The sequence below is a fragment of the Andrographis paniculata genome, unplaced genomic scaffold (genome assembly GCF_009805555.1).
Source record: "Andrographis paniculata isolate CXL003 unplaced genomic scaffold, ASM980555v1 Contig37END, whole genome shotgun sequence".
NCBI lineage: Eukaryota > Viridiplantae > Streptophyta > Magnoliopsida > Lamiales > Acanthaceae > Andrographis > Andrographis paniculata.
In genome coordinates this window covers 1,863,152-2,151,509 of record NW_026137570.1, presented here as the reverse complement: position 1 = coordinate 2,151,509, position 288,358 = coordinate 1,863,152, and the positions used below count along the sequence as shown (strand labels likewise).

The window sequence follows — 288,358 nt, the reverse complement described above, 5'->3', positions numbered from 1 at the left end:
AGCGTCATCAAAAAGGGCCTTGACTCGGCCCTCAATATGAGAAATGTCAGAATACTGAAAGCTTTTCATTGATTGGAGCACTACATCAACCTCGTCCTTAATCGAGGAAAGCAAACGAGCTGGTGTCCTCAAAAGCTTACCCCGAAGATCCGACCATACTTTTCCTATATATTCGCGTTGGATCTCTTTCACAAAATTCGCGCCACAGAATTCTGAAACCGCGGGCACAACGGAATGAACAACTATTGGCTTGGTTGGAGCATCCTTTACTTGCTTATTGCAAACACCTCTAGTTTCTCCAATCACCTCAACAATAGAATCTCGGCTCGCCATCTTTTCATCCATACTCGGGATTCTTTGCTCCAACTGAAAAAGGGGATAAAAAAAACGGATCATGTTAAAAAAAAAAAAAAAAGAGATAGAAGTTACCTCTCTCGCGAAATCGCTCGAAGAATGGTGTCGGCTCGAACGAGGACTTGACGGGTTGATGATATGAGGATCTCGACGAGCTCGCTTCCAATGAACATCATGCTCACTACTGCTTCGTTCAGAGACCGAGGGTACCGTCCGCTTTGAAGAACCGACATTGTGAGTACTTGAATTTCCATTGTTCCTCTCAGGAACACCCGAGATAAGTAGCGGCATTTTTCGAGCTTTATCCGATGGCTTGGTCTGATCGGTGGTCTTTTGTACCGGCGGGATATATTTATCCAAGAAAGACCCGCAAACTTGAGTCCACCACTTCTTGTATACGTCGGAAGAAAATCCCCTCGGAATCGCAGGAATGCGTGGAAGAATAACTTCGGCTGAAGATTTCAAGTAAGTACTTTGGTGCCAATGTTGATAGCCTTCCTCAAAAGCGCAGCAACGGACGTCTTTCAAAAGAACTCCGGGAATCTCTTGGAAAAAACCAAATTGACGGCAAAAACGGTGGGGACTATACGGCTCCACGAAGCATCGAAATCCATCCCGCAAAGTCAGAAAACAAGAGCGAATGGAGATGAAGTATTCTTGCTCGTAGTCTTCGCGCTTCCCGTCATCAACAAACCGTACGTCGAAATCTTTCGTGATCATGGTGCAAGCCCAACGAAAGTAGTCACCGCGTAAAATCTTTCGGCATGCAACATCTGCTCTATACGCACGAGCACTAACAGCCCCGGAGTGCTTCACCATCCCCGGACCACGGATTCCCTTCCATACGCCGTAGTGGGTCTGAAAATACTCAGCGATCCATCCGGTCAAAAAGTGGAGAGGAATTGTCGACCGAACTTTCCCAGGACATGATGAATCCGCGATCTGGTTTAGCCCCCTATAAATACTGGTTAAGACTGGAATGGCCAAGCTTACTGGAAATCCCGACGCTAGGACACTTGCCATCTTGAAAGTCGAAGGACGTATCAAACCAACATCGTCGAGCGGAAGCACAAAGATGCAAAGCCAACAAGAAAGGAACGCTGCGAGAAAAGTCTCCTCAAGGTGCTCCCGTCCAACTTTGAGTTTGGCAAAAGATGACTCCTGCGCCTTCGACCATGGCTCGTGGGCACCAATCTCTCCGGTAGGATTGTAAGTCGCATCAGGCCGAGAAGAACGAGTAGACTCCTTGCCACGACGAATTTGAGGACGCTCGTATTTGACAGTCTTTTCGCACCAAAAAGAAATCCAGTCGGTTGTGCGGACGCCACGTCGACCTTTGTCACGACTCCGAAGAAGGTGATAGGCATGCAACAGGTATCGGCACGAACGGGGAACCAGCTTCCTATCCTCTTTACTGCCATATAGCTCCTTTGCGCTTGGTACCACCTCTTCGTAAAATGAGCCGAGTATGGGGAGGCCCGCCAAGGACGCCAAGTCACGGAGAGAGATCGACACTTCACCGGCGGCAGTCAAAAGGGTGTTGGTTTTGGGACACCACGCCTCGCAAACGGCCTTGACGATCTCCGGAGAATAGTCGTAGGAGAACAAGGAAGCATAGACCGCATCGTAAATGCATCCTCTCTTTAGTGGAATCTCGCATCGATCCAGCACATCCTCCGCCCATTCCCAATAGCCGGCCACGTACGAAAAGTTGCCATCAAAAGAAGGAAGACCATTCCAAACGCACGCCCCATCCATGATCCGCCGCCCCAAGGTTGGAAGTGGAAGAACATCGTTTGACACGTGTTGATGAAGTGAGGATTGCAAAGTATGCTTTCCGCCAGCAACATTCCGAGACCACGTCTTTGGAAAATTTGGGACCTCCAAGCGAGGGCGAGCAGCTCCGCGTCCTATGAGTGGTGGATGCACCAATAGACGAGTCGCCTTGTCCAGCGGTTGACCTTCAAACTCGCAAATCACCAACTCGGCGTTTCCAGAGGGGGAGGAGACATCCTTGAAGTAAGCCATCTCGTCTACAAAAAAAATATATATAAGCAAAGATCAAAAAAAAAAAAAAAAAAAAAAAAAAAACAACACAAGAGAAATAAGCCTACCTTAGAATGAGAGAAATCAAAATTGTGAGAAGTTGAGAATGATAAAGTTCTCTCATGGTGAGGGGTTTATATAGTGTCTAAAAAAAATTGAGATATGGAAAGACATATATAAGGGAAGGAAGAAGATAAGAAAATAAAAAAAAGAAGGAAGATAAAAATAAAAACAAAGAATAAAGGAAAGAATATATATATACATGATATGTGTATATATATATATATATAAAATTTTTGGCAGAAACGCCATTAAAAAAAAAAAAAAAAAAAAAAAAAAAAAAGAAAAAAAGAATTTTGCAAAAAAAAAAATATAATAAATTTTGCATAAAAAAAAAATGGCAAAAACGCCATTTAAAAAAAAAATGCAAAAAAAAAATGGCAAAAAAAAAAAAGGGGGGGGTCATAAAAAAAAAAAGATATTCTTTTTCTATGTTTCGAGACTCGTTCACGCCTTAAACATTTTGCGTCGGCTTAAACAAGTCTCGAGGGGGCATTTTGTAGACACTAAAAATATATGTCTAAAATCAATTAAATATCATGTATTTTGGAAGAAAATAAAATTCCAATAAAATAAATATATGGTATTTAATTATGCACATATGTTAATTTTTGTACAATAAATATCAACCATTAATGCAAAATCTGCTTAAAATGGAAGATATCGTACAAATATTACGTGCATAAATAGAGCCATAATAAATTTGGCAGCAAAATAAATTAATCTTGTCAATAAAGGAAGTATATAAATTAATATCTTCCAAAAAAGGCCATGATATAAAGATTTTGACGAGAAAGGAAGGTGCATAATCAAATCCGTCAAAAATGGAAAACGGCATCCGAGGGAAAAGGAAAGATTATAAAATCTTTCCATCCACGTAGCACCATCCGAAAAGGAAGCCAATGCCACCCTCCCCTATAAATAGGAGCCTTGGCCAATTCATTTAGACACCGAAGTTCATTTGAAGACTCGCGCAAGGGTAAGTCTCTCTAGACTCTCTGCAATGTTCTTCATTGTTCTTCGTGTCCTTCGAAGCGTTCTTCGTCGAAAAGTCACCGATTTGGACAAATGATCCAATATTGGTTGACGAATCGATGAAGTTAACGTTCTTCGTCGTATGTCCGAGCCGGAGGAAGGATCAAATCTCTCAAAGCTATCGAGGAATCCATCAAAGCCAAGGAAGAGCCTCCAAAGTCGCTCCCAAAGCTTGAAGATGTTCGTCGCGTTCTTCATAAAAGGCGCAAACCAGGCCCTCTTCGATCCAAAAGTCAAAGGGACACGCCGCCAAAAGCGTTATGGAGCACTAAATCTCTCCCTCAAAGATCAAATTCCGTCGGATCATCCAAAGGAGGCATCAATCCGAAGCCGACGATCAAAATCGCCAACATGGGTACCAAAGTCCTTCAAAAGCCGGCGAAGTCAAACCGAAGACCAAAATCCCTTCGGATCAAAGAAGCCACCCAAATCCAAATTGGAAAAATGGATCGACCCGGAGAGAGAATCAAAGGATCCGAATAGAGAATAGGACCCGCATTAAATTTAAATACAAATATAATTTGTACAAATTTTGTGTTTATAAAAATATAACACAATTTTTTTGTCTACAACAACAAAAATAATAATTGATAAGAAATAATAATAATAATAATATATAACACAAAAATACTCATAACTACATTATAATTATATAAAATATTTATAATAAAAGTATTGATTTCAATTAAATATAAGTATGAGTAATATAATAAATAAGTTGAAAATAATGAATTTTTATTTGAAAAAATATTTTTCTATTATAAAAACTAATGTATCGTAACAAATCCTGTAAAAATTATTGAGCCATAAGTAAATAGAATCTATATACAAAAATTTATTTATATAAAATAAATAGATTTGTTCCATAGATAAATAAATAATATAATTACATATTATTTATCTAAGGATTTTGGATTATATTTGGTGGATAAAAATATGAATAAAAAGTTATTTAGAGGGTAAAATTGGTAAAAATGTGTAATAATTACAAACAGAGAATGATGTGGAATAAATAGGGAGCTAAATGAAAAAAAATATTTGAATAGAGACTGATAAGAAAAATGATTTAAGAATTAGAGATTTTAGGAGAATTAACCCAATAATGAATATAAAAAATATATATTTTAATATTTTTTGAATTGTTTGATTCTATTTAAAAAAATATACTATTTTTTTAATAAAAATTATATCAAAATAGATTTAAATTTGAACTTAAATAAAAAAATATAAATATAAATATAAATATAATAAAATTTTAACATAAATATTTGAATATATACATATATTTACAATATTTATTGTCTCTCTCTCTCTCTGTATATATATTTTGATAAAATGGGGCTCCTGAAGGGCCAAAAAAATTATAGGCTCCCGGCGTGTACTTTTATTGAGTCTGGAGTAAATCTTAAATTCAGGAGTGAAATCGGATTGAATTCGATTAATCTATTGATAATATATCAATTACATATTAATATATATAATAAAAAAATCTAATAATATAAATTATACTCCCTCCGTCCATTTACAAGGGTTACATTTACTTTTTGCTCGGTGTTTAAGAAATAATAGTATTTTAATTGTAGTGAGTAGTTAAAAGTGGTGTAATGACATTTTTGCCCTTATTTTTTTGTGTAAAAGTAATGATGTGACGTAAAATAAGGATGTTTGTGGAAAAAAAGTAGGGTATTTAATGAAATGTAAATTTTGTAATTGGACGTCCCAAAATAGAAACATGTAAACTTTATAAGCTGACGGAGAGAGTATTAAAAATACATTTTTAGTTTTATTTATTTATTTATTTATTATTTTATTATATTCTCTCCGTCATTTAAATTTAAGTTTACTTTCTTTTTTATCATAAAAAAATATTATAGTTTTTTTAAGTAAAAAATCATTACATTTTTGTATTTTTTTTACTATAAAGGAAAATGTAACAATTATTATTCATTTTTATTAAAATTCGTACTCGGTTAAATTAACATACATTTGCATGACGGCGTGAATAATATTTTTTAATAAATATCATAACCGGATTATGATCCAATTTTACGTTAAAATTTAAAAATTGTAAAAAAAAATTTGCGGGTCTATTTATCCATAAGATCTTGTCTGATATTGTCTGGATCGAGTTCAAATATAACCAAATCCAATTTAAATCTCGGATCTAACAGTATATATTCGAATAGGGTCTCGGATCCAACCAGCTTGGACCCGACCCATTGTCATAACTACTACAAATTTGTATGCTCTATAATGCACCAATTTTTCAAAAAGGCTACCATTAAGTTTCAATATATTTTGGATTGTCATAAATTTTAAATTTTTATAAGTAATACTCTCTCAGTTCTATATCTATATATCTATTTGTTTTTTTACGGAGTTTTAAAAATATTAATGTTATATTGGAATAAAGTAGGAATAAAAGTAAAAAAATTAAATTAACCCTATTAGTATTGTATGATATAAATGTAATGATATTTGTATAATATATTATAAATTTGAATAGTATTTGTAATGTTAGGTAGATAGTACAATTACTAGAAAATGAAATAAATACTTTATTATGGGACGGACCAAAATGAAAAAATGGATAGATAGTTAAAGTGGCGGGAATGGACTATTTTAAACATATGTGTTCCTCATTTTAAATGTGAATTTAGTTCAGTTTTTAATAAATAATGATATGCTTAGGCCTGTTCATTTTTTTATTTAGAATGATCAATTTTCATCAGGAGCGTGATTAATTTGACTAATATAAACACTGGGTTGTTACTTTGATTTAAATAATAATTTAAATATATTATTTTATGGAATAAAGAGTTATATATATATATATATTGAAGTCACGTTTTAAAATAACAGTAATTAAGGATTTAATTTGATTGATGATTTAAATATTACTCCTTTCGTTCCAAACACCCTACAATATTTTTTTTTTTCTGTATGTTCCAAACACCATGCAACATTTCCAAAATATAAAATAATTAATTATACTTGGGGCTGTTTGGTTCAAGAATTTAATGGGATTTCATGGGATTTGGATTTTAAAATCCCATGAAATCCATGTTTGGTTAAAAAAAAAAAGTGAAATTTAAAATGATGGGATTTGAAAAAGAGGTCTAAAATTTTACAAATAACGAATTTTTTTGTAATGGGGATACCTCTGTTACTTTTAAATCTCGTTCTTGAAATTTTAATTTTTACATTTATATCCTCTTATAAAAAAATAATAGTATTATATTTATATAAAAAACTAAATAATTTTAAAATTAATTATTATTTGAATTATATATTTAATTAAATTTATATTATTTTTTATTGTACAATATTTTTTAAATAAATTAATAAATTTATTGTTTAAATTATTATTTATTATAAGTTTTATTTGAATTATAAAATTATAGGGACGGCCATAAGTCGGGTTCATTCGGAACTGATATTCATTCAAAATATATATTGTTAAATCCGATACTCAAATTGGATCCGATTATACTCGATCCGATCGAGACTATACTCGGTAAGACTTGATGGTTCCGAAAAATTCATTTTTTTTACAATTCTGAAATTTTAATTTAAAATTACACATGTATCGGATCCAATGTATATTAAAATTTATTTATTATATTAAAAAATATTATAATAAAATAATGAATACATTAAACTCAAAAAATATTTTTAATATAATTATATTATTCGAAATTATTTTTTTATATGTATGGTTGATATATTATTATATTACCCTGATCATGACCTGGATCCAAACCTAATACTCAAATAATTGGACTTAACTTCAAATAAATAGGTCGGGCTCGGTCGGGTCTCGAGTTTACGCGAATCTATTGTCATCCTATAAAATTATTGATATATTTTCAATTTATATTAATAATGAATTAGAGGTTTAATTTTTCAAAATAAATAAAATTCATAAGAGGACAATTATGTCATTTAGAATTTAAAAAATCCAAATCCACGAAATATAAATCCCACCACATTTTACCAACCAAACATAATATGGGATTCCAAATCCTAAATATAATAAATCTTATCACATATAAATCCTACTGTAAAATCTCAATCCCACCATAAAAGTCCATGAACAAAACAGCCCCTAATCTCTACTTTATTCTTTCACATCATCCAAATAAAAAAATAAAATATATATTTCTCTCTTCATCACATCACATAATTTCTAAATTACCCTACTTAATACTACCCACCTAAAAACTTGTGCTAAAAAAATAGAAAATAATTAATTATACTTAATTTCTACCCCACATATATATTTCCCTCTTCATCACATCACATAATTTCTAAGTTACCCTACTTAATACTACCCACCTAAAAACTTGTGCTAAAAGTACATATTGCATCTTGTTTGGGACGGAGGGAGTATTTTATTGTAATATTTTATAAAAATAATAATAATAATAATAGTATTGATTTATGGTACGGACATTATAGTGTGATTTGTGTTTGAAAGACAAATTAGACACTTTTCAGCTCTGCTTACTCGTAAGATTTTACCTCTAATTTTATGATTTTAATTTTTTTTTTTTTAAATATTAAATCAAACACTTAATATTTATTTATTTTATTACACTAAATTTAATTTTACATTTAGAACATCACATCAACATATATTTATATCACATCAAATAACTATTTCAATTCAAAATTTTACTATTCAAAAGTAAAAACTAAAAACTCACGAGTACACACATCTTTACTATTCAAAATGAAAATTTTACTTTTGAAGCTTGATTTTATGTTCTTTTATTGCAACAATCTCAGTAAATTGAATATCACATCTAAAGTACCATTTAAAAAATTTCCAAATAAACACACTATAACAAATGATCAAAGTAACACACCCTAAAAAAAAAAAAAAAAAAAAAAAGAGAGCACACACTTGGGTGTGTTTGTTTTTTCGGGTTTCTACAAATTTTTACTGTTTATAAAAAATAAAAATAAAAATATTATATTAAATATTTATTTTTTATATAATATTATCTCAATCTCTTAATAATACTCCCTCCGTCCATAGAGAAAGTAAATGATTATTTTTTCACAGTGTTTAAGACATAATAATATTTTAATTACAACGAGTAGTTAAAAGTAGTATAATGATATTTTTACCTTTGTTTTTTAGTGTAAAAATAATTATGATATGTAAAGTAAAGAGTTGTTTGTTTCAAGAATTTAAGGGGATTGAATGAGATTTGGATTTTAAAATTCCATCAAATCCATATTTGGTTAAAAATAAAATGATGAAATTTAAAATGATAAAATTTAAAAAAAAAAAAGGTACAAAATCCTACAAATGAAAAATTTTTTAGTAATAGGGGTTACCCTCTTACTTTTAAATTTCATTCTTTGGAATTTTAACTTTTAGTTTTATATCATCTTATAAAAAAAATATATTATATATTATAAATATATTTATATTTACATAATTTTTAAATTAAGTATTATTTGAATTATATATTTAATTAAATTTATATTATTCTTATGGTACAATATTTTTTAAAATAAATTAATAAATTCATTGTTTAAAATTATTATTTATTATAAATTTACTTGAATTATAAAATTTTAGGGATGATAATTAGTCGAGTTCAGTCAGAATTGAGATTTTTCCCGAATATATAATGTTAGATCCGAAATCCAAATTGGATCCAGTAACTGGATCCGACCGAAACTATACCCGGTAAGACCGGGATCCAAACAAACCAATTTTTTTTACAATTCTTAAATTTTAATTTAAAATTGTAATGTACTGGACTCAACATATATTAAAATGTATATATTTTATTTTAAAAAAGTATTATAATAAAATAATGAATAAGTTAAACTTAAAAATTATATAAATTTAATTATATTGTTAGAAATTATTTTTTCATATGTATAGTTGGTATATTATTAATATATTACCCCTGTTACGTACAAATAATAATAATAATAATAATAATAATAATAAGGATAGCAGGATTTTAAAGGAAATTAGACACGAAGTCGGATAGAAAATAAGAAAAATTTGCGCTTAGGTCGGTTGGGCAGATCGGTTGGTCCTCGGTCGGATCGGCAGGTCGGAAGGTCCGTAGGTCAGATAGTTTGCGAGTCGGACGGTCTACAGGTCGGACGGTCCGCGGATCGGAAGGTCCGCAGGTCAGATGGTCAGGGGGTCGGAAGATCCGCAGGTCGGATAGTCTGCGAGTCGGACGGTCTACAGGTCGGACGGTCCGCAGATCGGAAGGTCCGCAGGTCGGATGGTTAGGGGGTCGGAAGGTCCGCAAGTCGGAAGGTCCGCAGGTCGGATAGTCTGCGAGTCGGACGGTCTACAGGTCGGACGGTCCGCAGGTCGGAAGGTCCGTAGGTCGGATGGTCAACAGGTCGGATTAATAAGTTGGATGGTCTGCAAGTCGGGAGGTTTGCGGTCTGACCAATAAGTCGGATGGTCTGCAAGTCGGGAGGTTTGTGGTTGGACCAGTAAGTCGGAAGGTCTGTGGTCAGACCAACAAGTTGGTTGGTTTGCAGTCGGTTGGTTCACAGTCGGTTGGTCCGCCATCGGTTGAGTCGGCCAATGCGGAGTCTGAACCAAGCGAAGGTCTATTAATCAGTCGCCTAATTAAGTGAACAGTAGTTCAGTCGCTTGGTTGGGGCGACCATTGAATCGTCTGGAAAGACCAGAGGGTGGTCGTTTGATGGGGCGACCAAGGAGTCGTTTGGTCTAGCGACCAGTTAGTCTCTGATTTGGTCGAATGGGTTATGCGGTTGGTGAGACGGTTGCCGTAACCGACCAGACAACGTTTCAAAACGTTTTGTTGTGGGCGGTTGACGGCGGTTGTTGGCGACGGTTCCGAAACGTCTCTTCTGAGGAATATTTAAGGATTTGGGTCAACAACTGGCAGATCATCTTCAATCATCTTCAAACGACAGTAAAGTCAAGAGATTCGGGGATCACCACTTTAAATTCCAGTCTTTTATTTTCTAGTTTTTATTTATGTATCCTTACAGTGTTTACAGATTCATAATCTCAGACAACAATTAATCAAGTTCAAAGATAAATTCCTATTTTTGGATTTTACTTTTTGTTTGTTAAAAAAATACATCAACAACCCCGAACATGACTTAGACTTAATATTCAAATAATTGGACTCAACTTCAAATAAATAAGTCAGGTCCGGCTCGAATCTCGAGTTTACGCGAACCTATTGTCATCCCTATAAAATTATTGATATATTTTCAATTTATATTAATAATAAATTAGAGGTTTAATTTATCAAAATAAATAAAATTCATACGATGACAATTATGTCATTTAGAATATAAAAAATCCAAATCCTTCGACTCATATAAAAGAAAAAAAGCAAGAATTGACAAATATAAATCTCACCTAATTTGACCAACCAAATATAGGGTAGGATTCCAAATCCTAAATATAATAAATCTCATCACATATAAATCCTACTGTAAAATCTCAATCCTACAGAAAAAAAAATAAAAATTCATGAATCAAATAGCCCCTAAAAGTATTTGTGAAAAAAAAAGAGGTATTTAATGAAATGTTTACTTTATAATTAGACGTCTCAAAAATAGAAATATCTATACTTTTTAAGATTTTTTTTTTTTTTGGTTCATTTTATAACAAAAGTATTTTTTTTTAGTAATTCTACAATTTTCTTAACAATTAAAATATTCTTACAATTTACAATATATTAAATCAATATCATTATCTTTATATTATACTCTCTCCGTCCAGCTAGAAAGTATACATGTTTCTATTTTGAGACGTCAAATTACAAAGTAAACATTTAATTAAATACCTCATTTTTTTTCCACAAATACTCATATTTTATATCACATCATTACTTTTACACTAAAAAGTAAAAACAAAAATATTATTACACCAAAAATAAATGTTAACTTTGTACGTGGACGGAGAAAGTACAATACTAATAAAATTATTATTGTCATTTTTTTTAATTTGTATAAATATCATATTATATTATATTAATATTTAAAAATTTACGTGTAAAAAACAATTAAATACTTATGTAAGGGATTGAGAGAGTACTAAAAATCAATGTCATTGATACTTATTTATATCACATAATGCAATTATTATACTCTCTCCGTCTTATAACTATGTATATATTTTCTTTTTGCACACAGTTTTAAAAATATTAGTATTATATTGGGATATAGTAGGAATAAAGTAGAAATAACTAAAATAACCTTATTAGTATTGTGTGATATAAATGTAATGACATTTGTATAATATATTGTAAGTTATAATAGTATTTGTAATATTAAATAGATAGTATAATTACTGAATAAAAAAATAAATATTTTGTTATGTAACGAATTAAAATAAAAAATTAAATAATTTATTACGAGGCCAATGAAGTAATTCAAAATTTTAATTATTCAAAATTTAAAACAAACACAAAAGTGATGTTGGACTATCACGTGGACCACTTTAATGGACAGCTTTGCATTGTCACTTGTCGATCATATTATTGTACTCGTCGAAATAAAGTCTCCACTTATCATTGCTACAATTGCCGCATAAAATCATATCCATTTTAAAAATAAAAAAATAAAATAAAAATAGTATTCTTTTCATTTCAATTTAAAATTTATTTTTTAATTTATATTTTTATCTATCTTTTTTAAATAAAAATAATCATACACTAATATCAAATTATCCTTAATTTTATTTAAATTACAAACATACAGTTAATTTTATTTTACACCTGTACAACAGTCTCATTTTGTATTTGTTTAGGGGATTGGATTGGATTTATAATATTCATCCAATTTTTTTTCTCAAAAATATCAAATCAAACACCTATCTTTTATTTTTTATATTATACTAAAAATCAATTTTACATTCAAAACATCATATCAACACCTATTTGTGTCACATCATACAATTATTCAAATTCAAAATTTTTACTATTCAAATTCTAATCCAAAATCCAAACCCCCAAACAAACACACCCTTAACTATATTCAAATTGTCATTTATGTCAATCTCACATTAAGGGTGCGTTTGACAATTAGCTGGTAGTTTTTAGCAGTTATTTGATTCAATTAGCTGTTAGCTGATTCAGTTAGCTGGGTTGACTAGCTGATTCAATTAGCGGTTTGTATTAAAGTGTTTGCTAAAACAACTGTTTGACATTAGCTGTTTACACATAAAATGACTATTAAGGACATTGATATGTTAGTTTTTAAAATATTTAATTTTGTTCATTTTGGTTTGAAAATTATAAAAACATTATACAATATTTATTTTTATTTTTATTATTTAGATCTGAAAAAAATTATTTTTCCTAAAAAATAATAATTTTTTTACTGAAATTATATAAAATATAAAACAATAAATATTTCGTATATATATTTTTATTATGTTAATTATTGTTTTAATATATATAAATAAATAAATTATTAACTTTTGTTTTTTTATATTTGATTTAGTTTTAAAAATTTATATATTTTACAAATAAAATATTTTATATTAGTAATTATTTTAAATTTACAAAAATAAAAATATAATTTAATAAATTAAATATAATTAATAAATAATGCTATAAAAATATATTTATATGTATAAAATAAATAATTAACTTTTAAGGGTAAATAAAGAATAACCAAAATTAAAATGAAAAAACTCTTTTAAAACGTTGGGTATATGAGCTTTTCAGAAATTAGCTTTTTGGATCCAAAAAAACTCTTTCAAAAAGCTAATTTATCGAACAACTAAATTAGTTTTTTGACTGATCAACCAGCTAATTTACCGAACACCTAAATTAGCTTTTTGACTGGTCAACCAGCTAAAAGCTCTTCAAAAAGCTGTTTTTCAAACAACTTCTTAATGTCACTTTTAAAAAAAAAAAAAAAAAATCATTAAACATTTAATCTTATTTTATATTGTATAATTTTTAAAATTTTAATTAAATTAATTAGTAATTTTAATTTTAATTTAAAAATTATTTATTATAAAATAATTATTTTTAATAATACATTTTTAATTATTTACTAATTATATTTCTCACAAATTTTCATGTCAACACTAACTTAGACATAGTAGTCAGTATGGATAAAGTAACAAAACAAATGTTAAAGGAAATAATTATTTAATGTGATATATGTTTTTAAAAGAAAATTTGATAAATAATTACGGAATTTCTGAAAACGTGGAATGCCAACCTTATTTTTATTTTTTCATTATTGTTACTATAAATACAAAAATTTAGATAAAGTTTATTAGTACCTAATTAAAAAAATATATTAGTAAAAATAATTGTTATATAATAAAAATTATTATATATTGTATAATAAAAAGGGTAAACTGTTCTTTTTAGTCCGGTAACTGGACCCTTTATTATTTTAGTCGTGTAAGTGGAGCCTGTCGCAAACTAGTCTTATAAGTAAAAACTTTTCGTTGTTTTAGTCCTCCGGTGCTGGAGATGCCTGCGTGGCTCGCCGGAGGTGACGTGTCCGTTAGGTGTCCCGCCAGGTCAGCAACATCTGGCGGACACGTGGATTTATTTTTTATTTTTTAATTTTTTTAATTTTTTTTAATTGGACTATTAAAAAAATGAAAAAAAAAAAATTCACGTGTGTGCCAGGTCAGCGACACCTGGCGGACACGTCACCTCCGGCGAGCCACGCGGACATCTCCGGCGCCGGAGGACTAAAATAGCAAAAAATTTTCACTTATGGGACTAATTTGCGACATGCTCCACTTACAGAACTAAAATGACAAGGGAATCCAATTATGAGACTAAAAAAAACAGTTTACTCTAATAAAAAAAACCATTTGCAACAAACAATATATTTTGAATTTGGGAAGTATTTTAGATAATAACTGTGAATTGTTTTGAACTTTGGACATGTTTGATATTGTAATGAAAATGATATTAATAGATGATATTACGAGAAATTTATTAAAAAATTAATAAAAAAGATAACAGTGTAAAAAGTAGTGACAAATTGATTATTAATTGTTAAAATATGATTAATAAATTTCTTAGTGAATAAAATATTTTACTATAAATGAATTATACATAAATTTAAGGATTAGAAAAAAAAACTGACATAATTATGATAGACAAAAAAATATTTTAAAATAATAATAATACTTCCTCCATTCCACATAAAGTATCTATTTTTTTCAATTTTATTTGTCGCACATAATTTATTATTTTTTTAAATTATAAATTTTAATTAAATTATTTAGTTATTTTAACTTTAATTAATATTTTAATATGTCATAGCTCAAAAAATCATTTTTATCATTTTTGTTCATCAACTCAAAAATATTTATTTTCTAATTTAGTAAAAGTAACTATATATTAATACCAAAATACTCGTGATTTTTACATAAATTACAAAAATATCATTAGATATATAATTAATTTTTACATAAAATCAAATGACAAAAATATCAACATCTATTACAAAACTCAAAAAGACCTCTTTGAAGTGGGAGACAGAGAGTAATTATTTATATTATACAATAATTATTTTTATAATATATTTTTTAAATTATTTAATAATTATATTTATTCTAAATTCTTGTTTTTTTTTTTTTTTTGTAACATGGGCAGTTTTTTACTTTTTCTATTTTTTTTTTTTCCATTTGATATTTATAAGATTATCCTACAATATGATAATAAAATAATAACTTGATAATTATAATAATTAAACCTAAATAGAATATCAAAATTATTAGACGATTTAATATAATATATAAAATATGTCACTTTATAGAGAGTAAAATTTTTCATAATACAAAAAATTAAATTTTAAAAATATATACGTGGATATAACATAAATTTATAATCAATTTTTTAATATTTTAAATTTAATACATATTTATATTTTTATATTTATTACACAGTCAAATCAATACTATCAAAATTCTCCAAATACAAACCAAATCTACACACAAAAAAAACACATAATACTAATAACACGGATAATTTTAATGAGACGATAAAGTAATAATAATAATTTATTATTCTATTTGTGCCACATAAATTATCTATAATATTTATTTCAGTCCGCGCCATATAATTTTTTTTTTAAAATATAATTATATATTTTAATTATATTTAAAATTTTATAAATAATCTATAATTTTAATTAAAGGATACGATTATATTAATTTTAATTTAAAATTTTTTATTAATATATTTTTAAATTATTTATTAATTATATTTTATCTAAACTAATGTATCTATAATAAATAATTTGTGCGAGGCGAATGGAATAGTATTACTCTCTCGTCATTCAAATCTACGCTTACTTTCATTTTAGGGTTGTCATTAAAAGAAAAAATTTATTTCTTGTTCAAGTAAAAAAATTATTATACTTTTATATTTTTTTTATTATAAAATAAAAAATAATAATTATTACTCATTTTTATTAAAATTTATATTCGATCAAATTATCGTACATTTGGATGACATATGGAGTATTATTTTAAGAAAGGACATCACGTGCATAACTTTAATTTTGTCAGCAGCGATGAAAATGAGCCAACAACAAATCATTGTACATGTGGTCCACTGTTCATTCTATTTAATTGTATTTTTCAAAATTACTTTTTATTTACTCTTTTCGTCCCGTCCTATGTAATATGGGTGTATTACTGTAGACACGAGAATTTAGGTAAAGTATAATTAATAAATAATTAAAAAGTATATTAGTAAAAATAATTATTATTTAGTAAAAATAATTATAGATTAAGATTAAGATAAGTAAATAGTTTAATTAAAATTAAAAAAATTATAAAATTTAAAATGCGATTAAAATGCATAATTATATTTTCAAAAATAGAATAGACAAGTTATGTGGGACAAATAAAAATAAAAAATAACGACAAATTACATGGGATGTAAAGATAGTTTTGGATATTTGTTTGGATTATTTTATTGGTGTGATCATTTGTGCCATTTAGGTGTATGTATTTTTTATTTTATATATAAAAAAATAATATTTTATATTTAATATTTTCTTCGTTTCATATTTATATATTCATATACTTTTTGCACGGAGTTTTAGAAATATTAGTATTATATGAGGATAAAGTAGAAATAAAGGTAAAAAGACTAAATTAATCATATTAGTATTGTATGATATAAATGTACGACATTTGTGTAATATATTGTAAATTGAAAGAGTATTTGTAATGTTAGGTAGACGGTGCAATTACTAAAAAAGAAAATTGATACTTTGTTATGGAACGAACCAAAGTAGAAAAATTGATAAATTGTTAAAAGACGGAGAGAGTATTAATTTTAATCAGTAAATATATTTCAAATATTATATATTGTATTTTTTTATATTAATTGTCGGGAATTATGTTATTTGAAAATTATTGGATGAACACAGTTATTGTTCATAATTTTTTTTTTAGGTTTTTAACTAGCGTGTTTATTTGTAAGATTTTGATTGTGATTTTGAGTTCGTGTTTTTATTTGTAAGATTTTGATTTTGAGTTGGTGTTTTGACACGTAAAATTTTAAATTGAAATAATTATTTAATATGATATAAATATGTATTCATACAATATTTTGAATATAAAAAAAAAATATTTTAAAATATAATAAATAAAGATTCCCCAATCTGTCACACTGAAATAGTCACGTTTTCTTTTATAGTAATAATCCATTCGTACAGCCTACCAGTTTAGACGCAAGAATTTATGAAGTGTATAATTAGTAAATAATTAAGAATATATTAGTAAAAATAATTATTGTATAATAAAAATAATTTAAATTAAAATTAAAATAATTAATTAGTCTAATTAAAATTTTAAAAAATTATAAATTAAAAAAAATTAATATGTGATTAAAATGTATAATTCTTTTTTTAAAAAAGTGACAGACTAAGTAGGACGGATGAAAATGAAAATATGAACACGGTAAACGGGATGGTAAAATTTAAAGTATAAAATGATATTTTGTGGAAAAAAAAATATATATATATTTTTAAAAAACAGAGAGTCCAAATAGTAAAAATTTACTTGGAGATAAAAGAAACAAACTCATACCTTTGGGATTTGTTTCATAGTTAAATTTGAGTTTTAAATAATACAATTATAATTTGAAAAATTATTTGATATTATATAAATAAAAATAATTGATTTGATATTTTGGAAAGAAAAATTAATAAATAAAAAAGATTTGAATTTGAATTTTATTTCTCTCGAAAAGAATAAAAATAATTATATGTTTGAATTTATTTTTTACATTTTTATAATTACTTAATATAATATAAATAATATGATACTTAAATGTTAAAATAATTTTAGTGTAAATTAAGAAATAAAAATAAATTATTTGATTTTATTTCTTCTTCCGATAACAAGAATTATATTTCTCTTTTCAAAATTTTTTTATCTTATTGTAAAGTACAAATATATTTTCAACCACACTTATTTATATAAATATCATTCTATTACAAATAAAGTCAAAAGACAAATTTATCTTTTAATCTAAAAATCTACCGACTATCATTATAATATAATATTTTTTAATCTCCGTGTCAAATATATATCTAACCCTTTATCATGGATGGAGCACATTTTTATTTTGAATTATATAATTACAAAGTAATTATTATTATTATTATTTTTAGTAATTATAAGTCTCACTTTATTTTTACAAATATTTTTATTGTGTTATCACATTATTATTTTTACAGGAAAGAATAAGGAGAAAATTATGTAACTATTTATTATAATTAAAATACTATTATTTTTAAAATTTCTTACAAAAAGTAAATATATATTATTTTTACTTTTTTTAACCATAATTTTAAATTTTTTTACTATAAAAAATAAAAAAAAATACACAATATATTAAAATTCGTACACAAACTAATTATACATATTTGTACACGGCGGAAGAAGTATAACACAAAAAATAATTGTTTAATTTAATTTTTTAAAGATTTTTTTTATATAAATATTGAAGATCTTTGAAAAAAACCAAAAACAAACACATCCTTACAAAATACAATCATACTTTATCCATTTTTATTTTAGGGTGTATTTGTTTGAAAGATTTTAATAAATTTATATTATTCATACAAAATTTCCTTGTATTAATATTAAATAAAATATTTTTTTATATTATACTAAAAATAATCTTACATTTTAATTTATATCACATCATACAACTATTCTAATTCAATTTTTTTACTATTCAAATTTCAATCCAAAATTCAAATCCCAAACAAACACACCATTCATTAGAAGTTTGCTTTTAATTTTTTATTATACAATAATCATCTTTAAAAAAAAAATTACTTTTTTCAATATAAAAAATTAAATTAATGCCCAAAATATTTTAAATATTTTTAATAATACTATTTTTTTTAAAAAAAAATTAAATTACTTATAACAAAATATTTATAATTACTTAAAATATAATTTTTTTAAAAAAAATATATGTTTGATTGAATATACCCAAATTTTTTACTATTCATCAATTTTATTTTTATTTTATAAAAAAATCAAATAATAATCCCAATTTTATTCTACATTAAAACTATCACATCAATACATAATTATATAATATCAAATAATTATTCAAATTTACAAAAATTAATATAAAAACTTTAAACACCCAACCAATTATATGTTGTCAGATGTTATTCACATAATTTTTCTCCTTAAAAAATTAATACATTGTACATATTCATTATTTTTATATTACCTACACAATTTTATATACCTTATATAAAAAATATTCTTTCAAACTATTTTACAAAACAAACACACACAGGGACGGAACTACACTAGGGCTCGGGGGGTCAATTCCCCAAGCCAAATTTTTTATGATTTTATTAGTATTAAAAATATTAATTTTTATGTATTTATATACAATTTGCCCCCGCCCCCCTCCCAAAAAAAAATATCTAAATTCATATATAATTCTGTCATTATTATTTATTTAAATTTATTAGCTAAATATTAAATAAATTATAACATTTTGCCCTCCGTGATTTAGATGCTAGTTTCGTCACTAAACACACCACAAATCAAAATTTCAACCAAACACATTGTTAAGTTTATTCATTGAATTTTTTCTTCAAAAATATCAAATCAAACTATTATTTTTTTATATTTTTTTATACTACTAAAAATCAATATTATATACAAAATATCACATCAATAACTATTTATATAACATAAAAAATATTTAAATTTAAAAAATCTTATTATCCAAAATTCAAATCCATACTTTAAACCTTCAACAAAATACCCTGTTAGATTTTATTTTTCGATTTTTTTCCTTTTATAAATATCAAATTAAACTCTTATTTTTCATTTTTATATTATATTAAAAATTAATTTTACCTTCAAAATATCATCTCAATACATATTTACATTATACTGTATCAAACAATTTATTTAAAATAAAAGAAAATTATTATTCAAAAACACCCATTAGAATCTATTTACTAATTTTTTCTTTTAAAAATATTCGACTTTGTTAATTTAACAAAAAAAATTAACATATTTTTCAAAAAAATATTAATACGTTATCCACATTATTTATTTTTATATTATTTACACAATTCTCTATATTTTACATTAAAAAAAATATCAAAACACAAAACAAACACACCCTCAAATTAAACTTCTAGATATCATTTTTATATTATATCAAAAATTAATTTCACATTCAAAATATCATATTAATATATATGTATAATAAATAAAAAAAATTATTCAAATTAACTTTTTTTATTATTTACGCAAATCCAAATCTAAAACCAAATACATTGTTAAAATTTATTAATTATGGAATATTTTTTTAAAAAAAATATACTCTCTCCGTCCACTTACAATGTTTACATATTTCTATTTTGGGACGTCCAATTACAAAGTTAACATTTCATTAAATACCCTATTTTTTTCTACAAATACCCTTACTTTGCATCACATCATTACTTTTACACAAAAAGTAAGGGCAAAAATGTCATTACACAACTTTTAACTTCTCACTATACTTAAAATACTATTATTTCTTAAACACCACGCTAAAAGTAAATGTAAACATTGTAAGTGGACGGATGGAGTATTAAATTTTAAATTATTTTTTATTTTTTGAAAATTTCAACTACGTTCGACCTAAAGTCCGAATTTTCATATTATGTTCAAGTCTGTTTGAATATTTGCAGAAAATAAAAATTATATCTTAACATAGTCGAATTTTCAAATTTTTGGATCATGTTTAATTTTATCCATTCTAATTAAACATAATTAAAAATAATTTTTTTAAAATGATTGTGTGTAAAAAACCTAAATAGATTATTTTGAATTAGTTAAGATATAATTAAAATTAAAATTTGTTAATTTTTACTTTTGTGAAAAATGGTATAATTGAATAAAACAACTGAATAAAATATCCCTCAATTGGATGAAACGGAGGAGTAATAATAATACTACATCCGTCTCACCTACCATATCCACATTGCTGTTTCTGTATGTCCAACGTCTCATGTCACTTTCTTTTTTGAGAAAATAATTATACACTTTAATCTTATTTTAAATTTTTTAATTTAATTTTAATTAAACTAATTAGTTATTTTAATTTTAATCTATAAATATTTATATTATAAGATAATTATTTTCACTAATATATTTTTAATAATCTACTAATTATATTTATCTTAAATTCTCGTGTGACCCAAACATCCAACGTGGGACGGAAGGAGCAATAATTCATCACGTGCTTCTATTTGCGTTACATATTAAAGGTGACGTGTGGTAATGTTCTTTTGTATCATCCTGTCCCTATCTTTTCATTGTCACAATTATTGATATATGTAAATTAGTTATATAAATATTTTTTTAGTCCCAATTCAACTTATATATTTATTTTATAAATTTAAAAGTTATATTTTATTAATCAGTAAGAATATATAATTCTTTTTGATTTTTTTTGTTTTTAAAAATTCAAAAAAATATATATATATATGTGGTTGTATTCTTTTGTAAATTTTATCACTATATTCTTTTTTTTTTTTCAAAAAATATCATATTAAATAATTATTTTTTATATAGTATCCTATTATAATATAAATTTATTTTATATTCAAAACATTATATCAACCTTTATTTATATCACATCAAACACCTATTCAAATTTAACATTTTACTATTAAAAAATCGAAACCTAAAACCCACAAACGAACACATTATATGAGTTTATTGATTACTCCCTCCGTCTTACATAATTTGTTCCTATTTTCTATTTTTGTCCGTTCCACATAACTTGTCCTTTCTATTTTTGGAAATATAATTATACACTTTAATAGCATTTTAAATTTTAAATTTTATAATTTTCTTAATTTTAATTAAACTAGTTACTTATCTTAATTTTAATTTATAATTATTATTATTAAATAATAATTATTTTTACTAATACACTTCTTAATTACTTACTAATTATACTTTATCTAAATTCTCGTGTCTATAGTAATACACCCATATTACATGGGACGGAGAGAGTATTTACTATTAAAAACAAAAATAAAGATAAAAATAAAAATAAAACAAAACTAAACGATCTATGTATTTGCATAAAATGATAAATTTTCTATTTTTTATTTATAATTATTTAAATTGTCATATTTTACAAATTTTGAAAAATAACTTCAATCTCAACTTTTTAAAATATTTATTTTTTTACTTTTCCCCTTTTTCCTCTCATTTTCTTTCTCCATCTATATTTACCTACATTATATATTTTAATTATATTTTAAATTTTATAATTTTATAACTTTTAATTTTAATTAAATTACTTAATTATTTGAATTTGAATTTATAATTTATAATTATTTGTATTGTAATATAAATTTTTAGTTATTTACTAATTATGTCAGTCCCAAAATCATATACTCCGTCCCATTGAAATGTTACTATTTTATATTTTCGTCCGTCCAAAAACAAGGTTGTTATTTCCTAATTTAGTAATTGTACTACCTACCTAACATAATAAATACCCTTTCAACTTACAATATATTATACAAATGTCATTACTTTTATATTACACCATACTAATAGGGATATTTTTATCTTTTTTACTACAATCCAATATAATACTAATATTCAAAAATCTACGTGCAAAAAGAAAATGTCACCCTTCCAATAGGACGGATGGAGTATTTACAATATACCTACCTGTCAAAATGATACGAGAGACGAAAGAAATATAATTTTTCCCATAAAGTATCATATCAAAATTTTATTTAAATTTAAGTTGAAATCTCAAACTCAATTAAAATAAAATTTAAATTCAAGTTTAAATCTCAAACTCAAATTAAAATAAAACACATCCTATATATATTTATGTATATATCTTATATACTATCATATAAAAAATAGTACTCGCTCCGTAAAAATGTGTTTTAAGGTTTTTAGTATGACTTTTAAGGGTGTGTTTGTTTGGAGGTCTGGATTTTGAGTTGGAATTTGAATAGTAAAAATTTTGAATTTGAATAGTTGTATGATATGATATAAATAGGTGTTGATGTGATATTTTGAATGTAAAATTAATTTTTAGTATAATATAAAAAATAAAAAATAGTTGTTTGATTTTAAATTTTTGGGGGGGAAAAATTAGAAGAATAGTAGAAAAAAATCCAATCCCTCAAACAAGCACACAATATGATTGTGTATTTTTTGTTACATTAAATAATACTCCCTCCGTCCAGCTACAAAGTATACATATTTCTATTTTGGGACGTCCAATTACAAAGAAAGCATTTCATTAAATACATCATTTTTTTCCACAAATATTCTTACTTTACATCACATCATTATTTTTATACCAAAAAGCAAGGGCAAAAATGTCATTTCACTACTTTTACCTACCCACTATAATTAAAATACTATTATTTCTTAAACTCCGCGCGTAAATGTATACTTTATCCGTGGACGAAGGGAGTACTTATTTTCGTCTATAACAAAGTATTCAATTACTATTTCTGTAATTGTACTTAACATTAAAATATTTTTATATTTGTATAATTTTTTATACAAGTGTCATTATATTAATATTATAAGACACTAATAAAAATATTTTTATCATTTTTCCTTAATTTGTAATACGTTTTATATAATACTTCATCCGTCCCAATACAATAGTCATGTGTACCATTGTTGTCCGTACCAAAACAATAGTCTCATTTCTATAAATAATCATATCACTATAAAATTACCCTTACTTTATCATATTACTCACAAGGGCAAAAAATTATTTTACTCGTACTTTTTACCCACTACCTATATAATATCAATATTCCTTAAATCACGTGTCAAATGCAACCCAGACTATAATTTTGGGACAAAGGGAGTATTACTTACTTGTGATTAAAAAACAATTGCATAAAAACTCTTTTATTTAATATTTAACGACGATTGCAATTCACGCATTCAAATACAATTATTTTTCAGATTGTACTAGAACACACTGTAGCACAGTAATCGTAAAATATACTGTCCGGACACGTGAAGTGCTAACAGTTGTGCTCCATTTCTCAACCGTCATACTTTGAGTGTGTGAATTATACTCGTTGTTAATACTAACAAATAGAATTTTTATACAATATTTTAAAAATTGAGTAGATAATACTTCTTCTATTCCAAAACAATAGAGACATTTGGAATGAGTACGAGAATTAAGGAATAACACTATTATATTGACCGTGAGTGTAAAAGTGTTTCTAAAAAACTAAAATACCCCTATTTTATGTAATTATTGTAAAAAATAGGAAAAATTTGTAAAAATGTGAAGATATAGTTATAAAAAATGGATATAAGATTATTGTTTTGAAACGGACAAAAATAGAAAAATATGACTATTATTTTATAACGAAGGGAGTATACATTTTTTAAATTAAAAAAAAAATAAAATTCAGCACACTTTGAAAATCATTAAGGGTATGTTTGTCTGTGGGTTTTATTTTTTAGATTTAGATTTTTAAAAAGGAAAAAGTTTGAATTTGAATAGTTGTTTGATGTGATATAAATATATGTTTGATGTGATGTTTTGAATGTAAAATATATTTGTAGTATAATACTATAAAAAGAAAAAATAATTGTTTGATGTGATATTTTTTGAATAATAAAAAAAAACCTGAATAGTAAAAATATATGGTAAAACTCACAGAAAACACAACCTAAGATTTTATGTTATTTTACCTGTAATAATAATAAAAGAGTAATAAAACATAAAGAGAGTGTTTGGGAAACAACTTTTGAAGAGCTTTTAGCTTATTGAACAGTTTTTATTAGCTGTTTGATCAGTCAAAAAGCTAATTTAGGTGTTTGGTAAATTAGCTTTTTTAAAAAGTTTTTTGGATCCAAAAAACTCATTTTTGAAAAGCTCATCTACCCAGCATTTTGAAAGAGCTTTTTCATTTTAATTTTGATTATTCCTTATTTACCCTTAAAATTTAATTATTTATTTTATACATATAAATATTTTTATAGCAGTATTTATTAATTATTTTTTATATATTTAATTTATAAATTATATTTTTACTTTTGTAAATTTAAAATAATTACTATTATTAATTATTACATATAAATTATTTTATTTGTAAAATATATAAAATTTTAAAATTAAATTAAATAGAAAAAACAAAAGTTATTAAAAAATTATATATATTAAAATAATAATTCACATAATAAAAATATATATACGAAAAATTTATTATTTTATATTTTATATTATTTTAATAAAAAATTATTATTTTTTAGTAAAAATAATTTTCTCAAATCTAAATAATAAAAATAAAAATAAATATTTTATAATATTTTTATAATTTTTAATAATTAATAACAAAAATTCTCATAAATTTTAAATCAAAATGAACAAAATTAAATATTTTAAAAAATAACATATCAATTTCCTAAGCTAAAAGCTACTCCCTCCGTCCATCTACAAAGTATACATATTTCTATTTTGCGACGTCCAATTACAAAGTAACAGTTTCATTAAATACCCCATTTTTTTCCACAAATACTTTTACTTTACATCATATCATTACTTTTATACCAAAAAGCAATGGCAAAAATGTCATTACATTACTTTTATCTATCCACTATAATTAAAATACTATTATTTCTTAAACTCCGCGCCAAAAATAAATGTATACTTTATCGGTAAACGGAGGGAGTATTAGATAATTGTCAAACGCATCCAAATAAAAGGACAGCCTCTGTTTTGAAATATGATGAGAAAAGTCGTCGAAATGATAGCTAGACTTGGAATTGCAATTTGGTACTCATATTTGTTTACCTTTAGACTTTAGTCCCAACCCAACTTTTGAAAGTGGTCCATTCCTTTGTTTGCCTTTCTGCTTTACTTTCTGACAGTACGTACACTAAATTAGATTCTATAGACAAGTCACATTAGACGAATCATGTGTGATTAGTGATCTGAGGTGTCGGAAGTTTGAACCCATGATCTCATGGTCACATGTCTAATCCTTACACCACCAGACCATCCATTACGGGACAATATTTAGGTGTAATTATAAAGATGAAAAGTTATACTATATAAAAAAATAAATATATATGAAATATACTTTTTAGAGTCAAAATTGAAGTTTTTGGTAAGAGAAAATTACTATAAATCAATAGCATTTTTTCTGTAACTGCTGCAAAAAATGAAATAATAGATTGAAGATGACTTAAATAATTAAGAAATATATTAATAAAAATAATTATTATATGATAAAATTATTTATAAATTAAAATTAAAATAATTAAATAATTTAATTAAAATTTTAAAAATATATATTATATTATTTTAATTATAACAATATAATATATAATAATACATTAAAATTTAACTGTAATATTATCATGATACATTGGAACACAGCCATTGAATAAATCCAAACAGTCATTGAAACTGAGCCGGCAATGGGTCGATTCGTGTCGGGTTGAATACTTTAAACGGGTTAAATTATTCAACCATAACCTGACCTGTTTATTATCGTGTCGGGTTCGTGTTAACCCGTTTATTATCGTGTCGAGTTCGGATTGATTCATGTTGACCCGTATACATAATTAAGTCTAATTTCTTGATTAAAATTAAATAATTTTTTATTTCGTTATCGTGTTATGATAGTTTTTATTGGTTTGAGCGTAAATTATGTTGAATGATTTAAAATTGAACTTAGTTTAAATTAATTTATCAAAAAATTATTAAATTATAATTATTGTATATATATAATTTATATATTAATCAATATTAATATATTATAATCGGGTTGTCGTGTCGGGTTCGAGTTGAGAGCCTCAACCCTAACCCGATCCGTTTATTATCGTGTCGGGTTCGTGTCAACTCGTATACATAATTGGGTTGAAATATTTGACCCAAACCCAATTATTTCGTGTCGGATTGTCATGTCGGGTTAGTTTTTGCCGGCTCTAATTGAAACACAGCTCTTTACATGAGATTTGTGAGTCTTGGATCAAGTGATCATGAAGAGTGTGTTTGTTTGTAGGTAGGGGTGTCAAAATTAAACTCGACCTAAAAAATTGAACTCGTTTGACTTAAAAATTTTCAGGTTCAGATTTGAGTGTTTCGGATTTGCAAAATATCTAGTTGACCGACCCCAAAATGAAAAAAAAAAAAATTGTGTCGTGTTCGGATGGGGTTTGGGTTGAATTGATAATTTGAAATATAAAAATCAGGTTGAGTTTTGGATTTCGAGTTACCTGAAATTATTTATTATTATTTTAATTTATAATATTTATATAATATTATATTAAATATAAAATAGTATAAAAATTAAGCTAAAAATGGATTTTTTAAGGTAAATTTATTTTTTTTTAAAAAAAAGGTTTTTGGGTTGTTTTAGGTAGAGTTTGTGCTGGGTTTGTTTGGATTTCGGAAGACCCGAAACTACATCAGGTTGACCTTAACCTGACTTGAAAAAAATTATGTCGTGTTCGGGTCTATGATTTCGGGTTAAATTTCGCGTTTCGGTCGAGTTCAAGTAGAGAGTTTTTGTTACACCTAAGGCTCAACCTAACACGAATACGACCCGAAAATAGGAATTGCCATAGTTTCAATTTTGACTTGAAATAATTATTTGATATGATATAATTATATGTTGATGTAATATTTTAAATGTAAAATCAAATTTTAGTGTAATATAACAAATACAAAGTCTATTTTTGATTTGATATTTATAGATGAAGAAAATTTTGAGATAGTAAAAACAAAAATAAAATCTTACAAACAAACAAACAAACACGCCCTAAAATAATTGAGTTGAATTGAGATGAGAAATTCAGTTTACAGATAATCCTAATTTCGTCTGAATTACTATTTCTAGTCTAAGATCTTTACATCCAAATTGGGTCAATAAATATATTGTCCATTGCTTTTTGTCTGTTATTTTTTACTGTAAATCGGAAGTCGCAATAACGTGCACATGTCGTTCTTATCTAAGGATTTTATTTATTTTCTTTTTAGCGCGCTGATGTTTAAATATTAATTATTATATCAAAATATAGTATAAATTAAGAAATAATTATAAATATATTTTTATTAGTATCTTATGGTATTAATAGAATACTATCTGTACAAAATATTATACAAATATAAAAATATTTTTAACGTCAAGTACAATAATGCAAAAGGTAAATGTAACCCTTGCAGGTGGGTGGACGAAGTATTTAATTTTATATTCAAAATTAGAAATTAGTTTTTAGCAATTATGTATGTTTTTTTAATCGAATTTTTCCAAATTTTACTATTTGGACTATGCGTTTTCCAAAAAAAAAATATATTTCTCTCACGAAACATCTCATCAAATATTATTTTAATTCCAAACTCAAACCAAATTTTCTCAAACTCAACCAAAAGAAAAACACTAAAAAATGAAATCAAATGTATTAAACAGAATAATTTTTATTCATTCATTCCCAATTCAATATGGTCTTTTGAAGTTTTATAGTAGATTAAAAAATAACAGTATTTTATTGGTTAGTGGAAGTGTATAAGAGTTTTTGACATTTTTGTCATTTGATTTTTACGTATAAAGTAATTGTATAGGTAATGATATGTTTGTAATTTAAGTAAAAATGATGTGTATTTTGATATTAGGTATATGATTACTTTTTCTAAAATAAAAAAAAATGATACTTTAAAGTGGGACAGATGAAAATGATAAAAAAAATACTTTAAATTAAAACATAAAAAATATTATATATATATATATAAAACAATTATATTACTCCATAATATTATTATTATTTATTAGTTTTCTTAGTCAATAAAAATAGCTTTAAGATCCTCGTGAGAAGGAAGTAATATTTTGTTGATAAATTTAAAATGGAAATTTATATAATTTTGATTATATAAATTATACTTTTATTTTGGTCCGTCTCGTAACAAAGTATCAATTTATTCTTTTAGTACATATACTTTCTACTAACATTGAAAATACCCTTATAATTTATAATATATTACACAAATGTCATTATTTTTATATCATACAATATTAATAAGATTATTTTAGTATTTTCTACTTTATTCATACCATACCCCAATATAGCAGTAATATTTCTAAAACTTCGTGAAAAAACAAACGAACAGATAAATAAGGGACGAAGGACGCAGTACAATATTTTTTTTGTCGCGATTTAAAAATAGTCTTCTATCTTATTCTTCGTCAATTTAATATATGAATACAAAATGTGACACATAGAGTGCATTTTTAAGTGCCACGTGAAGTTAAATTATTAGAAAGATAGTGATTGAAATGCACTTATTTTGGACATAGCTTAAATAAATTTATATGTGTTCACAATAAAAATAGCACGTTCTTAACTTGTTCAAAATAAATGAAATTTGAAATTTCCTAAAAATAGGTAAATAATGTTGGTTCGGGTTCGGGGGTTTGAATTAAAATAATGGGTAAACTGTTTTTTAGTCCCGTAAGTGACCCCTTATCATTTTAGTCTCGTAAGTGGAGCATGTCGTAAACTAGTCCCATAAGTGAAATTTTGTTGTTGTTTTAGTCCTCCGGCGCCGGAGACACCTGCGTGGCTCTCCGGAGCCACGTGTCCGCCAGGTCAGCGACACCCGGCAGACACGTGGATTTTATTTTTTATTTTTATTTTAATTTTTTTTTTTTTAAAAAAATATTTTTAATTTATTTTCAATTTTATTTGCTTTTTAAAAAAAATTTTATTTGGTCCAATTAAAAAAAATAAAAAAAATAAAATTCACATGTCCACCAGGTGTCGCTGACCTGGCGGACACGTGGCTTCCGGCAAGCCACGCGGGTATCTCCGGCGTCAAAGGATTAAAACAACGAAATTCTTTTACTTATGGAACCAGTTTGCGACATGTTCCATTTACGGAACTAAAATGATAAGGAGGTTCAGTTACGGGACAAAAAAAAACGGTTTACCCTAAAATAATGGTATGGTGAGATATAAATAAATATTGATGTAATATTTTTTGGGAGAAAAAATTTGTATAAAATGTATAAATTTTTCACAATTCTTCAAACCAACACACCTTTTATATTTTATGGGTCTCAATTTAATGTATATATATATATATTTTTTTATCATTCATATATGTCTCATACATCTTCATATTACAGTAAATGTAATAATTCACTAATATCAAAATGTTCATAATTTTTTACATATATTACAAACATATCATTATATATACAAATGACAAAAATGTCAATTATCTTACATATTTTTACTAACAAATAAATATTATCATTTCTTTTTATATTACAAAAATCCAAATAAATACTTCTCGTCCGAGTCGGAGGGAGGATGATGTGTTTATATGAACAAATGAGTCTAAATCAACAATATTTACCTCGTACAGTTTTTACTAAAGTATACTCCATTCGTTCCATATGTATATATCCGTTTGTTTTTTGCACGGAATTTAGAAATATTAGTATTATATTGGAATTTAGTAGGAATAAAGTTGAAATTACTAAATAACCTTATTAGTATTGTGTGATATAAATATAATGATATTTGTGTAATATATTATAAGTTGTAAGGGTATTTGTAATGTTAGGTAGACAGTAAAGTTATTAAAAAAACGAAATAAATACTTTATTATAGAACGGACCAAAATGAAAAAATGAATAGTTTGTTAAGACACAAAAATAGTATTATTTATATTTAAAACATTAAATCAAAATATTATATATATAAAAAAAAATAATATTTCATCTCAAATCAATTTTAAATTACAACCCGACAAAATTATTATATTTCAAAAATTATTACTCCCTCCGTCCCAAAAGAAGTGTCTTATTGAGAGTTGGCACGGGAATTAAGAAATAATAGTATTTAATTGAAAGTGGGTATAAAATAGAATGTAAAGACTAAAATGCCCTTACTTTTTGAAGGATTTTAAAGAGTGTGTTAGAGTAATAATTATAGGTAGTATGGAAAAGTAGGAATAATTTTGTTACAAAGTAGGGATCACGGCTACTAAATAAGGAAATAAGACACTTTTTTGAGACAAACAAAAATAGAAAAACAAGACAAATCTTTTGGACGGATGGAGTATTAATTACTTAAAAATTTTTTGATTAATTTGAAACTAAATTGGGCCAATATCATGCTAATAGACATAAGTGAGGTCCACAAAAAAGCCCATAATCAATTTCAAGCCCAACATATATATATAATTTTTTATTATTTTTTAAAAATCATTATGAAATATATATATATTTTTTATATTATCGATTTTTTCATATTTCATATTAAAAAAATATTCCGAACTAAAATGCTAAACAAATACACCTATATATTTTTATAAAACAATATATCCAACTACTATTTGATTTTAAAATCAAAATACAAAATTAAATATACAAAAACCTTAGATTGAATTCTTAAACTTAAATTCGTCTCATGCAATTTCTTTTGTCTACAAAACATCAAATCTTATAATTATTTTATTATAAAAAATAACAAAAATTAAAACATCTAAATTACAATAAGGACACACTCATTGATCTTCTACAAATACTTTAGAAAAAAATTAATATAACCAAAATTCATCAATTTTGGTCGCAATATAAAAATTCATCAATTTTGGTCTTAATATAACCAAAATTTATAATTTTTTGTCTGAATATAACCAAAACTCATCATTTTTGGTCTTAATATAACCAAAACTTATAATTTTTTGTCTGAATATAACCAAAACTCATCATTTTTGGTCTCAATATAAATTTTTTATCAATTTTAGTCCCAATATAATAAAAACTCATCATTTTTTGTCATAATATAATCAAACCTTATCTTTTTTTGTCTCACCGTCAATAAACCGACGTAAAATGCTGACGTGAAAAGAAATCAAACCTTATATTTATATTTGAAGCAATTGCACATTCTTGCAAGTCCCATCAGGATTTTTCGTCGGTTTGTTGACGGTGAGACTAAAAAAGATAATGTTTGATTATATTGAGATTAAAATTAATAAAAATTTTATATTTGGACCAAGAATGATGAGTTTGGTTATATTGGGACAAAAAATAATAATTTTTGATTATATTAAGACCAAAATTGATAAAATTTTTATATTGGGATCAAAATTGATGAATTCTGGTTATATTATGACCAAAAATAATTTTTTCCCAATAATTTATTATAAAGTTATTACAAATGCATTTATTTAGACGTTGTTTAGATTATTTTTTTTTTCAAAAAAAAAATTCTACTATTATTTATTAATAATATTTTTTTTAAACTCTAAATTTATATCTAAATCGATACACAATATTAATTTTGTATTTTGATATTATTTATAATTCAAAACCATAACATTACTTTTTATTATTTTCAAATTTTTAAAGTTTTTCAAAAATCTTCATCTAAACAGAATCTTATACTTTGATGTATTTTGAAATTTTAAATATTTTTTAAGTGAAAATAATAATTGAATTTGATTGAAAATGTAAATATTAAAAACAATGTTTTTAGAGATAGATTTAATTTAATTATTTGATAGATCATAAATAAGTAAATAATTGCATATAGATGATTTGAATTTAAAATTATATTTTATTATATTATAATAAATTAGAAAATAAATATTGGTTTTTTACTTTTTTAAAATTATTTGATTTTTTGAGGCAAAAAATTTAGAATGATAAAAATAAAAATCTATAACCTTAATAAGAATTTGTTTGTTTAGTGAAAATAGTTCGAAAAGAAGTTCTTTTATATGAGTCATAAAGAATTGTGTAAGTAATATAAAAATAATGAGTTATATAATATATTAATTTTTTTTATAAAACATATATTTGGGGAAATATATTTTTTCAAAAATAAAAAATAGAAAACACACCCTAACAAACTTACTATTTGGAATTAACAAATACATCTAAATCAATAAGGTTGGTTCTTTTTAATTTTTTACAATTCAATTTTTTTTGATTAATATTTTATTTCATAAAATATTTTATTAAATTATTATTTAAATAAAAAAAAATTAAAATAAATAATTTTAAAATAATAAAAAATTATTTATTTTAAATTTGTATAAATAATCTAAATTTATATAAACACTAGGGATGTAATCCTTTTACAAATTTTTTTTTCATATATCTTTCTAAAACAATTTTAATACTATATTATAGATAGTATTTATTATTTTTATATTATTTATATAATTATCTATATTTTATATAAAATAATATTCGTTTAAATTAATTTATAAAACAAAGACATTCTATTATTTTTTGTTTAGTTCATGGATTTTTTTGGTGGGACTGAGATTTTACATGTGATGAGATTTATTATATTTAGGATTTGAATTTTTTATATTCTAAATGACACAATTGTCCTCCTATGAATTTTATTTATTTTGATAAATTAAACCTCTAATTTATTATTAATATAAATTGAAAAGATATCAATAATTTTATAGGATGACAATATATTCGCGTAAAGACCCGACCTATTTATTTGAAATTGAGTTCAATTATTTGAGTACTAGGCGTGGATCCGGGTCATTTTCGGGGTAATATAATAATAATATATCAATTATACATATGAAAAAATAATTTCGAATAGTATAATTATATTAAAAATATTTGTTGAGTTTAACGTATTCATTATTTTATTATAATATTTTTCTAATAAAATACATAAGTTTTAATATACATTGAATCCAGTACATGTGTAATTTTAAATTAAAATTTAAGGATTGTAAAAAAAAATGAGTTTTTCGGATCTATCAAGTCTTTCCGGATATAGTCTCGGTAGGATATAGTATAATCGGATCCAATTTGGTCTCGGATCTAACAATATATATTTGGAATGAATATCAGTTCCGATTAAATCCGACTCATTGTGGTCCATATAATTTTATAATTCAAATAAAAATTATAATAAATAATAATTTTAAACAATGAATTTATTAATTTATTTAAAAAATATTGTACCATAAAAAATAATATTAATTAAATATATAATTCAAATAATAATTAATTTTAAAATTATTTAATTTTTTATATAAATATAATACTATTATTTCTTTTATAAGATGATATAAATATAAAAATTAAAATTTGAAGGACGAGATTTAAAAGTAACAGGGTACCTCCATTGTAAAAAAATCCTTTATTCGTAGGATTTTGAACCACTTTTTCAAATTCCATCACTTTAGATTCCACCCTTTTTCTTTTTTTTAACCAAATATGAATTTCATATTATTTTAAATTCCAGACAGCTAAGGTTCTTTTGCAATTAGCCCCAAAATTATAAGTAGTTAAAGCACGAAAACTATTTTAAAATAATTTATGGGTTCTTTTGCAATTAGCCCCAATTTATATATTTGGATTATTTTCCATTTTATTATTTAATTTTAAAATCACGTTCTCAATCGCCTCGACCTGTCGGATGTCTATGGCGTGGTGGTTTTTCTGCGATCTTTTCTCCCGCGCACAGCGATGTTGATGGCGCTCCTCGACGTCTTGCATATTTTGGTTGCGTATTTGGTCTCAGCCTCTCGAAAGCTTTGAAACGGGTATTAATTTTTTTTTTGTTTATTTTTGGACGTGTTTTGAATGTTTGATTGCTTTTTGTCTGAAATTGGGCGATTGTTTGTTGTTTACATGATTCGGTGCATCAATTGGTAACGTGAGTTAATTTATATATGCTCTAATTTCAATCTGCGTATGTCTATGGTTGAATTGTGTGGTTGTCAAATGGTTTGTTTGCGAAGGGAAATGAGGCGTGCTTAAATGGATACTTAATGCTTTTTTATATGATTAGCATCGCTGTTTTAGCTCAAAGAGGGAATAGGAGTGTTGTATTTGATTTATTTGGTTTCAATTTGGATGTGTTTTTGGTTGTTTAGGATGTTATATGTTATTTTGGATTTGAGTTTTTGAATGACAAATAGGTTTCCGACGAATGTTTTTAGTTTTTAAAACAAAATAGATTTTGGTTGTTGGAAACAGGTTTTGAATGAGTGTTTAGTAAATTGAAAACAAAAACGAAAATACGAACAAACCTATTGATTATTGAATTAGCTAAGAGCGGAAAATAGATTTCCATAAGTAGTTGCAATGACTTTTTCAATGATTTAGTGAAAATATGCATTTGAGAAAATGGCAGTGTTTTAAATGCTTTTGTGCATATGAGAGGGAAAATTGATGGTAATGGTTGATTTGAACATATATGATCAAGGATTGATGAATATCAGGTACCCAGCAAAATTTCAAATCTAAATTTGGATTATTTTAATTCATTCGACTATAACTGATGAGTGAATGCCACTAGCTTATTAACATTATTTGAAAGGATTTTCAAAGGATACATAAAGTTGATGTTATGGTTAGTTTGAATCGAAGGGACTGCAAAGATAACCAAAAAAGAGGAAAGTAAATGAAAGGGTTGGAAATTTCTATTACATTTGAGAACATTTTGAAATGGGAAGAAATTTAAAGGATTTGGAAGGATAAAATCCTTCTTTCTCTCACTACAAGCTTTGGGAATTTGGATGATCCTTTCTTTTCTTTCCTGTTATTTGAAGGGTTTTTGCTGCTTTGTTGACGAGGAAAAAACTCAAGATAAGTGTAGCATGTGTTGTTATTTCGGTTTTCACACTATTCAATATACATTGCATTTCATCTTCCCTGCGAGAAAATCATCAAATTTGAGATCTATTTTTTATTCAATACATCACATACACACTCATTGTTGCCTAAAAAAAACACACACATACGCACTCAATTTTGGCCCTTCTTAGTTATAAAAATATATTCCATATTCATTATTTTGTCCCCTTGTTTAATTTTCTCTAGCAAGTAATGGTTGTTTAACTTTTATTTCTAAGTAAATTATTACCTCATTAACATCAATAAACCCAAAACACAATGGAAATTGGAATTTCCTTTAATTAATCTTGCCATGTAAACTGTAAAGTGGCCATTTGTGAATTTCAGCTCTATTTATAACTTATCATGTTTCTCAGAAAAGTTTAGACGTAGTTTGTGATTGTACTGGTTAGTTTTGTTTTAGCATAGAATTGGTAGGTGTGGAATGATTGGGTAATGCCAGAGTTAGAAATTGGTATGTCAACTAGTTGTTTGATTTAGCATTATGGTCACTTCATCATCGGAATCTAGATCCTGGTTTTGGCAAGAGAACACAATTTAATTCCTTAAATAATCTCGATGTGCCGTCTTCCAAAGCAATGGAGATATTTGCTGACCTTATTCAATTTTCTTGTAAAGAAAACCAATTTGGAAGCTGAATTCTCTGATTTCAAAAGGGTTGTGTGCACATACATACGTACAAGAGATATCTTGCTAGAAAATAATTTGATTTAATTTTTCTTAACAAAAATAAGAATCAAATCCTAAATATATAAAAGTATTCGCATTCCTATTTTCCTTATTTTGTGACACTTTCTAGTTGAAAATGTATGTTAAATCATGTTCTGTATATTTAACAATGTAGTTTATACATATATTTTGTATTATTCATAAATCTTGCGCGGGTGTGTTTTCTGTTTGATATCAAGTTATATTGGCAGGTTGATAAATATCTCTCTCACTCTTCTCTCTTGCTTTTTCGCAGCTTTCTATCTTACATGCGTAGATTGTCTGCATAGCACTGCACTGAACCCCAAATTTGTGTTGATCTATTGATAGAGACCTGCACCTCGGATCCCTCGAAACTGGGGTTGATTTCTGCTCCTATAGCAACAGGCAGAAAATTTGATTGCGTGGATTCGAATTTGGATTCTCTGAAAATGCTTTTGTGCAACCTTTAAGGAAATGGATAATGGTCAGAACAGTGATTGTAATCAAATGGATGGTTCCATGGTGTTGCATCTAGAAAAAAAGGAATCCATGAGAAGCCCCGACAATATTTTGGTTCGTCGTCTGAATAATCGAGAAAGGCAGCGCAGATATAGAGCCCGGAAACGGCGCGAAGCTGATCTTAAGAAGGCATCAACAACTGATCAGTCAATTTCACCGCATCAATATCAGCACATGCCTGCTGAGTTTGTTTCTGTACCTGTCGAAGTTGAGGCCTTGCAAACCCTAACCCCCACTGATTACGTGACTCGCGTCCATTGCCAACGAGACTGGAAGAAAGACGCTCGAAGAGCTCATATGCTCGAGAAACAAGAATCCAGTCCTGTTGTCCAAACCAATTTTGAGGCTGCTGTTGTTATGGAATCGGTTACAAAATCAAACTTAGTGTCCAGCCATTCGACTCCTTCCATTTTCGACAATAATGCAACGCGGAAATTGGTGCCTAATCGGAGACATTGGAAAGCTGAGGCTAGAAACCGGAAAGTTCAAACCGAGCATGGTTAAGGTATTTCTTCTGCATTAAATTGGCTGTGCTGTAGCCTTGCTTTTTAAATGAAATGCCTCAACTAACAATGCAATTTCTTGTAGCTTAATTTAGGGTTAGTGTTTCTTTGCAAGTAGGATTGTTGTTTTCATATTTCTTGATGTGTTTTTAAGATCAAATAATCTCAAAAACCAAATCATAATTTGCAGCTCAATTTTCATTTATAATTGCAGTTTTCTAGTTGTTGCCGGATTTTTTTTTAAAGTTTTATTTATTTATTTATTCTTATAAGTTGCGATTGCTGTATTTTTATAGAAATTTGGATTATTGTTGAGCGTTTCAACTTATGCTTTCCTTGATTACTAGTTTGAACATGATGTTTTGTGTGAGGAAATAGTGTATTATTACAGGGAATTGTGATTGTTGTATTTTTATAGAAATCGGGATTGTTGTCGAGCATTTCAATTAATGCTTTTTTTGTTGATTAGTTTGAACGTGATGTTTTGTGTAAGGAAATAGTGTATTTCTATAGAGAATTGCAATTGTTGTATTTTTATAGGAATCGGGATGATTGTCGAGCATTTCAACTTATGCTTTAGTTTTGTTGATTAGTAGTTTGAATGTGATGTTTTGTATAAAAAAATATATATTTTTATAGATAATTACTATTATTGTATTTATTTTTTTTTATGGGAATTAGGATTATTGTCAAGCATTTCACTTATGCTTTCCTTTTTGTTGATTAGTAGTTTGAAGGTGACGTTTTGTGCCTCGGAATTTTGAACTATTTTTTAACCCCGCTGGTTCTAGTTTGTCCGGCTACAAGAGAGGGACAACATGCTAGGGTGTCACAAGTCCAACCCCCGACTACATTTTGGTTGTGTTTGGTGTGGGGTTTTTGTGGTTTGATTTTTTGTTGTCTTTTTTTATGTATTTGTTGTTCTATTGATATTTTGTAAGAAAAGTGGTTATTAAAACTAGGGAGACGTTGAGAATGGAATTGCAGTAGAGAATAGAATTGGAGAGAAATGGAATTGAGTAGAGAATGAGAATTAATTCTCTTGTTTGATAAAACAGATAATTTATTTGAGAAATCTAAAAAAAATGCAGATATATGAATGACCAAACAAAAATAAATGATTAACCCGATAAAAAAAGAGTTTAAACGAATGAGAATTCATGAAAAATATTTTTGGTAAATTTTTTTTAAAAAATTATAAATTATGTACGATGTTTTTTAAGATTATATTTTAGTACAATTTCTTAAAATATCGTAAAAATAAATTAAATTTGTTTTTTGTAAAATTAAAATAATATAATTTTTAAAAAATTATACAAATTAAATAGTACAAAAAAAAATAAATAAAAAAAATATATATACTGCAACATCATTTCTTTCCATTTCTCTGCATATGGGAGAGAAATGAAAACAGAGAAATGGAAATGATTTATTTTTCAAGTTCCATTTCTCTCATTTCCATTTCTCTGACTCAAACAAACAAGAGAAATGATACCATTTCTATTTCTCTGGCCTCATTTCTCTGTACCAAACACAACCTTAGCGGTGTTAGGTACAAAGAAACTATTTTCTATTTTCTATTTTCATTTCTTAAATGTATGGAAAGAAATGAAATTAAGAGAGTAGAGTATATTTATATATTTTATTTTTTTATATGTAATTTGTACGATTTTATTTATGTTTATTATTATTATTATTATTTTGTCTAACTATTATTATTTTTTTATAATTTTTTATATTATTTAATCTTATAAAATATCATATTTAAATTATTATTAAAATAAATTATCAGAAAAATATAATTAAAAAATATAATCATATTTTTCTTATCTAATTTATTATTTTTTCACCTTTCTCAATTGAATTATATTTTACCAAACAAAAAATATTCTCTACTTAATTCCGTTTCATTTTATGCTATTTCTGTGTACCAAATCCACCCTTATTTGATCAAATGAGATGGGGTATATTTATATGAAGAAATGGATGTAAAAATTTGTATTGATAATTGTGGACACCCAAACCAAACAAGCCTCCAAGGATGTGTTTGGTTTGATTTTATTTTATTATTTAAATAGTAGCTATATTAAATATTTTATAAGAAAAAAAAAATTAATATATTTTTATTAATAAAATTGATTGAAGTTTTTTTTTTAAAAAAAAAAGCATAGACTCATGCTGGTTTTTTAGCTTTTTGCATAACGTGGATTCTTATCTATTCTTTAGGAGTTTAATGGGAAGGAGATATATTCCCTTTCTTTTGGATTTGAGATTAGATTTTCAAATAATACTTTTTGTTTGATATTTTTTGAAATAAAATTATTAGGAGTATATTTTTATTAATAACATATGGACTGAAATATGTTTGAAATAAAAAATAAAAAAATTAAATACAATATCTTAAATTTAGAATATTAGTTTGCTTATTTTCTTCTTCCTTTCTATAGTAATATTTTACTTCATCCATTATGTAAAATTATGACTATTTGATCGGACACAATTTTTTTAAATAATAGGTAAAAATAAATATTTTTTACATGTCCATTTGATCGGACACAATGTTTTTTTTAAAAAAAAAAGGTAAAAATAAAAAAAATTATAATAAAAAAATATATTTTTTTACTATATAAAAACAAAAATAAATTTGAATAACAGTAAAAATAATGATAATTTTTAAAATAAAATTATTATTAATATAATATCTTACAATCTCATAAAAATTAATACATCAAATAAAATAATAACAAAAGAATATCCACGTATACACAAGCACATAATAAATTGCAAGATTCAAATTCTATCTTACAAAAACACAAAGAACTACTTACTAAAAACTTAAAAAAAAAAAACTTCTTACATCTAACAAATCAAATATCATACAACAACAAACGAATTCTCTGAGAACGGCGCCAAAATTTAATTTTCTCTGGAAATTTTGGATACCAACGCTACACGAAGTTGATCTTGTGAATACACTCGCCCTTCCATCCTCGCCGTCGCTTGTTGGATCATCAAGTCGTTCACGACGGACACACTCGCGTGGTGCACGTCGAGATCCAACTCCATAAGTGCGACCATCAACTTCACGGCCGGGTGATTCTTCTTGCAACATTGGACCCGAATCATCGCGTCCCGTCCGATGATCCTAACATCGATATCGATATCTACATTTTGGGTCGGAGCCCGGCCCGATTTTGAAGCCTCCAGAACTTTCCTCGAGTTCTTTTTCACTGACTCGATTTGACTCAGCAACCCCTCTTTATTTATTTCAGAGTCTTGTAGTTTTAACTGTAATTCTTTGATGTAAGTAATCGCGTCTTCGAGCAAAGACGCCTTGTCCATTTTGGACACATTGGGCACGACGGCTCGGAGCGTGTAGAATCGTTGATTTAGCTTCTCGCGCCGTTGTCGCTCGGCTTCCACGTGGTTTAACGGCTCTTCCCGCCCGTTTGCGGGCTTTCGACCCCGTTTTCTCGGGCGAGGTTTTTCGTTCTCGATTTCTCCGACTTTGCTTTCCATTTCTTTCGCGATCGATGCTTCGAGTTCCGAATGATCCGATTCAACGCCAACGGTAATAATGTCGTCGGTCTTTAACGAGACAATGGCGCCGGTCCCGTCGCTATTACTAACCTTCCTCTTCTTACAACTATTCCTACTTCCCTTATTTCCGTCTTGAACCCTATCCGAAACTCCCATCTTTTCGCCGTCGCCGAAATTCAGTATCTCTCCCGACTCCGGCTTGCAGATTCCGCCGCCGCCGCCGCCGCCGCCGTAATCGGAGAAATTCAATCGATGATGTTCTAAATTGAGGTTTTCATTGCCAAACACCGTTTGCTTTGAAGCATCGTTGATGTTAGAAGGAACGGAAATCACATTACCGTTAGTAACGGCGTTATTGTTACCGTTAGCATTGATGGAATCGTCGATCTCCGGAGACGGGTCGGTTAGCCAGAGGTCGGCTGGATCGACATCGGGCCGAGCCCAGAAGCCCGATCCCGGCCCGAATTCGTTGAAATCGAAGAGAAGTTTGACTTCCTTCATGAGATCGGAGTTTTGGAAAATCACCTCAGTAGAGCCGAGCTCGACGACGCCGTTAAATAACGGTATACAGACGACGGTCTGGAGCCCGAAGCCCGAAGCTTGACGGGCCCGGTCGCACGGCGTGGCGGCGAGGCGGTCGCCGCCGGCGACCCAGACCGGAGCTTGGCCGGAGAAGGCGTGGCCGGGGAGGCCGACGCCGGCGGCGAAAGTCTGCATCATGGAGATGAGGAAGAACCACTCGGTGTCGGTGACTTCTTCGTCGACGGCGGCGGCGGCGGCACCGCCGCCGGCGAGAGGGTCGACCAGGGAGTTGAGCTCCCGGAGCACCCTTTTGCGGTGGTCCTGTTCGGCAGCAGACGACGCCGTTTTGCGCTTGGCTTTGTCTTCCTCTCCTTTATAGTAGCCGTCGCCCCACCCTAATACGGCGGCGGCGGCGGCGCCGCCTCCGCCGCCGTCAACAGCGGAGGACTGCCAGAAAATAGCGTATGTCCATGTCTCTTGGGCGCCTTCGATCAAGCTGAGGAGACGCTGCTGGAGGCTTTCTTGGGTTAATAGGGGCGGCGGCGTGGCGGCGGCGGTGGAATTTTCCGGCGGCGGCGGCCAAAAGGAAGTTAGATCGGAGGGTATTACGAAATCATCCCCGGCGGAGGCGCCGCCGTGCCATGGAGTGGCGGACGGCGGCTCCGATGAGACAATCATGACAGGCTCTATGTAAGAATTAGGGGAGAGTGTTTTTCCATGATGAGAGAGAAAATGTAGAAAATGAGGAGAGAGAAAGGGATGGATGCAAGTGGCGGGGAGGAAAAGGATGGGCAAATGGCAATCGATTGTGAATTTGGGTTTAATTTGGGAAGAATTTGGGGCGAATTTAATGTGAATTTGAGTGGGGGCAACGGATTCTAACGGTAGAGGTAGAGCTGATCCGACCGAGCTGCTCCATTTGTAAGAAATAGTACTAATAATTTCAGGTAATTACAGATACAGTCCTCTATTTTCGTAAATTGCAGATTATCTACCTGTAAAGTAAAGTACGTCATATTTAATATAATAAAAAGATAATTAAAAAAATCCACTTGTTTGTCCTTTATGGTGACCTGTAAATAATGATAATAGATAAATAATAATAATAATAATAATAATGATAATAGATGGTGGATATGCTGAAGCATCCGCAGGGCACTCCTGAATTTTCAGTGGCTGAGCAAGCATAAAAAATATTCTGTGTTTTTTTCAAGTTTTTATCTAAAAATATATTTACAATTTCTTTTATAGAAATTTTAATATAAATATATGTTTTTGTTAATTTTTTTTACCTAAAAATATATTTAATTGTTTTAATATTCATTAATATATATATGTTGTGTTATATTATCTCTGTCTCAATTCAAAATATGTTTTTACTATTTTTCGTATGTTCTATTTTAAAGCATTATTTTTTTTTTATTTTAAGAAAAATAATAATAATATAATAACAAAATATTATAACTTTTACTTAAATTATGTATATCATTATATATATAATGATTTTATACTCCCTCCGTTCCAATACAATAATTTTGTTTACTATTTTTGTCTGTTCCAAAGCAATAAACTTATTTTCATAAATAACTATATCACTATATAACTACCATTACTATTTCATTATTATTATAGTCACTATCTTTTATACTAATACACTCGTAAGGGAAAAAATGTCTTTTATCTATATTTTTACATATTATCAATATAATATCAATATTCTTTAAATCTCGTACCTAACACAACCAATACTATAGTTCCAGGACGGAGGGAGTACATAAAATCAAATGACAAAAATATAAAAAAAAAATAAAAATTTACACACTCCTACTAACTAACAAAATATTACTCCCTCCGTCCCAGGTACTGTGTCTGCTACACTGTAGACACGGTATTTTAGGAGGGGTGTAATTAGTAGATAATTAAGAATGTATTAGTAAAAATAATTATCCTATAATATAAATAATTATAAATTAAGATTAAGATAACTAATTAGTTTAATTAAAATTAAAAAAATTAAAATGAGATTAAAGTATGTAATCATTTTTCAAAAAAAGAAAGTGACATGGTACGGACGGACAGAAATGACAATATGGACATGGTATCTGGGACGGAGGGAGTATTATTTTTTAATTTATTGCAAAACCGCAAAAAAACTCATTTGATTTGAAACAAAGAAGTATTTTTTTTCATTACCTATAAAAAAAAAATATTATATTAATGTAGAAAATACATCATTTATCGTAATATTTTTATACTTTTTTTATCCCATAACAATGTGAATATTTGGGTTGATATGAACATTAATAAATAATAGTATTATATTGATAATGAGTGTAAAAATATTTTTAAGACCAAAGCACTTTTATTTTATGTAATTATTGTAAAAAAATAGGGATAATTTTGTAAAAATATAAAGAATTAGTTCCAAAAATAGAAAAAATGAGACTAGAATACGCTATATAACTTACATTTTAAATAAAATCATGTACTATCTATAGCCAACTTTAAATCTATCTCAAGTGAATGCATATATTTGTCTTTTTAATAAATAATAATAAAAGGAAAAAATAATAATAATATTTTATTTATTAATAAATTATCTTAAGATAATTTTGATGATTTTTATTAAATTAATTATTTTCATTTTATAAAATTTACTTTTTCATCTTATTTAATATACATATTTTATTATTCTCGTCTTTACGTAATATAATATATATTTTTTAAAAATATAGATAAAAAAATAAAAATTCGATTTTTTAAAATAAAAAAATAAAAAAATTAACATTTTTAAATAAGAATAATTTTAAATGATAATTTAAATGAAAAGTAAAAATATACTTGAATAAATATATTTTTAAAATAGTATTTTTATCTTGCTTACCAAAAAGCTCACGAATTAAAACTCTTAATTTGAAACCCTAATTCAGGAGATCGAACGAAATGAGTAACATGGAGTGGGAGATGGTGGAGCTTCACCGAAATTCCGGCAATTGGGCAACAATGGTGGAAGAAATTGCGAGATTAGAGAAGAGGATCTTCCCCAAGCACGAGTCTCTTGCCACTTCATTCGAAGCAGAGGTTAAAAGGAAGAACAGCGGTTTGCTTTATACTCACGTTAGAGGCGAAGTCGCCGGATATGTGATGTACTCTTGGCCTTCCTCGCTTTATGCTTCCATCACCAAACTTGCAGGTAAACCTGAATTTTGTACATCGATTCTTAGAATGCCGTTTAGAGTAAATCAAAATCGATAATTAGATAACGTCCGATTTGAATTTGAAATCTGAATCGAACACACTCTGTTTAGTTCACACAATAATTTAATAATGATTCTGTTTGTAGAAGGAAATTAAAGATTTCTGGATTGAAGTTTATTTATTGGGTGAATTTGCTTTCTGGATTCCTCACATTACTTGGTTGCATTCTGTGGATTAGTTCTTAAAATTTAAAAAGTGATAAACATCATCTTTTATGCAGACAATGTGATATATCAAATATGATGATTCATTTGGCACTTCTTCAACTGATTTCTTCGACAATTATTGTTAATTCTCCACCTAACTGTTTCGTGCTTCCATGGAATGAGGATTGAAGTTTTTTGACATATGATAATTGTTTGCATTAGTTCTTAACCTTACAAAAGCGACGAGATCATCTTTCACAGAGTGAATGTTTTATATGATGATTCATTTGGTATTTCTTCAACTGATTTCTCTTAGAATCATTATAAATTCTCCACCTAACTGTCCTGTGCTTGAATAGATTGAGCATTGAATATCTTAGCATCAGTGCATGTGATATTGTTTGCAGCAAGAAATAGTTGGAGAAGTTTTCTATGGGCCCGAATAACATGTTGTCGTGTTAATATCATCTCGCCACTTTGTTTAGAGTATGGAATAACATTTTACGATCTAATCCTGGTTTATTTAACATATTTCATCTGTCTTGATGCTCTAGTGCATGTACTTAGTCTCTTGAAATTCCATTAGTGAGCTTCTTATGAATGGCAACTACATTTAAATTAACTCGACCCAAAATGAATGTCAAGTTATTACTTTTTCTGCCAGTATAGAGTGCAGTTCTCTCGACTTGAATTTCATTGGGGCGTAGGGTTGTAAACGAATTGAATTAAATCGATTCGAAAAAAATATTCGACTATTCGATTAATTTCGAATCTTAAAATGATAACTCGTATTCGATTTGAAATAGTTTTCAAATTATTCATTTTGATTTCAATATTATACATATATTTGGTTCAAAATGTGATTTCCATTTTTGTTTTATTCGACTCGATTCGAAACTATCGATTAGAACTTATTTTATTTAAAATTTTCAATAATAATATTAAAAACTTGATAAAAAATATACATATTTATTATTTATTATTTTTTCACATTGGAAAAAAGACTTCTTGTTTTAATATAAAAGGCTTCATTTATATTGTATATATTTATACAAAATTTAAAAGAATTATGATTAATAAATTAAGTTTAATTTATTTCAATTGGGAAATACATAGTATGTATATTATATTTTATACTATCTATATTTTTTTTTATTATCGAATCGAATATTTACAAATAGCGAATCGAATATTAAATTTTTTTTTCGAATTCAAATCAAAATTATTTGATTAATTTACAACCCTACTTGGGCGTTGATCTATGCACCTGCTTAATTTGTTTGAAAATGGCAGCACTTATACCTTTATTTCGAACAATGTTTCAGTGAGAGAGAAGTATAGGAGACAGGGCCAGGGGGAAGCACTGCTGAAAGCAGCCATCGACAAGTGCAAAACTAGGAACATTCACCGTATATCTCTTCATGTAGATCCCTCAAGAACCGCAGCGATGAATCTCTACAAGAAATTCGGCTTCCAGGTAGATAATTTAATAGAAAGTTATTATTCATTAGATAGAAATGCGTATCGAATGTACTTGGATCTCAACAAAGATATACAAGCATGATCGATAATTAACTACAACGTGCATTTACAAAGTAAAACACAGACTTAGAAACCGGAGCTACTAAAATGAATTCATGTTCTTTTTGTACGTGATTAAAATCATGCTCGGATAATGGAACGATGAAATAGTTTTCTTTATTAGGCCTCTTTCAGCACTTTTTATGGAATTTTGCTACTGCATTCGGGTATATGTTGTTAAAAATGTTGATTTAGTTAAACTATGTCGAGCTGAACTTTTAGCTAGAATTCTGATATGTTAAATTTACATACTGAATGTTAAACCGGTGATCAATTGTAATATCGATTTTGAATCATCTGATCTAAGTTTAGGACAATCCCGACTGATCCTGTCCGTGTACCAGTCCAATATATATGCATTTGTGGGTGATACCCGATGCATTATCTACTGCTGATGCTTTTTAGTTTTCGAAACCTTTGATTTAGCTGACATTTGAAATTGATTTAGCATATCGTGTTGTTGGTTGTTCTGATGCTCAACTTGTTCGGACCGGTTAAGAATCTTTCGTATTTCTTACATGCTTGCGTTTGTTGATCTTAATTCAGTTGTAGTTGTGTTCTTATCTGTATTTGTGCATCTTATCTGAGTCGAATTGGTGTTTGGTAGCAGTCTAGTATTGTTCCTTTTTCTTTTCTTTTTTTGTTGGAAATTATTATTTTTAGATAATCGATAAGAAGCCGTTCCTATGTTGAGAGAAAATTAATCAGCAGATACGGACACACGTATGAATTATACTCCCAAAACACATAGAGTATAAACAAAGAATACAAATTATGCGGTCCCGTAAGGGATGACCTTGGTTCACTTAGGGTGTGTTTGTTTGGGGAATTGGATTGGATTTACATTATTCATCCAATTTTTTTCACCCAAAAACATCAAATCAAACACCTATTTTTTATTTTTTATATTATACTGAAAATCAATTTTACATTCAAAACATCGTATCAACACCTATTTATATCACATCATACAATTATTTAAATTCAAAATTTTTACTATTAAAATCCCAATCCAAAATCCAAAATCCCCAACAAACACACCCTTAGCGTGACTTGCCTTGTCGGATATCACATTTTTCACGACTGATATCACTGTTCAACTTTAGGGTATTACAATTTAAAATGCTAAGAAGTTTGGGTATGCATATCTATCATTGTATATTGATTTAATTTGATGAATATTGTATGCATGACTTTTACTTGTTTATTTTTTTGAAAAAAAAAATAAATATAAAAATTAAAAATCATTGTGCTTTGGATAAATTTTTGTATGTATCGTCTATATACAATAGAGTTACACAAAATAAATCACTCAAGGGTGATGAAGTAATTTTTCTCAAATTATAATAAAAAAAAGTTAAAAAAGTATTTTGGTATTAGTGTATGATTACTTTTATTATAAATAAAAAGTGAAGTAGTTTTTAGTGGAATATAAGAAAATAGTAAAAAAATATTTTGAGTTGAGATCGATGAAATATTAAAAAAATAAAACAATACAACCTAAATACAACTCATTTGAGATACAATAGTCTTTTTTATCATTTTTGTTCGTCCCAAAATAATAGTCTTATTTCCATAAATAACCATATCACCATAAAATTACCTTTACTTTTTTTATTTTATTACACAATTGCCACTACTTTTTACACTAATACATTCACAAGGGCAAAAAAATCTTTTATCCATACTTTTTATCCACTATCAATATAATATTAATATTCCTTAAATCCCATGTCAATCCAATTAAGACTATATTTATGGAACGAATAAAGTATTTTTTATTTTTTTTATAACCATCCTATCAAATTACTATTTAAATAAAAATAAATATTAATATTAATTTCAAATCAATTTTAAATCACAACCAAATAAATATATACTTTTTAATATCAAATATTAATTTAAATTTTATATATTTACTAAAATATATTATCTCATTATTAATATAAATAAATTTGTGTATATATATATATATATATAGTGTGATCAAACTTGAAAGAGTATAAGTTTGTTCACTCAACATTACGACAATTCTCGTTTTATATTACAAAAAAGACAATTTTATATAAATAAAATAAAAAATGTTAAATAAAACATTGTGATTTATTTACTTATATTAAACTATGGCTAAATTGTACTCCCAATTGAAAGGGTTATTTATTTATTTATTTTTAATTAAAAATAATAATATTTTATTAATTATTAGAAGTGTATAAGACATTTTAATATTTTTGTCTTTCAAATTTATGTATAAAGTAATTGTGTGCATAATGGTAATTTCAATAAAAATTAAATGGTATTTTGGTATGAATATTTAATTATGTTTTTTAAACTATTTTTTTTGTTTTATTATATAATTAAGTCTATTTGATTTATGATGTTATATGCTATGTAGTTAATTAAGTTAATTTATATTTGTTAACAATATTTTGATTAATAAATTTTACGACAAAAAAAAAAATATTAATTGTTATGAGACATACAAAAAAAAAATAATATTAATTGTGGTGACCGAGACGAGTATTAAATACTCCATCCATCCCACGTAATTTGTCCATATTTTATATTTTTGTCTGTCTTACATAATTTATCAATTACACTTTAATTACATTTTAAATTTTATAAATTTTAAAAATTTAATTAAACTATTTAGTTATCTTAATGTATGATTATTTTCACCTATACATTTCTTAATTACTTACTCTCTCAATCCCACATAATTTGTCATTATTTTATATTTTCGTCCGTGTATCATAATTTGTATATATTTTCTATTTTCATCCGTCCCATATAATGTCATTTTTTTTAAAAAATAATTATACACTTTAATCACATTTTTAATTTTATAATATTTTAATCTTAATTAAACTATTTATTTATTTTAATATTAATTTATAACTATTTTTATTATCTAAAAGTTACTTATTAATTATAATTTACGTCATATCTACATTCATAAGTACATATTACTAATTATACTTTACCTAATTCTTGTAGATTCATATACTCCCCCCCTCCTATATTTATCTATCCATTTATTTTTTACAAAAAATTTTAAAAATATTAATATCATATTGATGCCAGTAGAAATAAGATAAAAAGACTAAATTACCCTTAGTAATATATTGTAATATAAAAGTAATGATATTTGTGTAATATATTGTAATTTGAAAGAATATTAGTAACATTAGAGAGATAAATTGATACTAAAATTATTTAAAAAAGAAAATTGATAATTTGTTACCAAAATAAAAAAAATATACTTCATCTGTCTAATAACAAAGTATCCAATTTTTTTTTATTTTAGTCTATCTTATAACAAAATATTCATTTTATTATTTTTTTAATAATTGTAATATCTACCTAACATTATAAATATGCTTACAATATAATTACACAAATATTGTTACTTTTATATTACAAGATACTAATAAAATTATTTTAATTATTTTTATTTTATTTTTATGATTTTTTAATATAATACTAATATTAAAAAAAATAAAAATAGATACGTAGCTGTGGGAGGAAGCTAAGGCAATGGTAGGGCAATGTGTGGGGTAGTAATTAAAAACAACAAAAAAACCGGTAATATTTAGTGACTTCCAGAATTCTGCACGCATCACTGTTCCCAAAAATGTTCTATTGACTCTTCGCTCGTCCTTCACCTCCGTCTTCCCAAAGCCATTCCCCACCTTAATCGCCGTCGTCTCCCCGAACTCTACTCTGATAGCAAAATCAGGATTCACTTTTCGATTTCCGATCAAAAATTCCATTTCCGGAGCACTTAAAAAAGTGTAAGATTCGAAGAGTTTGCCGAAGTAATGTCTCGAATCGCGCGCAGCTGCGTTCAATCGCTGCTGAAGTTGGTGAACTCGGGGTTAGGGATGGCTGGAATAGCCTTGATCATGTACTCGCTTTGGATGCTGAGAGCTTGGCTTGCGGACGAAGAATCCTCTGAGGCTCCTATTCCTTGGTAATTTTTAGCACTGTAGTGTACTCTGATTGAAAGGGTTAATTTGTGCCTTTAATTATGCTTATGCGAGTTTAGAAATTATCAGTACAGCGTGAAAGGAAACGAGCGTGTTTGAATGAATGCAGGTTTATATACACCATTCTCGGAGTTGGGGTTATTGTTTGTGTGATCACTTGCTCTGGTCACATTGCTGCTGAAACTGCTAACGGTTGTTGTCTATACATCGTATCCTTCCTTACTGTATTGTCGTTCAATCTCTGCCTGGGGAATTGTTGATCATCATTTTAGAGGACCGAAAGTGTGTTTGTTTGGGGGTTTGAGTTTTGAGTTTGTGTTTTGAATATTAAAATTTGGAATTGAATTTTTTGATGTTTTCAATGTAAAATTGTTTCTTAGGATAATATATAAGGGTTTGATTTGATGGTTTTGGAAGAAAATAATTTGATAGTAGAGAATTTAAAGTAATCTCCAAACAAACACCATGGCTGGAACATTGTTATACATGCTTTGTAAGAGTGGAACGAAATGATTTGGGAGGTTATGTTTGATTGATTTGGTATTTAAGATTTTGGGATTGTAAATTAGCATCCAATCAAAGATTTGCATTTTCGATTTTAGTTTAAACATATGAAATGGATAATCGATATTCTGGTTTCATTTGTTTGTGCAATTATCCTAATCCAGCAAGAACTACATATACTTGGAGATGTGTTAAATTTACTGTAGATTTGTTAGACCAAATACACAGAGGCCTCTTTTTTTTAAAAAAATAAAAAATAAAAAATCTTATTCTTAAATTTCCGGTGAACCGATAAAATGCTGATGAAATTTCTATCTGCAGTGCATTAATTTGATAATAGTCTGCAGCATAAAACCCTTTGGTATCCTTAGCGAGTGTAGTACATGGTATTTGTGTTTCTTCTTTTCTTGGTAGAGGCTGCTGTCACTGCTGATGTTTTCTTAAATCATCACTGGGAAGAGGTAATTTTCTGGAATTAGGTATCTTGAACATGCACAAGCATCTTGTAAACGATTTGACCTTTATCAGGACTTTCCAGAAGACCCGACCGGAAATCTTGATAATTTGAAGAGCTTTATTCAAGAGAACTTTGACATTTGCAAATGGGTTGGCTTGGCTGTGGTGGCTTTGCAGGTGAAATCCCTTAGTTACTTGCCTATGTTTTTTTTGTATTATTCATTTATTTTTAACTCCCGCATACGGAGGTTTGAGTTTTTTATTTTAATAATATTTAATGTGATGTTTTGTGATATATATATATATATATATTGGGAAACAGGAAGTCTAGATAAAAAGAAAAGAACTGTATAGAAACTCAAAGGAAACACACGTATACGAATGTACCTAGATTCATCTTCATGTATGAAGTAAATTTTTTTTAGTATTATTTTATTGGACCCTAGAAGCACCTGCTTTGCATTTCTATATATTTTAGGCATATATGACAATATTTTTCCGCCTTACATCTTCCCATTTTTTTTTCTTCTAATTGATGACATGACTATCTCCGTAGAATATGGAGTTATAAATCATTTGCAGCTGCAGACTGGCTACTGAAATGAATCTTGATTTCATTATACTAAATAGTATTGAAATTAAATGTGCATTTAGGTTTGTTACAAACTGTACTTTATTGTGGCTTTCATATTTGTTCTAAGGTACTGGAACATGGTTTAGTTCAATGAGATTGTTAGTGTATAATTACATCAGGTACTTCACTAATTTACTGTTATTATAGGATGCAGATCAAATTACTAACAAATTAGACGAACCGGAATGAAAATCAATTGACATGAGGATATATGAAGCTGGAGTGTCCGGCTTCTTAATCTTGCTAGTCGATCTTATGGTAATAATATCCATTTGCTTGCAGGGAATTAGCCTACTTCTGGCTATGGTTCTTAAGGCTTTTGGACCACATCCCGAGAGATACTACGAAAGTGACGATGATTACCTACCAGATAGGGTGCCGTTGCTAAAAACTTATGTTCCCTCACAATCCTATGTTGTTAAGGAGCCGCCCAATGGGATGAAAAATGATGCTTGGGGTGTAAGAATCAACAGCACGGTATGTGTCCCTTTCAACTAATGTTTGGATGTGTTTGTTTGGGGGTTTGAATTTTTGGTTGGGATTTAAATAGTAAAAAATTTGAATTTGAATAGTTGTATGATGTGATATAAATAAGTATTGATACGATGTTTTGAATGTAAAATTAATTTTTAGTATAATATAAAAAATAAATATTTGATTTGATGTTTTTAGGGGAAATATTTTGTAGGAATAGTGGAAACTTGAGCACTACTATATTTTCATCGAAACAATTGTAACAGCTAACAGCGGTCTATAGCTTCTCTTTAGTAGTTCTGTTGATATTTTAGCATAATTTTTTTGACAGCCTCTACTATGATTTCACTATATTTTACAAAATAATTTCCCGTTAGAATATGAGAGTTAGGGAGTGCACATAATCATAGTGGATACAAAGAGATTTCTACTTCTAAACCATTTTACAGAGCCCCTTGAGATTTTCTGTGCATACCCGAGAGACCAAATTTATAAGAAATGAATATATATACGCTTCCATTACATGTTTAGCGTAATTTATGAAGAGTTTGAAGATTTCAGTGATGTAATAAACTCATAATATAATCAAATAAGGACTATATGTGGCTGATTAGTAGAGTTATTTCTATTGGATATTTGCGATGATTGCTATAGCTCATTGGTTAATGATGATCGATATCTGTTCAAACTTTTTGTTCTTTTTCCTATTCAGGCGAACCGGTAAAGAAGCCACTATGTATTTTATGGGAGCCAAGTGCATTGAAACAAACTCGGACATCAACCAATTTAAGGTTTGTGGATTAATTTGATCTTTGATTGATTGATTTTGTTATCCGGGATATGTTTATATACTGTAAATGGCTTCATGTAAGTGTGTACTCGAAGTCTTGGACATAAAAAATATTTTGAAAAAGTCGAAGATATTGAAGTAATGATATTGTTCTCTTGCAAATTATGTGTATTGTTTGAATCTTAATTCTCGGCATAGATATTGCTAGTGGCGGAACCAGCCCCCGAACTTTTGGGGGCTGGAGGCCCTCGAGCTCCTCCATAGATCCGCCCCGGATATTGTGGCATTATTAGCCTATTTGCTGTGTTTGCGTTTGGATTTTGGGTTTTAGTATAATATTTCTTCAGTCCCGTGTATGTTGTCATGTTTACTGTAGACATGTTTAACAAAATTAAGGGTGTGTTTCTTCTGGGGGTTTTCAGGGAAATTTGGGTTTGAATTTGGTTTTTATTTGAATTTTTAGGTGAGTTTGAATCTATGTGTTTCTTTTGTGTTTAGGTTTGGGTTGAGTTTGGAGAGTTTTGATGTGTATTGATTTAATGGTAATAAATATAATGATATAAATGTGTATTAGTATTATACCTACATATATATTTTTAAATTTTTATTTATTTGTATTATAAAAAAATTTAAGCTATATAATATGTGGAACATACGGAAATGAAAAGTGTGAGATAGTACGTGGGACGGATGGAGTATAAGAAATAAAAATTAAGTATTTGATTTGATATTTTTTTAAAAAATTTATTTATTTATTTATTTATTTTATGAATAGTAAAATCTTAAAATTTATATAAAAGAACACACGACATTAAAGAGTTTTTAGTTTTTTTTTTTAATTCTATTTTTTGGTTTGAAACGGCACCAAAGCTTGTATAAATTCGACCATAAAACAAAAACAACGGAGCACACTTAACTAAAAAATGCAAAACTAAAATCTTATGTGTTGTTTGGGGGTTTGGATTTTGAGTTGGGATTTGAACAGTAAAAATTTTGAATTTAAATAATTGTACGATGTGATATAAACAGATGTTGAATGATGTTTTGAATGTAAAATTGATTTTTAGTATAATATAAAAAATAAAAAATAAGTGTTTGATTTGATGTTTTTGAGGAGAAAATTTTGGATGAATAGTAGGATTTTAACAAAATCCATCAAACGAAACAAAAATGTTATTTATTGAAATTCCATTCCGGATATGATACCTTTTTCGACACTTTAACTTATTTATTGAAATTCCATTCCGGATATGAGATTTTTTTCGACACTTTTAACTTATTTATTGAAATTCCATTCCGGATGTGAGACTTTTTTCGACATTTTGAGTAGAATGTGCATTTTTATTTTATTTTATTTTCTCAGTTCAATTGGTCCTGGTCGATGCATTCTAGAGTGATTGATGAAAGTGAAACCGAAGGATTTTTTATGAAAATAAGGGGTTGTCTGGTCTAAGGACTTTTCCGATGAGATTGAGATTTTGCAGTAGAATTTATATGTGATAGGATTTATTGTATTTAGATTTGAAATTCTATCCTGTGTTTGGTTGGGGTGTTTGGTTCAATGATTTTGATTTTTGATATTTTAAATAACGTAATTATTCTTCCACGAATTTTATTTATTGTGATAAATTAAACTTTACATCCATTTTTTTTACTAAATTTAGTGTATTCTAATAAAAAAATTTAATATGATTAATAATAAAATATATAATATATATTCATACAAAATATATACTGTAATATATAATCTATACACTAAAAAATACGACAATTTAATTTTTTTTATATACTATCGACATTCTTTCTCATATTTAATATAAAAATAATTTAAATTAAAAATACAAAATTAATACACCGTTAAAATAAATTTAAATTATTAATTGATATTTTAAATTATTAATTTATTTAAATTATCATTACTAAAAGAATTAAATATATAAAATATTTTTATAAATAAATATATTATTTATAGTAGTATGCTTAAATATAATATTATATTTTATAAAACTAATAAAATATAATTTAAATATAGGGAGAGTTGATTTTCAGTCCCTGTTAGTGGTGTTGGATTTAAATTCAGTTTCTATTACTAAAAAATTGACCTGCACTCCCTCCTTTTTAATATTGGTTTAATTTCAGTATCTATTTTTTATTTTTCCATTTGTCAGCCTAGTATATATTTGATTTACCTTTAAAATATATTCAAATACTCTCAAAATTATTTTATATACTTATAATATATTCCACTCTACATATGCTACATTTCGCTCTACCTAAGTTGTTCCACCGGTATACTTCTGTTTACCTTATGTATACTTTTGTTTGTGTATTTTAAAATAATTAAAATAAAGATAAAAAACAAAAATTACAATTACAATCACATTTTATTGTGGAGTAAGACGGAAAATTATACCTCTTTTTCATGCTAAGATTGTAAATAAATCAAATAATTTTGTTCGATTTGATATTTGATTCAAATTTATGATTCGAATTTGAATATATTTATTTTATTCGATTCAAATATGAATGGAATACAAATAAAAATTTTAATATTCGATTCCATATTCGTAAATATTCAATTCAATAATAAAAAAAAATACATACATAGTATAAAATGTAGCATACATATATGTATTAAAAACTAAATTTATTAAGTATAATATTTTAAAATTTTATATAAATAAATAAATAATATAATTAAAATTATATCACGATATTTATATTTATGTTAAAGTACGAAAATCTTTTATGTGTCAATATAAAATTTTGTATTTTATTATCAAGTTGTCTTAATATTATTGTTATATTTTTAATTTAAAAATCTAAATCGAATAACTTTGAATCGAATCGGATAAGACAAAAATGAATCACATCTTAAATTAAATATTTAATATTGAAATCAAATTGAATATTCGGAGTAATTTAAAAATTATTTAGAATCGAATACATATATCATTTTAAGATTCGAAACAAATCGCATATCGAATCGAATAGTAGAATATTTTCATGATTCAATAGAATATTGCAATATGTATGTGTGTTCATAGTTGTGTGTTCATTTCCATTTTGTAATGTATGCCTATATTATTAAAGTTGGATTTTATACTTTGGCATATTTTAGAGTAAATAATACTGCAATATTTAAATTTTATATGTGGAATTGATGATCTTAGTAACTTTATTCGGAATTATCTAGGTTTTTGGGATTAAATTGGAGGAAGTAAATAGAGTACATGTTGTTTATTTTTGTCTATAGGTTATGGTAGTTCTCCAATGTTATTTCTTAATAATTCTGCAAATAGTTAGAGTTATGCATGGAGTTTTTATAAATTCGCCGAAAGTATAATGGGTTGCTCACGATATACTCCCAATAAGAGTATATATACCGTCATAATATTCATGAAAATACCCCTAATTAAAATGTATACGCTCATACGTGTTTGTCAATATAATCATAAAATGTGTGTTTCTTTATGTTATTCTTATATTTTTGTTGAGCTACATAGATTACCTTACATATACCTGAACGCAGCTCATCTCTGGCTCACGGTGAGAGATGATCTTGAATCCATAAGATGATGCTATCAAAGTAATACGCTATATTACGATCATTTGGTCTAAATGTTTGTCTAGTGTTACGCTCATGCAAACCTGACGGTTCATCTTTAAAGGGGCTTAGGTAACGACTACAATGATGTGAAAACTTATCACGGTAAAATTGCTGACTGAATTTTAAAAGGTCCACCATCTAAAGCGTAGACTTCATTTCGTAATTTGTATTTGTATGTAACGTTTTTAAGCGGAATTGATGATCCCAGTTATTTTTTTTGGAACTGTCTCGGTTGTTGGGATTGAATTGGAGGAAATAAACTGAGTATTGTTGTTCATATTTGTCTGTAGGTTACGGTGGTTCTCTTATTTTATTTCCTAATGCTCATGTGAATAGTTAGAATTGTTCTTGGAGTTTTTATAAATTCAATTAAATATAACTGAATGCTCATGATGTACTTTCAATAAAAACATATATACCGGCATAATACGCATGAAAATACCCCCAAATAAAATATATATGCTCATACATATTGTCAATGTACTCATGAAGCGTGCGTTCGTTTACGATTGTTCCACAATCCAAATTTTAATGACACGCACTGCTTTGAGGTGGTAAATTAATATTTTATGATTGTTTAACTTTATCCATACCTAAAGCTAAGTTAGATGATATAATGGACTTAAAAGATAAGTATTAATAGTCTTACAATTTCGACGGCAATCTCATGGAAAGTGTGACATGATTTGTTGAATATATAAGTAATGCTTGAACTTTTCAACAAAGTATAATAGAGGAAAAAAAAAAGGTGTGCCCTCATCGAGTTCCTTTATACCCTCCATTTTCAGAGAATTGACTGCCTCTATGAGAAATCAATTACACTCAAAGATACCTAGTACTTGACACATAATACCTTAGAAACGATTATATATATCTCTATTGTCAGTGTTTATACCCAGTACGCATAGTTATGTAACTACATACACTATCAACATGTCGTTGTTTATTTGTTGTGTACCTATATTATGATATCAAATACTCCGAAAATACGTACTTATACCTTAGTAACCTCTACTCAAAAAATCGATCATATTGAGTATCATATACTCACTTGTAAACGGTAATTGATGATTAATTCAACATGATAGTATTCTTGCAACTTCCAGGAAAGTATGAAATGACAAACACCACACATTTACAAAAATAAAAATGGGGAATATTATCATATATACACAATAAATGTTATAAAGAACTTGTTTAAAATATTTTTCATTATTAAGCTACATTCGTGTTGCTATGAAATTAATAAATAGTTGATGCAATCTAAATTCACATTGACGAAGTAACGCAAGACAAATGTAGTATTTACTTGAAACAACAAGTTGTAATCTACTATTAAATTTTGGTTTGTGACGTGGCCCCTCCGTCAAAGTATCGAATGAAATCAACCACATTTATGGATATCTGCTACTACACGGATAATATCTAAACAACCACCATTCATACCTTGAATGTTGGTGTTTATATATAGAGCACATACTTACATACCTGCATCAAATATCGACATACCTTGGCGCAAATCTTACGTACCTATAATATTGGTGTCATATGCTTAAGTAATGAGTATATATACCCTGATAACCTGTGCTTGGGAAACTGACCATTTTCGGTTTGAAGTATTCGTTTACTATAGGTAACCAGTGATGAATTCATCATGATAGTAGTTTCGCGACACCCTGAATTGTTTGAAAAGGTAAAAAAACACATGTTTAGTATATATGGCTAAACAAGTTAGTTAAATTGTATGATATATGTACAATAATAGTTTCAACCTCCATTTGTAGATGGTTAAACAATTCATAAATGACTAAGTTGAGTTATGTTGATTGTTAGATTACATGATTGCTACCACAAATTAAAAATATTTGGACATATTACATAGTAATTCACATCATAGCACACACAACAATATTCGGTCATGAGCATACTTGCATGAGGCATGACTCGGCTAATTTATTTATGTATAGATGCACCTACACAATTTAAATGTAACAAGTGATTGTCTTTCCTTTGTCATCACATCTTTGGGTGGATAATCTATTGGCATGGGTTATTCATTCTTCAATTTGAGATCCAATCTATTGGCATATAAGGTCATCTACGTAGCTCAAAAACTATATATCGTGTATTGATTGAAAATTACGATAATAATGTAAAAAACAATGAAATTTATATATGTCAAAACTTGTATGATTCTATATACTCTTGTTCATTGTTCATATACTTCCATTTAAATTTTATATATGTATGTCATAATTGTACATTCCTTTATAAATATTTCATAAACCTCTATTTGCTCGATAGTAACCACCTTAATATATCAATATACTTACAAATAATAGTTAAATGACCACAAAAAACAAACGTGAACTCCAACACATACAAACATATTTCATAGAGAAGCACAGTAGACCATAATAACATTGGAATTGTTGAAAACAATTCCTGGAAAGGCATCCACTGATTTTGGCAGATGAATTTCAACAACCCTCAAGTCGACCTAATGCAATACCATCAAATATTGCCAAGCATGCCGGGAAAATAAGATCCAACTTCACACGAATATTGTTCAGAAAGTCCTTACCTGCAACAAAGGTGAGAGTGCTATATAGTTACAATTTATAAAGAAAATCAATATGAACAATTACAATCACAGTTGCAACAAAATTTTAATTCAATAGTTTTCGAAACAAATTAATGCCAGTGAAAAATTATCTATGACTAAAATCTCTCATGCAAATTCACCAAAAGTTTACCTAATTTTCTTCTAACATCATCAATTTGGGAACTTTAAACCAATTCAATTGATGTAAAAATTATGAAGATGACCACTCTAAGCTTAGACAGTTATAAAAAAATTAACAGGGCAACAAGTCGCATGTACTGGTTGTTTGCTATTCTTGCCAAATATTAATAGCCATATGTATAAATCTATCCAACTCATAATCGAATTAACTTAAGACTAACTTATATTGGCATAGATAAAAACATCAAATTCTATATACATCAAACAAATCGAACAAGCCGCAAATCAATGACACAATCTACTAAGGAATTTCATCAAATAAGTTTTGTAGCTACATGTTAATGTATTCCATTAGAACTTATATTTTTTAAAAAGAAAATTTCATGAAACTAACAGTTAAACTATCAATTTTTCCCCCTCTTCTTTAAAAAAAAAAACTAAAACTCCATGTTAAATACATAATACAAATCACTCCTTGTCAAAAAATTAAAAAAAAAGAAAAAAGAATGAGAATACAAAAATACATAAGTAGCGGAAGTATATCCAAAAACCTAAACTAAATATAATTGCATTGAAACTGAAATAAAACAAATAGAACAAAAGACAAACACAATATAAATTTGAGAAATAGGAAACCAAGAAACAAAAATAATAAATAAATAGAAAAATACTTCCTTTACGATTGCATATATTTTAATTGATGATATCGAAGACAACCGATGATGAAGATTGTCCAGCCCAACGGTTTACCGCGGTACTCTGCGCATCGGACAATTTTAGGTTCCATCAACGCTGGATTGTTCGTCTCCGGCAGCTTGTTGTCGTCTTTTCGACATTTAACAGATCGACAATGCGTTGTCTTCAGGATTGGTGGGTTCATTTAAATATTTTTCCTAGGCTAGATTAGATTGCTATGATAACCACCGGGATTCCTTTCAATACATTTTATGATTGAAGTGATGTTGTGGCTATGAGAAAACCAGTGATTTTGGGGTTGAAGTAGATTTCGCGCGAAGCAAATCACAGAAGAAATGACAAATATGTAAATGAAAGAGATGAGGATATAAAAGACTTTTCACACAATCAAAGATAATAATGGAAAAAATAAAGAATGGGGAGTAATTTGCAATTGAAATGTAAAAGTAAGGGTTGCAGTGTGATAAATTTATAATAGGGACTAAATCACAAGTTATTTTAGTGCAAAGGGATTTAAATCCAATTATCACTTAAATATAAATAAATATTTATATATATTTAATATTAAAAAAGAAAAGAAATATAATTTTTTGATGGAAGGGTATAATAGTAAAATGAAAAATACAATAACATGCTATTTTAAAGTAATAGGGGGTATACTATTACTAAAAAATCTTGCATTTGTAGGATTTTAAAATCTCATGCACTTAAAATTTTATTATCAATTTTATAACCAAACATGAATTTATTAAGATTTTAAAATCCAAATCCTATAGAATCTCACCAAATCTATCAACCAAACAACATCTAAGTGATTGATATTGTGGATATTTTTTTATTGTTATTTCTGTGATCGATGATATTATATAAATAAAAAATTAAAACATACAAAAATCACCAAAATATATAAAAAATTAGTTAGATCAACTAGGTAGATATATGTAACCATTAATTGCATTGTCATTTAAATATATTTTATTTAAAATACAACTTTCCCTTTGATTTTAAATGTAAACATCAATATTATACCCATTTTCATGGCATAAAATTGGCGGACTTATCGAGAGAATCAAAATATATATATATATATATGATGTTTGAATATTAATTATTATATTATAGTATAAAAAAATATTATAAATTTTTTTTTAATGATAAATAAAAGAAAAGATAAACGTGTCGTGGAGAGATTATCTAATTTTGTCATTATAATACAATTTATTTATAATAAGTAATTTTATTTAAATATGTTCTATTTTTTATCTACTCGCGTTTAAAGCAAAATGGCATAGTTAACGGACGGAAGGGAGGATACGAACAAACCCTAATCCTCGGCCAAGGATCCAAGTGATGGCTGGCAATGGCGATGACTTCATCCAATCCTTCCTCAGTCGCTGTAGCTATTAGGAATTCATTTGTTGAGGCAGACAGACTCTTGTATTCATCATCTTCTTCGTAGTCCGATCGCTTCGTCTACCTTGTCGGTGTAGGGCTTCGTCGTCTCCGCCTTCGTCTTCGTCTTGCACCGATCGGAGCTTTCCCCGGAGCGTCGGATTGGCGAGGCCGGTGCTTTGGCAGAAGTAGGCTGCAAGTTATCGATAGGCTTGGTCTCTTCCATCGTCTTCTTCAGCTCTGTACTAAGCCGCTAGTCGAATTCCAGGTACGAAACTAGAAATAAGTTGGAGAAAATCATAGGAGGATTTATGCATATTTTGTCGATTTCTTCTTGTTGAAATATTGGTATTCTTGTTTAATTCGAAGGTGAAATTCCATAGCCATGAATCCATTGACATTGGTTAAGCGTATCCAAAATATAAATAAAAAGGAAGCTAGTCTTGGAATATCAGAGGAAGCATCATGGCATGCTAAGTATAAAGATTCTGCTTATGTTTATGTCGGCGGTGTTCCATATGATCTAACTGAAGGGGATCTTCTTGCAGTGTTTGCTCAGTGAGTTTTGTGATTTTGGTTTTCAATTTATTTAACTTAATTTGCTGTTGACAATTCATTTGTTTTGTTAATTTTGCTCGTAGGTATGGGGAGATAGTTGATGTTAACTTAGTGAGAGACAAAGGTACTGGAAAATCGAAAGGATTTGCATTTCTTGCTTATGAGGATCAGAGAAGCACAAATCTTGCAGTAGGTGGGGTTTTCGTCGTACCATTTAATTTTTGTGACGAAGAAAGGATGGGTTTGAGTTTTCTCATCAGGATATTTTGGTGGATTTGCAGACAATTTAAATGGAGCTCAAGTTCTTGGAAGAATTATTAGGGTTGATCATGTGAATAAATACAAGAAATTGGAGGAAGAGGATGAAGAGACTAGGCAGCAGAAAAGGGAGGAACGAGGCGTGTGCCGTGCGTTTCAAAGGGGGGAATGCAACAGGGGAGATAGCTGCAAATTCTCGCACAATGAGCAAGTAAATTTTCGAATACTTTGGCTGCTGTTTTTTTTAAGAATTTACATGTTTATTCATGTAGTAATTTCATGCTTCCCGACTGTTAAGCCTGTTTAAGTCTTTTGGCGAATGTGTAGAACAATATTTAATTTTTCGTTATACAGATAGTTGTGACATAGGTTTGTTGTTGGATGTTAACAATGTCGATCATGGCAGCTTTTGAACTACTAAATTGGTGTTGGATAGGCCAAATGTGTGATAATAGCTAGTTAAATCGTCTCTGCATATATCTTTTGAATCTCTGATGATGGATAATCCATTTCTTCAAAAGGCTGTGTTTGTTTGAGAGTTTGGATTTTGAGTTGGGATTTGAATAGTAAAATTTTTGAATTAAAATAGTTGTACGATGTGATATAAATAGGTGTTGATGTGATGTTTTGAATGTAAATTTGATTTTTAGTATAATATAAAAAATGAAAAATAGGTGTTTTGATTTTATGTTTGTTGGGGGGGGGGAATTTGATAAATAATAGATAATACGAACACACCCAAAGTTTATAATGCCTTTCAAATGCACCTGCCTTGGATTAGCCTGAAACGAGTCTTGCTCAAACAACTTGCTATGTGAAGGGTGAAGATTTTTTTTTTTTCTTTTTTTTTTTCTGAATAACAAAAAAATGCTTTTAGCAGGAAAAGGCTAGATAATTTCACTTATATAAGACCTAAAACTTTAGTTTGCCCAAATGCAATGTTGAGGAGGTTCTTTGGCGTTCTTAATATGAAGTTAAGTAGAATTCAAAAAATAAAAGGAGGATCATAGTATGGAAATAAGAAATGCCAAAATTAACCTTTATTTTGTGAGAGGTAACTGATTATCTTTCTATTGTTTAAAATAGTACACCAACACGCTTTCCTTAACAATAACGAAAAGTACGTAATTACGTTAAGCTAAGCTACTGTATAGTTGATGTGGGACAATATTTCCAGAGTTCTAAATGTCTGTTTCTGATGGCCTAGTCATGGTTTGGTGGGGTTTTATGTTTGATTGTTTTGAATGTGTGATATACAGTTTAATCCTTTGATTTAAATAGTAATGAATAATATGCTAACGTGTACTTTGGTCGAGCCTACAACCTAGACTTAACTCCTTTCAATTCCTCTACTTCTGTTTCCAGTTTTGAATGAATAAGTCGATCCTCCAATTGTTCGATTACATAGCTCGAATAGGCTTATAACGATTATGAGCCATCAATCATCATTCGTTACCGGACCTGCTAGTAGAAATGAAATTAGTGTGAACTAGACTTATCTGCACCACTAAAATTGGCGACAAGAACCTTAGAATTCACCTTACTTACCTTCTTTTTAACTTTCCACTCATTGTTAGACCTTATGAAAACCACACCTTAGTATTTTTCGCTGTTGGCCGTTCCCGCTTGGCAACTTCTTCCTATTTGTCCATGTATCCTTCTATAGAGCCGTTAAGAATGCTAGAATTCAAGTTTTCTAAATCCGATAAAGCCTGTCAGCCACAAAGCTTGCTTGTTCATTTGTCATAGATGATGACATGATGATTTTATTTATTTTTGGTGTGTGTGCATTGTGCAAGTGATAGTAAATTTCTTAGGAGTTAGGAGAATTAATGTAATGTCCTGTGCGTAGGTGTTTTGAACTTATTTTACAAGTTTAAATGGCATCCAATTTCGTTTCTTGTAATCCCGTTTTAATTTGGTGTTGATGAAAATCCATGTACTAACAGTCCAGTATATCATAAATAGTCCTGTTTTGATGCTTAGTTCCTGTGAATGTTCGGTGGAAAATTTTCTGCTTGCTGTTTTCGTAAAGCCTTTTTTGTGGAAGACCCCTTTGATCTTCTCAAGTAACCAAGTTTAAAATTTTTCATAAAAAACTTCATTAAGTTGTTTATGAATGTGGAAAATTCCCTGAAATGCTTTCGAAAGCATTTAGACAGGGACTTTTGGAGTTTTGGGGTTTTAAAAAAATCTGAGAATATAGGTGTGTTTGTTTGGATTTTTGTATACTTGTTCGATGTGATTTAAATAGATATTGATTTAATGTTTTGAATGTGAAATAGATTTTTAATATAGTATAAAAAAACGAAAAATCATTCTTTGATTTGATATTTGGAGACAAAAAAACACAAAATAGTAAGAATCTTGGGAGAAATCTACAAAACAACATTATCTGAAGTGATTGTTTTGTGAGAAAAAAATATATTTGATGTGATGATTTAAAAAGCGTTACTTTAGATTAATAGTATCAAAAGATCCAAAAAATGGTCTGTGTAAATAGAGCCTTGATCTGACACGTCTAATTTTTTCAGTTCATCTGTTCTATATGTATGCATGATATTTCACTGCCTTCCTTGCGACGAAGATTTGCAGTCTCGTGTTTTTTCCAGCTATCTAATTAACGCTTGTCCTAAACGCGCTTTATTTGTCGAATTTAGAGAGCTGCTAACACGGGATGGGGTGCCAAGGAAGATAAGGAATCAAATTCGAGGTGGGGGCACGACAAGTTTAAGGATGGAAGAGGTGGTAATAAAAATAGCAACAAAGATTCACAGTATTCTCGAGCAAGAGGCGATGAGACTGCCCGGGATAATAGGTACCGTGAACCTCAATTGGACACAAGAGATGACGAAAGAAGATCTGGCAAGAAAGAATCGGACAAGGGTTATTACAAACCAAAGGATGTTCGAGATGCCTCTACAACTGATAAAAGGACGAGGCAAAGTTACATTTCACCGGATGCCAGGGAAGAACACGACCGTAGAAATGAGAAGAAAACAAGAAAATACGACGACAGGCACAGCAGGGAAAGAGACAGTCGATCGTCACACCACCATCATCGTGGAGATCGTGATGGTGATGATGAACGAAATCGATCGCATCGACGATGAATCTGGAGCTCTGATTGATTTGGTAAGTTTGTACAATTTTTGTTGAAATGATCGAATATTTGAAATGTTTTGTTTCTACCTTGAAGGATCGTTTTATTTCGACGACGACGTCGACGTCGGCGGTTTGCTGTGAGTTCATTCGTTGTGAGAATGTAGAATTGGGATGATGTTTGATTTGCTGGAGATTGATTGATCGATCATGGGCGTGTTAAAGGTTGATGAGAGGAAGGTGAGCATTGTAATGTAACTCAGGTTAATTGTTACTATGGTTAGTTTTTGACTCAAGGTAGAGTATGAGTTTCCCGTGTTGATTTGCTGCCTTGATAAAGATGAGATTTTGTCACCTTTAGTTTTTGGGTTAGTGTGTTTAGTTGTTAGTATTTAGTTGAATTTTAGGTTTGATATATATATATATATAATATTCTTTTTGGTCCCATTTAATATTATAATTTGTAATTTTGGTCCAATTCAAAAAAAATTATCAATTTTGGTTTCACTCAAATAAAAATTTATCAATTTTAGTCCCAAGATGGTTAATTAGGATTGAACATAGTTATGTTCCTGCTTATGTTTTCGGCAGGTTATTGATCATTTTTTCAATATAATTATATTGCAAGTCATATTTATTATTTTGGTTAAAATTATTTGAGGAGTAATAGTAACTTGAATGTGATTTTATGTGAGAAAGTGTGGAATTGAAATAATGTGACGTCTTTAATTTAAAAATAAAAATAGCAAACGTGTATTGTTTTATATCTAGATAATTATGCATATTGTTTTATAGAATATAAAATTTTATAAAATATGTGTAAATGGATATAGATATGTAGCTATAATATTTATATGTAATTTATAAAATTAAGGGTAAATTATTTTTTTTGTCTCGAATTTTTTAATATTTTAATTTCGTAATTGGAAGTTATCTTAAAATATTGTGCTAAATTTAGCACCAAAAAAATTATATTTGGACCTCTCAAAAATAGGTTTGAAATTTTTAGGTTCATACTTGGCCGACATGGCAATGAATCGAGCTGTGTCTGAGCCTATGAAAGCCGGGCCGGCTTAGTTTGTGAGAATTAATATTTGAACTCTAATGTTTTTACATATACAATAATTAAAGAAATTTTGACAAAAAAAAACTGAGTTGAATTCGGACAGGCTGTATAATTAAAAAAAATTAGGCTATTATTTTTTTGCTAAATTTATGTATAATTTGTTTATAATAAATAATTTTATTAATTATAATTTTAAATAATAATTAATTTATTTTATTATTTTATTATTTTTAAATAAAGTTTTTCTTATAAATAAAAAGAAGGCGGATGTTTGGGAAGAAATGGTTTAAAGTTCGTAAATTAGATTCAGATCATTTAGGTAATGATTCAAATTAATTATATTATATTATTAACCCAATTAATTGAAAATTTTATAGATACAATATAAAATTAATTTATTTACTTAATTTTTAGATTGGAATTAATGTTGATTTATTTTAATTAATTTATTATTTAATTTATAAATTTAATACTCTCTCTGTCTTAAAGATATCATTTTTTATTTTTGTCATTATATTATTTTTTAATTTAGTAATTATATTGTTTATCTAATATAACTAATACCTTTACAATTTTTACTATATTATCATTACTTTTATACCATACAAATGTATTTTTGTCATTTTTAGTAAATCAATGTAATATTAATATTAAAAAATCTACTTGCAAAAATAAATACTACCAATTTTATGGAACGAAAGAAGTAGTTTTTTTTTTTATTGTATTTAATTTTTACTTAATTTATACAAATTATTTATTAAAATTGATATTTTAGAATAATTTGTAAATTTATTATTTAAAATCTCTCATTTTTTTTTTTATAAAAATATAAATTATTTAAACCGATTCGCGAAAACCAACCATGAGGGTGACAGACAAGTAGCAGCTACCGACCTGAAGGCCTCCACGCGCGGGAGCGTGAAGGGAACATGAAACAGCGTGCAAGGCTGAAAGAACCCATGCAAGGGACACGTGTCGCCTTCTCAAGCATTTGTCAAGATTCACATTTCCAATCAGTCTCCAGATTCTTCTAAACCAACGGCTCCCATCTTGCCATCTCATCCAAACTCCATTCTCCTCTACGTTTTCCCTTCCTTCCGTAGCTGCTTCACTCGTCTCTGCTTGCCGCTCACGTCCATGGCTCAATTGCTGCCGCCGGTCTGCGCTGATACGCTCAAATTCCGCACTCCACCGCAGATATTCTGTTCCAGAAATAGAGTTTTAATTAGAAACGGGGTGAATTGGAGCAGGGAAAGGGGAAACAGCGGTGTTGGCGGAAGAATTAGGGCTAACTCCTCTCAGGATCACGCGGCTGAAGCTGCAGATGATTATTATGCTGTGTTGGGACTGGTAATTTGTTTTGCGTAGTAATTGTGTCGAATTTGTCGGTGTTGTTAACGATCGGCTTTGATTTTGTTCGAGATTCGTTATTTTCTTCTGACTTGCTGAATTGGTGGTTACTGGTTAGTAATTAGTTCTTATTAACGCAATCATCGATTGATTTTTCGTAATTTTAACAGCGATTAGTTTGTGTTCGTCGAGCGGTATAAACAATCGTTCGAACATAGTAAGAGTTGTTTTTTGAATGGTAGGGTTTTAAGGTGATTTGTTGAACGGCAGAATGTTCTTTAGAATCATGAGGAATCCATGAAGTATGAAATCTGTTGAATAGAAAATTTTGGCGTAGGATTCGGATTGTATTTGTATAATCCCCTACTTGATTACATGTTTACATTCCTAATTTGATACTGAATCTTGATTTGATATTGTTTTCCAGGAACCAGATGCTACAACAGAGCAGATAAAGAAAGCCTACTATAGCTGCATGAAAGCTTGCCATCCCGACTTGAGTGGTGATGATCCAGAGACGACGAACTTCTGCATCTTCGTGAATGAGATTTATGCCGTATGTAATGTGCCACTGCTGCTGCTTTGATTTTTTTTTTTTTTTTGAAAAATGAATCATTTGTGGAATTTCTAAGGGAATGCTTTTTGTGTTCAGGTCCTCACAGATCCTGTGCAGCGAAAGATCTATGACGAAATTCATGGATATGCTGTGTCTGGGATCAATCCTTTTCTCGATGATTCCATCCCGAAGGATCATGTGTTTGTTGATGAATTTACCTGCATAGGTATGTCAAGATTTTACAGCTCAAGTTACATTGTTGTCCTGTTCTTATCTCATTGGCTTCAATTGTATGGTGTGTGATGTTAAAAAATGGTGTTACAGTTAGCGTAGAAATGTTTTTGCTTTATAACCAGTGAGCATTGCATGAACAGCTAAATTAATTAGTGATAGTGAAGGATCAGTTCTATAAACCATGAAAGTAGAATTTATTTGCTTATACGATTATGTCCACACATCGTAGTCCTTGTCCTGGCACAATTCCTGTGTGCTTCTTGCTTGATGGAACTATGTTGCCGCTAAAATTGTTTGTTGTGTAGACTTCTTTAATATTGATCCCCAAGTAAATGAATGCTCTATGTATGATAGAAGAAAGATCAAAGTATGTTCATGGTGCTTACTATCTTCATTTAAAAATTAAAATACAAACACGACACCTGCGCAGCGGGAAATTCTTCTCTATACAAGTTTTCGGATGAGGTTTTTGAACATAACTTAAAATATCTATGGTTTCTCAGAGCAATGGGTCAATAGTGAAAATCCATAATACAGTAATTGTAAACATATTATTTGGAAAGGGAATGGTCGAGGAATAAATAGATAGTTTCTATATGCAGGTTCATTGATCTAAAATATGATGATGGCCTCAGCTTCATTATACCTAGGATTTGACAACTTCTCATTTTCTTTGATTTCTTTGTTTAGGCTGCAAGAACTGTGCCAATGTTTGCCCAGAAGTATTTTCCATTGAGGAAGACTTCGGAAGAGCCAGAGCTTATTGCCAGATTGGAGTTCATGATTCAGTCCAAGCAGCTGTTGAGAGCTGGTAGGTTATGCTCCATTGATGGAGTTCTACAAACAATCTGTGGGAATGACATGTCCTGAAATTCATAATGGAAAAAATGAGGAAATATGTTTTCATCACCACCTCCTACTTATATTTGAACATTTTTCTTCGTGAGAGATAATTGTTTTTGTCAAGATTTCTTTTTAAATTCGTAACAGCATCTTGGGAATTTTGGATAAGTGTCATGAAATTTTGAGGCAATGATAGTATAATAGAGCTGTCTGATAGGTTGTTATCCGTCAACATTTTCTTTGCAACTTTTATTCTTGAAGTGATTCATTTGGGAATAACAAAATTGGTTCTTAACACTTTTCCAAATCAGCTTCCGATGAAGAAGAGCCTCTTCAAGATTGATTTGAGTTAGAGTTAGCGAGACTTTGCAAAGTAGTTAAGTTTTGGTGATAAGGATTTTGTATGACGAATCATTCTCATGATTTGAACATTATCAGATACTATTGAGGATAAATCTATGTTCCAAATGTTGAGTTTACCATTTTCATGCAGCTAAATAACAGGTTTGTTTCCATTTCAGTCCGGTCAGCTGTATTCATTGGACTTCTGCTGCTCAGTTATCGTTGCTTGAGGATGAAATGCGAAGGGTAGAAAGAGTGAACGTAAGTATACTTCTCATGTAATTTCTCACTTTTTAGTGGACACGTATCCTTGATGTAGGTGTGATATGTGTTCTTGTTCATTTATATATGATGTTGCTCGTCAGGTAGCCTTGATGCTCTCCGGCATGGGATCGACCTCTGTGAATGTGTTCCGCCTGGTAATTCACTAAGTCCAATATATTGATCTGCTTTTTTGTCTCTAAATGGGGAATGGCTAAAAATGTCTCCTTATATGTAATCTTTGATTTAAATAGTATGAAAAATATATTCTAATTGCAATTATCTAGAAAACTCTCTATAATTCAATCATTTTTTAAAGACAATAAAGAGTGTGCTTACTTGTGGTGTTTTGAGTTGTTTAGAATTTGAGGTTTTTTGGATTGAAAAATGGTTGGATGTGATATTTTAGTATTGTGTTTAGGTATTGAAAAAAATAATTTTCTTGTAGGATTTTTATTTTCTATTTTTTAAAATTAATGGAATATGTGTTATATTTAATATTCTAATGCTTGTTTATATAATTGCTGCAGGCAAGCTCCCGATGGGAAAAGAGGCAAGCTAAAGTCTTGGTAAGAATTTTACTTCTGTTGGGTGAATTAGATAAAAACCATATAAATTACATTTCTCATCTCAGCCTATGTTCTTAAGGAAAACGACTCTATTACGTGTTATTATATCACACAACAGTCTTCAAATTCCACCTTTTATGGGGTGAAAAAACGAAAGAAGAGAAAATTACTATAGTTGGAGGGGAATGTTAAAAGAATTAATGAAAAATTTCAATAGATCTGCTTTTAGGTAATGTGATTGTTTAGCAGTATATATTGCACATTTTATTTCGAACTTCGGATGCATTTTATCCGAGACGATCATGATTGGAGCATTATATTGCAGTATGCTGATCATCTCAACTGTGTACTTTGTTCTAAGCTAAACAACTGCAAACTATCATGGAAATTACTCCCTCCCTCTCACTCCAAAGGGACTTTTTGGAGTTTTGTAGTAGATTAAAAAATAATAGTATTTTATTGGTTAAAGAAAGTGTGTAAGAGATTTTAACATTTTTGCCCTTTTGATTTTATATATAGAGTAATTGTATGTGTAATGATATGTTTATAATTTAGATAAAAATTAAGGTTATTTTGATATTAGTGTATGATTACTTATACTATAGGACGAGACATACGAAAATAGTAAAAAATGTAATTTGAGTTGGGATAGACGGTTTTTAAATTCTTCATTTCCCTCCCCCAATACTCAACTTTTGTTACTTGTGGTTGTCCCAACTTAAATAATTGACGTTTGTGTTTTTCGTAATCTAAGATATAGAGTTGCTTAGCTGACCACTTTCTCCACAACATCTATTTGTTTTAATACAAATTAGCATCTGTGAACTTGTGCAAGTAAAAAGCATCTCTGTCTGTTGCAGCAACAAGCGAGAATAAGGATGATGAGGACACAAAGAGACTCCGGTAAAAAAACAGAGTCGTATTGGAGCAACCTATGGGGCAATGCCAGAGACAACGGAACTTCAGGTGAGTTTATAATCTGACATTCCCATAGTTCTGTGATCAAGTTAGTTTGGGAATGTCTTTCAAGTTCATTTCTCGGATTTTTGTTGTGAGGTTTGAAAAATTGTTAAGAGTATTATAACGTGAATTATCCCTCCATTCCTTAACAATCTATCTATTTTTTCATTTTAGTCCGTCCCATAACAAGTATCTATTTCATTTTTCAGTAACTGTACTATCTACTTAATATTACAGATACCCTTTCAATTTACAATATATTATACAAATGTCATTACCTTTATATCATATAATACTAATAAGGGTAGTTTAGTCTTTTTACCTATAATACTAATATTACTAAAACTTCGTGCAAAAAGTAAATTGATAGATAGATATGGGACGGAATGAGTATTTTGTATGTTTTTGTTATTTTTGTGTGTTTTTATTGCTTTTATTGTTATGTGTTATGTGTATACGATTGTATTCTATCTATTACTCTTCCGTCTTGGTCAAAAGTACTTTTTAGGCTTTTGTAGTAGATTAAAAAATAATAATATATATTAATTGTACGTATAATAATATATTTGTAATTTATATGAAAATTAAAAGTATTTTAATATTATTGTGTGGTTACTTTTATTATAATAGAAAATTGATATGACAAACAAAAATGATAAGAAAAAAATACTGACTATGGAGCAGGAGCATCATGCAGGAATAAAGCATTAAGTGAAAACACATTTCTTGTTGTAAATGATACTATAATATAAAATATACTCTCTCCGTCCCATATTTATCTATCTGTTTGTTTTTTGCGCGGAGTTTTAGGAATATTAGTATTATATTGAGATATAGTAAAAATAAGATAAAAAGACTATACTAACCTTATTAGATTATATGGTATAAAAGTAATGGTATATATTGTAAATTAGAAGGGTATGTGTAACGTTAGACAGATAGTACAATTACTATAAAAGAAAATGAATACTTTGTTATGGGACGGACCAAAATGGAAAAATTGATAGATTGTTATGGAGGGAGCGTTAACAAGTATCAAAAGATGTTTTGTTCTTTCTTTCTTAGTAGATTTTGGATATGAAGTGAATAGTTAACGGTTGATTTTGCAGAAGAAGAAGTGGAGGAGAGGACGTCGCGAGCGGCTGCTGCCGCCCGAAGGTGGAGAGAGTATTCCCGGAAAGGGGTCGGTAAGCGTCCCGATTTCAAACTACCGGAGGAGTCCATTTCTAACAAGGACTAGCCGTTGTGTATATTCCATTGCACTTGTTCTTAGTCTGATTCTTTCTTCATGCCATTGATTATATAATGCAAAAACAGTACATAATGTTGTTATAGAATATATGTATATATGTAATGGAATGTTGTGTTAGGCATCAAAGAATTCTGTCTTTGATTATTTGATATATAATGTATTTCACCCTTTTTTTTTTTTTTTTTTTTTTTTTTATTCCCTGGTCCTTTTGCTATGTTTTAGATAGAGCTGGAAAAAATTAACCTGATTCCATCTTAATAGTTGAGTTTGTGTTGAAATTTTTTATTTAATTAATAATTGGATCAAATTCGTTTAACCAATTTAATTAAATGGCTCAGGTTAAAGTATATATTTTCGACTTGAAAATAACTCGTCTAACTTGTTTAACTAATATTATTTTAAATTTAAATATATTTTCTAAATTTTATCAATACAATTCAATATTTATGGTTAATTTTATAAAAATAAACAATATCGTAGTGTTTGTTAATTTGATTTTTGAATATCGGTTTCATGATATGAATAAATAATTTTTTACTTTAATATGTCTATATATTATGCATTTGAAAATTTTGTTAATAGAAATTGTAATTTTAAAATGAAATTTAAAAATTTCAGAGTTAAACGAGTTATACAAGTCGGCTTCAGATTGACTCGATTAAGGTTGCAAATATCAACTCATTTAATTAAATGACTGTTCCAAATTTTGTAACCGATTTAAAGTTGATCCGAACATGAAGCCGACCCGATCTGATCTGTTTGTCAGCCCTAGATTTAGATAGAGAATTGTTTATTTATTTATTTGTGAAAGAGTTGAATATTAGGTTTCGAAATTTCTAGTTGTTTTAAGATTATTTTTGGGTGGGTTCTATCAAATTTGATATGGTTTATGAAATAAAGTTTTCTTCCTTTTTTTCTTTTTTTTCAAAAAAAAATATTATTTTTGTATATATATATAATATATATATATGATAATATAGAAACAAAATAAAAATAGAAATGAAGTATACAAGCATGGTTTTTTTAACAACTAAACAAATAATTATTTTAAAATATTAAAGTAAAATTTACAAGAAGGTATCTAGAAAGGATTTTAAAATATTAAAGTAAAATTTACAAGAAAGTATCTAGAAAGGATTTTAAAATATAATTGTATTAAAATAAATTAGGCTGGGGCTAGATAGAGTGGCTTGGGTCAGGGTTTGCGCTGGTCCATGATGGGTGAAGTAGTTAGTCCGGGCCGGGCCGGGCTGAGATAGATGGGTTAGGGTACCATAGACTGGGCTATAGTTGGTGGGCCAGTTAGAGTGGGCCGAGCTGGATTTATAGGGCCAATTAAATGGGTCGGGCTGGAGTACTTGGGTTAGATTGAAATGGGCCGGGCCAGACTGATTGGGCCACTGGGTCAAAAGAATGGGCCTTCCAGAGTTATTGGGCCTGACTGGAACAACATGGGCCAGAGTGGTTGGTCAAGGATAGATTGGGCCAGACTGGACCGGTCCGACTGGTGAACCTGACATGAATCGGCTGGGCTGATGTGGTTGGGCCAATAGCGGAACGGACCGGGTTGGGCTCTCATATTTGGGCCGAGTTGAAACTAGCGTAAAATGAGGTGGGTCTGGTTGGCTGGGCTTATTTTATATAGAATGTGGGCTTCCTCATGTGAGGAGCCGACCGTCATATTTTTCTTATTCTAATTAAACTATTTTAATAAATTCTGCTTCCATTTATTTTGGATATTATTAACAAATAATTAAAAAGTGTATTAATAAAAATAATTTTTATTTAATAAAAATATAGAATTCAAATCCAAAGTAACTAATTTAACTGCCTGTGATCGGCAACAGAAGAGATGTAACCATAAACTTGTCATCCACGTCAGACACTCACTCTCACCCTCCATTTTCATTCCCTTCTTTCCTTCCAGTCCGAAAATTCCTATTTTTGGTTCATACTCTCTCTCTCTCTCTCTCTCTCTCTCTCTCTCTCTCTCTCTCTCTCCTCTTCTTTCTTCTTCTCGTAATTAATTAATTAATTAATTAATAATTAGTTAAGTTGTTCTTCGTTTCATTGAATGAGGAATTGATTAAGCTTGCAGCAGTTTTCATGGCGGCTCGTAATTTTTCCAATCCGTTCGACGATGACGACGACGTCGACGTCAATCCTTTCGCGGTAATTAATTTTATTACACACTTTTTCCTAATTTAATTCAATTTAATCTGAATCGAATGCTTTTTTACATGATATATTCTCTCGAATTACAATGGCGATTTCCAGATATGGAATTTCTGGTGTTGATTTGTTCGAAAGGGACAGGTTTTCATAAAAAAAATTTCAATTGTTCGATAATTGAAGCTTCATCGATGTATTTTAGATTCACGATTCAATTTGTTAGTGCATCGAGATGTGTTTTTTTATTCATTCATCTCGTTTTCTCGATGTTTTGAAATTATTTTAGAACACTGTTCATGAACAATATATTTTTCAATTATTATTAGATCGGATATATATATTATATTGAATCAACAATTATCTTCTATGTAAAATATTACATCTAATATATATTTGCGTCGTATCCAATTTTTTAGATATGTTTTGAAAATGATATAGAGTTTTAATTAAAGGATATAAGAATATAGATTTAGCGATTTGAATAGAGAATTAATATATTTATAAATGTATATATATATTTTTTTAACGGTAAAAAAATTCAAAAATATAAATAAATCTAATCTTATGCTTTATTTAAATTTTTACTATTTCAAAACTGAATTTATTTATACACAATTATCTTTTTTGTTTCTTATTTTTTATTTTCTTCTTCGATTTTGGACAATTTAGACAAGAGTTAAGTTCAGTATGTAAAATTTGTTGGATCAAGAATTGTAGGATAATATTGGTAAGAAACTTTTTAATTCACTAGCTTAAGTTCTCTAGTTTCCTTTACGTTTTTGCGATTGTTATGTCATGTATATACGTCTTTATTTGGACAATTCTTTCGGCCTCCTCTCTTTGGGTATCAAAATTGTCTGAAATATTACATATTTACTACTAGAATTCGATAAGCTATTAAAACTCTTTTCGAACTATTTTGAGATCGGACTGATATAAACGTATATGATGAGTTCTTTCATTTGCCGTTGTAAATATGAGAGTGTCATTCAACAAGTATGTTCTGTTTACTTATAAGATTTTATCTATAATTTTACTATTTCAATTTTATTTTTCTTTCAAAAATATCAAATCAAACACCCAATTTTATTTATTTTATTACAATAAGATCTAATTTTACATTCAAAACATCACATCAATATCTATTTACATATTTTTATCGCATCCACTAAGCCTATGCATACTTCTTTTGTTCTAAGTTGTAATCATTATCGGTTACAATGTAATATTCTTACAACATTATACTACAATTAGTGTGCTGAATTTTATAATTCAACGAGATAGACTGTACACGATATAATTACATATAACACAAGATACAACGATAAGTAATATATAATTTATATTAATATAACACAAATATAATATATGAACCGACAACAATACATACTACAATTATCTTAGTACACAATATATATATATATATATATATCCATACAACATATTCTAACTATACCCACTAGGTTTAGTTGTGTTCTTTTAGTGGTTATTATTATTATCACTACAAAAGAATAATATATTTGTAACGAAATTTAGTCCTTAAAGTTCACGTAGTTAACGTAATTTCATCACTAATTCCGTCTCTAATGTCATTAGTAACGGAAAATTTGGATTTAAAGACCAAAAAACCTTGTTACAAAAATGATATTTTCTTGTAGTGTATTATTATTATATATTTTTAATATTTTTATTTTTTTTATAACTCATTTGGAATTTGCTATTTTAAGGTGAAATAATTTTTGAATAGAATTCAATTATGATGTTTTTAGAATGAAATTGAGGAATCAATCTCTTTGGTTGCACTATTCATTGTTTTTATTATTATTATTATTTTTTTTAAAATATCAAATTAAATATCTAATTTTATATTCAAAATATTGTATTACTTATTTATATAACATAACAATTATTTCAATTTAAAATTTTATCTCAGGACCAAAACCATGGGAAGGGTCAGGCAAGCCATGGCGGAGGAGCATTTTACATGACAGTAAGCTTTCTATATGTTGATATATATATATATATATATATAATACTTCGACTTTGCGGCATTCGACTAAATTTAAGCATTTTTTTCTTTTTCCTTCTGGTATTTTTTTTTTTTTTTTTATCTTATGGATGCATTATTTGTGTGCTGAGATTTTCAGAATCCAAGAAGTGATACCCCTTCGAGCTCGAAGCTCTCTCCTCTTCCTCACGAGCCAGCCGACTATAACCATGGCGCAACAGTCGACATTCCTCTTAATAACTCAAAAGTATATAGCGACGTATAAATTTAATGTTTGGTATAAAATCGAGAGTTACTCGGATGATTTTTTTTTCTTTCTTATTTTTCATAGGATTTGAAGAAGAGAGAGATGGAGCTCCGGGCTAGAGAAGCCGAACTAAACAAGTGGGAACAGGTCAGATCGATATAATGTGACTTTTTTTTTCTTTTTAGATTTCAAAAAGTATTACAAAAGAATTCTCTTGAAGTTTAATTTTTATTTTTATTTTTTATTATTATTATTTTTTAATTTGTTCTTCACTTAATGGCCTAGAGTTGCTAGCAAGCTTAAAATCGAGCCAAACTTTTCATTATGTGCTCAGTCATTAAGGTTTGGCTCCTATTTGTTCGTTTAGAGTCACGAGTTGAAAATATTATTTAATCTCATTTTGTTAAGGATTTTTTTTTTCTTTTTTTTTTTTCGTTGTATCTAAGTCAACTCAATTAAAATAGTTATTTATTTCTTTATTCATTTAAGTTTAAAATTTAAAAATCAATTCAATTATTTAATCTTTTGGTACATCACATGTATAAAGTGTTAGAATGCCTTTGTCTATTCTATTTTATATAAGTGCTATGTTAATATATCTTATATGCTATCAATTGTAGTATGTGCTATATGGATTTTCATGATGTCCGGTCAATTTTTGTATTGTATTTGTATTATTATATAAAATATATATAATTTGACGTCGAGTTATATTTCATGTGTTGTCGGTATATATTTTGTGTGCTGTAAAATTTTATATATGAAAATTGGAGTATTAATTTATGCTTTGTTTAGATATGATTTTTTTTTTTTTAAAGTTACAAAAAAAATTTGAGAAATAGTAAAAGATTGAATATTTAATATGATATTTTGTAAGAAAAAATAAATAATATTTTATTTTTTATTAGTTTTTTGAAAACATCACAATGAATAGCGCCAATAATGGTTTTGGGTTATATATATAATCTATTTTCAATACAATAGTCTTATTTATCATTTTTATCCGTCCAAAAACAATAGTTTTATTTTTATAAATAACAATATCACTATAAAACTATTTTTACTTTTTCATTATTATTACATAATTGTCACTACTTTTTACACTAATACACTCACAAGGGTAAAAAAGTCTTTTACTCATATTTTTTTTTAGCAACTATCAATATAATATCAATATTCATTAAATCTCGTACCCAACACAACCAAGACTATACTTCTAGGACGAGTGAGTATCAAACATTTGCAAACAAAATTCGAGCTCATTCATAAGCATAACAACTCATAATTTGTATTTGTATAAAATTCATTTACTTTAAGAAACGACTATTTATCGAGCTTGAATGAGTTGAACTACCGAACAACTCATTCATTTTATAGTTCTACTTAAAACTCGAATCGATATATTTTTTTTGCGTAGTATAAAAAAAATACGTTATTTCTAATCAAAGGAATGACTTTGTGATGTTGTGTAGGAACTGAAAAGGAGAGAAGATGCCATCAAACGATGTAATAGTTTTGACTCGTACATTTCTTAGATACACATATCCGTGCTATTAGCATTCTCTTACAACATAGGCCTTTAACACATTGTTATACTTTCCGGTTCCTATTTTAGCCGGAGGGCTAGGCGAGAAAAAAAATTGGCCGCCATTCTTTCCCCTTATCCACAACGACATTGCGAATGAAATACCGGTCCATTTACAGAGGATGCAATACGTCGCATTTACAACATTCTTAGGTATTATCGCCAATCCTTCTCCTTTTTTAATATGTCTATATTCTTAATAGTTTCATAGATCGATATGATACAAGTATTATTTCCAAGAATTATTAATCGAAGGATCCATAATTCGTAGTTTTTCGTATGCAGGTTTGATACTATGTCTTCTATGGAATTTTATCGCAATTAGCATAGCATGGTCGAAGGGAGCAGGTTCGTGTCGCGGTGTATTAGATTCTAGAGTTATGTTCTTTTTATTTATCTATTTATTTATTTTTGGTCTTTTTACTATGCAAACTCATAATTTCTTATAAAAAAATATACATAATTTTCTATATAAAATATTACGTCCAAAATACTATTTCACATAAATTATAATAAAAAATCAAAATATAGAAATACAAAAAGTACACACCTAGGAGTGTTTTCGCTTGTGTTTTTATTAAATATATATTAGAAATAGATACAATATCTTTTAAGAAATAATGACAGATTGAATGTAAGCATAAATAATATGTGTATATGTACAAGTACTGCAAGAAAATAATACTTTTATAACAAAAATTTTTCATTCTTAAATTTATTTTTTTCTGTTACTAATAACATTAGAAATATAATTAGAGATATATTTTATTAAATTTCATTCCTAAAGTTCTTGTAGCTAAGGCTATCCGTCCTTAATTTTCGTTACAAATGCGTTTCTGTTTTTGTAGTGAAGTGATTCACACCCTAGGGTTTCTTTGAGATTTTTGTGATCTGTAAAAATGGTGATGGATTTTATAACATTCTCTTCGTATACGTATACGTAGATCCAACTATATGGTTTCTCGCTATCATTTATCTCATAACCGGTGTTCCATCAGCCTATATGTCGTGGTACCGACCTCTTTATCGGGCAATGAGGTATCTAAAAATAAGCTTCTTTTTTTGCTATTTTTGACATTAAGCGCACATCTTTTCTCGTACTTTGATTTTATATTTTGGTATTTCTTGATTTCATTTATAGGACGGAGAGTGTTCTCAACTTTGGATGGTTCTTCTTATCTTACATGGTAAGTATGTCTATATGAAAAGGAAAAATTGTAAATTTTGTCTTGTGTATATCAATATTTAACATTTACACAATATATATATATATATATATATAGACACCCATTCATAATTTGATTAATTAAGTTTCAATCATTTATAATTTTAGTTATAATTGATCATAAATTCGAATTAGAACCAAAATTGTGAATAAACAAGCTTATTCAAATAATGAAAACGATAGAATATCAAATAAAAACGATAATTGATTGTACATATTTGACAAAAATTACTCTTTCCTCCCGTATAAAATTTATCGTAATTTGACTTACTTGCCTCTTCATCTTTTGCTTACGTACGTAGGTCCACATTGGCTTTTGCGCATTCGCCACGGTGGCTCCTCCGATGATTTTTAGAGGGGATTCTCTAACGTATGTCTTCTTTCGATATTCACTTTGCATGATAAGTTATTTTGCTATTTTAGTCTTCAATGTGAAAAATTAGAGATATATAAAGCTTATGTTCTAACGTAAATATATAAAAGATTTTGTGCGTTGGGATGGACTTGTGACCGTGTCCAAACCTCTGATACCTCCGCGTCTTATTTGCCACACATGGTTCGCTTAAATATAATTTGTCTTTTCAAACATAATTTGCAAACTATTAAGTTTAGCGCATTAAAAAAGTAGTGATTGTGGGTTCAAGTTTTACATGTTTAAACTTGTTCATTTGTAAAAAACTTCAACTCCCATGCCTATGTAATATTTGTTTAATTTTTACACATAGATTGAACAATATTTATATTTTATATATGATAAGTAGTGTGATAAAAATGTATAGACCAAAGTAAAGTTGTAAGTACAAGAATCCAAACTTATAACAATAAAATAGTGATATTGTAGTAATTTAGGGAGAAAAATTAAAATTAGGGATATTTTATTATTTACGGGGAGATCATATTTACTAAATTAAAATTCAATATATTGATATAAACCAACCCACAATAGTAACATAGATACATCGTTATACAACATCAGTTAACACTGAAATAAAAGCAATTTAAAACGACAAAAATACGCCTTAAATCCAAAAAATTTTACCCAAGTCTCTATTCAATTTGCTGATGTTGTTCCATTTGGTCTCATCGGCAGCGGAATCTTGCCGGCAATCGGATATTTTACCTCGGACGCTCTTATGGGGGTACTAAAAACTGTTAAATACGGATATTCTTCAAGAATGTATGCCCATATTTCGATTAATGACCATTTTTACTCGATTTTATTTGCAGGTACTTTACCTTGTGGGCGCTATACTCTTTTGCATCGAAGCAACAGTTAGCGTATGGGTTATTCAGGTTAAAAATACGAGCTTATATATATATATACATATGTTTTTGTATGTATCTATGTTGTTCGATCTTCTAACATTGGGAACAATTCGATTCCACAGGAAGTTTACATGTATTTTAGAGGAAGCGGGAAAGCCGCAAAATTGAAAAAAGAGGCTAAATCAACGATGATGTCGGCACTTTGAGATTGTCCGGGAAAAAATTGTTAGTTTCTTGAATTCTTAGGTCGGATTATTTTGATATATGTTGTTACTTACACACATTCGAAACGATGTGCTTTTTGTTTACATGTTTGTTAAAAATTGCAATTACGGTATATATGCTTTAAACCAAATGCATGAAATACTCTGTATAAATATTAGGTAAAATTTTTAAAAATTATAATATGTGGTTTGAAAAATTATATCATAAAATTGTATAGTTTTTCATTGTTTTTTAAAAAAATATTGTACAAAATCTTTTAAAAATTATGTGAAACTCCCTTATCGGACAAAAGAATAATACTCCACCCATCTAGCTAGAAAGTATATATATTTCTATTTTGGGATGTCCAATTACAAAGTAATCATTTCATTAAATATATATTTTTTTTACACAAATATCTCTACTTTACATCACATCATTACTTTTATATCAAAAAAATAAATGCAAAAATGCCATTATACTACTTTTACCTACCCACTATAATTAAACTACTATTATTTTTTAAACTCTGTGTCCAAAATAAATGTATACTTTTTGCTTGGACGAACAGAGTATGAACCGATCGAATTTTACAAATAATCTTGCCTAAATTTTAAGAAACCATATTAGCATTAAGTGTTGCATGACGTCAACCAACATGATATTGACCTTTTTCTTCTTTTTTTTTTTTTTTTTTTTCTAAGTCTCACCTCCACTCATTCGTCATCGTCTATATACAAAATTTGTAAAGATTGTATATCGACGAGAAAAACAATAATTATTTTTTGGATATGTGAAGACTACATAATAAAAAATTGAATCCAAACCATAAACTTACCATAAAAACATATTAATTTCTTTTACAAAATATTGTACTCCCTCCGTCATGACATAAAATATATATTTATTTTTTTTTTAAAAAAATAGATTAAAAGATAATAATATTTTGTTAGTTAGTATAAATGTATAAAATAATATTGATATTTTTCTCTTTACAAGTATAAAGAAATAAATATTTTTTGTAATAATTAAGAATATTTATATATACATATATATATATATTACTCTACTATAATAAAAAATAAATAATTTTTAGGGGACATACGAAAATTAAAATAAATACATTTAGTTTGAACGAGAGAATAATTAAATTAAAATTGAAATAAAATTTTTAAATCAAAATAAAAACCAAAATAAATCCTTAAAAGCAATGAAAATTTGATTATTTAATGTAATTGTTGAATCCAAATCCAAAAAAACCAGATAAAACAGAGCATGGGTACCTTAGTCCCCGTGACAAATCAGCCCTCAAACACTCAAGTCCTCATGCATGTGCAAAAGGGGCCCAAAGGACGAGGACTAGGATTCGCCATGGCCAGGGACCCACATGTAAGAATACACCCTTAGGGTGTGTTCGGTTGTGGGATTCTATCTCAAAATTACTATTTATTTTTTTTTAAAAAAAATATCAAATCAAACACTTATTTTTTATTTTTATATTATATTAAAAATCAATTTTATATTCAAAACATCAAATCAACGTCTACGTCATATCACTATTTTAATTCAAAATTTTTACTATTCAAATATTAACTCAAAATTCAAATCCTCAAACAAACACACTCTCCACTGTGGGCATCTCAAAAAAAAATGTACCCCTAAATATATATAAATAAAATTTTTTATTTATAATAAAATATAAATAATTAAATAAAATAATTTTCTAATATTTTTAGATAAAAAATAATATAAAAATATATTTCTAAATTTTTTAGACATATAAGATTTGAACTCAAGATTTCAATATTAAAAATTTGTGAGTGCACTATCAAACTACTATCCTTTATAATTACATATATCAAATATATTTTACATATAAATGTTATAAATGTATAATATAAATATATATCAGGTCCCTTATTTACCGTGGGCCCTGGGTGGGCGCCCCTTCCGTCTGGGTCCAAGGCTAGTCCTTACTCGGAGAAGATAAAAACTCTTTCTTCTCGTTTTTCAAAAATTTTGGTAAACAGATTTACAAAGATGCAGAGTCTCGAAAAATCATAAGTCCTTAGGATAATTCGACCTTAAAGACTGCCTAGCCCTCGCGACGGTCTGGCCCCTAATGGCAATTCGGCCTCCAAAGAACTCCCGTTCTCAAGGCCGCTTAGCCCTTGGCCCTCAAGTCGGCATTAGTTCTCAAGGCCACCAGCTTCCAGCTCTCGTAACGGTCTAATCCCCGGGATTTCTCTAAACCCCAAGATCTCCTCGGGAGGACTATCTCTCAATGTGTTCGGGTCTTTATGATTATTCGGTCCTCTTGGTGGTTCAGTCTCTACACCACTAAAAAAATCCACGTTTAGAAGAGATCAATGACAATTAATGGACATAGGATTAAACATAAGATATGACTGAGAACAGACTTGACCAACGAGGACATAATAGAGAAGTTGAAAGAACCAATCCCTACAAACTAAGAAGCGGAAGAGAGAGAGGTTGTTCATAGTTTCAGGGGCTATAAACAAACATTAGGATACACATTTGCACACTAGATTCACTACGCAAAATATTTTATCATTTTTAAAATTAATTTTTTAGTTTCACAACTAGACTTCTTTTATCATTTTAGTTTCATAGTTGGAGTTTGTCGCAAACTAGTACTGTAAGTGAATTTTTATTTTTATTTTTATTTTTATTTATTTTTTTATAATTTTAGTCTTCCAGCGCCGAAGATGCCATGTGGCTCGTTGAAGGACACGTGTCCGCCAAGTCAGCGACATCTGACGGATATATAAATTTTTATTTTTACTTTATTTTTAATTTTCAAAATATTTCTTGAAAATTTTTAATTTTTACAAAAAAGACAAAATAAATAAATATTTTTTTAAAAAAAAATCTACGTATCCGCCCATGTGTCGTTGATTTGACGGACACATGTCCTCCCCGAGCTATACGGGTGCCACGTAGGCATCTCTGGCGCCGGATGAATAAAAGTGTGAAAATTTTTCAATTAGGAGAGTAGTTTGCGACATGCTCCAATTACGAGACTAATATGATAAAAAAATTTAGATTCGAAAAAAAAAAATCAATTTACCCTGCATATATATTTATCTAGTTAATGTTAGGTCTTTAGCTTTACTTTTGTTGCACTTTATTTTTTCAGTTCTTTATATTAATTTTAATTCTTTAGAGTTTGGCTAGGTCTTGAATTCGAGCGTCGCCATATGCATATGCAAATTTTGGGAGATTGTTTATATATTGTCCCCAAAATTGGATCTCTTTCTCAACACTTTCCATAAGAAATTTTTTGGAGTACTTTCGGTTTTTTTTTTTTTTTTATTATTTTTTATTTTGTATATACACTCAAATATCGAGAATTTTCTCCAAATATAATTCAGTTGATTTTTGAACACATGTGTATATAATCAGGATAATTTCAGTCTGAACAGAGGCTATTATTGAATTCTATGTTTGAAAGTTCCAATTGGTTTTGTCTGGGCTCACATCGATTCCATGGCAGCAGCCATTGTTGAAGGCCTTTTGTCGAATCAAATGGCGGTCCAGTAGTTGGGCTTTAAACGCCCAAATCTTGTTTCCAATTCCTCATCCTTTGCATATTCTTCGAATTAATCGCTGTGGCCACCTAATTCCTTCTCAGAATTCCCCGGATTCAACAAATAGAATTGTACATTTTTACAGTTATGGAAATTCTGAGAGCTGTTAAAGCCCCAAAATCAGGAGTCCCGTTGACGGATAATCGATACAGTTATATTGATCGAACGAGAAAACCCCCCAGTTTTCGTTGTCAATTGAATTTCAGTTCCCGACGTAGTTTCCATCGCATTGAAACTCGGATATTAGTATTGCGCAGTAGCAGTTACGATGAAGTCGGCCCGATTGCCCAGCAGACTTCCGAGGATAATCCGATTTCTGTGGACTTGGAGCCGATTTCCAGTGAATCTCAGTTCGATCGAGTCGTAGCTGAGGCGCAACAGCTCGAAGAATCAGTAATCATTTTGTGGCAAGTCCTTTGTATATAAATACATATATATATATATATATATTCCTTTACATTGCACGGCTAGGTTTGTTTCATTTGTTGCTTTCGCCTGAGTTCTTGTTAGGTTTTGCCTAGGGTTAGTTGCTTTGCTTGGCATAATCTAATAATGGTGGATTTCCGTACAATTGTGTGTTTGTTATTTGAGTTTTAGCTGATTTGTGTGTATCTTGTGAATTCTGTTGCCTTTTAATTCCAAATATGTGTTTACTCTTATTCTTTCGGATTGTATGTTCTCAAAAAGGAATAATTGTAGGGAGGAGATCATGAAGATAATAAGTGTTCTTATGAAAATTTCAGATACATAGGGTGTTTGTTTGTTTTGGTGTGTCTTTGATTTTTCCGATGTTTTCGATTTGAATTTTTTTAAACCATCTGAATCTTGTGCTCAATTGTGATTATCTATCTCAATTTGTGCCCATCATCTTGCTTTTTCTGAAACTGGTCACTAGAACTCTCAAGCATTGTAGCTCCATCGCTTACAAAACTAATGCTGATCAGCAGAATTGATCTTCAGATTTCTTATATAGTTCAAAAAATTTGTTATAACATATAAGCGTCCAATATATTTACACTGTAGTTCAATAGTTTTATTGTATAGTTCGACAGTTTTTACTTTTGTGTCATTTCATATAGCTTAATAATTTATAACTTAACACGGTGCTAATTCTTTTATATGGTTTTAAATATCTTGTATATAGTTCAATAGATTTCTTTTATATCACTCAATAGTACACTTCTGAAATAAATGCAGTACATGATCCAATCCCTTTTTCAGATTTAAGATAAGTTTTTAGATATTGTTCTGTTTCTTCGAAGGAAACACTATCTTACATTAGATTACATTGTGCAAAAGCATGATTTACAATTTGTGCATTTAATATTAGTACTGGTTTAGGGTTAACAAACATATTTGGGTACTTTGTTCATGAACAACCGAAACACAAACACCAAAAAAATGTAGAATGTTATTTCCGGACATAAACAAACATTTTGTTATCGGGTCACTTTTATTATTTGAAGACCATAGGCCTTTTCTTGATCACAGAATTGATGCTGGAGGAACTATACCCGTGTGAACTTCGCCCCCAACTGAAGGTGTTAATGGCAACAATAATCAGAAAGATATTAAACTCTTAGATCGTAGTGACTGTTAACTTGACTCAATAGAAAGTGAACGATTTAGTTAATTGAGTTCACAATAATTCTCTGCTTGTTTTGAAAATGAAGGTGTATTGAGGCAGTAAAGATTGTTTGAATTTTTTCTTGGAAAAATGCTCGAATAGTCAGGCAATCAATCTTAAGTTAAGTTCCAGTTTAAGCACTTTGCTCCTGAAAAAAAAAAAAAAAACAATTCCTTTGGAATTTTGAAACAGGGAAGTATTTGGAACACGATATGAATGATCGACTTTATTTTTTACCTGGCAACTTCAGATGCTGAGTGTAGTTTCTGTATTTTTATTTCTATTTGTGTGGTTTGGCCGAGCTTGATAAGCATTTGAATTTGTAGGATGGCAAGCTGGTGCCGTAAGTGTATATATTTGAAGCCGAAGCTGGAAAAATTAGCTGCAGATTACTATCCCAGGTCAGCCATAGAAATGAAATTTTTCTTTCTTCCATTGCTCAACAATCTAATCTACAAAGGGTATCATATTTTGGCCCTTTTCTTGTTGAGCTTCACTTTTACTTGTGATCGAAGATCTTATCTTTGGTTCAGCAATTTATTTTCTCCTACATTTCTACCGGTGCATTTCAGAGGTATCGTGTTGATTAAACCTTTGAATTTTACAGAAGCTGGTGTCCAAAAACGATTTTTACTTGGGATCACCATTCTTTTTTCTTTTTTTTTTGGGTAATTATGAAACATCAATTGAAGAACTCTATTCAAACATAGTTCATGTTTTATCGAATTTACACATTGTGTCGAGGGTGATATTTTCTGTGTAGTGAGTATGTATCTCAGCAGGTATTTACTTCTTGTTTAGAAAGTGAAATGTTGTACTCCCCGACTAGATAGAATGATGTTCTGAATTTCATTCATATATATATATATATATATACTGATGCTAATTAGATATGTCATCCTTTCAAATAAAGGTTCAAGCTAATATTGAAATTTGTTAATTCTGATGCTGTTTTTGCAGTGTAAGGTTTTTCTCCGTTGATGTCAATAATGTTCCCCATAAACTTGTTGTTCGTGCTGGGGTCACTGTGAGTAGCTAATCCTTCTCCACAATTAAAATGTCTCTTTATTTTTAATAGTAAAAGTTTGAATCGAAAATACATTTTGGATGCTATTTTTATATTTAAAATAGGTATTGAATGTGATGTATTGAATGAAAAATAAGATTTGAGTATGATATTTTAAATGAAAAATAAGTATATGATTTGAAGGTTTTTAAAAGAACGAATTTATGTTATTGTCGAAAGAAATAAATTTGAAAACACAAAACACACTTTCTTTGGATTCCTCTTTTTCGTCACTATGGGGGAATGTTTTCTTGTGTTTTAAGATGTTTTTGGCCGTTTTCGATTCAAATTTTTTTTTTTCGTAGAAAATAGTCGCTGGACTTCATGTTCTATACGGAGTTTATGTATAGAAAATGACTTTTTGGGTTTATTTTTCTCGGCTTTGTTCTTTCAAATTTTTTCCCACACGTTTTTTTGAAAAAACTTAATACACTACATACATTCGTTATTTTATATTTCCTACATAATTCTTTATACCTCTGATAAAAATTTTATTTTCCGAGAATCTCACAAAACAAACATCCCTTCGTTTCTTTTTTTTTAATCTTGTGTAATAAAAGTAACAATAAGCAACACTTCGCTTCATTCGCTACAAGAATTTCCTTTACCTTTCAGTTTGCACCTGTAACTTATTTTCATCTTTCAATTTTTTCTGCACATATATATATATATAAATTGGACACAAATGCGAGCAGAAGATGCCGACAATACAGGTAAACCTACTTCAATAGCCTGTTTTTTCAAGTTTATAAATCTTCAAATTATACAGCTACATATTTTTTTCGACAGCTTTGGAAGGATGGTAAGAAACAGGCAGAGGTGATCGGAGGCCACAAAGCACATTTCGTGGTGAATGAAGTTCGAGAAATGATCGATAATGAAGATGGCATGTAATTACCATTTCTGTTTCCCCAACAATACTCAGAAAAGTCGATGACCGCAGAGCCGTGGACATTCTACGCTCGAACAAAACAACTTGTTGTGCCTCTCGTCGTTCTACAGCTACACAGCAGCCGATTTTCGGCGTCGTTGAGCTAAGGATTTTGGTAATTTTTATTTTTATTTTTGTTTTATTTTTGTTTTATTTTTACTGTAATTGTTACTAATTTTTACATGGAAAAAAGAGCAAGGGATTGTCAATAACAGGGGAGGAATAGATCTTGGTTAGTGAGTATTGTATGTTTAGACTTCAGGGAGATTCACAATTCTGTTAGGAAATTTTCAAAAAATGAATTATCAGTCTACATACTCATATCTATTTCTATTTTTTTTTTTTTATCTTGCTCAAATATATTTATATATTAAAATAACATAAAAAGTTATTTGCGATTTATGAAAATTGCATATGTTATTTTGCCTATATTTAATATATAAAATTTTTTATTTCTATAAATTAATCTATATTAATTATGCATATATATTATATTATGTAAAACTTTATTGTATAAAAAATAATAAATACTACTTCATCTACTTAATATCTTAATTTTCCAAAACTTTTTCACATTTTTAATAATTAATAAAAAAAAATACCACAAATTCTAAAAAAATGTATTTATTTAGTATTTATAGTTATAGATATTTCTTTTTATAAGATATATAAAAATTATAAAAATATTTAAAGAAATAATGTTTTGTTTATTTTTATTGACTTTTAGTTTATAAATTTATTCTGTCCCAATTATTTTTTATTACTATTTTAAACAATACTTTCGTATTATAATAAAAATAATTATACATTAATATTAAAATATTTTTAATTTTTATATAAATTACTTACATACTGTTACTTTAAAAATCAAAAAGTATATTTATAGGAATGAGTTCAATTACAAATTAGTAGTATTATTTTTATTTTTTTTAGTAATTATATATTCCATTTTTTCTACTGAGGATCTTTATTTTATCATCAATTTATTATTTTACACCAAAAAATAAAATAAAATTATTTTTACACTATTTTTAACTATTAATTATAATGAAAATATTATTATTTTTTAAAATCGCGTCTAAAGTAAATGTAACTTTTATAATAAAAGAATGATGTATATTCTAAAAATTTAAGTTTTGAATATGTTCTGAAATTAAAAAATATAAATATAAATATAAATATTTATATAAATAAGTATTTATTTGATGCAATATAAATATAAATATAAATAAGTATTATAATATTTAACAAAAAATAATTTTTATGTGTTTAATATAAAAAAAATTATTTTATTTTATATTATTTTATTAACTTTCATGAATGTTTGTCAAATTGGGCTTGGGCCCATTCTACGGCCTCAGCCCATCACATCGGCTCCGTGTTCCCCGTTCATCACTGCTATCCGTAGTTCAATTCACTACTGAAGTCTCCGCTCCTTCCTTCCTGCCTCGCGACCATGGCAGCTCGCGCGCTCTCCGCAACTTCCGTAATTACACTCAAACACAACCAATTAGACTCCAGTAGATCCACAGGAAAGCCTTTGGCAGTACATGGAGGTCTAAGAAGCCAATGGCTGGGGTCTATTCCCACGGCCGTGTTGTCACTCCATTCTTCGAATCTTAGGAATTTCCACAAAGAGCGCCCTCGCGTTAATGCTACAATTTCGTTCAGTCTTCCCGCAGCGTAAATTTCTGATAACCTAATCATTTTTCGTTATCTAATTGCTGTTAATTTTAGCATTGATGCTTGATTGTTTGAGAAGTTGTTTAGCCGTAAGGGTGTTACCCATGGGTAAACTCTATTCTTGGATTTTTCTTCGTAAATTTCTGATAACCTAACCATTTATGCCTGCTGAGAAGATCTCAGATGTTAGTGTAATGTGAAATGTGATTGTAAGTGATTTTTATGTTAACCTCAGAGCGAAATTTGTTTAGGTAATAAGATGAATAAATCACATCTGCATAGAAATAGTGATCTGGTTTATATGTTTGGTATTAATTTGAAACTTTGACACAATTATTTTTTTGATTTGGAGAATCTCGATAGATAGAAGGTTTGGAGCTTTAGAACTATTTGGAAATATAAAAATGTCATATTATTTGATGTGATGCTTTTTTAAAAATATACTAATAATAGTGTCAAAAGTTTTGAAGTGTCTAAATCTTTGTATTGAAATAGTATTTGATATGACATAAATAGATGTTCGATGTAATGTTTTCAACGAAAATTTGGGGATATTCTTTTGATCTTTACTTAGATTGAAGGTTTGGAGTTTTTAAAATATTTGAAATTGATTTGAAATGGGGTTTTGATTTGAGTTTTTGTTTAAATAGTATTTTGATGTGATATTTTGAAATGGGATTTTAATAATAGTACCAAAAGTTTCTAAAGTGTCTAACTATTTGAATTGAACAATTCATAGCTAATGCTGTATGATGTGATTTTTTATTTATTTTTGTTTCATTGTTTGTGTTTTGATCTCATTTTGGCACTATTTAATCTGCAAAATATATATTCCGGTCAAACAATTCATATCTAATATACTATTTTACCCAAAAAAATTTAAATGCAAACCTACCCAAAATGCGTCCAAACACCCTTAGCTACAGAAGTTTTGGCAATTGAAGATGTGAATTAGCTGGAATGAGTGAAAAATAAGATATATGGCACATCATTTTTACCCTCAACAATAAAGAAAGCTCGCCCTCGAGCCCTGGGCCGGCCATTGCTACTCGTTGAGTCGGGGAGGATTAGATCTCATGAAAGATCCGCTTGTTATCACGAGCTGACGACAGCCATGCAACACCTGTATTCGGAGAATGCGTAAGGGCTGATACAACAAAGTATTCAGTCTATGTTTATTCTTCTACCTTTGACTTCTTTTGATGCTTCATATTAAATCCATATATGCATAAACATACATCTATCCCTCAAAGACAAATTAATACAACATTTTGTTTAAATGGAGTTTAAATTCTGCGTATATGAATGAAGAAAGTGGTATTATGTGCTAAGTCATTGATTTTATAGATGAAAACTTGCAGAAATCCCGACAAAGTTGGTGGCACTGACAAGATTCCCAAGTGAGTTCCAATTTTATATCTATAAAATGTCTATTCCTCTCCAATTCGGGAACTTTGGAATTTGATTCAACAATTGTTAGTTGTTCACGGCATATGTATTTCTTGGTGCCTTGTGCACGGGGTTGTGGTGTTCGATTCGGTTGAGTGAAATTTAGATGGTCATCAAAGGCAATTAAGTCTTTTGCAATGGCGGAATTGGAAGCAAGGAAGCTCAAATCTCCGACAACAGGCACAGAAGCTTTACTAATGGGGATTTTGATCGAGGGTAAAAAAAAGTTTCTCTTACTGGAGTATTGTTTAATTGGTTGCACTTTGTTAGCTGATACAATTTCATATCTTTCATGGAAATTTGCAGTTGTTTTTATTAATTAATTGATTGATTGATCAAAGCCATCAATGTAAATGCATACTTGTTTGAGAGAATTAAGATTTATATCTTGTGATTTTTATTGCCAGGAACCAGTTTTGCTTCGAAATTATTGCGAGCAAGTGGAATTACTCTTCTCAAAGTGCGCGATGAAATTTCAAAGCTGCGGGGAAAGCCTGATATGTACTACTTCAGTCCTGAGCATCCTCCACTGACTGAAGAAGTTCAAAAGGCCATTGATTGGGCTATTGATGAAAAGATCAAATCTGGTGAGATATTACTTTATGGCCGGTCAATATCATGCATAACTTCTTGGCTATAGATCTCCTAAATTTGAACAATTTCTGTTTAAAAATAGTATTCTTAGGCCCTATTTGGTTGGAGCAATTTGGATTGAAAGTACTCCCTCTGTTCGGTAAAATTAGAGCATTTGTCCGACACGGAGATTAAAAAAAAATGAATATTTAATTGAAAAAGTGATAAAAGTAAAAGGGTAGTCGGGGGTATTTTGAAATTTTAGAAAGAATTAAAGAAAATGAGGAGAGAGAACGTAACTCAGGCAGTAACATTTATTTACAATAAATGTCAATGGAAGATAATAGTTATATATTGATTTGTTAATTTTGCCAAAATTACTAAGTAGCTAAATTTAGCGGACAAACTAAAAAGAAAAGTGAGAGTAAATTTGGCGGACGGAAAGAGTATTTCAAATGATTCAATCAAATTCCTTAGTTTTGTTTGGCAATTCCATGGATTTCAAATCTTCAAAATTGGATGTGGATTACAAATCCACCCCTCTTAAAGGTTTCAAATACTTTTTATATTGTGTCATCTTATGTTATGGAGTTGGGTAAAGTGAAAGTCTATATTTAAAAGGGGGAGAAGCACCATACTCACTTACGATAATTATTATTTTATTCCTTATTATTTCTCTTATTATTTTATTTATTGTTTAATTGTTGATTATGAGTTGGGCTTGACCAGTAAGTCCGCCTATATATAGGGAGCATCTATAGGTCATGTTAGGTTAGACGGTCATTATTTAAGTTTTGATTACAGAGCAAATTGGTTTTCATCTGTGGTACTCTATTTCTTTTGATTCGAATAAATTCTTTTTGATAACGCTAAGTCATAACATCTTAAATACTTTATGCAATCAAATGATTGGTTTCAATTACGAAGTATTTCAAATCCATTTATTTAAAATTCATTTTCAATTCCAAATCAATCCTACGATTAATTGGAACAAGCTAGCGAAGCATTTTACTCTCATACACATGGTTGATTCATGGCCATCTGTTACGATTTTTCCTAGTGAGATTTGTGTCTTGAGACCTACCTTTTGGTCTGTTGGTGTAATGTGCCATTGACAGCGTATTATGAAGATTCTTGGGCTTTGTTCTTTTAACAAAAATTTTCAACACATTTCCCCCAGAAAATTAATATATTACACACTCTCTTCATTTTTATATTATCTAAAAAATTCTCCATACTTCACATAGAAAATATCAAAACACAAAAACACACTATTGGTTTGTTTGTTTTGTATTTTGGTTTGAATTAAATTTTCTTTATGTGAGCTATAAAAAATTGCACAGATAATATGAAAAAATGAATGTCAATAATATATTAATTTTTTGGGGAAATGTATCGGAAAATTTTCACAAAGCAAACAAACCTTAAGCTTCTCAGTTGATGTTAATTGCATATTCAAATATTGAATTTTCAGTTTAGGGGAATCAGATCTCCACTAAGTTGGAGGATCATGCTTGGCTCGATTCATATCGAGAATCTTAGATTGTCCTTTGTTTTTCTTCTATTTTCAGCTCTCTTGTTTGTTTTCATTTTCAGTTTCAATATGTTTAATTGAAATCATTCATAGTCATGTTTTTGCAATTCTCAGACTTCTGTCGATATCTTGCTGCTTAGATTTTGAACACTGTCGTATTTCTAATGTTTCGATGTTTCTTCTGTGAAACTCTTATGGTGATCATAGTTATTACTCTTCTCGAAACTGTGTGATTTTTTTTTTTTTTCGAGAATGTAGGCGATGGTGAAGAAATTACGACGACACATCTCCTCCTCGGATTGTGGCACCAAGAAGACTCGCCCGGCCATAAAATCTTAGCAGCTTTCGGATTCGACGAAGATCAAGCTAAAGTCCTGCATTCTTTGATATCTAAACCTGGATTTGTGGAGATATAAAAGTTTCTTTGCAGGTTGAAATTTAGCTATTGTTTGCGACGATATTCTCAAAATTTGAACATAATCTACAATGCAAATTTGCAGTAATGGTCATACACTGCTCTCTTTGCATTCGTCACAAGAGTTTTACACAATATATCTACTCCCTCTGTTCCACTACTCTCTTATAATACAAATATACAATAATATTTGTCGATTAATATTAACTACAATGATGCAAAAATCAAATGACAGACTTCTTGTGGGCCGGAGGGAGTTTATTTTTTTGATTTTATTATTATTATATTTTTAATAACTGTGGTTTCTGCAAATATTAATTAAAAGAAAAAAATTCTTACATTTTATCTAGAGTTGACGATGGTAGGTTTGAATTTTTTTTAATTAGTAAAATCATTCAATCTTAATCTGAATTGAAATTATTACCTCAAAATTTAATTATTGTGTCAAAATTTAATTATTGTGTCTTGTTAGTTTTGTCCATTACAGTGTATTGCATACAGTAAATTAAATTGGATTCAATCAAATTAATGTGTTTTTTTTTTTTTTTTTAATATTATTAGATTAAAATTATTTTAAAAATATAATAAATTACTTAATATTAATATTAATATTAATCCAGAATAGGATATGGTATTATGATATGTTTCTTTATTTCAAATTTATCTGTATTTTTAGTTTTTGACAATTTTTTATTAAAAAAAAAAATTGTGTGATATATTATTTTAATATCAAATTCAAATAAAAAATTTTCAAATTTAATCAAAGAACTCAAACTTTTGAGTTGGTTTTGGGCCTTAGTATGAGTCCATTAACTAAAACTGGGTATGAGACTAACAATTGAAATTAATTTGACCTATGTTTTATTTATTTTCTTTCATATATATATAATTATATAAATCAATTCAATCTTAGTATTATTTCGTTTTGGTTTAAAATTAATTTAAAATAAAATATTAATAGTTTATATTTTACTTTTTGCGTATTATTTTTTTAATATTAGTTGCTGTTTATGTACGCCTATAAATGTTATATTTATGTTTTATATTTTTGAAATTAATATTAAAAATATCCTGTATAACTTTTTGTAAAAATATTCTTCTATTAATATTATAATGCATTAATGAAAATATTTTTGCAAATTTTTTCTTAGTGTGTATTATGTTTGGATATCATAATTAATATTCAAATATCAAGATGCAAAAAGTAAACGAGACTCTTAGAGTACAGAGGTAGTATTATATAAAAATATGACAAATCAAAAGAAAAAATTTAATATACTGTTATTAGTATCTTATAATACAAATATAATGATACTTGTATAATAAATTATATAAATAGAAAAATATTTTTAATGCTAAGTACGAACGGAAAATATAAATATAAGCTTTAGAAGTAGACGAAAGAAATATTATTTTTTTATAAAATATAATATTATAGTAAAATACTATTTAACCACTCCTGTTTTTTGAATATTTTTGTTGTAAATTTTAAATTGAAAAATAACAATTGAATATAATAATTTGTATAAAGTTTATATATTAAATGATTTTTCAAGCTATGAAAAAATCTCATAGAAAAATATGGGAAAAAGTATTTGAAATTTTGGACAACAAAAAGTTATGTTTATTTATGTTTCCAATTAAACATAAATAATTTTAGTATCATATATTTATACTAAGGAATGTTTGGAAACTATCCCCACTTGTGATTTTCGTAATTTGTTGAAAATTTCTTTAATCCTAAAATTATATATAATATACTTGTGGTTTCCAAAATATTGCAAAAAAATCCTTTCTGTTAGTACTTAACAACAATGGTAACTCACGCACCTAAACTGCAATTTTTAATACAAAATATGATATAACACAATATAAATTTACAAAAATACCCTTCTGAATTTTATTAAATGTACCACCTTGTGTTTCTTTACCCTCTTTCTCTTTTTCTTCGTGGTTCACACTTAAATCAATCATTTAAAGAAAATTTTTGCAAATTTTTAAGAAATTAATATCTCAGAACATTCAGAATTTCATTATCCTTAATTTTAAGTTTGTTAAACATTCCATTAGAAAATTGTGCTCTTTGAGCTACCAAATATTGGGGAAAAATCAAGTTTAAAATCGATCCTTAAATTTAGAACACAATTAATCGAATAGAGATGAGAATGTCGTAAGTAATTGCTCACTGTCGATTTTAGGGAAGCCGAAATAATACGTGGTTTCGAATATTTTTGGATCGATGTAGTAGATGGGAAGGACATAATCATTGACGTGTTTTTGTATTACAATAATGAAGAAAAAGAAGAAAAAATGAAGAAGAAGACGACGATGACAATGACAACGACGATGATGAACTCGTTCCTATTATTTCTCTTTCCAATTCCAATTTCAAATCCAAATCCAAATTTTCAATTTTAATTAGATAGATCATATGGTGATTCTAACTCATGTTTTCTCACCATCCGTTTCTCACTTCACTACACAATCTTTTCCCCTTTGCAACTGTTTTCCTCCAACATTTGCCAACACAATCTTGCGTATCTAACCTCGAAATCAATATTTTAAAATCACAAAAGACGCCATTACAACAATCCTACAAAGTGACAGTGGCAACGACACAGAAGTAGCAAAACACCATTAAAATGAGGGAGCGAAGAATAGTGTAGGAAAATGTGTGCCACCGAAAAGATGGTCTTTTCTCTTAATTTATTATATATGTGTGATTGAAGTTAGGAAGTCAGTAGAATTAAAGATTTTAGATAATTCTAATTATTCATTTCTTGTAGCACTGCAATTAAATATTCTAGTAGGGGCAAAATTGTCCACATGCTAAAATTTATCAACGTTAATGAGATTTAAAAGTAAGGGATGTGTGTGCAGTATTTTGAAAATCACGAGTAAATTATATAAAATTTCATAATCAGAAAGAATTTTCAACAGATTATGTAAACCCGGGGAGATTTATGCTATTTTTTCTTTTGTTTTTGTTTTTTTAAAATAAAAAACATTTTTAATACGGTATATATTATTGATGCACAATATCAAAACCTCTAAATATATACATGTAAACACAGCGAAGTTATTCACTCAATACTCATACATCAATTCTTTAGTTAAGAATTTGTACATTGCTCAAACATTTATAGTTTTGCTTTTGATGAAATCTACTCTAATAAACTACTCCATCCCGTCCCAATATATATATATATATGTTAATTGGTGATATTTAATTTTTTTTTAGTTTTAATTTTGGTTTGAATATTAATTTAAATTTGATATTTTACGAAATAAAATAACTTTTTGTAATAGAAAATCGCGAATGTTGAATAGTAGAAAAATAAGGAAAAATTTAAAGTGAATATAACGGTAAATATTTGAATTTAACTAGAATTTTGATATAATATGTTAGATACAATAGTTTTAATTATAAAAAAAATAAAAAAATGATTTGATTGTTTTGTAGAAAATGAATAAAACGAACTGAAGTCCGATTTCAAGATTGAATCCAAATTATTTTATTCCTACTTCTACTTTTGACTAATATATATATATATACATACATCTTTCAAAAACAATCCAAACATGCCCTAATCAAATTTTAAAACTTTATGAATATGAAAATTAACTTTTTTAAAATATTAAAACAAAAAAAAAAAAAAAAAAAAATTGAACTCAAAAGAGAGAATGATGAAGAACAATGAAAATACTAAAAGATGACAACAAATAAAAAGTGATGATTGAAATTGGAAAAATGAAGACATAGATAATAGAACAAGAATATACACATAGATATATTATCTCCTTCTGGTTTTATCTAATGGTCACATTTACTTCATATATTAACAATACTTCATGTAATATTTAAACCACATTTTCAATATTTTTTAATTATTTTTGTTGTAATTTTAATTTTTTTTAAAATTGAAAATTACAATTGAACATAATATATTTTATGAAATTTATATATTGGATGGTTTTTTCATGATATAAAATCTCATAGAAAAATGTGGTAAAAAAAAAATATTGAAATTATGAGCAAAAAAGAGATTATGTTTATTTATGTTTCCAATTAAACATAAATCATTTTACATGGAATGTATCATATATTTATAATAGTAATATCTTGAAATTTTCCCATTTTTTCCATTTGTTTTTAAATTCATGATATTTTATTAAGGAATATTTTTATGATATTTAATATACATATATTACCGATGATGAACAATATCAAAACTTCTAAATGTTACATGTAAACATAGCTAAGTTATTCATTCAATAATTGCATATCAACTAGTTAGTTAAGGATTTGTACATTGCTTAAACATTTATAACTTTGCTTTTGATGAAAACTACTTCAATAAACTACTGCTCCCTCCGTCCCATAAATATAGTCTTAATTGGATTGGGCACGAGATTTAAAGAATATTGATATTATATCGGTAGTGGGTAAAAAGTATGGATAAAAGACTTTTTTGCCCTTGTGAGTGTATTAGTGTAAAAAGTAGTAGCAACTGTGTAATAAAAATGAAAAAGTAGAGGTACTTTTATGGTGACACGGTTATTTATGGAAATAAGACTATTGTTTTAGAACGGACAAAAATGATAAATATGACTATTGTATTGGAACGGAGAGAGTATTATTTATATGTTTAATTGTTGTTAAATCTTAAATATAACATATTTCAAACAATCCTCGACTCTAATTATATTTTACTTTACTCTTTTCTTTTATTTTTTGCAAAAATAGTAGTAAAATATTACTTAAATTACTAGCAAAGAGATTTCCAACTATTTATTTAGTTATGGTTTTGAAATTGATTTGAAATATAGTATTATTTTGAGTTTTTTTAAAATAATATTTTAATATAATATTTTGTGAGAAAAAATAATATATTTTTATTAAAAAACAATACAAAATAAAATATCAGACAAACTCATATTTTCCTTCAAATTATTATAATTATTATTTCTTCGTTTTTTTTTTTTATATATAAAATCAACATTAATCCTTGTTCGTTCCTCAAACTATTTCAATTCTGTTTTCATTGTTACATTTTTTTCTTGCCCAATTATTTATGTCATCATTTTCCACTTTCTATCGTCCTTTGTTATTTGTTGTCACTTTTTATTGTTCTTATCATCTTTTATCATTTTCTTTTCTGAGTTTAATCATTCAATTTTAATATTTTTAAAAATTGATTTTCATATTCACAGTGCAAAATAATTTTTTTTAATTTAATGGAGGACCTGTTTGGACGGGTTATATATATAAGTCAAAAATAAAAGTATGAACAAAGTAATTTGGATTCGATCTCAAACTCATCCTTCAATTCGTTGTATTCATTTTTCTCAAAACAATCATATCAATATTTTTTATTATTTAAAATATAATATCTAACATATTACATCGAAATTCCACTTTACTTCAAATTCTTACCGTTATGTATTCATTTTACATTTTTCCTATTATTTTAACCTTCAACATTCACAATTATCTATCACAAAAAGTTACTTATTTTAAAAAACAAAACTCCCTCCGTCCCATTGAAAGGTTGTCATTTTCCATTTTTGTCCGTCCCAAAACAAGATTACAATTTTCTAATTTAGTAATTGTATTACTTACCTAACATAATAAATATCATTCCAACTTGCAATGTATTACACAAATGTCTTTACTTTTATATTACACTATACTAATAGGGGTATTTTTGTCTTTTTTACTACAATCCAATATAATACTAATATTCAAAAATCTACGTGCAAAAAACAAACGCCACTATTTCACCAGGACGTAGGGAGTATATCAAATTTAAATTATTATTCAAACCAAAATTAAAATAAAAAAAATTAAAAATCACCAATTAACACACATATATAAGATCTTAACGAAAAAAAATGTCGAAATTCTTAATAGATATATTTATAGTAATGGCGGCGGTTTCAATGTTGATTTAGTCAAATGACAAGTCAACACAATAAGCAAGCGAGATAGTGCATATGTATATATAAAACAACATAATTATGTATTATAGAAGTATATGTTATGAAATTTACTTGTTGTGTTGTGTTGTGTATATACTTTTATTTTATTGAACTCAATAATATAGCATTACACAAAATTATATTATATAATATCAAAATATGTATTGTATCTTGTATTCTCATGTATTTAAAATATACTATAATGTTCGTTTTATTGATTTGTGTTGATTGAATTAAATTAGCATCACGTTGATTTAATCCAACGAAACCGAAGATATTACGGTAATATATATTGATTGCAGCACATTAGATAAATACATAAAAAATAGATATTAAAAAATATTTATGGTAATATATGATCGGAGGGCAAATCGGTCCATTTCAAATTTTGGATATGATGATGTCCAAGAAACCTTAACTAATGGCAAAACCTAATCCAACACTCACAAATATTCTCAAATATCAAAAAAATTAGACAGTGATGTTTTTAAATAAATTTAATTTTCTTGATTAGAAAATTTAATTAGATATTTAGAACTTGTGAAGAATTGTGATAGTAAGAAAAAACAAATTTATATATGGGTATGGTTATAGTGGTAATGATATAGTATGAATGTAATAAAAAAGTGTTGTATATTATTATTATTATTATTATTATTATTGTTGTTGTTGTTGTTATTATTATTATTATTATTTATGATATTATATATTGTACAATATTAGTTTAATATGTGATATTGTTCTAAGATCAATAGTGACACGTGTTGTATGAATTATATATTACAAGACATTGTTAGCATTTGTATTATATTAATACGTACGTAATAATAATCTGCATCAGTCAACATATATAAAATAAACGATCTCATCCTGATTCCGTCAAATCAATATCATACTGATTATATTGATTTAATTGTTCCAGTATATGCCATCAAAGTAAGCAACGTACATTTCTACATATTTCTACATAATAATCATATGTTGTTAGTATTATAAGATATCATATGTTGTGTTATAACATAATATACATTGTATTATATTTATAAATATATTGTCATATATGTAATACGTACTGTTTACATATATGATATATGAGTGATGTTGATTCGGATGTTGATTTGACCGAATCATCATTAAATTCGTTCTCTTAACATAACACATGTTATCGGTTCATATTTGTAGCATATGATAGATAAAAATATATTGTGTGAATATATTTTGTATTGAAATTCATGATAGTATATATTGTGTGGAATTATGTCATATTATCAATTTATATGCTGCGATTATATTATATTGACATAAATCATATATTGCATGTTATATTATGTGTTATCTGTAATTGTATGAAATATTGTCAGTATTATCCTTAATTATAAAATTTATCACAGTATCTACTATCATATTACAATACAATAGATCAAGTATAACATATTTTGTGTATATTCTCACTATATACTATCAGCACAATCTTAATTAAATCTAATCAATACAATAACCCCTTATATAGATAGATAAAGATCCCTAAAAATTAACCCACAAATCTAGGTGGCAAGAACTTACCTTTTCCAAATCTTCCTACAAAACTTGATGTAACAATATTATATATTTATATATATATATATATCTTCAAGTGAAGATTTTTCTACAAATCAAACCTCCACCGGTTACCTATATAATTTCCTCAACATAATAAGAACCCTAAACAAAAATCCCTCAACTAAATAAAGAAGAAGAAGAAAAGCCCTAACCAAAACCTTCAACAACAAAGAAGAAAGACACAACAAGGTACAAAACCCCCCAAAGTCCACTCTCCCTCTTCATCATATTTAATTTATTTTTATTCAATTTTTCCCTAGTTAATCAATCAATCCCTTTCAATTATTTATTCATCACCTGCTGCTGCTGCATCAGATTCAGCCCTTTTTATTTCAATCCAATTTCAAGAAAACAAAAAAAAAAAAAATTAATAATAATAATTTCAAGAAAATCCGCCATGGATGGACACTCCCTCCCTCCTCCTTTCCACACTCGAGACTTCAATCTCCACCACCAATTCCACCACCCCATCGACGACGCCGACGAGCACAGCGAAACCAGCGCCCTCAAGCGCCACCGTGACGTCGATGATATCGCCGCCGACGACTCCCACGGCGGCGGCGGCGGCGCCTCCGCCGAAGGAGAACTCTCCGCCAATCGCCGCCCCCGTGGCCGCCCCGCCGGATCGAAGAACAAACCAAAACCCCCGATTATCATCACCAGAGACAGCGCCAACACCCTCCGGACTCACGTTATGGAAATCTCCGACGGCTGCGACATCTTCGACAGCGTCTCCACCTTCGCCCGCCGCCGCCAGCGCGGCGTCTGCGTCATGAGCGGCACCGGCGCCGTCACCAACGTCACCCTAAAACAGCCGGCGACTCCCGGCGCCGTCATGACTCTTCACGGCAGGTTCGAGATCTTGTCCCTCTCCGGATCCTTCCTCCCGCCGCCGGCTCCACCGGCGGCCTCCGGCCTCACCGTCTACTTGTCCGGCGGCCAAGGTCAGATCCTCGGCGGCAGCGTCGCCGGCCAGCTCATCGCCTCCGGTCCAGTCCTGATAATGGCGGCTTCCTTCAGCAACGCCGCCTACGAACGGCTCCCCCTAGAAGACGACGAGAATCCAGTCCAAGGTCAGGGAAGCTCCCTCGGCTCGCCGCCGCCGCCGCCGCCGTCGCAGAATCAGCAGATTTTAGCCGATCCGAACTCTTTGTTTCAGGGAATTCCGCCGCCGAATCTGATGAACTCGATTCAGATGCCTAACGACGCTTTTTGGGCGACGGGACGACCGCCGTTCTAGATCGAAATCAAATCAGATCAAATCGAATCGAATCCATCCATCGATCGATCGAATGATTGATTGCAAAATCTTGGTAATTCTTCTGCTGCACTGATCAATCGATCGTCACTTTGGGGGGATTAATTCAAGGATGAAATTACAAAATTAGGGTTTTCAGATGCAATTTGGGGGTTATTTTTCATTAATGTTTTTCACCAATTTTAATCTTTTCTTTTTTTATTTTTCTTCAATCATATAAGTTGACCCAAAGTTTGTAGCTTTTATCAAAGTGCTTATTGCAGACTCTTTCTTCCCCAATGATCAAGTCCAACTTTTTTCACAATTTCTCACCAAAATTATAAAAAAAAAAAAAAAAAACCCTAATTTCTTTTAGGGTTTTAATTCATCATATACTATTTTAAACAACACTGCCGGCTTTAATTAATTAGGTCTATAACAAATCTGGGCAATAAATAAATTAATCAACACCCATATTATATAACTATATAATTGCAAGCTAGAAGAAGGTCTTCATTAAAGCCATGGCTGGCCAAAAACAATTTTCGAGATGCTAGCTAAGAGGTATGGGCTTCACACACACACACACACAGACATACATACACACATACATACACATACATATATATATACATATATATATATTCCCTGGAGCATATAAAAATGGAGAAGTAAGCATAAGTACACGTGAACAGTTGTGAGAAGGTGCTCCTTTTCGAGGAGATAGACTGTAAAGGGAACAGCAAACAGCACAGCAAAGCACAGCACATTACAAAGTGCCTATGAGCGGTTTTTGCGGGCTTCTTGGAATTGAGGTTTGTAGTGTTTTTGGCAATTAAATGTTAATTTTTTTTCTTGTAGTTTGTTGGATGTGTGTAATAAGAGAATTTCGAGGGTCAATGGGGCATTGGCAAGATCGATCAGATTCTTTGAACTGAATTAAGAAGAAGACATATACACGAGACTCGACTCGATCATCATGACTTCTTGCTTCCTCTTAGTGCTACACACCCATATGTCCCCCCCAACCTTGTTTTTCGAGCTTATCTGAATCTAATTTTGCAATAGGGTTTTGAAAGTTTTGGAAAGTTCTAGATTAAATAAAGAAAATTGAATAAAATATAAGTATTTGATGTGATTTTTCGATTGATAGTATCAAAATTTTCAAAAATATTTATAGAAAGAATGCGGGTCGTCAATGGATCGGCCATTGTAGTCATAATAATATGAGTCAAAAAAAAGAAGGGCACTCTTGAGAAATTATTGAGTTGAGTAGGTTCGATAGAGTTCAATATGATGACAAATTTATATATTTTTAATTGTACAATAGATAAAGTTTGAATTAAAAGATAGAAAAAAAATCTAACAAGTTGAGCTCGAATTAAGTTGAAGTCGATAAAGTTTGAATTGAGTTTTAAAATGAGGTGCTCAACTTGACTCGACTTAAATTACAACTTTAGACTTTAGTCCTCTCTTCGACCATTGTATGTTGAAAAATTCTCTAATATGAAATTAAGGCAAAGCAATGTAACACATTCAATTAGAAGGTTTAATTAATAAATGGATACAAAAATAAAAATCTAAGCGACGAATTACTAAAACATATGTGCACATAAAAATCAAGTTTCGAAGCTTTGAAAGAGATTATGTATCTACACTTGGACCCCCTCTCCAAACAAATAGCCCGTCGTGCTTTAATTAATAAACCGGGCTTTCTACATTGAAAAACAAGAAAAGTCGCTAATGAACAATAATATAACACTCCTTCAATCGCGAAGGTTTCAATGTGTTATACGATTGTGTATATATTGGTTATGAAAGTCAACACGAGTCCTTTAACGTGTTTTGTTCCCACTCAGTATTTATTTGGGGATTTGGATTTTGAGTTGGGGTTTGAATAGTAAAAATTTTGAATTTGAATAGTTGTATGATGTCATAAAAATAGGTGTTGATGTGATGTTTTTAATGTAAAATTGATTTTTAGTTTAATATAAAAAATAAAAAATATGTGTTTAATTTGATGTTTTCGGGGGAAAAAAATGGATGAATAGTAAATTTAAAATCCAATCCCCCGGACAAACACACATGGGAATTGCAGTTTTTAAAATTAATTTTAAAGTTGTTATTAATGTAAAATTAAAAAATATATATAAGTACATGGTGATTTTTTTGTGTCGTGAAATCCTCAACCTCCTACAACACTTATTCTTTATCGTAATATTTAGTTATATTCATCATCGTAAGTTTTTCTTTGATTTTTTTTTTTTTTATTTTTTTGGTTATGATCGCCTTTCTTCAACTTAAGAAGACATTTTCGATGCAATTTGATCTATCACTAGATCTAATATTTATTTTTTCTATTGGGCAATCAACTAGTTCAATTAAGTATATCTTGCAATCGGAGATTGGCTATGGTACCATCGATGTAATAACCTAGAAATCAATACGAGTTTTGAGAAAATCGATATAACTAACTATTAAGAAGGACACAGTGTTCCAGAGAAAACGGGCGGTGGTGATATTTAGATTTGACAAAGATATATACCGGAAAAATTGGGTGAGGCCGAGTTCGTTGAAGTTAATGAAAAAAAATTTGTTGCTCGCTAGTGAACTAATATCTAAAAGTGGATGCGAGGATGCTTCGATCAGCAATGGTAACTAACTCTTAAAGAATTTGGTCGTGAAATACCGGTAGCAAGTATTAGTTCGCACTTGTTATTTATTATTTCATCTGTCTCGGTCAGACGTATATATTTTATTATTTTTTATTTGTCTCACACCAATATATGTATTTCTTATAATAGTAATAATAATCATCACATTAATACTAAAATATGTTTTTAATTTTTATATATATATATATTACGAAGTTATTGTTATTTTATACTACCTTTGTCCCAGATCTATTCATCCCACAATAGATTATTCGTTTTTAATTTTTAGTAAAATTATAAATTAAATTTATAAAATCTTAGACATAGGACACACTCGAATTTCTTTATTTCTATTTCATCTCAATAAATAAAATTTTTTTATCTATATTTAAAACTTTTCATTTTCAATAAAATCGATTTAAGTTAATTATAAATAAATATATTTATTATTTATTTGTATTATATATATGTTTATTATCTACAAAATAATATTTATATAATATATATTTTATTGAGATGTAATGTTAAAAATATTTAAATACATATTCTAAATTTCTTTTAATCATATATATTAATTTCTATTTTAAAATACCAACAATACTACTAATATAAAAAATAATAAAATAAAATTATAATTTATTATTAATAATTTATTAATTTATAGTATTAGTTAAATAATTGTGTACAAGACAAACCTTCCCTTCCTTGTACAGTTTCTGAGCTTTCTATTTTTGGGTACAAAACTATATGAAAAGTTTTGGCCCCTCTTCAAATAAATAAATTAATAAATACAAATGTTACAAAAGTACTCCATATATGTATGAATTTTTGTGTTTAAAAATTTTTAATTTAAATTAAAAATTATTTCTTCAAAAAATATTTAAATAAAAATAAATACAGACTTTAAAAATTAGAAAATATACCCATATATGAGTGTGTATTGTTTTGTAATAATATATATATATAAAAGAATATTTTATTATGACAGTTAAATAAAATAAAATAATAAAAATAAAATAAAAAGTACATACATTTTGTGGTAATAAAAGAATGATTGTAAGCTTTCTATTTTTTTTGCATTTTGAAGATATTTTATGTTTGTATTTATTTTTTTTTAACTTACAAAACTTTGAATAGAAATTAAATTGTGTGTTATAAAAGTATGTGCATGTATGTACATATATACTTTTAAAAAAATATTATGTATTATTAAATATGTTTGAGATATATAATTCGCTCAAATCAGCATGGATCTGCGGCCATAAAAAAAAGTTTTTTTTTTTTAATGATATGGGAATCCGCAGCTTGGGAATTCGCAGCTGCTGCTCGAAAGTTCGCACTGTTTTAGTACATATCTTTTAGCCGTACATAAGTTAGTCCGGACCATGTCCGGCTTAACATTCTGGTATGAGTCGACCGGGATGTTAAATCGGGAGTCGTAAATATGACGGGAAATCGTAAATATGACGACTCCCATAAAACAAGCATCCAACCAAATAAACAAATCGAAGACACCGTGCAATCGCAATCGCAATCACAATCACACGTGAAAATCGGAGAAAGAACGGGATAACGTAATTACTTATAAATACAACCCGACTTCCTCAGCGTTGCGTTGGAAGCTTTACAACACTTCCGGTCGAAGATGAGCCTCGAGCAGCGGCACAACATATAGATCGCCACCGTTTCGAGCGTCAAGAGACTTTTAACAATGTATAAATATATAGATTTTTTTTTTTTTTTTCTTACATAGGTGCGCACCCGTTTTCCTCAAGTCGCGCCGTCGAGCAATAGCCCGTCTTCCATATGCAGTGTCCTTAGCCGTTTCTTCGCAAATAATGTCACAACAAATGTCGCCGCAGCCGTAAGGCAAAAGCCCGCAACTGTGCAGATAATCTGAGTCGCGGACAAAGGCTGCTCGGCGGATGCGTTGGCTAATGTCTGTATAAGGATTCCGCTGCATTGATAAGAATTCGATTGTAAGTAAACGCGAACAAAAATTACACAAAAAGAATCGGCACTTTGTTGATTCATGACGATTTGCCCCAGTCAGCGCATATAAAACACACATACATTATTACATGCTTTTATTTAACACAATATATATAAAACACACGTATTATTATATATGGTTGGTTGTAAGAAATATTTACCGTATTGAAATCAATTATAGCATGTACTATATGAGACAAATATCATATGGGCATCGATGCCATGATGATCCCATCAGATCAGCATGGTCTTAATTTGACCGGAAGCATAGGTTGCAGATCATGTATTCGGCCTAGTCAACATAGTATTAATTTGACCGGATCAGCATATATCATATGAATGATCAGCATATGTTTATACATATCTCAGCATATGATGTGTTATAAAATAGCATATGCTAAGTTATAATACTCTTTCCGTCCCGGCTATGGTATCTCATTTACTGTAGATACGGGAATCTATGAGATATATAATTAGTAAATAATTAAGAATGTATTAGTGAAAATAATTATCATATAATAAAAACAATTTTATATTAAGATTAAGATAAGTAATTAGTCTAATTAAAATTTAAAAAATTACAAATTAAAAAAAAAAGAAATGAAAATGAGGACGCCGTAAATGGCACAGAGGGAGTATAATATATAATTTATTATAAATATGATAAAATATATATAAATATATGTTAGTCACCCCTATAACATATGTTAATCCGGTCAAATCAGTATAATGCCGAATCAGCCGTTGTTCCATGCCCCGCATAGTACAACATACGTTATGTTATAACACAAATGATATCTCATAACACATACGTTGTACTACGTAAAAATATATGTTTGCCTTTATGAAATATGTTTTATCCGGTCAAATCAGCAATGCTGATTTGCATCGGATCCGCGCCCAAGTCATATATACAATTCATGTGTTATATATTTGTACGATATTGACATATATAGTTTGTTGTCAGCCCCGAATGTGCTAGCTTAGTAACAACAGCCATTACACAAGGGCGTCAAGCAATCTTAGATCGTAGCGAAAATGTTTGTTGTCTCGGAGAAACAAAGAGTACTTACGTGTAAAGCGTGAGAAATATTTCCGGGACGACTCCGACAAGAGTCCCGGCCAAATAAGGACCGTACTTCACATCCGTAGCGACCGCACAATAGTTATATATAATGTACGGAAATGGCGCGATCCTAATCAACATAACAGCTTGGGACTGATTGAGAAAGCCTCCCTCGCCCGCTAACCTTATTACTGAAGCGTTCTTGGGGTATCTATCCAACCAGGCCTGTAAGAAAAAAACATCTTTAGAAAACAAACAAAAACAAAGGCCGTCGAGAGACAAAGAAACGAGCACCGTACTTGAATTCTATGATAGAAAAGTGATCCTATAAGATATGGAACAGAGACGCCGATAGCTACCCCAGCTATGGTTAACAAGAATCCATATCCATATCCGAAAGTCATCCCGGCCACCCACATAGACGGCGACGAAGGTAAAAGGAGTGTCGGGAATATCGCCAACGAACCGAATATTAGAAACGCTAGCTTCGTTTTGCTGAACGTTTCTATCCACCTTATCGTCGGGATAATTTCCTGGAAAGAATATACCGACAAATTTCAATTCGAATAACATATAAGCAGTTCCAAACTATTTCTAGACATAATTATGCATAAATGCAAAGAAACTAAAATTTGACACAAAGCAACTATGATCAATTGATTGCAAATTTGACACAAGGCCATAAAACTTCCTGAAAACCATCTATTTTACATCACATTGTGGACAAATTGAAGTTCCTATTTGGTTGTTTAAGCTAATCGAAATACCATATTGTTCGGGATTGATCTTTTACCAAAAGGACAAGAAAAACGAAAGAATTGTTCACAAACAAATTTCGAGTTAACTCAACCAAAATCAACTCATAATCGACAATACACCATCAAAGGATTTCTCATATTCACGGGCTCTGTTTCTATCGATTTTATGTACAAAACATCACATCCAACGACTATTTCACCTAAGAAATAACACAAAACAATCTTCACCATCAACTAAAGTCACATTTATTTGTATCAATCTTCCATTCGAAGTCGAGAAATTCACAAATTGCAGCTTATACTATCTACATGAGAATCTGTTGCTTAAGTTTAACTTGAAGATTGCCTACAATTCTAGAACAACCACCAAGATCTTCCTTATTTTCGACGAAACCGATTCATTCCATTGGAAATGGTTCGAATTCAATCTGTTTAACAAAAATGATTTCCCAAACCCTTTCCAATCCATCTTCTCACATCAAAATTTACAACAACAAATTTAATCTCGCAATGCATCATCAATAAACTACAAATCCCCAAATTGATCAACAAAATCAATCACAAAAAAGTTCGAACAAAACCAATTTCATCAGCGCAAATTAAGAACACAAACCTTATTCATGATGAAAGGTCCAATCCATTCGAAGAAAACCACAACCATTACCGCGAAGAACAACGCCACCAGGACCAGCTTCACCACCGACCACCACCACAATCCTCCTCCTCCTCCGCCATCCCCGCCGCAAGAACACCGAGGCGTCTCCACCTCTGGAATCGCTTCACCACCACCGCCATCGCCGCCGCCATCCTCCAATTCCACGTAATCTCTATCCAGCCTAAGAATTTTGTCCCCAGCAATGTGAGTCATCACACACCGGAATCAAAAACCTAATCCACCCCCCTTTGTTAGCGTTCCTCGATCGATTAACAATCCAATTCAACTTCTCTTCGAGATTATGAACGACGACGATACAGAAATGACAAATTTGGGTGTCCCACCCGATTGAAGGGTGGCTTAATTCGGTTCGGGATTTCGGTGGAACACTCAAATATAGCCGTTTCTGCTTCTACCTGCAATTCCCCAATTTCCTTGTTTAGCTTATAAATTTCGTCGATTGAAGGATGAGATCGAAGAATTGTGGGGCTGTGAGGAGCGAGGTGCGAGGGAATAACGGAGATTGCACGTATACGGTACGGTCTTCACTCACCCCAACAATCTTGCTTTTGTTGCTACTTCCCAGACGAGGACCACGCGAGTCCTGGACTCGCTGAAGAACCCAGGCTCCCGCTTTATTCTTAATGCCTTTTTCTTTTATTTAGGAGTATCTACTCGTAACGGTGCGTTTATCCTAATTTCAAATAATATTTTATTGTTAGTAGGTGGTAGTTTACTTCGTATTTTTATATTGATAATAAAAATTAATATTTTATATTAAATTATTATTTTTAAATAAATAGAAATATAAACTTGTGTTCTATTCTGACACTTTGTTTTTTAAAATTTAATTTTTTAAATTTTAATTAAATTAATAAGTTATTTTAATTTTAATATAAAAATATTTTTATTATAAAATAATTATATATTCTTAATTATTTCTGTCTACAGTAAAATGAACATCACAGCGGAACGAAGTATTATATATTATGTTAATACTTGTATATTATATTTTTCTAATAATAATTAAATAAAAAAAATTAGTATTTAAAATTTTTATTAATATTAAAGTAAATAAAACTATAGCTGTGTTTATATAAAAGAGTGTTTTCATTATTTATTAGTAGTAGCTTTTCCCTGCGACGATCGCCAATTGCCGGTTTCTTCTCGAGCTGTGAGTCCGATTCGATTCGTAAGATTTTCGCCGAGTTTGTAAAGTTTCGACATGTTTTTGCAGGGATGTTTCTGGAAACTTCTTGGGCGGATCGATCCCCCGGAACCTCGACAACATGACGTACCTAATACGCCTCGACGTGCATCGCAACCATCTCAACGGAAGCATTCCGTCGACGGTAGGATCATTGTCGAACTTACATTTCCTCGACTTCTCGGAGAATTCTCTCGCCGGTTCGATTCCGTCGACGCTCGCGAATCTGAAAAAGCTATCGCATTTCAACGACTTCTCCGGGACCATACCGTCTATCCGAAGAATCGAGCTGCATTTCTCGACAATCCGCACTTGTGCGACCCTCCGTCAAAAAACTCCTGCTCGGGAACGGCAACGGTTCGCCTCCGTCGCTGCAGAACGAAATCTGAGCATCTCCGCAATCGTCGTGGCTGCTTCGATCGTAGCCGGCGTTTGTTTCATAACTCTCGTCAACATAAAGGCTCGTCGAGCGGACCGGAAACGTTGTTACAGCAGCGATCCCACCAACGTCGACCGACTCATCGAACGTCATCTTCGGAAAAAGCCTCCCGTCGAAGTACGACGATTGGGAAGCTGGAACGAAAGCCTTGCTCGACAAGGAACGCTTACTCGGCCGAAGCTCGATCGGGACGGTCTACAAAGCCACGTTCGATGGCGGGACGACGATTGCGGTGAAGAAAATCGACGCGCTCGGAAGGATCCGGAACGAAGAAGAATTCGAGCATGAAATCGGGTGTCTCGGGAATTTGCAGCACTTGAACCTCGTCGCAATCCAAGGCTACTATTGGTCGTCGACGATGCAGCTGATCTTGTCCGAATATCTCCGTCGAGTAGTCTATACGACAAATTACACAGGCTCGGGTCGGGAAACATCGATTTCGATTGGTCGAGAAGATTCTGTGTCGCAATCGGAGTCGCTCGAGCTGTCGCGTACCTCCATCATGATGCGAAGTCGCCGATAGTGGCTGAACTACATGGGGGCTAGGGGGTCAGACCCACCGACCCTCAAAATATATATATTTTTTGATGTAAAAAATAATAAAATAATGTATTTTATAGTAATTTGTTTCTCCTAATCTTTTTTATTTTGTAACGCAAAAAATCATAAAAATTTTATCAGTTTGTTGATTTATACTTTTTAGTCTTTAAATTTTATTTGTTTTAATAAAATAAATATTAAATTTTATGTGATTTTGTTGAAATTTTTTCTAAAATATATATATTTTTTTTGTCAGGATGTACTATGAATAAGAAAAAATCGATTTTGCCCCCTGGATTTTTACTATTGGTTCCGTCACTGGCCGGTGCTTCATCTCGACGTCAAATCAACGAACGTACTTCTCGACGAAAACTACGATCCGAAGCTGTCCGATTACGGATTGGCGAAACTTCTACCTCTACCGTTTACCGACGCCGACAAGTGTGACGTGTACGGTTTCAGTATGGTTCTTTTGGAATTGGTGACAGGGAGGAAGCCGGCGGACAGCGTCGACAGCGCGTACGAAGTGGTGATTATGTCTGAATACGTTAGGGGTGGTGCGATCGAGAGGAGTTCGGCTGCTGGAGAATGAAGTTATTCAGGTGATGAAGCTGGGGGTGATTTGCAACTTGCAGCTCCGACGCGGCGGCGCGGCGGCCGAGCATGGCGGAGGTTGTACAGATTCTGGAATCTGTAAGAAATGGCGCGGAATCGTAACGGCTAGTTTATGGAAGATTCTTTTGGATATTTTTTGTCATTTGTTTGTTGCTTGGAATAATGTCTTGTCTATTTTTGGTACATAATTTTGATGCAACTCTTTGGCATAAGAGAAGTGAGCGTTTTTGTGACTCATTTCTGTGTTCGAATAGGCATTTCTAGTGTCTGTTTGATTTGTAAAATAGTTTGAATGAATTTTTATTATTATTATTATTATTATTATATGTAAAGTATAAAAAATTGTGTAGGTAATATAAAAATAAATGAATACGTGTAATTAATTAAAAAAAAATTGTCTTTTATACTTAAAAAAAAATATTTTTAATTATAATAAAACTAATTACACAATAATATAAAAAATATTCTTAATTTTATACTCCCTCCATCCCATGTAATATGGGTGTATTACCGTAAACACGGGAATTTAGGTAAAGTATAATTAGTAAATAATTAAGAAGTAAAATAATTATTATTTAGTAAACATAATTACAGAATTAAGATTAAGATAAGTAAATAGTTTAATTAAAGTTAAGAAAATTATAAAATTTAAAATGTGATTAAAGTGCATAATTATATTTTCAAAAATAGAAAGGACAAATTATATGGGACGGACAAAAATAAAAAATAGAAACAAATTATGTGGGATGGAGGGAGTATAAATTATAAATATATGTTTACATGAGTATTAACAATTTAGATACTCCACTATAAAAATAACAAATTTATTTTATATTTTCATTAATCAATAAAATGTACGACAAAACCCAAAAGTTACATTCGGCTGAAAGGAAGCTACTATGTTCTATGAACAAATATGATTTGTATACTTCGGGCGTTGTTACAAAAATCCGTTACAATCGGATCAACCTCGTACAATGTCCGAAAACCCAAACAAATTCCGATCAGTTGAATTTAGCATCAAATAGAACTTACCTAGGAGATCTACCGGCATCCGAAACTGTTCGAATTCGTCGAAGAACGATGTCGATGTCCTCTTCGCGCAACGACGCGAAGCAAAACCCGAACCATCCAAGCTCGACGGAATGACAAGAACATCCCGGAACCGCATTAATCTTTGCCACGCTCAACAACCTATCGAACATTTCAATTTCTCCTTTCTCGCTATACGACCGAATCAACGGGCTCATATCCGCCCAGCAATACAATCCCCCGTCGCTCCCGACGCACTCGATTCCCGATTTCCGCAACCCGTGCGCCAATCCCGCGCGCATTCTCCTAATCCGTTCCCGGGTGACCTTAACGGCATTGCCGACGAATTTCGTATCCGAGAGCATCGATGTAAGCACTCGTTGGGTCGGAACGGAGACTGACGAGAATCGAGCGAGTTTTTTTACGGAGGCGAGAACGGTCTCGTTGCAAGTGTAGATGAATTCCGTCGCTAGCGACGGAACGGATAGATCGTTCGATAGCGCGTGGACGATGTGGACCCGGGTCTTGTCGACGTCTTCGGCGACTTCTGTCATGCTGACGAATTCTTCGCTCGCGAGAACAGATTCGATCGAGATTATGTGGATGTTTTTCTCTGTCGCGAAGTCGAGGAGGGTCTCGAGGACTTCGCGGCTGTGGAGAACGCCAGCTGGATTCGACGGGTTGGATATGATGATCCCACGGACTTTTTGTCGACGATTTTTGGCTTGGTTGAATGCGCGGTCGAGCGCATTAATGCTTATGGCGAAGGCGTCGGTTCTTCGACAAGGGACCGGTATGAACTCGACTCCCGTTCGCCATTTGACTTCGTCTAAACTACAAACAAAAATCAGAACGATGTTATTTGAAAAAATCGAAATGATATTTTCTTGTAACGGTAGAACTACTAATCAAAGATCACTTGATTTAACTTTGTTTACTTATTCAAAAAAATTTTACGTTCAATATCTAGTTTTCATTTAAAATGTTATATCAAAAACTTATTATATATCGAAAGACGACAGCTGCACTGCTGAATAACACACAATGTGCTAACAAACAACATGCGATATTATTATTGGCAGCACATCATTTATATTAATATTATACAAATACAACACATCATATAATCTCAGACAATACATGCAGTAATCATGAACAAACCGCGTATATCTTCATTACAAACAACACATATTATGTGTAATAAAAACATTTGCGACTGTTGATTTCCAATTAAGCACGGTAAGACCCTTCTTCGATTCAAAACATCACATTCAACACCAATTACTGTTTATGTCAGGTTAAACGTTCAAATTTTTACTATTATCATAATTCTCCAAAACTTCAAAACACTTTCAAAATATATCTAAACAAACCCTAAATAAATGAGGCTAAGTTCAATTTAACAAATACAACTACCAAATTTTCAATTCGAACGAAATACATCCAACCCAACATGTGCGAAATATGATTCGTTCTTACGCCAAATTTGGCATAGGAACCGTAAAATTACTCCTACGCAAGACACGATTACTTCAAACTACGATTCTTTGTAATGACCGTGCGAGTACGTTCTAAGCTCAAAGATGGTCACCTATAGTTAACAAGCAAACCTTTATCCAACTTTTGAATTGCTCGAATAAACTAACAACAACAACGACACTATGGAAGATATGTTGGATTAAAATTCCAACCGGGGATGATTAAGTATAACTATTTAGGTCGGCAATTAATAATAAGGTGTATATATGTTATGGTTGTAGTTCTATGTCTAAACGCAATGTACATTATTTTTGGTATCTTATCGTAAAAGTAACGACAAAAAATCTAGAATTTTCTCAAAAGTGGTTGTGTAATAGGTTTGAAGAACACAATACTCTCAATTAATTCGTAAATCTGAATTCAACTACACTAATAGAATCATGTCTAGATTTATTTATTTTATTTTTTATGTCAATTATTTCAACACGACACATCCTAAACTTAGAGTTTAATTCTTGATAAGTTCCAGCAAGATAAACAATGGATGTCCAAAAATGATAGTACCTTGTAAGAGACTTACTCGGGACAATATGGCGATGGCACAAGGAAGGCGTTCCCGGTATCAGCTAGAGAGAAAACGAGCATCTCGACTGCCGGGGCTGCACCACTTGTGAGAACAATGTTTTCCGGGTCGAAAAATCGACCCTTTCCAGTGTGCCAGGACATGAACCGAGACGTAGCCTACATCGATGGCAACCGTAGTTAAATTATATCGATCAAAGCGGATCTAGATTTTGTTAATTCGAAATTTTACTTCAAAATTTTTACTATATAATTTATGCGATTTCATATGAAAAATAGTTTATTTATCTAATAAAACATCAAATTTAAAGCCCTATTTCAAACCAAAATCTATAAAATCAAACTTCAAATAATTAGTGCCTTTAGTTACCAATTAGATTATTTAGTTGAAAGTTAAGTTGAAAGTAATTGAGTTAATTAATATGTTATTTATGATATAATATATGTAAGATTAAAAAATTTTAAATATATGTTTAATTATTTTAATAATAAATTTTTAATAAAATATATACCATATATATTTTGTTAAGAATAAAATATTATATAATACAAATAAATATTAAAAAATATAAATATTTATTTATGATTAACAGAAATTAATTTATAAATAAATAAAAAAATTGCATGTAAATAAAATATACTTCTCCGTCCATTTTATAAATATAAATTTATTTTTCGACGAATTTAAAAGAATAATAGCATTTTAATTGAAATAGTACTTAAAATTTATGTAATGATAATTTGACTTTACTTTTTAGTGTAAAAATAATAATGTGAAAATAAAGTTGAAATATTTATAGAAAAAAAAAATCAATTTAAATGCTATTTCAATTTAAAATTCAATTTCAATAAAATATTAAATTAAAATACTATTTAAATAATACAAAAAATTCAATTCATTAATTTATTTATATGGTAAAATACCAAATATTAATTAATTTGATAATTATATAATTTACTAATTCTAATAATAATATACCCACTCTGAGCATACACATAGATATGATCAGTAAATTGAGTAATATATTAGCATAGTAGTTTGAATATTTTTAAATTTAAGAATTAATTGCATATCACCATATATTATTAAATTGAATATTAAAGTAACAATGTAAACGAAAAACTCACCATCTTCAACTCCATCAAGCCATCGAACGGCTGATATGCAGCCACGTCACTCATGTTCAATTCCTGGCCAAACAACGATTCGGCACAGTGATCCGCCACCCATTCTCCCACCAAATCCGACACCAACTATCGACCAAATCGAATAAAATTAAATTAAAAAATAAAAATAAAATCAATTTATTCGTGCAAACCAAGAATTAATTAATTAATAATAATAATAATTCAAACGGAATCCCCACCGTGTTATGACTCAAGGCAAGGTGGATAACGCCGTCGGGGTTCGCCACGTCATCATACGGGTCGTCGTGGGCCCGCTCCAGACCCGCGTAGTACGGCCCGTTACAGTTCTGGGCAATCGCAGCAGCGCGTGACGACACGTGAGGAGGCGGCGCGTGGCCGCGAGAAAAAAGTAGAGTTCTCGAATGTACTCTCTGCAGCGCCGGAGAAGACTGCTCCGCCTCGGCCGCCGGCGGCGACTTTTCACGGCCGTCGCCACCGCCGCCGCCGCGGCTCCTGAAATACAGCTGGATGAAGTATAAAAGAGCACAGGGAATAACAGAACCTAAAACCAGGCCGCCGCGGCCCTGAACGACTCCCTGTAAAGGCACAATCACTCTCATCGCCGCCGCCGCCTCCGCTCCACCGCCACCGCCGCCGCCGCCGGAGGAGGAGGAAGTTTTATTCTTCTTCATGACGTCATCCTGACCTCCCCAGCACGGGAATGGCGTGCTCCAGAATTATTTTTTATTTTATTTTTGTATCTTATAAATTTTGAATGTTTGGAGAAATCTGAAAAATAAATAAATAAATAAATAAAATAGGGAAAATTGAGGAACAAATAAATTGGGGGAAGAGATGATAAGGGAGCGAAAAATTGGCGATGAATTTTGCGCGGCTACTTTTTGGTGGGATTAATTTATTGGTTTTTTTTTTATATGGGTAATGAATTTACTATTTCACCCTTCGTGTTTTTATTCATGTGTATTTAAATCATTGTGAATTGAGGTGTAATTTAATATGATAGTTCGTTTAATTTATCTTAAAAATGTGTATAATTAAAAATATTATATTAAATATATATTTAGTAAATTTTTATTATTTCTAAATTTCTAATATTTAAAAACTGTCAAAAATATATTGTTTAAATGGAATCATAGTTATTTGATGGCTTTTTTATGATATATTCTTTGTGATTAAGGCTCTGTTCGGTTCAAACGAGGGGAGCCGAAGGGAGGGAAGAGAATATTAAAATTGTAATAGCGTGTTTGGTGGTTTATATGAAAGGAAAACGAGACGAGGAAAAATAATAATATTTTTGTGTTTGGTTGGACAGAGACGGGAAAAGAAAATAATAGAATAATTTTACTATTTTATTTCTATATTATATAAATAAAAAAAAATAAAAATATTTAATAAAATTTGATTAATTTATTCATAAAGCATGACATATAATTTCTTTGTTTAATATAATAATACAAAACCTACATTATAAAGCATCGGGAGAGCCAAGCACCATATACATAATAACCGATCGATCGTAATCTAACCACATTTGGTTAGCTATAGCATCTCTTACTAGAAAGAAAGAAAGAAAGAAAATTTATAGAAAATATATATATATGATGATACGTTTTTTTTTTTATTATTATTATTAAACACAATACTTCATAATAATATAATTAAATAAAAAAAATTCTATAATACAACATCGAACGTGGAAAAAATATATAAAAAAATACAAATCCATGTATGTGAAAACTAAAATGATAACAAATGTTCAACGTACCTTTTCACTATGTGTATTCGATTCAGAAAAAAAGTGATAATTCCAAACAATTCTTTGATTTCACCAAAATCTATGAAATGCCGTAAAGAACCAAATTAATTCAAAAATTGAACTTATCTATTTATTTGATAAAATAATAATAATAAGAAGAAAAAGAAGGAATGGGATAATAGAATACGTACCTGAAGTGGATTGAGAGATTGAATGATAATTTACTTAATCATACATTATATATTTATTAACATCATTAATATAGATAAACCATAACAATATAACAGAAAATCATATATAAATTAAGTAAATAATAAAGACCGAGTCTTCATATAAAATCCAAATCTACTTATATAAATTAAATTAATTATTAATGTAAATCAAATCATTTAAACAGAATTAATTAAAATATATACTAAATTATAAAATAAATTCGATTAAATTTATTTGAAAGTTTTTAAAATACATTTGAATTAAATTAATGTGATTTGTTTTAAATAATCTAAGTATTTATTAAAATCAAAATAAAAAATAATAATAATTTTATATACAAATATAACAATAGATATGGTAAAATTTATATAATGTTATAAAAATTTAATAAAATATTAAATATGGTATAATAGGCAAAAATTATTTAATAAAATTCTTCATCTCCAAATTCCCCAAAATTGGAGGAGAATAAAAATCTAAACAAATTAAATTCCCTCCCCTCCCTTCACTTCCTTTCTCCTCCCAAAAAACTTGAACCAAACACAAAAAATTTTAGAATTTTATCCCCTCCCCTCCTAAACCATCGAACCAAACAGACCCTCAAACCAAACAGACCCTAAAAAAAAAAAAAAAAAAAAAAAAAAACTTATTTTTTTATTGTCTATTATATTAAAAAAACAAAACAAACTTTTGTTTAAAAATAAACTATGGAGTACTACTGTTTTTTTATAATTTATTTTTTTACTATAAAAAGATAAAAAACTACATATTATACATAAAATCATATAAAAAATAGACGAGTTTACTTTTTTTGTCAACAAAGACATAATTTTATAGGAAAAAAACTAAATAAAATAAATAAATAAATAAAAAAAGCTCCTAAACCCAAGATTTATTACTTGATAATTTTATTTTTTTTAATAAAATACATCCCTTCAGTCTATATGAAAAATAAATATTTATTTTTAATAAATATTATATTTGAGTGATAGTTTTTATATATAAAGAGTTTTTTTTTATTATTATTATTAGAATCTAAAGACTATTTTATTCGTATAATATGTGGAATTAAATGTCAAGTTATTGATGTAAATAAGGTAATTTATAATGTGCAGTGAATTATACATATTTAAGACTAATATTCCTCCGTCTTATAAGTAAATATTTATTTATTTTTTGCACGAAATTTTATGTATATTAGTATTATATTAATATATAGTATGAATAAAGTATAAATGATTAAAATAACTTTAATATTATTGTGTGATATAAAGGTAATGACATTTAGATAATATACGGTAAGTTGTAAGGGTATTTGTAATGTTAAGTAGATAGTACAATTACTAAAAAAATGAAATAGATAGTTTGTTATGGGACAGTCCAAAATAAAAAAATTGATAGTCTGTTATGTGATGGATCAAAACGAAAAAAATTGATAGTTTTCAAGAGACATGGGCGTAATGATAATAATAATTACTCCCTCCGTCTCATGTAATATTGGTGTATTACTGTAGACACGAGAATTTAGGTAAAGTATAATTAGTAAGTAATTAAGAAGTGTATTAGTAAAAATAATTATTATTTACAAAAAATAATTATAAATTAAGATTAAAATAAGTAAATAGTTTAATTAAAGTTAAGAAAATTATAAAATTTAAAATTTAAAATGTGATTAAAGTGCATGATTATATTTCCTAAAATAGAAAGGACAAATTATGTGAAACGGACGAAAATAGAAAATAAAGACAAATTATGTTAGACAAATGAAGTATTTTATTTGAACAATAGAAAATAACAAAATATATATTTACCAAATGACAAAATTACAATAGATATACATTTATATAATATCTATAATATTATATTTTATCAAATCATAAAAATTAATAATTTAATATAAAAATTATTTTTTTTTTATATTAACTGGAGGATACCTATTATTAAAAAACACAAAGTGAACATACACGTTACTTCCTGGTGTTCCAGAGAATTTAAGAAAAGTATAATTAATAAATAATTAAAAATGTATTAGTGAAAATAATTTTTATTTAATAAAAATAATTTTAAATTAAGATTAAAATAACTAATTAGTATAATTAAAATTAAAAAAATTAAACTAAAAATAAAATAAAATAAAATTAAAGTATATAATATCTTTTTTTTAAAAAAAAAATAACAGAATAATGATGACTATGGACGGAGGGATATTATTTACCAAATTTGTTCAAGACATGTGTTGTGTACTTCATTCATGATTTAAGGATTTTTTTCTCTATTTTCTATAAATAAAAATAAATATTAAATTCATTTCTTCGTTAAAAAAAAATAAATTGTATATAAACAATATATTTTTAAAAAAAATTAGAACATAAATAAATAGATTATTCATTATTATTTTAAACTAACACAACAATAATACTATTGTTTAAATTTAAATTTATATATATATATATAAATTCTCATATCATTAACTCGTCGTATATTTTATAAAATACATTTTATTTTATATCACAATCAACGAATATAATAATATATTCATTAAAATTTGTATCAAACTCAAACAAATATAAAATTATTAAACATGGAGAATTTCTAATATACAAAATAAAATAAAATGCACCACATCAATTCACTTATTGTATTTATATAATTATATTTGCATTTTTAAGTAATAGCTTATATATATATAAAAAAAAAAAAAAAATCAACATATTTTTATTAAAAAAGTACATTGCATAATAAACAAAATTTTAAAAATCAAAATAAACAATTATTTCATACTCCCTCCGTCCCAGATACCGTGTCTGCTACACCGTAGATACGATATTTTAGGAGGAGTGTAATTAGTAGATAATTAAAAATGTATTAGTGAAAATAATTATCCTATAATATAAATAATTATAAATTAAGATTAAGATAACTAATTAGTTTAATTAAAATTTTAAAAAAATAAAATGTAAAAATTTTAAATGAGATTAAAGTGTGTAATTATTTTCCAAAAAAAAGAAAGTGACATGGTATGTGGGACGGATAAAAACAGCAACGTGGACATGATATATGGGACGGAGGGAGTATTATTTATTATTATATATTAAATTGTCCTATGCAAACCTTAAAACTAACAATGAAGTTGATATGAGTCCATCGTTTTTAATCTAACATTTGTTGGAAATTCGGAAATTCCTAGTTAACTATTACTTGTTTGATTTGTATTTAAGTTTGAATTTTATTTTTTTTATTTAAATATTGATTTAGATACCATCTTAATGAAATATTTTATAAAATAATATAGGATAAATTATATAACACCTCCTTATATTTTAGTAAAAATACATAAAACATCCTATATTTTATTTATGGCGTGAAACTCTCTCGTGTTAATGTAAAGTTTACACAAAATATTATATTTGTCCAAAACTGATATTTGGGTATAAATAAAGACTTAAATTACGCAAATTTTATACGAATAAAAAATGTAAAATATTTTAAATAATTTTTTTGAATAAAATAAATAAATAATCAATCATTTATTTTTATAGTTTTTGTAAAAATCAGATAACAGTTTGTCTCCAAAAAAAATTATAAAACGAAAGATTAATCAATTATTTTTTATTTATTTTATTCAAAAAAATTATTTAAGATATTTTAAGTTTTTTATTTGTATAAAATTTGCATAATTTAAGTTTTTATTTAAACTCAAATATCAGTTTAGGATAAAGACGATATTTCATGCAAACTTTACATTAATACAAAAAAGTTTCACGCAATAAATAAAACTCATGGTGTTTTGTGTACTTTTATTAAAATATAAAAGGGTGTTATATAATTACCCAATAATATATTCTTATTAAATATATATATATATAAATTTGAATAATAAAAAAAAAAGGCAAAATTGTTCATAACTTCCTTGTAGTTTCGAAATTCAGCGTAAATTCCCCCTCTACTTTAAAAATTGTATGGTACCCCCTTATACTTTAAAAAATATTGCATGAAACCACTTTGTGGTTTCGAAACTCAGAATAAATCCCTATTTTACTTTAAAAAATTGCATGACGCTCACTTATACTTTCAAAAATATTGCATAAAACCCCCTGCCATGCAAAACATATAGATAGGAAATCATCTTCTTATCACATGAGGAAAGTTTCACGGTGGTGGGATTTCATGCAAAGTTTTTTAAAGTATAAGGGGGTATCATGCAATTTTTAAAGTAAAAGAGGAATTTACGCCGAGTTTCGAAACCACAAGGGAGTTAAATTGAGGATGGGTGACCCTGAGAAGTTTCCAGAGTGCGCATGAATGAAAACCAAATCAGTCTGCAATCCTGACACGCTTGATTTTGCTTTGCGGACCGAAGTGTCACAGCACAAAGCAGAGTAATAAAGAGAGACGAGAGTAAGAGGTGAAGACAGGAAAGAACCATCTACATTGCCTCGTGTCAATGCAATGGCAAGGCAGACTTGATTTTAAGCAATCGATTTGGTCGTCGTTGCATCAGTTTTTGTTTTTAAAGGAAATGAGAGATGACGCCTAAATGTAGGGCAGTCATTGTATATAGGGTCGGGGCTCAAAATTTTGAACTCCTTTAAGGCTTTGTTTTTTCTTAAAAAAAAAAAAAAAAAAACAATAATATTTATAAATATATGTATAATATATATTCAACTTTTTTATTTGTATGGAAATTTAAATTTTTTTATTTAAATATATTTTAATTTAATATTTTATGAAATAAAATAATACTCCCTCCGTCCCATGTTCTGCTGCATTGTAGAGGAGTGTAATTAGTAGATAATTAAGAATGTATTAATGAAAATAATTATCTTATAATGAAAATAATTGTAAATTAATATTAAGATAACTCATTAGTTTAATTAAAATTAAAAAAATAAATTAAAAAATTTAAAATGAGATTAAAGTGTGTAATCATTTTTAAAAAAAAGAAAAATGACATCGTACGTGGGACGGAATAGCAACATAGACATAGTATAATATGTGGGAGTGAGGGAGTATATGTTATTGACAATAGAATTAAATAAATTCCAAAAAAAAAAATAATAAAATAAATAATTAAAAAATATTAATTATATATGCAAAAAAAAATTAATAAGGGCCCATATATAATTTTTTTTGCTCTGATCCTTTAAAAACTCAGGCCCTGAGTGTATATGCTATTTATGTAATGCTACAACCAAAACTAACCAACATACTCCTCTGTTTGATGTGATATTTTGTAAAAATATATTTATAATACTATTTGTTTTAAATAATTTAGGTTGATGAATAATGTAAAACCTTTAAAAATATATCTATTTCTCACATTAATTTATTTTTCCCATAATTACATAAACACATTCTTCATTTTAAATTATACTGTCTCCGTCCCTATTGTGTCTACATAATTTAATAAATAATTAAAAATATATTAGTGAAAATAATTATCTTATAACAAAAATAATTTTAAATTAAAATTAAGATAACTAATTATTTTATTTAAAATTTTTAAAAAAAATTAAATTAAAATTTTTAAATGAAATTAAAGTGTATAATTCTTTTTAAAAAAATGACAGAATAAGTGAAAGATTCCGAAATAAAAAGATGAACATAATAATTGGAACGGGAGAATATATTTATATCAGAATAAAGACTTAATTAATTAATTAATTAATTTTTTTTTTCACTATTTCAAAATAATAACTCAAATCACAAGCACAGATCAAACACAATAAAGCTTATGAATACATAATTGGTTTATTGGAAGAAACTTAAAAAGCAACTGTAAGAAGGGCCATCATACACTAGAATCCAATTAAAGGTCAGCCACTTCATTTTAGTTATATACTACTAATTATCAAATTATTTATCTCATCATCATTCAAATAATAATCCAACTTGTCGATCAAAAATTGATGGCTTTGACCCTTTTTAAATATATATTAATAAAGGGTACTTCTTAATTTCATAATATAAATCATGAAGTTACAAATAATAATAATAATAATAATACATAATAATTTCATCACATTCAACTATTATTTCATCTAAAAAAACAACAAAAATCAAATTTACAGAACTTCGAAAAAAAAAAAACATACCCTATGTACTATATCTATCTTCTTTATAGACTTATAGTTGGCAAAGTTCGTCGACAAATATACCAATAGAAGAAGTTTCCTTGTGCCTTAGCAGTCGGAAGTCTAATATACGAGCATAGTATCACTACATCATATGTTCTACGCGAAGATTTCATGCACATTCGAGGAAACCAATACGGAATTTCTACACTAGTTCCCATCTTATAAGTACTTAAAATACATCAATAAGTAATCTACCTTTGGAATTTGAATTCGTCGTTACTCTTAATTCCTAAAGCACCATTGTTGAGGTCAAGCATTTAAGCGAGAGCTAAGTTGCTACGAATGTCATGTAATAAAAAGAGGAGACTGAGTGAGGATGGTCCGTACCTTACATCAATAAGCATCTCATTACTACCGTGCCGAATAAAGAGTTGCCGAGATGCATCATTCCAGAGTTCCTAATCATCGAGATTTTACAGCATCTTGATCATGACCAGATATCATAGCTACATTTACCGTGAATACCTTTGAAAGTTTTGACATTATTCATCACCAATAGATTTTTCTAACATCACATCAAATATTCAATTTCTTAATATTTTTAGAAATTTCAGAATTGCAAAATATGTAAGGGACCTCATTAATCGAAAAACAAAATTTTCAACAGTCCATACCGTGTTGTCTAGAGCCGTGCACTTATCCTGTTTGCGCTTGCTGACTCCTTAGTTGCAGCTGAGGCAGTTTGCGCAACCAATAATGGTGATTTTTTCTCGGCTTCTTGAGTGCAGAGGTAAGACAAAGACTGCACCCATGAAACCAGAAACGGTTTTCTTACAACATCATCAGATTCGGCAATCTGCTGATACAGCTGGTTCAGGATCGTGCTCTGGCCCTCCACCGGTAGCTCAACAATCACTTGGGCCAGTGACTTCATCAAACTTGGTAGAACCTAAACAGCAAGAAGACCCTGGAATTTTACCACTTTCGGACACCGGTATAAATAAGAAGGCTGAAGATATATGACCGGTGCAAAAGCATTGGATGTATAGTGTACTTAGTGAAATGAATATGGACTTGATTTCATCAACAAAGTTTAGAAGGGTCAGCGTGTATCAGAACAACAAATCAATAATAGATGCAAACAAAATGGAGAAAAGTACAGAGAACTTGGGACAAATTCAAGAACATTGCGACTCTGTTTACTTATATTTTCAATTTTATTTTTCGCAACATTCATCAACAGTTCATTTTTCAAAAATATAACATCAAAACACCTATTTTATATTCAAATTTGTACTACTTTCATACCACCACGAATTTTCAAAACATTTCCGAAACATATCCAAACACAGTTACTAGTTTCTGGGAGTGTTAAGTACATCTCTCCCTTCCCCCCCTCCCCCCCCCCCCCCCCCCCCCCCCCCCCCCCCCTCTCTCTCTCTCTCTCTACTGTAATTCTGAGATCTCAGTGAAACTAAAGCCATTTTAGAATACACAGGAGTATTATTCGCCTATTTAGATTTAATGTTTTCCTTTTCCCCAAACAAGAAGTTATACCTAACCTGTTTATGGAACGCATTTGACAGGTATACGACTCCACAACCACCAATCCAACTGTGAGTTAAGTTAACAATAAAAACGGTATTGTACCTGTATATCTATAAGAGCAAGTAGACGTAAAAGCAGATCCAGGACCTTCTTAGGATGCTCCAACTGCCCTTCCCAGTTCTGCCACAGATCACAGTCGTCATTCCCGACTGCACTGCAGAGGCTAGATGCTTTCTCAACAAGCTTATGGATGCAATAAAATGTAGATGGACTACCGGCAGGAAGATATCTAACAATTGCAGCAACTCCAGATGCCATTCCCTCGAAGGGTGTTATCCCAGGATATCCCTATATTTCCATTTTAATTAACCAATATTATAGAAATCGTTGAACAGCATCAAATCAGATTAAGTATGCAGTTTACAAGAAATAATACCTCTAAAGATCTCTCTAAGTAATAAAATACAAGTTGCTCCTTTAGTTGAACTCGGTCATCAACACAAGGGTCCTTCCCGGATGACAAGAATGCTACAAACAGTGAATGTGAATATCTGGCAACTTTACCGTTGGGATGTCCCATATATCTAACAAAATTAAATTAAGGAAATGATAACGATCAAAATCAGTTCAGGTTAACATTAGTGGTCTGACTGAGGATACAGGAACATGATTGGAGCCACTGACTGCTTAAATACAGAGGTTGGTAGTCGATCAACACAAGTAGGAACAACGCGCAGATAAAATACAATACGAGCAGTCTGGACCTCGTCAAGGGACCAAAGATACTCCAATTTTTGCAAGCTAGAAGAACCTGCCAAATACACGTTAAATGATTAAATTCAGCTTGTAGGACTCCCTACATCTGTGAAGAAGGAGGTAATAAAATAATTCAAAGTTAGTACCATGATTGTTAATTAAATTGTCATATGAGGGCATAGATTCGACAAATGTGACACAAGCTGATTCATTTTCCTGAACACTTCCAATAACAGCTCGAACTGTGTCCACATACTCGGGCAACCGTAGACGACGGAAAAATTCCATGCAAGAGAATGAGACCAATATTTTTACTGAGACTTCTAATTGAATTTCTTGGTTCACTCTACCATCCAATCTGTGTTTCGTTACGCCCAGTGCAAAAACTACAACCATGAGGAAAGCAGATTCAGCAATTTTCTCTATGTTTCCAATTAGACTGTCATATCTTCCTACAAGCAGTGTCCTTGCTTGCCGATGCCACAAATAAACTTCCTGACAATAACCCCAAATTTGCGTCTCCACTGCCATTCTGCTATTTTCATCTGCTAATGCATACTGATTGCAGAAAGCAGCAGTTATTGCACCCCCTTCTTTGAAAATGACACTATTTAGATGGTCTTTGATCTCATCTTCTATAGCTGCCCAAGTTTCCTCTGGAAATTTAAGAAGCTTACCATAAATACGTGGCAAAGGGAATACTTCAGTCAACAATGACAGTGCAAGGGTTGCGAGTACAGAAGCTCTGAAAGAGATTGAACCGCTTCGAGCCAAAGCTAGTGCCATACATTGGCAGAGAGGATTACACATCGACTGTGTGTCAATGTAACTGAGAGGTTTAGTTCTAGAAACAAAGTCTGCTGCCACAATCTCGATGCAATTTTCAGCTGAAATTTTAAGATGCATGAAACCACTAGATCCAGATCTATTCACAGCCCTCAGCACTCCAGCTGCTACCATGACCACGGCAGATGAAGAATAATCCATCTTAACTTGTTCCAAAACCTCTCTTACAAAATCAATTTTATTCAACGAACGCGAATTCAATGAATTAGATAGAGCCCATTCAATCACATGAAGTAGCATGAGTCCTTGTGAAATGTTGCAGGAGTAACCACTTTTTCGACCCCAAATTCTGAGCAATAAATCTAAAATTCCTCTGAAATATACATCCACAGAGGAAGAAAGAGCATAACCAGCAGCCGCAAGAGCACTTGAAGCCAACTCATCGGTTGAGAAAATAAATTCACATGTTTCTTCCAGTAACTTAGAAAGCAATTCAACACAGAGCCTTTTGTATTTATCGGATGCAGAAGTTTGGAAAGAGAGAGCACCAAGGAGAAGGATACCTTCAGAGAAGAAATATGAGTTTCTTTCAACATTAGGCTTCTGAGAGAATAGCCGTAAGATCACATTGGCAGCAGAATCAACAGCTTGTGAAGTTTGCCTCGATTTCCTCAGCCAAATATAAAGAAGCCTAAAGAATAAGGAGTAAGATTCTGGTGGTACAGACAGCTGTGAAGATAATATAGAAATCAATAGCTTTGCTTGTGGATCAGCAACATGAAGAGTTGCTTGAGAATCGACAAGCACTTTTAAGGCTTGAACGTGGTGAGCATGGAAAGACTGAGTTTGGAGAGCATCTCTAAGGTCAGCCCAAGCCTTGATTATTGCCTGAGCAGATGATGAAGAATGCACTGAAACTTCCTTGTTGCTGCTGCCAATAATAATGCTTCGTAGCCATTCTTCAAGAAAGAAAGATTGAGGTTGTCTTGCCATTCGTGAATCTCAACTGCAGTAAGAACTGTGCATTAACATAAAAAACTGTTAAATGATTCTCATCCAAAGCATTACAAAGATATTATAAGAAAAACTTCACTCTAGAATTTTTTCCTTGAAATCAAATAGGGCAACCACAAACGCACATGATAGACAAGGCAGAAAAGTTTTGATCTATAACTCATCTAAGTTAACACTCACCAGAAGCAGCTTTAATTCTCAATGTTAAGTAGTATAAAAAAAGTGAAGTTTCATATCTGAAAAATTAACTAAACAATCAAAAAGTGATTCAAACTTTTCGCAAACCGAGTTTTGTATCAGCAAGAAAGTTAAGTTAGTTATAAACAAGTTGAAATTTCTCCTCAAGTACCAATGACATCTATGGTATCAAAATGAAATCTCATGATGTTATTCATAGGTAAGAGTGGGGAAGCATCAAAGGGGAATCGTTAAAGGATACACTAATTAACGATGCTAAGCTTCTTCTTCCTTAGTAATCGAAATTCAAGTAATATTGTGAAGTTTACTCTATATAATAATAACAGATTACTCTTTCTTCCTTAGCAATCGAATTTCAAAGGCCATAGAAGCAACTTTGGTTGTTTCTCTACTAATCCATTGCAGACTACACAAAGCTATAAACTTCAAACTATTCTCCCCCATCATTGTTCACCAAAAAAATATGCACGATGACAATGATTCATTGGCTCACAAAATTAAGAGATGGCAATTCAACAGATAACAAGAGCACACCAAATTCTGCATAGCATCAAACCTAGTTTTAATCAAATGTCAACAATGCAGACTTCAGGAAAGCGCACAGAACATGCCTTAAACCCCAATTCAAGTAAACCCCAAACACCAGCTCGACTTAATTTCCACCATCTGTAATGCAATTCTCCAGAAACGAATGCAAATTTTGGATTTAAACCAAAAAGGAACATATGGAAATTCATCCGGAAGTAAAATTGGAAAATTCATGAGCCAAAGTGAGATTAATTGAAAAAGACCTTTAGGTCGTGGGCGGCTTTCCTAATGGAGTGGCTTTGATATACTTCATCGCCGTCGTCGCCGCTCTGATGAGGCTTAGATATGCCACCGGTGGTTTCAATGAAGCTCACTTTGTTAGGGAACAGATCGATGGTTGGATTTTGGGTAAGGACGGTGGAGGTGGAGCGAGAGAGAGAGAGTGACGGAGGCGGCGGTAGACCTGCCCAATCCGGCGGTTGGAACCGGTTCGATTCTGAACCGCCATCGAACCGGTATCGGTTTTCACACGGTTCGATTTCCATTCCTCTTTTCTCCGGCCGGTTAGAACCGTCGGTTCACCATTTTTTAAAAATATATACATATATATAAATACTATTCCATCCCACTCTTACATTTATCTTATGGTCATTGTACTTAACATTACATATATTCTTATATTTTTGTATAAATTTTTGTACAAATGTATTTTTTTCATAATGGAATTGCATAGAAATGACAGTAGAGAATAGAATGGGAGAGAAATGGAATTGAGTAGAGAATGAGAATTAATTCTCTTGTTTGATAAAATAGAAAATTCATTTGAGAAATCTTAAAAAAAATTGCAGATATATGAATGATCAAACAAAAATAAATGATTAACCCCATAAAATGAGAGTTTTAAGGAATGAGAATTCATGAAAAATATTTTTGTTAAATTTTTTAAAATATATATATAAATTATATACGATTTTTTTTAAGATTATATTTTATTACAATTTCTTAAAATATCGTAAAAATTAAATATTTTAAAAATAAATTAAGTTTGTTTTTTGTAAAATTAAAATAATATAATTTTAAAAAAATTATAAAAATTAAATAGTACAAAAAAAATTTAAAAATTAAAAATATATATATTGCAATATCATTTATCTCTATTTCTCTGCATATGAGAGAGAAATAAAAATAGAGAAATAGAAATGATTTATTTTTCAAGTTTCATTTCTCTTACTCAAACAAATAAAAAAAAATGATACAATTTTCATTTATCTGTCTCATTTCTCTGTACCAAACACAACTTAAGAATATTTTAGAATTGAATTTGTAAATGTTGGTGGTATATACATTTATAACTAAAGTATTGAAAAATATAAATTAAAGAATACCTAAAAATTATTTGTTAGAGAAGAAAAGTACATAATTTTTTAACAAAAATATGGATTTATTCGATTATTGCTTCTCCTAATTTAATTGTATATTTTTATGAGGCATTATTCCAATATTTATATAAAAAAAATAAAATTCTATGTTACTTTAAATTTGAAATATTAAATTTATTAATTACTTTTGATATTTAGTCTTAAAGTTTATTCAATCATATATCGAATTAGTTAATTTGTTCTTTTTAGTAAATTTATTTTTTATATTATGTATAAAAAATTATATTAATAATATAAAAAATAATATTTCAAATTAAATTGTTAATTTTTGTGAATAAGTAAAATATATTATTTCAATATAAATATTATATCTTTTTGTAATATTCATAATACTCGAAATAAGTTGAGGGAATTAATAGATTTACACATTTAAAGATAAAAGTATATCCAAAACATGTCATCAAAACCCTTAGACATGCGCTCTCCCATATGTGACATTATTATGTTCAATCTATCATACATTATAATTTACATACACTCAAAGCTCGATAATAATAATAATAATAATAATAATAAAAAGCAATTACAACAAATATTTAAAATATATTTTTTCATTTCAATTTCTTTTTTTTTTTTTTTTTTTTTTTACTATTTAACTATCATAATTTTTAATAAATATATATATTTCATTAAATACTTCTTTTTTGTCCGATAATAAAAACCACTGGCAGAACCAAAATCCAATCTGGGACGCCCATTTTGCTCCAATCTAGTTACCCCTAATAAAGAATAATCAAGTTAGTGTAGCAGATAAATTTATAACCGTAAGATCATAAATTCAAATTTGTCTAACTGTCTTTAATTTTGTTGGAATCTTAATATGCAATATTGCACAAATTTTATTAAAAAAGTACCATTATGCTCGACAGAACGTTTATTTAAAGAAAAATATTAGTGTGATAACCTGGAGTTTGGTCGTTGTTTGGCCAATTCTCGTGTGTGAATGGGCCGGTATTAGGTAATTCAAAGTTGATTAGAGGTTAAATAGATTGGATAGACTATTCATATCAATAATGTGCATATTCATTTTCGTCAACCCTACTGAAAAAACTCAAAAATTAAACGTGCTTGCTCAGAGGTCAGTTTGCAATCCGGACACACCCGACTTTACGTGGATTACGAGCCAGTGTGTCACAGTTAGCCAATTGTTTGTCCAAATCAATCATTTTCTTACGACACTACAATAATAACAGGCCAACAAAAATCTTACACATAATCAAACCACGAAGTGAGAATTCAGAATCCAACGATCGATCGATCGATCACTTTCGACAATCATGATCAATCTCCATTCTCGGCTTCGTCCTCGTCGCCGAAGCCACAACGGCCCTCACATGGCCAACCATTGACACCTGTAATGCCTCCTCTTCGTAAGCCCTTCGCTCGAGCTCGTCGATTCTCGCCTTCTTCTTCGCCTTCACGAACATCGCTATTACAAGCAAACTAAGAAGAGAAGCCCCCAATGCGCCCCCCACCGTGCTCGCCGTCACTATTTGCCAATTTCTCGCTTTCCCTCTAAACGGCGCCTCCGCTGCCGCCGCCAAGCCGAAGTGGCCGTGGCTCGTTGCGGTACACGTGTTAGGTCCTGATTGGTTGGAGAAACTCACTCTCCCATCTTCTTGGAACAGCACACATAAAGGAATGATCCCTAGTGGTAAAAATGGAGTGTGAGTTAGAAATGAAATAGTGGAAAAAAAATGGATTTTTTACTAGACTACAAAAATATTAAGTCCACTATGGTTTGTTTACTTTGCATTTTTTTTCGATTTTTTTATATTCAATATGTGATTTTTTAAAAAAAATAAAAAAAATAAAATGCATCTAAGTTTTAATTTTTATAGGAAATACTATTATATTTTCTCTGTTGTAGTCCAAAGTCTCATTTTTTAGGTTTTTTTTAGGAGAATAAGAAATTGTTGTAATTTATAAAATGTGTAAGATGATTTTTTGATATTTTTGTCGTTTATATTTTATGTATAAATTCATTGTATATATATAATAATATATTTATGATTTATATGAAAGTTAAACAGTAATTTAGTATCGATATATAATTATTTTCATAATAGCAAAAAAAATAAATACTTTTAAGCGAGATTGACGAAAATGATACGACTAGTTTCAATTGGACGAAAACAACTAAATCATCTGAAAATATACACAAAAAAATACAAAACAAACAATTATCAAAGATGTGTTTAATTTGGTTTGTATATAATTTTATATTTTTATTCAAATAACATTACATAAATATTTTGTAAAATAAAATAATACTTCTTTCATCTCGTATAATTTGGTCGTTACCGTATCTTTGATAAAATATAATTAGTAAGTAATTAAAAAATATATTAATAAAAAGAATTATTATTATATAATAAAAATAATTATAGATTAAGATTAAAATAATTAAATAATTTTATTAAAATTAAGAAAAAAAAAAAGCATTAAAAGAGAACATAACTCAAATATTTGATACCTGATGAACTATTAAGTAGAATCGCATCTCTAAAGTCGATCTTGATTGGTCTAATCCCGGCCCGAATATCGAGTCGGGATGGAACAGTACGATTTTTTTCATCGATAGCATCGTACGCAAAAATACCCAACACTCGAGACACGAGTTGGTATCCGGAAAATCGGTAACTGTCGAAGTACATAGGCGACCACTTGGCTCCGAGATCTTGCCTAACAAGAATGGCTCTTTTCTTACAAGGGGAGACCGTTACGCCGCTATTTAAATAGAATTCTTTGATACGGACGCCGCTTCTTTTAAGGTTACGGCACCGTAGTCTCATCGCGTCGACGTGTACGGTCGAGAGATTTCCCGGCAAATCGATCCGTTGGAGCTCGCCCGTTTTGAAGCTAGTGTTGTTGTAAGAACTAAATGTGTAGTCGGCGACGAAGAGATCGAGGGTTCGGGCGAATTCGACGTCGGGTTTTCGGGATTGCGAGTGAGTTAATGAAGTGAGAAAAAGAATGGTTAGGGAGAAGAGGGATTTGTCCATTTAAATATGGAAATGTAAGAAATGGAAGTGTGATTAGGTTTTGTAAGAAGTGTGTTTGGAGAAGCTGAGGGAGATGAGATATGTCTAAATTTATGATGGTTTTGATAATTTGTTGGTTAATTTGAATAATGTTTAGTGGGAAAAGGAAGAATTTTAATGTTGGGTAAAGTTGTAAGAGGCCATTATTGGTGCTTTTGGGGATTGAGGATGAAGAAAAGATGGGGCTTGAGTCTTGTTTGGAGTTAAAATTTTAAATTCAAATACTCCCTCCGCCGTCCCGTTGGAAGGGTGACGTTTGTTTTTTGCATGTAGATTTTTTAATATTAGTATTATATTGAATTGTAGTAAAAAAGACAAAAATACCCCTATTAAGTATGGTGTAATATAAAAGTAATGACATTTGTGTAATATATTGTAAGTTGAGAGAGTATTTATTATGTTAAATAGGTAGTACAATTACTAAATTAGAAAATGGTAACCTTTCAATGGAACGGAGGGAGTAATTGGTTGATATTTTGTAGTTTTAAATTCAATGAAGTAAAAGGTAAATGTGACACTTAAAGAATGAAGTGTCTTAGAAATATCCATTTGTTTTTTGCACGTAGTTTTAAAAATATTGGTATTATATTGGGATATAGTAGGAATAAAGTATAAATGACTAAAATAACCTTATTAGTATGTGTGATATAAAGGTAATGACATTTGTGTAATATATTGTAAGTTGTAAGGGTATTTGTAATGTTAAGGTAGATAATACTGAAAAAATAGATACTTTGTTATGGGACGGAGAGAGTATAAAATTAAGATATAAATATTTAATTTAATATTTAAAAAAACCTTTATATAAATAATAAAAATAGGATCTAGAACCTACAAAGAAAACTTTTTGAGTGTTCATTATTATTTTCGAAAAATTTTCAAAATAAATAAATAAAAACTTTTGAGGGTTCATTCGGTGGAAATTATTTTTGCAGTGTGGGTGTAATCATGAAAAGTGAAATCAAAGGCGTGCTTCCATTATTAATTAATTTTTATCATAAATAAAAATTAAATTAAATACTATTTCTCACTCTAAGAATTTTATTTATTTATTTATTTATTTTTTAATATTTAAATATTAATTATTATATTAAAATACAGTATAAATTAAAAAAAATTATAAAAATACTTTTATTATTGTTTTATAATACTAATAAAAAAATATTTGTACAAAAAATTATATAAAAATATTTTTAATACTGAGTACAATTAAAAAAAGAAAGTAAATGAATCTGATCCTTACAAACGGACGGAGAGAGTAACTATTTTCACTTTAAATTATAAAAAAATAAAAACGAAGGTTTGATATATTTTATTTAATTGTGATTTGAAATAGAGTTTTAATTTTTTTTTTTTTTTTTTAAATTGTGTTTTGATTGATGTTTGTAAAAACAAAAATAATATATTTTTATTAAAAATTATTTAAAATAAATAATATTGATTGTAATTTGAAATCCCACAAAAATTATTTTTTCATAATCCATTTGACATTTGAGTTTGTTCTCACAGTGTTTTTAGGTTAAGACATTTCGAATAAATATTATTAAAAGATATAATATATATATATATATATATACACATATATTAATACAATGCCTCTATTTAGCTAGTGTTTTTAGATTAAATAATTTTTTTGTGTTACGAAAAATTGCGTTAAAAATATAAAATAGTACTTCCTCCGTCCCAGATACCATGTCCACATTGCCGTTTATGTCCGTCCCACATACCATGTCACTTTTTTTTTTTTGGAAAATGATTACACATTTTAATCTCATTTTTAATTTTTTAATTTTTTTTATTTTAATTAAATTAATTAGTTATCTTAATCTTAATTTATAATTATTTATATTATAGGATAATTATTTTTACTAATACATTCTTAATTATCTACTAATTACACCCTTCCTAAAATATCGTGTCTACAGTTTAGCAGACACGGTATCTGAGATAGAGGGAGTAGTATTATTTTAGGTTGAACATTTTATTTTTTGTAATTATTTTTTGACTTTTTATAACAATTGTTTGAAGTTCTTTTGACTTTTTAACTTTTGTATAATACTGTATATTTTGTACTTTTATTATTATTTTTGAAAAATCGCAATTAAAAAATACCGCTTGAAGAACAGAGCGAATATATATAATTAGTTATTTTAATCTTAATTTATAATTATTTATATTATAAGATAATTATTTTCACTAATATATTTTTAATTATCTACTAATTACACCTCTTTTAAAATACCGTATTTACAGTGTAGCAGACACGATTACTTGCTTACAAAAGGTCACAATTTATACACAATATTTTCTTTATCATTCAATAGTGTATTCAAATAAAAATAGTATTTTATTTATTTATTTATTTATTTATTTTAATAATAAAAAGTAGTTAAAAAAGAAATTAGAATCTATTTTGTTTATATAACAACGCATAAAACAAAATGAAAGATGATGGAATGAGTATTTTTTATATTATTAATACAATTTTACGTCTAACATAATATATATATATATTTAAAATTACAAATATTTATTTGATTGTAAATATTGATTTAAAATAAAATAATGAATTATATTTTTATTTAAATAATATTTTGATATAATATTTAAAAAATAATAATAATACTTATAGTATTATTTCAATCTAATTTTTTTATAAAAATAAATCAAAAAGTGGATACTATCCTTCGCTCAAATTTTCTCCTACTACACCGATCCGAAAAACAAATTAATAATATTGTTAATAAAAATATAGGTTATGTTATTTTTTAAAATATCTAATTTTAATATTCAATTTCTATAATTTATATATATAAAAATACATTAGTTGTTATCATAAAAATACAATCAATATTTAAATATATATATATATATAAATCAACCAAACAATCAATATTAGCATTTACTTTATTGTCTAACCATGCCCTTTTTTTTCTTTTCTTTTTTTTTTCTTTTTTTTTTATGAGGTGGAAACCGCAATCGTTATCTAAAATGCGCACTGAGTAAATATTAAGTGGAGTCTAATACTTTGCAAACTAAATTCGATAAGACAAATCACATCCCATTTTATTACTTCTAGAATTATTATTTTTATTTAAATAATATTTTATTGATTGATGACATAATTTTATTTAATCATATAATTCTTTTCATTCAATACACATAAAAAATGATTCATTGAACATTTTATTTGAATTTTTTTAATAACTATCTAATCAATTTAGAGTTCGTTTGATTGTGATTTAAAATTAAATATTAATTTGAATTTATGCTTAAATAATATTTTATAAAAAAATAATTTATTTTTATCAAGAAATCATTCAAAGGAATAACATTGATTTCAATTTTAAATTGCAATCAAACAAACCATAATCATTGTCCAAAGCTTTTTTTTTTTTTTTTTTCGGCACAATCCTTAATATATATTTTTTATATTCTCATAAAAATCAATATTCATTAATATAAAATATTCTTTTGTATATTATCAACACGGTTATATAAACTTCACATTAAAAGAAAAAAAATCAAATAAAAAACTAAACAAGCAAACCTATATTTTGGTGTGTTTTTGTATTTTTATTTTTTTGGAATAGTAAAAGTTTTAAATTGTAATATTTATTTAATATGATACAAATAAGTATTTAAAGTGATATTTTGATAAAGAAAATTACATATAAAATTAAATAGAAATAAATGTAAATTTCGATATTAAAAAAATAAAAAAATAAATGAATTTTATAAACAGAGAATGGAAAACACAAAACAAAGCTAGAAATTGATTTTATAAAAAAAGATCCAATATATATGAACCTTAAATTTTAGCCCAATAAATTATTAAGTGGAAGGCCCAAATTTGAGCCCATTAAGGAGATCCAATTCTATTTCTAAATTGAATTTAAACTATTTATCTAAAATGTTAATATTATAATAATAATAATAATAATAATAACTTAATGGAGATTTTAAATATAATTGGAACAATAATAACTTTACTTTATTTTTTTTATAACAATAAATTCATATTTTGATTGCACAAATCCTCATTTTTTAAATTGGAGTGCATTAATACTAATTTAAGGAAAATTAATGGTTGTATTTATTATTTATATGTATAAAAGCAAATATATTTTTTTTATTAGTGTAATATTTTAATAAGCTTAAATCGCACAAAATTCACATGTATTTCACGAAATTGCGTCAAATCCCTCGTACTGTTAAAATTACGTCAAATTTTCTTATGGTTCCATAAATTTTGCGCCTAACCTCTCGGCGGTCCTTATTTAATGGTATTTGACCTAAATGCGTCGAAACGGCAAATAAATTTTAGAATCTCAATTTCTAAACCTCTAAAATTACAAATATATTTATTTTTCTTATATTTAGCCTAAAAACAGTAAAAATAAACTTTTAAAATCTGAGAAAAATAACTATTTTTTAGTATTCTTTTTTAGACTAAATATAAAAAAAGAAAAATATTTATAATTTTAAGGGTTTAGAATTCTAAAATTTATTCGCAGTTTGGGCGCATTTAGATCAAATACCGTTAAATAAGGACCGCCGATGGGGTTAGATGCAAAGCTTATGAAACCGCGAGAGAGTTTGACACAGTTTTAGAAATATAGGAGACTTTGCGCAACCACAAGTAAATTTTGTGCAATTTAGTATTTCAATAAAAATGAGTAATGTTCTTAAAGAAAAATGATAAATTATGTAATGATAATACTCCCTCCGTCCCAGATACCGTGTCTGCTACACTGTAGACACGGTATTTTAGGAGGGGTATAATTAGTAGATAATTAAGAATGTATTAGTTAAAATAATTATCTTATAATATAAATAATTATAAATTAAGATTAAGATAACTAATTATTTTAATTAAAATTAAAAAAAATTAAAAAATTTAAAATGAGATTAAAGTGAGTAATGATTTTTCAAAAAAAGAAAATGATATGGTACGTGGGACGGACAGAAACGGCAATGTGAACATAGTATCTGGGACAGAGGGAGTAATAAATTAGCAATATCAAAGTTAAACTGATAAGGTTTCATATAGTGAGATGCAACATTTAATTGATATTTAAATTTAAAATATATATACAAATAGAATATACTCTATATTTTTAGCCATTGCTGTAGTAAATTAAAATATAACGGCATCAAATTCTTTATTTCAAAATTTTTCTATTTCTTTTATTATAATAAATTAAATTGTGACACACACAGATAGAAGAGAGAGAAAAAAAATATTAATATAATCTAAAATTTATATATGATAAAAAATTATATTACTATTACTTATTAATTTTATTCCCTTAAAATTAATTATATTTAAATCAGATTTTTGTTTTTATTATATTATTTAAAAATATAATTTTTTTTCATTCATATTAATTTTTGTTTTTATTATTATATTATTTAATCATACAAATATTTTATGAATAAAATATTATACAAATTACTATTTAAATTATTTTTATGTAATACATACATCTATTTTTTTAAATATATATGTAATATGATATTTTGTAAAGAATAATATAAAAAATAAATAAAGTTTTATTCAAATTTAATTTTATTCATATTATTTTTTTAAATTTTATTATTTTATTTTATAAATTTTGGAAAAATATATTAACTTTAAATAATTTGAATAGTATTACTAGATTTTTTTTATATTTATTTATTTTAAGTTTTGGAGTAATAAAAAATAATGTATTTTAAAAATATATTTATATTCAATTCTTATTTATGTTATTTAACTTTTGGTACTATTTTATAATTTTGAAAAATTATATTATTTTTTTTACAAAGAAATACATTATATTGAACAGCATTTGAATACGATATTTAAAAAATATTATATGATAAATTAATATAATCATGAAAATAAAAATTAATTTTAGATATTATTTATATCTTTTATCTTTAAATAGATAAAATTGATAAAAAAGATCAATATAATTTTAAATTTTATTCATATTTTTTTTTACATGCCTCTCGTCCATGTGTTACATTCACTTGTTGAAACAGGAGGAATAAAGAGATTTGGAACATAAGATTTTGTCATACAAAATAATTTAAATTAATATTACATTCGTTTAATTACAATACTCTTATTTCCATAAATAATCATATTACTATAAAATTATCCATACTTTTTCATTTTTATTATACAATTGTCATTACTTTTTACACTAATACATTCGCAAGGGCAAAAAAGTCTTTTATCCATATTATTTACCCACTACCAATATAATATTAATATTTCTTAAATTTCGTGCCCAACCCAATTAAAATTATTGTTGAGCAAGAAAAAACCAATGTGTAGAATTTTCGAGAATGGGCTTGTTAAATTGGTTTAAGGATTGGTATAGAGTCTAATGAGCCTATTAATAGTAGTAGGACCGTAAAAGGAGGTCCAAGAATAAGTCCGAGCGCTATTAAGAAAAAAGGTTTTCTCGGGAGATAACTGTGATTTTGAAGTCGGGCACAGGGATCAGACAAGATAAAGTCGGGCTTAGAGATCAGACGTGATGAGGTCGGGCACATAGGTCGAACCTGATAAGGTCGGGCACGGAGATCGGACGTGATAAGGTCGGTTACGGAGGTTGGACCTGACAAGGTCGGGCACTGAGGACAGACAAGATAAGGTCGGGCACGGAGATTGGATGTGATAAGGTCGGGCACGGAGGTCGGACTTGACCAGGTCGGGCACTGAGGTCGAATGTGATAAGGTCGGGCTCGGAGGTCGGACTTGATAAGGTCGGGCACAGAGGTCGGACCTGACAAGGTCGGGCACTGAGGCCGGACGTGATTAGGTCGGGCTTAGAGGTCGGACAAGATAAGATCAGACACGGAGGTCGGGCGTGATAAGGTAGGGTACGTAGGTCGGACCTGATAAGGTCGGGCACTGAGGTCGGACATGATAAGGTCGGGCGCGGAGGTTGGATAAGATAAGATAAGATCATACACGGAGGTCGGACAAGATAAGGTCGGATGTCATATAGGTCGGGCAAAAAGTAGTTTTTGGACAGTTGAGGGAAGTTACAACCGACGAGCGGATATGAAGGCACGACTTGGTTGTGGCGGTTGACACGAGTTTTAAATAGGTCTGTTAATAGCCTAAAGAAACCATCTTCAATCGACATCAAATTCAAGATAATTGTTTTGGGATCACCATTTACTTTTTCAGTATGTAATATTTAGTTTCTATTTTATTTATGTATCGTACGGTGTGTAGAAATTCTTAATCTCAGACATTTATTTTATCAAATTCGAAGATAATCTCTATTTTCGAATTTTACTTTTTATTGTTGAAAAATTGCATTAACAACTATATTTATGAGATGGAGGGAGTACAATATAAATATAAAATACATACAATATATGATAATTATCTGTACAATATATATTATTATTAATTTTAACATAAGAAATATATATATATATACTTTCTCCGTTCAATTGAAATATTGTCATTTTTCATTTTCGTCTGTCCTAAAACAAGGTTACCGTTTCATAATTTAGTAATTGTACTACCTACCTAACATAATAAATACCCTTCAAACTTATGCTATATTGCACAAATATCATTACTTTCATATTACACAATACTAATAGGGGTATTTTCGTCTTTTTCGACAAATCAATGTTGTAACATTTGTCTTGGTTTTTATTTGATTTTGAAATATTTTCTTTTGAATAATACTCTTTATTTTAGTTATTAATTATAAAATTTTTAAATTTTTATATTAATAGTAATATTAATACTTTATTAAGGACGAAAGAGTAGCGGAATGCAGTGTCCGAACCAGATCAGATTTTAAGAGAAGACAAATTTTTGTAAATTTAAAAATCATTATTTTTATTTAAAATAATTTGTTTTATTGTTATTTTATTACAAAATAATAAATTAAAATAATATCAATAATTATATATTATGACTATATATATTGTGAATATTTATTTGTATTTATAAACAAAAAATAATTCAACACTAATTATTAATATTATTAGTTATTTCAAACATTATTTATACTCCATCCGCCCCCCACTCCAAAAACATGTCTTATTAGGAGTGATTACGAAAATTAAAGAATAATATTATTTAATTAAAAATGAGTATAAAGTATAAGATAAAAGACTAAAATATTTTTATTTTTTGAATAATTTTTAAAAATATGTTAGAATAATAATTAGAGATAATTTGATAAAGTATAAATAATTTTGTTATAAAATAAAGATCACGATTCCTAAATAAAAAACAAAATAATTATTTTTGAGACATAAAAAAAAATAAGACAACTCTATTGAGATAAAGAAAAATATATTATATTAGATAAATATATATATATATATTATATAATAATATAGTAAAATGAGATGAGATGAGGTGGGGTAGGGTGGGATGGGGTAAGGTAGGGTGGGGCAGGAGGCTACAGCCAACCCTTGCCCTGTATAAGTCTGCCACTTGCGGAATGTGATATATATTTGTAAGAAAATAAAAATAGGGTGTGATTGTTTAGGGTTTAGATTTTGATTTGGGACGTGAATATAAAAAATTTTGAATTTGAAAAGTCGAATAATGTGATATAAATAGGTGTTTTGAATGTAAAATTAATTTTTAGTATAATATAAAAAATAATAAATAAGTATTTTATTTGAAATTAAAAAATTATTATTTTAATAAATTAAAAAACAAAATTAAATTCTTTTCCCAAGCACAGCAACTACTGCAAGAATAGTGCTATTATTAATTTTTATAATTTTTTCCTCCACATAAATAATTTTATTTTTGTTCCGTCATTATTTATCTAAATTATTTATTAATTATATTTTATCTACTAATGCAACAATAGTGCTATTACTAATTTTTATAATTTTATCCTCCATATAAAATATTATATTTTTGTTCGTCATTATTTATCTAAATTATTTATTAATTATATTTTATCTGAATTATCGTATTTACTGTCGATAAAATATCATATTTTTATTTAATTTTATTCTTTAAATACTCCCTTTCGTCCGTTCGCCTCTAAGGATCATATTTACATTTTGCGTCATTTTACATAACATTAAAAAATATCTTTATATTTGTATTAATATTATAAGACACTAATTAAAGTATTTTTACAATTTTTTTTTTAATTTGTACTTCGTTTTAATATAATAATTAATATCTTCAAAGATCAACACGCAAAAAAAAATAAATGAGACCCTTAAATCTCCAGAGCTGACATGTGGAAAATCGAATTAATTCTCGTATTCCATCTCTTCAGTTCTTTCGCAAAGGCATAATCAGATGTCTGTGCTGCCGAATTTCACTGAACCTCGCCGGATTTTGTTTAGCGTCTCTAAATTTCACTTGACCTCACCGTTGTCGCCAAATCAATTTTATGTCGTCGAATTGAAGACCAATGTATTATTATATTGCCTCCGTCCGTCCGGCTCTAATGCCTCATTTATTTTTTATATGTTGATATTTAAATATTAATTATTATATCACGTATTACAAATTAAGAAAAAATTGAAAAAATATTTTCATCAGTGTCTTATAATATTAATAGAATGACATTTGTAAAAAAAATAAAATACAAATATAATGATATTTTTAATATTAAGTATAATAATACAAAATAAAAATGTGACCATAAAAGAGTTAAGGGGCTAATCATCAAATTGAAAGCCTTTGTTCTTAGAATAGTAAAAACAACAATAAATGTAGCTGTGTTTGGAATTTGAATTTCAATTTGAAATTTGAATATTAAAAATTTCGAATTTAAATAATTACATAATACGATATAAATAGATACTGATATAATTATTTAAATACAAAATTAATTTTAATATAATAAAAAAATATATATTTAATTTGATATTTGAAAAACAAAAAATGTAATAAAAAAACACACCCTATACAATGCCAAGATGATTACGTAATTATTACTAAATAATAATCAAACAAAACTCATGTAACTTGCTAAAATTGTAAAATAATTATATACATACTCTATCTGTCCCAGATACCGTGTCTGCGACATGGTATTTTAAGAAAAGTGTAATTAGTAGATAATTAAAAATATATTAGTGAAAATAATTATCTTATAATATAAATAATTATAAATTAAGATTAAGATAACTAATTAGTTTAATTAAAATTAAAAAAAATTAAAAAAATTTAAAATGAGATTAAAGTGTGTAATCATTTTCCGAAAAAGAAAAATGATATGGTATGTGGGACGGACAGAAACGATAACGTGAACATAGTATTTGGGACGGAGGGAGTATTTTTTTTTCTATAATTTACGTCTACAATTTATTATCGTATTTTTATTTTCATAAGAAAAGAAACAATTAATAAATCTGTGTCAGCCAAACATTTGACCATGTCTGTGTTTTTTGCTATTTATATCTTACTAATAAATAAATATTTTAAAAATAATTTATTGGCAGAGCATCCTATGCAGTTCAAATATCGATGGGTGAGGACAAAAGCCGATTCTAACCGTTATGGGCAATCTTGTAATTTCGCTTACTGTTCGGGTCGGGTTCCGACCCGCGCCGGAATTTCAGTGCCTCTGGGGACAGCTTCGAGGCTCCCGAAGCGGGGCCCATAAATCAAGGCAATATTGCCCCCCACCACTTTTCGCAAAATGACAATTGCATCCCCAAGGTAACTCCATTTTCAAAATTTTTTTCAATTTCAAACCCCAATGAAATAAATCCACACAAACTTTGAAAATTATTTTGTCAATGCCAAGAAGATGACAAAATTAATACTCCCTCCGTCCCGTGTATTATGGGCCTATTACGGTAGATACGGGAATTAGATAAAATGTGATTAGTAAATAATTAAAAAGTATATTAGTAAAAATAATTATCGTATAATAAAAATAATTGTGAATTAAAATTAAGATAATTAAATAGTTTAATTAAGATTAAAAAAATTATAAAATTTCAAATTTCAAATGAGATTAAAGTGTATAATTATATTTCCAAAAAAGAAATGGACAAATTATGTGGGACGGACGAAAATAAAAAATAAGGACAAATTATGTGGAATGGAGGGAGTATATATATATCAAAATTAATATATATATATATATATATTATTGTTACTTTCTAATTCAAACACAAAATGTGTATATTTGTTTATTATTATTTTATAAATATTGACTTTATTATACCTTTATTATGCGTTCCATTCTAAGGATTTTGGAAAACTTCTACTATTATTTATATATTTTTTTAAAAAAATATTAAATTAAATATTTATTCCGTCTCATTGAAAGATTATTATTTTTTATTTTCGTCCATCCCAAAACAAAGTTATTATTTCATAATTTAATAATTGTATTACATATCTAACATAATAAATACTCTTTCAAATTACAATATATTACACAAATGCCATTACTTTTATATTACACCGTATTAATAGAGATATTTTTTTTTACTACAATCCAACATAATATTAATATTCAAAAATTTATATGCAAAAACAAATGTCACCCTTCCAATGAGACATAGGGAGTATATATTTTTTATTATATTATACTAAAAATTAATTTTATATTCATAATATTAGCTAATACTTATTTATATTACATCATTCAATTATTCTGATTTAATTGTTTACTATTAAAATTTCAACCCAAAATTCAAACCTCCGAAAGCACATTTAAAATACTTTTAAACTGATATTTATTTATATTAATATTAATATATTAAATTTAAATATAAAAATAAAAAATTAAATTTAAATGTGGTGTTTATTTGAATTTTTTTTAAAAAAATAATATTTTTATATAATGTTTTGTGAAAAAATTAATATATTTTTTATTAAAATTTGTGTAGAATGAATAATATTATTTTGATTTAAAGTATAAAAGAAAATTCTTGTTATAGTATTATTTAAAATGATGTATACATTTTTGGGTATATTTTAGGAATATTATTTTTAACTTTTTGTGTTTTATTTTTAACTTTTTGTGTTTTAATTTTAAGTTTTAACTTACATAATAATTAGATGTGATATTTTTTTATGAAAGTAAATATTAATATAATAGTTCCAGAGAATATATATATATATAATTAAATAAGCATTTTTAAAATTTTAAAAAATAATAATAAAAAGAACAATATTTTTATTTTATTCTAAAGAATATTTCACCACTCTACGTGTGGAGTGTATTTTTTTAAACTTATTTTGGGTCAGCATAATAATTTAAAAATATGAAATTTTATTAAAAATATATTTGAAGGTAATTAGAAAAATTTAATGGTAATGAAGAAAAAAAATATAAATGATATATAACAATAATAATGACATATACCACCGGACTGTTTCTAATCGAACTTTTTTCAGAAACACATTGAGAATACATTTTGAAATAAATAATTTAGTAATTGTACTACTTACCTAATATAATAAATATCTTTTCAACTTACAATATATTACACAAATGCCATTACTTTTACATTACACCATACTAATAGAAATACTTTTGTCTTTTTTACTACAATCCAATATAATACTAATATTCAAAAATCTACTGCAACAAAACAAATGCCCCTTTCCAATAGGAAGAACGGAGTATTTAATTTGTGTTCTTTCTATTTTCGTTTCATATATATTTTTCCAAAAAATTAATACACTATATATATTGATTATTTTTATATTATTTACACAATTTTTATATTTTATATAAAAAATTTCACTTATAATGCCAAATAAATAAAAGCTATTTATGTAAACAAAGAATTGGTACTTGAGAAAGGGTTAGTATGATGCATTTCACTTTGGTTCTATTTCTAAGATTGTATTTAGAAATACATTTTGAAAGTGTTTTAAAATTTAGAGAATGATAAAATATTGAATAAATTATTTAATATAATGTAAATAAATAGTCCGTCCGTCCCATGTAATATGTGTGTATTACTGTAGACACGATAATTTAGGTAAAGTATAATTAGTAAGTAATTAAGAAGTGTATTAGTAAATATAATTATTAGTTAGTAAAAATAATTATTATTTAGTAGATTAAGATCGAGATAAGTATAAATAGTTTAATTAAAATTAAGAAAATTATAAAATTTTAAATTTAAAATGCGATTAAAGTGCATAATTATATTTCCAAAAATAGTAAGGACAAGTTACGTGAGACGGACGAAAATAAAAAATAAGGACAAATTATGTGGGACGAAGGGAGTATTCAATACTGATATTTTGCATAAATAATCAGAAATTGTTTGATTTTATTTTCTGCTATTAGTTTTCACTATTCATTTTTAATAATTTATTATTATTTTTTTTAAAACCAAAGTATCACATGATATATCTACTTTCAATTTTAAATTGCAACCAAAACGTTGTAATATTTTAAATATTAAGTAAAATATCAAACAAAATAGTAATTAATAAAAAATATTTACTCCATTTGTTTCAGATCCTATAGACCAATTAGTTAGGGACATAGTATGTTAAATAATGTAAATTAATAAATTATTGATAATAAATTATGATATTATTTTATTATTTTTATACGAATAGTATTGTTGATATTTTAATTTTTTTTTAACGTTATATTTTAATAAAATATATAATAGAATATTATTTTATAGATAATAAAATTTTATATTATACAAATAAAAAATTATATTTATTCATTTATAATTAATTTAAAACTAATTTTATAAAAAAATAAAGAGTTTTAAATATATCTAAAAATATTTGTTAATTGAAGAGAAATAGAAATAAAAAAAATTATGTAAATTTTATGTATAGAACAATATTTGTTAAATATATTTAAAATAAATAAATTTATTAAAAATAAAAATAGAAATATTTCATTTTTTATGTAAAAAAAAAAAAGAAAGAAAAATGGATAAAATAATGTGAAAATACAAGGCAACCAAATTAATTTTGAAAAATTTCATACCCACAGAGGCAAAGGGCAAAATAGTCAGACGCAAGGGCAAAATGGTCATACGAAATCAAAATATTATCCGGGTTGGGTCATCATATTCGGATCTTCCCGTTTCCGTCGTCTTCTTCACCTATTCAAATTTTCGGATGCTCCAAAGTCCAAACTCTCTCTCCTCCCCCGCTCTCTCTATCTCTCTCTTCTGTCAAAGAGCAGTCTCTCCGGTCTCGATCGTACGCATCGCGAATCCGCATCTCAGTTCTTATTCTCTCGAATTTCAAGGCTCCGCGCTTATCTTTTTCCCTGATACTCAAGCTTTTTGCTCTACAGGAGGCCAACGGTTGTTGTGGTGGAAATAGGAGCGGAGGAATGGAGGAACAAATGGCGGTGGAGGATACTGCAGCGAAGGAGGAGGTTGAGGTGGAGGATTGCTCGTTCACGGTTTATGAAATCGATTTTGACTACGAATTCGACGCCCCCCGCTTTTTCGACTTTAGTCAAGAAGAGTTGCCGCTGGGGGCTCGCCAAGCGGAAGCCTGGTTCAACTCCGCCAGAAGCTATCCTCCTTCTCGTAATCTTCGTTTCGAACTCTCTTATCGTAATCTGAGATGTTTCTGATTGCTTATTTGCCGTTGTCTTGAAGTGTTTGGTTATATTTGTTCGCTTTTACCATTTGGTGTAGAACTGTGGTGAAAGTGCGCTATCTATGGTTGTTTGTCAGAGTGATTGAGCCTTGTGTGGATAGTGATGCGAGTGTATGATTAAGATTTTAGTTTTCTGATTCACATTGTTCCTCTTTTAAAGTTGCAAACGCATTGAGACGAAGCCGTTTCGTATCTTCGTGGTAAAGGCAAAAATCACCGACAGTTTCTCATATGGTTAGTCAATTGTGGTGGGGCATTTAGGGAATCAGGTGGTTGTGTTAAAAGGTTAGGGAGAAAGTGTGTAAAACTGCATGTGGCTTATAAGTTCAGTTGGTGTGAGTTAAAACTTTAGGTTTGTGAAGATTGCTTTAGTATCAATTTGAATGCCTTTTTTTCTCATTGCATTATGCGGCACTATCCTAACTTTTGTATGGTTGGTGAATTTTGCCATAGCTTTTGTGTGCAAGCTAGTTCCAAAGGAGGTTATCTTGAAGGAAAACATACAGGTCTCTCCAAAATCTAAAGGCAGGGAAGAAATTTCTGCAGAGAGCATGGATGACGAAGGTAATATTGGCTACATCTCCGTAGTATATTTTCTTGATATAGTTCTATGCACGTTGATAATCCTTGCAACTTTTCCTGATACGTCTAAGGTGCGGAATAGTATTGGTTCGATGAATTTATTATACATAAGGTTCTTCAATATTGTAAATGGGCTTTAGTGTGGTACCTGACAGGATTCAAAACACTCTTGTGGTCTTTCTCATGGTGTATTTGAATCACTTCGTTGAGATCTTTTTAGAGTTTGTGAGGATGTTGATATTTTATAGTAGTATCCACTATTTAAAAAAGTATGTTTGCTTGAGGGAAAAACTTAGATTCTGAGATTGTGAGTGCTAACTGCTAAGGGTTTCAGAGTTGCTTTTGTTGCAAATATCTTTATGATTGCTTTTTCACGGCCCACATTTTGAGCATCCTGATCTAATGCTATTCCCAACAAATTAATGGCGGTGACAACAATCCTCTCATCTGTTAAGTTGTTCAAAGGAGCCATCATAAACTTTTACTTGGGCATATGATTGTGTATGATGTGTGGAAATATTGATCACTTGGTTCAATGCTGTTGTTGTTCATGAGGTGAGAATGTAGAAAATGTGAATAGTTACAAATTCTATCATATTGAAATTACCATATTCGGTGTAAGGGTGATGTGGGCCTGTCTTTATTCTTGGGCTTGGTCATTGGATATCGAATCAGCTCTTTTGTTCTTGATAGAAAGTGGTATTGTTCTGCCAGATGTGCCTAAATCTTGAAACTACGTTATCAATGAAAGTTGGAAGGTTTACAGTGTTCATTGATTACAGTGAAGTGTTTGTGTCAAGGAAAAAAATAGACTTGTGGATTGTGTGATATTCAGGAGCTGTGAGAACTGCCTCTGAAGGCACAAATTTCGCTGGTTACTATTGTGTTACTTAAATACTGAATCTTGCAGTAGAAATTGACTGAACTTGCGCTTGAAAAAGACATCACATGCATCAAAAAGGATATATGCTAAATTGGTCCCTGACAACAGGAACTGGAAGTGTGTTGGATGGAAACCGTACAAACAATCGAGGACAGAGGCTGGTTAGATTTTGCTTTTAATACAGACTGTTGTAAGTTTGAGTGGTTGTAAATTACACAAAGGAGATGGGAAGAGGGCATATAGATTTGGATTTGGAACTATTAGAAAAAAACTGGATTTCAGTTAACACTTTAGTACAGAATGACATAGATAAAAGGATTCAAAAACTGAATTTGTAGAATGGAGAGTAGCTGAAGAATGAAGTTGTTTTTGTTTCCATGACTAAATTTTTTGCAAGCAATATTGTATCTATGATTTCAAAGTTGTTTTCGTTATATGGTAGTCGCTCTTATCATTAGACTAGGTAAATGTGATATCACCTACTCAGACTCACATTTTTCACATTTCTAGATGGACACAACAGGCAGATTTCGACCACACAGCATGACAACAGAATAATGTTCAAGAATCCTACCGAGCAGTCAACCTCAGGTTGTCTTTCTTATTTTTTTATAATGTAAAAGGTTGAAATTTATGTCACAATGTTTTTCCAATCTTCATTTGGTGCATTGCTTGTATATCAACAATATAAACAGCTGTTATTCTAATGGATCTCCTATCATCTATAGGTTTAACCTTTCACAGTCACACGGAAAACAGACCTGATTCAAAAGCTCAGTTTTCCAAAAAGCCATCTTTCCCTAGGTCTTCATCTTTAATGATGCCAACAGCAAGTCATCTGGCCAAGCAAAATCATCCTTTTCGATCTGGTCATTCTAGGTGATTGTTTCTTATTAATTATCAAATATTAACTAGATGTTATAAGAGCATTTACAAAGAGAAAACCTGTGGTGTTTCAAATTTCTTGTGCTTGCTATACTAACTATAGGTATTTTAGAAGGAAAAAAATTAAGATTTTCTTGGTCTTTGTTTCCTTGAACAGATACTATTATTTTGCAACATGATCATATCCTACATTCTTTTATAGCCCCAATATTTTATTGATTAATGTTGTTTGAGCAAAAGTGAATTTCATGCAATTGATTGGTATATTATTTCTACTTTAAATGCTAGATCAATTTTTGAGAAAACCAGTAATAATTCAATAAGCATGAATGGAGTTGAGAATCAAGCAGCAAAAAGACAAAAGCTCGAGGGGGGTCTTCTGCGAAAGGTATAGATTATTTTACTGAATAGTGAAGTTCTATTACTTCTCTGATTTAGGTTTTACTTTTTCATACTCAAATGACTTGTGATGGTTTGGTGGATATCTCAAGTGCACAGTAAGAATCAACATTACTGTCATTCTTCACGTAAACATCATGATGTTTAGCATTGATTCCTATTATCATCAAATATAGCCCGGTTGAGGAAATTTTTACTTGTTGCATGCTCCCACATGGAGATCAATATGACTTCACATTTGTTTTTCAGTTTCTAAAGTTTCACTCATAACAACAGGTTGAGGGTGCATCACAGCTGCAGCAAAATAATTTTGTTCACAAGCTGCCTAAGCGGGTATGTTCTCATTAATAATTTCACCTGCTTAATGCAAGATTCTGCATTTGAAATGAAGTTTATTTCTTTTCATATTTCAATATGAAAAATCTGTTACTATGCCGGATATGTAGTATAGGTGTCTTTAATGTTTATTTATTATTATTACCTATTGATGGGGAAGCTAAGTAAAGGGCAATCGATTTTTAAGTTTACTGCATAGAAGTGGCATAAGTTTATTTTATTGTTTTGACAGGAGGGATTAGTTGATGGAAACACAGCTCATACAAGGCCAAGGTTCACAATTCCTAGGGAGCCAGATCTTGAAACGGCACACAGGGCTCAAAGGATAAGGTTTGCTTTATCCACTTATTTGCTAACTATTCTTACTGAAAATATGCACCTGTCCTATTTCTAAATTTATGAGGTGGTTGGTCATAAAAGATCTTAGGTTGTCATAACGTCCGCAAAGTATGTATGGTATGATACTTATTACAAATTTAATCAATGTGATATTTAACATTTTATTAAATATTTATGCATAAAAAAAGCAAAATGAGACCTAGAGTAGGATTATATATATTTATATGTCTAAAATGTATGCACTATGTTTCAAAAAGCTTAGGGGTAGCTTATATGTTTTTACCTTAGAAAGCTCCAACAGAACTCATTAATGAAACTTCTAAGCTCTTTTATTTCTTTTCCAAACAAATAAGTGGTGTTTTAACTCTTAAACTATGTACAGGGAGTTTAGAAGCTGAGCCAATGGCCCATTACGTGAAAAATGCATTATAATGTTGGATTACATTTTACTGAAATGTGGATTTAATTATCCTCTTTGATCTTAAAATTCAGGTTCAGGCCAAAGAGTTCTAAAGAAGCTGAAAAGGTGACATCGGCGGTCGGGGGATTCAAAGCTCTCCCACTAAACAAGAAGGTTAGTATTTATTTTGTCTTAAGTGTGATATCACTGCCTGCCAATATAATTTGCTACATGGATCTAATTTCTGTACTTTCAGGTTTTTGAAGCACCTTCATGGATTCCAAAGAGAAGCACCCCTTGTTTACCAAAATTTCAAGTTAGTGTACTTGGGATTTAATTGAATTCCTGGATTATTTCCATGGGATGAATTTTTGATTGAACTGAAATATAATCTGAATTTACTTGGTGGCTTTTATGTCAGGAATTTCACTTGAAGACTTCTGAGAGGGCTTTGCAACACAGCTCCACTATTTCAAATTCCAATGCCCCTTGTAATCAATCTGATAAGGTTAATAAAGAAACACTTGGAATATTATAAATGTGCAAAATATTATAATAAGGTCACGAGCTGGCTTAAACAATGCTCATGGCGAGACATTTATCTTGCTCCTTGCTATGCTTTTCTGTTATAGGACTTACTCAGAGGGGTGGTTGACATTATATAATTTATTTATTTATTTTAATCAAAATTTCACTCCCCCATCAATACCTTGTTGCAGGTCTTGCATAAACATGCCAATAGCTTACTATCTGAGTTCGGAAATAGAGAATGCTCCCGGTAACCAATAATATTATCCTTGTCAATTGTTCCTTGTTGACATTCTCTGATCTTATTTGCCATGTCTTTTAGGTTCAAACTAAAGTCCACTCTTGCTTGAGCATAGGCCTTCCATTTATTTTGTATTTTCACAAGCTGTTGTTTTAGCCTCTGATAGGTGTGTTGGAATATAGTTACAAAAAGGGTTGTCATGATGCTGAAGCTCATTATGGTGCTTGTTTTGTGCCCTTTCTACACAATTCTTCGGAAGTTTCTTTGTTCAACATTTTCAACCTTTGGCTATCCTTTTATGCTGGGACTTGATTTTATTCGGTGCCTGCACTTATTTTTTTTACCAACTTTCATGCTCCGTTCAGTAGACTAATTTTGAAAATTTCAGAACAAACACTCTAATTACTTCGAGGCCGGATGATGGTGAGTCTTCGCATTGCTTTAAAGCTCTGGCCCTCAATAAGAAGGTAACCTTTAGAATGCAGTTTCCAGGTTGAATTTTTGCAAACATTTGGAATCACTGCATATATATATATATATATATTCTATTTCAGATTTTGGAAAGCAAGGGGGATGTTGGAGTTTTCCGAAATAATAAGAAGGAAGCTACAGTTCCAATGGTAGTTGTTGATCTACTGTTATTTTTTGTACATAGTTTTTGTATATATATTCATTTTGAAATGCCATAAATACCTTTCAGGAATTCGATTTCCATACGGGGAAGAGATCTCAATACAATCCTCCAGTTGAACTTTTCAGCAAGGTGCTCTATAATTATTATTAGTTTCAAGCTTAATATTATGCTCCAGATTCTCCTGAAGATATTTGACTTCCATTCCAGATTTTCTTATCACAATTTCATCATTCATTCAATACTTGCTAGTGAAGAGAACACATTTCTTAACATAATTTTTTTGTTTGTTCTTGAACCAGCTTTCCGTGACATCCGATGCGCAGCGAACTGCTAATTTTGAATCCAAATTGCAACCTTCTATCAACCGAATGTTGAAGGTTCTTGAACATTCTTTACATATTACTAACTGTAAGCATTATTGTGAGATTTTGATTGAATGGACTGATTTTTTTAAAGGGCACTAAAGAGAATAGATGGGATTGCTCCCAACAAGGAAACGAGGTAAATAAATTTGGCTTCACACTTTCCTATTTAATTCTAATATTTTCTGGCGATCTACATCTGGTTTTTCAGCATCATTTTTCAGTTACAAATCGACTGCAACTGTCGTTTGATTACAGATAAAACAAACTTCTTCGAAACTGCCCCTACCAAGTGGGATGCAACAGCTCAATGCCGCTGAGGGATCAAATGGAGTTCATATTGCTGCTGGAAATAACTGGTAATGGATTTATTCAATGCCAACTCTTAATTCTCGCTCCCCGATTCCCTTCCTTACGGTAAATCCATGTGGCAGGAGTAAGAACATCCGGTGAATCCCAGACTACGCTTCCAATGCGACAGTAGCAGCAGATCAGCATGAATGGAAATAGAATACTACACAAACCTGTTAAAAAAAAAATCAATCCCATTTGCTGGGATGCATAGTTTGGTTTCTCTAGAAACTACTCCTGAAGATTACCTTTATACCGGAAAACCTGTGTGGTATTATCACAGGTTGATTCCGACCCATGGAATATACAGTACAGTTCAACACAATCCCATGGGTTCTTGAAAAGAATTTTGCGAGAAAAATGTATATATAGAACATGCTGATGCAGGAGTAATTGCTGCTATATTCTGAAATAGGACTAATTTTCGTCTGAATGAGCCTCACAGGCGGTGCTATGACAGTTGGAAATATATTACACACACAAATATCTCTTATTCGTAGCTATAATATGTGCTTGACTGTGTTTTTCTTACTCCCTGTATTTCTCTGCTTCATTATCTCTCACCGAATTGTGCTTTCCATTGCTTTGTTTTCCCCAGCGCCTTATGTCATACATCTTTTTCAGAGGTTTCTTCTCCTTGCCTAGCTTTCGCTCTGTTATGGCGATGGCGAGGTCATTAGGGAACAATGTCTTCCACACAAAGGCGTGGAGGAGCGTGGAGACAAGCAGAATGGAGACCATTGTTGATGACATGAACGATAGAAACAAAGCCAGGCCTTTCGTTATTATAGAAGGTACCTGTTCTGCATACTTGATTGTCGCTATAGAAGCTGTTGTCATCGGGAAGGTGTACGACCACCATGCTATTGAAAACCTGTCGAAATTCAGGCAATCCAGGTTAGTGATCGGATTCATTTTATACAGCTTGAGTTAGAACTTTCGCTTTCAGTCTTATAGATTCTTTTCTAAGTTCGGGTATAAACTATTTTGGTTATTTTTGGCCTAAACTTGACTCATTTGCCGTAGTTTTTGGTACTATTGATTTGATCTTCTAAGGATAGAGGCTTGAATTTGGCGCGCTTATTACGTGACTAGTTAGTATGATTTTTCATCTAGATTTACCATTTTTGTCGAAGAAATTTCGAACATAGCTTAAGTTAGTATGATCCTCGAGTTGAGTTTGGCTTATTTAACAGGAGAGAGGAAAAATTACTTGAATCCGCGGAAGAAGTTGATGCGGACGACGAGTGAGCAATACAAGAACAGAGCGATGAAGAAGCACGTCCTCGCCAGCCCGTCGAATTCGCCATAAACCGCTCCCCAGGCGATGCTCGCCGCAGCTGGCGTAGCGATGAACATGGAGTACACCGGGTGGAGCTCCTTGGGCAGCGCCTCGCTCGTCGGCAGCCTCTGGTACAGCGTCACAAACACCACGAGGTAATGCGCGAACCCGATCGCCCACAGGAACTTCCCCGCTTCCCCCCACCCCACCTTCGCCGCCAGGATCGCGCCCACGAAGTTCCCCACCACCGACAGATGTGACGAAGGGTTCGCCACCTTGCTCAACCGCCGCTTCCCCCCCGAAAGCCACTGCCCGTAGATTTTTAAATCGAGGAACACAACCGGCGCCATGAACACGCACCACACGGCCGGGTGCATCCTCTCCGAGTCCATGCACGGCGGCACGCCTATGGATAGGAACATCCCGACCACCCACGGCGCAAAGAAGAAATTCACCCGAACGGGATGAAAATACTCGCGCTTCACGGCCTCGAAGTAGAATACGCATTTTAGCGTGTATGCAGCGAACACCGCCGCCAATGCCGATAAGGCGAGCGTCCAGATGACGAGGTTGATCAACGGCGTTATGTGAAGAAATTCCATCGACGGGCTCGTCGCCAGCGCTCGCCAAAGAATCGCCTGGCTGCTCAGCCCGAGACACATCCCGAAGCAGCCAATCGGGAATCTGAGCAGGAACGGCCATTTCTCGTCCTTTGGTAATAGTATGTCCTCTGATTCCTGCGATTTTTTAAGATTCAACATTCGATATTCATCATCGATCTCTCGACTAACATTGGAGTTTTAGGCGTACCTTGATTTCGTCGAGTTCAGGTCCTTTAAGAGCGGCGAAGTATCGCCCCGCCGGAACACTCTTGTTGACGCCTTCGCTGGGAGCGCCCCCGGCGACGTTCCCGTCGGCGTTGTTTTGTTCGAAATCGAGCATCCCGCTATCCCGCCTCGACGGTAACTTCGAGTTCTGCCGGACGAGCCCCGATTTCGTCCGGAAAATATCGAAGTCTCCTTTCCTCTCGGTCATCGCTCCCGCGTTGTATCGATGCATGGTCCCGAACCCGCCGAAACTCTTCCCGCTCCTCGGCAACGCTTTCCTCTCGGTGCTCTTCTCTCCATTGAGCGCCGAAAAACCCGTCTCGAGCGACACCTGACGACTGAAACTCCGGTTGTTGTTAGGCCTTTTAGAGTCGCGAGGTTTTATCGGTTTGTTGTTTGCGCTCCGCTTTTCTTTGTTTTCGGCCATCTTCGTGTTTTTGTTTGTTTCGATCTTTTCTTGCTGCTGTTGTTGTTGTTGTTCTTCTTCTTCGTCCTCTTCGAGCGCTTGGTGGATGTCGACGTAATGTGCGGTGGAAGGTCTTTTCGAGATCTCCCGCATTTCCATGGCTGTTGTTCTGAGTTGAATAGAGATGAGTAGAGTTTAGCGCGTCGGAGATCGACGGCGTTGCGACTTAAGTTTTTATACGTGATTTTATTAGGAGATGTGGCTGTAAGTAAAAGAGATTTGTGAAAGAATCACGGGAGTTAGGACGTACGATGAAAAACTTGGCTTCCATAATCAGCCGATGCTGTAAAGTCGTTATAGAGTAAGGTGTGTTTTCTCGTGACATTTAGGTGTGTTCATCAACTAATTAATTTTGCAATTGGAATTAAATCCCTCTTGTTTCTTGTGATAGTTTAGGAAAATAAGAGATGATTTGTAGGTATATATATACATAATGGTCAAACATGATTTTCGTTACTTACTTTGTCATAGTCAATGTTAGAGCTGGTAATTTCGTATAGGGTTTGTGTGAGTGTGTTTCTTTTTGTTGAGTTTGGAAACTTTTCATTTGAGTTTGGTATTACAATAATCTTTGATACAATATATTGTGAGAGAAAAAAATGTATTTTCTTTCGAGAAACGCAGATTCTAAATAATAAAATTTTTAAAAATTTGTGTAAGAAACATACCCTAAATGAGTGAACTAATTAACCTATTTATCCATTTAAAACATTTCAGTGTGTTTGTCTGGGGATTGGATTTTAAATTTTCTATTCATCCCTTTTTTTTTTTTTCAAAAACATCAAATCAAATACCTATTTTTTATTTTTTATATTATACTAAAAATTAATTTTACATTCAAAATATTATATCAACATCCATTTATATCATCTCATATAGTTATTCAAATTCAAAATTTTTACTATTCAAATTCCAACTCAAAATTCAAACATTCATACAAACACATCCTAAATTAATTAAAAGATCTGACGCGAACTTATAAAATTTTCTATAATTTAAAGCCCAGAATTAAACAATACCCAAGTAACCAATGAAAAAACAAAAATGGAATGTGTTTGTCTGAGACTTTGAATTTTGAATTGAAATTTAAATAGTAAAAATTTTGAATTTAAATAATTGTATAATGTGATATAAGTAGATGTTTGATGTTACATTTTGAATGTAAAACGAATTTTTAATATAATATAGAAAATAAAAAATAGTGTTTAAATTTGATATTTTTTAAAAAGAAAAATTTGACGAACAATAAAAATTTGAAAAAATCTAGCAGAGAAACACACCCCAAATGTAATCATACCTGCCAATAAGTTGAAAATATACACATTCTATACCGTTGAAAATTTATTAGATTAAAATCATTTTATATAATAATTAAATCAATTAATATTAATATATTATAATTGAATTGTCATATTGATTTCGAGTCGATGGCCTCAATCTTCAAAATTTATATTCGGGGCCATCAAAATTTACAAACGGCTTTGTCTATATTAAAATATCAATAGAGATTCCCCTCAACTCATCCGTCATCAAAACTCAGGACTTACTAGTCAACTTAGAAATATCTCACCACTCGTTGTACAGATGTTTGACAATAAACTTGAAAATATAAGGATATGTGTTTACTTGTAAATATTTTCATTTTTTTCATAGTGCAAGCCGTTCCTGGGACCGGGCGATAGGGGCGACCGTCCATGGCCCAATTTAATTTAGGGCTTATTATTTATTTATGTTATATATAATTATTTATATATAAAAATTATTTGACATTAATGTATTAGTACAAAAGCATGGTTTGGTGGTTAAGTTCTATCTATATTATTTTTTGAGGTTTTGGTATTAGTACCTAATTTTTGTTTTAAGATTGTTAATATTAATACTATTATTGATATTTTATCTAAAAATTCTAAAAAAATTATTTTATTAATAATTTATGCTCTATTATAAGTAAAAAATAAAATCAGAGTAGATCATTTATATATATTTATGGATTTTCTATTTTTGTTTTAATTATTTTTTTTTGCACTAAAAAGATAATAAATATTAGACAAAATTATTATTATTATTATTAGGAAAAATTATTAATAACTGATCATGATTTCGAAACTCAGTGTAAATCCTCTATATACTTTTAAAAATAGCATGAACCACCTTATACTTTTAAAAATAGCATGAACCCCCTTATACTCAGGGGTTTAATATAGCGTTTCTTAAAATATAGGGGAGCCTTACGCAATTTTTAAAATTTATGCTAGAAAATATATATATTTTTTAATTTATATTTTATTATAGGTAAAAAATATTATATATATATATATATTTAATGGCCCCTAATTTTTATTTCGCCCCTGGCCTTTCGAAAGTCAGAAACAGCCCAGAGTGCAGCCATCTCAATTTCTCTTTCAAAATATTTAGTATCTGTTTATACCATAAAATATTGCCTGACAAACATTGTTCGAATAAAAATATAAAATTTTTAAAAAGTAAACTAAACACATTTTAAAGGGCTTATTTTTTCTTAGTTTTGATCATAAAAACGGTCACAAATCAAACCCCTACACCACCAAGTCATCCCTTACGGGACTATAATATTTTTTTTTTTATCTGAAAGATCAGGGATTTTAGATATAAATAGTGAATAAATAGTAGATACAAAATACTCCGGGCATCCCCGGAAAATCAACCAAAGCTAAGGCCTGGACATACAAATAACGAAATTAAGGTCTGCACGCAGGCAAAGACGGACAAAAGAATCAGGGGATTTCTATCGTGTAGTAAAGGTCAAAAATGGGAGAGCCCCAATCTGTGTTCCAGCAGATTAATTACAAAATATTTGCAATAATAATAATGGAAGATGTAGGCACTCGATCCCCGTAAAATCTAGTGGGTAAAGAAGCTGGTTTTCCAATTTGTAGCAGCAAAAACTGAGCAGCTGCACTCAAATGCACTTTCCTGTCAATTCAAGCAAAATCTGGTGCAAATAGAAATCTTATTACCAATTTGTAGCAGCAAAACACCGAGCAGCTGATCTCGAGTGCACTTTCCAGTGGCCAGCTTCAGATGTCTGGTCGATCCTGTTATTGTTATGTAAAGTAGTTCTTATCATGTTTTAAATATTGTTTTGAAATAAAATAATATTCTTAAAAATATAAATATATTTAGTTTTTTTTTTTTAACTAAAAATGGCGGGAAGATTAAAGAACAATCTAATCCTATTTTATATATTAGTATGTTTGTTTTGAAATAAAATAATATTCTTAAAAATATAAATATATTTATTTATTTTTTAACTAAAAATGGCGGGAAGATTAAAGAACAATCTAATCCTATTTTATATATTAGTATGTTTGTTTTGAAATAAAATAATATTCTTAAAAATATAAATATATTTAGTTTTTTTTTTAACTAAAAATGGCGGGAAGAGTAAAGAACAATCTAATCCTATTTTATATATTAGTATGTTTGTTTAGTGTTTTGATTTAAAGTATTTGTTTATATAAAATATAGAAAATTATGTCGATAATATAAAAAAAAATAATAATATTTTATGTTGAATATTAATTTTTTTTTAAAAAAAATTGAAATATATATTAAAAAATATATTGAAAAAAATTGAAAAAACAAACTCTATTTATACAAAATATAAGAACTAGATTATTTAAAATATTATATAAAAATTTACTTATTATTTAAAACATCATATTTAACACCTGTATATCTATATTGTATTGTTTAATCTTTATTACAATTTATATTCAAGTACTTTAAAAACATATAAATGCAAGCTTATTATTTGGATATATTTTACAATTGTTTCATAATTTTAAATATTAAAACTTTAAATTGAAATAGAGGCAATATATATATACACTTTTATTAATACTCCAAAACTTTTATAACTTTTTCCTATTTACACTCTTTTATTATTTTAAATAAAATTTATAAAGATTATTACAAATAAAAAGTAAATGCAAAACTTGTCAAAAAAAAAATTTATTAAAATTATAATACCTAAAACTCATGCCAAAATAAAATAAAAAAAAGAAAAGAAAAGAAAAGTAATGAGACTATATACTTTTAGCATAAATTTGTTTTATAAAATTAGATGGAAATTGTACATAAATATATTTATGTATTTATTTAATGAATATTAAACACACATTTGTTCTCTCATATTCAAACTATTCTCAATTTTATTTTATTTTTTTAAAAAAATCATAGTATATTTTTATCATTCGGTGCGTTTTACTTTAAATTTTTTTTTTTCATATTCTAGTAAAAATAATTATACATTAATATTAAAATATCTTTAATTTTTATTTAAATTACAAATATATTATTACACATACAGAATCTGTTACATACACATATTAACCAGTAATCTACTACAAAACTTCAAATTGTCTATTTGGAGCGAAACAAATGAAGTATTTTTTGTTATTAAAAATATAATAATATCTTCTCTTTTTACAAAATATTTAAAAAATAATATAAATTAGTTAATTCGAATTATTTTTACAATTTTTTTTTAATAATTAACAAACAAATTCTATAAATTATAAAAATACCCTAGAAGAACAAAATCATTGTGAATATGCTCTCAAAGTAGGCAAAACTTTTTTTAAATGAGTATTCAAATGAGACAATGGCAAGAAACAAAAATTATATATATATATTTAATAAAATCAAATTTTTGTCACAAATTCTTCTTGTGTTTGCCAAAGCATAGATTGTTTCGATTTGCATTGTAAGTGACAATATAATTACATTTCGGAAATTCCAATGTTAGCCGGCTAAGTGTTCTTAAATTTTATGTCCTAACACTCATTCATTAATTCACAATCTTTCTCTCTATATATACACACCACACTCAATCGAATCGAAATATCTTCTAACTCGAAGAACTAAGTAAATCGAAAAAGGTCTTAAAACATTTACTTAGTTCTACAATGGCCTCAATAACTTTCTTGGTTTCGATTATTATCGCGGTGGCCATTGCCCCGACTATGGCCGTTGATTATATGGTCGGAGATGACGCTGGTTGGAAAGTCGGCGTAAATTATACCCAATGGGCCGCTGGAAAAGATTTCCGCGTTGGAGACACTCTCAGTATGTCTTTTTTTTTTTTTTTTTAAATGTCATATCTGTTAGATGTAATATTTTGTATAAAAAGTAAGTATTGTATATGATACTTTAAAAAATAAAAAATAAAATTGAGAGATTAAATAGTGAAAAGAAAAAACTAAAAAATAAAAAAATGTAAGAGAGAAATTTTTTTCCTTTTTTTTCTTTCAATTGTAATATTACTATCACAACTCTTAATGTGCAAAGTTTTCGGTAAAAATATGAGTGTGTTTACTTGTATAATTTTCTACCTGATTTTATTATTTAAATTTTTTTTTAAAAAAATATCAAATCAAACATTTACTTTTTATTTATTCTATTATATTAAAATCAAATTTTACATTCAAAATATCACATCAATACATATTTATATCATATCAAACAATTATTTTAATTCAAAATATTAATATTCAACTAACTTTGAATTCATACTAATTATAGGAGTTATGAATATAAGTTATGCTTACATTTAACATTTATTTACGTCGCACATCAAATACTTGTACTTTATTAAACTGTATATTATCTCCAAAACTTTCGAAAACTCCAAAATACTTTCAAAATATATCTAAACAGACTTTAATTGTTGTTCGTGCAATTTAGCCGAGAATATAAAAAACTCTTTCGTATTTTTTCGCAGTGTTCATGTACACAGAAGGAAAGCACAACGTCTACAAGGTTAACGGATCCGACTTCCAAAATTGCAACCCCTCGACCTCCTTAGGGGGGCCTCTTACAAGCGGAAAAGACTCTATTACCCTCGCAAAACCCGGAAAAAAATGGTACATCTGTGGCGTGGCAGACCATTGCTCGAAGGGGATGAAGCTCGTCATTACGGTTTCCGATGCCTCGGCACCGGCCCCGGCCCCCATCCCCGGAACACCGGCCCCCGGGACTTCGTCTGCCGACAAGATTGCGCGATCTTTTATGTGGATTGTGGCCGGCGCCATTGCCTATTCGATGCTTTTGGCTTGAGTTATCTTGAGAAGCTCTCTTTTATATCGATCGAATTTTTTCTAAGTTCTTTTTTAAAAAAAAAAAAAAAAAAAAAAAAATTGTATTTGGAGGTTGAGGGTCTTATTTTTCTCTTCTTGTTCTAAATAAAAAGATGAGAGCTGATTACATTTGTTTTTGGAATTGAATGGTGATAATTGTTGTGTAATAAAAGAAGTTTGCAATGATATAAGTTTAAAAGAATTATCTCTAATTTATTTATTTTTTGGGGTAGTGATTTGTGAAATTTTTATACTTTTGTAATGAATCGATAATTTTGAATTTTGTTAACGCTTGTACTCGTCGCAAAATATGAGAAGACAAATTAAATAGTTTGTTTTATTAAGCTGATTATTTAGTTATAATAAGAGTTACCTTAAATCATCGGTTGAGATTGCTTTAGAGTTCTCAAGCATAAAATATTCGGGAATCATTGTTAAATTTTTTGTATAATTTTATTATTATTATTATTATAATGGAGATTTGATATACTTAGTATCGAAGTTTTCCTCACATTCAAAAAAATTTCTACTCAAAAAAATTATATATATTTCATTTCTATGTCAATTTGATGAATAATCCGTATTTATATTGCACTTTATATACAAAGATCCTCAAAAAAAAAAAAAAAAAAAAAAAACTCTTAAAACAATTATTAATATATCGAATCGAATTATCCTTTGATAAAAATAGAAAACCCAATTTTCATTAATTACAAACATAAGATCGCATCTCTTTAAAGATAAAAATAAATTCTACTCGAACGATTCTTCAACTACGATCGGATATGATTTGAATATATTTGAACAAGAAGTCAACACTTTCCACAATTCGAAGACTCTACACCAACATCGAATCCAATTTAAAATAGAAACTAGATCAAGTATCTTCGAAGTCTTTAAAAAAAAGTTATACCGAACTATATAAAATAATTAAATAGTAAAAAAATAAAAAATAAAAAATAAAAAATCGATTATTCTAAATCGACTACAATCCAAATATGGTCACGACCACTTGATTGGAAAGTAGATTGTTCCCCCCATGTGACATTGTTCCAAGAAACCATCCATTAAAGGGTCCCAAATAAAAGAAAAGACATATTACAAAGTAGTACTAAAATTCGACACAAATTTTATACTAAACCTAATCAAGGCAATTCATGGAATTTTGCCACTTGGGACATGCCTAACCTTAAACCCCACAAAAAATAAAAATGTCTTCTTTTCGAATTCAAGATTTGGTAAAAATCATGTAAATGCAAGTAATTAAACCTCAAAAATTACAAGAACTACAAGGACAAGAACATTATCTATATCCCAAGAATCATCATCAATTCTTTGTGTATTTAAGCTCTTATATCATTCATCAACATAATTTTTTGGGTTTTCTGAATAGAAAATATAACATCAAATATTCAAATTTTTATGGGTTTTGTAATATCAATCAATCCAAAGTGAAGAACACAACAAAAATTGGGGATAGCAAAAAGGAGACACCTTTGTTCTCTTCTTACACCCTTTAAATTCCCCCAATCCAAAAACAATTATACAAAACAACACCAAATTTAAAACCCAAAAAAAAAAAAAAAAAAAAAAAAAAATTAACCCCCCAAAACCCTTCAATTTTTTCTTAAAATTTTCTATCTTTTTCTTCCCTATACACCAATTCGTCATCAAATTCAAGAATACAACAATTCCCATGACCAAATACCAGCAAAAAATAAAAAACAAATAAAAAAGGTAAAGCAATCGTGACCGTTCATCTGATCCGAGATCTAAATCCAATCCAACGGCTAATGCCCGCCCCCCTTCGCCCTCTTCCTCGCCTCGCTGTAAAGAACAACACCCATAACAGTAATGGCGAACCCCATCATCCCCATAACCGTCACCGGATTCCTAAAAATCAACACCGACACGACGGCGGCGACGGCGGCTTTCGCATTCCCCAAAACCTGCAACGTCAGAGCACTCGTGTGCTTCGTCACCAAAAAATTCGTCAAATTCACCAAATACGCCACCGTCGCATTCGCCGCCAGCAGCACCACCATAAACCCGTCGCCGGCGGCCTTCTCCGCCGCCACGGCGGCGACATTCCCCTCAATATAAAGCGTGAACGGCAGCAGAATCACGGCGGCGATCGGAGCCATGTACAGCAGTAAATTCATCGAGTGCAATTTCTCGGCGTCGGAGCTCAGCAAAACCCCCTGCACCACCGATTTTAGCGCCCGACCGGCGGTCGAACCGGCGCACATAAAAAAACCGAATAAATGGAAAAGCGGTTCGCTGTTGCTGGCGACGACGATGCCGAAGACGACGGGGACGAGGGCGGCATAAACCTCGGCGGATTCTTTTTTACAGGTGATAATAAATGCGAAAATGGCTGTGAAAAACGGCGTCGTTGCGCCGATGGCTTGGTTGAAGGAGACGGGGAGGTAACGGAGGGAGGTGTTGCCGCAGACGACGGAGAAGGAGAAGACGGCGGAGAGGGCGGCGATTTTGAGGAACTGCCGGCGGCTGTGGATTTTCTGGAAAGGTACGATTTCGAGGAATTTAATGGCGGCGAGGCTGTAGGCGGCGCAGGATAGCATGTGGAGCATGGTGAGGAAGATGGGGTAGCGGAAGCCATAGAAGCTGAGGAGGTATTTGTTAAGGAGGAGGACGCCGATGTTGGAGAGGTACCAGGCGGCGATGATGGCGGCGGTGGTGGCGCCGGAGGAGGTTTGGGGGTGTTGCCGGAGTTCGGCGGTGGGGGTGACGGGGATGTCAATGGATTGATCGGCGGCGGCGGAGGAGGAGGAGGGGGGGTCGAGGCGGGGGTTGCTGCCGCGGCGGGTGGTCCAGGACTGCGCCTCCACCATGGCGGCGGCGATTGGGGTGGTGATGGGTTGGGGGGGGTGGGGGGTTTTGGGGGAGATCTGAGATTGGGGGAGGGGGGATAAGAGGTGGACCAATGAGGGGGGAGGGGGGATTGGGGGATGGATCTGGATGGACGGTGGGGATTTAGATTTGGGAGGGGGGCGAAGGAGGGCCGTTGGATGGGGATTATTGGAGGGGTGACGTGGTGGGGCCCGGTTGGGTGTCGGTACAAATAATCAATTGGTTCTGTGGTTGTGTGTGAGGGTAAGCTTCTGTAATTAAATTAATTAATTAATTAATTACTAAAATATTTGTGTTACTGTTAAGTGATGGTATTAAGGCAACGTTCTTTTTAATTATATATATATAAATATAATTATTAATAAAAGTATACTCACCTCTGACTTGTTTTTTTATAGTCCCTTCGTACCAAAGTATTTTGTAATTGACACGAAGATTAAATAATAATATTTTTTTCGTCTTATTTTATTATTTTAATTTGTCTTTCAATAAATTATATTTTTTAATAACTATATTATCTATTTAATATTACAAATAACTTTATAATTTACAATATACTATTACATCAATGCCATTACTGTTATATCACACAATACCCTTATTTTAGTCATTTTTATTTTATTTTTACTATATTCTAATATAATACTAATATTTTTAAAATTACATATAAAAAATAAATGAATATTTAATTATAAAAAAATGAATAATATTATATTAACAGTGGATATAAGTATTTCTAAAAAGACTAAAACTATTGATAAAATATAGAGATAATTTTATAAAAGAGTGAAGAATTAATTACTAAAAATAAAAAATAAAATTATTTGGGATGGAAAGGGTATCATTTTATTTGGCCTATAATACTATTAAATAATAATATTTTAATATAAAATAAAATTGATAAAAAAATAAAAAAATATTTCTTCTGTCCAAGCAAGGATACCTTTTGGTTAAGTATTTTAAATAATGTTAATTAATACTAAATTATTATATTATTTATTATTTTTATACGAATAATATTGATATTTTAAATATTTTTAAAATTATATCTCAGTAAATATATGTAATATGAATATTATTTTGTATTTTATAAATAATTAAAATTTATATATTCTCTCCGTCTCATTGAAAGGTTGTCATTTTTTATTTTCATATGTCCTAAAATATAGTTATCATTTTCTAATTTAGTAATTATACTACCTATTTAACATAATAAATATTTTTCCAATTTACACTATATTATACACTTTTGATTAAAGTTTATAATTAATTTTCCAAAAAAGGAAAGACAAATTATGTGAGACGGACGAAAATAGAAAATAAGGACAAATTATGTGGGACGAACGAAAATAGAAAATAGAGACAACAGAGGGAGTATTAAATACTAGTAATATTTTAATATAAAATAAAATAGATAAAATATATATATATATATTCCCTCCATCCTAATGATGGTTAGATAATACTCTCTCCGTCTCAGATGCCGTGTCTGCTACACTGTAGACATTGAGTGATGTAATTAGTAGATAATTAAGAATATATTAGTGAAAATAATTATCCTATAATATAAATAATTATAAATTAAGATTAAGATAACTAATTAGTTTAATTAAAATTTTAAAAAAATAAAATTTAAAAATGAGATTAAAGTGTAATCATTTTCCAAAAAAATGAAAGTGACATGGTATGTGGGACGGACAGAAACAACAATGTGGACATGGTATTTGAGACGGAGGGAGTATAAAATACTAAGTTATTAGTAATAAATTATGATATTATCTATTATATTTTTTATATGAATCTGTTTTAAATATTTTTAGATTATATCTTAATAAAATATATACAATATGAATATCATTTTGCAGATAATAAATTTTTATACGACAAATAAATAAAAAAAAATATATTTATTTATTTAACTTAAAATCAATTTTATAAAAAATTGATAAGTTTTAAATATAGATAAAAATATTTGTTTATTGAAAATATACAGAAATAGATGAGTTTTGAGTGGATCTTGCGTGTAATAAATTAGAAATTTAATTAAATTGATTTATATTTGTTAGGTACGTTTAAGATGAATAAATTTACAAAAATAGAAAATAATCCTCTTTTATGGAAGTGACAAAAAAAACAAATCATTTGTAGCAGAAAAAAGAAGTAACATAATAAGTAAAAAAAATAATAAATTGATTATTATTTATTAAAATAAAATTTTATACTCACAAGATTATTTATTACAAATAAATTATATATTCCATCCATTGTCAAAGTTTAAATATTTTATTTTAATTTTTGTGTTAATAAAAAAAATATTCTTTGTAATTTTGAATTACTGAAAAAATATAAATTTAACGGACAACTAAACAAAAGAAGTGCAGAAATATTTCTAATAAAGGCATAATGGATATGTTCACCCTAACTCCAATTAATATAGCAAATTATATATATATAATATTAATAATTCAAATTAAAATATTATTATTTTGAAAAAATTATCATATTTTTTTATAGTTAATAAAAAATACTTTAAACTAAAAATAATAAACAAACATATCTAATATTTTAATAATTTTTTTTTTTATATTTTTCAATAGCCAACACCAAACTTTTTTAAACATTAGAGTTAAGTCACTGATATTAAGCCAATTTATTTAATTCTTTTTTTGTCTTTTAGTTTATTTATTTTGAATATAAAATTAAAATTAATACTATTCAGTAAATTTTTAATAAAATATATTATTTTATGATATAAAACATTTATTTTTATACAAAGTATATTGCTTCTTTGGTAACCTTAATTTTTTTAAAAGAAATTTATAGTAAATTAAGAAAAAAATAAAATTATCTTGAGTGTATTTAATAATTTTTTATTAAAAAAAAAGAAAAAGAAAAATATTATATACAAAAAGAGAAGTGTTTCTATACGCATCTAGAAAATTTAAATCAAACTTTGATCTCTAGTAGATGTATTTTTTTTAAAGAAAAAAGATTATATATATATATATATTTTTTAAAAATTTATATTGCTGTAAATATGCAAATTTAAGAATAATATAATTAGTAATAATTCAAAATATATTAATAAAATTAATTACAATATATACAAATAATTATAAATTAAATTTAAAATAATTAATTAGTTTTAAAATTATAAATTCTAAAATATATAATTATATTTTTTTAAAGAAAAATTCTAATATAAAATACAGAATGAAAGGAGTTATTTTATTCAAAAATTTATTATTATTATTATTATTATATTGTTATTATTATCTTTTTGTCATGTTTATTTGTTATAAAATAAACTGATTGTCAATAAATGACATTGGACTTTGGGCCGGTGGATAGAGCTGTTAAACGAATCGAGTCGTTCGTGAACTCAGCTCGGTTCAGTTCGATTCAGCTCGGTTAAAACTCGTTCGCGAACGTTAACGAGCCGAGTCGAACAACATAAACATATCCGTTTGGTTAACGAACGAGCCCGAATTTTGTTCGCAAACGTTAGTTTAAATAATATATTTATTGTAAATATTATATATACATATAAAATTATAATTTATAAATAAATAAAATATTAATTTAAAATATATAAATAAAATAATTTTAATTGTTTTTTATAATTTATATAAAAATTTAAAAAAATAAGACAAACGAGCTCGAACGAACTTAATCGAACCTAAACGAGCCGAACACGAACACGAGCTCAAACAACAAAAATTCTTAACGAGCCAAGCTCAACACTACGAACGAGCTCGAAAGCTTAACGAATGAACACGAGCCTTGTTCGCGAACGTTAACGAACACTTAAAATTTGGCTCGGCTCGGATCGTTAACAGTTTTACTGGTGGGCGTGTTTGAATTAAAAAAAATAAGCACATACTCCATCCGTCCCACCACAATTGACACTATTTTCATTTTTGTCTGTCCCGTTATAATTGACACATTTATATTTTTAGAAAAAATTATTAAATCAAAATATATTTAACAAATATAAATCAACTTAATTAACTACATAACATACAACATCATAAATGATGTAGGACCCACACAAAACCCCTTTATTTTTATCACTCTCCTCAAAAAAATAAATACTCCCTCCGTCCCAAAATATTTGTCTTGTTTTTCAATTTTTGTCCGTCCCAAAATAATTGTCTTGTTTCCTTATTTAGTAGCCGTGGTCCCCACTTTATAACAAAATTATTCATATTTTTTCATACTATCCCTAATTATTACTCTAACATACTCTTTAAAATTCTTCAAAAAACACGGATATTTTAGTCATTTATATTCTACTTTATACCCACTTTCAATTAAATATTATTATTCCTTAATTCTCGTGTCATCTCAATAAAACACTTCCTTTGGGACGGAGGGAGTATTTTTATCTATATTTAAAATTACACATCTTTTATAAAATTGATTTATGTTAATTATAAATAAACAAATTATTTTTTATTTACTTGTATTATAGAAAATTTTATTCTCTACAAAATGATATACATATTGCATATATCTTTTAATTGCTATATAATTTTTAAATATTTAAACATATATTTTATTTTTTTAATTATATATTTAATTTATTTTAAAATTATAAATATTATTAATTATAAAAAAACAATATATTAATATCATAATTAATTATTATTAACTAATTAAATATTTTTACCTTAAATGCCGTATTCCTAATCAAAATGTTCCATTCAGGTGGGATGGAAGGAGTATATATATATCCACATATGTATATATATTTTTTAATGCTTTATATGAATGATTAATTTGTTTTTATTGTAGTTGAATATAATTGATTACAAGGATTAAAATTTATAAATAAATAAGCACCTTAAATAATAATAATAGAAAGTTTATGCAAATAAAATACTCCTATATTTGACTCATTTATAATATTATTCATAACTTTAAATTAATTTTGGGAGGAGTTACATAATACTATTATGAATGAATTCGTTTATCAATAAATGTCAGAAAGAAAAAAATAAATAAATTGTCACATTTCCCGATAATATTAAAGTCATATAATAATAATATATTGTAATCCCTCCGTCCCATAATAAAGTATTTATTTTTTTATTTTAATTCGTCTTATAATAAAGTATCAATTTCTTTTTTTAGTAACCGTACTATATATCTAACATTACAAATACCCTTACAACTTACAATATATTACACAAATGTCATTACCTTTATATCACACATACTAATAAGATTATTTTAGCCATTTCTACTTTATTCCTACTATATCCTAATATAATACTAATATTTCTAAAACTACGTGAAAAAAACAAATAGATATTTATTTTCGGGACGGAGGGAGTATTATATATTTTTATTATCAAATGCCAATATTGTAAAAATAATAGTATTACATAGTATTTTCTCCGTCCCATATAAGTATATTAACGAATTTATGTAAAATATAATTAGTAAGTAATTAAAGAGTGTATTAGTAAAAATAATTATTATATAGTAAAAATAATTATAAATTAATATTAAGATAACTAAATAGTTTAATTAAAATTTTAAAATTTAAAATGTGATTAAAATGTATAATTATATTTCCAGAAAATAAAAGGACAAATTATACGGGACAGACGAAAATAGAAAATAGGAACAAATTATGTGGGACGGAGAGAGTATAATTTATACATTTTTTTCCCTATAAATTTGCATAAATATTCTCAATTATTTTACATTTATTATTAGTTTTAATCGTTAATTTCAGTTATAAATAATCATTTTATGATTGAAAAAAAGAAAGATTTTGCTTAGAGTGACTCTTACAATGCTGAATTTTGAAATTCAGTATCGTATTGACAACACATCATGTGCTAATATACATCACACGGTATTATTACAGACAATATATTTTATATATATATATATATATATTAATATGATACAAACACAACAAATGAATTAATAGCCCATAATATACTCACACAAGACATGCAATAGTTGATTTTCAAATATAATACTCCATATGTCTATCAATTTTTTTATTTTGGTCCGTTCCGTAACAAAATATCTATTTATTTATTTTTAGTAATTGTGAGAAGCATAACTCTTCCCTTGCTTAATTTTTTTTTTTTTACTATATACTCCTTAAATGTCTTGATTTAGTGTTATACTCCATCCGTCTCGTATCTATATATGCATTTGTTTTTTTGCACAAAGTTTTAAAAATATTAATATTATATTGGAATAAAATAGAAATAAAGGTAAAAAGACTAAATTAACCCTATTAGTATTGTATGATATAAATGTAATAGCATTTGTATAATATATTGTAAATTGTAAGGTTATTTGTAATGTTAGGTAGGTAGTACCAATACTAAAAAAAAAAATTAATACTTTGTTATGAAACGTACCAAAATAGAAAAATAGATAGATTATTAAGAGACGGAGCGAATATATAGAATAAATATAATCCGATATGCTATCAATTTATTTTATTAACAAATATTAATAAATACTTTTGATATGTCACAAATAAAATGCTCTTTTTTTTATTTTTTTTTTTATTTTCAAAAAGAAAATAGATTATAATTTTCTAAATCGACAAATTTATGTGCTTTTAATGAATATCTTCTCCTTACTTGTTTATAAATATAATGACTAGATTTCTAATTATTTGAAATCGACAAATTTACGTTTTGTTTAGATCATAATTATTTTATTTTATTTTATTTTGTAAAAAGATAAAATAATAGAAATTGAGCAGTTTATATAATATTTTGTGATAAAACATTATATTTATTACTCCCTCCGTCCCATATAATATGGGTGTATTACTGTACACACGAGAATTTAGGTAAAGTATAATTAGTAAGTTATTAAGAAGTGTTTTAATAAAAATAATTATTATTTAGTAAAAATAATTATAGATTAAAATTAAGATAACTAAATAATTTAATTAAAACTAAGAAAATTATAAAATTTAAAATTTAAAATGCGATTAAAGTGAATAATTATATTTTCAAAAATAGAAAGAACAAGTTATGCGGGACGAACGAAAATAGAAAATATGGACAAATTATGTGGGACGAAGGCAGTAAATTACTGTTAATGAATCATGCCAAAACTTCATTGAATTCGTGAACGTGTTGGACTTCTATCGACATTGCCACACATAATAATGCCAATAATATTCAAGAACAATGAATTATTGCTTATAACCAAAATAATAATAATAATAATAATAATAATAATAATACTCCATCGGTTCCATAATTATGTATCCATTTATTTTTTTTACGAAATTTTAGAAATATTAGTATTATACTGGGATATAGTAGGAATAAAGTAGAAATGACTAAAATGACCTTATTAGTATTGTGTGATTTAAAGGTAATGATATTTGTGTAATATATTGGAAGTTGTAAGAGTATTTGTAATATTAGTTAGATAGTACATTTACTAAAAAAAATTGATATTTTGTTATGAGACAAACCAAAATGAAAAAATGGATACTTTGTTGTAGGACGGAAGAAGTAATATATTTTCGATTCAATTTATTTAGGGTGTGTTTGTCTGGGGGATTTTTCCACAAATCTACTATTCATTCTATTTTTTTTCCTCCAAAAATATCAAATCAAAAACCTATTTTTTATTTTTTATATTCTACTAAAAAATCAATCTTACATTTAAAATATCATATCAACACCTATTTATATCACATCGTACAGGTATTCAAATTCAAAATTTTTACTATTCAAATCCCAACTCAAAATCCCAATCCCCAAACAAACACACCCTACTTTCTCAATCTACCAAATTTGTTTTTTTTTTTTGTTTTTTTTTTCCACAAAAATATGTATTTTTCACTTATAATAAGTAGTACTCTCTCCGTCCCAGGTACCATGTCCACGTTGCCGTTTCTGTCCATCCCAAATACCATGTCACTTTTCTTTTTTGGAAAATGATTACACACTTTAATCTCATTTTAATTTTTTTTTAATTTTAATTAAACTAATTAGTTATCTTAATCTTAATTTATAATTATTTATATTATAGGATAATTATTTTCACTAATACATTCTTAATTATCTATTAATTACATCCCTCATAATACCGTCTCTACAGTGTAGCAGATACGGTATATGGGACGGAGAGATTATTTTTTATACACTATTTAATTTATATATTTCATTATTGTATTTATTTACAAATATGTCACCATTTACGTATAGAGTTAGACTTTGTATGTTTGCCACTTTTGGAGTCTATTTTCGACTGAAAAACCTAATTTGGATTGGGTGTTAGATTTTAGTCTACACTTTTATATATTTTTAATTTATTTTTTCTGTAACTTGTACCTAGTTAAATTCTTCTGTCTCAAAAGTATAGTCTTATTGTGTTTGACAAAAATTTAAAAAATATTAATATTATATTGATGGCTAATAAAATTTTAACTAATTAATTATAAAAAAGAGTGTAAAATTAAATGTAGTGATTATTAATTAGAATTACACCCAACCAATGACGATATCTACTAACATTTTAATTGAATTGTTAAGATTGAATTAAAATTGAAATAGAAATATGTAAAAACGGATTTTTACGTCATAAAATAAAATAAAATAAAATGTCTCAACCTGAGCCGTCACAAAAATTGGTCGTCTCCGGCGAGGTTTCCAACGAGCTACAATGCTTCCCTTTATTGGCGACAGTGCGCCGGTCGTGGTGGTTGGGGCGGAGGCGCCCCCGATGGAGGTGGGCGCGGCAGTACTTGTGGCCGTGCGCCACCAATTTGGCGCACCGCCATTTTTTTCCGTCGGTTCGGCGGCATCGGCCGGGCTCGGCCTCCACTTTACTTTTAATGTCCAAATGCAACACTGTCCGACCAATAAATATCAAATCAAATTTATATATTTTTTAATGAGTTATTTATTAAAAAAAGAAATTACTCTCTCTCTCTCAAATCAAAGTATTATTTTTTTTATTATTTTCGTCTGTTTTATTTCAAGGTATCATTTCCTATTTTAAAAAGAGTAATCATACATTAATATCAAAATACCATTAACTTTTATTTAAATTACAAATATACCATTACACATACAATTACTTAATATTCGCTCCGTCCCAACTTACTCTTTTTATTATTTTCGCATGTCCTACTCCAAAGTCAATTTCCTATTTTAATAAAAGTAATCATACATCAATACCAAAATACCCTTAATTTTTACCTAAATTACAAACATACTATTATTATTTTACGTAAAATCAAAGGGCAAAAATGTCAAAATCTTTTACACACTTCTACTAATTAATAAAATATTATTATTTTTTAATATACTACAAAATCCCAAATGGCCCATTTGAATCGGGACGGAGGAAGTAGCATAAAATCAACGGACAAAAATGTCAAATACTTTTACACATTTCGTACGCACTTTCATTATCTAATACTCCCTCCGTCCAGTTAGAAAATATACATATTTCTACTTTGGAACGTCCAATTACAAAGTAATCATTTCATACTCCATTTTTTCTACAAATATTCATACTTTACATCACATCATTACTTTTATACCAAAAAAATAAAAAAAAATATCATTACACTATTTTTATCTACTCACTGTAATTAAAATACTAGTATTATTTTTTATACTCCGCGCCAAAAGTAAATATATACTTCTTGGTTGTACGGATGAAATAAAATATTACTCCCTCTGTTCCAATACAATAATCTTTTTTATCATTTTTGTCCGTTCCAAAACAATAGTTTCATTTCTATAAATACTTGTATCACCATAAAATTATCGTTATCTTTTCATTATTATTAAACAAATGCCACTACTTTTTACATTAATATACTCACAAGGGTAGAAAAGTCTTTTATTGATACATTTTACCAACTATCGATATAATATCAATATTTCTTAAATCTTTTGCCAAACTCAAATAAAATCGTAGTTTTGATAAGAAATGAGTATTATTTTTTAATCTATTATAAAATTTCAAAAGACTCGGTACGATAAAAGGCCAGAGGAAGTATATAATGACGTACAGTTGGGGTAAAATGTGCGGACAAGAGACGAGGGGAAGCTCCTCCAGATTGGGAGAATTAAGGAGGTCGGAATGGGAATTTGCTTTTCGATGTAAGTGTAAATTAGTGACTGCTGCTCCAGCTCTCTTAGCTGCATGAATGTGAAATGACAAGAATGCCCCCCGCCATTGTCTTCAACCTCGACCTCAACCTCGCCTGCACAAAAGAACTCTATCAGACAATATATGTATGTAAGAATGGAGGTTGGTGCTTTAATTACCAGTGGCAGTGTTGGTGGGCATAAGAAGAGGAGGAGAGTAGAGTGAGAGAGGGTGAGAGTCTGCCATTGCCAATGAGAATCTATCTAATCAATGACTACTTCTGATTATCTTCTTTTTCTTTCTTCTTGTTCTGTATGTGGACATGGCGTAGAGAGAGATAGACAGAGAGGAGATCTAGAGAGAGAGGGAGAGAGAGAAAGAAAGAGAGTCTCGTGAGTTTTGACAGTGTCAGAAATGTCGTGGGAGATGTGGGCCGACGACAATGTTGTTTGGTTATCGATTTTCGATTCGAGTTCTGGATTGATCTATAATATGAAATATAAAAATCAGTTTGGATTTTGAATTTTAAGTCAGACATGAAATTATAACTTTTATTTTTATCTCCGGGTGTGTTTCTTCTGTGGAGGGTTTCGAGAAAATTTGGATTTGAGTTTGATTTTTATTTAAATTTTGAGGTCATTTTGAATTTATATGTTTCTTTTGTGTTTAGATTTGAGTTAGGTTTGAAGAGCTTTGAAATGTATCGATTTAATGGTAATAAATATAATAATATAAATACATATTAATTTATATAAATTAATTATAAATTATATAAAAAAAATTATTCTCTATAAAATAATATATATTATATATATTTTAAAATGTTTGTTTATTTTAAACAAAACTAAAAATCCTAACCCATTTTAAATCGGATCATAAGGGCTGGGCTCCAAGCCAACCCATTTTCTCCCATATTTATGGGGATAGCTACAGATTTACTCAATATGGAGTAACACTGTAGCTATTTTATGTATTTTGGTTATTTTGAGATGTTTTTGTTTAATTTTATTTTTTTTTAAAAAAATTGATATATAATTTTAAATTAAAGTAATATATAATTTTTTTTTTTTAAAAGTAATTATAATTTTATTATTTTAAAAGTGATACATAATTTTTTATTTTTATTTTTAAAAGTGGGGTGTAATTTTTTATCCGGACGAAGGGAGTATAATTTTTTATTGTAAACAAGTTTAGATTTTACGATATAATATTATATATATAGCGACTTTTTACTCTAGAAAAAGAAAGAACATTATGCAACGCGATGAACATAGAATGGGAATGTTGGATTTTTTGTCCTTATGGTCCACCCCAAAATAGATACACAAATACACACTCGTTTTGCAGCCCGAGCACATTCGGGCCTGGCCCACGTCCCGACTTAGCATCCTGTCCCGACTTCGTCTGAATTCGACCGACCGTCCCGACTTCGTCCTGGCTAGGACCGTCCCGACTTCGTCCTGGCTTGGACCGTCCCGACTTGTACCGTCCCGACTTCGTCCTGGCTTGGACCGTCCCGACTTGGACCGTCCCGACTTCGTCCTGGCTTGGACCGTCCCGACTTCGACCGTCCGCCCGACTTCGTCCCGACTTGGACCATCCGCATACATACCGACTGTCTGACCTTATTCCTCCCGACCTTGACCCACGTCCTGATCCGACCCGACTAGGATCCGCGTCTTTTTTTTAGCCACGCCCCTGGCCGTCCGATCTAGGGTTTTGATCCTATCCGTCCATCCGATCTTACCTGTATATATATACCTGGGGTGAGAGAGGCGCCGTTATTCGATACATTACTCACTCTCTCTCTAAAAGCTCACCCTCTCTAGCCTTTCTCTCTCTCGACTTTTCTTTCGCTCTCCTGTCCGACGGTGGTTCACGGCGGTTGTTGTGTAGTGCCTTTCCTCCTGTTTTGTGGAGTTCCTTTGGCACTGGTTTCCCCCTGTTTGTGTTGTTCGTAGCCGAAAGGGGCTCGTTCAACTGTAGGCTTGTGGTTTCTGTTTCCTGTATGCCTTTTACTTTTCTGTGGGGTTTTTTGTGGTTGTGAGTCGTGGTGTTGTGGCCGGTGTGCTTGTGTTAGTCGCGATTCGAGTGTGTATGTGTATATGTTGTGTTTCGAGTGGTTAGGGGCTGAGCCTGGCCAAATCGAGTTAAAGTTTTGTTCGATTTTCTTAATAAAAGTTTAGATCCGTTCCGCATTTTTTAAATAACAAGTGGTATCAGAGCATTGTGTGCCTTTTTCGTTTTTTTTTTTTTTTTTAGAAAATCGTTTGTCCTTCTCGGTTCTAGTTAGTTTTGGTGTAAATAGTGTAGATCTGAAAGGATCTGGTTGAATCGGACTTATTTTTCCAGTGTTCGGTTCTTTTCCTTTTAGATCTGTTTTGAAACCGGCCAAGATAACAGTCGATCTGTGCTTTTTTAGCCTCGGTCGAGTGAGATCTGTGAATAGAGAGTCTTAATCGCTTCAGATCTGTATAGTCTGTGTTAGTTGGGCTAAGTTTCAGTTAGTTTGTTACTAAACCGTTGTATTTTTTAAAAAAAACGGTTTTGTTTTTTTTTTTCAAACTTTCTTTGTTAAACAAAGTATAAGTCAGGTTAGTTGCCTCTGTGTGGTTTTAGATCTGTTAAAATTCGTTTGGATCTCTTTACTGTGGAGTCTAACTCAAAAGTTTTTTTTTGAAAATATTAAAAGTTTTTTGAAAGAAAAAAGTTCTTTAATATTCAAACTTTTCTCGTTTGAAAATTAGTAATAAAATCAGTAAACCAGTCTGTTTTTTTTTTTTTGCATTGTAGTGTCGGATCTGTGGAGAACACTGTTTCGGTGTTAGTTTTTCAGTGATTCTAACTTTTAGTTAGAAGAGAAACAAATTTTTAGTATTTTTGTTTCTTAAGATTAACCATTGCTAACCCTTATTCTCCAAAAAGGATAATAGGCCGTTTTGTGTTGTTCTCTGTTCCTATTTTTTGTAGGAATATTAATTTTTTTGTTGCTGTGCTTCAAGGGTAATCTCTAAAACCCATCTTTTACAATTACTGCTTTGTGTATGGTTTACTGCTTTGTGTATGGTTTATTTCTTTGGTGAATGGTTAATTGCTGCATTTAATTTCTCGCCGAAATCATCTGTAAAGGCTATTGTGAAACTAGGTTACTAAACTCTGATCCTCACATCAGTGAGTGATTCTCGAGTACCTCGGTTGAATAGTCACGAGTGTATGTTGTAATAGTTAGGTTATATCTTGTGATTAATTTTTTTTTTTTGCCTGCTGTGATTATCTGTTGTGTGTGATAATCTGTATTTCCTGCTCGTCTGTGTGATCTGTTGCCATTTTTTTTTTTGTTTCTGTTTTGTGTGAAAATTAGAAAATAATTTTCTGATCACTTAAGTAATATTTGTTTGAAATTAAAAATCTGTTTTTTCAATATAAATAAAATGGCGAGTCACTCTGGTTTTAGTATTCAACCTTTTGATGGAAAAATGGATTTTGCAATTTGGAAACAAAAAATGAGAAGTATTTTAGTAACTCAAAGGTTGATTAAAGCAGTGGAGCCTGATCATTCGATTCAAGTTCCTCTTGAGAGGAGGGTTGAATTGGATGAAATTGCTTCATCTACTATAATCTTACATTTGGCAGATCATGTAATTAGAAAAGTAGGCAAACAAGAATCTGCTTTGGCATTATGGAATAAATTGGATGAACTATACACTCAAACATCATTACCAAGTAGAATGTATTTGTTAGAAAAATTTTTCAGTTTTAAACTTGATTTATCAAAATCAATTGAAGAAAATCTGGATGTTTTTTCTAAACTAATACAAGATATTAAACTTACTGGTGACAAAAACATTGATGATTATAGTGCTATAGTTTTATTGAATGCCATACCTAACACATACTCTGATGTAAAATCAGCTATTAAATATGGGCGAGATTTTATTTCATTAGATGTAGTTATTAATGGTTTAAAATCTAAAGAATTAGATTTACAAACTCACAAGTCAAGTAAGGGTGAAGTTATGTATGCTAGGGGTAGGTCACCTTTTAGATCAAATAAAAAAAATAATTTTGGTAGTAACAAAAACCAAAATAATAATAATAAAAATAGATCTAAAAGTAGAAATAAAAACAGATCTAAAACTCCTAATAAAGGGGGTAGAAGATGTTTTAATTGTGGTGACCCAAATCATTTTATACGTGAATGCCCTAGAAGAAATAAAAATAACAGTAATAATAGCAGTAACAATAGTCAAAAGCAGCAAACTAGTGAAGTAGCCAATATGACATTGCTTGATAAAATGTGTGATGATGTTTTTGCTGTTAAAACTGACTGTTCAAATGTGAATATTTGTGCAAATGAATGGCTTATAGATTCTGGTTGTACTTATCATATGACTCCTTTAAAATCAATTTTTAGTGAATACAAAACCTTAGAAAACTGCACTGTTTCCATGGCTGACAACAGTATATCCAATGTTCTTGGAATAGGAAGTGTAAATTTAAAATTTAACACTGGTTTTGTATTGAAACTAAATAATGTGAGGCATGTTCCTGGTTTATCAAATAACTTGTTATCTTGTGCTGCTTTGTCCGATTTAGAATTAGAGGGTAAATGGGGGAGTAATTGCATGAAAATTACTAAGGGGTCTTTAGTCGTGTTTAAAGCTGAAAAACGTAATAATCTGTATGTTACTTGCGCTGAACCAATAAATGTGCCTGTAAATTCTGTAAATTCTGTTTTAGAGAATAGTGAATTGTGGCATAAACGACTAGGACACTTAAGTAATAGAGGTCTAGAAATTTTACATAAAACTGGCTGTTTTGGAAATGTAAAATTTGAACCTGTTGCTTTCTGTGATAACTGTGTTTATGGTAAACACCACAAAGTGCAATTTCCCCAACCCCCTAATAATAATAACCGAAATTTTTCAAAACAAATTTTAGACTATTTACATACTGACGTGTGGGGCCCAGCTAGTGAGCCCACACAAGGAGGGTCTAGGTATTTTTTGTCCATTATAGACGATTTTTCAAGAAAAGTATGGGTTTTTCTGTTAAAAAACAAATCTGATGTGTTTGAAACTTTCAAAAATTGGAAAGTTAAAATTGAAAATCAAACTGAAAAGAAAATAAAATGTCTTAGGACTGATAATGGCTTAGAATTCTGTAATTCTTGGTTTGATATATTTTGTCAAGAAAATGGTATTAAAAGGCATAAAACTGTCCCCTACACACCCCAACAAAATGGGGTGGCTGAGAGGATGAACCGGACTCTCTTAGAGAGAGTTCGAAGCCTTTTGGCTTCTTCCGGTTTATCCAAGAAATTTTGGGGTGAAGCTGTTATTACGGCAGCTTACATAATAAATAGATCACCTTCGATTCCATTAAATGGTTTGTGTCCTGAATTTAAGTGGACCGGTAAAAATGTTGATTTTTCGAACATTAGGGTTTTTGGGTGTTCTGCCTTTATACGTACTAATAATGACAAATTAGACCCTAGAGCTGAAAAGTGTGTTTTTCTAGGGTACCCGGAAGGAGTTAAGGGGTATAGACTTTGGTTAAGATCTAGGCCCGGTTTTAAGGCCATTATTAGTAGAGATGTTGTGTTTAATGAAAATGAAATGCCATGCTTAAATGTTGAAAAATCTGTGAGGGATAAATCTGAATCAAATGTTGAAAATGTAGATTCAATTAGTACACCAAACGAGGTGGAGCATAATTCTGTTGATATTAGAAATGATGAAAATAATGATAGTCTCTCTGATATTCATAATGAAATTACTCCTGAAAATAATTCTGAAATGAATTCCAATGTGCCTGAGATTGATAATTTTGTTGAGAATAATAATAATTCTGATTTTGATAGAAATGATCAAAATGAACTAGAAAATTATCAATTAACTAGAGATAGGGATAGGAGAGTCCCTAGATTACCTAGTAGGTTTGGTGATTTTGATTTAACTTCATTAGCTTTTAGTGTGTTTGAGAATTTAGATGGTAGTGAACCTAAGACCTTTAGGGAGGCCATAAATTCTGAAAATAAAATAGATTGGTTAAAAGCTATGAAAGAAGAAATGGATTCTTTATATAATAATAAAACTTGGAGTCTAGTCCCTAAACCACCTAATTGTTCTTTGTTGATTGTAAATGGATTTATAAGGTTAAACAAGAAGATAGTGGAATTAGGTTTAAAGCAAGATTAGTAGCCAAAGGTTTTACTCAAAAGGAGGGAATAGATTATAATGAAATTTTTGCCCATGTTGTCAAATTTACCACTGTTAGAATCATGTTAGCTTTAGTTGCCTTTTATGATTGGGAATTAAAGCAATTAGATGTTAAAACTGCTTTTTTACATGGTGAATTAGATGAGAAGATTTATATGAAACAACCTGAAGGTTTTATTGATAAAAATAAAACTAATCATGTTTGTTTGTTAAACAAGTCATTGTATGGTTTAAAACAGTCACCTAGACAATGGAATATCAAATTTGATAATTGTATGAAAAATCTTGAGTTTACTAAAAGCAAATTTGATTATTGTTTATATTTTAAAACTGTTAAAAACCAACCTATTTTTCTTCTCATTTATGTGGATGATATGTTGATTATAAGTCCATGTATAAAGTTGATTGATAATGTGATTAAGTGTTTGTGTGATAATTTTGACATGAAATTGTTGGGGGATGCCAAGGTGATATTAGGCATGACAATTATTAGAGATAGAAAAAATTTCAAACTGTTTTTAAATCAATCCACCTATATTTCGAAAATTATTAAAAAATTTTCCATGTGTGATGCAAAATCAGTATCTGTTCCAATGGCTTCTAATTTTGTGTTAAGTAGGGACCAATGTCCAAAATCTGAATCTGATTGTGAATATATGAAGCATGTGCCATACTCTAATGCAATAGGTTCCATAATGTACTTAATGGTTAGCACTAGGCCTGATTTAGCCTATGTAATTAGTTGTTTAAGTAGGTATATGTCGAATCCTGGTTTAGAACATTGGCATGCTTTAAAGGGGGTGTTTAGATACTTATCTGGTACAATCAATGTTGGTTTAGTGTTTGGTAAATATACAAAAAATATACAGTTAGAGGGTTTTGTAGATTCAAATTATGCTAATGATAGAGACACTAGGAAAAGTACTACTTCATATATTTTTACCTTGTGTGGAACTAGTGTTAGCTGGAAATCACAATTGCAACATATTGTTGCTTTATCTACAACTGAATCTGAGTATGTAGCAATAACTGAAGCTTTAAAGGAAGCTTTGTGGTTAAAGGGTTTAACTACTGAAATTGGTTATTTGCAACATACTGTTACTGTTTTTTCGGATAGCCAGTCCGGAATTCAATTGTGTAAAAATCCTGTGTTTCATGATAGAACTAAACACATTGATGTACGTTTTCATTTCATTCGTGATATAGTATCTAAAGATATAGTTAAATTAGAGAAGATCCCATCTGAATATAACCCAGCTGATATGGGTACTAAGGTTTTGCCTGCAAGTAAATTCGTATCTTGTATGAGATATATACATTGTGATACTTTTGATTAGCCTTATACTACTTAGTGTAGTTGGTAGGCTAATTTAATGTTCTTTCACTAACATTATGTATCTTTGTTGCAGGTATAAGGTAATATATAATGAAATAAAATAAAATGGGCGATGATGTTCCCCGACCATTCGGACCAAAAGTCAGGTGGAGGATTTGTTGGATTTTTTGTCCTTATGGTCCACCCCAAAATAGATACACAAATACACACTCGTTTTGCAGCCCGAGCACATTCGGGCCTGGCCCACGTCCCGACTTAGCATCCTGTCCCGACTTCGTCTGAATTCGACCGACCGTCCCGACTTCGTCCTGGCTAGGACCGTCCCGACTTCGTCCTGGCTTGGACCGTCCCGACTTGGACCGTCCCGACTTCGTCCTGGCTTGGACCGTCCCGACTTGGACCGTCCCGACTTCGTCCTGGCTTGGACCGTCCCGACTTCGACCGTCCGCCCGACTTCGTCCCGACTTGGACCATCCGCATACATACCGACTGTCTGACCTTATTCCTCCCGACCTTGACCCACGTCCTGATCCGACCCGACTAGGATCCGCGTCTTTTTTTTAGCCACGCCCCTGGCCGTCCGATCTAGGGTTTTGATCCTATCCGTCCATCCGATCTTACCTGTATATATATACCTGGGGTGAGAGAGGCGCCGTTATTCGATACATTACTCACTCTCTCTCTAAAAGCTCACCCTCTCTAGCCTTTCTCTCTCTCGACTTTTCTTTCGCTCTCCTGTCCGACGGTGGTTCACGGCGGTTGTTGTGTAGTGCCTTTCCTCCTGTTTTGTGGAGTTCCTTTGGCACTGGTTTCCCCCTGTTTGTGTTGTTCGTAGCCGAAAGGGGCTCGTTCAACTGTAGGCTTGTGGTTTCTGTTTCCTGTATGCCTTTTACTTTTCTGTGGGGTTTTTTGTGGTTGTGAGTCGTGGTGTTGTGGCCGGTGTGCTTGTGTTAGTCGCGATTCGAGTGTGTATGTGTATATGTTGTGTTTCGAGTGGTTAGGGGCTGAGCCTGGCCAAATCGAGTTAAAGTTTTGTTCGATTTTCTTAATAAAAGTTTAGATCCGTTCCGCATTTTTTAAATAACAGGGAAAAACAAATGAAAATAACTACAAAGATGAAGAAGAAGTATATTCATACAAGAGTAGTTTTGTGGACGGTGAAAATAAGGAATAAAATTATTTATTAGATTTTGAAGTCGATAAACTTTGTTTATTTATCTATCAAAGTAGTTATGATTTAATTGTTTTTGCTAGTATCTATGAATTATAGTTATATATTTTTTTGTAAATTTTATTGGTTTGAATGATAATTATAATATTTAATTTCTAGATTTTCCCGTCATATCATTTTAGAGGCAGAAATTCTCAAGAAGGCCAGGATATATACGCTATGTAACTTAGTATTTTGATGTGATGATTTTAGCTTAAAGTACCGTGTCATTAACCAAAGAAGTCAGCTAACCCGAGACGGATGGAGTACAATTTACTGGCATATGAAATTACTACATTACTAGCACAACATCAATACTCGCAATAGCAAATGTTGTCCTATCGACGATCCAAACTTTCTATAGGACACTAAAAAGAACCATCCATCGCATCCATCGCCATATTGATTGGCCCGTTGGCCTCCTTTAGCGGGCCCCAACACTCGACTTTGTTAAACTCTGGGATGTTCGAATGGAAGTATACCCAAACGAGAGATTCTTGAAGGTTCGGGTAGTTGTTGAATAAGCTACCGTCTCCATGGATGAAGGCCTTTAGGACAACGGGAAGTTCTTTCGAAAAAATGTAGTATCGGATGTTGGCGAAGATGTCCAAAAGAGAGTGGCCGCCGCTTATGTGACAATGCACATGTAGCGACATCTTTCCTTTTATTTTCTTCCACTCGGCTACCACTTCGTCTCTTTGGAATCGATTGTACCACCCTTGTAACTATATTCAAATATTTCGATATTTAATTTACAAGATTTGCATATAAGGGTATGTTTCTTTTGCAAAGTTTCCCTCGATTTTATTATTTGAACTCTGTATTTTTCGAGAAAAATATATTTTTTTTCTCTCACAAAACATCCCATCAAATATTATTTTCATATCAAATCAAAATTAAATTTTTTCCAAACTCATCAAAAGAAGCACACTGATCATGCAAATTTGAACGCGCATATATATAATTTTGCTTGCTAATATAGAATTTTGCATATTTAATTAAGACACTAATGATATTGAAGGTTTTTTTTTTTTTTTTTTTTTTTTTTTTTTTTTTTTTTTTTAATTTTCAATTGTTGTAGACCTGAATTTTTAAGATATTTTTATAAATATACATTACTATCTCCGTCCTATAAGAAAAGTACCATAAATTTGTTGTTTATAGATATTTAAATATTAATTATTATATCAATACGTAGTACAAATCAAGAGAAAATGACAAAAATATCTTTATTAATCTCTTGTAATACAAATATAATGACATCTATAGAGTAAATTATAGTATTATACAAATATAAAGATATAATTTTTAACGTTATATATAATGACGCAAAAGACAAATTGTACCATTCTTATGAGACGGAGGTAGTATACATTTTTATAAAACATTACATCCAATCTACTCGTACAATAATTTAGTGATTGTTGTTAAGATTTGCCAACTCAATATTAGTACGATATTGTCCGTTTTGGACCGAACATGTACAAATTTATTTTTCAACTTTCTTCAAAATATCTCTTACTAATGGAGTTATATATGAAACTTATAAAGTATGAATTCTTCTTTTAATTTTCTAATATAATATTTGAGTAATGAAAAATATTTAGTCATTATTTTTTTATTGCTTAATTATTATGATTCATTATAAAATACATTAATTATTTTCTTTCATCAAATATCATATCCAAATAATTATTCAAAACAAGAAACTTAAAAAAATAAAATAATCAAACAAACAAACCCTATTTTTGCAATAACTCGTAAAAAATTGAGTATATTATACTCCTTCCGTCCCAAATATCGTGTCTGCTACACTGTAGACATGGGTGTAATTAGTAGATAATTAAAAATATATTAGTGAAAATAATTATCCTATAATATAAATAATTATAAATTAAAATTAAGATAACTAATTAGTTTAATTAAAATTTTAAAAAAATAAAATCTAAAAATTTAAAATGAGATTGAAGTGTATAATTATTTTCCAAAAAAAGAAAATGACATGGTATGTGAGACGGACAGAAACGGCAATACGGAGGGAGTAAGTATTTATAAATGTTTTAATTTACAAATCAAATTATTACAAAAACGTGTAATTGTATTAGTAAAAGATATACATACACTCGTATTATTGTGCATTATATAGTTTAATAGTTAGACTTGCTTAAGTAAATATTCAAAACCCTAAATCATACTAACTATGTTTGTTTGTAGATTTTCAAATTAATTTAATTATTTATTAATTTTTTCTTCTAAAAAAAATTCAATAAATACTTATTTTCTATATTTATTTGTTCGTGTGTTTGAGAGATGTGTTTAACGTTTTGAAGAATTAAATTTTAATTGAAACAGTTATTTGATATGATGTCAATAGTGTTTGAGAGATGTACTATATGTTTAAGATTTTGAAGAGTTAAATCTAATTGAAACAGTTATGTGATGTGATTTTATGAATATAAAATTATTTTTTCGATATAATATAGAGAATAAGTATTTATTTAATTTTTTTAGAAGAAAAAATTAACAATGATTGATATAGAGTTTATTCTATTAAATGAAAATCATGTGTTCGAAAATGACACTTTGGTCATCTTCCCCAATGCCAAAATAATAGGGCATGTTTCTTTTAATGAGTTTAGAAAAAAAATTGAATTTTGTGAGAGAAAAAAATATTTTTTTTTCGAAAAATGTAGAATCCAAATAATAAAAACTTGATATTTAAAGCGTAAAGAAACAAACCCTATATTTCAAAACACATGACCAAGACAATTTTTGGGTGTTTTTTTTTTTTTTGAAAAAATAAAATAATTATTGGATATATATTATTTTAAATAGAAATTTAATATATTTAATTTATTAGCAACGATAAAATTTTATTCTATTTTTCTACAAAAAAGTTCTATTATTTTAAATAGTTTTTCTCAACTATTTTTAATATTTTCCACATCCACAACAAATATAATCATTTATTTTTTACGCCTAAGTTTTAAAATATTAATATTCTATAAATAATATTCTCTCACTTCCAAAACTATAGTCTGTAAGTTGTGTTTGATACGAGATTAAAAAAATATTGATATTATATTGGTAGTTGGTAAAAAGCGGTAAAAGACTTTTTTACCCTTGTGAGTGTATTAGTGTAAAAAGTAGTGGCAATTGTGTAATAATAATGAAAAAATAAGGGTAATTTTATAGTTATATGATTATTTATGAAAATGAGACTATTGTTTTGGGACGGATAAAAATAGTAAATAGGACAGTTGTATTGGTTTGCAAGGTATTAGGTTCGGCCGGAGGTTTACTTAGTGATCACTTTCGGGTAGCGGCTGCGGGTTCCCATATCATCCAAAAAAAAATAAATAAATATATTTATATATGCATTAACATTCCTTTCCAAATTCAAGGTGGTTGTACAAATCAATTTGAGTTTTTCTAAGAGAAGCAAGAAATGACAAAGTTAAAATTCTTCCTTTCAAACATGCAAAATTAAAATCGTGGCTCTGAATGGAGTTAAAGTCGAAATTAAAATTAAAACCCTTAAAAGAGTTACTCGGCTTAAGAGTTAGACTTTGAAAATGGTCAAAATCGGAATCAAAATCAGAGTTAAAAACTCTATAAATAAATTAGAGGTTAAGACAGTTACAAAATTCTCGACAGACGATCCAAATCTAAATATTAAATACTCCCTCCGTCCAAGAAAAAAGTATACATTTACTTTGGGCGCGGAGTTTAAGAAATAATAGTATTTTAATTATAATGAGTAGGTAAAAATAATGTAATGACATTTTTGTCCTTATTTTTTTTTTTTGTATAAAATTAATAATGTGATGTAAGGTAGGGTTATTTGTGGAAACAATGAGGTATTTAATGAAATGATTACTTTGTAATTGAACATCCCAAAATAGAAATATGTATACTTTCTAGGTGGATGGAGGAAATACTAAATAGACGTATCGAGTTTCTTTTTGCGACGCATGTCATTTCAAAGTCCTAAACATGGAGGTCGTAGTAATGTAAAATTTTTAAAGATTTTATATATTACCAAGTTAACCAATATATATATATATATATGATATTATCTCTGTCCGCCTTTAAGGGTCATATTTACATTTTACGTTATTTTATTTAACATTAAAAATATCTTTATATTTGTATAATTTTTTAAGTACAAATGTCGTTCTATTAGTATTATAAAACACTAATAGAAATATTTTTTCAATTTTTTCTTAATTTGTACAATATTTTGATATAATAATTATTATTCAAAGATCAACACGCAAAAAGTAAATGAGACCCTTCGGGTTTGACGAAGGTAATATTTTTTAATATATATATATATATATATATTTATAAAATTTATAATAATTGTATAATAATTTAAAAAATAAATAAATAAATAAATAAAAGTAATGGTAAATTTAATTTACCTGTGAATTATTAATGGTGTGAGAAATAGCGAGGGTGAGCTTAGCTGTGAGATCAGAGTGTGTCAAAGTGTAAATTCTTGGGAGAATTCGAATCTTTCCAGGATTCCTTTTTTCATCCAACCCTAAGTACATTACACTCAGCTTCGATTCTTCGAATGTTGCTGCTCCGAATAATCTCGCAACCTTAATTAATTAATATTGTTACTATTTAATTTAATTTAATTTAAGGGAAAAAATTATTTTTATTCTCCATGTAACCAAAATTTATCAATTTTGATCTCAATATAAAAATTTTATCAATTTTGGTCTAAATATAACCAGAACTCGTCATTTTTTGTCCAAATATAATTAAAACTCATTATTTTTTGTCTCAATATAAAATTTTTATTAATTTTTGTCCAAATATAACAAAAACTCATCATTTTTTGTCCCAATATAATCAAACCTTATCTTTTTTTATTCCACCATCAACAAATCGACGGAAAATATTGACGTGAAAAGGAGTCGAATCTTATATTTATATTCGAAGAAATTGCACAATCTTGCAAGTCCACGTCAGCATTTTCCGTCGGTTTGTTGACGGTGGGATAAAAAAAAAATACAAAAAATGATAAGTTTTGGTTATATTGAGATTGATAAAAATTTTATATCGAGACAAAAAATGATGAGTTTTGGTTATATTGGAACAAAAAAATAATGAGTTTTTTTATTATATTAGGATCAAAATTGATAAGATTTTTATATTGCGACCAAAATTAATGAATTTTGATTATATTGATGAAATCATTCATTATATATAAGAAAGAAAGAAATTACAGTACTTACAGGGACGACGATCACAGTGGTCGTCGGAATATTCTTTCTAATCGTCTGAATATTCCCTTTCCCTTCTCGAAACGACGTCGGTTTAAGCTTCCATGGAACCACTGAACTTGCTGCTGCTGCCATTTCTTTCTCTTTCAGTTTTTATTATGCTCTTTCTTCTTCTTCTTCTTCTTCTTTACTCTCTCTCAATATATATATAACTATGTATTGCTTTGATCTTGTAATAAGAATGGATGGCTGTCACTACAAAAAAAAAATATCAATTTTGTAACAAGACTTTTTCGTTCTTAAATCCACATTTTCCGTTACTAATGATATTAGATACGTAATTAGGGATGAAATTAAGTTAGCTACGTGAACTTTAGGAACAAAATTCCGTTACAAATTTATTATTTTTTTTGTAGTGTGTGTACATTTATTTTAATTTTAGTTTCATTTCCGTATTAATATTAATTTGAGTTTATTCGATTATTCCTTTCGCTATATATTTAAATCGTACTTAGAGGTTTGTTTGAATGAAGTCTAATGATCCACGATATAAATTTACAACAACAACAATTATTATTATTATTATTATTATTATTATTTATTTATTTTATAACGTAGGAATCACAACTGCTATCACTAAAAAAAAATTATTTTTGTAACAAAACTTTTTTGTTTCTAAATTTACTTTTTCCGTTACTAATGATATTAGAGACGGAATTAGGAATGGAATTACGTTAGCTACGCGAACTTTAGGGACATAATTCCGTTACAAATATATTATTTTTTTGTAGTGTATTTTTTTTAAGTACGCTATGCGTAAACACTAGTCGAACCTAATAGCTTGTAAACTAGGCTCAACATGTATAATTTTGAAATTTCTATTTTTTAAATCGAGCACAATAGGTTAAAATAATAATTTGAGAGTAATTATTTTTAGATACCACAAGTACACCAAAATATAATTATAGTTATATTAGAGAGCAAAAAAATATTTTTTTGGTCTCATTTAATATCATAATTATTAATTTTGGTCTCATTAATTAATTAATTTATTTTTTTTTTTTATCAATTTTAGTCTCATTGAAATTTTGTTATCAATTTTAATCTCAGCCGGCCAAAACGGCCGTATTGATTACCCTGCACTCGAAAACACGACCAAATTCAAAAATAATTACCTACTAACACATCCAAAATTATTGAACATGATCAATAATATTTTCATCTCAATATCAATGAAAAGTCAAGTTAAAAGATATAAATTGCAAAAGTTATTTGAGATTAGTATTCTGTTAACTTCAATTTGTTAAACAATTTTAACTTAAGTCTATTTTTTAATTTAAAATCCATTAATTAAGTTATTAATTAGAATATAATTGTTAAATTAATAAATGATTCTAAGAACAAATTTATTTATTTATTTATTTATTATTATTATTATTTAGTCTCAACACTTCTAAGAAAAATAACTCATTTTTTAATATAATTTGTAGTGGGAGTAAATATTTTCTAGATATTATTTATATATAACTAAAACAAAATAAATATAACACGTTGTTTTTTTTTTTAATTTGTGAATAGTTATTGGCCAGTACACATCACCAAATGACCTTATAAGGCTTTTTAAAAGATAAAATAAAATTATACTCCCTCCGTCAAATATACCATATTTACGTTGCCGTTTCTATCCGTCCCACGTACCATGTCACTTTCTTTTTTTGAAAAATGATTATACACTTTAATCTCATTTTAAATTTTTTAATTTTAATTAAATTAATTAGTTATTTTAATCTTAATTTATAATTATTTATATTATAGGATAATTATTTTCACTAATACATTTTTAATTATCTACTAATTACACCACTCCTAAAATACCGTGTCTATAGTGTAGCATACACGATATCTAGGACGAAAGGAGTATAATATTACACTATTGATCGCGAAATATCGATTGTTTGTTAAACCCTGAACAAGATAAGGGTTGAGTTGGGGGAGTTCGCAATTTGAATTTAATATTTTTATAAAAAAAATATTGTGTAGTAAAAAGAATTGTTTGAAATTAAAAACACACAAACTGTAATAATAATAATAATAATAATAATAATAATAATAATAATAATAATAATTGTTTAGCTTGATTTCATACCGATTATGTGAATACATTTAATTAAAATTTTGATATAACATCTTGTGACATTCAATAATTTACCGACAATTACGTATAAAAATATATATTAAAATAACGTGTATCACATGGTCAAATTTCCCGAACTTATTCCACCCTAAATTTTGCTTTGCTTTGCTTTTGTTCACACTCTAAAAAAATAATAAAAAATCACACATGATTAGCTTTGTGTGACTTTTTCGTTGGGCTTGGTTTGTAGGGAATGGTTCGGTCGAATGTTTATTCAGTGTGCATTTTCGGATAACAGTTGCGGATTTTCACGTCATAAAAAAAAAAAATAATATTTTTTTAAAAAAATATATATTAAAATATCGTGTATCACATGGTGAAATTTCCGAACTTATTCTACCCTAACTTTTGCTTTTGTTCACATTCTAAAAAAATAATACTCCCTACGTCCAATTTTTATTGTCCTAAAGCATATTTATACGGTTTTTTAGGTGATTGTCTTTTTGTTATGAATTGACAAATTTGCCCATAATTGTATGGTAGAGACTAAAAGTAATAAATGAATAAAGGGTAAAAATATTAAATTTGTGTTTAGAAAAAGAAATAGGACAATAGTTATTGGACGTCCCAAATAAGAAAGTAGGACATTAGTTTGTGGACAGATAGAGTAATAAATAAATAAAATAAAAATAAAATCTCACGTTATAAATATATGTTTAAAGGATGGATGGGGCAAGTCATTTTTATCCTATCTCTCATGTGATTTGTCACGTCAAAATCCGTCAAATAGTTTGGCTATAATTTCAAATTAATTAAGTTGTCAAAGGTCCGGATCGGAGTCCGGGATCCGTAAAAAAAAAATATGGCCCTCGGCCAAATTATAGATCAATCATTAAATTGTCAGATTTTTATTATTCAGATATTTTTTATTTTCTCCAAAAATATCATATTAAATAATTACTCACTCCGTCCCAAATATCATGTCCACGTTGCCGTTTCTGTCCGTCCCACATACTATGTCACTTTCCTTTTTTGGAAAATGATTACGCACTTTAATCTCATTTTAAATTTTTTAATTTTAATTAAACTAATTAGTTATCTTAATCTTAATTTGTAATTATTTATATTATAGATAATTATTTTTACTAATACATTCTTAATTATCTACTAATTACATCCCTCATAAAATATTGTGTATACAGTGTCGCAGACGCGGTATCTGGGACGGAGGGAGTACTTTTTTTTATATTATATTACAAATTTATTTTACATTCAAAACTTCTTTATTTATATCACATCAAACAGTTATTCCAATTCAATTTTTTATTATTCAAAAATTCAAGAAAAAAATTATAAGCCATGAACAAACAAACAAACAAACAGATCTAATATCATTTTCAAAATAACACAATCTATTTTATTATAAAGATGATAGTATTAATTTTTGAATTGTTGTATTTTAAAATGGTTACAAAATACTCCATATGTTCTATATGTTTTGGATGTGTTACTGTAGATACATAAATTTAGATAAAAGTGTTAGTAGAAATAATTATTATTTAGTAAAAATAATTATAAATTAAAATTAAGATAAGTAAATAATAATTAAAATTAAAAAATTTAAAATTTAAAAAATTTAAAATTTAAAATGAGATTAAAGTGGATAATCATATTAAAAAAATGAAAGGACAAATTATGTGGAATGAAAAAAAAATAAAAATAAAAATAAAGACAAATTAGATGGGATAGAGAATAACAAACTACATTACCATCATTAAATACAAATTGTAATATTCAATTTTATATTATTTGAAATCAATAAATAGTAGTATATATAATTTATAATTAGAAAAAAAAATCACCTTAATAATTGTATTTAATTTTAATATAATATTCCTCATTTTTAAAACAATAATCTCATGGTAAAAATTGTATTTTGATTTGACAGAAAAAAATATAACATACAATAAAATTCATTTGTACTAAAAAAATGAAAATTTCATATTTGATGAACGAAAAATTATAAAATTGATATTTTTCAACTATCATAAATAATATTACTCTCTTCATCCAAAGAAAATCATGTAGTTTTAATTATGTACGTAAATTAGAAAATAATAATATTACAAAAAGTAAAATATATTATCTCCGTCCGACTCTAAGGGTCTCATTAATTTTTTGCATATCGATTTTTGAATATTAATTATTATATCAAAATATAATACACGTTAAGAAAAAGTTGCAAAAATATAATACTAATCGAATGATATTTATACAAAAATTACACAAATATAAGAATATTATTTTTAATGTTAAGTATAATGACGCAAAATGTAAATACGACCCTTAGAGACAGACAGATGTCGTAACTTAATACGAATACTATGCACATACCCGGAATACATTTCCTTCGCAAAATTTTCAGAAGTTCGGGTCGCCGGGCTTCAGAAGCTTCGGCATCGTAGGCTCGGCGAACCAAACCTTCCGGCCCCGTCTCGTGTTCGCGGCAAATCTCGACGCCAAGAAAGTAGTCCGCAGGGCATGACTTTCCGACGAAGCTCGATTGCCGTCATCTTCGTCGTCATCTGACGATGACGATGACTGCGTGTAACACATGCTCTCGTGCCTCGCCAATTCCTCGGCGAGTTTCCGCCGCTTATGCCGCCTCCACGCCGCCTGCAAAATGCGGGCCCCCCAAGTCCGCCATTGGTGCGAGTAGTACCGGAAAACGTGCTGCAGTTTCTTGCTGTGGAGCCGCTTGAATTGGTTGGCGAAGAATTTGAGATCGTCTGCACGGAGAGCGAAGCCCTCGACTTCGGTGATGCATTTGACGGTCCGGGTCGAGGCTGGACGGTTGAGATTTGGGCCGATCATTAGGGCCCACGTTAGGAGCTCCTCGCCGCAGAAATCGCCGGGTTTGAGGGTGATGGAATTGAAGAACCCAGAACGACCTCCGTCGGTCGTCGAACTTTCGAGCTGGCCACGGATTATGAAAAGCATTTCGTTTACGGGGTCGCCTTCGCGGACAATGTAGGTGCATTTTGTGTGGAGGGAAGAAACGAGTCGCCCGCATATCGCGTCCAGGAGCTGGTCGTCCATTTTCGAGAAGAATGGAACCTAAAATTGGCGGCGCAAGGCGTTAGTATTGGCGAGAAATGTATGTAATACACAACATATCGAAATTTCGATTAAGATCGCTTCAAGTAGAGCTGACAAAAACTGACTCAACATGACAATCCGACATGAACCCAATATGAAATAACTGAATTTGGATCAAGGATTTCAACCCGATTATACATACAGGTTGACATGAACCTAATACGATAATAAATGAGTCAGGTTAGGGTTGAAGCTATCAACTCAAACCCGACACGACAATCCGATTATAATAATTAATATATTTATTATATATGTTAAATAATTCTAATCTAATAATGAGTACACATGTTAATTTAAATTAAATTCAATTTTAAATAATTTAATCTAATTAATTGTACACATTATATTAAAATCAATAAAAACTAATATAACACACGACAAACAATATTGAATTTGAATTTTTTACTTAATTATGTATACTTATGTATACGGATCAACACGAACCCGACCCGATAATAAACGGATTAATACGAACCTGACACGATAACAAATGGTCGGGTTAAGATTGAATGGTTTAACCCGTTTAAAGTATTTAACTCGACACAGATAGACCTATTGTCAACTCTAACTCCAAGAAATGACGATACTCATGAAGTTTTTGTTTTTTTTTTTGTGAAACTCCCTAATAGTTTCGAAATTCAGCGTAAAATATCCCCATACTTTAAAAATTGCATAGCACTCCCCTATGCTTTAAAAAACGTTCATAAAACCCCACTACCATGAAACTTCCGTTGTGTTATAAGAAAATGATTTCTTATCTATATATTTTGCATGGTGAGAGATTTTATGCAATATTTTTTAAAGTATAAGGGGCACTATGCAATTTACTGAGAATTTATACTGAGTTTCGAAACCATAAAGGAATTTTATGCAACGTTTTTAAAGTATAAGGGGGCGTCATACCATTTTTAAAGTAAAATAGGAATTTATGCTGAGTTTCAAAACCACAAAAGAGTTATGGACAATTTTGCCTTTTTTTTTTTCGCATCAAAGAATAAAAAGGAGATAACAAACTTACCCGGCGAACAAGGTCGAGGCAAAGATGCTTTTGAATTAGGCGTCGCAAGTCTAACGGTAACGCTTGAAGAAGCTCGTCCTCCTTCACTCCTCTCGTCGACTGCCAATTGTATTGAACGAATCGGCGCACACGGTCTTGCAGATTGTCAGGTAGCTGGCGATGCCTCATCCATTCCTCGGTATCTTTCCGCTTGATTCTCCATTCTTCAAGTCTTGCCGTGGTCGATTGTAAATAAGTCTACAATTTGAGGACAACATAACCCAAAATAATTCAAGATATTTCGATTCTAACTTTTGTCGATATAAGATAAAAAATAAGTTCAATACGTTCTCGCTTGAATCGAAATTTCTTCCTTGCATCCAAATCTAAAAGTCTCAGCAAACAACGAATACGAGAAAACAAAGCCACAACGACCCCAAAATTTAACCCGCGACAAAAAATTCATCACATTGTATTCATACCTGTACATTTCCGATTAGCAGCGCAAAGAAGACCAATCCCATAAGACATATCACAATACTGAAGCTTGTTTCGACTAGAAAAGGCGTCGCTTTCATGCTCTGACCGTATGAACTGCAAAATAGGATCGAACGAAAGACAGCTCACGGCATCAAAAGCCAAAATTGAATATAGAACATAGTAAGACACAATTCATCGGATGATTTATAATCAATGTAGCAAAGAAATAAGCCGAGAAAAGAAATCATGATTTAATCGGCATTATCAAGAACACTTACGAAGAACACTCAGACGACATATTAGAGGATAAAATGAAAGTAAGTATATAGGCGCGCCACCGTGATTGCTTTAAACTTGCGACAATTCAAACATAAACAGACAAATTTTTTTCAAAAAAGAGATTGAAAAGTAGTACGAGGTTAGAATCTGACCACAGACTTCTCAAGCCAAACCAGAGATTGTAAAAGTATTTCTGGAAGAAACTTGCAGAAGGAACGTCATCAGTCAAGGCGTCGCCAAACAATCCAAAATTAAAGTCGCTATCTTCCGGATTACACCTCTTGTAGATCTTCGTAGAGTTATACCACTTGTGATATTCAGGGCCGTTGGACGAACAATCAAGATACTTCATGTTGCAAAAACCTTTCTCTTTTTTACAATAAACCCTCCAGCATATAAATATTCGTTCGACAGCCAATAAATACCATACTGATCCCAAAACCTGCAGACGACCAAAAAAAAAATTAAGCCAAATCTACATGATCGATACTAAACTGAAAAAACAGACAATTCACTACTTACATGACCGGCTAACAAGAAGAGGATGAGATTATAGGCGGCCCCTGTCCAAGCAGTCGTGGCGACGACGCCGGTGTTCTTAATAATTCGAGCATTCAGAGGGAACACAACCATGAGTTTCGGAATGTATTGAAGGATGATGAGAAAGGTAATTGTATGGTTAACATTGGTTGTTGTTCTTGACATCACAGATGGCATAAATCCCCAAATTACACACTGTTAGATGAACACAAATTGCATAAATATCAGCTAATTCTTCCTCAAAATCAAGATAGTGTTTCTAGAAACGATGGAATCGAATGAACCCTAAGGATAAACCCCCAAATTACGTCAGATTAATACAAATTGCACAAACATCAGCTAGGGTTTAATTTCATGATTCTTTCTCAAAATCATGATAATGTTTCTAGAAATGAAGGAATCGAATGGAGATGAACAGTAACCCTAAGAAAACATCCCCAAATTAGGCGGTGTAGGATGAGCCAAATTGCACAAGCATCGGCTAGGGTTTAATTTCATAATTGTTTCTCAAAATCATGATAATGTTTCCAGAAATGAAGGAATCGAATGGAGATGAACAGTAACCCTAAGAAAAAATCCCTGAATTAGGCGGTGTAGGATGAGCCAAATTGCACAAACATCCGCCAGGGTTTAAGTTCGTAATCCTTTGCTTAAAATATGATAATGTTTCTATTGGCATATTCAAAATTGCTGAACCCTTTTGTTTCTATTTTTAACATACGAGCAAATATGCAGGATGTTGCAGGTTCTATTTGACATCATTTCGGGAAACCTGCCAACTGCAGAGTTGACCGAGTTACAACTTTTGAATGCATTCTATGTGTTCTACACACGATGGAACAAGACAAATGAATATGTATTGGACAGAGGACGTGCAGGAAAAGGCTGCATGTATTGTCCTCTCATACTGGATGACATTAAATGACCTTAAACACACTGCCCCAAAAGTTGTGACAGTCAACTTTTGTCTTTTGTGTAATGTGTATATATTTTGTTGGATGTTTGTTTGTATTCATGGTTGAGCTACCAGAACTTAGAGAGAAGTATTCCCTCCACTTGTTAGAGTGTTGAGAGAGATCATCCATGGAGGGTTGAAGGCGAGAAGAAGGATTCTCGAAGCCGGAGAAGATATTCATCCGGTAAACAACCTTATTCTTAGCTTGGTCGCTGGCCCGCTGCAGTTGTTGCGGTAGAGTAACAGCCAGTCCATGAGAGTTTGTAAACCAAGTGTTTGGTTTAGTTAAGACTCCTGGATTGAAATCCCCCAGACGTAGGTTGGAAAACCGAACTGGGTAAACAAACTTGGTGTGTTATTTTTCTTTCTGCACTTATTCAGTCATCGATTCGTGCATGAACACACACCTCTGTTATAACCGCGAGACAACTACGTTGTAAAGCTGTGTTTACGTCGAACGTTTCACAGTTCCGCTGTGCAAGGTACTCGGAGGCGTTGGACCTCTTACGCGCCCCTCTCCGCGACTTCCAACAGTTTCTAGAAATCGAATGGAGATGAACATAAATCCCCAAATTACCGAATGAACACGAATTGCACGACTTCAGCTAGGGTTTAATTTCGCAATTCTTCCTCGAAAATACGGTAATGGTTACAGAAACGATGGTATCGAATGAAGATCAACAGTAGCGTTAAATAGCATCGAAAATTTCAAAATCAGGCATACATACAACAACAGATTGGTAATGAGAGGAAAGAAATTACCTGTGGAAGGGGAAGCGCTGCGGCGAGATCAATGGCGAAATCTTTGTTCAAATAGTATCGAGCAATCATGGCCGGATCCGTAACCAAATCACCTCTCCCAAACACGCGAGTGTCACGCGCGACGTAGGCGGTGCGGAATTTCATCAAAATGTTGAAGCCGGAGAACATGTCGCAAATGGTGCGGATGGCGACGAGCGACCCGGCCCAGCCGTAGTCCATCTTGAGGCAATAGCGGTCGGGGAGGAAGCCGAGGAGGATGAAGAAGAGAGGATCGACGAAGAGGGAGACGAGCGAGGTCGCGAAGAAGATACGGTTCCATCGGATGACGCGCTCGCTGCTCGGATCCTGGATCTGGAGCCACCAGTCCTTGTGGCGGTCGCGGATGGCGGAGGTCGGGTTGGGGAGCGGCACGAAGCGGATGTTGAGGTGGTTCATGGCGCATCGGCATGGCAGGTAGGGATGAGTAATGCGGAGGGAGGGATTGGGTGTGGGGAAGGGGAAGGAGAAGAAGGAGGGGCGCCATTGTTGGGACCTCTCGGGAGCTTCGCCGCTAACTTTGTGCGTTGCAGATTTGGTACGAAGAAGGCCGTCGAATGTATTTTGCCGTTAATAATAATAATTATTATGTTCTAATTATAATTTACTTTATTTCTTCATTAAAATTAGGGAAAAATTTAATTTTAGTTCAGTATAATTAAAATTTATCAAATTTGATTTTAATATAAAATATATCACTTTTAATTTTATTATAAACAATTTTAAATAATTTTGGTTATACCATTCAAAAATTAAAGAAAATTGCAGACATAGACCAAAGGGGTAGACGTAGAGCTGATATGGAAACAATATGGTCATGTAAACTTCTACACCACCACATTGTCACACAACATGCTTAATTCTACACGGACTGTTTTTGTTTTTGTAAATAAAAATTATTCTTTTGTTATATTTTATTTTTTAAAAATAATTTTGAATTTATAATAATTGATATAGTTAAAATAGAAAAAATTAATAATAATCCTAATATAATTAAAATGTATCAATTTTAGTTCAAATATAAAAAATTATGAGTATATTCTTTTAAAGATTTTGTCAAAATCTAATATTCACCAAAAATTTTCTTTTTAAAAATATTCAATTATGCAAGTATTTTTTATTTTTTTATATTATATTAAAAATTAATTTTATATTTCAATACAATTATATATGTCTATTATGAATTAATTTTATTAATCTTACATTTTAATATAATCTCAACATAGGCATGCATAATTTTATTGAAATGTAAAATTACTTTTTAATATAATATAAAAAAAAAAAATAGTTGTGTAATTGAATGTTTTTAAGAGAAAAATTTTTGGTGAATAACAGAATTTTAGGTAAAATTTTTCAAAAGAACATACTCAAATTTTTATATTTGAACTAAATTGATAAATTTTTATTATATTAGGATTACTATTGATTTTTTTTTTATTTTAACTATATTCTAAATTCAATGTTTTTGTTTTAAAAAAATAAAATTTTAAATAAAAACAGAAAGATACACGACAATGTAGAATTACATATGGTTGTGTGACAACGTGGTCATGTATAATTGTACATTGAATTATACACGATAGTGTGACAACATAGTTGTGTATAATCGTATATGACCGTGTTGTTTTCAGGTCAGCTTTCCGTCAGCAATTTCTCTTAGTTTTTTAACGATGAAATCAAAATTGATCGAATTGTTTATAATTTGACCAAATATGATGATTTTTTTTTTTTTTTTTTTTTTTTATATTGAGACAAAAAAAAATTGATAAATTTTAGTTACATTGAGACCAAAATTAATTTTTTCTCTTAAAATTGTGTGTCTATTCCGCTTTGTTGGGTTGTTTTTTCAATTCGACCCGTATCGCCCGACCCGATCGAACCCTACCCGAATCGATTTGATTTTTTTTTTTTTTTATATGGAATCCATCTTTTCTCTCGTATTTTTTATTCAATCGAGAATGAATTATTCTTTTTCTTATGCCCAACGACTTCACGACTTCAAAATTGGAAATCAGTTTCTACATCTTCGTGGTTGATCGACAAGGTTTGTTCCTATTGCTTGGGTTTGTGGGTTTTGGAAGGGGAGAGCCTGTAAGGGGTAAGGAGTAAGAAACTATCGCTTGGTGTCGATTCTTTGTATTCTTGCTTATTTAGTGTTTGTCAAAGTTTTGTCGGATCTCCTTCCAGTTAGACTTTGTGCTCTTCTCTGTTCTTTATCGGATTACAAATTGCTCGGTGGCAAAACCCTGGATTGCTCCCATTTGTGTTGTTGCCTCGTTGCAACGGATGAAGTTGGTGCAGAGTGGAACTTTGATATGAGTCTATTGATTATTCAATATATTTCGTTTATATTATAACACTGCTTTCTTATTTTATTTTTAGTTATTATTATGATTACTGACACTAACCTATTAATACTTTTAGTGAGATTATTTGGTTGTTGGAATAACCGAACCATCGATCTTTAAAGAAAACAACTTTCTAACACTTTTGATTGTACGCTTATTTATAGTAAATACTCATAATTTATTATATTTACATTAATAAATAATAATTAATTTTTTATTAATCATTTCGTGTATTTTTATTTTATTTTTTATCGATTTATTTTGATATTAAGATATTATTATCGGATAAAGAGAATATATTTTTAACTATTTTCTTGATCATTAAAACAAAAAATTAAGTATTTTACTAAGAAAGTACTAAAATAAAATATAATGAAAATTATTAAAAATTAATAAAAGAATTATGATAAAGAAAATATAATGATAATATAATTATTGTTTGTTGTATTGAAAATAATAAAATTATTAATGATATGTTAGATATTTGATCGATCTCAAAAGAAGTCCAATACCTCCGAGTTTTGTGCACAGCGAAAATATCATCGGTGATTGAAACAACTTTGAATGTATGAATGCCTCATGGTTGAAACTGCAGTGTGTATTTGTGCACAAATCAATGGCTGAATGAGTACAACAAAGAAAACAACATACAATGTTTGTTTACCCAATTCGGTCTTTCAATCTACGTCTGGGGATTCTAATCCAGGAGTTTTAACTATTTGGTTTACACCATATAAGACACTACACAAAATTATCCAACCTATCTTCTACCAAAACTCCATTTAATTTTTATAAACTCTAATGGACTACTTGTTACTACGTCATAACAACTCCAGCGGACCAACGACCAAGCTAAGAATAAGTTTGCATGCCGTATGGTTATATCATTCCGCTTCGATTTCAAGAATCCTTTTTCTTAACTCTTCAAACCTCTATAGACGAGTCTCTCAATACTCTAACAAGTGGAGAGAATAACACACTCAAAATTCTTCGCACTCTTCCACAAAAAACATATCAATACATACAAAATATAAAACCTACACACAAGAGACAAAGTTGACTAGTGTAAAGTTTTGGGGTAGCGGGGATGAGGCATTAAATACCTTCTAGGACAAGTGTAGCACGTCAATGTCTTCTCATGCACGTCCTCTACATGGGACAAGTCGATTTGTCCCGAAACATTAAGGGTGTGTTTGTTTGGGGGATTGAATTGGATTTACACTATTCATCCAATTTTTTCTCCCAAAAAATATCAAATCAAATACCTATTTTTCATTTTTTATATTATAATAAAAATCAATTTTACATTCAAAACATCACATCAACACCTATTTATATCACATCATATAACTATTCAAATTCAAAACTTTTATTATTCAAATCTCAACTTAAAATCCAAACCCCCAAAAAAACACACCAATGTCTGGCAGATTTGACCTGCCCAAAGGCAGCAATTCGGCCATAGTACCTATCTAAAGTGAATTTGCCAAACATTGTCACACAATAGCTACAACAAAAGTGAATTTGCCAAAATTGTCACACAATAGCTGCAACAAAAGAACTGCAATTTATTTTTATTATAAGTAGACTATATGCAAATTTAGCCGATTATAAAAAAAATATTGATATAATTATATTTGATGAATCAAATTTAATTTAATTATAAAATAATATGTAGTAAAATAGTGTAATGAGTATTAATTTACATCCCATTGATGAATTGGTTGGGAAGTTTGTTGGATATGAATTTTTTTCTTTTTCTAAATTGAAATGTTGAGTTGATCGATTGATTTCTAGATTGAAGTTGTTATGGTTTGATTTTATGACTAAAAAATCAACTTAAAGGAACAAGTATATGCGCAACTATACAATGTATGCACCTTATGTAAGAACAAATCTGAGAGGTTTGTCGCCTAGTGTGATTTGTTTTGTCGGATCTACTTTGCATATTATTAGGTTCGATCGAAGATTCACTCAGAGCGTATTTGAAAAATTAATGATTGCGGATTTAAACGTTGCAAAAAAATCGATAAAAAGCTGATGGTGCTTATATATTTAAGCCTCTAAAACAAGGTTATTCGACATTATTTTTTGTTGTAATTGAAATTTAAAGCCTCAATTATAGTAGAAATCATATATATGATCCATTGTATATGCTCTTATGATTGGAAAAAGCTTTGAAGATCGACGAATATAAAAAAAACATGAATTGATGATACATTGATGTCAGAAAATGAGACAAAAACTCAAGGGATAAAAGTAAGAAATATTGAGTATTCCACATTAGAAAATTGTCGGAAATTCTCATTGAATATAAGTCGTGAATGACAATTTTTCTTATTACTAATTGTTTTGAAATGAAATCCTTAATTTATTCTCGTGATATTAGAGTCGAGACATCTTGTATTCGTATTTATTCAAAATTAAACTTTTGAGTGAGATGATTATTTAATATTTTCTCCGTTCCAATATAATAATTTTGTTTACCATTTTTGTCCGTTCCAAAACAATAGTATCATTTCCATAAATAATCATATCACTATAAAACTACTCTTACTTTTTCATTATTATTACACAATTTCAACTACTTTTTATACTAATACACTCACAAGGGCAACAAAATCTTTTACTCGTACTTTTTACCCACTATCAATATAATATCAATATTCTTTAAATTCGGTACCAAACACAACCCAAACTATAGTTTTGGGACGGGGGGAGTATAATATTAGAATTATATCAACAAACCCTAAATTCTTGGACCCAAACATTGCCGGAATTGAGCTATTTATACCATAATGTCCGAACACAAAAATTTTAAAATAATAGTATTTTAATGTAAAAATAGAACAGATAAAAAATAAAATGAGAGTATTATAAAAAATGTATTAAAGAGTTAATAAAAAAAATAGATTGTTACATAGTAAAAACAGTGGCAATTTGATTATTATTCGTTATAACAAGGATAATAAAATAATGAATTGATAAAATTGTTTACTATAAATAAATTATACATAAAAATACAATATAGTTATTTCGAACGGAAGGAATATTTTTTATTTATATTTAAAACACAATTTTTAATATCTCATATAAAAATAATTCAGTCTAAAATGAACCTATAAAATTATTTTTATACAATTTTATTTAAAGAACTAAAATTATACTGTTTGTCCTTTTAAAAAATAAATAGTGTGTTTATTTTGTATTTTTGAATTCGATGGGTTTTCTATATTAGGTATAAGGAATCATATACTATATATATTTTATATTAAAATGTTAATTTTTTTTATGTAGATAAAATATATATTTTTTTCGTCATTCAATTTTATATATATTTTTTTATTTATTGTCATTAAAAAATATTTTTGTTTCTAAGTAAAAAGATATTATTTTTTTTATTTTAAAAGAAAAAATATTTTATTTTAATCTATTTTTTTTAATATTCATATCTGATCAAATGAGTATAATTTTATATGACGGTGGAAGTATATTATATATTGCATTGATATATATCCTATTGGTTAGTAATATTAATTGAGAATCGTATCAACTAAAATGATCTCTTAGTCTGCTAAAATTATTTTTTCGCTATCCACTAAATTTATACACGATCTATTTATAATAATAAATTTATGTACCTATAAATTTATTAATTTTACTTTAACAAATAATAATTAAACTGCTCTCTTAGTCCGCTAAAATTATTTTTTTGCCATCCACTAAATTTATAGTAATAAATTTATGTACCTATAAATTTATTAATTTTATTTTAACAAATAATAATTAAACTGTCACTATTTTTGTTGCTTACCTCTCTATTTTTTTTATTATTTTTTTAATAATTTTTTTAATAATATCTTACTTTATTTTTATCTATTTTTATATTAATATTAATACTTTTACCGAACTGATAGATTATAGTAATAACAAATACGTCCACCGCCAACTATCCATTTTTATTTGGTGTTATTATTTTTAATACTAAAAATATCTTTATATTTGTATAATTTTTTATACAAATTTCATTATATTAGTATTATAAAACACCAATAGAAATATATTTTTTTTTATTATTTGTATTATATTTTGATATAATAATTAATATTCAAATATTAACATGTAAAAAGTAAACAGATAGATTGACGGTGGACGAAGGTATAATAATAAAACTTAGAATAATAATAATAATAATAATAATAATAATAATAATAACTTAAAATAAAAAATTAATTTTAACCACGAGTGATGCAGAGCTAAAACATTGCCAGATCTGTTTTTCTCCTTTGTCACTCTCAAGTTTCTTCTTTTGGCATTGCTTCCACTCTCTCTCTCTCTCAAATCTATAAGACCCTAAACCATCTTCAACCGACGAGATTTTTCTCTATTTTTGCAGATTGAGGAGATTTTTCTTTATTTTTGCAGGGCAGGAGAAAAAAACTGCTTCAACCCATCCTGCAATTTTGTAGAATTATCTATTTATTTATATAATTATCTATTTTTTTAAATATTATTTATTTATTTATTTATATAGTTATCTATTTTTTTTATATTTATTTAATTTTTATTTTTTTAAATATTATCAACAAAATAAAAAATTGTATTAATTTTTTTATTTTGTTTATATTTTTATATTTTATTTATTTATTTTATTTTGTTTTAAGTTTATATTTTATATATTTTATTTTATTTTATTTTTGTTACTTTTAATTTTATTATTTTTTATTATAATTTTGTAATTAATATTTATAGTAAATTGTTTATTTATTTAATATTTATTAAAATTTATAATTAATTGATTATGCTAAAATAATTATAAATTATATATATTAAATTTAAAATATTATAATATTTATAAATATAATTTTTTGGTATAATATTTAAAATATTAATTAAAAATATTATTATAACTTAAATGTAAAAATAATAAAATATTAAATTTTATTTGTAATTTTAAAAATTATATAAAATAAAATATAAAGAGAATATTTTTTAACCCTACAAAAATGGAGGGTATAGTTGGAGAAGAGACCTGCAAAAATAGAAGGTATGGTTGAAGATGGGTTACTGTAGCAGACCCTGCAAAAATAGAGAAATGTATTGAAGACCCTGCAAAAATGGAGTTATGGGTTGAAGATGGTCTAATTTACGTAATACTCCTTCCGTCTTAATACAATAATCTTATTTATTATTTTTATTCATCCCAAAATAATAGTCTCATTTTCATAAATAATTATATCACTATAAAATTATTTTTATTTTTTTATTATTATTACACAATTGCCACTATTTTTTACACTAACATACTCACAAAGACAAAAAAGTTATTTATTCTTACTTTTTACCAACTACCAATATCTTTTAAATCAATATCAATATCGTATCAAACACAATAAGATTATAATTTTCGGAACAAGTAATATATATATATATATATTTTTCATATATCTGTGTATGTTTTATTTATTATCCTGTTCCTGTTTCTCACTCTTCCTTTTGCCATGTCTGTGTAAGTTATCTTCACTTTCTGTGAGTAGAAACAAAAAGTTGTGTCTCTTGACCCCAAAATATATATCATTATATATATATATATATATAGTACTCCATCTCCGTTTTACATTGATCTGTTTTGTACACGAAATTTTAAAAATATTAATATTACATTAGGATATAGTAGAAATAAGGATAAAAAAATTAGACTAATCTTATTAGTATTGTATGATATGAAAGTTATGATATTTGTGTAATATATTATAAATTGAAATGGTATTTGTAATGTTAACTAGATAGTACAATTACTAAAAAAAAAAACAAATACTTTGTTATGGGACGGACCAAAATGAAAAAATAGATAAATTGTTAAGAAACGAAGGAAGTATTTGTGTAATATTAATATTAGTATTATATTAATATGTAATAATCTTATCGAAGTTATATGATATAAAAGTAATGATATATTTGTGTAATATATTATAAATTGTTGTTGTCGTAAAAAAATCGCCACCGACGGCTTAATCGGAAAGCCGGTCGGAATTGCTTAAATCGTAGGGTTCCCCGACCTCCTCAAAAAAGGATCCGGGCTATCTCGCGATAATTAAAAAAAAAAATTAACGAAGAAAGTAGGCCAAGTTGAAATGAATGCTGGAAGACGAATTAAATTGGAATTAACAAGAACAAACGGTAAAAGTCTAAAAATACTGCGGAAGTTAAATTGCAAAGAAAAATTAATGTCAAAGAAATGATTTCATGCCCTTTAATTTTCTTTTTATTCCCTAAACCTTGTTCGGATAAGGTTCTCATTTCTTATTTTTCTCCAACCTCCCCCAAATTCTTCTCACTTTCGAATTATGTTTTATCCGTTTCTTCTTTCACCAAGTATCTTACTGATCCGGGCCTTTTTGTGGGCCGTGTTCTCCCTAGGTTGGGCTCCCAATATGGATTGGGCCTCTGGTTGAATTTTAGAGTGTACAGTTAGTTGTAAAAGTATTTTTAATGTTGAGTATATAATACATTTATTAAAAAAAATGAATACTTTGTTATGAAACGGACAATAATAGAAAAATAAATAGTTTGTTATTAAAAATTATATTGAATAAAAATAATATTGATTTTTATTTTGAAATTACAAGAATAAATCCTATATACTATTTCTGTCCGGCTCTAAAGGTCCCATTAACTTTTTGGGTATTGATTTTTAATATTAATTATTATAAAAAGATAGTACAAATAAAAAAAGTACAAAAATACTTATAGTAGTGTTTTATAATACTAATAGAATGACATTTATAAAAAATATATATATAAATACAATAATATTTTTAATATTAAGCACAACAACGTAAAAGATAAATGTGACTTTAGAGACGGACGGATGAAGTATTTATCTATCTTGTATTTAGAGAGAAAGAAAAACAGATATGATGCCATCTCCAACAAATTCCTTAATTTTTCAGCAGCTACAATAAAAATACAGTTGGTCTGCAATAATTTTAGTCCAACTACGAACTTAAATTTTTACACTAAAAAATATATTTCCTGTATATTTATATTTTATAGTATTATTTTATATACCTTTTCATATTTATAAATTACATTCTAACTTTAATTTATTTCTACATTATCACTAAAAAAAATATAATTCATATTTTATTTATAAAATTATATATCACTTTTAAAAAAATAAATTATATATTATTTTTTAAAAAATTAAAATTACACATCACTCTCAAAAATTAAATTATGTATCACTTTTAAAAATATAAAATTATATATTATTTTAAAAAAAATAAAATTACACAAAACACAAAAATAACAAAACATATTAAATACTCAACTAAAAAAAATGGAGCGGGTAGATTAAAAAAAAAAAAAGAAAAAAAAAAAAAAAAGGAGATATGAGTAGAATTTACAATTTCTTTTATTTTTAAATTATATTTTTATTATTTATCATTTTTATTTATTTAAAACTAAAAATATAAACTATCTTTAAAATTAATTTTTATTTTCATTATTATATTAATTTATCATAATTTTATATTATTAAGAAATATATTCTTTTATTCTTTTATATTTTTTCTTTTTATATTATTATTTACAAAATATTATAGTATTACATATATATATATATTATATAAAAAATAATTTAAATAGTAACTTGTGTAATACTATTTTATTCGTAAAATTATATTTTTAAATGGTATTTTACGGTAATATTTTAAAAAATAATAATAAATTATATTTTTATAATTAAATAATATAATAATAAAAATCAAAAAATAATTTGAATATAATTAATTTTAAATAATTTTTTTAAAATATAAAAATTTTAAATCATATGCATATTTACTCTTTTTTCATTTTTTTTTCTCTCTCATTTTTTCATGTATTCTAATTTTATTTGTTGGAATAGACCCCTAAATGTCACATATATGCTTTAAGTGCTGATTTTTTAATATAAGAAAAAAAAAATATTTTTATTAATATTTTATAATACTAATAAAAAGATATTAGTACAAAAAATTATACAAATATAATATTTTTAATATTAAGTATCATGACACAAAAGATAAATGTAACGGAAAATAATATTTTAATGCTAAAGTGTGATAGGTTAATAAAATAAGTGAATGGATTATAAAAGAATTATTAAAAATAATAATGAGAAATTAATTACTACTAATATTTATTAAAATAAAAATAATAGAATTATAAATTGAAAAACTTATGTACTATTCCACTATCTTATATATAAAAATATTTATTTTTTTATTTGTATTCGTCTATATAATTTTTTTTATTATTATTTTAAAAAATGATTATATATTATCATTATATTTTAAAATCTATAATTTTTAAAATTTTAATTAAATTAATTTTAATATACAATTTCTTTTATTACTATATATTTTTAATTATATTTTATGAAAATTCACATATATATATTACTCCCTCCATCCCATGTAATATGTGTGTATTACTGTAGACATGAGAATTTAGGTAAAGTATAATTAGTAAGTAATTAAGAAGTGTATTAGTAAAAGTAATTATAAATTAAAAATTAAAATAAATAAATAGTTTAATTAAAATTAAAAACATTATAAAATTTAAAATTTAAAATGCGACTAAAGTGCATAATTATATTTCTAAAAATAGAAAAGACAAGTTAAATGGGACAAACAAAAATAAAAAATAAAGACAAATTATGTGGACGAAGAGAATAATATAAATAATTTAACCGAGACGACTGAATAAATAAATAAATAACTAAAAGAAAAAAAATAACAATAATAATAAAATAAAAAAAAGGGCCTGCGGCATCAGCTGATCTCAAGTGGTCAGCAAATATACATCACCTCACCATCACAATTCACATCTCATTATAGAGAGAGAAACACAAGCACATATATATATATACATACATACATATTTACAAATACAGGATGTGGCGTCGTTAAAAAGAAAAAAATATTTATATAATTAAAATTTAAAATAAAATTGAATAATTATAAAAAAAAATTATATAAATTTAATTTAAAATTTAATATTCTCTTTTCTTATAATTAAGTATTCATTTGTTTTTTTACGTAATTTTAGAAATATTAGTATTATATTAAGATAGAGTAAAAATAAAGTATAAATGACTAAAATAAATTTATTAGTATTGTGTGATATAATGTAATGATATTTGTGTAATATATTATAAATTGTAAGTATATTTGTAATATTAAATATATAGTATAGTTATTAAAAAAGAAAATAAATACATGTTATGTGACAAACTAAAATAAAAAAAAAAAAAATATTATAAAACAAAAGGAGTAATAATAATGAATAATGAACAATATTTTTTTAAAACTATAAACCATTTAGGGATTTGAGGAGGTGTTAGTCTCCGCCCATGTATATATATATTTTCTCTCCCAAGAAATCTCCAAATTGATACATACATATACATATAGAGAGAGAAAATCAAGAGAGAGAGATGCAAGAGGAGGGTGTGGGAAGCATGATGGGCGGTAATATGGTCGCCGCCGCCGGAGGAGGGCTGAGCGATGTCTCTCCGGCGGTCTCCGGCGAGTTGCACCACCAGGTGAAGGCGGAGATGGCGGCGCACCCTTTGTACGAGCAGCTACTATTGGCCCACGTGGCGTGCCTGCGCGTGGCCACGCCGATCGATCAGCTGCCGTTGATCGACGCGCAGCTCGCTCAGTCGCACAACATCATCCGCTCCTACGCCGCCGCCGCCGCCGCCGCGCCGCCGATGTCGCCGCCGGAAAGGCAAGACCTAGACAACTTCCTGGTACACACATAGATACATATATCTATATATATATATATATATAACGAATTTATTAAATAAATAAATATATTTATATAAATTGCAATTAATTAATTAAAATAATAATAATCTCTTCTGTCCTACTCTTAAATTTTATTTATTTTTAAATTATTATATTTAATATTAAAAATATTTTTATATTTATATAATTTTTTTATAAATATTATTATAATAATATTATAAAATATTAATAAAATTATTTTTATTATTTTTTTTATATTATATTTTTATATAATAATTAATATTTAAAATTGCTAACAGAGATATTAAAAAATTGGAAATTAATTAATTAAATATACAGGCACAGTATTTGGTAGTTCTGTGGTCGTTGAGAGACCAGCTGCAGCAACACGTCAGAGTCCACGCTGTCGAGGCTGTCATGGCCTGCCGTGAAATCGAACACAATTTACACTCTCTCACAGGTAGTAATAATAATAATAATAATAATAATAATAATAATTTTTCATGGTTCAAACTTCGGACACTTCAGGATATTTGTCACACATGGTACTTGCCAATCGAATCTAGTTTGCGCAGAATAATTATTTTGAACTTTGCTTAAATAAAAGTAAGCAAAATTTGGAAATTCGAAATTTGTTTTTGAGAATAGTGAAATATATGCTCTATTCGTTTCGATTCAAAATATCTATTTATTTATTTGTTTATTTTTTTAATAATAAATTAAAAATAATAATATTTTATTAATTAATTGAAGTATATAAGGTAAGTGTTGATATTTTTGTTCAAAAAAATATTTTTGTAAAAATTAAAAGAATTTGATATTTATATATGAATTGCTTTTTATTATAATAGGAAGGATAAATAAAAATAATAAAAGAAAGTGTATTAAGTTAGAATATGAGATACTTCATCCGTCTTACGTATCATGTCCATATTGTCGTTTCTGTCTGTCTCACATACTATGTCATTTTCCATTTTTTTTAAAATAATTATACACTTTAATCTCATTTTAAACTTTTTAATTTTTTTTAAATTTTAATTAAACTAATTAGTTATCTTAATTTTAATTTATAATTATTTATATTATAGGATAATTATTTTCACCAATACATTTTTAATTATCTACTAATTATACCTCTCATAAAATACCATGTCTACAGTGTAGCAGACACGGTGTGGGACGGAGGACGGAGAGAGTATTTTATAAGAAAAATATTTAATTTGAATTATTTTTTAAAAAATAACTCTTGATAAATAATGTTAGGCTATTATATCACACTTTTATTTTCAGTGAATTTCTCATTATATGGTCTTTTTTTACAATTATATTTTTATTTTAAAATATTATCACTTTATATACATATGTATATATATAATTAATTATATATATTTGATTTTAATTAAGGATGTGGTTAAGGGTTTTTGTGATTAATTGGGGGGTTTGGTGGGGGTGATAAGGTTAGTGATGAGAGAGGCCGTACACTACCAACAAATGGGTGGGGTGGGTAGGAGGGGTGGGGGTGGGAAGGGGCCCACGTGTTGGGTGCACGGTTGGGAGAGTATTGGTTGAGGGTTGTGTGACTATTGAGTTAATTAGAGTGACAATGCAGCAATAAATTAAATATCTGACGCCTTAGCTCACCTGTCACACATGGTTCGTTTAGTGTGATTTTTTCATCGAGTCTGATTTGCAGGGTATTAGGTTCGACCGGAAGTTTATCCAATGCGCATTTTCGAGTAGCGACTGCGGATTTTCACATCATAAAAAAAAATAAAATATGAATATAAAAAAATAAAATATAAATATATGAATATAAATATAAATATGAATATAAATGACATGATCATCATCTCAAAAAATGATATTGAAAATGATAGGTTTATTTAATTGAATCTTGATTGCTAACAACCCATTTCCATTTGGTGGGGTTGCTTCGAGGGCCAGATTTTTATTTATTGAGATATTTTTTTTTGGTGAAATAATAATTGAATATGTGAATTTATTTTAAAAATATTTTATTTTTATTAGAAATAATTCAGTCTATTCACGCAGTAATTTTTAATAGAACAATTCTTTATAAATATTATTATAAAAAATATAAATAAACACATATTAATATAATATATAATCAACTATGTAACACAAAATATTATTTTTCGAATTACCAACCTAGTTCCCCGTACCACACACAAAAAAATCATTTCATTTTAAAAACACTGAGTGAACACATGATTGTGAAGCTACATAATAATAATAATAATAATAATAATAATAATAATTTGTGATTTGGGTGTTTGGTGTGTTTTTAAACAATGAATTTTTTTTATTTGAATAATTGATTGATTGATATAAGTATTTAATAGTATGATATTTTGAATAGAAACCAAAGTTTGTATGCAATATATAAAATGAATAATTAATGTATGATAGTTTTTATTTTGGAGTATGCAATTTTTTTTTAAAAAAAATACTCCATTTGTCTGTAGGGTTATATTTATCTTTTGCGTCATTGTATTTAACATTAAAAATATTATTATATTTGTATAATTTTTTATACAAATGTCCTATTAGTATTATAAGACAATGATAGAAGTACTTTTGTAAGTTTTTCTTAATTTGTACTACTTTTTGATATAATAATTAATATTTTAAAATCAGTACGCAAAAAGTTAAGATCCTTAGAGCTGGACGAAGGTAGTATATTTTTTTTTTATAAAATATCACATCAAATATTATTTTAATATAAAATCTAAACCAAATTCAAAGAAACATCAACCCTTAATATCCAAATGTATCGATCATGATTTTTTTTTTTTAATTATCGATAGGAGCGACGCTAGGTGAAGGAAGTGGAGCGACTATGTCGGATGACGAGGATGAGATACAAATAGACTTCTCCTTGGATCAATCGGGCGTCGATGGTCATGACATCATGGGATTCGGACCATTGATCCCGACAGAATCGGAGAGGACTTTAATGGAGAGAGTGAGACAAGAACTTAAACTCGAGCTCAAACAGGTCGATATATATATATATTACATATATTAAAATCTCGGTTCACAAATTCAACAATTGCTCGCCCTTAAAATGATTGAATTTGCAAAAAAAAAAAAAAAAAAAATTTGGTTTTGTGAGTAGGACATTTTATCGTTTTATTCCTTTAAGTAACCTCGATATGTAAATAATATATATTTCACTCGTTGTCGTTCTAATGTATTACTTTTTGTAAGACTATTAGATCAATAATGAGTGATATATATATGATTATATTTATATCGAGTCATTTAGAAGATTAACATGATAACGAGTAACATATACATCGCAAAAATTACATGTTTGTTTGATTATGTCTTACTGTGTTTTGAGAATAGTAAAAAATTTGGATCGAAATCATTTGATGATATATATAGTATTTAATGTAATATATTAAATAAGAAATAGATGTAAAATATTTGATATTCTAAAGGAAATGAAATTACTTAAAAAATGTAGTGAAAATAATCGGTTAAAAATAAAACCAAACAAACTCCTATTCATTTTTTTTAAAAAAATTCTTATAGTGTAATTTTGATAAGCTTAGAACATAAATTTATGTTATGAAAAATGCAATCAAGGTTCTTTTTGTTATAGGGTTTCAAGTCAAGAATCGAAGATGTAAGAGAGGAAATTCTTCGGAAAAGAAGAGCCGGGAAGTTACCCGGCGACACGACAACGGTGTTGAAGAATTGGTGGCAACAACATTCTAAGTGGCCGTACCCGACGGTAAGTCTCCGCCTCGCAATATTTTCATTACAACATATTCCTTTGTCCGTTCCTTATAATTACTTTTTACTTAAGTATATTGAGTAAATTTATGTTAATATCATAAATAGGAACAACCTTTTAATTTTCGGATTCTACTTCGAATTTTACTATTTACTGTTCTTGTTTTCCTCAAAACAATCAATCAAAACACTTATTATTATTATTATATTAAAAATTAATTTTACGTGCAAAATATATCGACACATGTTTATATCAAATTATAAAATTATCCAAATTCAAATTTTTTATTATTCAAGACTCAAATTCAAAATCCAAACCCTCGACCAAACATAACCTATAATTTAACATACATAGGGAGGGTGTGTTTCTTTACACCCCTAAACTCCACATTTTTACTATTTAAACTTTGCATTTTTGGAAAAAAAAGTATAATTTTTTTTTTCTCATAAAATATTTCATTATACATTATTTTAATACTAAACTCAAACCAAAATATTTCAAATCCCATCAAAAGAAACATACCCTATGTTTATTTAATTGTAGTTTGAAATTGATTTGAGATGAGATGTTTATTTGATTTTTTGTTTTAATAGTATTTTCATATTTATTTTACGAGAATAAATAATACTCCTTCTGTCCCAATACAATAATCTTATTTACTATTTTTGTTCATCCCAAAACAATAGTCTTATTTCTATAAATAACCAAATCACCATAAAATTAATTCTACTTTTTCATTTTTATTACACAATTGCCACTATTTTTTACACTAATACACTCACAAGGGCAAAAAAGTCTTTTAATCATACTTTTTACCGACTACCAATATAATAACAATATTTCTTAAATTCTGTGCCCAATTCAATTAAGACTATAATTTTGGGACGGAGGGGGTATATTTTTATTATATATTAGTAACTTTGTCACTCATTAAATCATATATAGATTATGAATTAAATTCATTCCTTAATGAATTTCTTAAAATGACCTCAACTATATATATATATATATATTCACATTTATATAACCCTTTCATCTGCCATTATTATATTCGTTTACTTTTGACATGGAGTATATGTTACTGGTACTTAATAGTATTTTTATGTGTAAAAATTATTTTACTCATAATATGATATTATCCATTTTGGATTAAATTTGAACAGATTTGATTTTGAACTTTCCAAAGTGATCATATTATATGGAGTTAAATGTTCTCTCATAATCAATGATATTTTCGCTTATTTATTACTATTTTCGTCCGGCTCTAAGGGTTCCATTTACTTTTTATATATTGATATTTGAATATTTATTATTATATCAAAATGTAGTATAAATTATGAAAAAATTGCAAAAATACTTCAATTAGTATCTTACAATACTAATAGAAAGACATTTGTACAAAGAATTATGCAAATATAAGAATATTTTTAATGTTAAATACAATGACTTAAAATATAAGTATAACTCTTAGAGGCGGACAAAGAGAGTATTATTATTGTTATTACTAGATTTTTTATGCGAAACTTGAGTTTGTTCTTTTTTTTTTTCCCAATGAAACTGATAAAAATAACAAAATGTATACCTTAACACGCGATAAAGAATTATTAGTTTGTGTTTTTTTTAAAAAATCTCTGTGTCCAATCTTATAGGCATATTTTTCCCTAATGCCGAGAATATAAATTGAAGCTGGAAAACTCGACCAACGGATACCATTTTTTTTTTATTTTTTTAATGTTCAGGAAGATGATAAGGCGAAGCTTGTCGAGCAAACGGGGCTGCAGCTGAAGCAAATAAACAACTGGTTCATAAACCAACGCAAGCGCAATTGGCACAGCAATTCCCAGTCGGCGACATCTCTAAAGTCCAAACGCAAGCGATAAATAATTAGAGAGATCTATTGAATGTGTACGTTAGGTTAACTTGAAGATCATGATGATCTAAATCGAAATAGATTTAATTTTTGGTGTGAAACTAATGGCTCGATCGGGTTTAAGTTTTAGCGCGACGAAATGAATGCATGAATGAATTAATGTGTGTATATATATATATGAATGTTCGTGTAGAAAACCTCTTGGTTGATCTAATTTGTGTTGTTTTTGAAAATTTGTGCAATTATGTCGAGAATTTTTTTTGTTTATTTTTTTATTTCTTCTTATTTTTGGGTGGTTCATCAAACAATTTTCAGGTGATATGATCTTCAATTAATATTTTCAAAAATTATAATATATACATTAGGGGAGGGTTACGGGCTGATTTGGGTTCAAATCAGCACACGTAAAGTATAGAAACAATACATATATTTATTACATACAATATGTTTGTAATAAAAGTATGTGATGTCTGTTTAATTACAACGTGTATTGTATAAGAGTATATCATGTGCTAAAATAATTGCGTCATGCAGCGACGAAACTAGCATCTAAATCTCGGAGGGGGCAAAATGTTATAATTTATTTAATATTTAGCTAATAAATTTAAATAAATAATAATGACAAAATTATATATGAATTTAGACGATTTTGGGGGGAAAATTGTATATAAATACATAAAAATTAATATTTTTAATACTAAAAAAATTATAAAAAAATTGCTTGGGGTTCAATTGACCCTCCAAGCCCTAGTGTAGTTCCGTCCCTGGCGTCATGTGCTGTGTAAGATTACATTATATGTTGTATTTGTATAATATTAATATAAATGATGTGTTGTCAATAGTATTATCATGCACTGTTTGTTAGCAAACAGTGAAATTCTGCACCGTAACTGCAACCATATACACTAATACAATCTGCATAAAATGTATATTCTATTTACCCATAAATAATCAACAATTCAATTTAAAAATACATCTATTAAAAAATACGAAGTGAATATACCATTTGTATCTTTTATTTAAATTGATGTTTTTAAGGTGAAATATTTGTTGGATGAGTTATTTTATATAAAATAATATTAAATATGATACTATGTTTTAAGGAAGAATGAACAATTAATAGTAAGAAGAAATAAAATTATCAAGTGGATAAATCTCATTATTTCATTGTGTTTTAATAAAAATTACAAAACCCTATTTGTTAAATTTTTTGTATAGTAATTTATTCACAATTTTAAGTCACAATTTTCTTTTTTTGGAGTATTCTTTTGTGTTTGTCTTGATATTTGTATCAATATAAATAGTTGAATATGATGTTTTATTGAAAAAATATCCTTCATTCGTCCGAGCTAAATTTGTTTTTTCAATTTACCCAAAAATGAGACATATATAGGTTTAAGGGTTCCAAAGTCCAAACTACATATTTCCATTAGAATCGAATCAAATAAAAGATAAACAAGACACACACTTCATAAATTCCTTACTACAACAATAAGAAAAACCAACACATGCAATGTAATATCCCTATTACAAAATGCAATGATGATGATCTCAATGTTCTTGTTCTATATATTCTTGGTTGTTCTAATGGTAGTATATATCCTTCTCCTCCTTCTTCGACAAGACAAACCACTTTTATAATTAATCACCATTAGACTCTCATCAAGAACATAAAAAACTAAGAACGAGTAGGAAATATATCTGATTAAAAAAAAAGAACGAGTAGGAAATATAGATTCAAAACACATAAGTAAATCCGATCCCTCCAAGAGTGTCCTAATCAATACAAGGGTTTACCCAAAATTGCGAGTGATCTTCTTCAACAAAGAAAGCAAAACTCTTTTGTAGACACTTAGTAACAATCTTGAGATGATTAGCTTTAATGAATTGTACGTACCTCTTTAGCGGTTTTTGTTCATTGAAGAAAGGGACACCAGTACCGGCGTTTGCGCGAGCTAGCGACGGGGCAACAACCGATCACCCCCCAAGAGTTGGCGAAGACCAATCCTGACCCATAGATCAAACTCAGACTATAATATTCCATTCCTTGAAAGCCAGTGAATACTAGAGCCAGTAAAACGGTAGCTACTAGATTCGTCAGCTACCGCGTCGATCTATCCTCCGCAATCTTTGTCATTTTTTTTTTGTTGAATATTGTCCGCATAGAAAAAAATATGAGAACTCTCTATTACTTATAAAAGTGAATGACTATTCTATTTAACATAAATTGATTTTAAGTTGAAACTCTGATTACTTTTTAACATAGTATTAGAGAATCCAAAGGTTGTATCATGAATACGAGAATCTATAGATTTTTGTTGAATTATTAAAATTTAAATATATTTAATTTAAGTTTTTAAATGTCTTAACTTTTTTTTAGATAAACAACTATTTACAATTTATAGATTTTTTAAGAATAATATAAATTAATAAAAAAAATTGTTCCACAATCATATCAATTCTATGAAATTCATATAAATAAATAACGCAGTCAAGTCAAGTCAAACTAAAGTTTGAATAATTTTTTAAATCCACAAAACTCTTACATATTTTTCAAGTTCATTAAAATTTTAATTGAATATACTCCATTTAGAGTTAATGTCCTTTTTTTTTTCTTTTTTTTTTTTTTTTTAAGAATTAGATGTTTGGTTATATGTTAAATTCGTAGTTCCAAGTTCGATTTGATTTGTTGGAATAAAATATTATTTAGTTAATGTTGAATTATTTTCGATTCAGTTCCGTTGTGAACGATCGAGTCTTATTTTCAACTTTAACAGTGTTAAGAGTTCTATTTCCAACTCCGATCCGATGGATGATTCTGGCTACATCACTTCGGCTCAATTTTGACAATTTTAAATTCGTTCGTAAAAGATCTCGGCTACATAATTTTCAACCACTTGTGACAAATTCAAGTATGTTTGACTATACTTTTTTTTTTACTATACTTTGAGTTTGAGGAGTTGTGTTAAATATGTTTTAAAAAATATATATTATATTTATGGTACTTGTTTTATTTAAAAGATTTGTAGAAATTTTGTTTTATTTAGATGATTTGTATATAGTATAAATATATAATTCTTATTATTAAAATAGATAGAGAATTTCAATTTTATATTCTAACAATTTTGAATTGTTTAGTTTTTTGAATAAATATAATAGATGTAGTATTATATATTTTGTGTAAATATATGTATATATTGGCTTTTTTTCTATAATACTTCATTCGCCCCTTAACAATCTATCCATTTTTTCATTTTGGTCCGTCTCATAACAAAGTATCAATTTCATTTTTTACTAATGGTACTACCTACCTAATATTACAAATACCCTTCAAATTTACAATATATTATATAAATATCATTACCTTTATATCATACAATACTAATAGGGTTAATTTAGTCTTTTTACCTTTATTTTTACTTTATCCCAATATAATACTAATATTTCTAAAATTTCATATAAAAACAAATGGATATATAGATATGAGATGGTGGGAATATTGGTCTAAAAGCTAAGCATGCCGAAAAATCACACTATATTATATTTTAAAAGTAATCAGTAAGGTTATATATATATATATATGAAATATTTTGTCTTTGATATGTAAGTTAATTAATTTATAATATTGGTATAAACAAATGTAAGTCTAAAATTATTTCTAATACTCATTCCGTCCCGCTATAAAGTATACATATTTCTATTTTGGAACGTTCAATTACAAAGTAACTATTTCAGTAAATACCTTACTTTTTTTTTTTTTCAGAAATACTCTTAATTTACATCACATTATTATTTTATACCAAAAAGTAAAGACAAAAATGTCACTACACTACTTTTACCTACCCACTATAATTAAAATACTATTATTTCTTAAATTCTGCTCCAAAAATAAATGTATACTTCTTGCTTAGACGGAGGAAATATATAATAAAAGATCTATGTTTTGTATAAAGGAAAATTAATAGTATTTTATATTTGAAGAATCTAAAATAGCAAAATAACCACTTTATCAACAGTGAAATGAAATATTTAAAGTATAATATTAAAAAAAATATTATTTTTTAAAACCATATAGTAGTAATTTTTTTTTTATTTAAAAGTCTTTAAACTCAAAACACCCAAAATATGAAACTGGTTTTAATTTCAAATTAAATTACAATTATTAAAATCTCAATTGAGAAATACTACATCAAAAATACTATCTAAATAATAACTTAAATAATACTTTCTCCGTCTATTTTCTAATGTCCTATTTGATATTTACACGTAATTTTAGGCAAGTAGAGTTTTTGTTATAAAATGACAAATTTGTCCTTAATTTTGTGTATATAAAATGAAAGAGTAAATAAAATAAGAGTAAAATAGTAAATTTTGTATAAAAAATAAAAAGAGGACAATAATTGTTGAACATTCCAAATGAGAAAGTAGGACGATAATTTGTGGACGGAGGGGTAGTAAATAATAAAAAAAAAAAGAAAAAAAAGCTCAAAAAACAGTTCTACTTTAATTTGCATAAAGATTCAGCCCTATGATAAGTATACATATTATTCATTCTATTTACAAAATATATATTATTTGAATTAGATATGAATTTAAGTAAATATATTATTATAATAATTTATTGTAATATAACATAACAATATTTTAATGAATCTATGAATGAATTTGGTAAGATGAGATTTGAAATAATTATTTAATTTGACATTTATAAAAATATACTCCCTCCGTCTTAATACAATAATCTTATTTATCATTTTTGTTCATCTTAAAATAATAGTTTCATTTTTATAAATAATTATATTACCATAAAACTATCCTTACTTTTTATTATTATTACACAATTGCCACTACTTTTTATACTAATATACTCAAAACGGCAAAGAAGTCATTTATCATTATTTTTTACCAACTACCAATATAATATCAATATTTTTTAAATTCCGTATCTAACACAATAAGATTATACTTTTGGAACGTGGGAGTATATAACATTTTTATTGAAAAAATGTGTATAATATAATTGTAAACAATTATAAAAGCAAATACACTCAATCTTTCTTTTTTTAAAAAAATAAAATAAAATAAAATTATTTGTGGCACAATGGAGTATGTCTTCCCATAATGTGGGTCTTTCCATTAAAAAATAAAATAAAAATAAAAATAAAACAATAATATAATTTAGTTATTTGAAAATTAAGTAAACTAATTAATAGACCCCATCAAAACACATTATTAATTCCTAAATTTTATAATTTTTTTGGATTTTATATGCTCCCTTCGTCCCAGATACCGTGTCTGCTACACTGTACACGGTATTTTAGGAGAGTTGTAATTAGTAGATAATTAAGAATGTATTAGTGAAAATAATTATCCTATAATATAAATAATTATAAATTAAGATTAAGATAACTAATTAGTTTAATTAAAATTAAAAAAAATAAAATTAAAAAATTTAAAGTGAGATTAAAGTGTGTAATTATTTTCAAAAAAATGAAAGTGACATGGTATGTGGAACGGACAGAAACGGCAACGTGGACATGGTATATGGGACGGAGGGAGTATTATTTATGTATAGTGTACATTCATATAAGAAAAAATTCTTTTTTTTTTTTTTTTTAACATGACAATTATAAAATACTCTATCCGTCATAGAACTATAGTGTAAATTGGGTTTGACACGTGATTTAAAGAATATTGATATTATATTGATAGTGGTAAAAAGTACAGATAAAAGACTTTTTTGCCCTTGTCAGTGTATTAGTGTAAAAAATAGTGACAATTGTGTAATTATAATGAAAAAGTAGATGTAGTTTTATAGTGATATGGTTATTTATAAAAATGAGACTATTATTTTGGCACGGACAAAAATGGTAAACAAAACTATTGTAGTGAGGCGGAGGAAGTATATAATTTTCTATAAAAATTCATTATTAAAAAATAATTAAAAACTAAAAAATAATTTATTATAAATTTTAAAGTAATTTATAAATTTTCTCCATAATTGGGATATCGTATGTTAGTGGTAATAAAAATAATCATCAAAATTATAAAATGAAACGTGGAAAGAAAAAAGTTACTCTTCCGTCCCACATAATTTGTCCCTATTTTTTATTTTTTATCTGTTTCACATAATTTGTTCCTATTTTCTATTTTTGTCCGTCCCACGTTATTTGTCCTTTCCTTTTTTGAAAAATTAATTATATACTTTAATCATATTTTAAAATTTAAAATTTAATTTTTTTTAATCTTAATTAAACTATTTAGCTATCTTAATCTTAATTTATAATTATTTTTACTAATATATTTCTTAATTGCTTATTAATTATACTTTACCTAAATTCCCGTGTCTACAGTAATAGACCCATATTACATGGGACGGAGGGAGTAAAAGATAATTTTAATAAATAAACTTTAAATTTATTTATTTTTTTTCATTTTTTTAATTTTTTTTAAAACTTATTGTTAATTTTATTTGCATTTTTTTATTTTTTTTATTTAGTCCAATTTAAAAAATAAAATTTTAAAAAATAAAAAAAAATAAAATAAATCTACGTGTCCGCCCGGTGTCGCTGATCTGATGGACACGTCACATCCGGCGAGCCACGCGGACATCTCCAGTGCCGGAGGACTAAAACAACGAAAATTTTCCACTCATGTGATTAATTTGCGATAGGCTAGACTAAAATGATAAGAAAGTCCAATTACGGGACAAAAAAAACAGTTTACCTATAAAATTAGACTCATCAAACAATTTTTGAAAGAAAAAACAATTAATTATACAAAAAGTCGTTATAATATTAATATCCCATATATATTAGTTAATGTAATAATATATATTAAGTGGTGCGATCCATCAAATAATTTTTTAGAAAAATTATAAAAAAAAAAAAAAAAAGCCACGCAAAACGTTAAATATATATATATGATACGATATGATATCATGACGATTAAAATTACAAAAGAAGTATATATATATATATATATTTATAAAAAATAATTGAACAGAAGATTTGGACACTAATCAATCCACTTTATTTATTTATTATTTTTTTAAATATAATTATCATATCTTGTCGGCAAAGCACAAGTGTAGTACACAAAAATGAACGTAAAATTAAAGCATCGGATATACTTCTTCCGCCCCGGAACTATAGAGTGAGTTGTGTTTGGGATGAGATTTAAAAAATATTGATAGTGGGTAAAAAGTACGGATAAAATTTTTTTTTTATTTTTGTGAATGTATTAGTGTAAAAAATAGTACGAATTGTATAATAATAATGAAAAAGTAATAGTAATTTTATGATTATTTATGAAAATGAAACTATTATTTTGAGACGGATAAAAATAATATATAAAATTATTGTATTGAGACGGAGAGAGTAAAAATATGGTTCTATTGCCCAAGACCCACAAATATTTTTAAATATTGTAATAAATTTAATTAAAGGCAATTAAGTAAATTAATATAAATATAAATATTATAATTCCAATTTTCAAAGTAAATATACTTAGTTATTTACTAACATATTGATCATGTCGTGTCATGTCATCATATATATATAATTTGATTTTAATTTATTTATTAAATATATTTAATTTTATCATAAAATTATAAATTAGTTTTTAGTGATATCACTAAAAAAAAAAGAAAAAAGAAATTAATATATTTGTAACGAAATTCCGTCTTTAAAGTTCACGTAACTAACGTAATTTCATCTCAAATTTCGTCTCTAATATTCACGTAACTAACGTAACTTCATCTCAAATTTCGTCTATAATATCATTAATAATGGAATAAGTGAATTTAGAGATGAAAAAATTTTGTTACAAAAATTATATTTTCTTATAGCTTATTTATGAAATATTTTTTTCTATTTATTATAAATATTTAATTTGATATTATTATTATTATTATTATTATTATTATTATTATTATTATTATTATTATTACTACTTTGAATTAAATAATTTATTCACCATAAACTTATGTAGTAAACATGCCCTAATGTCTAGGATAATAAAAGTATATTGACTAAAATATCCTCAAAAGTGTCGAACTCTTGTAAATGAAGTGTCGAGACATCCTTATTTGAGGGCTTCAACCCGGGTTCGATCTCGAATGGCGCATATGTATGAAAGTAAAAAAAATAAAAAAAATAAAATTGTCCACAAAAGTAAAATTGATATGAAATAAAAATTTAAAATTTGAATAGTTATATGATATAATATATATAAATATTAATATAATATTATGAATATAAAATTAATATTTTAGTATAGCATAAAAAATAAAAATGGGTTTTTAATTTAATATTTTTTTGTAGATTTTTTAGTTTTATGAATTGTAGAAATCTTAGAAACAATTTAAAATAAACCATTACACATACAATTACACATAAAGTTAAATGGTAAAAATATTAAAATTTTTCATACACTTTCACTAACCAATAAAATATTACTACCTTCGTCCGAGTCTAAGGGTCTAATTTTCTTTTTGGATGTTGATCTTTGAAAATTAATTATTATATCAAAACGTAATACAAATTAAGAAAACATTGTAAAAATACTGACATTAGTGTCTTATAATACTAATAGAAGGATATTTATACAACAAATTATACAAGTATAAAGATATTTTTAATGTTAAATACAATACAAAAGATAAATGTGACCCTTAGAGGAGGACGAATGAAGTATTATTTCTAAATTTACATGTCATCAATGTGATGACTAATTACATATATTATCGCCTATAAGTAAGTTGTTCTCTCCGTCCCATAAATAAATATTTATTTATTTTTTGTACGTAATTTTAGAAATATTAGTATTATATTATGATATAGTAAGAATAAAGTAGAAATAACTAAAATAACTTTATTAATATATGCGATATAAAAGTAATGACATTTGTGTAATATATTGTAAGTTGTAAAGGTATTTGTAATGTTAGGTAAATAGTACAATTAATAAAAAATGAAATGAATATTTTGTTATGAGACGGACTAAAATGAAATGAATACTTTGTTTATGGGACGGAGGAAAAATTATCAAGTTATAATTCGTTATATATCTTCTCTCATAAAATAATAATAATAATAATAATAATATATCTAGTCTTATCCATTTGTATATAGTATTATATTTATCTATTTGTTCACTCAGTATTTTTAGATAAATTAATTTTTATGTGTAGTATAAAAAATTATATTGATAATATAAAAAATAATATTTGTGTTGAATGGTTGACTTTTTATAAGTAAATAATAATATATTATATTAATGTGTGTATATTTGAATTTTTTAATAATATTTACGGAGAATTATTTTATTAAGAAAATATTGATTGAACAAACCAATTATTTTTATATTATCGAGATAATTTTTTATATTCACATAAGAAAATATAATTTCAAATCAAAATACTAAACAAGCAAAACCCATATATATTCCGCAACACAAAAATAATTAATGAAATAAGTGGAGTATTATTTTACTCCCTCCGTCCCATGTAATATGGGTGTATTACTGTAAATACATGAATTTAGGTAAAATATAATTAATAAGTAATTAAGAAATGTATTGGTAAAAATAATTATTATTTAGTAAAAATAATTATAAATTAAGATTAAGATAACTAAATAGTTTAATTAAGATTAAAAAAAATTAAATTTTAAATTTTAAAATTTAAAATATGATTAAACTGTATAATTAATTTTTCAAAAAAAAAGATAAATTATGTGGGACGGACAAAAATAGAAAATAAGGACAAATTATGTGGGACGACGAGAGTATAAAATAACAAGTCAAATTCAAACAATAATTTCAATTCATTGCCTTGGAGAGTGAGTATGAGTCATTATGTTCCTTTAGCACTTTAACAATAACGAAATATTTTATTATTAATTATTGAAAAAATAATGAAAGTATTTTGTAGAAAGTAATTTGATATTGTTGGGATGAAATAATTTTTTTATAAATACATTGTCAGATAAAATATTCTCTCCGTCTCATAATAAATTATTTATTTTTTTATTTTATTCTGTCTCGTAACAAAGTATTCATTTTCTTTTTAGTAACTGTATTATCTACCTAACATTACAAATACCCTTAAAATTTATAATATATTACACAAATGTTATAACTTTTATATCACACAATACTGATAAGGTTATTTTAGTCATTTCTACTTTTTTCTACTATATCTTAATATAATACTAATATTTTTGAAACTACGTGCAAAGAATAAATAGATACTTAGTTATGAGACGGAGGAAATAGTATTTTTATTAAAAAAATATATATATTTATTGTTATTGTTGAGAATAAGGTAATATATGAAAGAATAAAACCCAAAAACTAAAAATTGAAAATCAACACTATTCATCAAATTACTATTAAATAAAAGCTCAAATCGAACATTTCATTTCAGATCAATTTTAAACAAATCTTCCCCCCTCCTCAAAACAGATTTTTAAAATAATTATTTTTTTATATTATATTACAAATTTATTTTACATTCAAAACATCACATCAGTATGTATTTATTTCACATAAAACAACTATTCAAATTCAATTTTTTACTATTCATAAACCCATACCCAAAACCCTAAACCCACGAACAAATACACCCTATATAAAGAACATCAATGGTGTATTTCCCACACAACTAAAAAAAACAAACACAAAGATGATGATAGCTCTATTCCATTCCTTTGAGCTTAGCTCATTACTTGTTACAATCACCATTCTTACAATCGCTATACTTTCTTTTCTTCTTTACTCGAGACATGTTCGAAAACCCTATCCCCCGGGTCCGAAAGGCTGGCCCGTGCTCGGCTGCATCGCCATGGCGAGCCGGCTAAGCCATCACGGCCTAGCCAAGTTAGCCGCCCGATACGGTGATATTGTCCACATCCGGATCGGCTTCCTCCATGTGATCTCAATAACTGGCTCGAATCTAGCTCAACAGGTGTGTTAAGTTTTTAAAAGTATAGGGTTTGTTTGCTCGAGGTTTAGTTTTTAAACAACTTATTAGAAATACAAGACAAATGATTCGAAATGTCACGAAATCCCCCGCTCTTTGGATGTATTTTGATTTTGCGTATCAATTTAAATAATAGTTTGAATGTAATATTTTATAGTAAAAATACTACTCTGTTTGTCCGGGCTAATTATGCCATAGTGTTCGGACACGGAGGCTAAAAAATAATACTACATCCGTCCGGCTCTAAGGATTCCATTTACTTTTTATGTGTTGATATTTGAATATTAATTATTATATTAAAACGTAGTACACATTAAGAAAAAATTGCAAAAATATTTTCATTAGTGTCTTATAATACCAATAGAATTATATTTGTACAAAAACTTATACAAATATAAAAGTATTTTTAATGTTAAGTATAATGACGTAAAAGGTAAATGTGATTCTTAGAGGTGGACGGAGTGGATAATATTTTTAATATAAATGTGTGGTAAGTAAAAAATAAAATAAAAGTATTATAAAAAATTTATTAAAAGATTAATAATAAAGTAATATAATAAATAGAAAAAGTAACTGCTCAGTGGTTATTATTTGTTAAAGTATAGATAAAAAATTATGAATTAAATAAAATTGTTTACTATAAATATATTAAGCATAAATTTAGAGAATAATAAAAAAATATGATATAATTATCACGAATGAAAAAAAAAAGTATATTTTATAAGGAATGGTGGAGGCTTTATAAATTCTTTTGAAGTTTGATTTCTTTTCTTTTTTTTTTTTTTTATAACTCCATAATTCCTTATAAAAATGCAATGTTTCATCTTTACAAAATATTAAATTCAAGCTACGTTTAAATTTCTTTCTTTTTCCTTTTTTTTTTTTTATGTTTTGATGTTTTTTGGTATATGCCATCATACATCCTCTTATGTTTACTCTCTCTGTCCGATAAAATATATTTATTTTGCCATTTTTTATTTTCATCGGTTCAAGTTAAAAATATATTTTTTTTATTTTTTATAAATTGTCAAGGTAAAATAAACTTTATGCTGTTCTTACATTTGACAATATAACTTAACAAGGTCCTCCAAGTCCAAGATCACATATTTTCGAACCGGCCAGCCAATACGGCCGTAACCTACTTGACCTACGCCCGATCCGATTTGGCGTTCGCCCATTACAACCCCTATTGGCGACAAATGCGCAAGCTATGCGTAACGAAGCTATTCAGCCCTAGACGAGTCGAGTCGTGGGATTCCATCCGGATCGAAGTCGATGAAATGATCACGGCCGTGGCTTCCAAGGCCGGCGCGGCTGTGAACATCGGTGAGCTCGTGTTCAAGCTCACTCAAAGCATCGTTTACCGCGCTGCTTTCGGGTCGAGCTTGCCGGAGGGCCAAGATGAGTTCATCAAGATCTTGCAGGAGTTTTCGGAGCTATTTGGATCGTTTAATCTTGCGGATTTTTTCCCTGGATTAGGATGGGTCGATCCGCGGGGGATTAAGAGCCGGATGCGCGAGGCTCGGGCTGCGCTCGATCGGTTTATCGACGCGGTTATTGCCGAGCATGAGGTGGGCAAAAAAGTCGAGAGTTGTAGGAGAGATATGGTGGATGAGTTGCTGTCTATTTGGAGTGAAGATGACAAAGTTTTTGAGGATGGAAATGGTTCGAAAAGTTCATTCAAACTAACGAGGAACAACATCAAAGCTGTTATTATGGTAAGGATTTTCCAAAATCTTTGGTGTTTTGGGTTTGAAGTTTCTTTTGATATACAAATTGATTTTTATATTTATTATTTTTAACAAACATAAATATTTGATAGCTGTAAAAGTACATCTTAATATCCTTCTTGACACAAAAATTGAAAAATAATAATATTTTAATATTAAAATAAATTATGTAAAAAGTAAAGTAAAGTTAGAGGATTTTATTAAATGATTGATAAAAAAATAGTTAAGTAGAAAAATAGTATATATTGATTATTATTTGTTAAAGTAAATATTATAAAATTATGAGTGGATAAATTGTTTATTATAAATAAATTGAGCATAAGTTTAACTGAAAGCAAAAATTATATAATTTTGACATACTAAAGAGAGTATAACATAAATGTATACATCATTAATAATAATGTACACAATATATGTCATAATTAATTTATTTTAGCATGTTAATATAGTATAAACTGAGATTATGTGATAATAATTCAAATACTATATTATATATTGTTGTAATTCCAACCGTGCATAGAAGTAATTTGTTCATAAATTAAGACCTAATCAACATTGTAACAATATAACCATATATATTAAATGGTGATTTTTTTAAACTTAAATTTCTTTTAATGAAAGCAAATATTGAATAAAATATAATGAATTCGTGTGATATTATATAAAAAAAAATTATAAAGTAAATAATAAAGCTGTGTTCTTTCTATTTTTTTTTTTTTAAAAAAATAATACATTACACATGTTCATCACTTTTATATTTCTCAGATAATTTTCTATACTTCACAAACAATTTTACAAAACAAACACACTCTTGATAGTGCACAAATAAAATTAAAAACACAGGATGTTATGTTCGGCGGAACGGAGACGGTGGCTTCCGGCATCGAATGGACGCTATCGGAGCTCTTAAGAAATCCGCAACACCTCAAAACGGTACAACAAGAACTCGCCGATGTAGTCGGCCAAGATCGCCAAGTCGAGGAGGCTGACTTCAAGAACCTACCCTATCTCAATTGTTGCATAAAAGAGGCCCTCCGGCTCCACCCCCCGATCCCGATTCTCCTCCACGAGACCGCCGTCGCCGCCACCGTCGACGGCTACCACATCCCCAAAAGATCGCGCGTCATGATCAACGTATGGGCCATTAGCCGCGACGAGAGGGTGTGGGAAGATCCCGAGGAGTTCAAGCCCGAGCGGTTTCTCAAAGACGGGGCGCCGGATTTTAATGGACGGCACTTTGAGTTTATTACATTCGGGTCGGGTCGTAGGTCCTGTCCTGGGATGCAATTAGGGCTTTTTGCCGTGGAGATGGCGGTGGCGCGCCTACTCCACGGATTTTCTTGGGAATTGCCCGATGGAATGTCGCCGGAGAAGATGGATATGGGCGATGTGTTTGGGCTCGCCGCCACTCGCTCCCGCCGCCTCGTGGCGGTGCCGAATCCGCGCCTTTAAAATGTCATCTAGATTATATATTGCTCCCTCAGGCCTAAATCATCTTTACGTTTTATTTAAGTCTGTCCGTCAAATTTATGCTTGTATTATATTCTCTCCCTCCTAAAACAATAGTCTCATTTGCTATTTACGTCTATTCCAAAACAATAGTCTCATTTCCAATAACCAAGCTCCCACATTTTACAAAACTATCTCTATTTTTTTACAATAATTACATAAAGTACGAACATTTTGATATTTTAGAAACACTTTTAGACTAATTATCCCTATTGTTATGGGACGCAGGAGTAGATATCAATATCTTTTTGTAGATATCAATATTTTTTTTCTATCCATTTAAAGATTTTTCATCAACTTTAGACACGGACGGAAGTATCAGGGGCTCTGGGGTTACCCGATCCTCAGCCCCCGAATATATATATATATATTTTTTAGTAAAAAAAATAGTATAATTATGTATTTTTAATAATTTGCTTCCCCCTTATTTCATAGTTTTATTTTTATTCTTATTTATGTATAAAAAGTAATAAATATATATAATTTTATTGAATTTGTTCTTCAATATTTAATATTTTTTAATAAAAAATAATAAAATTTATATAGTTGTCTTAAAACTTTTAGTTTCAAGTACATTATTTTTGTTCGATTTTTTTTTTCTTCTTTATTCCTGTGTACCAAAGAAAATTAATATATATATATATATATATATCGAACCGATAAAAATGAATCTATATTTTACCCCTTCCCAACTTGGAGGCTAGTTCTGGTACTGACTTTAAACGGTTTTTACTACTATTATGTCACATATTATTATCAATTATATATTTTAATTAAAATTTTAAATTGCTCGATTTTTTTTGTACCGAATGAGAAAATGTTACCGAAGTATTTTTAAATATTTTATAAAAATATATATATTTTTTTTTATTTAAAACAGTATTTATAATAACCTAAAATTATAATAACATTAATCAAAACACATGTTACACATCCCTCAAATACCAATGATTCAACTTTTTTGTTTTTTTTTTTTTATTTTAAATAGAGCACCAGAGTCACCCCTCAATAATTGGGTATGTTTCGTCAGTCTTTTCTTTTTCTTTATAATTTTTTTAATAAAATAATTATTAAATAGATTTTTTTGAATAAAAAAATATTGAAAAAATTAAAGAATAAAATAAGAAAAAGAAAAAAGTTAACAAACATGTGAAGACGAATTTCCCCAACAATTCCCACTATATATCACTTTATATATATATATATAAAAAGGCTAAACTGGTTTTTTAGTCTCGTAACTGTACCCTTTAATCATTTTAATCCCGTAAATGGAGCCTGTCGCAAACTAGTCTCATCAGTAAAAAATTTTCGCTGTTTTAATCCTCCGGCGTCGGAGACACCCGCGTGGCTCGCTGAAGGCCACGTGTCAGCCAGGTCAGCGACACCTGGCGGACACGTGGATTTTATTTTATTTTTTTTATAAATTTATTTTTAATTTTATTTTTTTTAATTTTTTTATTTGGTCTAATTATAAAAAAATGAAAAAAATTAAAACAATTAAAAAAAATAAAAACAATAAAATAAAATCCACGTGTCCGCCAGGTGACGCTGACCTAACAGGACACCTGGCGGACACGTGACTTCCGGCGAGCCATGCGGGGGTCTCTGGCGCCGGAATACTAAAACAACGAAAATTTTTCACTTATGGGACTAGTTTGCGACAAGCTCTACTTACGGAACTAAAATGATAAGGGGTCTAGTTACAGGACTAAAAAATTAGTTTACCTATATATATATATATAAATATATAAATATTTCCAATGATGATAATATAATTCACTTGTGTTAACACAGCTTTTATTTAATTTAATTTACGTGCTAAAACAACTTTTGGACCAAAAGATTACACTGAATTTAATGACACGTCCATATGGTTAATAAATTAATTAAATAGATTAATGAGGTTAATGGCTTGAATGAATAAAACAACGTGTTCATTTTATATTTTTAGATGATGCATAATGGTGCTGATAATATTAAAAATATTTTTCTGGGTGAATAAGTATATATTTCATATATACTGTGTTAAAATATATAGTATTATATTTTTTATAATATTTATTAAAAATCGTGATGATATCTAAAAATAAGTTGGGTGAACAAACAGTAATTATTTACTACTCCCTCTATCCCATGTAATATGGGTCTATTACTGTAGACACGAGAATTTAGGTAAAGTAGAATTAGTAAGCAATTAAGAAATGTATTAGTAAAAATAATTATTATTTAGTAAAAATAATTATAAATTAAGATTAAGAGAACTAAATAATTTAATTAAGATTAAAAAAATTTAAATTTTAAATTTTAACATATAATTAAAGTGTATAATTAATTTTTCAAAAAAAGAAAGGACAAATTATGTAGGACGGACGAAAATAGAAAATAGGGACAAATTATGTGGGATAGAGGGAGTATTTTTTTTTTATTTACTCCATTACTTTATTAACTTTTTAATAATTTTACTTTCTCTATCCCGCTATGAAGTATACATATTTTTATTTTGGGACATCCAATTACAAAGTAAATATTTTATTAAATAGCTTACTTTTTTCACAAATACTCTTACTTTACATCACATCATTACTTTTACACCAAAAATCAATGAAAAAAAATGTTATTATACTACTTTTAACTACCCACTATAATTAAAATACTATTATTTATTAAACATCGCACCAAAAAAAGTAAATATTTACTTTCTATGTAGACAGAGGGAGTATATAATAAGATTATTTTACTTTTTATCCATCATATTTTTACATTACCTCTAAGGGTCACATTTACCTTTTGCGTGATTGTACTTAACATTAAACATATCCTCGTATTTGTATAATTTTTTGTATGAATCCTTCTATTAGTATTATAAGATACTAATTAAAGTATTTTTGTAATTTTTTCTTAATTTGTACTACGTTTTGATATAATAATTAATATTAAAAAATCAACACGCAAAAAGTAAATGAGACTCTTAGAGCCGGATGGAGATAATATTATTTCTTAGTCTCAGTGTTCAGATATTGTGACATAATTAGTTCGAACGAAAAGGGTATTTTTTTTAACAAAAATGTATATAAATATATTTGTTTATTAACAAATTATAAAATAATAAAAAATAGAAGTAGTCCCATTTTAGAGCTAATAAAAACTCTATATAAAGTAGAACTCATATGGTCCATTTATCCCACATCGATCACAAATGAAGAACACAACAATGATAGATCTCCTCTATTTAGAATTTAGCCCTTCTCTTTTAATCATCGTTTTTACAATCTTTTTACTTTCTTTCCTTGTTTGTAAAAGACATCCTCGTAAACCCTATCCCCCGGGCCCGAAAGGTTGGCCGTTGCTCGGCTGTGTCGCCATGGCGGACAAGCTAACACATCGCGCCTTGGACAAGCTCGCCGCCCAATATGGCGATATTGTTCATCTACGGATCGGATTTCTCCATGTAATCTCAATATCGAGCCCTAATGTAGCTCAACAGGTGTGTAAAATTTTCGATTTTATGCGTGTTTTGGAATGTTTTGGAAAAAAAAAAAAAAAGTCGAATAGTAGTTGTATGCGATGTTTCACGTGGAATTTGGATGTCGAAATGATCGGTTTGTTGGTTGCATTTGAGATATGGTTTAAATAGTAGGTTAGATATGATATTTTGTAAAAGAAAAAAATAATAATATTACTTTTATATATAAAAAAAAGTATATATATTATAGAAAAAGTGAACTCAAAATTCAAATGAACATGCTTTATGTGTTTAAATAAGATATTATTATTTGGTCATATAATGTATTGTGTACATAAAATAAAATAAATTGAGCTTGGCAATAACTTAGTGAATAATGGTAAAGTCTCACGAGGTATGTTTACTTTGTATTTTTATTGGATGTAATTTATATATTAAATATTATAAATTGTGTCAATAATATAAAACATAATATTTTGTACTGAATTATTATTATGGTAAGTGAATAAAGTGTATATATTATGTACTCCTCCTATACCAATCAAAATAGAGGTTTTGTAATAGATAAAAATAATAATATTTTATTAGTGGACAAAAGTGTATAAGATGATTTTTACATAATTTATCCTTTATATTTTATGAATAAAATATTGTATATGTAATAATATATTTGTACTTTATGTACAAATTAAAAAATATTTTAATATAATAACTTTTATTGTATTTAAAAATATACTTTTAGTGTGACATAAAAAATTAGTAAAAATGATATTTTAAATTGAAATATAAATAAATATATTGCGTTATAATATATATTGTATATATTTTTTATATTATCTTTAAAAAATTATGTCATCTCAAAACATATAGTGAACAAACTTATTTCTTGTCTTTGGTCATCCTTGTTTAAATATTTTTTTAAGTGTATATCTTTACTTTTCTCATCCACTATTCATTATTTTACATCTTGCTCAGTATTATATCAATGGGTTTGTTTACTTGTGATTTTTTTTTTTTTTATAATTTCTATAAATTATTATTAGTATTATTTTTTTTAAAAGTCTAGTGTTAAATATTCATTTATTTTTATTTTTTATACAAAACATCATATCCAACTACTTAACATACTATTCTCATTTCTCCGAAACAAAATTTTACCATAACGCGTCTTACGATTTAACAAGATACTCCAAGCCCAAGACCACATCTTCTCGAACCGGCCGGCAAACAATGCCGTAACCTACCTAACCTACAACCGGGCCGACATGGTTTTCGCCAATTGTGGCCCCTTTTGGCGCCAAATGCGCAAACTTTATGTCACAAAGCTCTTTAGCCCAAGACGAGTCGAGTCGTGGGATTCCATCCGGATTGAAGTCGATAAAATGATCTCGGCTGTGGCTACCAAGGCGGGCACGGTGGTGAACATCGGAGATCTCATGTTTAGGCTCACTCAAAGCATCGTTTACCGGGCTGCATTCGGGTCGGGCTTATCCGAGGGCCAAGATGAGTTTATCAAGATTGTCCGAGATATCTCAAAGCTCTTTTGTTTGTTTGATTTTTCGGATTTTTTCCCTTTCATAAAATGGATCGATCCTCGAGGGGTTAATGTAAGGTTGCGCGCGACTAGGGCTGCGCTTGATCGGTTTATCGACGCGGTTATTGCCGAGCATGAGGTGAGAAGGGAAGTCGAGAGTTGTGGTAGAGATATGGTGGATGAGTTGATGTCTTTTTGGAGTGAAGATGACAAAGTTTTTGAGGATGGAAATGGTTCGAAAAAGTCGATTAATTTCACAAGGGACAATGTCAAAGCTGTTATAATGGTAAGGGTTCTTACTCCTACAAGATTTTTGGCTGTGTTTGAATTGAGTGTTTTTTTTTTAAAAAAAAAAATTGTTTTTTGCGCATTATACTTTCGAAATTTATCACATTATTTTAAAAATATAGTTTGGATTAATTTTAATTATTTTACTATTACAATATAATATAATTATTTTCTCCATTCTACATAAATTGTCAATTTTTTCTATTTTGGTCCGTTCACATGATGTCTTTTTATTTTTTTTATTTTTTAAAAATATGGTAATACACTTTAATTATATTTTAGAATTTATAATTTTTAAATTTTAATTAAACTATTTAGTCATCTTAATTTTAATATATAATTATTTTTATTATTAAAATAATTTTAATAATCATTTTTACTAATACACTTTTCAATTACTTTCTAATCACTTTACCAAAATTCTCGTATATACAGTAACATCGATAATTTATCCGGAACGAGGAGAGTAATTATTTTACTTTAAAAACAAAATGTGTCAGAAAACACATACACACAAAGTAAACGAACCTTTAAGGTGTATTTCTTAAAAGTTTAGATTTGAGTTTTGGGTTTGAGAATAAAAAAATAAATAAATAAATAAATTGAAATGAAACATCACTTCATACATATTCATTTTAAGTTGAAATTCCTGAACCTTACTAATATCAGAGCTATGATGTTGGTATTATTTACTCCCTCCGTTTCAGATACCGTGTGCTACACTGTAGACACGGTATTTTAGAAGATGTGTAATTAGTAGATAATTAAGAATATATTAGTAAAAATAATTATCCTATAATATAAATAATTATAAATTAAGATTAAGATAACTAATTAGTTTAATTAAAATTTAAAAAAATAAAATTTAAAAATTTAAAATGAGATTAAAGTGTGTAATCATTTTCCAAAAAAGGAAAGTGACATTGTATATCAGACGGACATAAACGGCAACGTGAACATAATATCTGGGACGAAGAGAGTATAATTTTGTTTAGAATTTCGAGATGATAAATTTTAAAAAGAGAGCGTTGAATATATTAATTAATCTAATAATTACATAATTTATTAAATTAATACTCCCTCCGTCCACAAACTAATGTCCTACTTTTCTATTTGGGACGTCCAACAATTATTGTCCTATTTCTTTTTTTTAAACACAAATTTTACATTTTTATCTTTAATTCCTTTATTACTTTCAATCTCTACCATACACTTAAGGACAAATTTGTTCATTCATAACAAAAAGACAATCACTTAAAAAATCGTGCAAATATATTTTAGGACAATAAAAATTGGACGGAGGAAAGTATTATAAATTATAATTCTATCATTCAAAGTAAACACTCACGAGATCACGACGACAACATAGGATATTATGTTCGGCGGAACAGAGACGGTGGCTTCCGGCATCGAATGGACACTATCGGAACTCCTAAGGAATCCAGTACACCTCAAAAGGGTGCAACAAGAACTCGCCGATATAGTCGGCCAAGATCACCAAGTCGATGAGGCCGACTTAAAAAACCTAACCTACCTCAATTGTTGCATAAAAGAGGCCCTCCGGCTCCACCCCCCGATCCCGATTCTCCTCCACGAGACTGCCGTCGACGCCACCGTCAACAGCTACCACATCCCCAAAAGATCGCGCGTCATGATCAACGTATGGGCCATTAGCCGTGACAAGCAGGCGTGGGAAGATCCCGAGGAGTTCAAGCCCGAGCGGTTTCTCAAAGACGAGGGCCCCGACTTTAATGGACAATACTTTGAGTTTATTACATTCGGGTCGGGTCGCAGGTCCTGTCCTGGAATGTATTTTGGGCTTTACACTGTGGAGCTGGCGCTTGCGTGCCTACTCCACGGATTTTTGTGGGAATTGCCCGATGGAATGTCGCCGGAGAAGATGGACATGAATGATGTGCCGGGTCTCGGGTCTATCCGCTCGAACCGCCTAGCGGCCGTGCCGAAGTTGCGACTTGGTTAAAATTTCTATTTTTAAGTGAGAGGGAATTTTGTTGATCTTTCTTTGTGGTTGGATTTGCTCGTTTATGATTATTTATATATATATATATATATATTGAGTTGTGATTTGAAAATAGTAGTAATATAAATAAATATTTAATGACATATTTTAAATTTAAAAAATATTCCTTTTTATGCTACTTCCGTTTCTCGACTAGAGCATCATTTGATTTTTATACTTAGATTGTTTTTAATATTGTCTCCGTCTTATTGAAATGTTGTCATTTTTTATTTTCGTTCGTTCCAAAATAGGGTTACTATTTTCTAATTTAGTAATTATATTATCTACCTAACATAATAAATATCTTTCAACTTACATTATATTACACAAATATCATTACTTTTATATTACACAATACTAATAGGGTTATTTTTATCTTTTTCACTACAACTCAATATAATAATAATATTAAAAAAATCTACGTACAAAAAGTAAACGGTAACATTTCTACGGGAATGAGACAATATTAATACTATCTCCGTCCCACATACCCTGTCTGCTACACTGTAGACACGGTATTTTAGGAGGGGTGTAATTAGTAGATAACTAAGATTAAGATAATTAATTAGTTTAATTAAAATTTTAAAAAAATAAATTAAAAATTTTAAACTGAGATTAAAGTGTGTAATTATTTTCCAAAAAAGGAAAATGACATGGTATGTGGGACGGACAGAAACGGCAACGTGGACATGATATGTGGGACGGAGGGAGTATTATATTGATTTGTAGGAAAAAGACAAAAATGTCTCTATTAGTACAGTATAATATAAAAATAATGATATTTGTATAATACTCCATTTGTCATTCAAATTTATGTTCACTTTCCTTTTTAGGTTGTTATTGAAAAATATTCTCATTTCTTTTTAAGTAAAAAATTACTCCCTCCGTCATCCAATTGTGTGCTCATTTGATCGGGCACGAGTTTTAAAAAAAATATGTACAAATAGAAGTTTTTACTTTTTTTGGTAAAGAAAAGTGGTATTTTTTTACTAAAAAAGGAAACGGAAATAAATTTGGATGACAACCAAAAAAGAAAAGTGAAAATAGATTTGAATGAAGGAGGAAGTATTATATTTTTGTATTTTTTTTTTACTATAAAAAAAATAACTATTATTACTAACTTTTATTAAAACTCGTGCCCGGTCAAATGAGCATACATTTGCATGACGGAGAGAGTATATTTTAAATTGTTAGGATGTTTATTATATTAGGTAGATAGTTTAATTACTAAATTAGAAAATAGTTTCGTTGTTTTGAAACGGACAAAAATAGAAAATGTATTATTTTTATGGGACGGAGCGGGTATAATATTTTATGTAATAAAAAAATGTTTTATATATTTCTTAAATTTATGTTAAAAAGGTGTACCTTTATATTTATATTTATACAGCGTACAAATTACATTAGGCGAACCATGTGTGACAGTCTGACAGGCGGCTTGACGTGTTATCGGACAAGTTTTAAATATTTTGTAAAATGAAAATAAGAATTTTTTTTTAATCTTATAGCAAATGATATAAAACTATTAGAACAAATCAACCTATAGAAATTAAAATAAATGAAATGAAAGATAAATAAACAAAAAAGGAAGAAACGATTTTGTTCATTCAATTTATATTTTGGTGGCTCAATTTTCAATAAATATTACAAAAATTACATTATATATCATATTTTATATTCATTCATAAAAATCAATAATTCAAACATTATTTTTTATAGGTAAAATTGCTTATAACTCTAATGTGATTTCGAAATTCAGCGTAAAATCTCCCTATACTTTAAAAATTGCATGGTACCCCCTTATGCTTTTAAAATCGTTGCATGAAACCCCACCACCATGAAACTTTCCTCGTGTGATAAGAAGATGATGTCCTATCTACATCTTTTGCATGACAGGGGGTTTTATGCAATATTTTTGAAAGTATAAGTGAGCGTCATGCAATTTTTTAAAGTAAAATGAGGATTTATGCTGAGTTTCGAAACCACAAAGTGATTTCATGCAACATTTTTTAAAGTGTAAGGGGACATCATGCAATTTTTAAAATAGATGGAAAATTTACGCTGAGTTTCGAAACCACAAGGGAATTATAAGCAATTTTGCCTTTTTTATATCTAACATAAAAGAATACATTCATCCACAAAATACAAAGTGAATAGACGTTGATTCAAATTATAATCCACAAAATTTTACTCTTTTTGTACCAGTTAGTGTTCATGTTATGTAGAAATAAAAATTTAAAAAATATATATAATTAGTAAATAATTAAAATTGTATTAATAAAAGTAATTATTAATTAAATTAAAATAATTAATTAATCTAATTAAAATTATAAATTATAATTATTTTTATTTTTATTTTTTTTTAAAAAAAAGCAAGGTAAAATATGAAACGTATACTCTACCCAAAGCCTTCATAGTATTTGAAAAGTCAATTGGACGCGTCGAAGAATCTTCTCATTACCCATCGTTTTCGCCTACGATTAAATTTATCAAATTTAAGGGTGTGTTTGTTTGGGGGATTGGATTTTAATTCCACTGTTCATCACATTTTTTTCCTAAAAAAACATCAAATCAAATACCTATTTTTTATTTTTTTATTATATTAAAAATTAATTTTACATTCAAAACATCACATCAACACCTATTTATATCACATCATACAACTATTCAAATTTAAAATTTTTACTATTCAAATCCCAACTCAAAATCCAAACCCCCAAACAACGTGAACCGAAATATATTATTGTCCGAGAGTTTAGATTTTGTACCTCAGTAAATATATTATTGTCTGAGAGTTTAAATTTTGAGTTAAAATTTGAATAGTAAAAATTTCGAACTGAAATAGTTGTACAATGTGATATAAATAGTTGTTGATGTGATGTTTTGAATGTAAAATTGACTTTTAGTATAATATAAAAAATAGAAAAATATGTGTTTGATTTGATATTTTTGAAAAAAAAAAATGAATGAATAGTAAAATTTCAGGAGAATTTCCCAAACAAACACACCCCTAAAGGATATGGGTGTGTTTACTTGTAATTTCGTCTTTGGTTTTACTATATTAATTTTATTTTTAAAATAAAATAAAATAAAATATTATTTATTTATTATATTATATTAAAATAATCATGTCGACTCAAAATTTTATTATTCAAATCAAAACTCAAAATCAAACTATGTTCTTTCGAAATGTATTTCTAATTTTTTTAATAGAATAAAGTTTTTTCAATAAAATATTTTTTTTTATCTCAACTCAAAGTATTTTTTTTATTATTTTCATTCGTCTCGTTTAAAAGTAATTATTTATTTTTTAAAAAAAATAATTATGAGAAAAATATTAAAATTTCTTACACATTAATAAAATATTACTCCCTCCGTCCACTTACAAAATTTACATTTACTTTTGGCGCGGTGTTTAAGAAATAATAATATTTTAATTATAGTGAATAGTTAAAAGTAGTGTAATGACATTTTTGCCCTTACTTTTTTTGTGTAAAAGTAATGATGTTATGTAAAGTAAGGGTATTTGTGAAAAAAAATAAGGTATTTAATAAAATGTTAATTTTGTAATTGTACATTTCAAAATAGAAATACGTAAATATTGTAAGTGGACGGACGAAGTATTATTTATTAATTAATTAATGGTTTATTAAATATAAACAATTTTGGGTTAGATAGGTCTTCAACCAATCCCAAAATTCGAAGCTTTGTTCGCTTTCTCCCCATGGCAGGCCACTTCTCCAAATCCCCCTTTTCTCACTTTTATTTATTTATTTAATTAACGAAAAAGACCAAATCAATTTTTGTCATTCTTGTTGATTTTTCCTCATCTTAGAGATTAGGAGACTTCCTAGAAGTCTTTGGATTTTTAAATTATTTTGAAATATATAAAAGAATATTTAATTCAATATTTTTTTTTGAAAAATGGTTGACGAATAAAATTTAAACTTTAAAATATAAAAATATATTTAAATAATATTTGATACACCTTTTGTCTAATTTGTTTATCATTTTCGTCTGTCGCATTTTAAAATATTATTTTTTTATTTTAGAAAAGAAATTATGCATTAATATCATAATACTCTAATTTTTATTTAAATTACAAATATACCATAACATATATCATTACTTTAAACATAAAATTAAATAACAAAAATTTAAAAAACTCTTAAGTATTATCACTTACTAATAAAATACTATGTCCATATTTTCATTTCTGGTTTGTCCATATTATTATTTTTTTTTTTTTGAAAAAAATTAAACATTTTAATATTATTTTAAAATTTTTAATTTATAATTTTTGTAATTTTAATTAAATTAATTAATTATCTTAGTTTTAAATAAATTTCTTTTATATGATAATTAGTTTTACTAATATATATTTTTAATTATTTATTAATTATATTTCTTTTAAATTTTCGTATTTACAATAAAAGGAATATCATGGCCGGAACGAAGGAGATATTAATTTTTAATTTATTATAAAATTCTAAATAGATTTATTAATTTGGAATAGAGAGAATATAATATTTTATAATATATATATTTTAAAAGAACTTTAATTTTAAAATAGTAAAAAAAAATAAAATCCTAAATGTTCTTTATTAGAATTATTCTATAACGTAGGTTGGTTCCACGATTCCTCGTCTATATCGATCGCCATTTTGGATTTTTGTATCTTCCCTCAGTCAACTCTTCCTTCATCTGTATTCACTTCATCCCTACCAACCAACCCTATTCTGCAACTTCATTAATTCAATTTCTTCTACTTCCTTAGCTTCTTCTGCTCTAAATCCGCTTCGATTTTCACCATTCCTGTTGAAATTCGAGGTTTATTTTCTACACATTTTATTACATCTCCAGCTAAATGTATGAACTGAATTCTTCTGCAAAAGATACATAGATCAAATCCCCTTTCCAAAATTTCCCCCAATTTCTAGGGTTTGTTCATCAGAATGGCTCATTTTTCACACTCAGATTCGACTTCAGGAAGCTCCCATGGCCAGGGCATGCAATTTCTCCCATTCCAAACAGCCTCAGGATCCCTCAAGGTCGTGTTATTACACGGAAATGTCGATGTTCTTGTTAAGGAAGCAAAGAATCTTCCCAACATGGATTTGTTCCACAAGAATTTAGGCGACATGTTCGGCAGACTGTCCGGAAAATTCATCAGCAAAGTCGAAGGATCGGTGCCGGCGAAGATCACCAGCGATCCGTACGTCGTGATCGCCGTCTCCAACGCCGTCATCGGCCGGACTTTCGTCATCAGCAACTCCGAAAATCCGGTGTGGCAGCAGCGCTTCCGCGTCCCAGTGGCGCACCGCGCCGCCGAAGTCCAATTCGTCGTCAAAGAAAGCGACGTGTTAGGCTCGCAGATCATCGGCGCCGTCGGAATTCCCGCCGACCGCCTCTTGTCCGGCGACCGGGTCGAGGGGACTTTTCCGATCCTCGGCGCCAACGGGAAGCCATGCAATCCCGGGGCGACGTTGAGTTTATCGATCCAATACGTCCCGACGGAGAAATCGCCGCTCTACCGTGGCGTCGGCGGCGATCTCTCGTATTCGGGTGTCCCGGGGACGTATTTCCCGATACGGCGCGGAGGAACGGTTACGTTGTACCAAGACGCTCACGTGCACGACGGGGCGCTCCCGAGCGTGTTGCTTGCCGACGGCCGGCCTTATCGACCGCGACATTGTTGGCGAGATATTTATGATGCGATAAGTGAGGCTCGACGTTTTGTTTACATTACGGGTTGGTCGGTTTACCATATGGTTCGTCTTGTAAGGGATGATCCGAATGCGTCGAATAGTACCCTCGGCGAGCTCTTGAAGGTTAAGTCGCAAGAAGGCGTTCGAGTCCTTCTCCTCGTGTGGGACGACCCGACCTCCACGAGTATTTTGGGGTACAAAACCGTAAGAATCTAGCGCGCTCTTGTGTTTATATACGGCGCGATGTTTATCATAAATTTGTTACCTACAATATGTACATTCCTGCTGGCTTAAGTTTTTAGGTGAGATGATCGTTTGATAATTTTGTCTCGGCGCTTTTAGAAGCATTGAAGTTTGATTTACGATTGCGTGTAGCCATCGCCGGTTGATAGCAACGGCGATGTCGATAGACTTTTGTTGTGCATTTTGTAGGGTGATATAGTTTTTCTAATAATTTTTTAGGTGAGATGGTCATTTAACATTTTCAATACAGTTATAAATTGTAATTTCTTGGCGCTTTTAGATCGAAGTTTTGATTTACGGTTGCGTGTAGCCGTCACCGGTTGATAGCAATAGTCGATGTCGATAGACTTTTGTCGTGCATTTTGTTCGTTGATGCCATTTTTATGTTAATTTTAGGTGAGATGGTCATTTAATATTTTTTACTCGGTTATGCATTATGGTTTCTTGGCGCTTTTAGAAGCGATCGAAGTTTTGATTTACGGTTGCGTGTAGCCGTCACCGGTTGATAGCAATAGTCGATGTTGATAGACTTTTGTTGTGCATTTTGTTGGTTGACGCTATTTTTTTTGGTCGTTTCTAGGTGAGATGATCATTTAATATTTTTTACTCTGGTTATGCATTGTGGTTTCTTGGCGCTTTTAGAAGCTAGCGATCGAAGTTTCAATTTACGACTGTGTGTAGCCATCACCGGTTGATATATAGCAATAGTCGATGTCGATAGACTTTTGTCACGTGTTTTGTTAGTAGATGCTGTTTTTCTGATCACCTATTTCGACATTTAGGACGGCGTAATGAACACGAACGATGAAGAAACTCGGCGCTACTTCAAGCATTCGTCGGTGAATGTGTTGCTATGTCCACGGTCCGCCGGGAAAGGCAGCTGGGTGAAAAAACAGGTTCGGATCTGCGTCACCGATCGAAATCTTTCTTTGCGAAGTAGCTCAACAGTCGATTCTTTTTACGATCTTTTCAGGAGACGGGAACGATCTACACTCATCATCAGAAAAGCGTGATAGTCGACGCCGATGCCGGAAACTACAGGAGAAAGATCGTTGCGTTTGTCGGGGGACTCGATCTATGCAGGGGAAGATACGACACGCCGAAACACCCGATCTTTAGCACATTACAAACCGTTCACAAAGACGATTTTCACAATCCGAATTTCACGGTAACATGTTCTTGCCCGAGTTCTCGACTGGTAAGGCAATACCGAAAGAAGTAGCTAAACTTCGTCGTTTTCTAACTCAAATAGGGGCCGACGGTTGGTTGTCCACGAGAGCCATGGCATGACCTACATTGTAAAATCGACGGCCCAGCTGCCTATGATGTCTTGAAGAACTTCGAAGAGCGTTGGCATAAGGCTTCGAAGCGCCACGGTCTTCAGAAAATGAAATCATCACACGACGACTCCTTACTCAAGCTCGATAGAATTCCTGACGTGTTGAGGATCGACGAGGCTGCCGGACAAAGCCAAGCCGATCCCGAGAGCTGGCACATACAGGTAGTTTACGACAAGATCGAGAAAAAAAAGTATGATAACTATTTTGCGACTAAGTTCGTTACAAAATCGCAGGTTTTTCGTTCTATCGACTCAAACTCGGTTAAAGGCTTCCCGAAGGATCCGAAGGAGGCTCCGGGCAGGGTAAGTATCGACGCTTTTTCACCTAAATTCTTTCACGATTTTTATGATGAGCGACGAAGGCGTTATAACTTTTGCAGAACTTGGTGTGCGGGAAAAATATATTGATCGACATGAGCATACACACGGCTTACGTGAAGGCGATTCGTTCGGCGCAACATTTCATATACATCGAGAATCAGTACTTCCTTGGTTCGTCGTTCAATTGGTCGAACTATCGAGACTTGGGTAAGAAAATCTCGTCATAAATTTGCGATAGTAGCGCAAAAATGGCTATAAACATCGATTTTTTTTATTGATTTTTCAGGCGCAAACAATTTGATTCCTATGGAAATCGCGCTCAAAATTGCGAACAAAATTCGAGCGAGGGAGAGGTTTTCCGTGTACATAGTTGTCCCGATGTGGCCGGAGGGAGTTCCGACGAGCACTCCTACACAAAGAATTCTCTTTTGGCAGGTCGGTTTTCAAATCCTCGACTTATTATCTTTCTTAACTAGCCTTCGATAGTAGGCGATAGGCCGGATTAGAGCTCGCGGCTTTAATGTTACATAAGACACGACAACGATAGACAAGCAACTGTTATTACTATTTGCTTTTTTTGCGTCTGTATTCAATTTTATTATCAAATTTATGTTGGTTTATGTTATACCACTTGAGTTTGAGGGAATGTTTAGATATTTTAGATATTCAATTTTAAATTTAAGAGATTTAAATTTGGTATTTTTCATATATTAAATTATTTAGATTTGAGTTTATTTTTATTTCGACTATAAATAGGTTTTTTATTTTTGTTATGAATAATAATGCAATTTTTCAGTCTTCTTAATTTATTTCTCACTGTCTTGTTAAGAATGAGTTTTGTTTCTCGTCGCTCCAACATTGTTTTTCTTATGCGCGTAGTATAACACGATGCAAATGATGTACGAAACGATCTACAACGCTTTGGTCGAGATGGGGCTCGAGCGCGACTACGAGCCGCAAGATTACTTAAATTTCTTTTGCCTCGGGAATCGTGAGGTCGCCGCCGGTGAAAGCATCCCCGACGTCAAAGGAGCTTCCGGAAACACTCCTCAGGTATATATATGTCGACAACGACTAATTTATTAATAATTTTCAAATAATCATCTCATCTAAAAATTATAATTAATCGCAAGATAGGTAAAATGACATTCCTTATCATTTTAGTCATTTAAAAAAACTTTATATTAAAATAATCTTATATCCAGGGGCGGACCTAGAGCTAAGGTATAAGTGCCACTTGCATTTTATTCCATCAAAGGAATCTTTTTATGATTTAACAATTGTGTTACCACTAAAAAATTTGAAATTTTATCATTATCAAAAAATAATAGTGAATTATTTAAAATTTAAAATTTAAAATGTTATGTAAATGACTAAAATGATAAGGAGTTCGATATTTAAGACAAAAGTTACATTTGATCAAACCATATTGAACGAAAATTCTTTTTTTCGATCCCTCATCGCGTCTTTACATTTCACCTCCCAATCGAACATCTAGGTGCTAACTCGGAAGAACCAACGCTTCATGATCTACGTACACTCGAAGGGAATGATCGTGGACGACGAGTACGTGATACTAGGATCCGCGAACATCAACCAACGCTCGATGGAAGGAACCCGGGACACCGAAATCGCCATGGGCGCTTATCAACCGAACTACACGTGGGCGAACAAGCATTCAAATCCACGCGGAGAGGTACAATCGCTCGATCCCCACACATATATATATATATAGACTCGTAATTTTTTTTTTATTATTATTTTTAACCTTTGGTTCGTCATATTGTGTTGTAGATCTTTGGATACAGAATGTCACTATGGGCGGAGCACACGGGTACTTTAGAGCAATGCTTCGAGCATCCGGAAAGCCTCGAATGCGCGAGACGAGTGAGGTGGATGGGCGAGCACAATTGGCAAAAGTTCGCAGGGAGTGAAGTATGCAACTTGCCGGGACACTTGCTTAAGTATCCGGTGGCGGTCGATAGGGCCGGGAAGGTGTCGCCGTTGCCCGGCTACGAGACGTTTCCCGACATGGGCGGGAAAATCATAGGGACATTTTCGGGAATTCAAGAAAATCTCACGATATGATTGAAAAAAAAGTATAGCTTTTGCAGGCTATATTAGGTTCGGCTGGGGTTTTCTCAGTGCACACTTTCGCAGCAGCGGCGGTTCCCACCTCATTTCAAAAAAAAAAAAGGTATAGTTTTTGCATTTTCCTTTCTACGTACTTAAAATTTATTGCAGTCGCTAATTTAAAAAAAAAAAATTATTGAAGGTTTACTGTCTGAATTTTTAGGACTCATTTGTTTGGTTTGTATTTTTGTATATGTTTTTTGTGCTTGATATTTTATAAGAGGGAATAACCTATTTATTTGAAAACATGATGATTTGTATAGTAAAAAAACTTTCAAACTTTCTTTTCTGTACATTTTGTTAAAAGTAAAATCCACATTAATGTTATGAGAAATGATGAACAGTGATAGTGAAAAATAACAATAATAAAAAAAGATGCAATTATCTCGATCCAAGCCATCATATATATATATATATATATATTGTAATACTAAAATATTTAATTGAAAATAAATATAATTTTTATAAATAACTATTCAAAAAACGAAGAATTGTGATAAGGAAAAATAACAATAATAATAAAGATGCAATTATTTCGATCCAAGCCATCATACATATATATATATATATTGTAATATTAAAATATTTAATTGAAAAAAATAATTCTACCAAAAACAATTTTTTCGAATAATTTTTTTATTTAAGATAAACTCGTGACTATAAAAATATGAATTCAAATATCCGAGGCATAAGTATTGTGATTTTAATATATTATAAAATTAAACTAATATCTTTATTATAAACCGTATTGATTGGAATAATATTTAATTTTAATTTCAAATCAAAATCAAACTACTCTAAAATGTTAAATAATATTGACATAATAATTATTAATAATAACACATTTAAAATTATCAATATCTCTATATAAAACTCATATCTAAATACATAATAAATTAATTTATACTCGCTCCGCCCGCGCCTCTGAGGGTTACATTTACCTTTTACGTCATTATATTTAACATTAAAAGTATCGTATAATTTTTTATTATAAATGTCATTCTATTAGTATTATAAGACACTAACGAAGGTAATTTTACAATTTTTTTTTAATTTGTACTACATTTTAATACGACTCTTAAAACTAGACGGAGGTAGTATGTTTTTCAAATCAATTAATTACACAGTGCAAAAATAAAGTTGAAAACATATTCGGCCGAACATAGTTTTATTAGCACAGGTGATACAACCATCTTCATGGTTACAATAAAAAATCCGAACACAAGATGTCTCGGCCTAACACCAATATATTCAGGTTCGAATTAACAACCACGTCGACGTCAATTAGACACCGGCCGGCGGTGCGCCTTCGGTTGTCCGAAGACGCCGCTATTCCGATAAACAGTAGACTGCCGGAAATTCGCCCGCGAGTAGGACCGGTCGGATTCCAAATTATAAGGGGATCCCGGAATGTAGCTGTACACGACGACCGGTGTCCTCACCACATGTTTCCCGTCACTCCAACTGATGGCTCCCGACGTGATCGGCTGCTGCGCCATAGCCGGTCCGGTGACTTTAACGGCGAAACTTTTGGTCTGTCCGACAGCCGAGAATGTCAGAACGGATGGCTCGATTGCGACGGTAATAAATGGGGCCGGCATGTACAAACTAGCCGTGTAACTCGAGTTCGCCGCTCCAACATTTGTGACGGTCCTAGTGAAAGTGCCGTGAATTTTTTCGCCGTCCTCGACGTATAGGGAGAACGACGGGTAGTTGAGATCCCATCCTCTTCCCGGGGCCGTGCTCGCGCACGTGCTGTTGTCTCCGGTGATTAGCCGGAGAGTTGTCGTGTTGTAGCCTTGTTTGCAAAGGAAATTGACGTAATCCGCCTCCGATGCGTCAAATACAAGCCCGGGGTCGCTTGCGGCCGCCGGGTTGATTTGGCCCGAGCCGTAGGCGAATTCGCGGTCGTCATGTTTGCTCGGGTCCATTACGCGAGCTGGTTCCGATCGAGCAAGAAGAGTTACGCTTAGTAGTAGATGTTCGAAAATTTACGATTTTGTTAAATGACCATCTCACCTAAAAATTTAATATTAAGAAATAGGGTAAATTATATAACACCTTATTCTGTTTCAATAAAAATGCATAAAATATCCGTGTTTTATTTATTGCATGAAGCCATTCGATGTCAAGTTTGCACGAAATACTCTTTTTGTCCAAAACTGATATTTGATTGTAAATATGAACTCAATAATGCAAGTTTTATTCAAATAAAAAATATATACATTTTAAATAATTTTTTAAATAAAATAAATAAATAAATAAATAATTGATTCATCATTTATTTATAATTTTTGAAAATAAATTGTTATCTGATTTTACGGAAACTATAAAAAAATAAATGATTTGATCATTTACTTATTTATTTTAAAAATATATTTGAGATATTCTACGTTTTTTATTTATATAAAATTTGCGTAATTTAAGTCTTTATTTAGAATCAAACATCAGTTGGACCGTGAGAGTGTTTCGTGCGAACTTTATATTAACACAACGGATTTCACGTAATAAATAAAACACTAGTATTTTATGCATATTTTTACTAAAATTGATGAAATGTTATATAATTTATCCTAATAATGTATTTATATATTACGGAGTCAACCAACAGATTTCGAGTGAAAGTTCATTCACCTGTGGTCATTAGAGCCGACTTGATCGCCGCCGGAGACCAATCCGGGTGGGCGGCTTTGACATAAGCAGCAGCGGCGCTTGCATGGGGGCACGACATGGATGTGCCGGAGACGATGTTGAATAGTGTGCTCTTGGTATCGTAAGGCGACACCGGAGACCACCCAGCGAGAATATCGACACCCGGTGCCGTGAGATCGGGCTACATCACATGCCAAAAAAACGATATACCCATCGATTAGATATGCGCACAAATCTTCCAAAATTATACGACGAATAAACGAATGCACCGTCGTTTTTCACCTTAAGAATGTCGGGGGAGATTGGGTTCGGCCCTCTAGAAGAGAACGATACGACAACCGGCGCCATAGCATCCTTCCACGCATCGCTAAAGAAAATCGTCGCCGTCGGGTTCCTAGTACGAAGATCGAGTTTAAGTTAGTTGAAAGTTGTGTTTTCCGAAAAATGGCGATCGGAGGAGAATCGCGTACTCTGAGCTTCTTATGTAATCTTTAACGATTCTCCCATCCTCGGGGCTTAACAACGTCGATGGCAACGGCCTACTAAAGGCAACGTCGAGATATTGGTAACGAACATCGGATATAACGAGGCCGGCCCCGTTACCTTGTAAGATCGCCGAGTCACCCCACACGGCTTCGCAAAAAACAATTTTCCCGGCCACAATGTCATCGTTCATGTAACCGGGAAAGCAATATCTCGCGATATCCGGGCTAGAACCGATCGTGTAGTTGGCTGCATCGCCTCCCCAAATCAATGGATACGACGTGCCGTTGAGATCGAAGATGTTGATCGCCATTCCCTTCATTTGATTCGCCTCATTTTGTCAGTGCCAGAATTTGAAGAAAAATTATGAAAATCGTATCATCTTAATCATCAAAATAAATTACCTATATATATATAGTCAATATAAAACAGTCAAATTTAAATCTAAATCTATTAAATTTAAAATTAAATATTTAAAATATCTGAACAGGTAGGACATAAGAACAAATGTAGCTTATGTAGTAATAATCTTTCATCGTCGAACATACCGTTAACATTAGTCCGTTGCCGAGCTGCATTCTCGTGACGAATTTCCTATCGATAGAGCTAGCAGCGACGGTAAGTGTCCACGGAGAGTAGTTCCTAATCGTCACCAGGTAAGGTCCGGAGTTCCCGGCCGAGTTCGATGTCAAAATTCCATTCCTCATGGCGTGGAAAGATCCAATGGCGATGGGGTCGTCAAAGTAGTAATCGGGATAGGGAGATCCTAATGACACCGATATAATATCGACGCCGTCCGCTATTGCATCATCGAACGCTTTGAGGATGTCCGCAGAGCTGCAACCACCCAACCAACAAACTTTGTACACAGCGACCCTCGAATTAGGCATGCCTCCGCGAGCTTTGCCCTTGGCTAGACCATAGTAGCTTGCGTTGACTTGGACGCCCGAAGCTGTCGACGCCGTGTGCGTTCCATGCCCCTCAGAGTCTCTCGGGGATTGGATGTCGCCCGGGTACGACGAGTTGTAAACGTTGTAGTAGCGCGCTCCGATGATCTTGCTACAATGGATCGGAGATTAACTCGTGTTAACATCTATATATACACGTTAAATCAATATTCGTCGTTTCGAAGTTTTGAAAAAAATTGAGAATAGTAGAGAGATAGTATTTGATCTGACATTTTGTGAGAAGAAAATTATTTATAAGATTTTACGAGTATTTCGTTACTTAATATCATGGTTTTAAATAGTTATGAATACTTAACAAAAATTATTCAATTACAATACCAGTAAAAAAAAAAAATATTGAAGATGATTTTGTTATTTTACATAGTTACAAACGATAATAAAAAATAAAAAAAAATAGTAGTTGTTGTTACTTATGTCATGACTTTAAAAAGTCACGAAAATTTACCATATGACAATATCTGTAATAATTTAAAACGTTGCAAATATTTTGTTATTTGTGTCGCAACTTAAATTAGTCACGAAAAAAAATCCGTGACAATATTTGCGACGAAATAATCAAAAGACATGTAATATAAATATCTTAAACATTTTCGTTATATAAACCGCTACTTTAATTAGTCACGGAAAATTACTCGTAACTTTTTCAGCAAATATTACCCACAGAGCAGTCAAAAAAAGAAATTGTGACATCAATTGGTCATGAAATTAAAATCAGCAATGAATTTTCGCAACTATCAATTTTTTTTCTAGTAGTGGAACAAGGTCAAAAGTTTTAAAGATATTTGTATAAACAGAGTCTTACTTATTACAAGTGAAGTTCGCGCCGGTGCACGCCCCCTTCCATTTTTCCGGTGGCGGGCCGAACCCTTTGTCGTCGAAACTAGGATGCTCCGGCCACACACCTAAGTCCGTACGACATAAATAGCGCGACTTAACCACAACCTCGCGAAATAAAGATTTCTTGTAACTTTACGGGGAAAAATTGCAAAAAGTATTCTACACGTATACCTCATTATCACTTTTGTCCTGTATTTATCTCGTTGGAAAAATATATTCTACATGTTTGCAAAAGTCGTTATATCTGTCCTTTGGAAGAGCATGATGTTCACACCTCGCGCGGCCAAAAGATAGAAAAACGACTTTTTCAAACATATAGGATATATTTTACTAGCGAGATAAGTATACGACAAAAGTGATAATGGGATATATATGTGGGATATTTTTTGTAATTTTCTCAACTTTACGGTTAGAAAGTGAACGTAGTCAAGTTACCGGTGTCGAGAAGCCCAATTACGACATCCGATTCCGAAGGCACTCCGAGTTTGTCAGTCGTAAGATTCACAAAGTCCCACGATCGCGTCGTGTGAAGCTCGTAAACACGGTTTGGATTCACCGAAACCACTCCTTCCATTTCTGTGCCGCGTTGATAACCTCTAAGTCATCCTTTTTTTTTCTTTCATCCAATTCGTAAAAATGAGCGTAATAAGATTATCGGAAAAACCGAACCTGAAATTGCCCGAGCTTCGTCCGGCGTAAGCATAGCAGCAAATCCATCGAAGCTCCTTCCGTAAGTATAAATGAGCGACTTTTTGGCTGCCGAAGCGCTGAAATTACGAGCCCCAATTCGTCGCCATTTTCCCAATGTGAAAATATTTTAAAGAAACTTGGAAAATTGCAGTATATCGATTATCAAAATAAGGGGCTATATATATATATATAGACAAAATAAAACATTCTATTACTAAACTGGTCCAAAAATTACGACAAGTGATCAAGCAGCGCAAACCTGCCGAGTACTCGATGCAGCATCGCGTGATGTCTGGTGGCCGCCGACGCTTGCTCCAGCGACGATCGATCTCCCATGTATACAATGTGCAGCTGTCAAAACGACGTAAATTTGTTAATAGCGAAACATTTTCACCGTGGATTTTTTCTCCGGTCGAGTAAATACAACGCACCTCTCGATCGTGGCACCAGCAGTTGAACGCGAATGCGGTGAGCAAGAACAGGTAGAAAATCGAGAGCTTCCGGGACTCGGATTTCGCCATCCGATCGGATATTTGATCGTTGGTTTGTTCGATTGATCGATGAAGTAAGTGTTTGAGGATGGGGAGTTATATAGAGGAGGTTTTGGATAGTTTTGTCCGAATGAAAGAGAACATTGTTTCGATTTGGTTTCACAATGTTAGAACATACTTCTATTTTTGTTTCTTAGTTCTTGTTGTTTGTCTTTTAATGGATGTTGTTTTGTAATAAGTGTATATATTTTTTATTAGGCATCGAAATATGCTTCGTGTGCTGGAAAGACAATGCATTGTAGGGTTGGAGTCATTGTTTTCTAAGAGTGTGGAGACTTATACTGCCTTCGTCCGCGTTTAAGGTTTCATTTATTTTTTTTCATGTTATTTTTTTAATATTAATTATTATATCAAAATATAGTATAAATTAAAAAAAATTAAAAAAAATACTTATGTGTCTTGTAATATTAATAGAAGGATATTTGTAAAAAAAATTATACAAATATAAAGATATTTTTAATATTAAGTACAATGACGCAAAAAATAAATGTGACCCTTAAAGGCAGACGGGGAGAGTAATATACCGTACTCTCTTCGTCTCACATATTATTGTGTAATATTTGATTTTCGGTACAAGAATTTAAATAAATAGAATTAAATAGAATAAATTATGAATGAAGTAATGTGACGGATAAGAGAAGTGTATTTTTTTTTATTTTAGTAATATGATAAGAATAGTTAATTATTCACATGATTCAAATAGTTTTTGAAATATTGCATAATATATAAGAAAGATCAAAATAAAAAATCTATTATAATTACGTAATAAAAAACCAACCAAATTCCAATAGAACATAACCCAAGAACTCCTTCATTCAATAAAACATCAATACTAAATGTGACTTCCCATTACAATAATTTTATTAAACATACCAAAAAAAAAAAAAAAAAGCAATTAGCTTTTCAATCTCTCCTCAAGAAGCTTGACTCCCATATACCTATAAAATTTTAAAAATAAATTAAAATAAAAATAAAAATAAAAATAAAAAATAAAAGATATATATATACATATATGTGTAAAAATATATATATATATACCTTCCCAACATCATAACAGTAGCTTGAGGGTTCGTCCCGGGCGAAAACTCAAAAGTCGATCCATCGACAATCCTCAAAGAATCGACTCCAAAAACCCTATAGTCAGAATCAACCACCCTCCCTACCTGACAACCCCCGTGGTAATGCCATATTGTCATCACGGTGTCCTTACAAAATTGCTCCAAAGAAATCGATGAGTTAGTGTGCCGAGGTAGCAAATTCACAGGTGCGCTTGCAGTCATGTTGAGGAGTCTTGGAAGTGTAAGATAGTCGTATCTAAATTTTGAAAATGATTTTGATTCGATCACCGATTCGATCATATTAAGGCCTTGAACACATCTTTGTAAATCTTTAGGATCTTGAAAATAGTTAAATGTCACAGACGGATTGTCGTTCGGATTCTTGGTTTTTAAGAGTAAATGGCCTTTAGAGAATGGGCCCATTACCTTTTCTAAAATAAATCCACCCTTAAAGACCATCGGGTCGATTTGTTGCATAGACTCGATCACTTTTGTAAGGGCTTCTTCGGTTCTTTGCTTCGGTGGAAGTGTTGAAAGTTGCCCGATCTATGCAAAAAAAAAAAAAAAAAAAAAAAAAGAAGAAGAAGAAGAAGAAAAAAAGAAAGAAGAAGTTATGTTTATTGAAACTTTTAAGGCATTTTTTAAAAATTTGAGTTTAATTGAATATTTTTCATTAAATTTTCTCTCTGAAACAATCAAATCGAATATATAGTTGTCATTTAATATATTATAGAAATAAATATTTTTTCATTCGAAGATTACATCAAGTACTTCTTTTATCCGGTAAAATTACAATATTTGAGTGAAAACGAATATTTATTAAAAAAAAAAAGTATTCCTTCCGTCCCAAACAAGGTACAACATTTATTTTTTGCACGGGTTTTTAAATGGATAGTATTAAGTATAATAATTTAAAAATTAGGTGATGTGATGGAGAGATAAATATATATTTTATTTTTTTATTTGAATGATGTGAGGGGGATAAAGTGTGGGGTAGAGATCAGGTATAATTAATTATTTCCTATTTTGAAAATATTGCAGGGTGTTTGGGACATATCAAAAAGGAAATGTTGCAAGGTGTTTGGGACGGAGGGAGTAAAAAATAAATAATTAGAAGTATTTTTGAAATTTTAGTTAAGTGAATAAAAAGATAATATAATAAAGTTAAAGAAAATTTGTTGTTAATAAAAGTTGACCGGGGTAATAGTAAATGTTGATTTTTTTTCTTACTTTGACAAATTTAATAATACCGTAAAATTTAATAGATGAACGAAAATAAATAAATTTGATAAACGAAATGAATACTATTATAATTCAAATTTTCACTATTAAATAAAATATCTAATGAGAGTTTCGAGAAAAAAAAATAAAATATATAAAAAATAAATATTTGATGCGACATAAACATATGTTATATCACATTTTTTAGAAGAATATCAAAATTAAGTATTTGATACGATAATTTTCTTTTTTAAAAAAATATATTATCAATAAAGTATCATAAGTAATTTAAAATCATACGTAAAAAGAGCAAATAACCCATAAAATTTTGCATACCTTAGGAGAAAACATTCCGAAATCCCTTTGGGTCGGACTACCGGCAAAATTTTCTCCGGAAGCAGCTTCGATGTAGCTTCCGAACGAAGTGATCCCGACCACTTGAATCAACGAAACTTCGACTGGAGTCGGAGACGGCACGTATATCGCATTCATCGGGTTGTCGGACATTCCTTGGCCCACTAGAGGTTGGTCGAGCACGACGGAGATGTTGTGGGCCTTGAGATGGTCCAATGGGCCCACTCCACTAAGCATCAATAATTGTGGGCTTCCAAGTGACCCAGCTGATAATATTATCTCATTTTTGGGCCCATTATTTAAATATGCTTTGTGTTTATTGCCCAAACCATCTCTAAATACCACTCCATGTGCCAATGGCCTTTCCTTGCCTGCCCAAATTGTTGTTTTTTTTTATATATATATAATAATAAGAAAAAAAAAAATTGTTATTATTATTAGAAATAACAAAAACTATTTAAATTTGAATTTTTTTTATTATTTATAATTTGAAATATTTCAAAATTTCTCAATTTTTTTTTAATTATATACTTCATCTGTCCAAATTTATTGTCACTTTCTTTTTTTAGTTGTTATTTAAATTTATTCTTGTTTTTTTTTTAGTAAATTCTATTTTTTTTAACCCTAAAAAGTAAATAAAAATTATTTTTATTTATTTTTCTTAAAACTCGTATCCGATAAAATGAGCACACAATTGAATAACGGGATGACTACAATTTTTTCTATTCATAGAAATAGAAAAAATAGAAAAAAAAAAAATTTATTAAAATCGTACAACCTATAAAATAGTGTTAAAAGTAAAACAAGCAAAAGAAAAACAAACTCTATAAGTGTGTTTGCTTTTAATTTTAAAAATATTTTTACAGTTTTTCAATGTTATAAAAATATTATTCTCTCAAAAAAAAATTAAAATATAAAAAAAATAAATATTTTTATAATTTTTAATAACTAAAGAAAATGCCTCCAAATATTCTTAAATATTAAACAACACAGCATATAATTTATTCTATTAATTAAGTATATTATCTTAGAACATAATTATATATTATTCACAAAATAACATAGCATATAAAATATTTGTATTTATTATTAGTTTTTTTAATCAACTAAAAATATTATAATTTTCCTATTTAGTATTTATATTTTTTATTATAAAAAAAAAACAAAAATTAATAAATTCAAATTTGATAGCGGCTCATTTCAGGCAATATTTTTTTATAAACTAATTGTTATTGTGTGGTATAAAAAATTATGTATAAAATATAAAATATATTATCTCTGATCTAAAATAATATATGAATATTTAGGATGAACATGAAAATATAGTGGGTGTAAAAAAATATGATAGTTTTGTAAAAAAATTGAGAAATAGTTACCAAAATAGAAATGAGACTATGTTTCTGGACGAAGATGACAAAATAAGACTATTATTTTGGAACGAATGGAGTGTTATTTTAGATTGAATATTTTAATTTTTGTATAAAATATTATGTGTTTTTTATTACTTCATCTGTCCCTTAACAATTTATTTATTTTTTAGTTTATTCTGTTTCAAAGTATTTATTTCATTTTTTAATAATTGTACTATCTACTAAACATTACAAATACCCTTCAAATTTAAAATGTATTAGAAAAATGTCATTACTTTTATATCATACAATACTAATAATATTAGTTTAGTCTTTTTTACCTTTATTTTTACCTCGTGTAAATATAATACTAATATTTCTAAAATTCTATTGAAAAAATAAATTGATAGATCAATATATGACTATGGGTATTATTTTTGAAAAATTGCAATTAAAAAATTAGTGATGATAATACTTAACCTGCAATCAAACACGGGCGTGTTGAGGAATATATATATATATATATACACGTACCTTTGATTCTGAAGAGTATTTTATGAACAGAAGCGTGCAGCAGCACAGTGATTCCCTTAGCGTCGGCGTACTTGAGGAGGTCCGCTGCCGTGTGCCGCCGTCCCTCGCCGTCAAAAATGGTGCCGCCGACCTTCGTCCCCACCAAATGGTCGTACGTAAATCCATTATCAGGGTGGACGCCGCTCTCCACCAGCCCTTCCTTCACCGCCGACTGCCACTGCCTCATCGGCGGCCGGAACGCCACCACCTCCTCCACCCATCCGTACGACTCGTTCACGCGCCGCCCGTCCCACCCGGCGGCGTCCGCGTACCCCGGGGCGGCGCGTGTGTAGAATCCGGCGTTGATGCAGCTTCCGCCGCCGAGGACGCGGGCGCGTGCGTTTATAACGCCGTCCTCCGACACGAACCGCTGCGACGGCGACTCACCGGAGAGGTCGGAGAGGGCTTTTCCGAAGGCAGAGAGATCTGTGACGTTGGGGTTTCCGTACGGAGAGCCGCCGCGCTCGAGGAGGAGGACGGTGGAATTGGCGGAGAGCGTGGCGGCGAGGGGGCAGCCAGCGGTGCCGCCGCCGATTACGATGTAGTCGTAGTAGGAGGTCGCCGGAGCAGTCGTCGCTTCGTGGACAAATTCGTAATTTTGACCTTGTATGAAAATCCCACTTATACGGTTAAATTGTAGAAGATCCCGGACCCCCAACACCTTACTAAATCTAGACCGTTTATATTAAAAACAACGGTGTACGGTGACTTAGAAGTCAATGTCCATGGACCTCTTTAAAACACCATCCTTTCTAAATCAAGGGATTATATTTATATTTGATATATATTTATCTTTTTAGCATAACATTTTCGTTTATACTTAATATTAAAAATATTTTTATATTTATATAATTTTTTTAAATATTTTTTATTAGTATTATAAAATACTAATTGAAATATTTTTACAATTTTTTTTAAATTTGTATTATATTTTGATATAATAATTAATATTTAAATATCAATATACAAAAAATAAATAAAATCATTAAAGTCGGACGGATGTAGTAATATACTTTAGCATTTGTATTTTAATTTTAATTTAAATGATACTATTATATAAAAGATAACATATCCATAGTAGAGATAGTAAGAGAATTAAAAGAAAAAAAATATATATATGTGGAAAAAAAAAAGAGTGTGTTTGCCTTTACATTTTTTTTTTCTTTGTAATTTTTTTATTAGTTGTTGTTTCACAAACCAAAAATAAAAATTAAACTACCAAAAAAATATCGAAAAAGAACAAATCCAGTGTTCTATTTCAATATTTTTTATATGTACCATCGTAATTCTTTACAAAAATTAAATTACTCTTCTTTATACTATATCGCGTTGAAACTACAATTCAAAGTAAAATCAAACTCTAAAAGAACGCAAAATTACAAACCTGTTGGGGACGAAGAAGCGAGGCCATGGAAGCATACGGCAAAAAGAAAGACAAAAATCGGGAAAATTCCAACGCCCATTTTTTGTAAAATCTTTTAGTAGACACACAAGTGTTCGTATCGGGGTCAATCGAATTTCCTCAATATATGTATATATATATATATATGAAATTAATTAAGAATGTAAGATTAATTAATCTTGGACGAAAAAAATGATGTTGTGGGGTTTGAATGGGCGAGGAAGAAGGGAACTCAAGAAATATGTACAAAGTTTTTGGTGGCACATGCAATTTGCCACTCTAACTCATCTATATATATATATATATATAACATTTATTTATTTATTTATTTATGTATTTATTTAAGGACACTTCAATCCAACTAAGTTTGCAATTTAATGAAGCCTGAAATTTCGACATGAATGTTTCAAGATTTTGATGGGAAAATGCTATTTTCAACCATTATTTATGCATATGTTTACTTTTATTATACTCCATCCGTCGCACCACAATTAACACAATTTCTATTTTTGTATGTTCAGTAACAATTGATATTTTTCTATTTTTGGTAAAAATTATTAAATTAAAATATATTTAACAAATATAAATCAATTTAATTAACTACATAATATACAACATTATAAATGACGTAGGACCACTCAAAATCCCTTTATTTCTACCTCTCTCTCCTCAAAAAAATAAATATTTTTATCGATATTTAAAACTATACTATCATTTATAAAATTGATTTATGTTAATTATAAATTAACAAAAATATTTTTTTATTTACTTGTATTATATAGAAGATTTTATTCTCTACAAAATGATATTCATATTGCATATATTTTTTAATTTCTATATAATTTTTAAATATTTAAACATATATTTTAATTTTTTTAATCATATATATTAAGTTTATTTTGAAATTATAAATATTATTAATTATACAAAAAATAATATAATAATATCATAACTAATTATTATTAACTAATTAAACATCATCACCTTAAATACCATGTCTCTAATCAAATGATTCAATTACGGTGGAATGTATTTATTTTTTAATTTAGAAAATATGGTCCCATAATTTAATAAAATGTTCTTGCATGTCACCTAAAATTAGGGTCTAATTTATTCACAAAAAATAAATGCATATATATATATAGTAATATTTTGTTCTAATTTATGCATAAAAAAATAAATGGATATATATAGTAATATATTATTCTATCCGTTTCAACTAATTTGTCTCATTTAGCTTAGGCACGAAATTTTAGGTATTGTATAATTAATAAATAATTAAGAAGTGTATTAGTGAAAATAATTATGACTGCTAATTTACTGCTATTGATTTTAATGTCATCTTTTTTTTTTTGTTTTTTTTTTCTTTTTTATATTAGAAGAATGGGTGAAAAAAGAAATATATATATATATATAAGTAAAATATACATGTATGATTTTTTATTTTTTTTTTAATTGAAGTACAATTTAATATAATTTTAAAAAAAAAAAAATGGAAGCAAGAGGTGGTGTAGCCCCTTACCCCAAGGTAGGTCCAACTTTTCCCAAAATCATTATATATATATTTTTCTATAGCATGGAAATATGTAGTTGTTGTCATATGCGTTTTAAGTAAATCTTCGATCGAATCTAATAGCCTGTAAAATAGGTTCGATAAAACAAATAATTTTATGAGAATATATATGATATTATAGACAAAGAGTCTCATAAGCAGTTCTTTAGTGCGTATACGTAAATATAGAAAGTCCTTACAAAATTCGAGATTATTTAGTTTGTATACTACCCAAATCTCTAGAAAATCCGAGATCAACTTAGACAAGAGACTTTGATAAAATTATCGATCGGATTTAAAATGAGCACGATTATAAATTGAGATATGAAAAGTGAAAAAGTGGTCGAAATTAATCGAACGATAGTACAATCTTGTAACAATAAAAAGTTACTTATTTAATTTTCAATAAAGGCAACAATCATCGACCTAAAATTTTGACTTCATTAAGAAGTGGCACATGTTCAAGATATTTTCGATTTTTTTTAGAATGAGTTATGATATATTTTGAATGTGTTTTTGGAATTTTTGATTGATTTAAAAATAATGCTATCTTCGTCCGACTCTAAGGATTTCATTTATTTTTTGTTTGCTGATATTTGAATATTAATTATTATATGAAAATATAGTACAAATTAAGGAAGAATGACAAATATACTTCTATTAGTGTCTTATAATACTATTATAATGATATTTGTGCAAAAAAATTATACAAATATAAGAATATTTTTAATGTTAAGTACAATAACGTAAAAGATAAATATGATTCATAGAGCCAGACGGATGGAGTAAAATGTTGAAGAAAAATATTATGTTATATAAATAAAAGTTGAATGGGATGAATTAAAGTTGCTGTTGCGGTATTGAATTATCACATTAAATATAAATTTATAGCATATATATATATATATGGTTGTAGATCTTGTGTTTATCCGACCAAATTAGTATGATGTTGATTTGATTGGATCAGTATATATATACCATGTGAGTGACCAATATATATTTATACATATCTCAGCATATGTTGTTTTATAAAATAGCATATGTTGTTTTACTCCCTTCGTCTCATATATGATGTCAGGGTTACTGTAAACACAAAAATATACGAGGGGTATGACTAATAAATAATTAAAAATATATTAGTAAAATTAATTATAATATAATATAAATAATTATTGATTAAGATTAAGATAACTAAAAAAAATAAATTATATCCAAATTTTGATTTTGATTTGAAGTTGTATTTTTTATTTAAATTCTAAATTATATTTTGATATAATATTTTATAAGAAAAAATACTATAATTTATTGAAAACTGTACGACTAAATATTATTGATTTGACTTTAATATTCAAATCAAACACATCCAATGTATTCATTTTAAAATCAGCATTACTAAAAATTCGAATTAAAATAATATTTGGTATAATGTTTGAGATAGTCTAAATCCAAATCTTAAAAGAATTAGAAAAAAGAAAATCAAAACAACAAGAGGCATATATATATGCTTCAATTTTCTTTCGAGTCAAATTAGCATAGTATTTATTTGACCTGCACATATATATATAATAAACCGACGACACATAAATTACAACATAATAACATACTATCTCCGTCTGAATTTTTTAATATTAGTTATTATATCATAACGTAGTACAAATTAAAAAAAAAATTATAAAATACTTTTATTAGTGTCTTATAATATTAGTAGAAAGACATTTATACAAAAAAAAAATTATACAAATATAAGAATATTTTTAATGTTAAGTACAATGACGCAAAATAAAAATGTGACCCTTAGAAGCGGACAGAGATAGTTGATATTATGTGTTATAAGTTTTTTTTTATAAAAAAAAAAAAAATTACATCTTAGTAAAATATACTGCCTTAGTCCACTTAATAAGTTGATATTTACTTTTTGTATGTTAATTTTTTAATATTAATTATTATATTAAAATGTAATACAAATCATAAAAAATGACGAAAATATTTATATTAGTATCTTATAATAAAAAATATAAAATTTTATTAGTATCTTATATTATTACTTAAATACAATAACGTAAAAAGTAAATGTAAATTTATTAAACGTAGCGGATGGAATATACAATATAAATATTATTTTATACATAATAAAATTTTATATAATATAAATATATACTTGGTTAACATAGATTCATTATAATATATATATATATATATAAATTTGCGTACTAAAAAAGAAATAAAAATAAAATTTATTGAGTAGAGATGATATTTTCAAAATATTTGCTTATTTGATCGGCCCGAATTCATCTCACACTCGATTTGATATCTAAATAATTAGTTTTGATTTTAAATGTAAGTGAATTGTGTTCGGATCAGGTCTATTCAAGCCATTATCATTCCTAATTAATTTTAGGGCAAATTTATTTTTTAGTCCCGTAACTAGAACCCTTTATCATTTTAGTTCCGTAAGTGGAGCATGTCGCAAAATAGTCTCATAAGTGAAAAATTTTCGCTGTTTTAGTCCTCTGACGCCATAGACGCCCACGTAGCTCGCCGGAAGCCACGCGTCCGTCAGGTCAGTGATACATGACGGATACGTGAATTTTATTTTTTTTTATATTTTATTTGTCTTTTTTACCTTTTTTTTATTTGGTCCAATTGGACCAAATTAAAAAGAATTGGACCAAATAGCAAATACCATATTTGTTATTTGGTCCAATTCGTCCAAATAAAAATAAAAAAATGCAAATAAAATTTAAAAAAATTTTAAAATTCACGAACCCGGCAGGTGTAGTTGACCTGGCGGACACGTGACCTCCGGCGTGCCATGTGGGCGTCTCCAGCGCCGGAAGATTAAAACATTAAAAAATTTTCACTTATGAAACTAATTTACGACATGCTTCGTTTACAAGACTAAAATAATAAGGGGTTTCAATCAAGAAACTAAAAAAATAATTTATCCTTATGGTAAAATTTCAAATATATATATATATATATCCAATTGTAACTATCAAACCGTATCCACGTGCAAGGATATATAGATTGAGCTACGAGTATACAAATTAAATAATTAAATAAATAATGAATAAATAAAAATAATTAAATAAATAAATAAATAATCAGCCAAATTATTAGTTAGTAGGGTGGCCCTCACGATCATGTGTCAATTATTATTCCTATTTCATCACTACTTATATAAAAAGGTTGTCCCATTACTACTTTAATATAATCATCTTGTAATAATTATTTATTTTTCTACTTTTAAATAAATAAATATATATATATATATATGTATATATATTATGCATCAATAGCCACCTCTCTTTGTGTGTTTAACTCTATTTATCATTCCCAACTACTTCTTCGGTCACTTAACTTAGGTGTGGTTAAAAAGACAAAAAAAATTCGAATCTAATCGTCGAACCGAACTAAATACTTGATTAATTGAGGAAATTTGATTCAAATATAAATACTGTGCATTTGATATTTATTCGGTTCGATTAGATTTGAATTTTTTATTTTTTTTATTAATCGAACTGAATATATTTATATTGTTGTATTTTAAATTTTATAGTAATAATTATATCATATTTGGATTCGATTCAATTTGGTTTAATCGGTTTGAAATATTTGTATTTAATACAGATAGTTGTTATTTAAATACAAAATATGAATACAAATCAAATGCATTTTAGAATTTTATTATAATACAAATAAATAATATGTATTTAATACTATCTCCGCCGGCTCTAAGGATCCTATTTATATTTTGTGTATTGATATTTGAATATTAATTATTATATCAAAACGTAGTACAAATTAAGAAAAAATTGCAAAAATAATATAAAAATATAAAGATATTTTTAATGTTAAGTACAATGACGAAAAAGGTAAATGTGATCCTTAAAGACGAACGGAGAGAGAATAATTTAATCTTGTGAAAAGGAAAGGATTTGTTTGGTTAGTTTTGGTATATTGTTGTGTTTTGAAATAATAAAATTTTTTAATTGTAAAAATTGTTAGATGTGATATTTTGAATATATTATACTCGCTCCATCCAGTTAGAAAGTATACATGTTTCTATTACAAAGTAAATATTTCATTAAATACCTCACTTTTTTTCCATAAATACCCTTACTTTACATCATATCATTACTTTTACACCAAAAAGTAATAGCAAAAATATTATTACACTACTTTTTATTACTCACTATAATTAAAATACTATTATTTTTTAAACACCGCACCAAAAGTAAATGTATACTTTATGTATGGACGAAGGGAGTATTTAAACATAGTCTAAATTTCACCATATATTAAATAGTAAAATATTAAATTGATATACATACCCTTTTGATTTGAAATATAAAATAAAGGTGTGTTTCTTTGGATGAGTTTGAAAAAAATTTGGTTTGAGTTTGATATGAAAATACTATTTGATGGGATGTTTTGTGAGAGGAAAAAATATATTTTTTTTTCGAAAAATACATAGTCCAAATAATAAATTTGGGAAAATTTTGCAAAAGAAACATACCATAGTTTATTAATCTGACTAGTAAATTAATATACCGGAAAATACAGCCCGAAAAAAAAGCCCAATCCATTAAGAGATTTTGCCTATGGCCTCTATCCGTCGGGTGGAAAGAATTCGGGCTGATCGAAACGTATATGTAAGCTCCGTTTAGAGATATATTTTTTTGAGACTTTTGAAATTTTGAAAATAAAAAATAAATATTTGATTTGATATTTTGTTAAAATAAAAATATTTAATATAATAATTTCAAAAAATAAATAGTATAAAATGTGTGAAACGAAGCCTAAGGCTGCGTTTGTTTGTTTGTTTTTTTGGTCGGGGTTTAAGCCTGTTTAAGTTGGCTTGTTTCAGAGACTTTTGACTTCTACTTAAAAAAAAAAAAGTGTATATATATACATTACATCTATTTGTATTGATTTATATCCAAAAGTATAAATAATTTTTTAAAATAAAGAGAGTAATATAATATAAAATCAATCATTTTATATTTTACATTTTAATTAAAATTTAAAAATACAATTGTATTTTATTTATATATTTTACTTAAACTAAAATTTAAATATCAAATTTAAAGAAATTGTTATATATACTAACAACTTAAAATTATTAAATATGATTTATAGAATCTTATAATAAATTATAAAAATACAAATAACGGAAGAACGTCGAAAAAGAAAAAAAAAAGGCTTGATTAGGTATTTTGTTTTTAACTTATATACTATTTTTAAATTAAAATTTTAAAATATAAAATGACCAAATTTTAAAAAATATAGTTTTTATACTATATAATTCAAAAAATAGATATAATTACTGAAATTTAAAGTAAATTATAGAGGCTTTATAAAAAATATATATAATTATATTAACAAGTTTTTTTTTAATAATTTTCACAATTTAAAGACAATAAGAAAAATAGCATTTTTGTAAGAAAAAATTTGTTATCACAAAATTTATTTTTTTTCGTTACTAATTACATTAAAGACGAATTTTATTAAATTCCATTCTTAAAGTTATATCGTTCGTCCCTAATTTTCGTTATAAATATGTTATTTTTTTTAGAGTAAATATGTTATATATTTTGAATTTTGATCTGTATTTTTTATTATATAATTATCGTAATTTTATACTTCTTTCGTTACAAACACTTTTCAATATTTTTTAAAAATTTATATATATAATATTATACTTTATCTCATCATATCACCAAATATATATATATATGCAAATCTCTGGTCTCATTATCTAATTTTAAATTATTTTACTTAATATTATCTACATTATCCATCTTTAAAAACCAAATTAAATATTACATCATGTTTAAAACCAAAAATAAAATATAAAAATATAATTTTTTTTCTTATAAAAATAATAATAATAAAATGAAAAAAATCACACACACACACACACACAATCAAATTTGACCATAGTTAAACACTACAACACCATAATTAGAAAACTTGAATTCCAACCAATGAAACATTTTTGGGCCCAAATATAAGATTGGGCTAATACATTAATAAAAATCCATTATAAGAACAAATCTTTTCAAAATACTATTAAAATATGTCACATTTAAATGTATATATTTCGTATTTTTAAAAAAAATAATCATATATTAATACCGAAATATTTTTTTTACCATCTTTGTATATCATATTTCAAAGTATCCATTAGTTAAATTATAAATATACAATACATTATATATCTAATCACTTTATACATAAAGTTAAATAATAAAAATATTAAAAACTCTTACACAGAACACTGATTAATAAATTTTTACTCCCTCCTTCCCAATATTTACTATTTTTATCCATCCCAAAATAATAGTCTTATTTCCATAAATAATCATATCACCGTAAAACTACCCCTTTTTTTTATTACACAATTGTCGTTACTTTTTATACTAATATACTCACAAGGGCAAAAAAGTATTTTATTCATACTTTTTACCGACTACCAATATAATATCAATACTCCTTAAATCTCGTATCCAACGCAATAAAACTATACTTTTGGAACGGAAAGAGTATTATTTCTTAATCTACTACAAAACCTCAAATCACACCTTTGGTTTGGGAGGGATGAAGTATATTAAAACTAAAAGTTTAAAACACACAACAAATACTTTTGAATCTATTCTTATTTACATCGACATCATTATATTAAATTAAAATACTATAATATAATGACAAAAAAAGAAAACCTTAACACAAAAAGTGGTAAAATATTAGCAAAATACTACTATTAAATTCTTGTCGATTCTCTTCTTGTCAAAATGAGTAACTCCATAGCTCCACCTCAGCATCGCTCTCCACGTCATCGCATCCGTACTCACCGTCAAAGCACGGCGGCGGTGACATCAGCACATCCCCCTCCGCCGCCGCCGTCGCCGTCGCCGCCGCCGCCGTCCCCTCCTCTTCATTCATATAAAACACATCCTTCCAACTCCCCCCGTCCGCCGCACTCCCGCCGGCCTCCTCCGCCGCCTCCGCCACGTCAGCCTGCCGGAAAGCCTCCGCCGCCTCCACCGCCGCCCTACGAATTTCGGCGGGGTCATTCGACGCCGGCGCCGGCAGCCGCCACACCGAGTCGGCGAAATTAAGGCAAGCGTTCTGACCCCTCAGTGCCAGCGCCGCCACGTCGTGCGCACGCGCCGCCATTTCTGGAGTCGGGTAGGTCCCCAGCCATATCCGCTTCTGCTCCGTGGGCTCCCGGACCTCGCAAACCCACCTGTCGGCGTTCCGCCGCCGCACGCCGCGGTAGACCGGGTGGCGCGTCTCCTTGAACTTCTTCCGGCCGGCTCGCTTCTTCGGCCGGCTCGCCGCCAGTATCACCTCCTCGTCGGAATGCGACCGCCCGAACGAGCCGAGCCGATTAGCCGCCGCCGCCGGAGATTCCATAGCCGTTAGGATCGCCGAAATTAAACCTCTCAAAATCGAAAAATTAACGTTGTGGGAAAGTTGGATCAGATGTCGGAATTTGCGCGAAGAATTTATAATTTTTGGCGGGTGAGAGAATTTGACACGTGCGTGTCCGAAGGAGACACGGATTACCTAGAGGATGCCAGTCTGGCATTTATGAACGTGCTCTAACTTTTTTATTGTTTTTATTTATGATGTCATTTCAATGGTAGCGGTAACGCACAACATTAATTATGAATTCGTTACAATTATATAATTAATTATTCATTCCTTCGCCTCTAAAATATCATTTATCTTTTGCATCATATTATTATATTTATATAATTTTTTACACAAATTATAATAATTACGTAGAAATAAATAAAATCTTTAGAATCTTCTGACAAAAAAATATTTTTTAATCGTTCACTAAATTTATGTATAATTTCCTTTTAGTAAATAATTTTATTCTTTTTACTCTAATTAATACGGCCATTTTTGTATTCACTTTATTATATTTATCTATATTTAATAAATATATATTTTTAGTTTACTTTTTACTTACTATATTTTTTTTTTTTTAGTATAGATTCCATACTGAATATTCCAAATCTAAAATGTTGATAGTTAATCTTTACTTTTAATTTATAAAAATGTTTAAGTGACTTGATTAACTTTATTTAATTAATGAATTGATTAATTGATATTTTATGTATGATGTACCATTGTAACAAAATTATGATTACTTATTAAAACATGTAGTATATTCATTTCGTCTCAATATAATAGTCTTATTTACCATTTATATCCGTCCCAAAATAATAATATCATTTTCATAAGTAATCATATCACCATAAAAGTACTCGTACTTTTTCATTATTATTACACAATTGTCACTGTTTTTTATACTAATACACTCACAATGACAAACAAATCTTTTACTCATATTTTTTACCAACTATCAACATAGTATCACTATTCTTTAAATCTTCTATCCAACACAACTAAGACTATAGTTTTGGAACGGAGGGTCCTTCTAGCTAGAAAGTATAGATATTTCTATTTTGGGACGTCTAATTACAAAGTAAACATTTCATTAAATACCTTACTTTTTTTCACAAATACTCTTACTTTTTACATCACATCATTATTTTTACACCAAATAGCAAGGGTAAAAATATCATTACACTACTTTTAACTACTAACTATAATTAAAATACTATTATTTTTTAAATATAACGTCAAAAGTAAATATGTATATTGTAAGTGGACGGAGAGAGTATTTAAGTAGATGGAAAAAGATTGATATTATTATAATATAAGCATAAGTTTTGAGAGACAAACTTAAATAAAATTTAAGCATAAATTTAGTGAAACTTGGAGTAATATATTCTTTAATAAAAATTAAATATTAATAATTCATTATTTATAGTATAATACAAAAATATCTCCAATAATAAAAAACAACCAAACTTTTAATGTATATATATATTTTTTTATTTTCGATGATATTTTAGTGAACCTATTTATTGGATTTTTAATTAACTATTCATCCCATTTTTTTTCTTCAAAAATATCAAATCAAACACCTATTTTTTATTTTTTATATTATACTAAAAATCAAATTTACATTCAAAACATCATATCAACACCTATTTACATCACATCGTACAACTATTCAAATTCAAAATTTTTACTATTCAAACCCCAACTCAAAATTCAAACCCCCAAACAAACACACCCTAAATGGATGTAGATAGCTTGGATACATAATAGAGTGCGATTAAGGTGTTGATTATAATTAATTAGTATTGTGTTAATTAATTTAAATCAGTATATAATTATAATTTTATCAGTATCTATTGAGTAAATTATTATCGTGCGTTATTAGTCCATATCATACAATTATGTTGTGCGAACATACACTTTTTACTGAGATTAATCGTGTTAATTAATTCTAATAAGCTCATGACTTAAATTAAGTTATATGATGTATTGTGTGAAATGTTATTATATGTTGTTAGTTCATATTATATACTCCCTCCGTCTACACACAAACAAAGTAAACAATTATTTTTTGGCGCGGTGTTTAAGAAATAATAGTATTTTAATTATAATGAGTATTTAAAAGTAGTGTAATGACATTTTTGTCCATGTTTTTTGTGTAAAAGTAATGATGTGATGTAAAATAGGGGTATTTGTTGAAAAAAATGAGGTATTTTTAATGAAATATTTACTTTGTAATTGGAGGTCCGAAAATATAAATATGTATACTTTCTAACTGGAGAGAGAGGGAGTATTTGTGTTGTGTTAACATACATTTTCTATTGAGATCATCATAATATATTGTATAAACTATTAGTACCTCCGTCCCACAAACCGTGTTTGCTACACTGTAGACACGGTATTTTAGGAAGGGTGTAATTAGTAGATAATTATGAATGTATTAGTGAAAATAATTATCCGATAATATAAATAATTATAAATTAAGATTAAGATAACTAATTAGTTTAATTAAATTTTTTTTAAAAATAAAATTAAAAAGTTTAAAATGAGATTAAAGTGTGTAATCATATTCCAAAAAAGGAAAGTGACATGGTATATGGGACGGACAGAAACGACAACATAAACATAATATGTGGGACGGAGTATTATATTTTGTTAGTTTATACTATATAGCGTGTGTTCTTTTATCCAATTACTATTATTCATTTTAAAAAAAAATTATCTTACAATATCAAATCAAATATTTTTTATTTTTGATATTATACTAAAAATTAATTTTACATTTAAAATATCACATCAATACATATTTATATCATATCGTACAACTATTCAAAATTCAAACCAAAAGTCAAACCCCCAAACAAGTGGAAAAACTAGTCTCTGAACTTTGGAGGGCTTAATGTCGATTTATTTATGACCGATTTAAAAATATAATACTCCCCATTCCCACATTTATGTCTATATTGCAATTTTAGAGTCTGTTTACATAGAGGTTTTTGGAGTTTTTTGGAATTTTGAAAGTTTTGAAAAAAATAAAAAGTTAGTATTTGATTTGATGTTTTGTGAGAGAAAAAATATATATGATGTATTATTTTTTGAAAAATGAATAGTGCCAAATGAGTGAAAGTGTGTTGTGTAAACAGAACCTTACTTCGTCTCACGTTTCGTATCTCTTCTAAAATATATATTACATATTTTAATCATATTTTAAATTTTTTAATATTAATGTTTTTTTTAATCGTAATTAGAATAATCAGTTATATTAATTTTAATTTGTAATTAATTATATTGTCCAATAATTATTTTTACTAATATATTTCTCTATTATTTGCTAATTATGTTATTTGTAAAATCACGTATATACCGTACATAAGACAATTAAAAAAAAGTGGGACGGAGGGAGTATAATTATATATATAAGAAATTATTATTACACTAAAAAAAATTGTGAACACTAAAGAAATAAATAGGTTTGTTCAATAAAGAAACCTCTAGGCCTTCGGGTCTTGTCTGTTACACATGGTTAGCCTAATGTAATTTACATGTTCGGCTAAAGGTTTATCTATAGCACATCAGGAATGTAGCGGTTGTAGATTCTCACGTTATAAAAAAAAATAATAATAAACACACATATATTGATGCAATATATATAATACATACTACTTCTATCCGTATCTAAGGGTCATATTTATCTTTTATGTGTTGATATTTGAATATTAATTATTATATCAAAACGTAGTATAAATTAAGAAATATTTACAAAAATACGTTCATTAGTGTCTTATAATACTAATAGAAAAACAATTATACAAATATAAAAATATTTTTAATATTACATACAATGACCCAAAAAGTAAATGTAACCCTTAGCGACGGACGAAAGAAAAAATTTATTCACTCACAAAAGTAAAAAATTCAACATAAATTTTTTTGTTTATATACTAACCACAACTTTTGATATCTAAGTATAAAAAATACATCTGTCAAAAAATACAAAGTAAACAAACTAAAATTTTGGGGACTTTGTATGTTTGGTATTAAAATATATTTTGTATTTAGATCAAATATGACATGTATTATACCTTCTATATGCTACATTTAATTTATTTGGATCCGACATGAGAATTAAGAAAAATTTTTTATTAAGAAAGTGAAAAAATAAAGAAAATTAAAATATTTTTAGAACTTTAATTAGTAATTAAAGAGAAAGAAAAAAAAGTCTTAATAAAGTTATTAATATTTATTATAAATTATTACTCCCTCCGTCTCGATACAATAGTCTTGTTTACCATTTTTATCCGTCCTAAATCAATATTTTCATTTCCATAAATAATCATATCACTATAAAATTATTCATATTTTTTCATTATTATTACATAATTGCCACTACTTTTTATACTAATATACTCACAGGGGCAAAAAAGTCATTTATTCTTATTTTTTATTAACTACCAATATAATATCAATATTCTTTAAATTATGTGTCAAACATAATAAGACTATATTTTTGGGATGGAGAGAGTATTATATACTTGATTATGGCTAATCATAATCGTAATTAGTGTTAGCAATTACTCCCTCCGTCTCACATAATTTGTCCATATTTTATATTTTCGTTTGTCTCACATAACTTGTCATTTCTATTTTTGAAAATATAATTATACATTTTAATCGCATTTTAAATTTTAAATTTTATAATTTTCTTAATTTTAATTAAACTATTTACTTATCTTAATCTTAATTTATAATTATTTTTACTAATACACTTCTTAATTACTTACTAATTATACTGTACCTAAATTTCCGTGTTTACAGTAATACACCCATATTACATTATGGGACGGAGGGATTATTATTATTATTATTATTATTATGTGCAATATGACGTAGAAAACGTGTCAAATGAGGCCCATCTTATTAATAAATTAATTTTGAAATTGACACAAACCCTTCTCTAAATAGTTTTTTTAATAGTCAAATAATTAAAGTGGCAGACAACTGTAATTAAATTAATTAAATTTTAATGTCACACTTTATTTAATTATTGACTATTAGAGTGTTAATTCAGTGTCGATTAAGAGTGAGACTTGTGTTTTAATTTCACAATTTATTAGTCACAATTAGTCAATATTTATTAAAATACTTTTATTTGCTTGGACTTTATTTATACTTTCTCCATTTACTCTTTTGGTCCGTTTACATGTTGGGTTGAGATACCCTACCGTATCGAAAATATCGGTCGATACTGATACTGTACCGAATTTTTTTATATGATTAAAATACATATCGGTCGGTATACTAAAAATTTGGTACGGTACCAGTATATATCGTTTATATCTAAAATTTTAATTTCGGTACAATACCGGTATATACCGCTTATACCGAAAATTTCGGTAGATACCGGTATATACCGATTATACCGAACATATAATTTTAAATTTCAAAATAATTAAAAAAAAATTAATAAATATCACTATTCTCCACCACAAAAATAAATTTTCTATAGTTTACATATTTTTTTTATGATTTAAAAAATATATTACTAATTATTATTTATATTAATAATTAAATTATTTAATAAAAATAATATCAGTACGGTATCATACCGAACTTTCTGAAAATTCATACAGATACGATCTCTATACTATACCGAATTTTTTGATATTTTCAATTCGATACGGTACGATAAGCCGATATTTTGGTATATTCAGTGTTTATCCATTCCTATACGTATGTATTAATATCAAAATCCTATTTAAATTAATATTTTAAAAAAATTATTGTTGTTTGTTTGTAATATACATGTAAAAAATGATGGGTTTTTCTTTTTTTTTTTGTTCAATTTTTTGAATTATTGAGACACACGAATGTCATGTGAACTTATATGCGAATCAAAATTAATACTATTTATTTGAGACAATTTTTAATAAAAATATACTATCTTCGTCCGACTCTAAAGGTCTCATTTACTTTTTGCGTATTGATATTTGAATATTAATTATTATATTAAAACGTAGTACAAATTAAGAAAAAATTAAAAAAAAATACTTTCATTAGTGTCTTATAATACTAATAGAAGGACATTTGTAAAAAAAAAAAAATTATACAAATATAAGAATATTTTTTATGTTAAGTACAATGACACAAAAGTAAATGTGATCCTTAGAGGCGGACGAAGGAAGTACTATTTTTTTTTCTCACAAAACTATATCAAAATACTATTTAAATAAAAATTCAAATCAGTACGCTATTTCAAATTATTTCAAACTACAACCAAACAAATATGTTTTGCTTTTAAAATTTTATTTTTACATTATTTTTAATAAAAAATATTTATATATTTACCATAAAAATATATTTCTTTTATCTCAAAAATATCTAAAAACTAAAAAGTATTACTCCTTCATCTCGTAACTAAATATATATTTACTTCTTGCATGCTAATATTTGAATAATTATTATAGTAAAACTTATTATAAATAAATAAAAAAATGACAAAAATATTTCTATTAGTGTCTTATAATATTAATATAATGATATTTTTTAAAAAAAATTATACAAATATAAAAATATTAAATATAATAATGCAAATAGTAAACAGATACCTTGTTATGGAACGGAGAAAGTATTCCCCCAAACAAATATCACAATTTTTTATAATACTTTTGAAATTTCTTGTGACTAAGAAAAACAAATCAGAAAATTTTCTACTATTAAGAAAAAAATTTCAAAAATATCAAATTAAATATTTGATATGATATAAATAATTTTTTAAGATGATAGTTTGCATTGAATAGGTATTTAATATGATTTCATCTTAAAAAAATTACTTTCTATAAATATGGTCAAAGTGATTTTTATTAATCTCTTAAAACAACAATAATAATTTAAAATAATTTTATTAGTGTAACAAATTAATGGGCCAAATCCTTAAGCCCATGATCTAACCCAATTGATTCAGAACACAATTATATCCAAATTCTAAGTGGAGCATGTCGCAAACTTATGTATATCGGTTATCATTTTTTGTATGTTCTACTTAAAAATATATTATTTCCGTCCGACTTTAAGGGTTTCATTTACTTTTTACGTGTTGATATTTGAATATTAATTATTATATCAAAATATAGTACTCTCTCTATCCACTTTGAAAGTTTATATTTATTTTTTGCGTGTTGATATTTAAATATTAATTATTATATCAAAATATAATACAAATTAAGAAAAAATGATTAAAAAAATACTTCTATTAGTTTCTTATAATACAAATATAATGACATTTGTTCAAAAAAATATGCAAATATAAAGAGATTTTTAATGTGAAATATAATGACGCAAAATGTAAACCTATTAAGTGGATGAAAAGAGTATAAATTAAAAAGAAATTGAAAAACTACTTTTATTAGTGTCTTATAATTATAATAGAAAGACATTTGTATAAAAACTTATACAAAATTAAGGATATTTGTAATATTAAATATAATGACCCAAAAAATAAATGTGATCCTTAGAGTCAGACGAAAAGAATATTTTTATTTTTTTTGTACTTGCAATCATAAAAATGTTAAAATCATATTACCTCCTTCTATTAATAAATAAAATATACTATTTTTTAATTTAATACAAAAAAAAGTTTTGAGTCGGAAAAAAGATGATATTACTTTGTTTGTCCATCAAATATATATATATATTTATTTGCTCAAAAACAAAAATGCAATTTTTATTTATAACGAAAAAAAAAACTCTTATAAACTCTTTAATATTACACTTATTTATAAATATATCACAACTTTTTACATATTCTATTTATTCAAAAAAAAATTATCACTTCATTGACTCACTTATATACTTTTTTAATATTTATACTTTATGTCGCAAATAATTAATATAATATTATATTTAAATAAAAAGTAATAATAAAATAATAGAAAAATGCTGACTCTACCTATGGAAAAAACATATATATTTATTTTTAGCATAAACGATATTACATTCAAATAATAGTTAGTAGATTTGTGGTCCCGTAAGGATGACCTAGTGGTGTAGGTTGGACTTGTGACCATGAGGTCATGGGTTTAAACCCTCGACGCTTCAGGTCACCTGTCACACATGATTCGCCTAGTGTGACTTTTCCGTCGGGCCTGGTTTGTAAAGTATTAATAGATTTGTGTGTGTGTAAGAATTTTATTTTTAAATTTTAATTTAATATAATAGTATATATGTAAATAAATATAAATTTGATGATATTTTATAATATGTAATTGGGTCTAAACTTATTAAAAAATAAAATCGATACTATGTATTTAAATGAATAAAAATAACAAAATATATATCTTAACAACAATCGGAAAAATATCGATACTATACTATTTAAAAAATTAAACCAAATATATATATATATATTAAACAGTTTTTAGAACTTTTTCATCAACAATAATTTAAAAAAAATATGTATCACATAAAATATTGGGATGGAAACATTATTACTAATTTTTTATTATTTAATTTTTTTTCTAAATGTAGCCTAAACATAGAAGAAAAATATTGGGACAGAATTAATTCAACATAAACATTTCATAATTAGTATATGCCTATTGATACTTTCATTTAATTTAATTGTATATTAGTGTAGAGGGTTTAAGTCAAATAAGTAATTAATTAAATAATTAAATGTGAATATTTTAGGTTGATATAAATGTATTGGTTTCTTGAGAATCATATATGAAATAATTTAAAATAAAATGAAACTTTCATTGTTAATATATACAGGGATATTTACGCTGCTGATTGTTGATTTTTCAGCTCATCACACGTTATATGTATAAAGAGTACATATTATTATTATATATAACACATGTTGTCTATAATAAAAGTGTGTATGTGTGTGTTTTTTTAATAACAAATATGTTGTATAAGAGTATGTAATGGAGCTGGTAAAAATTGATCCGACACGACAACCTGACATAAAATAATTGGGTTTGAGTCAAAGATTTCAACTCGATTATGTATACGGGTTGACACGAACCCGACACGATAGTAAACGGGTCGGGTTAGGATTGAGGCTCTCAACTCGAACCCGACACGACAACTCGATTATAATATATTATTATATATAATAATCATAATTTAATAATTTTCTTATAAATTAATTTAAACTAAGTTTAATTTTAAATAATTCAACCTAATTTACACTCAAACCAATAAAAATTAACATAACACGACAACATAACAAAAAATTATTTAATTTGAATCAAGAAATTCGACTTAATTATGCATACGGGTCAACGCGAGTCAACCCGAACCCGACACGATAATAAACGGGTCAACACGAACCCGACACGATCATAAACGGGTCGGATTAGGGTTGAGTAATTTAACCCGTTTAAAATATTCAACCCGACACGAATCGACCCATTGCCAGCTCTAGTATGTAATGTACTAAAATCAACTGTTGTGTATGTTGTATGGGACTATAACATTTGTTGTTAATTCATGTGATGTATTTGTATTATATTAACATATACAATGTGTTGTCTTTAATAATATTGTGTGATGATATAACATGTGTTATTTGTTCATGTGTTGTATTTGTATTATATTAATTTATACAGTATGTTGTATGTAATAATATTACGTGTTGTCAAACAACATTTATTGTTCAGCATCGTCATCAATATATGTATTTGTTTATTTTTTATTGCCTAGAATTAAAATATTTAATAGCATGTGATTAATAAAATGGATGCACGTTCTCAAGTTGCCATAAATGGAATAATTGCTATAAAATATGGTTATCTTGTCAACAAAACCTTAAATTATCTATTTATAGAATGAAAATTTTGTTTATGAGAGAAAATATTAAATATATTTGTCGTATATTTTTAATTTCGGTGATTTAATTGATTATAAAATTATGTTAATCGATCATTATTAAATACTTGTGGAGTAAGTGTTTGATCTGCATTTGATTTTGAAAATTTTCATTTAAATTTTACTTTAAATAGTAGTATTAGTCTCTCCGTCCCACTTACTATGTCCATATTACTGTAAATATGATGATTCAAATAAAATATAATTAATAAGTAATTAAAAATATATTAATATAAATAATTATTATATAATAAACATAATTATAAATTAAAACGAAGATAATTAAATAGTTTGAATAAAATTTTTTAAAAAAAATTAAATTATAAAATTTAAATGTATTAAAGTGAAAAAAATATATTTTTAAAAAATAATGACAAATTATGTAGGACGAACAAAAATAGAAAATATAAACATTTTATGTAGGTACTGAAAGAGTACAATTTTATGGAAAAATTACAAAATTTATGGACAATAACTGCGTTAGTAAGTCTTAAAATTTTGTCTTCCAACATCAAACATTATTTATTATATCTACAAACGAAAGTCAATCAATATGCACATCACGTACTCGAAATCAAGATCTAAGACTCTGAAATCATCTAAATATCACTCATTCCGTTCCACATAAAATGTCTATCTTTTTTATTTCAATTTGTTCTATATAATTTATTGTTGATTTGATCGAGTCAACATATGTCATATGAGTTACCCGTATGTTTCTACATATCTTAGCATATGATGTATTATAAGATAATATATGGTGGTTTATAATATACGCGTTCCTTCTCAGCTAATTTGTCCATTTTGGTTGTAGTACAAATTAAGAAAAAATTACAAAAATACTTCTATTAGTGTTTTATAATACTAATAAAAGGACATTGTACAAAAAAATTATACAAATATAAGGATATTTTTAATTGTTACGGAAATTTCAAAAAATCAAGAAGAGACAAACAAGGATATAAGAACACAAGAATTAAGTAACCCAGTTCGATCACGATGATCTACGTCTGGGGGCGCTGCCAAGCCAGAAATTTTATTATCAAATACGCAGACACATGTTAAAGTGAGAATACATGGATATGTATAGCCTAAGTCTATGCCAATAATATTCAAATCATATCTCTAAAATTTAGAATATAATATCTAAATCATATCCCTAAATTTTAGGATATAATCAGGCTTCATATCTTAACAATCTCCCACTTGAAGACTGATTACATCTTCCACTTCAACATTATACTCCATCGGCAATGACAACACCAAGCCTCCTTCTTCACTCATCGAGGCCAATTGAAGTTGAACACAACCTCAACTAACACAACCTCAACTCATCTAAGGTCATCATCACCTTAGACTGTCTTTCAGGTTTACTCATAAATCAGCTCACTACTTCCGCTACACGTGCTTTCCGCTTCCTAAAGGTATCAAAAGCATCATATTTACACTTACGGAAATATACTCATACCTCTTTTGTAACGTTGTCAATGACCGCGGTGTAGTATTATAAGCCTCCAAGGGTCGATACAAAAGTTAGTTCCCGCAGGTCCGTATGAACCAACTTCAACTTTTCCTTTTCCAAGTCTCTCCCACCATTTGAGAACGCCACATTCCGTTGCTTCCCAAAGATACAGTCCTCGCATACTCCAATACCAATGGACTTGAGACCTGACAATCTTCCAGAAACCGAAGTTCATCCCATCGAATACCTTGACAGCACGACGATCACCTATCTTGACTCCCACAAACAACCTAAGGTTCACTTGATATGAGAGCACATCGAATATCTCCTCCGTTGCGTTTACTGAAACCCTTATCCATTTCTGCCTACCTTGCACCGCCTATCACAAAAGGACCCGCTGTCTCACCTACCACAACTGTTGGGACCGACCCAACACCGCCATGAGACTTTCGACATAAGGCACCTCCGCAGGTCACAAGGGATTCCTATAGCCACAATTAGTATACAATGCCTCCCAGTCCACCTTACCAATGAACCAGACTCTGATACCACTTGTTACGAAAATTTCAGGAAATCAAGAAGAGATAAACAAGGACAAAATAACATAAGAATTTGATAACACAGTTCGATCACGATGATCTATGTTTGGGGGCGCTGCCAAGCCAGAAATTTTACTATAAAGTACTCAGACACATATTAAAGTGAGAATACAAGAATATTTATAGCCTAAGTCTATGCCAATAATATTCAAATCTCATCTCTAAAATTTAGAATATAATATCTAAATCATATCCCTAAATTTTAGGATGTAATCAAGCTTCATATCTCAACATTAATATTAACTGTAATGACGCAAAACATAAATGTGATCCCTAGAAGCGGACGGAAGTGGTATAATTTGTAACATGTTTTCCAATAAAATAATTTAAGTTTATTTTGAATCTAAATGCTAATTATTATATATAATTATTTATTTTCATTTAATTTTTTGTGACAGAGTGGTGGATGGTGAGAGCTTTAGAGATCGTTTTTTGAAGTGTAGAAATAAATGAAATACAATAATATGTATAATATATATATATATATATATATAGATATATTTACATATGATCTTAGGATTGGAGATTTAGACAGCCCACCAAATCCAAATCATCTATAATTTATTTATTTATTTTATTAATATAATGTCGGCCGCAGATGAATTGGCAATAGTCAAAGAAAATTTATGGCGTAGATGTACGAGTCATTTTTTATATACTTTCTTCGTCTCAAAACTATAGTTCTAATTGGGTTGAATATTTTGGTAAAAAGTTGGATAAAAGACTTTTTTGCCTTTATCAATATATTAGTGTAAAAAATAGTGACAATTGTGTAATAAAAATAAAAAAGTAAGGATAATTTTATAGTGATATTGTTATTTATGAAAATAAGACTATTGTATTAAGACGAATGGAGTATTAATTTTTTTTAAAGAAAAGATTATCAAAATATTTGAGTATATGTTCACTGTTTTTGTTTTTATTTTTTTTTAATTTGAAATTAAATTTAGATATTATTTAAATATAATATTTTATAAAATAAATTTAATAGATTATTATTAAAAATTGTAAAACTTACGTAATATAGTTTTTTTTTTTTTAAATAAAATACAAAGAGAACATACCTTTATCTTTAGTTAAATATGTAAAAAAAATTATAGGAGTATTACCTATTTATTTATACCGTACAAACAAAATTATGATTGTTTTGGAGATGAGTTTTGTTTGGATTAGATTCGATTATTAAAATAATAAAATTTTGAATTAATGTATATTTTTATATTGTATAATGTGTTTTTGAGATAATATTTTAAAATAAAATAATTAAGTATTTTAAGAAGAAATATAATATAATAGTGAGTCTAAAATAACATACAAACAAAGCTTGATTTTTATTTTTTTATTATGAGACTAGAAAATTTTAAAAATAGTTCTAAAAGTATGAATGGAAACTAAAATCACTAGTTTTTTTTTTTAAAAATATAAATATTTAATTTAAAAGAAAAAATGTATTATTAATAAATATTATAAAATAAAATAAAATATATTGTAAACATAGTCATAATCATAAGACCATCTTCAATCCATTCATTCATTTTTGCAGTATCTACAGTAAAAATGTCACTTGATCTACAGTCACTTTACTTCAATCATAAACTTCAATTTTTCACTCTAAAAAGTATATTCCCTATATATTCCTCTTTTATATTATTTTATATAACTTTTTATATTTATAAATTCCACAACTTTAATTTATTTTTACAATATAACCAAAATATATATATAATTACACATTATTTTTAAAAAACTATATAATTATATATCACTTTTCGAAAGGTAAAATTATATATCACTTTTAAAAAAATAGAATTATACATTATTTTAAAAAAAATAGAATTATATTACTTTCCAAAAAATAAAATTATACATGATTTTTCAAAAAAGTAAAATTACATATCATTTTCTAAAAAAAATAAAATTACACAATATATCCCAAAAATGGAATGGAGTGTACAGTGCTAAAACGGGCTGCAAAAATATAGGGAAATTTGGGGGTGAGTTCCTTCCCCCCCTAGTGGGTTGGAGTTGCCCTAAGAGCTTAATCATTCTATCTCATTTTTGGAACACAAAATAATTTCGGATCGCGTATTCACTATGTATTTTTTAAATGAATTTATTTTTTTTTATGTTAAATATAAAAAATTGTATCGATAATATTATATACATATATTTTATTAATATATATTATATATTTTTTTAAATGTTTATGGAAAATAATGTCATCCAAATATAAATGGGATAAACGAACTCTTTATATAATTATAATTTATAATAAAAATATATTATTTTATTTCAAAAAATATCACGATGAAATAACTAATCAAATCAGCAATCCCAGAGAGGTATAAACCAAACTTTAAAAAAAAAATTAAATATTTTATGAAATGAAAAATTATTAAAAAAATTATAAAAATCAAATAATAGAATATTTGAAAAAATAAAATAAAATGTCCAACTACTAATTTAACATTTCATGGCCGACTTCATGTGTATAACTTTTCCAACGGTCACCACCATATATAAGTCATGCAATTGTGCATTTTATTTTTTTAAATGAAATAACGGTTAATGTGGCATCGTATATTTAATAATAATAATATTCCCTCCGTCCCTGATACCGTGTCTACAGGTATTTTAGGAAGGGTGTAATTAGTAGATAATTAAAAATGTATTAGTGAAAATAATTATCCTATAATATAAATAATTATAAATTAAGATTAAGATAACTAATTAGTTTAATTAAAATTATAAAAAAATAAAATGAGATTAAAGTGTGTAATCATTTTCCAAAAAAGAAAAGTGACATATTATGTGGGACGGACAGAAACGACAACATGGACATGATATCTGGGACAAAGGGAGTAATATTTACCTAACTATTTGAAGAATTTGTATAGTAGCAAAATATGTATATCCAAAATTATTTTCAATATAGAATATCGCATCTAATTAATTATTTTTACTTTAATTTTATTAAATTAAAATATAAATACAAAAGAACACTCGCAAATTTTAAAAATAAATTTTTACTACTTATTTACAAGAAAATATTTCGAAGCAAAGTGTATAGTGCAAAAATGATATCGAACAATACGCAAAATATTATATATATATATATATATAATAATAATAATAATAATAATAATAATAATAATAATAATGTCGATTTCGATATCAAACATATATAAAAGTGAGATTTTTAGAAATGGCATTTTCGGACAACAAAAATCCAATCTTTCTAACAATATTTAATATTGTCCCATGCCCATGGCCGACTTCACCTATGGCTTTGTTTGGTTTGCATTTCTTTTCAAATTATTTGCTATTCAAATCGAAGAAATTCCAATAAAAAAATATACTATTTATGTCGAAAAATATGTATAAAAATACTATTTAGATTAGAATTAAAAAAAAGTAAAATAAAATCAAACTCAATCATAAAACAATTAATTTATCGTGAAAACATATATATATAATATTATTTAGATCAAAATTCAAATAAACTTAAACACAAACCAAACAAACTGATACTCTATTATCTTTGACTTTTTTATTTATTTAAATGTAGTTTTTACATTTTTATGTAAAAATACAAAAAAAAATATATGTATATTATATGCAATTGCTATTTAAACAAATAATCAAAATTATTAAATATTATGTGTGTGTTAAATATACTTGGGTGTGCTAATATGTACTACTTGTAAGTTTTTGTTGATTTTTGTTAGTTTTTAATAAAATAATAATTAAATATATATTTTATATAAAAAATAATATATTTTTATTAAAAAATGACGAAATTATATTTTTTTAAAAAAATAGTCATTCAATTTTATTCCTTCATCATTTGTGGTTACACACAAAAATATATATTTTTTATATATTTAGCCTAAAAAAAATAGTAAAAATAAACTTTTAAAACTTGAAAAAAATAACTATTTTTGAGTATATTTACTATTTTTTTATGGTAAATATAAAAAAAAAATATTTGTAATCTTAGAGGTTTAGAAATTGAGATTCTAAAATTTATTCGCAATTTGAGCACATTTAGGTTAAATATCGTTAAATAAGGATCGCTAAGGGGGTTAGACGCAAAGTTTATGAAACGACGAGGGAGTTTGACGCAGTTTTAAAAGTATGGAGGATTTGGTGCAATTTCATAAAACCACATGTGAATTTTGTGCAATTTAGCTTTACTAAAATAATAATTAAATATATATTATATATAAAAAATAATATATTTTTATTAAAAAAAAGGGCGAAATTGTATTTTTCTTTTAAAAAAAAAATAGTCATTCAATTTTATCCCTTCATCATTTGTGATTACACACACAAAAATATTGTAATTAATTCAAAATAGCTTCGACAAGTCAAATTTTAATGTATTATTCTCTTCGTCGTCCGCCTCTAAGGGTCAAATTTATATTTTGTATTTAATATTAAAAATATTTTTATATTTGTATAATTTTTTTTTTGTATAAATGTCGTTCTATTAGTATTACAAGACACTAATAGAAGTATTTTTGTAATATTTTCCTAATTTGTACTATATTTCAATATAATAATTAATATTCAAAGATTAACATGCAAAAAATAAATGAAACTCTTATATTTGAACGGATGTAATACTATTTATTATTTTTTGGTCACATATATATTATATATATATATATAATTTAAATATATATACTCATTTGATTTTGATTTGATGAAGTTTTAATTTAAATAATATTTTAATGTAATATTTTATAAAAAATTTATTATTTTTATTGAGAAATAAAATGAATAATTAAAAAGTAATTTGAATTTTTTCTTTTTTCTTTTTTTTTAAAAAAAACCTATAAATAGGTATTTTTTTAAAAAAAAAATATTAATATTTTATATATAATGAATAGCACGTAAGAATATATTAACTAAAATGCCCTAAAAAGTATAATTGATAATAGCATAATTGTAATTTCATATGAAATATAAAAATATTTTATTATTGCATGCATGGGGTGAACATGTTCACTAAATTAAATAAATAAATAATTGTTGTTTTTTGTGTTTTTAATAAATTTGTCTTTAAAATGTTTTTATATCTCACTTTATTTTTATTATTATTATTATTATATAATAGTGATGACAAAGCGTGTTAAAAGTACTTGGGTTGACCTATGAAATTAGTTTACAATCCCGACACCTTTGGCTTGCGAGCTGAAATATTAGCGGTGTAATAAACATTTCATTTTTGTTCATTTTGGAATATGGATGACTACCTTTCTAATTGTTTTTTTTTTTTCTTCCTTTTTTATGTCCAAAATTATGAGTATTTGTAGCTAAATGATTATTTTTTCTGTCCAATTTGAAAGTCTAGATATTTTATTTTGGTACGTTCAATTACAAAGTAAATATTTTATTAAATATCTTACTTTTTTTTCACAAATATCTCTACTTTACATCACATCATTACTTTTACACCAAAACGTAAGGGCAAAAATATCATTACACTACTTTTAACTGTCCACTATGATTAAAATATTATTATTTCTTAAATACCACGCCAAAAGTAATTGTATATTTTATATGCGGACGGAGGGAATACGATTTACTGTGAGTGTTAGTTTTTCGAGTGACAATAAGTTTATTAAACTTTAATTAATTGAATATCGAATTCGATTATATATATATACATATATATATATATA

The 288,358-nt window shown here is 28.8% G+C and overlaps 28 protein-coding genes and 1 pseudogene across 39 annotated transcripts; 16 read left to right on the top strand and 13 right to left on the bottom strand.

The window, feature by feature from the left end:
* The first annotated feature begins 34,423 nt into the window (after window positions 1–34,423).
* On the top strand, window positions 34,424–38,401 carry LOC127250055 (uncharacterized). Of its 3 annotated transcripts, none has more exons than XM_051273204.1 (3): window positions 34,424–34,583; window positions 36,644–37,393; window positions 38,122–38,401. In XM_051273204.1, the coding sequence occupies exon 2, from the start codon at window positions 36,844–36,846 to the stop codon at window positions 37,390–37,392; it is 549 nt and encodes a 182-aa protein (XP_051129161.1). In that variant the 5' UTR covers window positions 34,424–34,583; window positions 36,644–36,843; the 3' UTR covers window position 37,393; window positions 38,122–38,401. The 3 variants fall into 3 exon arrangements, with proteins under 3 accessions (XP_051129161.1, XP_051129160.1, XP_051129159.1); XM_051273203.1 differs by having other exon boundaries at window positions 38,119–38,400; XM_051273202.1 differs by lacking the exon at window positions 38,122–38,401 and having other exon boundaries at window positions 36,644–38,012.
* A 1,750-nt stretch (window positions 38,402–40,151) lies between these two features.
* On the bottom strand, window positions 40,152–42,317 carry LOC127250615 (transcription factor MYC1-like). The gene has a single exon (XM_051273984.1). It carries the CDS (start codon window positions 42,129–42,131, stop codon window positions 40,308–40,310), a length of 1,824 nt encoding a protein of 607 aa, XP_051129941.1. The 5' UTR covers window positions 42,132–42,317; the 3' UTR covers window positions 40,152–40,307.
* A 2,035-nt stretch (window positions 42,318–44,352) lies between these two features.
* LOC127250504 (uncharacterized) lies at window positions 44,353–46,910 on the top strand. Of its 3 annotated transcripts, none has more exons than XM_051273822.1 (3): window positions 44,353–44,646; window positions 46,183–46,334; window positions 46,751–46,910. In XM_051273822.1, exons 1-3 carry the CDS (start codon window positions 44,397–44,399, stop codon window positions 46,763–46,765), a joined length of 417 nt encoding a protein of 138 aa, XP_051129779.1. In that variant the 5' UTR covers window positions 44,353–44,396; the 3' UTR covers window positions 46,766–46,910. The 3 variants fall into 3 exon arrangements, with proteins under 3 accessions (XP_051129779.1, XP_051129778.1, XP_051129777.1); XM_051273821.1 differs by having other exon boundaries at window positions 46,746–46,910; XM_051273820.1 differs by lacking the exon at window positions 46,751–46,910 and having other exon boundaries at window positions 46,183–46,739.
* A 3,138-nt stretch (window positions 46,911–50,048) lies between these two features.
* On the top strand, window positions 50,049–53,450 carry LOC127250058 (tetraspanin-19-like). The gene is made up of 6 exons (XM_051273206.1): window positions 50,049–50,411; window positions 50,537–50,636; window positions 51,312–51,392; window positions 51,460–51,564; window positions 52,304–52,498; window positions 53,208–53,450. Exons 1-6 carry the CDS (start codon window positions 50,260–50,262, stop codon window positions 53,217–53,219), a joined length of 645 nt encoding a protein of 214 aa, XP_051129163.1. The 5' UTR covers window positions 50,049–50,259; the 3' UTR covers window positions 53,220–53,450.
* An 8,159-nt stretch (window positions 53,451–61,609) lies between these two features.
* On the top strand, window positions 61,610–65,967 carry LOC127250620 (zinc finger CCCH domain-containing protein 25). The gene is made up of 6 exons (XM_051273991.1): window positions 61,610–61,997; window positions 62,099–62,287; window positions 62,371–62,480; window positions 62,569–62,756; window positions 65,206–65,680; window positions 65,745–65,967. The coding sequence occupies exons 2-5, from the start codon at window positions 62,115–62,117 to the stop codon at window positions 65,656–65,658; spliced, it is 924 nt and encodes a 307-aa protein (XP_051129948.1). The 5' UTR covers window positions 61,610–61,997; window positions 62,099–62,114; the 3' UTR covers window positions 65,659–65,680; window positions 65,745–65,967.
* Window positions 65,968–67,636: 1,669 nt separating this feature from the next.
* LOC127250574 (chaperone protein dnaJ C76, chloroplastic-like) lies at window positions 67,637–73,249 on the top strand. Its single transcript, XM_051273931.1, has 9 exons — window positions 67,637–68,063; window positions 68,491–68,619; window positions 68,716–68,845; window positions 69,544–69,664; window positions 70,218–70,299; window positions 70,404–70,457; window positions 70,830–70,868; window positions 71,729–71,834; window positions 72,938–73,249. The coding sequence occupies exons 1-9, from the start codon at window positions 67,851–67,853 to the stop codon at window positions 73,066–73,068; spliced, it is 1,005 nt and encodes a 334-aa protein (XP_051129888.1). The 5' UTR covers window positions 67,637–67,850; the 3' UTR covers window positions 73,069–73,249.
* A 1,759-nt stretch (window positions 73,250–75,008) lies between these two features.
* LOC127250475 (secretory carrier-associated membrane protein 1-like) lies at window positions 75,009–81,920 on the top strand. Of its 2 annotated transcripts, XM_051273778.1 has the most exons (14): window positions 75,009–75,027; window positions 75,179–75,252; window positions 77,186–77,242; window positions 77,400–77,507; window positions 77,592–77,654; window positions 78,980–79,013; window positions 79,123–79,245; window positions 79,378–79,440; window positions 80,037–80,130; window positions 80,234–80,279; window positions 80,620–80,687; window positions 81,408–81,456; window positions 81,545–81,610; window positions 81,706–81,920. In XM_051273778.1, exons 2-14 carry the CDS (start codon window positions 75,187–75,189, stop codon window positions 81,787–81,789), a joined length of 921 nt encoding a protein of 306 aa, XP_051129735.1. In that variant the 5' UTR covers window positions 75,009–75,027; window positions 75,179–75,186; the 3' UTR covers window positions 81,790–81,920. The 2 variants fall into 2 exon arrangements, with proteins under 2 accessions (XP_051129735.1, XP_051129736.1); XM_051273779.1 differs by lacking the exon at window positions 75,009–75,027 and having other exon boundaries at window positions 75,182–75,252; window positions 77,392–77,507.
* Window positions 81,921–85,252: 3,332 nt separating this feature from the next.
* Window positions 85,253–89,343, top strand: LOC127250687 (thioredoxin-like 3-2, chloroplastic). Its single transcript, XM_051274087.1, has 5 exons — window positions 85,253–85,805; window positions 87,352–87,426; window positions 87,986–88,052; window positions 88,787–88,804; window positions 88,881–89,343. The coding sequence occupies exons 1-5, from the start codon at window positions 85,486–85,488 to the stop codon at window positions 88,983–88,985; spliced, it is 585 nt and encodes a 194-aa protein (XP_051130044.1). The 5' UTR covers window positions 85,253–85,485; the 3' UTR covers window positions 88,986–89,343.
* A 1,078-nt stretch (window positions 89,344–90,421) lies between these two features.
* Window positions 90,422–94,863, top strand: LOC127250408 (ATP-dependent Clp protease ATP-binding subunit CLPT2, chloroplastic-like). The gene is made up of 5 exons (XM_051273690.1): window positions 90,422–90,705; window positions 92,067–92,105; window positions 92,261–92,370; window positions 92,562–92,741; window positions 94,520–94,863. Exons 1-5 carry the CDS (start codon window positions 90,479–90,481, stop codon window positions 94,675–94,677), a joined length of 714 nt encoding a protein of 237 aa, XP_051129647.1. The 5' UTR covers window positions 90,422–90,478; the 3' UTR covers window positions 94,678–94,863.
* A 7,481-nt stretch (window positions 94,864–102,344) lies between these two features.
* LOC127250407 (AT-hook motif nuclear-localized protein 22-like) lies at window positions 102,345–104,700 on the top strand. The gene is made up of 2 exons (XM_051273689.1): window positions 102,345–104,058; window positions 104,190–104,700. Exon 1 carries the CDS (start codon window positions 102,655–102,657, stop codon window positions 103,495–103,497), a length of 843 nt encoding a protein of 280 aa, XP_051129646.1. The 5' UTR covers window positions 102,345–102,654; the 3' UTR covers window positions 103,498–104,058; window positions 104,190–104,700.
* A 3,001-nt stretch (window positions 104,701–107,701) lies between these two features.
* LOC127250100 (uncharacterized) lies at window positions 107,702–111,205 on the bottom strand. The gene is made up of 4 exons (XM_051273256.1): window positions 110,578–111,205; window positions 109,506–109,739; window positions 109,214–109,431; window positions 107,702–108,105 (listed from the first exon to the last, which is right to left on the bottom strand). Exons 1-4 carry the CDS (start codon window positions 110,830–110,832, stop codon window positions 107,919–107,921), a joined length of 894 nt encoding a protein of 297 aa, XP_051129213.1. The 5' UTR covers window positions 110,833–111,205; the 3' UTR covers window positions 107,702–107,918.
* LOC127250445 (probable LRR receptor-like serine/threonine-protein kinase At1g12460) lies at window positions 111,087–113,522 on the top strand (annotated as a pseudogene).
* A 727-nt stretch (window positions 113,523–114,249) lies between these two features.
* Window positions 114,250–118,512, bottom strand: LOC127250056 (probable aminotransferase ACS12). The gene is made up of 4 exons (XM_051273205.1): window positions 117,881–118,512; window positions 117,642–117,767; window positions 116,512–116,672; window positions 114,250–115,286 (listed from the first exon to the last, which is right to left on the bottom strand). The coding sequence occupies exons 1-4, from the start codon at window positions 118,331–118,333 to the stop codon at window positions 114,452–114,454; spliced, it is 1,575 nt and encodes a 524-aa protein (XP_051129162.1). The 5' UTR covers window positions 118,334–118,512; the 3' UTR covers window positions 114,250–114,451.
* Window positions 118,513–125,688: 7,176 nt separating this feature from the next.
* On the bottom strand, window positions 125,689–130,972 carry LOC127250586 (uncharacterized). 6 transcript variants are annotated; one of them, XM_051273945.1, is made up of 7 exons: window positions 130,802–130,972; window positions 128,159–129,816; window positions 127,917–128,067; window positions 127,693–127,840; window positions 127,359–127,604; window positions 126,383–126,657; window positions 125,690–126,233 (listed from the first exon to the last, which is right to left on the bottom strand). In XM_051273945.1, exons 2-6 carry the CDS (start codon window positions 129,789–129,791, stop codon window positions 126,391–126,393), a joined length of 2,445 nt encoding a protein of 814 aa, XP_051129902.1. In that variant the 5' UTR covers window positions 129,792–129,816; window positions 130,802–130,972; the 3' UTR covers window positions 125,690–126,233; window positions 126,383–126,390. The 6 variants fall into 6 exon arrangements, with proteins under 6 accessions (XP_051129904.1, XP_051129902.1, XP_051129900.1 ...); XM_051273944.1 differs by having other exon boundaries at window positions 125,691–126,166; XM_051273948.1 differs by lacking the exon at window positions 125,690–126,233 and having other exon boundaries at window positions 126,511–126,657; window positions 127,359–127,436; window positions 127,532–127,604.
* Window positions 130,973–132,998: 2,026 nt separating this feature from the next.
* Window positions 132,999–135,088, bottom strand: LOC127250567 (uncharacterized). Its single transcript, XM_051273917.1, has 2 exons — window positions 134,454–135,088; window positions 132,999–133,625 (listed from the first exon to the last, which is right to left on the bottom strand). Exons 1-2 carry the CDS (start codon window positions 134,980–134,982, stop codon window positions 133,240–133,242), a joined length of 915 nt encoding a protein of 304 aa, XP_051129874.1. The 5' UTR covers window positions 134,983–135,088; the 3' UTR covers window positions 132,999–133,239.
* A 14,023-nt stretch (window positions 135,089–149,111) lies between these two features.
* Window positions 149,112–155,754, top strand: LOC127250663 (protein TPX2). The gene is made up of 19 exons (XM_051274046.1): window positions 149,112–149,182; window positions 149,280–149,520; window positions 150,047–150,157; window positions 151,569–151,649; window positions 151,787–151,937; window positions 152,232–152,331; window positions 152,619–152,675; window positions 152,911–153,008; window positions 153,510–153,591; window positions 153,674–153,733; window positions 153,839–153,925; window positions 154,137–154,195; window positions 154,575–154,653; window positions 154,741–154,806; window positions 154,887–154,949; window positions 155,120–155,197; window positions 155,277–155,321; window positions 155,441–155,541; window positions 155,617–155,754. Exons 2-19 carry the CDS (start codon window positions 149,319–149,321, stop codon window positions 155,633–155,635), a joined length of 1,539 nt encoding a protein of 512 aa, XP_051130003.1. The 5' UTR covers window positions 149,112–149,182; window positions 149,280–149,318; the 3' UTR covers window positions 155,636–155,754.
* A 109-nt stretch (window positions 155,755–155,863) lies between these two features.
* Window positions 155,864–158,361, bottom strand: LOC127250662 (guard cell S-type anion channel SLAC1). 2 transcript variants are annotated; one of them, XM_051274045.1, is made up of 4 exons: window positions 157,626–158,361; window positions 156,747–157,552; window positions 156,332–156,407; window positions 155,864–156,186 (listed from the first exon to the last, which is right to left on the bottom strand). In XM_051274045.1, exons 1-4 carry the CDS (start codon window positions 158,205–158,207, stop codon window positions 156,175–156,177), a joined length of 1,476 nt encoding a protein of 491 aa, XP_051130002.1. In that variant the 5' UTR covers window positions 158,208–158,361; the 3' UTR covers window positions 155,864–156,174. The 2 variants fall into 2 exon arrangements, with proteins under 2 accessions (XP_051130002.1, XP_051130001.1); XM_051274044.1 differs by having other exon boundaries at window positions 155,864–156,407; window positions 157,626–158,356.
* A 4,696-nt stretch (window positions 158,362–163,057) lies between these two features.
* LOC127250702 (blue copper protein 1a-like) lies at window positions 163,058–164,207 on the top strand. Its single transcript, XM_051274107.1, has 2 exons — window positions 163,058–163,217; window positions 163,873–164,207. The coding sequence occupies exons 1-2, from the start codon at window positions 163,058–163,060 to the stop codon at window positions 164,205–164,207; spliced, it is 495 nt and encodes a 164-aa protein (XP_051130064.1).
* A 679-nt stretch (window positions 164,208–164,886) lies between these two features.
* On the bottom strand, window positions 164,887–167,112 carry LOC127250688 (probable sugar phosphate/phosphate translocator At1g12500). Its single transcript, XM_051274088.1, has one exon. It carries the CDS (start codon window positions 167,080–167,082, stop codon window positions 166,018–166,020), a length of 1,065 nt encoding a protein of 354 aa, XP_051130045.1. The 5' UTR covers window positions 167,083–167,112; the 3' UTR covers window positions 164,887–166,017.
* An 8,430-nt stretch (window positions 167,113–175,542) lies between these two features.
* LOC127250679 (growth-regulating factor 10-like) lies at window positions 175,543–177,828 on the bottom strand. The gene is made up of 3 exons (XM_051274077.1): window positions 177,394–177,828; window positions 177,135–177,329; window positions 175,543–175,959 (listed from the first exon to the last, which is right to left on the bottom strand). The coding sequence occupies exons 1-3, from the start codon at window positions 177,458–177,460 to the stop codon at window positions 175,715–175,717; spliced, it is 507 nt and encodes a 168-aa protein (XP_051130034.1). The 5' UTR covers window positions 177,461–177,828; the 3' UTR covers window positions 175,543–175,714.
* Window positions 177,829–186,211: 8,383 nt separating this feature from the next.
* Window positions 186,212–191,412, bottom strand: LOC127250678 (protein STAY-GREEN homolog, chloroplastic-like). The gene is made up of 3 exons (XM_051274076.1): window positions 191,234–191,412; window positions 190,409–190,591; window positions 186,212–186,706 (listed from the first exon to the last, which is right to left on the bottom strand). The coding sequence occupies exons 1-3, from the start codon at window positions 191,354–191,356 to the stop codon at window positions 186,350–186,352; spliced, it is 663 nt and encodes a 220-aa protein (XP_051130033.1). The 5' UTR covers window positions 191,357–191,412; the 3' UTR covers window positions 186,212–186,349.
* A 4,168-nt stretch (window positions 191,413–195,580) lies between these two features.
* On the bottom strand, window positions 195,581–201,074 carry LOC127250225 (probable cyclic nucleotide-gated ion channel 16). Its single transcript, XM_051273387.1, has 6 exons — window positions 200,528–201,074; window positions 198,793–199,005; window positions 198,423–198,712; window positions 197,994–198,105; window positions 197,533–197,769; window positions 195,581–196,472 (listed from the first exon to the last, which is right to left on the bottom strand). Exons 1-6 carry the CDS (start codon window positions 200,960–200,962, stop codon window positions 195,777–195,779), a joined length of 1,983 nt encoding a protein of 660 aa, XP_051129344.1. The 5' UTR covers window positions 200,963–201,074; the 3' UTR covers window positions 195,581–195,776.
* An 11,184-nt stretch (window positions 201,075–212,258) lies between these two features.
* LOC127250087 (homeobox protein HD1-like) lies at window positions 212,259–218,594 on the top strand. Its single transcript, XM_051273245.1, has 5 exons — window positions 212,259–212,710; window positions 213,051–213,171; window positions 215,540–215,730; window positions 216,343–216,474; window positions 218,217–218,594. Exons 1-5 carry the CDS (start codon window positions 212,393–212,395, stop codon window positions 218,355–218,357), a joined length of 903 nt encoding a protein of 300 aa, XP_051129202.1. The 5' UTR covers window positions 212,259–212,392; the 3' UTR covers window positions 218,358–218,594.
* A 10,432-nt stretch (window positions 218,595–229,026) lies between these two features.
* Window positions 229,027–232,666, top strand: LOC127250079 (cytochrome P450 84A1-like). The gene is made up of 3 exons (XM_051273234.1): window positions 229,027–229,316; window positions 230,414–231,049; window positions 231,905–232,666. The coding sequence occupies exons 1-3, from the start codon at window positions 229,035–229,037 to the stop codon at window positions 232,511–232,513; spliced, it is 1,527 nt and encodes a 508-aa protein (XP_051129191.1). The 5' UTR covers window positions 229,027–229,034; the 3' UTR covers window positions 232,514–232,666.
* Window positions 232,667–235,767: 3,101 nt separating this feature from the next.
* LOC127250080 (cytochrome P450 84A1-like) lies at window positions 235,768–240,002 on the top strand. The gene is made up of 3 exons (XM_051273235.1): window positions 235,768–236,054; window positions 237,218–237,853; window positions 239,225–240,002. The coding sequence occupies exons 1-3, from the start codon at window positions 235,782–235,784 to the stop codon at window positions 239,834–239,836; spliced, it is 1,521 nt and encodes a 506-aa protein (XP_051129192.1). The 5' UTR covers window positions 235,768–235,781; the 3' UTR covers window positions 239,837–240,002.
* A 4,532-nt stretch (window positions 240,003–244,534) lies between these two features.
* LOC127250730 (phospholipase D gamma 1-like) lies at window positions 244,535–249,860 on the top strand. The gene is made up of 10 exons (XM_051274152.1): window positions 244,535–245,787; window positions 246,609–246,722; window positions 246,800–246,994; window positions 247,079–247,327; window positions 247,400–247,468; window positions 247,546–247,693; window positions 247,773–247,921; window positions 248,366–248,539; window positions 248,985–249,182; window positions 249,281–249,860. Exons 1-10 carry the CDS (start codon window positions 244,831–244,833, stop codon window positions 249,572–249,574), a joined length of 2,547 nt encoding a protein of 848 aa, XP_051130109.1. The 5' UTR covers window positions 244,535–244,830; the 3' UTR covers window positions 249,575–249,860.
* Window positions 249,861–250,899: 1,039 nt separating this feature from the next.
* Window positions 250,900–255,770, bottom strand: LOC127250444 (cucumisin-like). The gene is made up of 10 exons (XM_051273727.1): window positions 255,681–255,770; window positions 255,509–255,600; window positions 255,229–255,326; window positions 254,995–255,135; window positions 254,525–254,624; window positions 253,303–253,813; window positions 252,742–253,070; window positions 252,554–252,665; window positions 252,254–252,452; window positions 250,900–251,558 (listed from the first exon to the last, which is right to left on the bottom strand). Exons 1-10 carry the CDS (start codon window positions 255,768–255,770, stop codon window positions 250,900–250,902), a joined length of 2,331 nt encoding a protein of 776 aa, XP_051129684.1.
* Window positions 255,771–256,607: 837 nt separating this feature from the next.
* Window positions 256,608–261,956, bottom strand: LOC127250523 (protein HOTHEAD). The gene is made up of 5 exons (XM_051273852.1): window positions 261,740–261,956; window positions 260,317–260,958; window positions 258,416–258,804; window positions 256,839–257,404; window positions 256,608–256,738 (listed from the first exon to the last, which is right to left on the bottom strand). The coding sequence occupies exons 1-5, from the start codon at window positions 261,816–261,818 to the stop codon at window positions 256,696–256,698; spliced, it is 1,719 nt and encodes a 572-aa protein (XP_051129809.1). The 5' UTR covers window positions 261,819–261,956; the 3' UTR covers window positions 256,608–256,695.
* Window positions 261,957–269,953: 7,997 nt separating this feature from the next.
* Window positions 269,954–270,790, bottom strand: LOC127250542 (dehydration-responsive element-binding protein 1E). Its single transcript, XM_051273873.1, has one exon. It carries the CDS (start codon window positions 270,729–270,731, stop codon window positions 270,102–270,104), a length of 630 nt encoding a protein of 209 aa, XP_051129830.1. The 5' UTR covers window positions 270,732–270,790; the 3' UTR covers window positions 269,954–270,101.
* Window positions 270,791–288,358: the final 17,568 nt, after the last annotated feature.

What these genes read in the sequence shown, in the direction of transcription:
- LOC127250055 (XM_051273204.1), top strand. Translation starts at nt 36,844, where the DNA reads ATGGATAATGGTCAGAACAGTGATTGTAATCAAATGGATGGTTCCATG.
- LOC127250615 (XM_051273984.1), bottom strand. Translation starts at nt 42,131, where the DNA reads ATGATTGTCTCATCGGAGCCGCCGTCCGCCACTCCATGGCACGGCGGC.
- LOC127250504 (XM_051273820.1), top strand. Translation starts at nt 44,397, where the DNA reads ATGAGTAACATGGAGTGGGAGATGGTGGAGCTTCACCGAAATTCCGGC. An exon ending in TTCCATCACCAAACTTGCAG is followed by an intron (nt 44,647 to 46,182) that starts GTAAACCTGAAT and finishes ACAATGTTTCAG; the next exon opens with TGAGAGAGAAGTATAGGAGA.
- LOC127250058 (XM_051273206.1), top strand. Translation starts at nt 50,260, where the DNA reads ATGTCTCGAATCGCGCGCAGCTGCGTTCAATCGCTGCTGAAGTTGGTG. An exon ending in ACGGTTGTTGTCTATACATC is followed by an intron (nt 50,637 to 51,311) that starts GTATCCTTCCTT and finishes TAGCGAGTGTAG; the next exon opens with TACATGGTATTTGTGTTTCT. An exon ending in TGGCTGTGGTGGCTTTGCAG is followed by an intron (nt 51,565 to 52,303) that starts GTGAAATCCCTT and finishes ATTTGCTTGCAG; the next exon opens with GGAATTAGCCTACTTCTGGC.
- LOC127250620 (XM_051273991.1), top strand. Translation starts at nt 62,115, where the DNA reads ATGAATCCATTGACATTGGTTAAGCGTATCCAAAATATAAATAAAAAG. An exon ending in CTTCTTGCAGTGTTTGCTCA is followed by an intron (nt 62,288 to 62,370) that starts GTGAGTTTTGTG and finishes TTTTGCTCGTAG; the next exon opens with GTATGGGGAGATAGTTGATG. An exon ending in AAGCACAAATCTTGCAGTAG is followed by an intron (nt 62,481 to 62,568) that starts GTGGGGTTTTCG and finishes GTGGATTTGCAG; the next exon opens with ACAATTTAAATGGAGCTCAA.
- LOC127250574 (XM_051273931.1), top strand. Translation starts at nt 67,851, where the DNA reads ATGGCTCAATTGCTGCCGCCGGTCTGCGCTGATACGCTCAAATTCCGC. An exon ending in GAAGGGTAGAAAGAGTGAAC is followed by an intron (nt 70,300 to 70,403) that starts GTAAGTATACTT and finishes GTTGCTCGTCAG; the next exon opens with GTAGCCTTGATGCTCTCCGG. An exon ending in AGAGGCAAGCTAAAGTCTTG is followed by an intron (nt 70,869 to 71,728) that starts GTAAGAATTTTA and finishes TGTCTGTTGCAG; the next exon opens with CAACAAGCGAGAATAAGGAT.
- LOC127250475 (XM_051273778.1), top strand. Translation starts at nt 75,187, where the DNA reads ATGGCGGCTCGTAATTTTTCCAATCCGTTCGACGATGACGACGACGTC. An exon ending in GAGGAGCATTTTACATGACA is followed by an intron (nt 77,243 to 77,399) that starts GTAAGCTTTCTA and finishes TGAGATTTTCAG; the next exon opens with AATCCAAGAAGTGATACCCC. An exon ending in CCTCGGACGCTCTTATGGGG is followed by an intron (nt 81,457 to 81,544) that starts GTACTAAAAACT and finishes TTTTATTTGCAG; the next exon opens with GTACTTTACCTTGTGGGCGC.
- LOC127250687 (XM_051274087.1), top strand. Translation starts at nt 85,486, where the DNA reads ATGGAAATTCTGAGAGCTGTTAAAGCCCCAAAATCAGGAGTCCCGTTG. An exon ending in GAATCAGTAATCATTTTGTG is followed by an intron (nt 85,806 to 87,351) that starts GCAAGTCCTTTG and finishes TTGAATTTGTAG; the next exon opens with GATGGCAAGCTGGTGCCGTA. An exon ending in GCTGCAGATTACTATCCCAG is followed by an intron (nt 87,427 to 87,985) that starts GTCAGCCATAGA and finishes CTGTTTTTGCAG; the next exon opens with TGTAAGGTTTTTCTCCGTTG.
- LOC127250408 (XM_051273690.1), top strand. Translation starts at nt 90,479, where the DNA reads ATGGCAGCTCGCGCGCTCTCCGCAACTTCCGTAATTACACTCAAACAC. An exon ending in TCGTTCAGTCTTCCCGCAGC is followed by an intron (nt 90,706 to 92,066) that starts GTAAATTTCTGA and finishes GAAAACTTGCAG; the next exon opens with AAATCCCGACAAAGTTGGTG. An exon ending in GGCACTGACAAGATTCCCAA is followed by an intron (nt 92,106 to 92,260) that starts GTGAGTTCCAAT and finishes AGTGAAATTTAG; the next exon opens with ATGGTCATCAAAGGCAATTA.
- LOC127250407 (XM_051273689.1), top strand. Translation starts at nt 102,655, where the DNA reads ATGGATGGACACTCCCTCCCTCCTCCTTTCCACACTCGAGACTTCAAT.
- LOC127250100 (XM_051273256.1), bottom strand. Translation starts at nt 110,832, where the DNA reads ATGACTCACATTGCTGGGGACAAAATTCTTAGGCTGGATAGAGATTAC. An exon ending in GACCTTTCATCATGAATAAG is followed by an intron (nt 109,740 to 110,577) that starts GTTTGTGTTCTT and finishes TATTCTTTCCAG; the next exon opens with GAAATTATCCCGACGATAAG. An exon ending in TTTTCTATCATAGAATTCAA is followed by an intron (nt 109,432 to 109,505) that starts GTACGGTGCTCG and finishes TTTTTCTTACAG; the next exon opens with GCCTGGTTGGATAGATACCC.
- LOC127250056 (XM_051273205.1), bottom strand. Translation starts at nt 118,333, where the DNA reads ATGAAGAAGAATAAAACTTCCTCCTCCTCCGGCGGCGGCGGCGGTGGC. An exon ending in TTGCCTTGAGTCATAACACG is followed by an intron (nt 117,768 to 117,880) that starts GTGGGGATTCCG and finishes TTTGGTCGATAG; the next exon opens with TTGGTGTCGGATTTGGTGGG. An exon ending in GCTTGATGGAGTTGAAGATG is followed by an intron (nt 116,673 to 117,641) that starts GTGAGTTTTTCG and finishes CCATCGATGTAG; the next exon opens with GCTACGTCTCGGTTCATGTC.
- LOC127250586 (XM_051273943.1), bottom strand. Translation starts at nt 129,791, where the DNA reads ATGGCAAGACAACCTCAATCTTTCTTTCTTGAAGAATGGCTACGAAGC. An exon ending in GTGGCTCCAATCATGTTCCT is followed by an intron (nt 127,841 to 127,916) that starts GTATCCTCAGTC and finishes TAATTTTGTTAG; the next exon opens with ATATATGGGACATCCCAACG. An exon ending in TTGCTCTTATAGATATACAG is followed by an intron (nt 126,658 to 127,358) that starts GTACAATACCGT and finishes CTTGCTGTTTAG; the next exon opens with GTTCTACCAAGTTTGATGAA.
- LOC127250567 (XM_051273917.1), bottom strand. Translation starts at nt 134,982, where the DNA reads ATGGACAAATCCCTCTTCTCCCTAACCATTCTTTTTCTCACTTCATTA. An exon ending in TCTACTTAATAGTTCATCAG is followed by an intron (nt 133,626 to 134,453) that starts GTATCAAATATT and finishes TTTTACCACTAG; the next exon opens with GGATCATTCCTTTATGTGTG.
- LOC127250663 (XM_051274046.1), top strand. Translation starts at nt 149,319, where the DNA reads ATGGAGGAACAAATGGCGGTGGAGGATACTGCAGCGAAGGAGGAGGTT. An exon ending in TACCGAGCAGTCAACCTCAG is followed by an intron (nt 151,650 to 151,786) that starts GTTGTCTTTCTT and finishes TATCATCTATAG; the next exon opens with GTTTAACCTTTCACAGTCAC. An exon ending in GGAAATAGAGAATGCTCCCG is followed by an intron (nt 154,196 to 154,574) that starts GTAACCAATAAT and finishes TGAAAATTTCAG; the next exon opens with AACAAACACTCTAATTACTT.
- LOC127250662 (XM_051274044.1), bottom strand. Translation starts at nt 158,207, where the DNA reads ATGGAAATGCGGGAGATCTCGAAAAGACCTTCCACCGCACATTACGTC. An exon ending in CTGAACTCGACGAAATCAAG is followed by an intron (nt 157,553 to 157,625) that starts GTACGCCTAAAA and finishes AAAAAATCGCAG; the next exon opens with GAATCAGAGGACATACTATT. An exon ending in AACTTCTTCCGCGGATTCAA is followed by an intron (nt 156,408 to 156,746) that starts GTAATTTTTCCT and finishes GAATTTCGACAG; the next exon opens with GTTTTCAATAGCATGGTGGT.
- LOC127250702 (XM_051274107.1), top strand. Translation starts at nt 163,058, where the DNA reads ATGGCCTCAATAACTTTCTTGGTTTCGATTATTATCGCGGTGGCCATT. An exon ending in CCGCGTTGGAGACACTCTCA is followed by an intron (nt 163,218 to 163,872) that starts GTATGTCTTTTT and finishes ATTTTTTCGCAG; the next exon opens with TGTTCATGTACACAGAAGGA.
- LOC127250688 (XM_051274088.1), bottom strand. Translation starts at nt 167,082, where the DNA reads ATGGTGGAGGCGCAGTCCTGGACCACCCGCCGCGGCAGCAACCCCCGC.
- LOC127250679 (XM_051274077.1), bottom strand. Translation starts at nt 177,460, where the DNA reads ATGGCAGACTCTCACCCTCTCTCACTCTACTCTCCTCCTCTTCTTATG. An exon ending in GCCCACCAACACTGCCACTG is followed by an intron (nt 177,330 to 177,393) that starts GTAATTAAAGCA and finishes TCTTTTGTGCAG; the next exon opens with GCGAGGTTGAGGTCGAGGTT. An exon ending in CCGCACATTTTACCCCAACT is followed by an intron (nt 175,960 to 177,134) that starts GTACGTCATTAT and finishes TTGGTCGGACAG; the next exon opens with TGTTGCATTTGGACATTAAA.
- LOC127250678 (XM_051274076.1), bottom strand. Translation starts at nt 191,356, where the DNA reads ATGGCAGCAGCAGCAAGTTCAGTGGTTCCATGGAAGCTTAAACCGACG. An exon ending in CCACTGTGATCGTCGTCCCT is followed by an intron (nt 190,592 to 191,233) that starts GTAAGTACTGTA and finishes TAATTAATTAAG; the next exon opens with GTTGCGAGATTATTCGGAGC. An exon ending in ACACCATTAATAATTCACAG is followed by an intron (nt 186,707 to 190,408) that starts GTAAATTAAATT and finishes ATTTGAATATAG; the next exon opens with TTACAAGGGTGGTACAATCG.
- LOC127250225 (XM_051273387.1), bottom strand. Translation starts at nt 200,962, where the DNA reads ATGAACCACCTCAACATCCGCTTCGTGCCGCTCCCCAACCCGACCTCC. An exon ending in TCTTCTTGTTAGCCGGTCAT is followed by an intron (nt 198,713 to 198,792) that starts GTAAGTAGTGAA and finishes GGTCGTCTGCAG; the next exon opens with GTTTTGGGATCAGTATGGTA. An exon ending in TTTGGCTTGAGAAGTCTGTG is followed by an intron (nt 198,106 to 198,422) that starts GTCAGATTCTAA and finishes CCTATTTTGCAG; the next exon opens with TTCATACGGTCAGAGCATGA.
- LOC127250087 (XM_051273245.1), top strand. Translation starts at nt 212,393, where the DNA reads ATGCAAGAGGAGGGTGTGGGAAGCATGATGGGCGGTAATATGGTCGCC. An exon ending in CAATTTACACTCTCTCACAG is followed by an intron (nt 213,172 to 215,539) that starts GTAGTAATAATA and finishes AATTATCGATAG; the next exon opens with GAGCGACGCTAGGTGAAGGA. An exon ending in TTAAACTCGAGCTCAAACAG is followed by an intron (nt 215,731 to 216,342) that starts GTCGATATATAT and finishes TTTTTGTTATAG; the next exon opens with GGTTTCAAGTCAAGAATCGA.
- LOC127250079 (XM_051273234.1), top strand. Translation starts at nt 229,035, where the DNA reads ATGATGATAGCTCTATTCCATTCCTTTGAGCTTAGCTCATTACTTGTT. An exon ending in GCTCGAATCTAGCTCAACAG is followed by an intron (nt 229,317 to 230,413) that starts GTGTGTTAAGTT and finishes TAACTTAACAAG; the next exon opens with GTCCTCCAAGTCCAAGATCA. An exon ending in ACATCAAAGCTGTTATTATG is followed by an intron (nt 231,050 to 231,904) that starts GTAAGGATTTTC and finishes TTAAAAACACAG; the next exon opens with GATGTTATGTTCGGCGGAAC.
- LOC127250080 (XM_051273235.1), top strand. Translation starts at nt 235,782, where the DNA reads ATGATAGATCTCCTCTATTTAGAATTTAGCCCTTCTCTTTTAATCATC. An exon ending in GCCCTAATGTAGCTCAACAG is followed by an intron (nt 236,055 to 237,217) that starts GTGTGTAAAATT and finishes CGATTTAACAAG; the next exon opens with ATACTCCAAGCCCAAGACCA. An exon ending in ATGTCAAAGCTGTTATAATG is followed by an intron (nt 237,854 to 239,224) that starts GTAAGGGTTCTT and finishes ACGACAACATAG; the next exon opens with GATATTATGTTCGGCGGAAC.
- LOC127250730 (XM_051274152.1), top strand. Translation starts at nt 244,831, where the DNA reads ATGGCTCATTTTTCACACTCAGATTCGACTTCAGGAAGCTCCCATGGC. An exon ending in GTATTTTGGGGTACAAAACC is followed by an intron (nt 245,788 to 246,608) that starts GTAAGAATCTAG and finishes TTCGACATTTAG; the next exon opens with GACGGCGTAATGAACACGAA. An exon ending in GTCGAACTATCGAGACTTGG is followed by an intron (nt 247,694 to 247,772) that starts GTAAGAAAATCT and finishes TTGATTTTTCAG; the next exon opens with GCGCAAACAATTTGATTCCT.
- LOC127250444 (XM_051273727.1), bottom strand. Translation starts at nt 255,770, where the DNA reads ATGGCGAAATCCGAGTCCCGGAAGCTCTCGATTTTCTACCTGTTCTTG. An exon ending in GATTACATAAGAAGCTCAGA is followed by an intron (nt 252,666 to 252,741) that starts GTACGCGATTCT and finishes TCTTCGTACTAG; the next exon opens with GAACCCGACGGCGACGATTT. An exon ending in TCTCCCCCGACATTCTTAAG is followed by an intron (nt 252,453 to 252,553) that starts GTGAAAAACGAC and finishes CATGTGATGTAG; the next exon opens with CCCGATCTCACGGCACCGGG.
- LOC127250523 (XM_051273852.1), bottom strand. Translation starts at nt 261,818, where the DNA reads ATGGGCGTTGGAATTTTCCCGATTTTTGTCTTTCTTTTTGCCGTATGC. An exon ending in AATACTCTTCAGAATCAAAG is followed by an intron (nt 258,805 to 260,316) that starts GTACGTGTATAT and finishes CAATTTGGGCAG; the next exon opens with GCAAGGAAAGGCCATTGGCA. An exon ending in TCGGAATGTTTTCTCCTAAG is followed by an intron (nt 257,405 to 258,415) that starts GTATGCAAAATT and finishes TTTTTTGCATAG; the next exon opens with ATCGGGCAACTTTCAACACT.
- LOC127250542 (XM_051273873.1), bottom strand. Translation starts at nt 270,731, where the DNA reads ATGGAATCTCCGGCGGCGGCGGCTAATCGGCTCGGCTCGTTCGGGCGG.